Below are 215,085 nucleotides of genomic sequence, written 5' to 3'. Positions count from 1 at the left end.
TTTCTCAGTTGTCCTTCCCTGATCAACCCTTCCCTGAAGCCTAACCCAAGGTTTTAGCCTACCTGAGCTTGCAGACTAAGGCTATTGGACAAGGTAGGTACAAGCAAACCTCACCAGTCATCATCGAGAGAAATGAAGATATAAAGCTGAGATTTCAGACATTTGGGCTCTAGAAGTATTTCAGGACTTAAATAGAGAGAATGGATTCTAGAATGTCAGGTCAGAAGAGACCCCAAGGACACCAGCACTGAAATCAGTGAATATCCACAGGAAATCTTCATTTTTAGGGTAAGGCTCCTGGAATGCAAGGAGCTGGGCTGGAGTCTGAGAGGCGACGCCAGCAGGATTTCTCCTGCATAGTTCAATACAGTGGCAGGGACATTCTGACCACAAGAAGAAGGGGTTGATCATCACTGGGACAGTGGAGGCCACAAAGGAGAGCAGAGGGCTGGAAAACCTTTCCTGTGGTGACAGGCTGGGAGAGCTGGGTCTGCTCAGCCTGATGAAGGCTCCAGGGAGACCTCAGCACAGCCTTCAAGGACTTGAAGGGGCTCCAGAAGAGCTGGGGAGGAACTTTGGGCTGCGAGTGACAGGACAAAGGACAATGGCTCTGAGCTGGAAGAGGGGAGATTGAGAGTGGAGATGAGGAAGAAATGCTTGAGGGTGAGAGACTGGCACAGGTTATCCAGGGAGGTTGTGAATGTGCTTTCCTGGAGGTGTTCAAGGCCAGGCTGGATGAGGCCTTAGAAACCTGTGCTGGTGGGAGTTGTCCCTGCCACAACAAGGGGTTGGAACTAGATGGTCTTCAAGGCCTCTTCCAAGCCAACCCAGCCCATGAATCTATGGCTCGGAAGCCTTGAAAATGAAGACTCACAAGCAAAACCCTGGGAAATCTGACAGCAAATCCAAGCGTTTAGAGTCAGTGAGGAGAGAAGCAAAGAGCAAGCAGGCAGTGCTGTTGGACTCTCTTGTTTTTATAGACTTTTACAATAGATTTCTCTTTGTTTGCATATTTCACCCACATCTGTAGCTTTGCTTTTTACATGTGGAGCGGGCTGGGAATAAATGGAAAGATTTGACAGATTTTAACCAACTGACAGAAACTACAGAGCAGCAAACATGCTAAGGAAAGAAATTATAAACCTCTTGGTTTTCAGTGCTGAATGGAAGCAGATCAGGTGGAGCATCAGGAAGAGGAGGATTTGTTTTCAGCACATCAGAGGTGATTCAGGCAGGACAACTTGGTTTAGATTAGGCACATTTATTGTTTTGTTTTGTTTTGTTTTTCAGCATTCCTGTTTGCCAGGCAGTTTTATACTATCCAATCCACCTGGAGCTGCTGCAAGGTGTCTAATGCATGTTGGTCAGGACTATTCATTACTGGCATTCTCTTCCACTTACACTAACAGAAGAAACAAAACACAAAAGAACAAAAAAAAAAATCAGCGTTTCTCATCTCTTACTAAATCCATAATGAGTGCTTGAGTAAGGCAGCAGCAGATTCAGTGTCAGCTCAGGTCACAGTCCTGCAGTTCCATCTAGTGGGTAGAAATCACTGTTGAGTGGATACCGCTCCTAAACAGTCCCTCCAGGGCAAGAGGGCTGACTAGTGAGGCCAGTTACTGCTGGTAGAGTAAGTTAGCTGGTAGGCCCAGTAAGGAACATTCCTGTGTCACCCTTGCAGGCTCAAGATCCAGAAGGCAAAAAGAGAGACTGACAGAAACAGATGTGAGTGATGGAGCCAGGAGAGGTTCTGGGAACGGTTTATTTACAGTCTTCATCCCTGATGTGAAAAGAAAAAAAGCCTGGGACTAAACCAGGCAGATCTCAGCAGCATCCCACATGCCTCAGCAGACCAGCCCACTGCATGACCTTGACTGCGCAGCCATGGACCCGCTGGGAAGCGCTGAAGTCCCCCTGCTCAAGAAGAGCGGGCTCAGGATGCTCCTGTCCCATCAACACTTTCTAAAGGAGACTCAAGAATGTCCCCTTTTGGTGGAGCAATCCCCGCTTCCAGCTCCTGTTCATGCTATTAGGAAGTATGAGAGGGTTCCTTGGGGATCTCTCGGACATCCCTGCAAACTCAGAGAGGTTACTTGGATGCAAGAACAAACTGATCCATGGGTCAGAGCTGAGCCCAATTCCCTTCCCATTTTGCTCAGGAAGGAAGAAGGGCTCTGACCTCCATCTGCAGGGAGGGCTTTCAGAGCAGCATCTCTCCACCGCCTTTCAGTCTTAAACAGCACATTTTTTTTCCTGAATTCTGGCATTCACGTTTGCTGGCAGGGCCACTCAATTCCTGAGGGGAATGGCTTCAGCATGGTGCTTCTTGGTTTTCAGTTGGAAGTCCTACAGAACAATCACATCCTGATTCCAATTCAGCCCCTGAGGAAGCGTTCCCTTTGCACTCACTTGGTTGAGCAGAAGTCCCAACACACTGAGAGGCTGTCCAGCACCTGGGGGATCTATGACTGCACTTTTCCCTCTCGGAGGGAGATCTGACACCCCTTAAAACTTCAGGTGCAGCTGACAGGACCATCAGTTCAGAAAGCATCCCCTAGAATGGTGCTCCTGTGCATGCTGCACATTGTTAGTTAGGCACCACTCTGGACTAAGCAACGTCAGCAAGCTCCTGACAGAGCAACTGCACTCACACCACCACTCAGGCTCTTGGTGGCCTTTTTTGTATCTCAATTCCAGGGTGGGCAAGGGAAGGAAAAAAGTTCTCAGAATCCATACTGGACAGGCCCAGCTCTCCATCCTCTGTGTGTGTACAAAACACAGGCCCAGATCCTTCCATGTCCCTCTGAACTCATTGGAAAGGGAAGGTCCAGTGCAGCTGAGCAGGAAGAAAGCCAACTGACTTCAGCACAGGTCTGCAATTCATTCCCTGCTCAGAGTAATGCTGTTATTGCTCTCTGAAATCAGGTTGGATTCAGAATTAACTCTCACCCTGAATGCTGGGACTCCAGGTTCTAGCACTGCCAGGAAGAGCTGCCAGAAGTCACTGGTGTTGAAATCATTCAAAGCAGAAGAAAAGCTTCATGAATCATTTCTTGTCAAGATTTGTTCAAGAAGCATGGAAGCTCCTCAGCTCTTCTCATCAGGCCTGCTTTCTGAAGAGAGGCCTCTGCCCTAATGGACCCTCTAGGATAACACACTGGACAGAATTCAAGGTCAGAAGAGATGCTCCAGCTGATGGAGTCAGAAGATAGGAGGAACATCTTGCATGAGGATGCCCTGAAACTAATCCTTTAACTGCTCTGCCAATCACAATCACCTGGAATTTGTTTTACACCCTGTACTCTGGTAAGGACTCAGGTTCTTTCGCTTGGGTAGTAGCCCTCAAAAGCAAAAGTACCATGACAGGATTCAAGAGTGGCCCAGCAGGTCCTGTTTGGCCTCTTTCACACGTCAGAGATGCTGCTGATGGCATCAATCTGAGGCCTGCAGCCTTTTCCAGGCTGTCACATTCCATTAACCAAAGTTTCCTTGGGAGCAGATGACACCAGTGCTGAGGGCCTTCCATCCTCATACTCCAGCTACCTTCTGGAGGTTACTTCCTCTCAGTACAAAAGAAACTCTTGTACTATTTACTCTAACATGCTACAGGAGGTGCATATAGGACTGCAGGTGGCGTGTGAGCTGCTTCAGGATGTGCTTTTCTCATTGAAGTAAGCTTGGACTGGTACAAATTCTACATCGAGGTGGAAGAAAGGCAGGCTGCAGAGTGCTCATGGTGCTGAAGGAGCTTTTCCTGAAGGGAGTTAAGATGTTTGTTCTGAGGTTCCTATGGACAAACTACTCTATCCTATGCACTCCAGCCTGAGCCAGTATTAAACATTCCAGAGAGCTGTTGATTTGTTGGGGTAGTTAATGGCAAGGCTGATAGCAGCAATGTTTCTCAGGGCCTAGAAGAGAGAAGGAAAAACAAAAAGTCACATCCAGGATTCTCCCTGGTTCAAAGCTGTAAAGAAACCCTCCTGTAATCTTGGGTCTACCAGAGGCTGTGAGGAGGAGGAGGAGACAGGAACATCCCTGATGAAAAAAGGCTGAGAGAATTAATGCTGTTTAGTTTGAAAAAAAACAGCCTGAGGGGGACTGCTGATCAATACTTAAAGGGGAGGTGTCAGGAGGATGTGACCAGGCTTTGTTCACTGGTGCCCAGGGACAGGACAAGGGGGACTGGGCACAAACTGGAACCCAAGAGGTTCCACCTGATGAGGAGGAGAAATTGGAACGGGCTGCCCAGGGAGGTGGTGGAGGCACCGTCCCTTGAGGTCTTCAAGAAAAGACTGGATGAGGCATTCAGTGCCATGGTCTAGTTGACTGGATAGGGCTGGGTGCTAGGTTGGACTGGATGATCTTGGAGATCTCTTCCAACTTGGTTGATTCTATGATTCTGTATGAGGGTGCTGGAGGCCTGGAGCAGGCTGCCCAGGGAGGCTGTGGAGTGTCCTTGTGTGGAGAGCTTCCAACCCCCCTGGGCATTGTGCTGCTGGGCAAGCTGCTGTGGGTGCCCTGCTGGAGCAGGGGTTGGATCTCCAGAGGTCCCTTCCAACCTCTGCTAGTCTGTGACTGTCTCTGCTAGAAAAAACAATTACCCAAAGCCCACACCTATGGGGCTGTGCAACCTCCTTACCTGTGCTGTGCAGCGATGAAGATGATCTTCAGTATTTAAGGCAAGCAAATATTCCTGCAGAGTTCCAAGCTCCTGTAGCCAGAAAGCATTCAATGAGCATTCACATTTCTAGCACGGATGTCATCCCATAATTAAGACTCAAATGCTGATGATTATAACACTCTGCAAGAACCAAAGGTACCAGAGACCCACATGAGTCTCTCCTGGGCCTGACTGGTGAGCACAGGGACCAGTTCAGTAGAGACTGTTCCTCTGTAATGATCCAAATCAACTCAAGGAAAACCACATTCAAATACCTCTGAATTAAGGATGAAATCAGCATTGCTCCCAGATTAAAGAGTGGCTGCAGGGCCTAACACCTTCATTGCACAAGGAAAAGTCAGGACTACTGCTTAAGGTGCCATGCTGCAGAAGGCAAGAGCATGCCCCTCTAGACTCCACACGACTAAGGTGTTCATGATTGTGGAGCACTCCATGCTTCCTAAGCTCGGAGGAACTTTGCCAAGATGAAAGCAGACAGCATGATTTTAGCTCCCAGCCCTGGGCAGAGGAATGCAAAACCCCAGGAAGTGCTTACAGCAACTCTGTTTTCTGTCACAAAGAAGAGCTCTGCCAGTGCACGATGAAGAGGAAGGAGAATGCCAGGCTTGGCCATGTCGCGACACAAGTTGTTTTCCATGTGGGTGAAAAGCTGCCAAAGTGGCTTCAATAAGGTGAGGTCACAGTCCCTGAAAAAAAACCCACACCACAATTGGGATGAAATAGTGATGAGACAGTGAGCAATCTGCACCTGAGCCTGCTTCTGAGAAGGGGAGAACAAACATTAGTGAGGAGCAGACGACCAGAGAGTTCTGACAGATGTACAAGACTTGGCCAAGGGCTTGCTGTGACAGGATAAGAGGCAATGAGTTGAAGCCTGAGAAGGGCAGATTCAGAAATGGAGATGAAGAAATTCTTCAAGGTGAGGGTGGAGAGAGACTGGCACAGGCTGCTCAGGGAGGGCATTGTGAATGCCCTTTCCTGGAAGTGTTCAAGGTCAGGCTAGATGAGGCCTTGAGCGAGCTGTGCTGGTGGGAGGTGTCTCTGCCCATGGCAGGGGGTTGGAGCAGGATGAGCTTGGAGGTCTCTTCCATCCAAACCTGTTCTGTGAATCCATGAGCCTACTTGAACATCCACCTTTAACATGAGTCTAACATCCTGCCAAGTGTTTCAGCACATACAACTTCATTCTGGATCAGTGAAGAGCAAACCTCATATCCATGAGGATGTCTAAATGACTTCCCCCAAACTGAGCAGGCTCCTGAAATGAGGGCTTGAAAATACCTGGGGAGGTCACTGTGCTCTGGCACTAGGAACAGTACAACCTGAGCCACAGCAATGCCACAGAGCAGACAAAGACTGTCTTCACGAAGAACCCCAAGCCTGCCTCCTCTCTGCTCTGAGCTCACCTATTGGGCAGACAGGATGGCAAATGTCATTCAGACAGGGGGGAAAGGCAGGAAAACTCAATTTCAGAATCTGTCATCAGATTAGCATGAGAAAAATATGCAGAGTTGTCCTGAGAGTGGAGACTTCACCTTGCAGTCCCATCTGCTGTCCACGTGACAAAGCATATGTCTCCTGGGGAAGAAAACTAAGGGAGCCTAAAAGAAGAACAAATCCATGGTTCCAGCAGTGCCAAAATCTGCACATCTAAAAATTACACAGTCAAGCAAGCACAGAGTGGTTTCGATTGGAAGGGACTTTAAAGCTCACCCAGTCCCAACCCACTGCCATGGTCAGGGACACTTCCCACTAGCCCAGGTTGCTCAAGGCCTCATCCATCCTGGCCTTGAACACTTCAAGGGAGGGAGCGTACCACAGCGTCCATGACTGGTACCCTCCAGCCATGGTCCTCTTTGGCCAGGCTGCAATGCAGCTTCAGTTTGCAAACCAACCCCAGCCTGAGGACATGGACCAGGGTGCTCAAGGCCCTGTCCATGATTTAGTTTGATCTGACAGGGGACTGTTCAGTCTGGAAAAGAGTGGACCTTATCAACATCTGTAAATACCTGAGGGGTGGGTGTCAGGATGAAGGGGCTCTGTGATAGGACAAGGGGCAATGGACACAGACTGGAACTCAGGAGGTTCTACCTGAAGAGGTGGAGCAAGTTGTTTGTTGTGAGGGTGCTGGAGGCCTGGAGCAGGCTGCCCAGAGAGGTTGTGGAGCATCCTTGTATGGAGAGCTCCCAAAGCCACTTGGACATGTTTGTGTGATCTTTAGGTGACCCTGCTTTGGCAGGTGGGTTGGTGTCCATTTTCTGGAGGTCCCTTCTAACACTACCATTCTATGGTTCTGTGACAAGTGAGATAAGTGCCAGCTTCCCAGCATTCCAGTTTCTACCTCTGCTGTGGAGTTGCTGGGTCTGGACCCACTTGCACAGCACTAGAACAGCTCAGTGTCTGGGTCTGGATTTTGCTAACACCACCTGCAGCATCCCTGAGCATGGCCACACTAAGCTCTTCTAAAACTGCCCTGCAGGCCGAGTGGTGCTACAACAAACAACAAATGAACAGTTCTTCACCTTATGGAGAGCCAGAGCAGCATTCCACCACAGCATGACTCCATCCTCATCTTAATTGTCAAGTCTGTCTAACAGGCTATGCAAATAGGCTATAGTGTGACCCCTTGGTTCCAGTTTGTGCCCACTTCCCCCTGTCCTGTGCCTCACTGACAAGAGTCTGGGCCCAGCCTCTTCCCCCACAGCTCCTTTAGCTCTTGCTGAGCATTGCTCAGATGCCCTCGGGGGCTGCTCTTCTGTAGGCTCTCAGCCCCAGGGCTCTCAACATTTGCTCCTCACAGAGAAGAAATCTACTTTTCATTCTCTTCCACCGTGATTTTTTTTCTATACAGCATTTCAAGTCAGTGGATCCGTTTTAAAAGCCAAGAAAGAAGAGAAAATATCTTAAAGAAACTCCCTAACAACAATTTTCTGCTCCCCAAGCACTGTGAATTCTGTATACCCACTGTGGGTGACAATGACTACACAGGGGATTTAGACTAGATGATCTTCAGAGATTCCTTCCAAACCTCACCAAGCTGGGATTCTGTGTAAAACCTTCTTCACAGAATCAGAATCCTAGAATGCTAAGCTGGAAGTGACCCACAGATCATCTGGTGCAACCTTTCTAGGTGAATACAGCTGAAATAAGCTGCCTAGCAGCCTGGCTGGCTAAGCTTTCAAACCATCCCAGGTAGGAGAATCCACCACTTCTTGTAACCATGTCATGGCCTGTTGCCTTCTCACCTTTTTCTTCTCTTGCCCTTTTAGTTTTAGTGCAGAAGAGAGCAGGGTGGCCTTACCTCTGGGTGCTGCACTGCACTATCTTCAGGAGGAGGTGGATGGCCTTCAGGCGCTGGTGCCCAGTCTGGCGGCATGCGACCCCCACTTGCCACTCCCAGATCCTGGCCAGTGGGAGGTGAGGGATAACCCTTTCTTCAGACAGCATCTGCTTCAGAATCTCAAACCCTGCAAAGAAAGGAAACTCAAACAGCTGTGACTTTGTAGGAAGCCATTCTCATCCTAGGTTTAGTCTTCTCCTCTCCATACATTAAGTACTCATAGAATCAGAGAATCACCAAGGTTAGGAGAGACCTCCCAGACATCCAATCTTCTACCCAGCCCCTCCAAGACTACTCAGATCATATCCTGAAGTGCCACATTTGTTTGATTTTTGAACACCACCACGCATGAGACCCAGCCACCTCCCTGGGCAGCCTCACAAAAAATGATGTTCTGCAAGCAAGAAATAAGCAAAGCAAAGCACCAAAGAAAACTCTGAGACCATTCCAGATGACATCCTGACATCACAACTCTTTTCTGGGGCAAAAGCATTTTCACAGCAAGAGTGGTCCAACACCGGCCCAGGCTGCCCAGGGAGGTGGCTGAGTCCCCATCCCTGGAGGGGTTTCAAGGTCATTTAGGTGTGGTGCCTGGGGATGTGGCTTAGAGGTGAACTTTGTGGAGCAGGGTCAGTGGTTGGACTTGATGATCCCAGGAGTCTTTTCCAACCTGAATGATTCTCTGGAAACTTGAGATAAAAATCAGAAAGTACTGTTTTGCCCAAATATGGCAAACAAACCCCAGAGCCTCCCTGTTGTGAGAGGTGCAGCAGGCAGCAGAGCTTTGCTGATTCCCCAGCAGCCACCAGCCCCAAGCCTCAGCTTCGATGAAATTCTGAAACAAACTAACAAAACTTTCCCAGCCCTCTCCAGAACTTGGACCCAAACCAGCCAGTTGGAATTTTAAATATCATTACCAGGATTTCTCTTCTCAATTACAGCCCCCTGGAGTGCTGATTAAATCCTGAGCGTGGTGACTGGCACAGAATGAGGCTGAGAGAGCAAAAAGCATCACTGGAACTGGGGTTTCCAAGGCTCTCTGAAGGGATTTCTAGCACAAACTCACATCACTCAAATTTGATCTTGAGAAAATTAATCGAGTTGTGTCCAAAACAGTGGAGAAAGCAAATTCTGAGTTAAAATAAACCGCAAAGCCAGAAGGCAAAGGGAAAAGCACAAGGAAAGCAAGTCCCCAGAGTTCTCCTGGAAACCTTTTGAGCTTGCTTACCTGTCTGGAACCTCCCCAGGTGTCCTGCTGTCACTGTAAACTTGTAACCCCACTCAGTGTTACTCATGTCAGAGGTGAATCTGTAGTAGAGGGTGTCTCCTGTGTGCAGAGGAGGAAGGGAAAGTCAGGTTACCACCCTCTGAGTAAGTCTGGCTGTCACAAATACAACTGAAATGCCAAGGCTGGTAGAAGTCAATCCTAAATGTCAACGATCCAAAGGGAGGGACCTGGGATTTGCTGGTAATCCTGACATGCACAGAACTATGACCAAGAGGAGGTTGAGTGGTCTCCACTGCAGAAATATGTTTTCAATGTCTCAACTACCCAGAAGAATCACAGAATTACTGAATGGTAGGGGTTGGAAGGGACAGCCTGGAGATTGAGTCCACCACCTCTGTCAATGCAGGGTCACCTAAAGATCACACAGGAACATGCTGAGGTGGCTTTGGAAGCTCTCCATACAAGGATGCTCCACAACCTCTCTGGGCAGCCTGCTCCAGGCCTCCAGCACCCTCACAACAAACAACTTTCTCTTCCTCTTCATATGCAACCTCCTGGACACCAGTTTGGGCCCCTTTTCCCTTGTCCTGTCCCTGAGCACCACTGACAAAAGAGTCTGGCCCCAGCCTCTTGCCCCCCACAGCTCCTTTAGCGCTTGCTGAGCATTGCTCAAATGCCCTCTGGGGCTGCTCTTCTGCAGGCTTTCAGCCTTTGCTCCTCACATTGCTGCTCCAGGCCCCTTAGCAGCTCTGCAGCCTCTCCTTAACTCTCTCCAGCAGTTCCTTGGCTCTCTGCAACTGGGGAGCCAGAACAGGACTCAGCACTGCACAGATGTGGCCCAGTAGAGGAGAAAGAGAACCTCCCTTGCCATGCTGCCCACACTCTTCCTCATGCCCCCCAGGACACCATTTGCCTTCCTGCCCACCAGGGCACATTGCTGCCTCATGGGAACTTGTTGTCCCCCAGCACTCCCAGCTCCTTCTCCTTGCAGCTGCTTCCCAGCAGGTCCCCCCTCACCTATCCTGCTGCAGGAGGTTTTTCCTCCCCAGGGCCAGGACCCTGCACTTTCCCTTGGTGACCTTCATGAGGTTCCCTCTGCCCAGCTCTGCAGCCTGTCCTGGTCAAGAGCCTTAATGCAAATAGCCTTGGCTGGAAATGAAGTGTCAGAAGGTGAAACTGAAGTTTCACAGCCAAGGCTGCTCCAAACAATAAGCCTCAAAGTTGAGCTTCTTGACAAACCTCTGCAGCTATTTGGAAGGAAAAGGAGGACAGAGAGGAGGTCATAAAAATCCAAAACATTTCCTGAGAGGGCACATTTCTAATCTGCACTTTACAAGCCAAACTGTTCTGCTAATGAAGTTCCTAAATCTATTTACAGCTCCTGACAGGACTCAAAGTGGTACTCAGTGAGTTAAAACATCCTGGCAGATGGATGAGATTGTGAGGTCCTTCAGCTCACTGCCATTTCACAGATTGCTTTGGGTTGGAAGGGACCCTCAAAGCTCATCTTGTCCAACTCCCCTGCAGGTAGCGGGGACACCTCCAACTACAGCAGGCTGTCCAAGGACACATCAACCTGATATTGAAATGCAGCTCTAATGTCTCCCTGGAACCTTCTCTTCTCCAGGCTGAACAGCCCCAACTGTCTCAGCCTGTCCCCATAGCAGAGGTTCTCCAGTCCTCTGGTCATCTTTGTGGCCCCCTCTGGATGTGCTCCATCAGGTTCATGTCTCTCCTGCGGGGCCTGAGAGCTGGACACAGCACTGCGGGTGAGGTCTCAGCAACGCAGAGTGGATGTTTGAGTGTCATCAAAAGCCTGCAGACTGAAGCTGTCCGTCAAGTGCCTGATTTCTGTCCAGCTGCACTCTGCAGCACCAAGAGGCTGGCACGGGCCCTATTTGAGCACTGGTGGAGCACAGAGGTAGGAGATAAGCCTGGCTTGTTCTTTTGTTTTGAGAGAAAAAATGTGCTTCCTCTGGAAAGCAAGGCAAGGCAGAAACAATGTCAGTGAGTACTCTGCAGAGCAAGGACTGGCTTGGAACAGAATCAAGATCAAACTGCTTCCAGAAGCTAAGTGCCTGCTTGGAGTGAGGTCAGGTAGAGCAAGAGATAAGGCAGCTTTTAAAGAAACAGAATCCTACCCAGCACGGTGGGTGGGAGAACCTCCAGTCCAACCCCCCTACTCAAGCAAGGCAAGCTGCTGTGGGTGCCCAGTAGCACAATGCCGGGGGGGTTGGAAGCTCTCCACACAAGGAGGCTCCACAACCTCTCTGGGCAGCCTGCTCCAGGGCTCTGAATCATAGAACCGAGCAGCACCTCAGAGCAAACAGATGTGGAGGGGAGAATCCTTCTCTTGCCCCAGTATCTCAGGAACATCCACATCTCACTCATCTTTCAGGAACTCCTCTCAAGTCCCAGGTAGCAGCACTTGGGACACTGTAGATTCACCTGGCAGCTCAAAGTCGTTCCACTTCTGTGAAGAGCCACTGAAGCTGTGCCGGTCCTGCTGGAAGTCACTGCTGCTGGCCATGAGCAGCTCATCGCAGCCTTCCTCTGTGTTACACTGGAAGTCAAACTTGATTGAGAGGTAGATAGCACCTGGAATGTGAACTTTGTCCTGGGAAATAAATACATCACTTTTGGACACTGCAGCACTGTTGCACCAAGAAGCTGGAACGACTCCTTCCCAGCCAGAGCTCTGCGGCACCGGCCCAGGCTGCCCAGGCAGCTGCAGCAGTCCCCATCCCTGGAGATGGTTAAAAGCTGCATGGATGCAGTGCTGAGGTACATGGATCAGCAGTGGTGACACAGCAGCAGTGGTGGAACGGTGAGCTCTGGCGAGTGGTTGGACTAGATGACCTCACAGGTCACTGCCAACCTCAACAGCTCTCTGGTTCTATATTAAGGCATCCCCATGGGAAAAAGAAATCCCTCTTCAGTATCTGCATCCAGAACTAATGACTAATGAACCCAAGCAGTGCATGGCCTGTTGTTTGCATTAGCTGGTGAGCATGTGGCACTCATTGCTAGCAATGCTTTGGTGTTCTCAAAGCACAAACTGTGGCTGATGTGGATGTCACAGCCAGAACCCAAAGCTCTAGATGCAGTTTTAATCATCAAAATGGGAAGTCTTACAGCTGCAGGACAGCTAAAAATGCCAGAGCTGGTCAGAGGCAGTAGTTACCTTTAGAACTACATTAAAAAAAACTTTGAAATGCTACCAAGAAAAGCAGAATCAGAATGGTTTGTGGCAGGAGAAGGTGGTCTCAAAGAACAAATGCAAGAAAAAAAGATTCCACTCCTAGCTTGGGTCTAACAGCACCAGGCCAGCTGGAACAGACCAGTGGAGTAGAGGGTAGAAATATTTGCTCACTAAGCATTTCAGAAGCTGCCCTGCAGCTGACAGGTGCAGGATCCACCCCTGGGATATGCATCTTGCAGGATCCCAGCAGCAGCAGAACCGGGTGCCTCACTGAGCAAATTGCCTTACAGGGCAAGGCCTCAGGCACAGAATCAAATCCACAGGCTTTGGAAAAAGCCTTTAAACTCATCTAGTCCTACCCTTAACCCAGCACTGCCAGGACATCACCAAACCATGGCCCTCAGCATCACATCTGCACAGCCTTTGAAGCTGTCCAGGGACGGGGACTCCACCACTGCCCTGGGCAGCCTGGGCCAGGCCTTAACAAGCCTTTTGGGAAGAAACTGTTCCTCATGTGCAACCTAAACCTCCCCTACGGCAACTTCAGGCCATTTCTTCTCATCTTATCACTTGCTACAAGGGAGCAGAGCCCAACCCCCACCAGGCTGCAGCCTCCTTTCAGGGAGCTGTAGAGAGCAATGAGGTATCCCCTCAGCTTCCTCTTCTCCAGGCTCACCACCCCCAGGTCCCTCAGCTGCTCCTCCCCAGCCTTGTTCTCCAGACCCTTCTCCAGCCCTTAATATCCTTCTTGGAGGGTGGGCCCAAAATTGAGCCCAGGATTCAAGCTGTGGCCCCACCAGTGCCCAGTATAGGGGAACAATCCCTGTCCTGGTCCTGCTGGCCACACCATTGCTCATGCAGGCCAGGATGCTGGTGGCGTTCTTGGCCACCTGGGCACATTCTGGCTCATCACCAGCTGCTGTTGATCAGCACCCCCAAGCTCCTTTCCCCCTGAGCAGCTTCCAGCCACTCTGCCCTAAGCCTTTTCCAAACGCAGCCTGCAGAGACACTTCCCAGGTGCTCCAAGCACACGAGCTCCATGGGTATAGACATTGAACATGGTGAGACTTCTGCTCCACCCACCCTGATGGTCCCCAGCGAGGGAAGCCCTGCAGCGCCCAGCAGGCAGGACTGACCTCATAGTTGGTGTTGTTGTTGTAGGGATGCTTGGACTCGCGTGTCTGCACAGCCATGCCTGGCTCCTCCATGAACTGGCAGGCTGCCAGGGCCATGGTCCCCAGCATGCCCTCGCTGCACCCATGCAGGACTTTCTGTAGGATCTGGGGAGAAGCAGAACATGCCATGAATGCCCCAAAACGACACTGACACTTCATGGCCAGGCTGGATGAGGCCTTGAGCAACCTGTGCTGGTGGAAGGTGTCTGCCCATGGCAGGGGGTTGGAACTGGATGGTCTTTGAGGTCACTTCCAACCTCAACCATTCTGTGAATCCATGAATTCAGAAGGAACTGAGTCTCCCCTTTTTTTCTTATTTTCCACAGAAGCACAAAGCCTGTACCTGGAGTCCTGCCCCTCCAGGCCTTCTCCAGGCCATTAGAGCCACTTGCTACCTCTCTTCAGCTGCCATTTTCTAACTTCTCCTATAAAACTTCACACCACAGCAAGAAATACATCTTCAAATCAGCCAAAAGAGGAATTCTTGGGGAAAAGCAGTTCCAACCTCAAAGGCAGAATGTGTCAGAGCTCCTGCCTGTGTCCTCTGCCTCCACAGGCCTGCAAAGCAGACCAAGGCTACGCTTCAATAACCTTCTTCTACCAGCTCACCTTGCCATGTTCTCAGCCTGCACAAACACCCTGGGACAGAGCAGACTCACTGGTTCATAGATTCATAGAATGGGTTGGAAGGGACCTCAAAGCCTCAGCCAGTTTCAACTCCCTGCCATGGGCAGACACCTCCCACCGGCATGAGTTGCTCAAGGCCTCGTCCAGCCTGAACACCCAGAGTGAGGGGCAGCCACAGCCTTCCTGGGCAATCTGTGCCAGGGTCTCTCCACTCTCACTCTCAAGAATTACTTCCTGATCTCCAGTCTCAATATCCCCTCTCTCAGCTCAGAGCCATTGTTGCTGCTCCTGTCACTCCCAGCCTTTATTGAAAGTACCTCCCCCCAGCTCCCTTCAGGCTACTCTAAGGTCTCCCCAGAGCCTTCTCTTCTCCAGGCTGAACAGCTCCAACTCTCTCAGCCAGTCCTCACAGCAGGGGTTCTCCAGCCATCTGATCACCTTTGTGGCCTCCACTGGACCTGCTCCAGCAGCTCCATGTCCTTCTCGTGCTTGGGCACCAGAAGTGGATGCAGTGCTGCAGGTGGAGGTCTCACAGGAGCAGAGCAGAGAGGGAGATGGTTCCTCACACTGAAGTTATTCCATGGGTATAACAATCCCTGCACCCTTTTCCAGCCCCCCCCCCAGTTATACTCTGTACTCTGCTTGTTTATAAGGTGAGGTAGGCACAGGTCATACACTGGAGCACAGAGAAGAGCAGATTTGGTTTAGTGCATCAGACTGATGCCTTCTGGTTTGGTTTTGATTCCTTTTCTGAAGATTCTCAGCACCTGATTTGCTTCAACTCCTGTGAAGCACTGAGCTGACATTTTCCTCACAATATCCTATTGTCATCCAAGATCATTTCCCCCATGGCAGAGTTGGCTCATCAGTGCTCCAGCCCCTCAATGTCATTCTTGAAATGAGGGTCCCAAAACTGAACCCAGGATTCAAGGTATGGCCTCACCAGTGCCCAGTACAGGGGTCCAGTCTCTGCCCTGCTCCTGCTGCCCACACTACTGCTGATCCAGGCCAGGAATGCTGGTGGCCTTTTTGGCCACTTAAGTGACCAGTTGGAGCTGTCTCCATAGAGCCAGGTTTACCATTATCCACACCAGTCCATCAAGGCACTGACAGATTCCAGCTGCTTCTTTTCAGAACTAGTTTAAATTTTGGAGTTTCCATTTAGTTTCAAAGAGAAAGTGCTCAGCAGAGCCTTGTGGCAGCAGGCCCAGGGCCTGTCCACATGGAGCAGTGAGATCCACTTACTTTTTCCCATAGCTGCTTTTCCTCCAGCTGCATAAGCATGTCCAGGATGTATGTCATGTGGGCTGGGCCACTAAGATCCAGGATTTCCTCACTGATTGCCACATCTTCTGGCCACTCAGCCAACAAGGATGCCAGCACATGCCTGGCATAGAGCACAGCAGTGGCCTCGTTGACACGATACAGGTAGTCCCGGACAGCCTTTTTGCTCCTGGAGTCCAGCTCCTTGTGCAGCAGGATGGAGCTCTTGGTGCGGCGCTGCTTGGCGTAACTGAGCTGCAGGTCGCTCTCTGTGTTGGTTATCAGCTTCTGGGCCACTGGGTTGCTTTCTTCTGTGGCTTTGTCACAGAGCACAGGCTTTGACTGCAAAAAAAAATGGCAAGGTTGAAAAGGTTGAAAATAGGCTCTCAACTTAGCTCCTTCTGCCAGAGTGGCTGACCAGGCCCTCAGGCTGCGAGGCAAGCTGACAAATCGACTTGTCTTCCAAATCCGCAACGCCCAACGCAAAGAGCAGAGCATTCGGAGGGACAGAAACCCTCAGAAGTACTGCTTCAGGGAATTACCATCATATCAAGGCTTGAGTTGGAAGAGACCTAGAAGACTATCCAGTTCCAGCTCCCTGCCATGGGCAGGCACACCTCCCACCAGCACAGCTTGCCCAAGGCCTCATCCAGCCTGGTCTTAAACACATCCAGGGAAGGAATATCCACAACCTCCCTGGGCAACCTGTGCCAGTCTGTACCCACCCTCACTTCAAAGAACTTCCTCATCTCCACTCTCAGTCTCCCAGATCAGAGCCATTGTCCGTCCTCCTGTCACTCCCAGCTCTTGTCCAAAGTCCCTCCCCAGCTCTCCTGGAGCCTCTTCAGGCACTGGAAGGCTGCTCTGAGGTCCCTCTGGAGCCTTCTCTTCTCCAGGCTGATCAACTCCAACTCTCCCTGCCTGTCCCCATAGGGGAGGTTCTCCAGCCCTGCAATCACCTCCTCTGGACCCTCTCCAGCAGTTCCAGGTCCTTCTTGGGATGGGGAGTGCCAGACCTGGACAGAAAATTCCAGGTGTGTTTCAGCCAAGCAGAGCACAGGGGCAAAATCCCCTCCCATGCCCTGCTGCCCACATCTTTATGCATCCCAGGACACAGCTGCCCTCTGGGCTGTTTCTGCCAACAGACACATCTATGGATCCACACAGCAGTGGAAACTGCACTCAGAATTCCAACCGGAGTTGGAATTTAAGCTGACTTACAAGGATAAAGCAGCCAAGTGCCATCTATTTGTGACATGCAACGAGTCAGCTTAGGAGGAAACTGGAGATCCTCTGGTCCTTAAAGCTGAGTCAACTTCAAAATCAAAGCTAAGCCCAGTAAAGTCTGAGAACTTTGAGGGGTATGTCACTCTAAAATCTGTTTAAGGCCTGTTTTCCTTCTTGTAATTCTGTGAAACTACTTCAGGAAGCCCTTGATGGCTTTGCAGTGAAACTGAGCCAGCTCTGCTGCTGCTAGCTCATGGCCAGCAGCCACAATAGCGCTGGGGGCTGCGCTTCTGAATGCAAAACTTAAAGCCTGCAAGTACAAGGTCTGCTCCACAAGAGACAGCCTCTGCTTCCTTGGTGTTGCTGAAGTTCCTGAACAATAAAATGCTAAAGCAGTAGCACTGAGGGAATAAGCTTACAGAAATCAGATACAATCTCTCTTGTACATGGAGAGGAAATGACAGACTGCACTCACAGCTTGTTCTCCTGACCTGAGACTCAACTTCTCACTTCCTTAAGGGAGAAATTTCAAGATGCACTTGTTCTTGTTGGGCCTGCCTATTCATCATTTGGACACAACATCCCAGGATCCCGGCATGGTGGGGTTGGAAGGGGCCTCTGGAGATCATTCAGTCCAACCCCTGCTCAAGGAGGGCACTCACAGGATCTTTCCCAGCAGCACAATGCCCAGGGGGGTTTCGAAGATCTCCAGAGAGGAAGACTTCACAACCTCTTTGGGCAGCCTGCTCCAGGCCTCCAGCACTCTCATAACAAACAACTTTCTCCTCCTCTTCACATCCAACCTCCTGAGCATCAGTTTGTGGCCATTGCTGCCCCTTGTCCTGTCCCTGGGCACCACTGACAAAAGTCTGGCCCCAGCCTCCTGCTCCCCACATCTCCTTTAGCTCTTGCTAAAGGTCTGAAGTTCCTGAGCAGAACTGAAGTGACTTGATGACTGACTGAATAAGTCCACAACTGCTCCTCATTATGGAGCTGTACATACCAGACACGGCAAGATGATCATGTCTGTGTCTACTGCTTTTGAGCTTTGGTCCTCCAGCCTCAGGTGCTTGCTGGGCTGCCATTTCTGAGCCAGCGTCCGGATCCTTTCATCTGTGGTAATCACATCTCCATCAAACCTTCAGAGAGACAAGAAGAAACAAAAATGCAAACAAAATTTCCCCAACTTATAATTCAGAAGGATTCATTAAACTCTATTTTTAGAATCATAGAATTGTTTTAGTTGAAAGAGACATTTCAGGTCATTGAATCTAGCCACTATCCAGCTTCATCAAGTCTGTTGCTAATTCAGGCCCTCAGCACAATATCTCCATGGCTTTGAAACCCCTTCAGGCATGGGGACTCCACCACTGCCCTGGGCAGCCTGGGGAAGAAATTGTTCCTCATGTCCAACCTGAACCTCCCCTCTATGGCATCTTTGGGCCATTTCTTCTCATCTTGTCTCTTTTTCCTTGGGACAAGAGGCCAACACTTGCCTGGCTCTAGCTTCCTTTCAGGGAACTGTAGAGAGCAATGATTTCTGCCCTCAGCCTCTTCTTCTCCAGACTAAACCTCCCAAGCTCCTTCAGCTGCTCTGACCCAGACCTGTTCTCCAGACCCTTCCCCAGCTTTGTTGTGCTCTGGAACTGCTCCAGTCCCTCAATGTCCTTCTTGGAGTGAGGGGCCCAGAACTGAGCCTCACTAGTGTCCAGTCCAGGGGTACAATCACTTCCCCAATGATGCCGGCCACACCATTGCTGAACCAGGCCACCATGCTGGTAGCCCTCTCAGCCACCTAAGCATACTGCTGGCTCATCTTCAGCCTCTGTCAACCAGCACCCCCAGGTCCTTTCCCTCTGGGCAGCCTTCCAGCCACTGTGCCCCAGGCTGCACTGCTCTGCCCAATCCATGCTGATACTTCTCAGGTGATGGTAACTCCCTTCCCTGCCCTAGTCAGAAGTTTAAATGTTACAGAGCTGCTCATTCCTGTGAGCAGGTGGTGGCTCCAGGACATGCTGTGGCTGCTAGGAGCCCCACATAAGCTTTCCATTTTCAGCTGGACAATTTAGACAGAGTGGACCTTTGACTGTGGGAGTCATCCCCCTGACAAAGTGCACTACATCAGAGCAGTACCTGGGTTCCACAGATACACCTCAGTGCAGTTTAGTTCCTTGCTGCCAGAATACCCTTGGTACAGCTTCTGTCCAGCACCTCTTCCATTTCAGGTTACCATCCACATCCAACACTGGTTTTCTGCTGGACCCAGTATTTTGCCTACCTCTTTTGCACCTCCAGGAAAAAGGAATCTGTCCTCTTCATCTGCAGCTCATACATGGCTCGAAGGATGTGGAGAGGTGCATTGAGTGCATCGTGTGTCATCTGAGCAAGCGGACAAGGGAACCAGAGGACATCATTCAGAAAGAGGAACTGAAGGCTCACCTAGGTGCTATTTTCCCACTTATACAGGTATAGAATTAATGAACATCTGGACTAGAGAAAATACAAAGTGATGAAGCATAACAGCTTTGCAGTGATTATTACTGTGGGTCTAGTTTATTTTCTTAGATAATCACAGAATAGCTCAAGTTGGAAGGGACCTCAGAGATCATCCAGTTCCAACCTACCTGCCATGGGCAAGGGATACCTCTCAACTAGCCTTCTAACCTCATCTTGAATGCCTCCAAGGAGAAGGAATCCACAGCCCCCCTGGGTAGCCTATTGCAGACTCTCCACACCCTGGTATTGAAGAAAAACTTCTCAGCTCCAGCCTAACCCTGCTCTCCCTCAGCTTCGAACCATTCCCCCCTTGGTCCTGTCTCTAGATACCCTCATGCAAAGTCCTTCTGCAGCCTTCCTTTAGGTTCCCTTCAGGTACTGGAATAATGAGACACTGAAATCACAGCCCCAAATTCTGTATATTCAGAATAAAACTAGTTTCATAAACTACCAAATATTTTAAACAAGTAGCAAATTCACAAGAACAAAAAACAATTAAGTACCAAGAAACATATTTTGGTGGCTTCATCCAAACCCTCAAGAGGATCAGGTTTGGTCTGCTCTGTATCAACAGGACCAACAACAGGTTGCTCCACATCTTGATCTTGTTCCCTTTCTTCCAGCTTGGTGTCCTCACGTTCAGCCAGGGAACTGATCTCTTTCTTTGAGGAATACAACATAATTGACAAGATCTGCAGAGAGGAAAGGCAGCACATGGTGAGACAGCTGGGGACTATTCCTGGATCTGCAACCTGCATTTGCCAAGAACACTGTAAGACTTGCACAGGGCCATGCTGAAAGAAGCAGGAGCTACAAAAAAGACAAAACCAAACCCCAGACCCAAAACACAGCCTACGTTACAACAGTTACACAGCTTCACAGATTGCTTTGGGTTGGAAGGGACTCTCAAAGCTCATCTTTGCCCAAGCCCCCCTGCAGGCAGCAGGGACACCTCCAATTAGAGCAGGCTGCCCAGGGACACATCAAGGCTGATCTTGAATGTCTCTAGTCATGCGGCCTCAACTACATCCCTGAGCAACCTGGTCCAGTCTCTCCCCATCCTCACTGTACAGAACTTCCTCCTGGTGTCCAACCTAACTGCCTGGCTCCAGTTCCAAATCATTGCCCTTGTCCTGTCAGCACAGGCCCTTGGGAACAGTCCCTGTCCAGCTTGCCTCTATGTCCCCTTCAGATATTAAAATGCAGCTCTAAGGTCTCCCTGAAGTCTTATCATCTCCAGGCTGAACGGTCCCAACTCTCTCAGCCTGTATCCACAGCAGAGGTTCTCCAGCCTCTGATCATCTTTGTGGCCTCCTCTGGACTCACTTCAGCAGGTCCATGCCTCTCTTGTATTGGACACAACATTGCAGGTGAGGTCTCAGCAGAGGGGCAGAATCCCCTCTCTCAATCTGCAGGCCACCTTCCAGACAGCTTCCAAGAGAAGCCATGTAATTAAGTGTAAAACAATGGAGAAAATAACGATGGAACCAATTCTGTACTGCTGAACCTGGAGGACTCTTCAACAAGAACAGAGCCAAGGTGGCTGTCGCCAAGCAACTGGTGGTGTCTCTATATGCTTCTCCTTGGAGAACATCCTTTGGCTCCAGCACTGCCTGCAGCAGCACTGCCGAGCACAGGGAGTAAAGAATGTCACACACTGCCCGAGGCCTTCACTCTGTGCCACTTACGTGCTAAGTAACAAGGCAAGCAGAGCTATGGTGAGATACTCGAGTGCTCAGGGCAGAACATTCACCTGGTATGATGGTACCACAGAGGAGGAAGCTGGGACACCTCTCATCCAGAAAGAGCCCACATCCTGTGCCCAGCTCTGGGCCTCCCAGCGAAAGAAAACATTGAGGGGCTGGAGGGTGTCCAGAGAAGAGCAGTGAGGCTGGTGAGAGGTTTGGAGAGCATCACTGTGAGGGAGCTGGGGGTGTTCAGCCTGAAGAAGAAAAGCCTGAGGGGAGACCTCATTGCTATCTGCAGCTCCCTGAAGTGAGGCTGGAGTGAGGCTGGTGCTGGCCTCTTCTCCCAAGTAAGCAGAAAGACAAGAGGCAATGGCCCGAAATTGTGCCAAGGAAAGAGCAGGTTGGAGATGAGAAAAAATTTCTTTGCTGCAAGAGTGATCAGGGACTGGAACAGACTGCCCAGGGAGATGGTGGAGTCCCCATCCCTGGAGGTGTTGAAGAAGCTGTAGCTGTGGTGCTTCAGGACATGGTTTAGTGGTCATGGTGGCTGAGTTACAGCTGGACTCAACCATCCTAAAGGTCTTATCCACCCTTTATGATTCTGTGATCCTGCAGCGTTTTTAACCAAGCACTTGGTGCAACTTCTCTGAGCAATTTCAGGCCTTGGTCTTTCCCTCTCTCATTTCACAACGTCACAGACTGCACTGGGTTGGAAGGCACCCTCAGAGGTCATCTTGTCCAACCTCTCTGCAGTCAGCAGGGACACCTTCAACCACAGCAGGTTGCTCAGAGCCTCATCAAGTTCTACCATCCTAAGTATGAATTGCCACCAGTCTCAGCTGTGACGCAGCACAGCTAACAGCTGAGCCACACCTGTCACTTCAGAATCCCTTAGAAAGGCCATGCCTGTGTGCACACTGATCTCCCCACACTGCAGCTCAACATCACTTGTCCACGTGAGTGATGCAGGTGATATTTCCTTCACATCAGTCGCTAATTTTTAAACTCAACTATGGAATTTTCAAGAGCAGTCCAAATAAAATTCCTAAAGACCTCTGAGCAAGTGGTTAATGCCTCATCTTGCAAATCTCTTTCAAACGCAGTCAGGCTAACAAAGTCAACTCCTGTTTTAAAGAAGCTCTGCTAAGACCTTACCTGGAGTCTAGTGCCTGCACCACAAGAACAATATGGAACAGCTGGAGAGGGTCCAAAGGAGGCCATGAAGATGGGGATATGCTAGGAGAGTTGGGGATGTTCAGCCTGGAGAAGGCTTCAGGGAGACCTCAGAGCAGCATTCCAGCACCTGAAGGGACTCCAGGAGAGCTGGGCCGAAGGACTTCTGACAAGGGCTGTCATTGACAGGACAAAGGACAATAGCTTTGAGCTTGGAGAAGGGAGATTGAGACTGGAGATGAGGAATAAATTCTTTCCAGTGAGGGCAGGGAGACAATGGCACAGGTTGCCCAGGGAGGTTGTGGCTGCCCCCTCCCTGGAGCTGTTCAAAACCAGGCTGGATTAGGCCTTGAGCAACCTGTGCTAGTGGGAGGTGTCCATGGCACGAGGATTCACAGACTGGATGACCTTGAAGGCTCCTTCCAACCCAACCCATTCTGTGGTTCTGTGATGATGGCCAGAGGAAGGCAGGTGCAGGCATGCATTAGATGCAGGGATACATTAGAAGTACTCTTGAGACTTTCTGCACAGAAGGGCAATGCAGTGCCACCACCTTTCGTGCCACTGTATCAGGCCTGACAGAACTCTTCTTACCTCCAGGTCTCTCAGAAGCCAGGTCTTACTGAAGCCAGTTCCTTTGCTACATTTTTTGACTAGAAGCCTGAGTAAACCAGACTGAAGAAAGGCAGCTTGGACTTCCTTAAAGCCATGAATCTACAGAGATAGACACACAAGTGAATGAGTGAAAAGGGAACATTGCATCACATGGCCTCAGATTAATTTCCTGCTCAGATGAATTATCTTGGCAATCTTTTCACTCCCTAAACCCCTTCAGAATACAAATCCCCATTTCAAACACCTTAGGAATCCCATCTCTGACACACACCTATAAGTAACTGGATATTTGTTTTGTTCTGACAGTCAAAAAAAAAGCAAGTCCAGATCCCCTCTTCCAGTACTTCAGGAATAAAAGTGGGGCCAAGTGAGCTTTACTGCAGGAAGGATTATACGGAGAAATTTCCTCTTCAGCCTTGCTGAATGGTCAGCCCTCAGAAAGCAAAACCAATTCACCTTAGCCTCATAAATGCTCTTTAAATCCTAGAAATGTTTTCAGCCCCCTACAGAGAGGAACATGAAGGAACCAGTTACAAGAGGGATGACTTTGTGTCAGTGTCCCAGCTGGATCAGCTAACACCCAAGGGCCAGCAGTGCAAGCAGAACACAAACTTCAAATTTTGGACTCTATCATCTCTGGAGGTCACTTCCAACCCCCAGCACTCCATGATTTATTGTATATTTCACGTGTCAAAGATACCTTTAGTGTCCTGTAAAGCCCTTTTAGAGCCAGTGACAAGACCCAGGTGGCTTCCACTGCCTCGGCATAGCTGCTGTCCATGGTGGTCTGCAGGAGATGTGTGGATATAAGGACAAAGTGCTGGAGGTACTGTCTGAGCTGGGTCTGGGGGTCGCTGCCTTCCTGTCCACACTTCTGAATCAGCTGATAGTCCTTCACTGCAGGGGAGAAAACACAGCTGAGCAGGCCCAATTTCAAATGCTGGGAAATCTCTTGCTGAGAGGCAGAAGTAGGCTGAGACAGGAACACAACTCGTGAGGCATGTTCTAATAGGGTCTTGTGCTGTAGTGAATAGCCAAGAAACCATTTCATCTTTTTGCAGCTCAGGAAAGCCCTGGGTAACACCTGCACATCCAGAGTGCAGCAGAACAGAGCAGCACATGGTGCATTTCACATCGAAAATGAGGAAAATTTGGTCCTGCAATTGATGTGGTGAAATAAACTCTACTGAGTGTAATGCTTAAAATGTCAGCAACAAAAAGCAATGAAAAATCAAAAGCTTTTGTAGTCAAAGCTTTCCTCAATATCCAAATGCAGCTCAGCCTGCAGATCTTTCCAAGTGTCTCTTAACTTCAAGAGTGAAATCTTGGGACAATCTTTGCTTTAAAGACTTCACAATATGAGATGCCCCTTCTCTGGAAGTGTTTGAGGCCAGGTTAGACGAAGCCTTGAGCAACCTGTGCTGGTGGGAGGTGTCCCAGCCCATGGCAGGGGGTTGCATCTGGAGGGTCCTTAAGGCCATTTCCAACCCAACCCATTCTATGGATCCATAGAACACATCAAGAAGAGTCTCTCTGGCACAATGAACAGGACCCAGGAGGCAGCATCCTGCTCTAGGCTTTTATGACTTTTCTGCCATAAAATGGATTATTCTAAAATATCCAGACACATCTCCTGGAGGAGGAGAAGAAGAAGGAGAACTTTCCTTGCCTTGCTGGCCACACTCTTCCTCATGCCCCCCAGGACACCATCTGCCTCCTTGCCCATCAGGGCACATTGCTGCCCCATGGGCACTTGCTGTCCTCCAGCACTCCCAGATCCTTCTCCTCGGAGCTGCTTCCCAGCAGGTCCCCCCTCAGCTGTCCTGCTGCAGGAAGTTGTTCCTGCCCAGGGCCAGGACCTGCACTTGCCCTTGGTGACCTTCACGAGGTTCCTCTGCCCAGCTCTGCAGCCTGCCCAGGTCTCAGATGTTCTCACCCTGTATCCATAACAACATTTCAGGAAATGATCTGTGATTCTCTGGCAAAACACAGACTTCACAGTACCTGTTTTTCTCTTCCTAGTTTTGATGTCTACCACAACTGCCCTGTTCTTCTCAGTGAAGTGCTTCAGGATGATAACATTGTGAGGCTCGTTGGCGTTGTCCATGTACACTGAGCGAGTCCCCATACACAGCACCTGAAATTGCAGGAGAGGTTTACTATGATTCGGAGGAGTTCTTTGCAGACGCACAGACACCTCTGACATAGGCTATATCTGCTTCTGTTTGGGGGTCTAATTTCTTAGCTGAATAATCTGCTTACTGCCAGGGATTTGCTGATCTTCATGCAACAGCAGCTCATTTCTGCTAAAAACAATCCCAGCCGTGCCTTGGACTGCATCAGAAGTGAGAGCAGCAGGATGATGGAGGGAATTCTGCTCCTCTGCTCTGCTGAGACCCCACCCACATCACTGTGTCTAGTTCTGGTGTCCCCAAAAGAGAACGACATGAAATTGCTGGAAAGGGTCCAGAGGAAGCCACAAAGATGCTCAGAGGGCTGGAGAGCCTCTCCTACAGGGACAGGCTGGGGGAACTGGGGTTGTTCACTGTGGAGAAGAGAAAGCTCCAGAGGGAACTTGGAGCAGCCTTCCAGGACCTGAAGGAGCTCCAAGATACCTGGGCAGGGACTTCTGACAAGGGTTGGGAGTGACAGAAGGCTCTGAGCTGGGAGAGGGGAGATTGAGAGTGGAAATGGGGAAGAAATTCTTTCCAGTGAGGGTGGGGAGACACTGGCACAGGTTGCCTATGGAGGTTGTGGATGTCTCCTCCCTGAAGGCGTTCAAGGGCAGGTTGAATGAGGCCTTGAGCAATCTGTGCTGGTGGGAAGTGTCCCTGCCCATGGCAGAGGGCTGGAACTGGATGAGCTTCAAGGTCCCTTTCAACTCAACCCATTCTGAGATTCTTTGAATCTATGAACACCAGCTGCATGCTACATGGGCAATGTATTAGGGTTGGGACTATCAAGAGTGAGCTTGGATTGTTTTGCTGGTAGAAAAAGCCTCTTTTGATGCTCAGCTGTACTCAGCTGGCTTTCTCAGGGTAGTTCTAAACAGTCAGGTTTGGACAGCTTAGAGTGATGTCTCCAGCTGATGAAACCTGAAGTCTTTACAAACAGACACCTCAAACCTCTAACTAATTTCCTGGCCTTGTGTGCCCCTAGGCCACTCACCTCAGGAAAGCCCACCAGCACCAGCAGTGTGAAGATGTTGGTGTGCTTCAGCTGGCAGGGCAGCTGCCTGACGCAGTGGTCGGTGAAGGCGGCAATGACCTGGTGCCAGTGCGCGGAGGCGTGCAGCGAGCGCAGGATGTCTGCCATGGAGCTCGCCCAGTCCAGGCCCACACGGCTGCAGAGCAACAGCAGGCTCATGAGGAGGGCTGCCACACAAAGAGTTCACAGTCCCATACCAAAGCATGCCTGAAGATTGTCATCTTTTGCTCCCAAACCCAATTTAGGGCTCAGAGTTTGTCCTTTGCCTCACAGGAGGTGCTTCAGTGCTCACTCAGGTGCCTATCTGCTCTCCCTCATTAAGTCTGCAGATGGCACCAAGCTGGGTGGCTGTGTCCATCTGCTGGAGGGTTGGGAAGTTTTACAACGGGATCTGGAGATGTGAAACCATGGGCTAAGGCGACAAGGCTGACGGGATGGTGTTCAACAAGGCCAAGTGCCAGGTTCTGCACCTGAGTCACAACCACCCCATGGTGAGCTACAGATCTGGGGATGTGTGTTTGGAAAGCTACAACTTGGGAGAGGAACCTGAGAGTGTTGGTTGACAGTTGACTGAACATGAGCCAGCAGTGCCCAGGTGGCCAAGGCAGAAAATGGCATCCTGGCTTTGGTTACAAATAGGGTGGGCAGCAGGGACAAGGAGGGGATCATCCCCCTGCGCTCAGCACCGGGTGGGGCACACCTTGAGTGCTGCGTTCAGCTCTGGGACCCTCACTCCACAAAGGACACTCAGGGACTGAAGCCTGTCCAGAGCAGGGCAGTGAGGCTGGAAAAGGGCCTGGAGCAGCTGGGCTTTGAGAAGGGGCTGAGGGATCTGGGAGTGTTCAGGCTGGAGGAGACTTCATTGCTCTCTACAGCTCCCTGTAGGGAGAGGGTGCAGTGAGGAGGGGATGACCTCTTCTTGGTATCAAGTGACAGGACCAGAAGAAATGGTTTCAAGACGCACCAGGGCAGGCTCAGTCTGGATCTCAGGAAACACTTCTGCCCTGGAAGGGCTCTCAAACATTGGATCAGGTTGCCCAGGGCAGTGCTGGAGTCACCGTCCCTGGGGGTGTTCCAGCTGTGTGGACCTGGTGCTTAGGGACATGGTTTAGTGCTGAGCCTCCAGTGCTGGGCCAAAGGTTTGACTGGATGAGCTTGGAGAGCTCTTCCAATCCAATGTATTCTGTGATTCTGGGACTACACAAATAATAATCCAGAGAGATTGGCCTTCTTGCTCTAAAGTCTGAGAGCATCCTCTCCCTCACTGATCCTCCAGATATTCTGCTTTTAAATGTCTCAGGTTTTGTTCATGCACCTGTGAAGCACAGCTGCAGTGCAAGGTACCGTGGGCATATTTTACAGCCATGACATTCATCTTAGAATGCTTGGAAGCTTTCTCAAGATCAAACTGGAACATCTGCTCTCTCCCTCCTTGCTATTTCCAGGACAATTTTACCACACAAAACTCTCTCTGTTACTCATCCAGAAGAGATCTAGCTGCAGAACTCAGCACTGATTAGCAGGGGACACACTTTCCTTCTTTGCCCTTACACAAGAGATATGGAGCCCAATGGGAGAGAATTCCTGGCACATCAGAAACACAGGACTCTAGGCTGGCTTCCCTCCACTTTTCCAAACTTCCTCCACCATAACATGCTCTAGAGGTAAGCACAGAAGTGAAGCCACTCTTCAACAGGCAGCCTTCTTTTGGAAGGCTAAGAGATTCTGTGACAAGGGCTGCAGAGCATGATCAAGGTAAAGGTTGAACCACCTTTCTATCAAAGTGTGTCTGTGCATGGGGCAAACATGAAAGAGAGTGCTAGTCAGCAGAGAAGAGCTAGGGAGTTTGAACTGAAGCAGTACCTGTCCAAACACACAGCTCCCAGGCTGAACAAAAGGTGAGTTGTCTTCCAGCCCTCTGGCACTGTAGATCCATCTCCTGCAGCAAACAGATTATGTTTGGCAGAGAGGACTTTAGCCACTGCAGCATCCACTTCTGCAGGCCTCAGGCGCAGGATGAGCTGGCCCAGCAGTCCCAGGGTTAAGTGGTAAGTTTCGTTTAGGTGGCCAGCATTTGAGATGACCACCTGGAACATCAGTGGAAGTATCTGCTCCAGGTTGATCAGAGACATGGTAGAGCCCTATAGAAAAAGAACAATCTCTAAGGCAGGGCAAGACGACCAAGAATAGTCCAACCCCAAGCACACACCACAGTTCCTGTCCTAGTGGAACCAAAGGAAGGAGAGCCCAGGCTCCTGCTGCAGCTTTTGACCTATTAAGCTGACGTCACCCAAACCCTAGCTGATGATTTACACTTTGCAGGTATAGAACAGTTCAGAAAGACTGCTTCACAGAAAAATCCAACCTGTCTTCCCTCTCCCTCTGCCCAGGAACAAGCCCTCACATTCCCCAGCCATGTGAAATGTCTGAAGACATTCCAACTCTCTCTGTATAACCTGCAAGCAACAAGAACTCATCTCCCACATTTAACTGGCTATGGATCTCATTCATGTTATCTGTGACACCTGGAGAGTAACTCAGACTGAAGGTAAGATGAACTAACTGATTTGAAAGGTGGTAACATAGCTGCCAGCAGTCCCAGGATCCTCTTCTGAGAGCACTCAGCAAAAACTTGTTCTTGGCTAGGAAGCAAAAGCTTCTCAGCTTCCTTCTGGGTGGAACCCTCCGAGAGGCAGTCATCTGCTTTAGAAAATCAAACAGAAGAAGAAAATCTCCCATGTGCCATTGAAGAGAAAAGAAACAAGTGACAGCAAGTCTTTATAAAAGACTAACAGTGGATAAAGAGATTTAGAGCTCTCATGAAAACAGAAAGGAAAGAGCATGTGACAGATCCTTTTCACCATAGTAATTCCTACAGTACTAGATTAGTTTCTGGTTCCAAGCAGGTAAGAACAAAAGGTATTGTGTTAGACCAGCAGGAATCAATCTCCACCCATGGATATCCCTCAGAGGAACTCACAGAATGGTTTGAGTTGGAAGGGACCTTAAAGCGTACCCAGTTCCACCCCACCTGCCACAGACAAGGACACCTCTCACTAGCCCAGGTTGCTCAAGGCCTCATCCAACCTGGCCTTGAACACAGGGAGAGGGCAGCCACAACCTCCCTGGGCAGCCTGTGCCATTGCCTCCTCATCCTCACTTTAACGAATTTCTTCCTCATCTCCAGACTCAATTTCCCCTCTCCCAGCTCACAACCATTCCCCTCCTCCTGTCACTGCCAGCGCTTGTCCAAAGTCCCTCTCCAGCATTCCTGGAGCCCCCTCAGGCACTGGAAGGCTGCTCTAAGGTCTCCCTGGAGCCTTCCCTCCCCTACAATGAACAGCCCCAACTCTCCCAGCATGTCCCCACAGGGGATTCCACTCCCATTCGTAGAATATCTCAAATCAACTACAAGGCGGCAGCTGTTCAAAGCAGTACCTATGCAGGATGTTACAAAGCAGAGCAAGGAGCTCATTTGCAACACTTGCAGAAGGGCAAAAATGAGTTAGGAGAAAAACATCACAGCTGTTTGCTTTGCATGTCAGTGGCTATTTATGTGACAGGGAAAATGAGAAATGACTTGTACCTGTTGGAAGAGCAATATCCTTTGCAGCATTGACTGACTCTTGGCTCAGAGCAGCTTTCTTTGCAAGGACAGCTTTGCTTTCACTTCCTTGTTTTTCTACTTTATCTCCTGCAGGAGACTGGATTTCATTGTACGTGTCTCCTCTTCCCTAAAAATAGAACACAGGCAAAAAGGATTAAAACAAAACTGAATTTGTGCAGAAGTCATCATGGAAAGCAGCAGCCACTCATCTGCACTGGACAAACACACTGACACCAACAGCACAGAAGCACAGAATGACTTGGGTTGGAAGGGACCTCAAAGCTCATCCAGTTCCAGCCCCCTGCCACGGGCAGGGACAACTCCCACCAGCCTAGGTTACCTAAGACCTCATCCAACCCAATTATGAAAACTTCCAGACCTGGAATCTTCACAGCTTCCTATCAGAACCTTTTAATGGTTTAACTTCTTGCTCTGTGCACGTCTCAAACTTGTACACAGTGAAATGGATTTTTCTACTTTGCTGCTGTCTCTGTGGAACAGCTTTATACACTGCAGGAAACTCCTTTTCTACCTAAAAAGTGCCAACAACCAGGGCAAATCACAGGACTTTCAGATAAAAAAAAAGATCATTCTTGCTCCTTCCTTCAAAGTTTTTGTGCAACAGTTGCCTGTAAGCACATAAAGTCTTTGATCAGCTGGATATAAAACATGAACCAACCAACCAACACCTGCTCCCTTGCCTCCCAAGTTTTACTTACAAATTAACTCAGCACAGAATCATGAAGGTTAGAAAATAAATTTATACCATCGAGTCCAGCCAAAACCCAGCCACCATGACCACTAAACTGTCATGAAGCAGCACATTACAGCTTCTTGAACACCTCCAGGGATAGGGACTCCACAGCCTCTCTGGGCAGCCTGTTTCAATGCCTGACTACTCTTGCAGGAAAGAAAACTGTTCCTAACATCCAAGCTAAACCTCCTCCAGGCACAACTTAATCCTATTTCCCCTCATCCTGTTGCTGGTCACTTGGGAGAACAGAATCACTCTCTGCTCTCTCAGCTCCATGTTCAGAACAGGCTGTGAAGCCCTGTAGGTCACTCACAGTCAGCAGGGGTCCTGCAGATACCAGCACTTACACTGCAACAGAGCAAAGAGCCTGTGCTGGGTTTCTCCTCTCTTCCCTTCACTGCTTTATCACCAGCAGGACTTTTTGGAACAGCATCTGTGGGAGGACTGACTGAAACAGTGTCACTGTCAGAGAAAGATTCACTTTCTGGTAGCATGCAGAGGAGAGCTAAATTCTTCACACCTGGAAGTAAGAGAGTCATAAAAGCAGGTGAGCTGTGGTGTGGCAAGACAGGCAAAAAGCAGAACTAGAATGTTTGACAAGATAACTGAAAACTTCCCTCACACTCCTGAGTATCAACTCCAGCAAAAGATTTGCAGATTCATGGAATGAGTTGGGTTGGAAAGGACATCAAACACCATCCAGTTCCAACCCCCTGCCATGGGCAGGGACTCCTCCCACCAGCACGGGCCTCACCCAACCTGATCTTGAACACCTCCAGGGAGGGGGCAGCCACAATCTCCCTAGGCAACCAGGAAAGACCTGGTGGAAGTCTCTCCACCCTCACTTCAAAGAATTTCTTCCTCCTCTCCAGTCTCACTGTCCCCTTTCCCAGCTCAGAGCCATTGTCCCTCCTCCTGTCACAAGTCCCTCCCCAGCTCTCCTGGAGCCCCTTCAGGCACTGGAAGGCTGCTCTGAGGTCTCCCTGGAGCCTTCTCCACTCTGCAATGAACAGCCCAACTCTCCCAGCCTGTCCCTGCAGGGAAGGTGCTCCAGCTCCTCTCACCACATTCACGGTCTCCTGCGGACCCAACTCCAGCTGCTCCATGTGCTGGGGGCCGCCAAGTTGGAGGCAGTGCTGCAGGTGAGGTCTCAGCAGAGCAGAGGGGCAGAATCCCCTCTCTGTGCTGCTGCTCTCCCTGCTTTGGATACAGTCAGCATCCAGCTGGCTCTGGGCTGCCAGCGGCCAGTGCTGTCTCCTGGGAAGTTTGTCACCAACTGACACCCCCAAGGCCTTCTCCTCCAGGCTGCTCTTGAGCGACTCCTTGCCCAGCCTGGATTTGTGCTTGAGATTGTCCCCATCCAGCTGCAGGACCCTCTGGATGGATCCCTTCCCTCTAGCCTGTCAACCACACCACACAGCTTGGTGGCATCTGCAAACTTGCTGATGTCCCCCTTTCATGTTCACTTAATTCTGCAGTTCCATTACATACCACTAACATTTCCCACTCTGCAAAGCTACCACCAGAAGTCTGAACAAAGAGTTAGAGACACCTTCCAGAAGTGTAAATTATTAAAAGTAAATGAAATTTGTCTTAGCTTTTAACCTTCTGACCAGTTAAACATAAACCAAACTGATGAAGTAATGAGGATGCCAATGAATTTGGTGACAGTGTCATTTCAGGTCTCTTTGAGCTGCTCAAAAAAACTAGCAGTGAAAGGACTGGACGTTGAGTCTACAGTTTTTGATTCATTCAATACAGGTCTCTGTTATACCAGCCCTTCCTCTGTAGGGTTCACAGAAATCACTGAATGGGTTGGATGGAAAGTGACCTTCAAAGGCCATGCATCTCAACTCCCCTGCACTCAGCAGGGACATCCTCCACTACAGCAGCTTGCTCAGAGCCTTGTCCAGCCTGACCTTGATGATCTCCAGGGATGGGTTCTCAGCTACCTCCCTGGGCAAGCTGTTGCAGTGTTCCAGCACCTTCATGGCGCAGAACTTGTTCCTCACATCCAATCTCAATCTCCTCTGCTCTCATTTCAAACCACTGCCCTCACCCTGTCCCTGCAGGCCTTTGGGAACAGTCCCTTTGCAGCCTTCTTGTAGCCCCCATTAGGTACTAGAAGGCCTCTGTCAGGTCTCCCTAGAGCCTTCCAGACTGGACAACCACACCTCCCTTAGCCTGTCCTCCTTTCCAGACAGACAGACATCATCCCCAGAAATTTCACCTTTGCTGTGATAGAGAATAAAGAATTCCTGCCAGTAGGTGCAGAACAAAACACTCAACATTTCCTACCAACTTATTTGTGTCCTTCAGGTGTCAGCAACATGTTAGTAACAGGACACGAAGCTGTACTGACTGAACCCTTTACAACACCCAAGGTGGAAAAAGACCCAACCACCTATGAGCTGCCAAGCTGTCTTCCATATTTATGTAAGCAGAAGATTCATTGTCTCAGAACCCCTTTCTCATGTTCTAGCGACCCTGAGCACCACTTGTTCTGCATCAACTCTCTCCATAAACAGTGAAAACACAGCAGCTTCCTCTTTCCTTTGGAAATTTCACAGGGAGCAATCCTAGGCACTTCTGACCCTGGCTCAAACCAATGTTTTAGGGAGGGAGGAGCTGACTCACCTTTTCCATGCTGTGCTTTCATCAGGCAATCTCCAATGAGCTGTATGCACTGATGCTGCAGGACTCTGGCATGACTGAGGAGCTGTGCATCAAGCTTCTCTCCCTCTGCTTCCTCCCCGCTGGCCAGATCCGCAGTGTAGAGGGTGAGAGCTGCAAAGAGCAGCCAGGAGTAGTTGTGGAGATAGGGCTGGATGAGGCGCTGCCGGTCGCTGATGCGGATGGTCACCATGGGGTACACTGTGATGCTGTGGGTGGGCAGGTGGCTGGAAGACAGCGAGAGACGGCCCTGAACTACAGCCACTCTCTTGCTAACCAATGCACTGAGGAACAGAGAGACCCTCACAAGAAACAAGGTGAACCCAGCACAGCCCAGAGGTTCAAAATGGGGACCTTTGAGTGCTGCAAACTGACCTGAGCGGACTGGAGGAAATGGCCTCAAGTTGCCGCAGGGGAAGCTTAGGTTAAACATGACAAACAATTTTTTCTTCTACAGTTTTTTCAAGGCCTGGCCCAGGCTGCCCAGGGCAGTGATGGAGTCCTAGTCCATCCCTGGAGGGGTTTCAAAGCCATGGAGGGAGATGTGGTGCTGAGGTTTAGTGCTGCTTTAATGGCTGGACTCAATGCTAAGGATCTCTTCCAACCCAAACGATTCCATAACTCTGTGACTTCAGCAGTGCTCATCTAACACAACCTGAACTGTCAGGAGAGCTCCTGAATTAGAAATGTATTGTCTAAGAACTCCGGTGCCAAAGTCTTCCTTTTCCGAAGCCCACGCTGGCTACCCACACCACTGTCTGTTCCTTCTACCAGTCAGGGTTGGCAACTCTCCTCTATAGCCCTCCCAGCTGAACATGAGTGTGGCTGGTTTGATTCAGCTGCCATTCCTTTCTTGCCAAGGGTAACAGGGCACAAACTCTCCCTTTAGTACCTGTCAGAGTACTTCTTTGCAGAGTAGCATCCATAGCAAAGGTCGAAGTCATCACACACGTTGCAGTTCATTCTCCGACCTATGATAACTCCTTGGCAGTGGTCACAGGCATACTCCATGTTAACCATTTCATGGTCATCCTCGTGGCCTTCAGGTTTAACCCCACCTGTAAAGAAATGTGTTCAGACTTCCCTCTCAATCTGCTTTGACTGAGGACCTTTCTTATTTTCCGGTGCGTGTTCAGAATGGAAAATCAGCATTTCCAAAACACCCAGAAGCAAGTATTTCACTTTATGTAGATGTCTAATTTGAAAGATAATCTCTTCTGCCTTTAAACAGAAGGTTTGGAGAGTTTTTTTAAGTGATTCTTACCTAGGAAACAAGTTTTGCACAGGTCCATGTCGTTGCACTGCAGGCAGCGGTAGCGGTGCCAAGGCGCAATCTCGTCGCAGCCATCGCAGGAGATGTCCACATTCAGCAGGTCACAGTAACGAGCCACAAACATGTGCATCTGCAGCCACAGACATAGCCCACCTCACCCACTGCCTTCCCACACTGGAAAAGTTCTTTTTAGACACAAAGCAGAACATTTCCCCTGGACGAAAAGGAACTTTTCAGCATTTCAGGCTTCTGAAGGTCTGCAGGGAGCCAGGACAAACCAGTCAAAGCCAGATTGCTTTCTCTCTTTGTACACCTTCAGAAGCCTTATTTGCCCCTTTTGCAGATAAAAAAGCAAATCATGAATTCACCTTTCTCTGCTTTTCTGGGTCAGCTTGAGCTATCTTTTCATACCAGGTCTCAAACATCACATCCTGACATTCATCCATCCACTCACAGTTTTGCTTGTAGTCAGCAATTTCATCTTCTTCACTCCACTGACTAAAAGAAAAACAAGCTCAAAATGAAGTTTGAATGCACTCAGGCTTCTCTTCAATGCAATTTGGGATACTCTTCCTGTTGTTTTTTTTACAGAACAAAGTGCTGCAATATGTTTATAAAACCAGAAGTGTGGGACTCCAGTTGGCTTGGCTAACAAATGACCACAAGTACACCTGCTCATTGACTCTGTAACACATGGGGATCAGAATGCAAAAGCAGGGAAATCTCCACTTCCAAAGCTGCTTTATTAGCAGAGCAGATTGGACATTTTAAAAGATTTTTGATTGATGAGCATTTCAATACCTGAAGGGAGCCTATAGCGAGGCTAGAAACAGGACAAGGAGGGAATGGTTTGAAGCTAAGGGAGGAAGGGTTAGACTGGAGGTGAGGAAGAAGTTCTTCAATATGAGGGTGGTGAGACTCTGGAATGAGCTGACCAGAGTGGTTGTAGCTGCCTCCTCCCTGGAGGTGTTCAAGCCCAGGTTGGATGAGGTCGTGGGCAACAAAGTCTAGGTGAGAGGTGTCCTTGCCAATGGCAGGGAGGCTGCAGTAGATGATCCCTGAGGTCCCTCCCAACCTGAGCCATTTTGTGATGTGTAAGAAGTACAACCACTCCAAACCTGCACTGTGCAGGTGTTAGAGACGTTTGGTATTTATCCGGCCAAGGAACAGCATTATCTGCTTTCTGCTCCACTGCTGCACAAGTGAGGTGGCCCAGCAAATATCAAGTTAAAGACACAATTCCAATAACTTTTTGCACTGGTAATGCTGAAACAAAAAGCAAACACTTCAATGAAACCCTTGGATTTGGTCAGAATTAGGTCACCCTTGTTAGTAGTGCTTCTACTGCTTGTTTCAGCACAAAGCTCAGGAGCCCTTCTTGGTGAAAAGTGCTACTAAGAGCCAGCACCATGTGAAAGCTGCACTCTACTTACTCACCAGATGACACTGTCGTGAATACTTATGTTCTCTTGTGATGTGGCCATGAGAAGATGTGGTAGCTGAATCTCAACAAAGAAGGAAAGATCATTGGGTTCCCAACTCATATCCAAGAGGTGAAGGAGAGCTGTCTGCACACATGATAAGGCTGGAAGTAGAGATCTAAAGAAAAACACAAGACAATAAAATGTGACAGTTCTAAGGTAGGATAGAAATAACACATCTGGGGAAGAAGGGACAGACACTGTGCACTCATTCCCAGGCTCTGCTCTGCATTGCTTTAACTATGTGGCAGAAACTCAGGTTTATGGATGCCTAAACTTGCAACATTTGGGAAGATCATCCAAACCAATCTGAAAGGAAGCTTTATCCTCTGTAGATCCTCTGTTACCTTCTGCTTAAGCACAATCTTGATGAGAGCTTGTGCTACAGCCTGAGCACCAGCAAGAGGCTCTGCTGCAGCCTGAGTACCAGAAAGAGGCTGTCTCTTCTCTGCAGCACATTTTCTCATTCTCTTAGGAATCTCTGTCATGCTCTGTTGAAACTGGATAAAGGACTTTAAAAGTTATTATCAGGATTCAGGGAAACAGACATTAGAATCTCAAAATTCTTCTTTCTTTAGGACACAAGGCTATAAATCCCAGCACCTCAAACCACAGCAGTAGCAAAATGTGAGCACTGACATGAAGTCATGGCTGCAGGGTTCTGGTATTTATTGTGGCATTACTATTGCCAAAGCATTTCACAATAGGTTTGCAGTATCTGGAGAACTGGTCTGGTGAGGAGCAGCTGAGGAGACTGGGGTTTTAATTTTGGAGAAAAAGGAGGCTGAGAGAAGTTCTCACTGCTCTCTACAGCTCCCTGAAAGGATGCTGGAGCCAGGTGAGGGCTGGTCTCTCCCTACTAGCAAGTGGCTCCATGGAGACATTTGCAACCTATCACTTAGGTGGTCAAGGAAAGCAAACTGCCTCCAGCCCTGGATTTGCTATAGTCTGGCCAGCAGGACTGGGGGACGTGGTTTTCCCCCTGTGTTCAGCACTGGTGAGGCCACAACCAAGAAGGACACTGAGGGCGTGGAGCAGGTCCTGAGAAGGCAACAAAGCTGGGGAAGGGTTATGGAGAACAGGGCTGGGGAGGAGCAGCTGAGGGAGCTGGGGTGGTGAGGCTGGAGAAGAGTAAGCTGAGGGAGACCTCATTGTTCTCTATAGCTCCCTGAGAAGAGGCTGGTGGGGGTTGGGCTCTGCTCCCAAAGAACAAGGAATAGGATGAGAGGAAAGAGCCTCAAGCTGCTCCAGGGCAGGTTTAGGTTGGACCATTAGAAGAACCTTCTTCACTGAAAGGGTTCTCAAAGCCCGGGCACAGGCTGCCCAGGGTGGTGGCTGGATCCCCATCCCTGGAGGTATTTCAAAGAGGCAGAGATGTGGTGCTGAGGGCCATGGGTTAGCCCCAGCCTTGGCAGAATTAAGATAATGGTTAGACTGGATGAGTTTAAAGGGCTTTGTGAACCTAAAGGACTCTCTGCTCCTGCTCTGTGTTTATGTGATCTTGTGTTTTACTGCTAAGCTTCAGAAACAATGCAATGGCAGAACAGCAACAGCAAAATGCAGCCAGTCAAGGTTTTAACACTAATAAAAGCCTTTTGCTTTCCTGCATGGCAGTAACACATCAACTTGGCATTTTTTCATCCCAAGATCAAGATTGTTTACTTAGTCCTGTCAACAATGTAAAGCAGAGTCACAATGATTACACAGTAAGTAATGAACGACATGGGAAGAGGAGAAGAACAGGGAGGAAGAATCTCATGGATGTCAAGCAAGCAGTGCACTGTACCTGTCATTTATAGCACTGAATCCCTTCACAGAGTTCACTAGGAACAAAACCAGCTGGTAGTAGGACTCTCGAATCTCTTTGTGTAGCTCAGCCCCACAGCCTTCCAAGTTGCCAAAGTAGCTAGAAATGAAAGACTCAGGTTTAGTGGTCCATAATTCACTGCCACACTTGTCAGTAGCACGAATTGTGCATGTTGAACAGGCGAAAGAATCTCTGGAACACTCCCCACAGGTGGGCAGGATGTGTTTAAAATGCAGCCTGAAATTCTGACAGGAAAATAATCCTTGATCAGGGGTCAGAAATTAAACCAAAACAGGCAAAGAGAATATTCCCATGGCACTGATGCTAGAACATTCCTTCAAGTAATAAAAGTGCTTCACAAATTCTTAACAAAACCTTAAATGAAATCAAGTAAGATGACCATAAAAACCTCTTGGCAAGTGAGAAGGAAGCCCGCAGAGTTCAGACAGGACCTAATCAGACCTAAATTCACAAACCAGAGCAGCATGGAGTAGCTCCTGCTTTGAGATGCAGCTTTCTAGCCACACATCAAAATCCTTCCTTAGAACAACTGCAGATGCATGTGATTGGTACCTACCTCTTGGCATGGGCCTCTACATGGTTACACTGCCAACTGTACTGCAGAGCTGTGCCTGCACATCCATCGCTCCAGGCTTTGGTGCATGAGCGCAATGTAGCTCCCACAGCAGTGCTGTCTAGCGCAAGGAGCACAGCCAGAAGTGGGAAGAGTCATGAATGAGCGAACACTTGATCAACAAGGTGGGACATGCACCAGGTTTGGAGGTAGCTTTTCTGCCAGACAGGGATTAGATTTACTTAAACACACTGTGGGAAAGGTTTCAAAGAGGCAGAGATGTGTGCTGAGACCATGGTGCTAGCAGCAGCCTTGGGCAGAGAGTTAGAGAATGGTTGGACTGGATGAGCTGAAAGGACTTTGCCAGGCACAACCAGTGCCTGATCCTGTGGATCACAAAAGTTCCCAGGATGTAATGCTAAAGGAGGAGTGACAAGTCAAAGGGTTAGACCACCACAACTTTAGTGGACAAGAAATAAACCAATCTAGAATTAGACAGCAACTTAAATGAAAGCATTAACTGAAGGCTCTCTGAGTTGCCCGTTGAACTGTAAAGGTGTTTGTAGGTATCCACACTGTGATTCAACTGCATGACACCCCTGCCATGGACAGCAGTAAATCATTAATACTTATTGTTAAATGAATGCATAGCAGCCTAAAAAAAGAACCCTCAGGTTGTATTTTTGTAATCCATGGGGGGTCTGTAAGAAAGTTAGAGAAAGACTTTTGAGAAGGGCCTGTCGTGACAGGACAAGGGGTGATGGCTTGAACTCAAAGAGAGAGATTTTAGAGTAGGTAGAAGGGAGAAATGTTTGACACTGAGGGTGGGGACAGCCTGGCCCAGGTTGCCCTGAGAAGTGGGACATGGACTAGATGGCCTTTAAAAGGTCCCTTCTCACCCAATGCAGTCTGTGAGTCTATGACTGAAACCCAAACTTCCTGCTGTCTGCAGTACCCATGCCTAGAGGAACACAAGCCTAACACATGAAATCACACTGCTGAGATTTATCTAAATCATTACTCACTTTGTAAAATCTTTCTGACAGGCAAGAAGCTCCAGAAGGAAAAGCACACAGGGAGGGTGGAAACAGTGGGGCTGGCCCAGTGAGTCTAGGCACCGGCGGGTTGTCTTGAGCACTTCCAGAATGCTCTGCCCTTGGGATTTTCTCAAAGCAAGAACCTTTAAAACACTGAGAGGAAAAAAACCACAACAAAAAAACATCTTTGAGGACTTCACAGTGTTTAAAATAACCCAAACAAATCACAATTACAGAATTACTTGAGTGGTTCAACAAGAGTTTGTTATCTGTATTTCAGCTCTATTTCACAGTGGTTTATTACACCTGCAATGAGAAATGCACTCCAGCAGTATGCACCACTTCTCTCACAGCCCAGGCTGCAGAGCCTAGTACAGATTGGTGAGAACTCTGCATTTGGTACCACGGATTTCCAGTTTGCTAGACCATGCCGTGGTTGTTTGGAGAGAAGCAGCAAAATGCCTCTGCAAATAGATCTCAAGAAGCAAGACAAGAACCAGGCAAGGAAATGTTTTTCACATTCTGAAGCTTTGTGTGATAGAAGTGAATCAGTCTACAACCCACACAGATGTAACTGAAGGCTGATACATAAACCTGACAACTACAGATGTACAGAAATTACTTCATTGCCAATTTGCAGCTGAAAGTTGTTTTATTCCACCTTAAAATGGCTGAAGGCAGATATCTATATTTTAATTGTGTCCTAGGCTGCATCCAAAGCACGGTGACCAGCAGGAGTGAGGAAATGCTCCCTCTCTGCTCTTGTGAGATCTCACCTGCAGTAGAGTGTCCAGCTCTGGAGCTCCCAACACAAGGATATGGAGCTGTTGGAGACGGTCCAGAGGAGGCCCCAAAGAAGATTAAAGGGCTAGAGAACCTCTGCTGTGGGGACAGGCTGGGATACTTAGGGCTGTTTAGCCTAGAGAAGAGAAGGCTCCAAGGAGACCTCAGAGCAGCCTTCCAGCACCTGAAGGGGCTCCAGAAGAGATGGGGAGGAATTTTGGGGAAGGGCTAGGAGTGACAAGAGGAGGGACAATGGCTTTGAGCTGGGAGAAGGGAGATTGAGACAGGAGAGGAGGAAGAAATTATCTGAAGTGAGGGTGGAGGGACACTGGCACAGGTGCCCAGGGAGGCTGTGGATTTCTGCTCCCTGGAGGTTGAACACCAGGCCAGGCTGGATGAAGCCTTGAGCAACCTGTGCTGTTGGGAGATGTTGTAAGGTCCTTTCCCATCTAAATGATTTTCAATTTTCTCACCTTTCATGTGAGAGGGACTGATCCTTAATGAAGTCCAGGATGCTTTTCAAAATAGGATATTTCTCCTTCACAGTGGGCAGAGATCTGGGCTCCTCCATGGATCTGAAGGACAGCAGCCTCAGTCTTCCACGGCTGAGCTGAGATTTTCGTGTGGGGGTGGAAGGAGGTGATGCCACATCTTCTTGCTGTGAAGCTGCATGCTCTACAGGCTTGCTATGAACACATTCTGTTGGGAGGGGGTCTGAAGCCTGTTTTACCTTCATGTCAGAGCATGTCTTTTGGCTCCCCTCTTTTGAGGCAGGATGACTGCCTCCATTGCAAGACACTGAGTGTGCTGCCTGGAAGTCCGTATCCTCAAGGGACGCTTTTCTTTGGCACTTCTCACTGACATCCTTTGGGAAGTCATCCACACCTTGGGCTTCCAAACTGTCTGGGGCAGAGTCTTTCATCTTTGCTCTTACAGGCAAAAAATTCAGCAACAAAAGGCTCTTCTGCATGCAAACTTTTGCTGCAACACAAAAATTGGAAGAGTTTAAATGATGACAATGGAACACAAAACTTGCAAGGTTCTGCTTAGGAAGGAAGGGATTTCTCCTCTTTCTTCTGAGCTAAGTCATCTAAAATGCCCTGGTTTCCCTACTCCATAGATCATTGAAACCATCAGTTACTGAATTCTGGATTCCCAAATGCTAAATCTGAGCCACAGAAAGCACACAGCAGGCAGTGAGAACATATTTTATTCTAAGAGCAGTCAGCTGCTATTCCAACATTAGTTAAGTGCTGTAACAAAAACATCTACAAAAATAAAGCCAGTTCAGAAACAGGTGACCCAAGGAGAGGTGGTTCCCTGCAGCAGTTTCTTATGTACTACTTCTGCAAGGAGCAGACCACAGTCCCAGATAGTTCATGAACTGTACACTGCTCTAACTCTTAATCACACTCAATCCCAGCATGGTGAGGTGGGAAGGGACCTCTGGGGATCATCCAGTCCAACCCCCTGCTCAAGCAGGGCACACACAGCACCTTGCCCAGCAGCACAATGCCCAGGGGTCTTTGGAAGCTCTCCACACAACACTCCACAACCTCTCTGGGCAGCCTGCTCCAGGCCTCCAGCACCCTCACAACAAACAACTTTCTCCTCCTCTTCAAGTGGAACCTCCTGGGTTCCAGTTTGTGCCCACTGCCCCTTGTCCCATCCTTGGTTATCAGTGAAAAGAGACTAGCCCCAGCCTCTTGGCACCCACCCGTAATGTATTATAAACACTGTTCACAGAATAAATCAGTTTGGAAGAGACCTTCAAGCTCATCCAGTCCAACCTATCACCCAGCCCTATCCAGTCAACCAGACCATGGCACTAAGTGCCTCATCCAGTCTTTTCCTGAACACTTCCAGGGGTGGCTCCTCTCCAGGCTAACCAGCCCCAGATTGCTCATTCTTTCCTCACAAGAGAGATGCTCTATTTTCTTAATCATTCTTGAAGGCTCCACTGGACTCAATCCAGTAGTTCCCTGTCTCTCTTGAACTGGAGATCCCAGAAATGGATCCAATACTCCAGAAGAGCCCTCACCAGGGCAGAGGAGAGAGGCCAGAAAACCAACCTTGACCTGTGGGCACATTCATACTGCACCCCAGGATACCATTGGCCCTGTCAGACACAATGCACATCGCTCTCTCACAGGCAGCTTCATACTTAAATGCCACTTTGATGTTGAGCAGGACCTCAGCAGCTAAATTACCTTTACAGCAAATACTATGGGTAGCATTTACAAGCTCATGCTTTACTAAGATACATGGGATGCTTATCCATTGGGAAAGACACTTACCAAGAGTTTCTGGGTTCATCTCACTTGCTTCTGCATTCTGCTTCTCCTCAGTGTCATTGCCTCTGCCTATCAGCGACTTCTGCTTCATTTCCAGCTGCAGACAGGATGTTAAAATAGTTAAAATCTGCCTGACCTTTATATCTCTGAAGGCTGCAAGGCACTAAAGGAATTTAATCTCAGAAGAGATGACAGCATGCACCATACCCCAGTGCAGGACAAAACACCCAGGAGTCAAAAGTACAGGACCTGAACTATCATAGCAGATCCCACAGCCTCACACCAAGATGCTCAAGGTTTGCAGGCTGAGACCCCTCCTCCTGTGGCTGTATGTGCAACAGCCCTCCAAGAAAAAGAAGGCTTCCCCTGTACTCCCACTGTTCAGGAGAAGACAGAGAATCAGCCATGAGCTAAGCTTCTCCCAAAGCTCCATGTTCTGTAACCAGAAGAGACTGCAAGATGCAAACATCCTCCACACTGCAGCGGGCACAGGGCAGTCACTCATCCAACCATTCACCTGCAGTCCCTGCATCCCTGCAGCATCAAGCTGCCAGGAGTTCTTGCAGGCAGGAAAGAGGAGTGAGTAGGACACAAGATACTAGAACAGTTCATTTGACAAGCCCACATGTGAAGGGGGCACAGGAGTAGCGAAAGGTGTCACAGACACCATCCTAACAGATGGAATTAGCTGTTCCTAACGGCCTCCTGGTTGTGACATTCACAATCTCCTGCAGGCTGGGGAAATGTCAGAGAGCTTTGGGTCTCTATGGCTGCAGGGGACGGCACAGCAACTTCTCACCAGGCTGTGAGCTGCTGACACCAGCTCTTGGCACAAGGCTTGTTTCAAGGGAAATCTCATGCGGAATACTCGGAGCTGAAGCCAGTCCCTTGCTCGAAGCAGCAACTCCTTCCTGTTCTCCTTAGCACTGCCTTTCTGAGCGGGGGCTCCAAGACAGATTGATTCCTGTGCTACACCTCAGAAGAACTCCTACTATCAAAGAATCTTCCTAGTTAACCATACACTTTCTTGTTGAAAAATAACACAAAGTCAACTGATTTAGAGACAAATTCAGGCCCAAATACTCCTGATGACAAATGTGGGGCTGGGAAGTAGAGCAGTGGAAACGTGCATTGAAATGGTGATGCTCATAGCCTAGGGGTGAGTTTATCTTCTTCCTAAGCGAAAACGCTTGACTTGGAATCCTTGAGACACAAAAGCATGGCTCTGCTCTACTCCTGACCTTTACATTGGGAAATACTCAGGGAAATGCCAGGAATTAGCCACCCTCCGGAGTGATCTTACCATCCAGATTCTAATGGAATCAGCCAGGGAATACACTTGTGCAAAGTCATCACTCAAAGGCACCTTGCCTCCACTGTTGACTGGAAAGAAGAAAAAGAAGGGTCTTGCTTATTTAGAGCTCCATTTTCAACAGCTGGGCTATTTAACTACCGCTATGCTAGAGCATGCCCTTCAGCTTTTAGTCAGTACTAGGAATTATGGCTAGGAGGGAAACATGGAATACAAAACCTTGCCAAGTGTCATATGCTTTAAATACACAAACTGCAGCTTCACAGAGTTATTTACAAAGTCCAGCTATGAATATCTTTCTTGGCTCTTCCCAAAACATGAGGCCTCAATCATCACAGAATCACAGAATGTTACAGGTTGGAAGAGACCTCCAGAGATCATCCAGTCCAACCCCCTGCCAGAGCTGGGCACGCAGGAACATATCCAGCGGGGTTTTGAATGTGTCCAGAGGAGACTCCACAGCCTCTCTGGGCAGCCTGCTCCAGGGCTCCAGCACCCTCACAGCGACAGAGTTTTTTCTTCTGTTCCCATGGCACCTCCTCTGCTCCAGCTTTCCCCCAGTAACCTTTGTCCTGTCCTTGGCCATCCCTGTGCAAAGCCTGGCTGCATCCTCCCAACACTACCCTGCACATCTTTACCAGCAGCAATGGGGCAGCCCTCACACTCCTCTGCTCCAAGCCCCAGCTCCCTTGGCCTGGCCTCAAAGGAGATGTTCCACTGCCTGCAGCAGCTTTGTAGCTCTGTGCTGGACTCTGTCAAGTAGCTCCCTGAGGTCCTTCTTGAACAGAGGGGCCCAGAATCAGACACAATATTGCAGATGTGGCCTCACCAGGGCAGAACAGAGGGATAGGAGAACCTCTCTCAGCCTACTCACCACAGCCCTTCTAATCCTCCCCAAGATGGCATTGGCCTTCTTGGACACAATTGCACATTGCTGGCTCATGGGCATCTTTCTGGCCACCAGGACTCTCAGGTTGCTTTTGTCTATGCTACTCTCCAACCTATCCTGGTCCACAGAGATGTTCTTTCTCAGATGCCAGACTCTAACCTTGCCCTTGCTGGATTTCATTAACCATTAAGAACAAAACCCTCTCCCAGTGGATACAAGCATCACTAAAGCAAACTGCTCCCTGCATAATCAAGACATGTTTGGTAGAAACACAAAGCTCTACAGATCTCTTCAGTCATCAATATCTGTCCCCTTTGTTGCATGCATTGAAATTCTGAAATGGACTCTAAAGACTAACTCACAAATATTAAAGACTTGATAAAACAGTTTCATGGAATCACAGGATGGGCTGGGTTGTAAGGGGCCTTAAAGATTATCCAGTTACAACCCCCTGCCACAGGCAGGGACATCTCTCACCAGCTCAAGGCGCCATCCAGCCTGGTCTTGAACATCTCCAGGGAGGAGACAGCCACGATCTCCCTGAGCAACTTCTGCCAGTGTCTCTCCACCCTCACTTAAAAGAATTTCTTCCTCATCTCCAGTCTCATTCTCCCCTCTCCCAGTTCCCTCTCCTCCTGTCACTCCCAGCGCTTGCCCAAAGTCCCTCCTCAGCTCTCTTGGAGCCCCTTCAGGAACTGGAAAGTGGTTCTAAGGTCTCCTTGGCCTTCTCTTCTGCAGGCTGAACAGCCTCAACTCTCCCTGCCTGTCCCCATAGCAGAGGTTCTCCAGCTCTTTAATCATCTTTGTGGCTTTCTCTGGACCCTCTCCAACAGTTCCATGTCTTTCTTGTACTGGGGGCACATTAACTGGAGGCAGTGCTACAGATAGGAGCTCAACAAAGCAAAGGGGCAGAATCCCCTCCCCTGGGATACTTTGGATGCATCCCAGAACATGGCTGGCTTCAGGGCTGGCAGCAACCATTGCTGGCTTATGTTTTCATTCCAATTGGCCTGACAATGACACTTCTCTCCAGGGTCTTCCCATTCTCATATTTATTTCTTTTCCTTCTTCTTTTCAACATCACTTGTACACATCTCAAACTGCAGATATGCACTTGGGTCCTGAAATTAGCCTGCCCCAGCAAGCCCAAGAGATGAAACTGTTAACTTCATTATGCACTCAGTATTTCCCTGAGCTACCACAGCTTTCGATCTTACTCAGAAAACAGCCTCAAGTTGTATCAGGGGAGGTTTAGGTTGGGTACTAGAAATTTTCTTTGCTGCAAGAGTAGTCAGCGATTGACACAGGCTGCCCAGGGATGTGGCACCATCCCTGGAGGTGGTCAAGAACTGTGTGGCCATGGCACCTGGGGACGTGGTTTGGTGGCCTTGGTGGCACTGGGTTGCTGGTTGGACTGTATGACCTTAGAGGCCTTTTCCAGCTGAAACAGCTTTGTGAGCTTATAAAACAGCTACAAGCAACAATCACAGAGTCAGTCATGGCACAGTTCAAATTGGAAGATGTTTGGCTTCAAAAATGTTGACAGAAAGTGGAAGGCTGAACTGAAACATTTCAAACCCAAGAGACACTTTTGTTAGCCAACACCTCAAACACATCAATAAGCTTAATGGGAAGATGCTGCAAGTTCAACAGTTGTTCACTGTACCTAATGAAAAGCCTGCAAATTGTACTCCAAGGGACATCACACAGGTTAGAAGCTAAGGCCCCTTCCACTCTAAGCCACCCTGTGATTCTATGATTTAGAAAGAAACAAAAAATGACCTAAAGCAATTGATCTGTTTTGAGGATACCAAGGACTAGTTTCCACAGGATAATGTTTCTGGAAGTAATTCAAACCTCCTCCACTCCCAGCATTCCAAAACATGTCTAATTTGGTGCTGGCTTCTTAGAAGAGAGAGAAGAGTAGAAAATGATGTAAGAATCACTGTTCAGTGAAAGCCATTCTGAATTCCAACCCCAAGGATATTACCACTCTTTGGGTATAGTTTTAGAAGGCTTAGTCAACAGTTAATGATGGTTATGCATAGCTGTGATTATCAGAGGACTGGAGCATCTCTGCTATGGGGACAGGCTGGGAGAGTTGGGGCTGTTCACTGTGGAGAAGAGAAGGCTCCAGAGAGACCTTAAAGCAGCCTTCCTGGGCCTGAAGGGGCTCCAGGATAGCTGGGGAGGGAGTTTTGACAAGGGCTGGGAGTGACAGGACCAGGGACAATGGTTTGCAACTGGAGTAGGGCACGTTTAGGTTGGACACCAGGAGGAAGTTCTGCACAATGAGAGTGGAGGTTGCCCACAGAGGTGGTTGAGGCCCCACCCCTGAAGACATACAAGGTCAGACTCGAGGTGGTCCTGGGCCACCTGATCCAGTTGGAAGGGTCTCTGCTGACTCAGTGGGGGCTGAAACTGGATGACCTCTAAGGGTTCCTTCCAGCCCAATGCAATCTCTGAATCTGTGATTAGTATTTGGACAGAGCTCTGAAGATAAGAGTCTGCAGTAACAAACCCCAAACTCCCCAGAGCCAAGGCTCACCCAGCTACCTAAGGAATGACTGCTTTTTGCACAACATCTTTTAAACACTGCTGATGGTTCAAAGTTTCTAGACTGCACTCTAAGATAAGTCTTTACAAACTCTAAGTTGCCATTATTAAGATAGTCTAATATTAGAGTTACCATATTTGTGAAGCTTCTCATATAACTCTGGAGTGAGATACACCAAAGCAGCAAATGTGGAGTTCACAGCTTGATCAACAGTAGAACCAGCAACTATATCTGTCTTTGGGGTCTGTTTTTTACATGCCTGTATGAGTCCTTTGAAAAGTTCAGATTTTTGCCCACTGAGCTCCTGGGCAGGATTTGATTTTGCAAAGTCGATAAGAAACTGACGGCAGTCGTCTGGGAGAGGGCTCCCGGCCTGCAAAGAAGAGAAGAGAGCATTCAGGGTCATAGCAGCTGAATTTTGTTGCAGACAATTTCCACAATTGAGTCATCTTGCAGTGTATCTGCAGCAACCTGATCTAATGAAAGATGATCTAACGAAGCTGAATGGCTCCTCCAGTCATTCTACAGAACCAAAGAATGGTGAGGTGGGAAGAGACCTTTGGGGATCATCCAATCCAACCCCATGCTCCAGCAGGGCACCCACAGCAGCTTGCCCAGCACCACAATGCCCAGGGGTCTTTGGAAGCTCTCCACACCAGGACACTCCACAGCCTCTCTGGGCAGCCTGCTCCAGGCCTCCAGCACCCTCACAACAAACAACTTGCTCCTCCTCTTCTCCTCCTGGGTTCCACTTTATGCCCATTGCCCCTTGTCACTGGGCACCAGAGCACCATGTAATTAAGTATGTATCAACTAAGTCTGAATGAAAGTGTGAGGAGTTCAGAGCAGTGTCTCAAAAGCCATGGTGCCCATACCTCTGTTTTATCCTGGAGCAGTATACTGCTTTGCCTGGCCCCCAGCAGTGCCTCAGGACACATCTGATGCCTGAAGACAGGTTTCCACAGGGGAGAATTAAGAACTGCCGTTACTTTCAAAGGAGGCAAGGCTGCTTCACTCCCTAAATCTGAAAGAAATTCAGAACAGAGACACCTCAGTTCCTAAATGCTGCTAGTCATGGCCACAGAATGATGAATAAAAAATAATTAATGTTAAACACCCAAAGGGGAGAAAAAAACACAAATGGATTGAATGAGTAATTGAACAACATCCTCCAGCTTTTGTTCTTCTCATGTGGGGCAGAAAACTGCACTCCTTAGGGTAGGCTCAACATTTCACACTGACAATGCTACATTATGGATGAGTTGAGTTGGCACTTTTTCACTCTACTTATAACCACAGAAACCCCTCCAATTTACAAGAGATTTTAAAAGCTTTTCACCTACTAAAGACATAAGCATTGGCTCCATGGAAATGTGCTCATATTAAGACAGGAAGAAAATGTTCAATGAGGTTCAGAGGTTAGAACAATACCCAGAGGGCTGGAGAACCTCCCATAGGGAGACAGGCTGAGGGTGTTGGGGCTGTTCAGCCTGGAGAAGAGAAGGCTTCAGGGAGACCTTAGAGCAGCCTTCCAGCAGCTGAAGGGGCTGCAGGTCTTCTGGGAAGAGACTTCTTATAAGAGTTGGGAGTGACAGGAAGGACAATAGATTGAAGCAGATTTGAGACTGGAGATAAGGAAGAAGTTTTTTAGACTGAGGCTGGGGAGACAGTGGAGCAGGTTGCCCAGACAGGCTGTGGCTGCCCCCTCCCTGGAGGTGTTCAAGGCCAGGCTGGATGAGGCCTTGAGCAACAAGCGCTGGTGGGAGGAGTCCCTGCCCATGGCAGGAGGTTGGAACTGGATGGTCTCTGAGATCCCTTGCAACCCAAACCATTCTATCAATTTTTGAACAAGAACACCTCCACGAGCTCCCTAAATTCCCAGGTTGTGGACCTGCCTGATTTTCCACCTGATGGCAGCAAGAACTCTTCAACCTCCTTCAACCAACTTCAGTGGTTGAATGAATTCAGATGTAGGAAGCTTGCCAGAAGTGTTCTGGATTTGAAATTAGGAGTCTAAGTCTGTTCTCTCTTTCTAATGGCACAGTTTGTATTTTCCTTATTTCCAGTGGTTGAGATCCCAAAGGTATGAAATTTCTGGAACGAGCCAACTCCACTGGTGAATTCAAACTAAAACCAATACCAAATGTTCGTGTGAAACCTTTTACATCATTGGAGTTCTAAGCTCTGTCTTCCTGTCACCAGCAGTGGGTGGATATCAGCACTGCTTTTAAAAGGAAGAACAGAAGACTGGGCAAATTCTGCTGTGGCTTCATAAAGTAACTCAGCATGGCCTGATTGCTTCAAAGTGCCCAGAAATTCCTAGCACTGGCTTGTAAAATCTTGGAGAAGTCACAGATTGCAATGGATTAGAAGGGACCCTCAAAGGTCATCCTGTCCAACCCCCTGCAGGCAGTCTCAAACTAGACAGGCTGCCCAGGGCCACATCGAGTTTGACCTCAAATGTCTCCAGGGATGGGGCCTGCATCACCACCCTGGGCAAAATGTTCCAGTGTCTCACCATTCTCACTGTGCAGAACTTCCTCCTGGTGTCCAACCTAAATCTGCCCCACTCCAGTTTCAAACCATTCCCCATATGATCCCCACGATTGTCTCAGGGTGTCCTACAGAAGAGCAGCCAAGCTTGCCACAAGAAGAGAGCATAGCTCAATGATCAGTCTGCCAAGCAGCAATCCAGCAAGTCCTCCATAAACCCACAGAATGCTAAGGGTTGGAAGAGACCTCTGAAGACCATTAAGCCAAAGCAGGAACATATCCAGGTGAGTCTTGAAAGCTTCCAGAGAAGGAGACATCATGACCTCTCTGGGCAGCCTGCTCCAGTCCTCCAGCACCCTCACACCAAACAGCCTTCTCCTCCTCTTCAGGTGAAACCTGCCCTGTTCCAGCTTGTGTCCATTACCCCTGTCCTATCACAGGACACCACTGAACAGGGCCTGGCCCCTTCTTGACAACACCCTTCAGATATTTATAAATGTTCATAAGATGCCCTCTCAGGCTGCTCTTCATCAGCCTCAGGTCTCTCAGCCTCTCCTCAGCCCCTCAATTCCATCATCAGTCAATACACACAGACAAGCAGAGCTCCATTTTCCCAGGGTTTTTCCAGTTGCCTGGAGCCTCAGTAAGCCTAACTCCTGGAAATGAACCCAATGGCATTGGTGAATTCCAACTGAAATCAATTCCCAGAGCCCCGGTAGCCCCTGGTCACACAGCAGCAGCAGCCGTGGAGCCAGCAGCTGACTCACCTCGTGGGGGCCTGGGGGCCATGCTGCGGGAAGCCAGGCGCCCCAGCAGCCGCGACACCAGGAGCTGCAAGTCCAAGCCCCAGGACATGGCCACGTCGGGCAGGCCGTAGGCGGTGACGCAGAACTTGTAGCCCCACTCATTATTGCTGCTGTCAGAGTGAAAGAGAAACTGCAGCCGTGGGCCAGCCTTAAAGGTCACTTTCTACAGAGCAACAAAACAGTCATTTTGCCGAGTGTCCATCACAGGAAGACGTTTCAAGGTCATGAATTTCCTTCAGCAATGGGGGGGGGGGAGGGAGTGGTGTTCAGTGCTAGGTTCTGACCAAAACAGACCCGAGTTCCCCCACCATCTGCATCAGAAACCCACAGCACTAAGCAGAGACAATTTCTACTCGAGAGCTTAACAGGGAATTTCTTAGCTGACTGAGCTTTAAGAACTCAGAGCCATAAACCACCAGAGAAGCCTCCCCTGTGAGCAGGCAGCACGGATGGCAAAGCACAGCCACAGCAACACCACCCGTGGGGCAAGTCACCAGGGCAGCAAGTTTTACCCATGTGGTTACTGCTATGAATTCTCTCTATAGATTTAGATATTCTCTACATCAAAATGTTTAGAGATTCTACGAATGGTCTTATTCAAATGGTTTTCAATTCTGTGTATCTGGATGTTCAGAATGCCATATGGAAATTGTTACACAGTTAGAAATGGTTGTCACTTCTCATAGGAGCTGACTGCTCCCTGGAGAGCAGCACCACAAGGGGATTCTTCACTCATTCACTCCTTTTACTTGCATCACTGTAGACTTTCCCCCGCCACCTCCTGCCCCCCACCTCTGAGAGGAAGCACACACACAGAAGGAAGCACACAGCCCTTCAGACAACAGGTTCTCCACAAACAGAGGCAGAGTTTCCTAAGATTGGGGAAATCATTCAGTTCAGAATTTTCCAGGTGCTCACCTTAGGCCACTTCTCAGTGCCAACCTTTGTATCGTAACGAGTTTTTGCACCTCTGGCATCAGTGAACTCCAGATAGTCATACCTGTGAACATTGCAACTCATTACTGCATGCAATCAGAGAACAGGCTAGGTTGGAAGGGACCTCCAAAGGTCACCCAGCCCAACCCCCCTGCACTCAGCAGGGACATCCTCCACTACAACAAGCTTCCTCAGAGCCTTCTCCAGCCTGACCTTGAATAAGCTCCACGGATGGGGCCTCAAATACCTTCCTGGGCAACCTGTTGCAGTGTTTCAGCACCCTCATGGGTGCAGAACTTGTTCCTCACATCCACTCTCAATCTGCTCTGCTCTCATTTCAAACCATTGTCCCCTGTCCTGTCCCTGCAGGCCTTTGGGAACAGTCCCTCTGCAGCCTTTTTGTAGCCCCTACAAGTACTGGCAGGTCTCTGATGGATTTCCCTGAAGCCTTCTCTTTTCCAGGCTGAACACCCCCAGCTCCCTCAGCCTGTCTTATTAGCAGAGGTTCTCCAGCCCCCAGAGCATTTTCATGGCCTCCTCTGGACTTGCTCTATCAGGTCTATGTCGTTCCTGTGTTGAGGGCTCCAAAACAGGAAACGTCCCTCTGCAAATGGACACTGGGATCCAATGCAGCACAACATTCAATTACCTCCGTTCAGTTTCACACTTTTCATCAAACTCCACCTCAAAGTAAGTTGCCCCATGGCACAGGAAGACTGAGACCTCATGGCAGTTATTTTCATAGTTATGAGGTGATTCCACTGTCCACGTTCGCAACACTACAGGCTGCTCCTGCTGCCAGCTTTCCGTTTCCAGCTGTGGAACCAAAGTGCATGGGTGAGCATTAACAAATAATAATTAAACCCCAAAGCCACACTAGATATTTTAACACCCATCAATAGAATCATCTCAGTTTTCTCTGTCTTCCTTGCTATTTTGGTTTTCATAGAACCATAGAATTGTTTCAGTTGGAAAAGGCCCCCAAGATCACCGAGTCAAACCATCAACACAACAATACACAACCAGCACACTAAATCATGTCCCCAGGTGCCATGCCACACTGTTCTGGAATGCCTCCAGGCACGGGGACTCCAACACTTCCCTGGGCAGCCTGTGACCATTCTTGCAGCAAAGAAACTTTTCCTCATCTCCAAACTAACCCTCCCATGGCACAATTTCAGACTATTTCCTCCTGTTCTATCACATCATACTAGGGAGAAGACAGCAGCACCCATCCAGCACCAACCTCCTTTAAGGAGCTGCAGAGAGCCAGAAGGTCTTCCCTCAACCTCCTTTTCTTGAGGCTGAACAACTTCAGCTTCATCAGCTGTTCCTCATATGATGCCCTCCAAACCCTTCACCAGCCTCACTGCTCTTCTCTAGACACCCTCCAGCCCCTCAGTGTCAAAACTAAACCCAGGATTTGAGGTGTGGCCTCAGCAGTGCTGACTACTGGGGGGCCAATCCCTGCCCTGTCTTGCTGCACTTCACAGCTCCTGTACCATCAGATACCTTGTGAGGCTCACTACAAAGGTTTTTCAGTGGTTCTATCAAAGTGCTGAATCCCTGGAGCAGAGCACAGTATGGGATATCTAAAGTGCAGAAATCCAACATGAAGATGACCTAGGAGGAAACAGAGGTGTGATGAAAACAGAGGTGCCCAGGGCCATGCCACCCAGGGAAGGACAACCCCCCAGTGTCACTTACCAGCTGACGAGTGGCCATAGCAAAGACAGAGTTACTTATTTTTTCTACTATTGTTTTGCCACTATATTGAGATAAAAGTGACTGCAAAATCGTTCTGACATTTGACAGGAACTGGCCCACATCTAAAGAGAAAAAAAACCCTTAATAGCCACCTTAAGGATTTGCTACCACAACCTGCTTTAGCAAACACCTATAACGCGCATGGCGATGTGCACAGGGAGGAGGGCAGCAGGGAAAGCATCTGCTGCCCCAGGGCAATGACACTCAGGAGTGAAAACAGTTCAGAGAGGCTTTCTGTGCCATTTCTAGTAGAAATTGGTCCTGCTTATCAAGGCTATTCCAACAAAAGGAGTGATGAGTCATTAATCAACCCCTCCAAAACTGTGAGCAATCTGTGTGCAGCCAGCAGCCTCCCTACACACTGAGAAATGCAGTTTCAGTTACAAGTGAGGCTGCTCATGCTTAGCTCCATCTTTACATCGAAGATAGAAAGCAACAAACCCCCTAAGTCCCAGTTTAGCAGAACACCCCTCAGAGCTGCCCAGCTCTTTCAGAAAGCTCCTTCTTGCTGTCCCAAACATCTAGAAAAATACCACCACCCAGGGACTTCAGCAAAAGAAGGGACATTTAAAGCAGCTAAACTGCTCAAATCAAAGTCTGTTACTGTTTGGGGTGTTGCTTTCTTAAGTATTTGACCCCCAAAACTTCCTGAACTGCTTTCTGAAGGTTCTCCCAACATATCATATTACAGCTACAATTCTGAAGTGCTCAACAGGCCGACAAGTTGCTAGAGATTAGAAATGCCATGACAGTTACAAAGTATGTCTCAGGCAAGTACTGCTGAAAGCTTATTCTGTTGCAATTTGCACAATCACATTCTAAATGCCTGCATTACACCAGACTTAATTCAACCCCAGCACTTACAGTTTGTAAGTATTTCTACTGCAAGGTCCTTGGCTGAGTTATCACTGCCCTTAAATTGCAGGTAGCACCATGAAAGGAGGCTACCTTGAACAGACCAGAATAAGGAAGACAAGACTGTGCCACTCTCTTGCTGTGCAACATCCAGCATCATCATTTCACACTGAAAAACAAAAAAATGGAACACCAAGGAGATCCTCTTGTGCTGCAGAATGACATACAGCAGGCACTAAGTGAGCTGTGATGGGCTTTACTAGCCCACTCCCCCCAAAAAAGGCTGATTGCAGCTGACAAGCAGCAGAGAAAGCCATGAAGCAACACTGATGGGTTTGGTTTTGATAAATCCCTATGCTCAGCTACAGATGAGTCACTCTGTGCACTCAGCACACTTTTTCTGCCTATGTAAACGACCCTCCTCTGCTTACACCTCCCTTGGCAGCACAACCAGTCCTGACCTCTCCATATGGGATGGTGCCTAGTGTTGAGAGGGTGCCATGAAGATTTCTTAATAGCTCATCTTAGAGGTGACTTACTCTGCTACTATGAAATGTTAAGGCTTAAAGGAAAATACTACGATTAGTAAGAAAACCTAATCCTACAGGCTTAAACAGCCACAGTGACAGGAAAGGCAGTTCTCTAGCATACAGAGTAACACAGGACCTCAGCATGGTGGGGTTGAAAGGGACCTCTGGAGATCATCCAATTCAACCTCCCTGCTCAAGCAGGGCACCCACAGTAGCTTGTCCAGCAGCACAGTGCCATGGGGGTTTGGAAGCTCTCCACACAAGGGCACTCCACAGCCTCTCTGGGCAGCCTGCTCCAGGCCTCCAGCACCCTCACAACAACTTTCTCCTCTTCACATCCAACCTCCTAGGGTTCAGTTTGTGCCCACTGCCCCTTGTCCTGTCTCTGGGCACCATTGACAAGAGTCTGGCCCCAGCCTCTTGCCCCCCACAGCTCCTTTAGCTCTTGCTGAGCATTGCTCAGATGCCCTCTGGGGCTGCTCTTCTGCAGGCTCTCAGCCCCAGGGCTCTCAGCCATTGCTCCTCACAGAGCTGCTCCAGGCCCCTCAGTAGCTCTGCAGCATCCCCTGGGCTCTCTCCAGCAGTTCCCTGGCTCTCCTGAGCTGGGGAGTCCAGAACTGCACCCAGCACTCCAGATGTGGCCTGACCAGGGCAGAGTAGAGGAGAGGAGAACCTTCCTCAGCCTGCTGGCCACTCCCTTCTTCCTGCACCACTTAGAAGACCATTTGCCTTCTTGGCTATAAGGGCATATTGCTGTCTCATGGGGAACATCTCAGGCACACAGCTTGCATTGGAACTGCAAAGAAGCAGGAGTGCAGAGGCAGTTACCTCTCTGGCTGCCACCAGCAGAAGGGTGCCCATGACTGACAGGACTTCATTTATGTCAAAGTTCGCAGAAACTCCTTTTTCTGGTAACAGCAAGAGTCCACCTGGATCTTGGTCACTACAAAACAAAGACCTCCTTACTAACCAGCAACCAGCAGCACATTTCCAGAACACAAACTCGGGTCTCCCCTACTGCATGATTACTATCAAAGATCTGAAGTTTGGTTTCTGCCTGCTCCATCCTGGTTAAGTCCATCCCTACCATTACTATGGGCAAACAATCACCTGAAAAATTGGAAGACAGCCTAGGAGAAGGTCAAGAGCAATACACTGTGATTTCAGCATCAGCCTCAGACAACAACCTATGCAGCTGTGCAGTCAACGGCCACATTAAGTAGCAGCATTCTCCTTTCTGAAGCAAAGTCAGTTGATTATTTTAGAGATTTTTTTTCCAGGGCAATAAATATTTCTAACCAGGATTAGATATGAGCTCAGTAACAGCTGTGGGCTAACAGGCATTTTTTCCCCCCAATTCATGACCTCTTACCTGAAGTAGGAACACAAGGATCTGAAAGCAAGGTGTACAGACTGTTTATGTTCCTGTTGTGTGATGTTCTTCTAGAAAAGGAGAAAGATTTATCTATATGTTATGTTCTGTTTCCCTCCTCTGTGAGAAAAGATTCTCATTTCTGCCTTCTACTATTCATTATGTTAAGAAAATGTAGGGCTAGCTCCTCTGTCTTTGGATGAGCTGCAAAGAGAAGTGGAGTGGCAAAAAGAGCAAAGACAAGTAGGGTTTGACTTCTGTGAGACAGTGCCATTATTTGACAATGAGAAGCCAGATCTGGCCTGGTTTTCTGCATGAAGTAAGCAAGCACTGAACAATCACTTTCTCATTAAATGCTTTACCATCATAGTGAAGAGCTGTTGTCTCCTGGTCTGTCTGTCTGGGAAGAAGACTGCTGCTCCACTGAGTAAGGTGTTCTTAACTTCCTCCTTCAGCATTTTCATTGGCACGAAGTTACTGTCTGCCATATCCACCACTGCTCACAGAGAAAGGAAACAAACCCACCAGAATAAATTAAACCTCCATCTGCTAGAGGCACAGCTGAACTCAGTGTGTTATCTGACAGCTCCAAACCCTTTCAATCCCATTACTCACAGAGAACATAAGAAAAGAAATTTTGTGGCTTCTAGCAGGACAGACTTTTGTAACGACATATTTATTGAGTACATTAAGTCTTGACAACTCTCAAGGGTAAGGAAGCTTCCAAGATGTGACAGTGAATATGAACTGGTTAATATAGTTAGAGTCTAAATTTGCTTTTAGTGTTGTTACTGTTAAGTAAAGAAGACTAAAAATGACACCTGAATAAAGAGGATGTCAGCCTACTGCCATGAAATGTCATTTATAATTCCCTTTTTCTTCACTGGCTCCAAAGCCTTCCCTGTAAACCTCACAAGATCCTTATAACATCATCTATATGGAACAGTCGAGATAGATGAGAGCTCAGCAACAGTTAAAGGATCCCATTCCCTGCTGGTTCCAGAAGGTGACACATTTCAAAGTTTCCTATTGCAGCCGATCTCCTGACCACATATTGGCAGAGTCTACAAAAGCAGCATGCAATAACATGGCAAGAAGAAATCAACGAAACAAAGGGATGAGGAAAGCTCCACTGTGACAGAGCAATGAGCACACCCTGACCTGAAGAACTGTTGGACACCTTTGTAAGTGACACAGACAGTAGGATTGAGGCACTCTCAGCAAGTTTGCAGATGCCACCAAGCTGTGTGGTGTGGTTGACAGGTTGACAGAGGGACCTGGACAGACTGGAGTGCTGGGCCCAAGCCAACCTCACAAAGTTCTGCAAGGCCAAATGCAAGGTCCTGCAGCTGGATGGGGACAATCTCAAGCACAAATCCAGGCTGGGCAAGGAGTCGCTCAAGAGCAGCCTGGAGGAGAAGGCCTTGGGGGTGTCAGTTGGTGACAAACTTCCCAGGAGACAGCACTGGCCACTGGCAGCCCAGAGCCAGCTGGATGCTGACTGTATCCAAAGCAGGGAGAGCAGCAGCACAGAGAGGGGATTCTGCCTCTCTGCTCTGCTGAGACCTCACCTGCAGCACTGCCTCCAACTTGGCGGCCCCCAGCACATGGAGCAGCTGGAGTTGGGTCCGCAGGAGACTGTGAATGTGGTGAGAGGAGCTGGAGCACCTTCCCTGCAGGGACAGGCTGGGAGAGTTGGGCTGTTCATTGCAGAGTGGAGAAGGCTCCAGGGAGACCTCAGAGCAGCCTTCCAGTGCCTGAAGAGGCTCCAGGAGAGCTGGGGAGGGACTTGTGACAAGGGCTGGGAGTGACAGGAGGAGGGACAATGGCTCTGAGCTGGGAAAGGGGACAGTGAGACTGGAGAGAAGGAAGAAATTCTTTGAAGTGAGGGTGGGGAGACTCTGGCACAGGTTGCCCTACAGAGATTGTGGCTGTCCCCTCCCTGGGGGTGTTCAAGGCCAGGCTGGATGAGGCCTTAGCAACCTGTATTGGTGGGAGGAGTCCCTGCCCATGGCAGGGGGTTAGAACTAGATGAGGTTTGAGGTCCTTACCAACCCACACCATTCTATGAATATATGAACAGGAGCTGGCTTAGGCTCTAGCAGTGAAGACATTTTCCTAAATTTTAAGTACTTTAACACATTTATAAGCCAGAACAGTCACAGCAGCTAACCCACTCAGTATAAATTACCTTCACACAGATGTCTATAAAGCTCTTCTGCAGCTTCTGTGTGCCCAGATGTTTTGCTCTGAGATGTTTCCTTGTGTTTAGCAGTTTTATTGTCTCCGGTAAGTACAGAGAAGCAGCTCTGGAGAAGCTGCAGTAGCAGCGTTTGAGCAAGGACACATTCCTCCCTCGTGCTGTAAGAAAACATCAACCAAACAAAAGCAAAAACTAGACAAGAAGCTCCACTGCACCAAACAGCGAGTACTGTGGAGGTCACTAGCTCAGGTGGAGAAAAACACTTAGCAGAGAGCACACAGCCAAAAGCAGCACAGCTACCCAGCTAAATTAACCTACATCTCCAGCTTCTACAGAACACTGGAGCGTTCTGGAGTGCCCTCATGGCAGCAGCAAGAGAACAATGTTTATGCAAAGGGTGACGCTCAGGAAGAAGAAACTGCATCAATCCAAACCAGTCAGTGTTTACTTCTGCAGAGACAGAGCTGAGTCCTCAGCACACAGGAAACAGACTTACTTCTGGTGAAGTTTGCTGTAGAAATTCCAGAAGAGCTGCAAGTCCAGGCCTGTGAAATCTAAAAAAGACTTGTACTTGAGCCCTCTCTCCTTCTGCTGCACCTAGGAAAGGAAAAAAACACAGGGTGGGAAAATTAACTCTGAAGAGAGCACAAGTTAGAAAAGATAAATCCCTGACATCAGGTTTACAGCAGATATGTCCTAGAAATCCTAGAATGGCTCAGGTTGGAAGGGACCTCAGATATCATCTCCTCCAACCCGCCTGGTATGTTTCTTCCAGAAGTTGCCGTTTATCAAACAAGGATCACAAAACGGCTTAGGCTGAAAAGGATGTCAGAGGTCAACTACTCCAAGCCTCCTGCCATAAGCAGGGATACCTTCCACCAGCCCAGGCTGCTCAAGGCCTCATCCAACCTGGCCTTGAACATCTCCAGGGAGGATGTAGCCACAGCCTCCCTGGGCAGCCTGTTCAAGAGCCTCACTACCCTCACGCTGAAGAACTTCATCCTCAGCTCCAGTCTAACCCCGCTCTGCCTCAGCTCCAAACCATTCCCCTTTGGCCTGTCTCAGACACCCTCAGCAAAAGTCTCTCTGCAGCCTTCCTGCAGGATCCCTTCAGGCACTGGCAGGCAGCTCTAAGGTCCCCCCAGAGTCTTCTCTCCAGGCTGAACACCCCTAGCTCCCTCAGCCTGTGCTCACAGCAGAGCTGCTTCAGCCCTTGGATCATCTTTGTGGCCTCCTCTGGACTCATTCCAGCAGCTCTGTGTTCTCCTTCTGCTGGGGACAACAGAACTGGAGGCAGGATTGGAGGTGAGGTCTCAGCAGAACAGAGCCAAAGGGCAGAATCCCCTCTCTTGCCCTGCTGCCCGCACTGCTCTGGCTGCAGCCCAGCACACAGTTGCCTTCTGGGCTGCGTGAGGTCATTGCTGCCTCCTGGGGAGCTGCTCAGCAACTAACAGCCCCAGGTCTTGCTGGTGGGGCTGTGTGAGGAGCAGAGAAGGCCCTGGCTCAGTGCTGAGCAGTGGTTACGCAAACTGAAATATTCCTGAATTATCAACACTGTTTCCAGCACGAATCCATGACATGGCCCCTTAGCAGCTCCTACAAAGCCAATTACTTCCCCCTCAGCCCAGAGCCAAAGTGAGCTGGCCCATGGCTCAGGACAGAAGCTGAAAAGGCACAGCTGCAGGCACTGTGTGAACAAAACATCATCTTCATAACAACCCAGCTCTAAGCTAGGGGCAGAGAGGGTGGAAAGGAGCTAAGGGTGCTGGCTGACAGCAACTGGACACGTCGTCCCTGGGGCAGTTCAAGGCAAGGTTGGATGTGGCACTTGGTGCCATGGTCTAGCCTTGGGCACTGTGGTAAAGGGTTGGACTTGATGATCTGTGAGGTCTCTTCCAACCTTGGTGATACTGTGATACTGTGATACTGTGACATAAGCCAGCGTGTCTCCAGGTGGCCACAAGCATCCTGGCATGGATGGCAGCAATAGTGTGGCCAGCAGGAGCAGGGCAGGGATTGTGCCCCTGGACTCAGCACTGGTGAGGCCACATCTCAAATCCTGAGCTTCGGGACTTCACTCCAAGAAGAGCATTGAGGGGATGAAGCAGGTCCAGAGAAGGGCAACAAAGCTGGGGAAGGGTCTGGACAATAGAGCTGGGGAGGAGCAGCTGAGGGAGCTGGGGGTGTGCAGTGTGGAGAAAAAGAGGCTGAGGGCAGACCTCTTTGCTCTGTACAGCTCCCTGAGAGGAGGCTGGAGCCAGGTGGCGTCTGGGCTCTGCTCCCTAGTCTCAGGTGACATAAAGGCAGGAAATGGCCTGAAATTGTTCTGGGGAGGGTTACATTGGATATTGGGGAAAATTTCTTTGCTGCAGGAGTAGTCGGGGATTGGAACAGGCTGCCCAGGGAAGTGGTGGAGTCCTGATCCCTGGAAGTGTTCAAGAAACCTGTGGTCATGGTACTTGGGGACATGGTTTAGTGGCTGTGGTAGTGCTGGGTTGCTGGTTGGACTGGATGGAGGGTTCTTCCAAGCCAAACAGCTCTATGGCTCTAGGATCCTCAGCAGCAGGGTACATCATGCTGACACACATCAGACTCTTAGAATCAGACTGGTTTGGATTGGAAAGGACCTTTAAAGGTCAGCTAGTCCAACCCCCCCAAAGTGAGCAGGGATCTTAACTCTGTGTCTCACCCTAGATATTTACAGAAGTATTTCACATAAAAATAGAACAAGATTTTATCTACACAACTTTCCCAGACTGCCCCTCATGAATTTCTCCAGATGCAGATTTCACAAGTAGCTGCACTGTCCAACAGAGAATGGAGCATCCTCCCATTGCAGCTGCTTCACCCAGCACTGTAACCTGAGGCTGCAAAATGGTTCTTACTCCCTTCTGGACCCAAAGTGAGCATATTCTCAGCCAATCCATCACACACAGACAGGATGCCTGGTTTGCACAGCTGCCAAGAGCTGGTAGCAAGACTTTTCATTCACAATTTCTGTCAGCACAGCCTTGCTGCTTTTGGCATGGTCAATCCATGCTGAGAAAGAACTAAGTAGTTAAAATACCAGGTCCTGTGCCAGCTGCTGGATGAAATGAAGTGTTTTCAGAAGAAGAGTTGTGCCACAAACTGTATCCTCATCAGGTTTTGGACACTGCAGACAACTGACGCTCCCATTGGGCTGGTCTCGCAGGGGCCGCAGGTAGCCGAAGACACTCAGGCCCTGAACACCCAACCTCTCTGCTGCCTCTTGTCTGGTGCACAGGAACTTGATCATCAGGTACTGGAAGGGTATAAAACCAGCACAAGAGTAGGGTTTAAATGCTGATGCACACCTGGCATTCAAAAGGCATGAGGAGACTCCAGGTGGAGTTGGGAGAGGCAAAGCTTATTCTGGGTCAATTATGTCCAAAGATTAAAATAATGAGCCTAGGATTCAGGCTAAGCTTGAACTCTCCACACACCCAAAGCAGTCACAGTAATGGCTCTGTGACCTCTACAAGCATTTGCAAAATTAGTTTATCATCTCCATTCATTCTGCATCCTCTGCCCTTGGCTCTGTAGTCACAGCACTTTCGCAGGATACAAAGCTGTGAGCTGCATTTAAAAGCAAGCAGATGATCAAGCTGTAATACTGCAAACACAGTCTGCCCTTAGCAAGGTACAGAATGCAGACATTCTGCCATCCAAATGGACTTTGGAGCACTCCTAAGGCTCAGGGACTAAAGGTTAGACAACAGCAGAATCTCTTCAGAGACAGTGATAGGCTTACAAAAATTCCTAGTGGACTTCCAAGTGTGCCAGAGTATAAAAAAGGCCTGCAGAGTCACACTCCAGTGGCAAGAAAAATGCAGCGGCTGAAAGCAAAGTTTCCTCCTTTAGTACTACAAACCCAAAGCCATGTTCTGCCATCTGCAAACAGAAAAGTCCCACATTCCTCAAGGGAATCAGCCTGATGGAACTGCTTAGTAGTTGTCTTGTCCTTTCAAAAAGGGGCTGAGGGAGCTGGCTCCAAAAGCTCAATGCTGTAACTGGGCAGCAGTTAATCCTCCCAGCAATTGGAATCAAGCAAACCCTGGCAGCCTTTTCAGGCACATATGCTCAGGAGAAAGGCAGCGGCCTGTGCATGAGCACCAAAAGCTGATGCTGAAGCACCTTTTATCCACAGCTATAGATGTGTAGACAGAAAGCCAAAGAATACAGCTCAGAGGATAAAAGTTGATTCACTCATTTTACAAGAAATTCACTCACCCTTCCCTCTATCCATAGAAGTTCTCCTTGCACACAACAGAGCTGCATAGATTTACCCTGGTATTACACCACAGCAAAGGGAGAAGCCTCTACTCACTGACTGGGCTAATGGATCTCATGGGTTCTTACTTGGGAAACTCTGCACTGCTGCATTTTGACATCAACTTCATCCCACTCTTCTTCCACTTCAAACCAGCCAATAGGGTCATCATCTCCCAAATCATCACAGGAACATCTGCTTCTGTGTATGAAAGGATTTAACAAATTGTGTCAGAGAAGGCCTCAAGAATTGCCAAGCTGTTGATAAACTACTAAAATATTGTTTGCATGTTACTTGGTAGAGTCAGAGAATGGTTGGACTCCACGACCTTGAAGGCCTTTCCCAACCAAAACAGTTCTGTGATTCTGTTACAGCTATAAAGTAGAAACTTTCATGTAGCCAAACTCTAACACGGGCACAGTGAGAGAACTAAGGAAATCTTTTCAGTCGTGGTTCCTAACCTCCTGAGAAAGGAATGAAATAAAGGCTAATTGACACCTGATCTTCCTGCAGTGTTTTGTCATCAGAATGTCCTTTACAGAGTCTGTTATGTCCCTTAGGATGCAGGGCTGTGAATCAATAGGCTGAAGACAGCAGCCATGTGCAGACTGTGTGCCCCAGGGCTCAGGACTGCAGACAATCTTGTTCAGCATATTGACCCAGATGAAAAGACAGAGTGGATCTTCAGTGAGTTTGCTGATAGTCCCAGACTGGGAGCAGTGCTGACACCCCTCATGCTGTGCTGCCATTCGGCCACATCTGGGCAGGCTGCAAAGCTGGGCAGAGGGAACTTCATAAAGGTCATCAAGGGCAAGTTCAGGGTCCTGGTTCTGGGGAAGAAAAACCTCCTGTAGCAGGACAGGTGAGGGAGGACCTGCTACAAAGCAGCTCCAAGGAGAAAGACCTTGGGGTGCTGATGGACAAGTTTCCCACGAGGCAGCAATGTGCCCTTAAGCCAAGAAGGCCAATGGTGTCCTGGGAGGCATGAAGAAAAGTGTGGCAGGCAGGTTGAGGGAGTTTCTCCTCTCTTCCTATTCTACCCTAGTCAGGCCACATCTGGGTTCTGGCTCCAGTTCTGGGCTCCCCAGTTGTTACAGGTTGAGGATTAGTGTGCAATCATAGATAACAGTCCCCCAGAGTACCAGGAGTGCCAGAGGGCTAGTCTGGATATTACAAATATTTTTATCCCATCCAATCCTCCTGCAAATCTCTATATAATCAGACAGTACAGCCTGCTCATTCTCTTTTGCACTTTGCTCTTGCTCTCTGGCTCTTTTCCTTCTGCCTCGCTTAACTTTGTCTGGGTTTGCTGTGTGGGAGGTAAGATCCAACTGCAGCCGGGACAGAAAGGCACAACTTCAGCTGCACAGCGCAGCCTGCAGGCTTGGCCTAGCAAGGACTGGGCCACTGTCAGGTTGCACACAGATACAGAGAGAGGCATTTATTTATTAATTCTTGTATTTAGTCTACTTTGGAAAATATTATTTTCATTTAACATCCAAATTCTGTGCTGAGTGCTGTTATTTACTTCTTTGGGGTAAAACCCACATTCTGCCTGGTGCAAACCCAGCACACCAGCTCAGGAGAGACAGGGAACTGCTGGAGAGAGTGCAGGGAACTGCTGGAGAGAGTGCAGGGAACTGCTGGAGAGAGTGCAGGGGAGGCTGTGAAACTGCTGAGGGGCCTGGAGCAGCTCTGTGAGGAGCAAAGGTTGAGAGCCTGCAGAAGAGCAGCCCCAGAGGGTATCTGAGCAATGCTCAGCAAGAGCTAAAGGAGCTGTGGGGAGCAAGAGGCTGGGGCCAGACTCTTGTGAGTGGTGCCCAGGGACAGCACAAGGGGCAGTGGGCACAGACTGCAACCCAGGAGGTTGTATGTGAAGAGGAGGAGCAAGTTGTTTGCTGTGAGGGTGCTGGAGGCCTGGAGCAGGCTGCCCAGAGAGGCTGTGGAGTGTCCTTGTGTGGAGAGCTTCCAAACCCCCATGGCACTGTGCTGCTGGGCAAGCTGCTGTGGGTGCACTGCTTGAGCAGGGAGGTTGGATTGGATGATCTAGAATCTACGGTTCTATAATCCCCAGATGTCCCTTTCAGCCCCACCCTGCTGCGATTGAGTGAAAAAGGCCATCCATCCACACCTGGTCTTCAGGAACTGTTTGAACTCTTGTAGCTTCCATTGGTCATAGCTTTCAAATCTCCTGAAGTGCTCCTCTGCATGGAACTTCTCTGAGGCACTGCTGTAGGCAAATACCAGCCCACACTGAGCCCCAATGGCTCCCCTTCGAACCTTAAAGAACAAGCCCCAAGCAACAGATTAAAAATTGACATTCAGAAAAGTTGTGGCTTTCACACTCACACACAACAATAAACCTATGGATAGGAATCAGTGACAAAAGTGATGCCTGGAGCTGCTCTAAGGAAAACGGAACCACCTGTAGAGAACTGGTATGAAAACTTTTGTAACTCCCTGCTTGACCTTCAATAAATTCTGCTTTAGAAATCTCACCAAATTTTGTCCTAGCCATGAGGTTTAATCCCCAAATCTTGCATTTGAATCAGAGAAGAACACAGTGAGTGTTCAAATTAAGCTGACGTCTCTGAAATGATGATGACAGACACTGTATTTAATCATGGAATGGTTTGGATTGGAAGGGACCTCCAAAGCTCATCCAGCCCAACTGCCCTGCACTCAGCAAGGATATACTCCACTACAGCAACTTGCTCAGTCTTCTCCAGCCTGACCTTAAAGATCTCCAAGAATGGGTTCTCAAGTACATCCCTGGGCAACCTACTGCAGTGTTCCAGCACCCTCACCACACAGAACTTGTTCCTCACATCCAATCTCAATCTACTCTTTCCATTTCAGACCACTGCTCCTCATCCTGTCACTGCAGGCCTTTACAAACAGTCCCTCTGAAGCCTTCTTAGATGACCTTTGGAGATTCCTTCAAACCCAAACCATTCTGTGATTCTTGTAGCCCCCCTCAGGTACTGGAAGGCTGCTCTAAGGTCTCCTTGGAGCCTTCTCTTCTCAACAACGAACAGCCCCAGCTCCCTCAGCCTGTCATCACAGGAGAGGTGCTGCAGCCTCCTAATCATTTTCATAGCCCTCCTCTGGATCTGCTCCACTGGCTTCAGTGCATCACATGACACAGGTGAAGGCTAGAGAAAAATCAGTGTTTTCACTGCATGTGTGTGGCACACCAAAACAATTTAAGGTCTCAACCTCCTTAAGCTCCTTGGAAGTTTCATAAAAGCAAACTCCCAAACTACTAGTGCTAGTCCCAACTAACACTGTTGAATGAGAGATTCAACAGTTCAGTTCACAATAAAAAAGACAGTTGTAATTCAGCTCCAGCATTAAGAAGAGAATGAAGCCAGAGGAATTTCCTACCTTTATCCTTATCTGTGTCACTTGGAAGGAAGATTCGGTTCCAGTAGAAAGAATGATGCTGGCTCTGGTCTTCCCAGTCTCAGTAAGAAAACCTAAAGCAGGAGTGGGAATGGAATGAAGTTGGTAGGGTTGCTAGTGCAAACAGCTGCAAAGACATGTTGATTGTGGACTAAGGAGGGGGAACTAAACTAATCCAAACCCACTCTGCTTCTCTAGGGAAATGTTCACTGGGAAACGCTTCCAGACAAAAGAGGAAAGGACAAGGAAACAGACTGTATGCTGTTAGTGTGTGGGTCTAAAGGTGTCTCTCCAGGGAGTGCCGGCTCTATAGCCACTTTCAGGACGATTCCTCTCTGAAGTTTGTTAGCGGCTCCCAATGTTACTTTGGCTTATCATAAAATGATGAAGGTTGGAAAAGACCTATAAGACCACTGAGTGCAACCATAATCCAGCTACCATGACCACTAAACTGCAGCATGAAGCATCACACCTACAGCTTCTTGAACACCTCCTGGATTGGGGACTCCACCACCTCCCTGGGCAGCCTGTGTCAATCCCTGACCATACCTGCAAAGAAATTTTTCCTCATCTCCAACATAACCCTCCCCTGGCACAATTTCAGGCCATTGCGTCTCATCCTATTGCCATTTACCTGGCAGAAGAGACCAGCACCAGCCTCACTCCAACCTATCAGGTACCTGTAGTGAGCAGTAAGAGCCAGGCTGGATGAGGCCTTGAGTGACCTGTTCTAGTGGGAGGTGTCCCTGCCTATGGCGCGGGGGCTGGAACTAGATGATCTTTGAGGTCTCTTCCAACCTAAACCATTCTATGATAAGATCTTCCCTTAGCCTTCTCTTACAGCTCTGTTGACTGATCTAACTCCCTGCTCCTCAGGCTGCAATCCTTAAAACATCAGAAGACAGCCTGCCGAACACCTCTGGGAACCAAAGCAGTACACGGGAGCAAACAAAAGGGTAAAACAAGCATTCAGAAGGGCCCTGGTTCTATCCTAACAGTTTCCACTCCCCAGCAGCACTGCACAAGACAAAGCACATGAAGGTTTAAGATGTGGCATTTCGTTTCAGGATAGAACACACACATCTCTTTCTCTAGGTTGTATGCAATCCCTAAAAGTATGTCATGAGCCCAGACAGCTTCAAAGGAGAATGCCCAGTTCTGTGCAGCCAGGGACATCTCACTGACTTCCATCACTCTCTCCATATTTGGGATGCCAGCAGTGGCCAATTCATGACCTCAATGGGCTCTGCTATCATTTACTTAGTGACAGTTCATTGCTCACTTTCACAGAACAGCAGTAACTCTCCCCCAGATGCACTCTCTTGCCAGGCTGGCCTGATTTGACAATCAGCTGGCTCCTGAGGCATTCACCTTGTTGTAAAATGCAACTGCCAGTTGGCTTGGTTGTTGTTCAATTATTGCTCTTCCGTATCAAATTGTTGAGTAGTTACAGTACCATGGCCTCGCTAACAGCCTGTGTGGCTGCTTGGATATTCTGGATTGCACTATTCCTTTTAGATTTGTGAATGGACAACACCATGATCCTAACCTTAAACTGGTATCCATTGCCACAGAGAACATAACAGAGAAGTAGGCTCACTGACCACTGCTGGTCAGAACAATCCGCTGGAGGTAGCAGAGACTCTGTTTTTTTAAACTATTTTTTGTTGTTTGTGTTTTTCCCTCCCTCAATCAAATCCTGTGGTCTCCTTACAAGAAGGACTAGTAATAAACTGGTCAGTTTTAAGACTTGACTTGACAAGGTCCTGGGCCCTGTCACTTAAACTACCTGAGCACCTAGAAAAGTTGGGCCAGATGACCCCTGGGATCCCTTCCAACCTGGCATTCTGTGACTCTAAGTTCTTACCATCCCCAGTCCATGGCTCTACAAGGAGGTTTTCAGGCCCTGATTTATCTTCTTTTCCCTTCACATCACACGCTTGCAAAGTTAGCTGCAATGGTTTTCCTAGAGGAGAAAAATCAACAGGTTTATCAAACTCATAATAAAGAAATGTCAAGTTCTTGACACAGTAAAGCAAATGAGAAAGAAATCCCAACACTGTGAGGCTTTTACCATTGTCACACAAAAAGAGAAAGGAATAAACTGGAGCATAACAGATACAGTGACTTAAACCAGCCAAAGCTTTAGATACAGCAGGGCAGCAAAAGCCATGGCCACTCAAGTTCCTTCAGCTATGTGCACACTTTGGACTTCACAGCACATGAACCACCCTCAGCTTGCAGCAATTGCTCTAGGAAAAACAAAACCATTGTCAAAATTGAGACTAAATATTGCTGTTGTAACTATAAAATAATGATTAGAGTCTTTGGCAGAAGACAAGAAGACCTAACATAAAACATCCTAAAAGGTAAGGGGAAAAGCTCTTCATGAGAGCCTGATGGCAATCTCAGAAGCTGACACCTGAGAAAATACAGATTTGTTCAAGCAGTGCAGTTGATGCTGCAAATTCTTAGTGCCTTGTGTTGCCCCAGGCATGGCTCCACACCTCGGACAGGCTCGGATCACTTCAGAGAAGGGATAATTAAAGAAGTGCAAACAGCTGCTAGTGACAGTACATTTAAAAACACATCTTAAGTTGGTGCAGGTCTCCAAGAGAGACATTTTATGAGGCTAAATGTAGCCAAAAAGGGGTGTTTGTCAAAGAATAAAACACTTGCTGTCATTTGCCTTCTGTGCAGTACAGACACTGTCACCATCTTGGTAATGGGACCACTATGTAGTGAGGCCAGACTCATTTCAGTGGAGCCCAGGGGATATGACAAGGGGCAACAAGGGGCACAAAGTGGAATGCAGGAGGTTCCATCTGGAGATGAGGAGAAAGCTGTTTGGTGTGAGGATGCTGGAGGCCTGGAGTAGGCTGCCCAGAGAGGTTGTGGAGTGTCCTTGTGTGGAGAGTTTCCAAACCCCCTGGGCACTGTGCTGCTGGGCAAGCTGCTGTGGGTGTGCCCTGCTGGAGCAGGGGGTTGGACTGGATGATCTCCAGAGGTCCCTTCCCACCTCACCATGCTGGGGTTCTGTAATCTACAACGTTCATGTTTTCTCCCTGGAGATGATGCCACCCGGTTCCTAGAGTGGTTTGGGTTGGAAGAGATCTTAAAGATCATCCAGTTCCAGCCTCGACACCTTCTACTAGCCCAGGTTGCTCAAGGCCTCATCCAGCCTGGCCTTGAACATCTCCAGGGAGGACACATATTCACAGACAGGGTTCCGTTCATAGATCACAGAGAGCTGAGCTGATCACCTTCTACCAGGGCTGTTCACCTTCACATATTATCTTCTTGATAACAGTTGTGGATTTCTAAGTCTTGTGCAATTCCAAACCTCAGCAGAACAACTCCAAGGCAGCCTGCAGCTGATGCATGCACAGCGCAGGATCAGCAATACATTTACCGTATTTATAGAGCAGTTCTGTCTTTACTGCTGCCATGGAGGAGATAAGAGCTGACGCCTTGTATGGAGTGTCCAGGTGATCAGTGATTGTGCAAAGGGAACTCAGCACTTTGGCAACACTCCCTCTGGCTAAGGCAAAGGCCAACAGTGTGAGTTCAACTTCTGGAGTAGTACAGCAGCTAGGGAGGGAAAGAGACAAAAGGCTGAGAAGAAAACTCAAGATCAACAGTGTCTATATAGGAAAAACACCCCAACCCCTCCAAGGTGCCTATTAATGGTTTTGAGAGCTTTCAGGATACTAAAAAAGAGCAGGTGAGTTAAAATCCTGGGACAGGCTGCCCAGGGATGTGGTTGAGGCTCCATCCCTGGAGACATTCAAGATCAGACCGGCTGTGGCCCTGGGCAGCCTGATCTAGTTGGAGGTGCCCCCACTGACTGCAGGGGAGTTCAACAAGATGACTTTTGAGGGTGCCTTCCAAGCCAATGCAATCTGTGAAGCTGTAAAAGGAGAACTGTTTGTTATACAAATCCTTCAGAACCATTTTTCACTACATGAAAACACATCACCACAGCCTCACCTTGTTATTCTGATAAGGAAGCTATCAACTTCTTCCAAAACGTTTGGAGATAGGAAGCTTGAGAAGTCTGTAGAGCCGGCTGTGAGGGATAGAGGTGGCATGTGCTGCAGGGCTTTCCTGGTGAAAGAGACAAGAGAATATCAGAAAAGCAGACAGAATCAGAGGCAACATCCTTTGAAAATGAATCCAGGCATCTGCAGCTTCACACTTTTCATGAGCACATCTCTACAGATTCTGAAAGCAGAAAATCTCTTCACACAGAGGATGTGAACACCTAAGAGCAGGATTGCATTCTAGGTGGGGAAAGTTCAACAACTGCTCCCTAATCTTGAATCTCAACCTCATAACCTCAGATTTAGTAGCACAAATACATCAAGGAGTTTGAAATGAAGACTGTGACAGCATTAGAAACAGCTTAGTGTACAATTACTACTTCATTTTAAATAGAACCACTTGATGGCAAGGGTGGAACAGGCTCCCCAGGGAGGTTGTGGCTGTCCCCTCCCTGGAGGAGTTCAAGGCCAGGTTGGATGAGGCCTTGAGCAACTTGTGTTGGTGGGAGTTGTCCCTGCCCATGGCAAGTGGTTGGAACTAGATGAGCTTTAAGGTCCCTTCCAACCTAAACCATTCTCTGATTCTATGAACGCCAGGTTTGGCAAATCTTGGAACTATCAACGTTAGAGGCAGAATCATGGAATGGTTTGGGCTCGAAAGGACCTGTAAAAGTCATCTTGTCCTACCTTCCTGCAGTCAGCAGGAACATCCCCAACTAGAGCAGGTTGGCCAGAGCCCCACCAAGCCTGTCCTTGAATGTGCCCAGGGATGAGGCCTCCACCACCTCCCCCAGCAATCTGTTGCAGTAGTCTACCACCCTCAGAGTTAACAACTTCTTCCTAATGTCCAATCTCAATCTACTCTGCTCGAGATTCAAACCATTGCCTCTTGTCCTGGTGCCACATGCCTTTAAAAATAGTCCCTCCCCAGCTTTCTAGTAGGCCTCCTTCAGGTACTGCACCTCAGCTGTGTGTATGAAACTATCTAAACTTCAGAGGGTTCAGAGACAACTCAGATTAAAGGTAGGCTTGATGGACTTTAGCCTCCAGGACTCATTGACCTGATGACAGCAGCGCTCTTAGGCAGTGGCACTGTGCTAACTGAGCTCTATAAAAGCTGCTGTGGGAGTGGAATGATTTTATTAGAATTCCAATCCCTCAAGTCAGGGAGCATAAACGGTTGGCAGTCAAACAAGGAAATGCTGCACAGAACGCAGCCAACAAGCACAAGCAGCCACCTGCACAAGAGTACTGCACAGACCCAGCTGTGCCCCTGTGCAGGTCCAGCAACAATGCTGGAAAGGGTCTGGAGAACAGAGCTGGTGAGGGGCAGTTGATGGAGCTGGGGGTGTTCAGTCTGGAGAAGAGGAGGCTGAGGGGAGACCTCATTGCTGTCTATAGCTCCCTAAGATGAGGCTGGAGCCAGGTGGGGGTTGGGCTCTGCTCCCTTGTAGCAAGTGATAGGACGAAAAGAAATGGCCTGAAGTTGCCCCAGGGGAGGTTTAGGTTGGATGTGAGGAACAATTTCTTCCCAAAAGGGTTGTCAAGGCCTGGCCCAGGCTGCCCAGGGCAGTGGTGGAGTCCCCATCCCTGGAGACTTTTCAAAGTCATGGAGATGTGGTCCTGAGGGCCATGGTTTGTTGGTGACCTGGCAGTGCTGGGTTAAAGGTTGGACTGCATGAGCTTCAAGGTCACTTCCAACCAAAATAATTCTAGGATTCTCATATTCTAAAAATTACTTTTCAGTGTCCATCCAATCCTGACTTAGCAGCTAGATTAGACACAATAGCAAGGAAAGTTACACTTGTTCCAGTATGTGCAAGTGGATCAAAGAGGAATATCAGAATTCACATAGTGTGATAGTTGAAAAGTTGTTTGAGCACCTGAATGGAGGGTGTGGAAATGAGTTAGACAAGACAGATTAGTTCAGTAAGGATGGAAGTATTCAAAAGATGAATTAAAACACAAACCCCAGAGCTCAGTGCCCAGGGAAGTTTGATACTTACTGAGTGTTCTGTAAAATGGTGTGAACAAAGGCTGGGTTGGTTTCCATGGAAGCTGTTACCAGAGAGGTGAGCAGGGACCAGTACCAGATAGCTGAGGCATCACCCACAGAGACTCCCACCTTCTTAACTCTTTGATAGCCAACAGCCCTGAGCCCATGGATTCTGGTATCACACCCATCACTGAGGCAGCGCTTGATGTTTATCTGTACATCTGTCAAAACACAACATGGATTTGGGTTCCTTTCTAGTTTCTTCTGCTGACTTAACAGAATGCAGATATTCCAAACAGTGCTTGCTGCAGGACCTCTTTGACAACCAGCAGCAGCTCTATAATAGGAATCCCACAGATACATCAGTGTGCATGTGTTTGGGTTTCTTCACTCTGATTTGGAAAATGTAGCCTCTGAACGGCTTATGGGATCCACTGTCTGTAGAAAAAGACTCCCAATGTGGAAAACAGATGCTAGACTTCACCTGAACCTTTTTAACTACAGACATAGAAAGTGTGTTTGGACTAATAATGGCGAAGACAGGGACAAAGAGTGATGCCTAAAAGCAAAATTTTAGGTTATATATTAATTTCCACCCAAGCTCGTGGCCATTTTACACAAGCTAACTTTGTCCTGTTCCTTCTCAGGAGCACGAGCCATGCTGCAAAAGTTCTGCACAGAAATCCTGTAGCCTGCAGAAACCAGAGGAAAGAGCAGCTCCTCTTTGCTTGATTTCAATACAGCGCCCACAGACCTACCAGGCTTAAAAACCCTCTCAGTGAAAACCCTGCTTACAGGAATCATCTGACCGGTCTGAGAGTTTTGCTACCTGTTGCTCCAAAGCAATGTTTCTGATGGGTACTAGTCTCCAAAACAATCACAGAATGGTTTGGATTAGAAGGGAGCCTCAAGATCATCCAATCCCAACCCCTTGCCATGGGCAGGCACACCTCCCACCAGCACAGGTTGCTCAAAGCTTCATCCAGCCTGGCTTTGAACACCTCCAGGGAGGGGTATCCACAGTCTCCCTGGGCAACTCGTGCCTGTGTTTCCCCACCCTCACCATAAGAAAACCCTTTCATGCTGAAAACAGAGATCTTAAAATTGATCAGGGCCTTCAAACCAAGAAGTTAAAACTGTATCTTTAGTCACTGCAGCCCTGCAGCCCTCCAGCCCTTAGCCTAAGTCACAGGCAGACACCATGAGAAAGGCTCACAAGACTTAGGAAGAAATTCTTGGCAGTGAGGGTGGGAGACACTGCCACAGGTTGCTCAGGGAGGTTGTGGATGCCCCCGCACTGGAGGTGTTCAAGGCCAGGTTGGATGAGGTCTTAAGCAACCTGGACTAGTGGCAAGTGTCCCTACCATGGCAGGGGGTTGGAGTTGGATGAGCTTTGAGATCCTTTCCAACCCAACCCAGTCTGTGACTCTACGACTCTTTCTCTGTTTGAAACAAAATTGAAATGAAAACAAGTCTGTAACCCAGAGGGAAATTCAGAGCCTTCTGCTCCAACAACTGACAGTTAACACATCACTCTAGCATCTCCCCAGCCTTTTGCCTTCCAACACAAAGCAGCAGCAGAACAAGGCAGGGTATCTTTGACTCACACATCTGGCTGATGTTGGCGTTCTCCAGCAGCGTCACGTAGCCAGTGATGTTGCTGGGGATGTGAACGTCTCGCACCTCCTGCAGGCTGCTTGCATTTCCTGCCCACTGCCACTGTCACCTGCTGGGGCATGTAGCTCTGGTCATTAGCGGCCACTGCGATGGACAGATGTCTCAAAACAACATCTGGCTTCATCTTTAAACTGCAAAGCAAAAGATAAACAGTTGTTGGAAGGAGGAAGGTAAGTTGAGTGCTTCACCTTTAGCTAAGCTTCATTCAGTTTCCACTTCTACAGAATCAAAGAGCACTGAAGCTAGAGGAGAGCAGGTTTAGCCTGGAGATGAAGAAATTCTTGACGGTGAGGGTAGTGAGACACTGGAATGGGTTTGCCCACGTGGATATTCCCTCCCTGAAGGTGTTCAAGGCCAAGCTAGATGAGCCTTGAGCATTTGGTCAGTGGGAGGTGTCTCAGGGCTTGAATCTAGATGACCTTCGAGGTTCCTTCCAACCCATTCTGTGACTCTATGCAATTAAGTCCACTGAAAATGACCAAGTGCTCTACAACACTGCCAACCATGAGTCATGGTGGACAGGTCAGAAAACTTGCAATTGACTTAGAGAACTCCCCAGTCTCCCTCTCAAAGTTCTCCTGTTCCTCAGCTTTTCAATTGAGAATTCATTCCTCAGGAACAAAACCACAGTGTTAATAATGCTGAGATTTCTGTTTGTTTTAACTATATATGCATAGAACTACTGAAAATTCAACCAAACATTCCTGGTTTCTGGAACTTCCTAGAGGTAGCACAGGGCTCCTGTTCAAGTACTGCTCACTGCATCTCTAATAAAGTTTGGAGAACTCCCCTACAGATCATAGAATTGTTTGGGTGGAAAGAAACCTCCAAAGCTCATCCAGCCCAACCCCCCTGCACTCAGCAAGGACATCCCCCACTACAGCAGCTTGCTCAGAGCCTTCTCCAGCCTGACCTTGAATAAGCTCCACAGATGGGGATCCGTTCCTGGGCAACCTGTTGCAGAGTTCCAGCACCCTCATGGTGCAGAACTATTTCCTCACATCCACTCTCAATCTGCTTTGCTCTCATTTCAAACCACTGTCCCCTGTCCAGTCCCTGCAGGCCTTTGGGAATTGTCCTTCCTGCAGCCCTCTTTCTAGCCCCCTTCAGGCACTGGCAGGCCTGCTTTTAGGTTTCTCTTCTCATCTCCCAGGGTGAACACCCTCAGCTTCCCTCAGCTTGTCCTCATAGCAGAGATGCTCCAACACCTGATCATTTTCATTGCCCTCCTCTGGACCCTCTCAATTAGGTGCTGGAACAGATTCTCCTTCAATGTGTGATCAAGGCTAAGGTCAGACAGGCTGTTCCCCTGCAGCCCACTGAGGTCCACACCGGAGTAGATCCATCTGCAGCCCACAGAGGAGCCCACACTAGAGCAGGTGGATGTCTGAAGGAGGCTGCAACCTCACAGAAAGCCTGTGCTGGAGCAGGGTCCAGGCAGAACCTGTGGCATGGGAAGAGAAGCCCGTGCTGGAGGAGGTTTGCTGGCAGGAGTTGTGACCCTATGGGGGACCCACACTGGAGTAGTCTGTTCCTGAAGGACTGACTCTTGTCGAAGGGGCCCATGCAGGAGCAGTTCATGATGAACTGCAGCCCAGCCAAAGGACTCAGACTGGAGAAGTTCATAGAGGACTGATTCCCATGGGGCTCACCCCACACTGGAGCAGGGAAAGAGTGTGAGAAGTCCCCCCCTTGCAGAGGAAGGAACAGCAGAGACAAAGTCTGATGAACTGACCACAAACCTCATTCCTCATCCCTCTGCACTGCTGGGAGGAAGGAGGTATAGAAGCAAGAGTAAAGTTGAGCCCAGGAAGAAGGGAGAGGTGTGGAAGGCATTTCAAGTTTTCAGTTAATTTGTGCTCATTCACCTGCTCTGATTGATTGGCAACAATTAATTTCCCTAGGCTGGCTCTGTTTTGCCTAGGTCAGTAACTGCTGAGTGCTCTCCCTGCCATTACCCAACCTAGGAGCCTTCGATTCTGTTTTTTCTCCTCTGTCCAGCTGAGCAGGACAGTGATAGAGCAGCTTTGAAGGGCACCTGGTGTCCAGTTAGGGCCAACGCAAGCAGAAAAGCCCACTGGCTGCAGTGCTAAGGCCTAGGAAGCACAGAGTGCTGAGGTGCTGACCGATCCAGTGGGAGCGTGCGCTGCGTCCGACTGCCAGAAGGAGCTGGTCTCGCCGTTGGTCATCTTGTCAATGTCAGCAGAGTTGGATGAGGTCTCGATGTGGGGTGTAGCACTGGTAACAGACTTCAGTTTGTCTGACCCTGATTTCCATTCAGGTCACTGGGTATTCTGCAAAGAAGAGAGATACCCCCAAGTCCTCGTGGTAGCTGTCCCACAGAAATCCACTTGGGGGGCACAGAATGCAGCTCTGGAGAACTATTTTGCAGACCACTGGAAGACAGTCAAGTTTCACCTCAGACTGATGGCAACAACACAGTCAGTAAGGGAACACCTTCCTTCCCTGGAATTCATCTCATCCCCTGCTGGCCTCATCAGTGCTTTATTATTACAAGGTGTACTGTCGTAGGGCAAGAGAGCACTGTTTAAGCTTGAAGGGGCCAGACTGAGACTGTAGATGAGGAATAATTCTTGAGAAGTGAGGGTGGGCTAGAATAGTGAACAAGTTGTCCAGGGAGGTTGTGTCTGCCCCCTCACTAGAAGTGTTCAAGGCCAGGCTGCACAAGGCCTTGAGCCTACCTGTGCTGGTGGGAGGTATCCCTGCCCATGGCAGGGGGTTTGGAACTGGATGAGCTATGAGGTCCCTAACCAAACCAAAACTATTCCAGGAATTGTGAATTATGATGTCACAAATACACACATAATAGGAACAAGTGAAATATGGTGGAGAAGAACTCCACTCATATACTCTAGAGAAGGGACAAAGCAAACTGTTTCCCCACGCAGCTTGATCTACCTCAACAGAAAGCAAACACCTGATAGCAGTACAGCTGCAAAGGAGACATCCTTCTAGGGTGGCCACAGGACAGTACCACCTGAAATCCAGAGAAAGATTCACCACTTCCACCACAAACCAATCACTTATTTTAAAGTACTGAGCAGTCAGCTTCAGAAGACATTGACCTGAAGAGGGAAATTAAGTTTGCAACTAGTAGGAAAGACTTGTCTGAGTAGAAAATATAGCTAAGTTGTAAACTATCACTTGAGGCTTCAGGACACTCTCAGTGAGTTTGCAGATGAAATCAAGCTGGGAGGCAGTGCTGATGCGATGAAGGGTAGGGAGGGATCTGAACAGGTCAGATCAATGGGCTGAGGCCAGCTGTATGAGATTCACCCCAGCCAAATGTCAGGTCCTGCACTTGAGTCCACAACAACCCCATGAGTGCTCCAGGCTTGGGGCAGTGTCTAGAAAAGCTGCCCCAGCAGAGAAAGACCAGGGGTGCTGGTCAACAGCAGCTAAAAGTGAGCCAGGCTGTGCCCGGATGGCCAGAAGGCACCAGCATCCTGGCCTGGATCAACAGTGGTGTGGCCAGCAGGAGCAGGAATAAGTGATGATGCCCCTGGGCTTCAGCACTGGTCAGGCCACACCTCATCCTGGGTTCAGTATGGGGCTCTTTGCTCCAAGAAGGACACTGAGGGCTGCAGCAGGTCCAGAGAAGGCAACAAAGCTGGGGAAGGGTCTGGAGAACAGGGCTGAGCTCATTGCTCTCTACAGTGACCTGAAAGGAGGCTGGAACCAGGCAGGGGTTGGGCTCCCCAGTAACAAGTAACAGAACAAAAGGAAATCACAGAATCAGAGAATGTCAGAGATTGGAAGGGACCTCCAGAGATCCACTGAGTCCAATTCCCTGCCAAAAGCTCAAGGTGCCCCAGGGGAGGTTTAGGTTGGACATTGGAAGAAACTTCTTGACTGAAATGTTTTCCAAATACTGGCACAGGCTTCCCAGGGCAGTGGTTGAAACCCCATCCCTGGAGGTGTTTCAGAGAGGCAGAGATGTGGTGCTGAGGGCCATGCATTAGCCCCAGCCTGGTAGAGTTGGAGAAACAGTTTGACTGATGAGCTTAAAGGGCTTCGCCAGCAGAAGGGAAAACAAAGATAGTATCTACCTCTCTCTTTTAGGAGGAAGTCGATCCAAGGAGTCCCTCAGCAGCGAGGAGCGCAATGGTGCAGACGCTGTGGAAGTACTCGAGCGCCGGGTAGGGGATGGCAGTGCTGGAGATGCCGGTTCCGGTGCAAGAAGCGGAGGATCATGGCCGCGTGCAGCCCCAGGCGCTCCTTGGACTCCGAGAAGATATCGATGAAACCTGGAAAGAGACAGCACTGTGTCAGGCTGCAACACATGCTGCCCAAAGCACCATCTGAGTCCAGTTCTGGGGACCCCCAACACAAGAAGGACATGGAACCTACTGGGGTGGGTCCAGAGGAAGCCACAAAGATGATCAGAGGGCTGGAGAAGCTCCCCTGTGGGCACGGCTGGGAGACTTGGGGCTGTTCACCTGGAGAAAAGAAGCTCCAGGAGACCTCAGAGCAGCCTTCCAGCACCTGAAGTGGCTCCCAAGACAGCTGGGGAGGGACTTCTGACAAGGGCCTGGGCAGTGCCAGAAGGAGGGACAATGGCTCTGAGGTGGGAGAGGGGAGATTCAGACTGGAGATGAGGAAGAAATTCTTGAGTGAGGGTGGGGAGAGACTGGCACAGATTGCCCAGGGAAATTGTGGATGCCCCATCCATGGAGATATTCAAGGCCAGTTGGATGAGGCTTTGAGCAATCTGGGCTAGTGGGAAGTGTCCCTGCCCATGGCAGGGGGTTGGGATTTGGCCAGCTTTAGGTCACTTCTAACCCAAACCATTCTGTGAAACAGTGGAAAGCAGGAAGCATAAGAACTGAGCACAAGAACTGAGATTTTGGGTAACTGTTTTGAACCCCTCAGGCTTTTCATGTAACAGGGCAGGTAGAAATCTCTGCCTGCACTTTTCACAGTGCTGCTGTAAAAGCTGCAAACTGGAGCTGCTCCCTGTGGTGTAGTATGGCTCTAATATTGGTTTCTGAGCTGAATTTGGATTTATCTAGAATTAAGATGTAGGGGGGATTGAAACTATCATTACAGAACAGACCAGGTTGCTCAAGGTCCCATCCAGCTATGATGAGCAGCTTTCAGCTGCTGAGCAATCACAAGACCTTCCCAGGAGCACCCTCCTCCTACTTATCTGTTAGCCTACTTCAATGCTTCTTGTCTGAGCCTTCAAGACAAATCCTCTTTTAGCCACCAATCATCCAAAGCTTGGCAGGAAAGCACTAACTGATATTGATCCCAGAAATCTGAAATTGGCACTTGTCAAACTATCTGGTGTGAGATGTGGATCATGTTTTAGTGAGATTTCAAATGCTAAACAGCAATACAACACAAATAAAGCTTGTGAGTCACCACTTTAACCGGACTCAGGCTCCTCGGGCTGGAGGACTTATTCCTCCAGCTACCAAGCAGCAGAGCAGCTTTAGTTAGGGACTCACCAAAACATGGTAAGTAACTGTCTGTGAAGTAAGCCAAGGAAGGAGAAGATCCCCAGTCACAGAGAAGGAAACATTGGATAGTTATGGAAGGAATTAAGGAGAATTTCCATTTACAGCAACTTCTCTTGTTTGGATATTAGAGAAGGGAGGCCCAAGAAGGCCACCAGCATCCTGGCTTGGGTCAGCAACAGCATGGTCAGCAGAAGCAGGGCAGAGATTGTCCCACTAGTCTCAGCACTGGTGAGGCCACACCTCAAATCCTGGGTTCAGTTTTGGGCCTCTCACTCCAAGAATGATACTGAGGGGCTGGAGCAGGTCCAGGAAAGGGCAACAAAGCTGGGGAAGAGCCTGGAGAACAGGGCCAAGGAGGAGCAGCTGAAGGAGCTAGGGGTGGTGAGGCAGGAGAAGAGGCTGAGGGCAGAGCTCATTGATCTCTACGGCTCCCTGAGAGAAGCTGGGTCAGGGTTGGACTCTGCTCCCTAGTCTCAGGTGACAGAAGGAAATGAAATGCCCTGAAACTGTGCCAGGGGAGGGTTAGGTTGGAGATGAGGAAAATTTTCTTTGCTGCAGGAGTGGTCAGGGGTGAGAACACGCTGTGCACAGAGACGGTGGAGTCCCCCATCCCTGGAGGTGCTCCAGAACTGTGTGGCCATGGCACCTGGGGACATGGTTTAGTGGCCAAGATGGTGCTGGATTGAGGGCTGAACTGGCTCAGAGGCCTTTTCCAAATCAAACAGTTCTATGATTCTATCGAGCAATTTATTGCATCTTCACCCCTTAGATAGGGCAGGCATTCACAAAACATTTCTTTCATCACTTTCTTCTCATACCTGGCACTAGAGAACAAGCCTGCAGCTGCCTGATCACGTGGCTCAGCTCCCCTTGAAGATTAGCTCCACTAGAACTCTTGAGGGCCTCCAGCATGTTCTCCACATCCACGGTGCCATCTCCTTCAGCATCAAATTGGGCAAAGGCCTGAGGAATAAGAAGAGGAAGAAAGGGAAATTTCAGCATCTGTACTTCAAGCAGCAATGGAAAGTATTTCATAGAAAGCACAGCAGCAAGCATTGCACCCCTCCCAACACTCAGCAGAATCTGTTCCCTGGAGCACTGAGTTCATGACAAGAGGCAACAACTCAGCTGGAAGCTTGTGGTGTCCAGCAAGGCCCTGACACCATCCTCCTAACCAAATCACCTGTGTTTATGGTGACAGCACATCACCTGCCCAGGGAATGAGCCTTGTGCACCCACCAACAGCTGGGGCTACACGATCAGAGGATTATGAAGGTTGGAAAAGACGTCCAGGATCATCCAGTTCAACCTTTAACCCAGCACTGCCAGGTCACCACCAAACTGGGCCATCCCTCAGCACCACATCCGAGGAATAGAGACTGTACCACCTCCATGTGCAGCCTGTTCCAGGGCTTAACCACTCCTTCAGTGAAGAAATTATTCCTCATGTCCAACCTAAACCTGTCCAGGGACAACTCGAGGCCTTTCCTCTTGTTCTATCACAAGAGGAGGAGCAGAGCCCAACCCCCGCCTGGTTCCAACCTCCTTTCAGGTCGCTGCAGAGAGCAATGAGCTCTGCCCTCAGCCTCCTCATCTCCAGGCTGAACACCCCCATCTCCCTCAGCTGCTCCTCCCCAGCCCTGTTCTCCAGACCCTTCCCCAGCTTTGTTGCCTTCTCTGGACCTGCTGCAGCCCCTCAGTGTCCTTCTTGGAGCAAGAGGCCCCATACTGAACCCAGGATGAGGTGTGGCCTGACCAGTGCTGAGCCCAGGGGCATCATCACTTTTCCTGCTCCTGCTGGCCACACCACTGTTGATCCAGGCCAGGATGCTGGTGGTCTTCTTGGCCATCCGGGCACAGCCTGGCTCACTTTTAGCTGCTGTTGACCAGCACCCCCTGGTCTTTCTCTGCTGGGCAGCTTTCTAGACACTGCCCCAAGCCTGGAGCACTCATGGGGTTGTTGTGACTCAAGTGCAGGAGTTGGCCTTGTTGAACCCTATCCCAGTGGCCACAGACCATCAACCATATGAAAAAGGTGCCCACCAAAGAATACTCAAAAGCTGTTCCATTAAAGTGCAAGAGTCCTACCATCCATCACCCATGATTGTTGCTTCCACCTCATTCTGCAGCCCCTCCAACTGCTGCTTGTTTCTTTAAGTGTTCTCAGAAGCGGGGTGTCTGGTCCTGGGCATTTCCCCCTACCCCCTGGCCTCCAGCACACAGCACCAGCTAAACTCAGTCTGACAAAGCCTCTGTGAGAACACTGGAGCTGGGTCCCTGCCTTCCAGTACCAACAAGGAACCTGCAGGAGGGCTGGGAAAAGGACTGTTCTTAAGGGAGTCCAGAGGCAGGACAAAGGGGAATGGTTTGAAGCTGAGGGATAGCAAGGTTAGACTGGAGCTGAGGAAGAAGTTATTCAGTACGAGGCCAGGTTGGATGAGGCCTTGAGCAACCAAGTCTAGTTGAGAGGTGTCTCTGCCCATGGCAGGGGAGGGGTTGGAGGAGATGATCTTTGAGGTTCCTTCCAACCTGAGCCATTCTAGGACCCGAAAAGATCTTTTTGGTTGTGGAAAGGGCTGTTGGCAGATTTGTTAATGCTGCCCTTAAGGGACATTTTGCATACCAAGTGTTGTGTTGGACACAGATAAAAAACACTTTTCACAGCTCCACATTTCACAGCTTTGGGCTATCCAAAAGACAGGTCACTTGTTTTCAGCTCAGCCTCTAAAGAAGAACCAAGCTCAGAAGTGTCAGTGTTCTAAGCAGCCAACTCAGGGCTCAGAAGCCATGGCACACCAATGGCAAGAAGAGCAGCTAGATGTTCAGTCCCACTGAATTCTGCAATGAGCTTCTGTTCAAATGCTAAAAAAATATTGGAAGGGCTCCAAAAAGAAATGTGCTATCTTAGGAGCATCCACTTTTCCCATCTAAACTGGGAATGCACTTACAGACCATACCTCTTGACAAGGAAGATTTCAGTCTCCCAGCCCTGAACCTGGTCTTTAAAGCTCAGTACATAGCTGAGTAAATCTCACAAGTGCCTGCCAGAGGCTGGCTGCTCTAGCCCAGGTAAGATGGGTGATGTTCCTATTTAGGTTCTCAGTGCATTCTTGGCAGATAGGTGTTAAGTGAGACTTGTACAAACGTGGGGCCGACCTACTTGGGAAAGCCCTGAGTCTTGAGCACAATGGACAAGAATCATATTGACAAGAGAGAAATAAGGTTCACCTGGTCTGCCCTGGTGAGACCACAACTGGAATAAGTGTCCAGTTCTGGGGTCCCCAGTTCAAGAGGGCACAGGGATATACTGAAGAGTGTCCAAGGGAGGCTATGAGGATGGTGAAGGGACTGTCTTGTGAGGAAAGGCTGAGAGACCTGGAGAAGACTGAGGAGAGGTCTTTTTGGTATCTCTAAATATCTGAGGGGTGGTGTCAAGAAGAAGAGGCCAGGCTATCTCCAGTGCTGCCCTGTGACCCAGGAGGTTCCACCTCAACAAGAGGACAAAGTCGTTTAGTGTGAGGGTGCTGGAGATCTGGAGCAGGCTGCCCAGAGAGGTTGTGGAGTCTCCTTCTCTGGAGACTTTCAAGGCCCATCTGGATGTGTGACCTGCCCTGGCAGGAGGGTTGACCTCACTGATCTCTGGAGATCCCTTCCAACCCCTATCATTCTATGATTCTTCAGGTTGAAACTATGCTTGAATTGCTACCTGATTATCAACCTGATGTCCCATTAAATGCCCTATCCTAGAGAGAAATAATCCCAAATGATTAAGTATCCTGCCAAGTAACCAGGCCATAATTACAGCACTTAAAGGAGAGCAAAGTCCTCAGAAGATGACAGAATGGAAATGCCTTCTGCCACAGTGGCACTTCTGCAGCACAGAGCTGACTTCCACCTTGGAGGGTTTCTAAACTTCTCTTAAGCACACAGCTGAACCCACACTAACTATGATTGCCTTTAAAAAGCTGTTCTTGGAGGCCCAGTGCTGGCACCTAGAAGGAACCACAATCAGCAGAGGTACCCGATGCTGGGCACTGAGTAGACACTGAAGAAAAAACAACTAAGACTTTTGCTTGGGGACAATGATACAGAGGGAATTAGTTCATTTTAACATAACTTAGTTGCCAAACCAATTCAATGTAGAGCTTCACCCCACACCACTCTGGCCAGGATGACTTCTCCTCCTCTCATGTTTGGTCAAACTGAACAATTACTGAGACACAGGGCAAGCTTTGTGATGTCACTGTGAAAGCCAAACACACGACCTAACACAGCTGCATCTACTGACAGCTGCTCTGAGCCACTATCTATATGCTCCTGTAAGAAGTGATTACTACAAATACATTTTTCTCTATATCCTATTTTGTTATTTAAAACTCTTCCTGTGAGCTCAGGAGACTGCACAGGCCCCAGAGCTCTAAAATTACTTTCTGACTGTTCAGTATACTTCATCTCTATTTTTGACACAAAAGATAACCGATTTCCACTGCTCAGGCAAGCTGTGCCATGGGGTATAAGCAAAAAAAAAAAAAAGAAAATCAGATCAGTATGCAAACCTGTACCCAGAGGTTTTGAGTTCTGTTCATGTCTGGGACATGATACAAACACAGCAGCACTGTCACCACAACTCAGCTGCACTGTGCTCCTAAATAAAACATAGGTCAACCTGAAGAAACACAAAAGAAACCTTTCCTGGGAAATAAATGCTGTAAGTTAATCATAGGGAAAGGCAGCACATGGGAAAATCACCTCCTCATCTGACAGACAGCTCAAGAGCTGCTCCAGAGATCACCTTCACCCCTTCTGCCAGAGCAGAATCACCCAGAGCAGATCACAGAGGAACACATCCAGGTGGGTCTTGAAAGTCTCCAGAGGAGACTCCATAACCTCTCTGGGCAGCCTGCTCCAGGCCTCCAGCACCCTCACACCAAACAACTTTCTCCTGATCTTAAGATGGAACCACCTGGGTTCCAGCTTGTACCTGTCGTTCATTGTCCTGTCACTGAGCACCACCAAACAAAGCCTGGCACCTGCATTCTGATGCCCACCCGTCAGCTATTTACGGATAAGGTGCCCTCTCGGCCTTCTCCTCTCCACACTAAGCAGCCCCAGGCCCTTCAGCCTTTCTTCACAACAGACATGTTCCAGTCCCTTCATCATCCTCATAGCCTCCACTGGACTTTCTCCAGCAGATCCCTCTCTCTTGAACTGGGGAGCCAAGAACTGGACACAGAATTCCAGGGCAGAGTAGAGGGGTAAGTGAACCTCCCTAGACCAACATGAGCAGTGGCTTGGGAGAATGTTGTATTTCATCTTTGCTCTCAGTGGGACCACAGCACCCATGTCTCAGGTGAATGCTCTAGATGATGACTGCTGAAGCACAAGTGGCTTATATAGGAGTCAGAGGTTCAGCTTAGCTAGAAAGCAGATTTTTTGCATTTAAACAGAAGTTTGTTTTGCCCAGGAAGGATTCCAAGTATGTGTTCACAAGCTCCACATTGAGAACCGAAATGTTTAATAGGCAGATCAACACTTATGTTAGGCATTCTAACCTTTAAGAAGTGAAACCTACTGACCTACCCCCCCATGAACTAACCACTCTCCAGTGCAAAACACATCATAGAATCATAGAATCAACCAGGTTGGAGGAGACCTCCAAGCTCATCCAGTCCAACCTATCACCCTGCCCTATCCAATCAACCAGACCATGGCACTAAGTGCCTCGTCCAGTCTTTTCTTGAAGACCCCCAGGGACGGTGCCTCCACCACCTCCCTGGGCAGCCCATTCCAATGGGAAATCACTCTCTCTGGGAAGAACTTCTTCCTAATATCCAGCCTATACCTACCCTGGCACAACTTGAGACTGTGTCCCCTTGTTCTATTGCTGGTTGCCTGGGAGAAGAGGCCACCCCCCACCTGGCTACAATGCCCCTTCAGGTAGTTGTAGACAGTAATAAGATCACCTCTGAGCCTCCTCTTCTCCAGGAAATCTGAAATATCACAGCCTGTGGGCTAGTGGCAGTTATAGCATCGATGACATCAAGGTTTTCCACACAACTCCCAGTATCTCAGCAGCACAGGACAGCTCGATGTGACCATGTCTCTGTACTGTGCTAAATCCTTTGATGAGAGTACGGAAAAAACCCAAACTGTATTGCTCCTGTGGAAGCCGTGCAACACAACCCTCAAAATGTTTCTGCAGCCTGCAAAGCTGTGCTGTTTGTGCCAACAGAAGGAACCTCTCTGTAGCAAACGAAGAAGTGCTCTCGTGAAGGAACTGGAAATGGAGGCAGCGTTTCAATAGGTTCCTTACAACAATCGGGTAGAAACACGCCTATTTCCACCACAAAATGAACTTCTTCCCAGTGTCCAGTAGCCTTGTTAACATGCCAGCACTGATTTCAAAGAGGCAGCTTTCCATGTCATTCTACTACTCGGGAGCGACACAAAGACAGAAGGAAGTCCCTGGTGAGGCTCGGGAACTGCAGGCAGTAAGAAATTCGGGCACAACCACGTCCGCAGCCGAGTAGGAAATTCCTGGCAGCTTTCTGCTGCTTTTCAAACACTGTCTAAAAAGCAAAGCTAAAGCTTCAATATTCCAGATGATAAATTGTTCATATTCCTCCCCAAAGCAGAAGAAAGGAAACTTCTGCCATTAAAACCTTCAGACCTTCTGCCTATGGAGGGGACAACTCTGTCACACTACTTCCTCAGAAGCTTTCCACAACCCCACGGGATACGAGTCGATTCCACTGCTGATTTTGAAAACGCAACAATAAATTCAAGTAACGACAGACTCTGACTTTCTGATACCATGAAGAAGTATCTCGGAGGAACCACCTACGCAGAACGCCCCACCTGTGCTGCCACCAGCTGCCCCAGCGGCAGCACCAGCAGAGATACTGCTGGAAAGTGCCATTTCATGGCCAAATGGCTGCTAAGGGCGCTCCCCGAACACGGGCACGAAATGAAACAAAGACAGCTGTAAGCGGCCAGCCCGCCCATCAGCAGAGGCAGTCGCTTCGTAGCCTTGCTGCAGAAACCTCCGCTCTGGTACTGCCCCACCTGTCAGGAAGGGGCGGCTAAAACCTCCACGGCCGTGTCGATGGTCACGCTGCTCGGTTCCAGCAGACCGAGGGTTCGGGAAGACCACCCCGGTTCACGGACCCCTACCTCCGTCAGCATCCCAGGGGTTCCCGCCGCCTCCCTTCCCGCTGATCTTGCCTCCATCTCCCCACCACTCAAGACAGGCGAATCTTCGACGGAGGGAGCTTTTCTCTCCGGTCCTCCGCCCCCGCGCAGCCCCTCCCGGCCCGGGCAGAGGCCTGACCCCTCCGGAAGCCTCCTCACCTCCTCGCTCTCGCCGCGGGAGCCGGCTGCCAGGCGGGAGACGCTCTCCAGCACCTCGCAGAACTGCTCCAGGCTGACGGCCTCGTCGCCGCGGCTAAGACGCTCCTCCAGCCAGCGTACCAGCGTGCTGTGGTGCCGCGACACCAGCGACTCGGGCAGCGCCGCCTCCCGCAGCCGCGCCGTGGCTTCCCGCAGCCGGGCCTGCTCCAGCAGCATCTCGGCCGGGGGCAGCGGCAGCGCCGGACTGGCGGTGGAGCCGGGCGGGAAGTGAGCGCCGGGCTGAGGCGCAGCGGCCGCCGCCTCCATGCCTTCCTCGGCGCCCTCCTCCTCCTCCTCGCTGCTGTGGCTCGCCGCCGTCCCCATGAGCCCCTCGGACGCGCCGACGCTGTGACACGAGGCTCGGCAGAGCTGTATCGCCTTCTTCCTCCTTCGGCCGCCGCTGCCCCGGCTCCACCCGGCCCAGCTTAGTCAGCAACTTCCCGGCCCGCCGCACCTGTCAGCGCCCGGCCGGCAGCGGCCGCGCCACACTGCCGCCAAGCGTCACCCGGCGTCGCAAAGTCCCGCCCCTGGAAGGGCGGCACAGCGCGACACTCACCGTAAAGCGAGGACGCCGATCGTCCCCTCTGCACGCGCTCATGCACCGCGCTGGCCACGCTGCCGTCAGGCGCCGCCGCGCTGCCGTACGGCGAGGAAAAGGTCGTGAAAGGGTCGGGCCTGTTCGTGACCGCGTCGCGGCCTGATGGGGGCCGGTGTGGCGGCGGCGCTGCTGTGCCTGGGCGCAGCCTGGTTGCTGGGAGCGGGGGTCGGTCCCCGCGGCTGGATGGTGCGGCCCTCGGCCCGGAGCCGCCTACTGAGTGTCGCCGAGCTGGCCCGGTTCCGCGGGGCCGCAGGAGAGCCCGGCCTCTACCTCGCCGTGCTGGGTCGCGTCTTCGACGTGGAGCGCGGCCGCAGGCACTACGGTCCCGGCGGTGCCTACAGTGGCCTCGCAGGTACTGTTCGCGTGTCCTCTGGACCCGGGGCTTGGGCTTCCGTGGGGACTGGCAGGAGATGCGGTGGGGGCTGCCAAGGCCCTGTCAGGAGTTTGTTTGGCCTGGCAGGGGCTTTGTTGAGGCTGGTAGTGCCTTGTCTGTCATGGGGCTCGATGGGGGCTGGCAAGACTCTGTCAGGGGTTTACTGTGAGCTCGCAGGCGCCGGGCAGGGGTTTGGTGGGGCCGGCCGGGGCCCTCTCTGTCAGGGGGCATGGTCAGGGTGGTCAGGACCCGGTCACAGGGCTTTGGTGTGGGCTGGCAGAGCCCTGGCCCCTGGCAACAATTTGATGGGCATGGCAGGGCTTTGGTAGGGGCTCGCTGCCTTTCTGGGGCTCACTGCCTGACTTGGGGAAAGTCTCACCACCTGCCTGCCCCACAGGGAGAGATGCCACCAGAGCATTTGCCACAGGTGACTTCACCCAGGCTGGGCTGGTGGACGATGTCTCAGCACTGTCATCGGGTGAGATGCTTGCCATCCAGAGCTGGCTGACCTTCTACAGTGACAACTATGATCCCGTGGGTAGGTGGTTCTGGCTAAGGCAACCACACGCAAGGGACACAGGTTGGGAGGAGAGCAGGGAGGGGCAAGGTTAGGCCTGCAGCATGGCCTGGCCTGCAGACCACCGAGCTTCGTCTACAATGTATTCACCTCGCTGAGGATCTTCCACCTGTGCCACAGATGGCTGCCGGGGACTGAAAGTAGCAGGGCTCAGGAAACTTGGGGCAGCAGTGCAGGGAAATTATTTTGGGAAATGAAGTGCATGGGAATGAATTCTGGGGTCTGCAGCTGTGGATTTGTTAATGTAGGTAAGTGGCTATGTGATCCAAGAATGGAAGGGATAGAAGCTCAGTTCGGTTTTCAGACTGGGCTGTGGTGAGATCCTCCTTTTTGTCTTTTATGTCTTTAAATAACATTTTTTTTTATACAACAGAACTATTCGCTTTCCTTGCTTGGAAACACTGCAGTCTAATTGATCCTCCTCTCCCAGGGAAGCTGGTAGGCAGATTCTATGATGAAAATGGGGCACCAACAGAAGCCTTAAGGCAGGCTGAGGCTGCCATTGAGGAAGCTCTGAAGTTCCAAGCAGAAAGTGAACAGAGGAAGCAGCAGTTTCCACCCTGCAACTCCGAATGGAGCTCTGCAAAGGGCAGCCGGTTCTGGTGCTCCAGACAGAGGTAAACTCAGTTTTCCTGCCCTTGTGTCTGAAGCCTCTGAATCACACTTCTGCCCTGGCTTTGGGTGCCCTGAGCTTTGTTGCTGTCTAGCACAGAAAGATGTCCCAGCTCCTGCAGCCATCACACTCCATAGTCTGTAGGTGAAGTCTGCTGACTTCTAAGATGCTGAGTGCTGACGCAGCTGGGACACACCAGGCATGGTCCCCAGCCCTGTCTGCATCGCTTAGGCTGTGCTTTCTGAGGCAGGGCCAAGCTACAAGGAGCAGCAGTACTTCCATTCCTGTGCCAGAGTGCACAGCTGCTGCTGTGTGAATTGGAGCTGCTGGATTTTCTCTGCCAGTCCAGCAATTTCTGATACCTTCCCCCCCAGTCCAGGGTTGCACAGATGTGTGGGCTGGACTGGTGAGAATGTTCTGCAGCATGAGGCAGGGGAGTGGAGTTCTGCTCACTGAGCTGGGGAGTGGGTAAAAAGTCTCATCTTAATCATTGTTACTTTTAGGAATAGTGTTTCCAAGACAAAATCCTCTTCTGTCACGCCAGAATCAAAACCAGGATCCTCCTCAGAGACACAGGACTCACTTTCTCTGGCACCACCTGCTGCACTCAACTTTGCTTATCCACCAGGAGCACAGGCCACTTTGCAGACACTACCACAGCTGGGCACCACCGCTTAAAAACACATAGGTTGAGCTTTGAATGATCGTTTCCTTCTTGGCCTATTTAGTTGCATTCCTCTTTGTTTAGGGACTGTTTTGTTTGAAGATGAAATAATGACAGAGCATGCTACAAAATGCTTACTCTTTGTTTCAGTGCCCCAGTAGCACCTTATGCTTCTCTACATGAGAAAGCCTGGGTACAGCTTTGGGAGTGGGTGTTGTGTGGTAGCCTCTTCTGCAAGAGTTTACAGGTTTAAAAGATGCAGCATGTAGGGGATCAGGCAGTGTATGCTTTCTGAGTCTTCAGCATGAATTACCTGTCTCGCAAATTTCCTAATTAGTTCAAGCAGTTTTCTTTCTTTGTTCTGAAAATCACTGTGTTCAGCCATGGTGCAGAAGATAATGAGAGGAAACGGCTGGAAATTGTGTCAGGGAAGGGTTAGCTTGGAGATGAGAAAAAATGTCTGTTACAAGAGTGGTCAGGGATTAGGAACAGGCTGCCCAGGGAGGTGGAGTCCCCATCCCTGGAGGTGTTCCAGAAACATACGGCCATAGCACTTGGGATGTGGCTTGATGGCCACAACGGTGTTGGGTTGGTGCTTGGATTAAACGATCTCATCTTGAATATTGTGTTCAGTTTTGGGCTCCCCAGTTGAAGAGGGACAGGGATCTGATGGAAAGAGTCCAGTGGAGGACTATGAGGATGATTAGGGAACTGGAGGGAGGACATGGCTTATGAGGAGAGGCTGAGAGACTTGGGACTTCTCTTTTCCAGACGAAAAAGACTGATAGGGGATTTGATAAATGTTTATAAGTATCTGAAGGCTGCCAGGAGCAGGGGGTCAGGCTCTGCTCACTGCTCCCTGTGATAGGACAAGGAGCAATGGGTGTAAGTTGCAGCAAAAAGAGGTTCCACCTCAACACAAGGAGGAATTTCTTTACTGTAAGGGTGTCAGAGCACTGGAACAGGCTCCCCAGTGAGGTTGTGGGGTCTCCTTCTCTGCAGAATTTCAAGGCCTGTCTGGATGTGTTCCTCTGTGATCTGTTAGATAGTATTGTCCTTCTCTGGCAGAGGAGTTGGACTCGATAATCACCTTGGGTCCCTTCCAACTCCTAACATCCTATGATCCTGGAAGTCCTTTTCAACCAAAACAATTCTGGGATTCTATCAGCAATTAGCTACCTCCAAAACTCATTTTGCCATTAGAGATGCTGTGCCACATGAGGCTGCAGTGCCTTTTCCAGCACTAGAATGGTGGGAAGTGGAATTTGATTGCTCCCAGCAGGGTGAGAACAGGTAGCAGCACTGATGAAACCAGGTATAGGTAACAGGTTGTTGAAGCACAGCCAGTAAAAGGCATCAGAAAGCTGTACCCTGGTGGCTGCTGGGAGCAAAGTTAGGTTGGAAGGGACCCTCAGAGATCATCTTGCCCCTCCCCCCTGCAGTCAGCAGGCACACTTCTGTCTACAGCAGGTTGCCCAGGGCCATATCAAGGCTGATCTTGAATGTCTTCGGGAAAGGGTCCTCAAACACGTCCCTGTGCAACCTTTTCCAGTGTTTCATTACTCTCATACGAAGAATTTTAATGTCCAACCTAAGTCTCCCCAGCTTCAGTTTCATTGCATGTCATCCTGTCGCCACAGGCCCTTCTAAATAGCCTCTCCCCAGCCTTCCTGTAGGTCCCCTTCAGATACTGAAATGCTCTTGAGCCTTTCCCAGGCTAACCAGCCTGTGCACCTCCGCGAGCACAGTGTCAGCTCTAACTCGCCCAGCCCATTGGTATCCAAGAGTTGTCACCACTGGAGAGGTTCTCAGTTGTAACTGGTTTTCATTTCCATTCTCAGTGGGGGAGCGCCCAGGGCCTGGGCCGGTGTCCCGCGGAAGCTGTACAGCCCCGGTGCCAGCAGCAGCCGCTGCGTCTGCGTCAGGACCACCGGCCCCCCGTGGGGCCAGCCAGCCTCCGTCCAGCACAACAACAGGGGGGATTTGGATGACCCTCACCTGCAGGAATACGACGGCTGCCACCCACAGGCCCAGCAATGTGTCCTGACAGTGTGAGTTGCGAGCTGGAGGCCTGCAGCAAAACATTGCTCTGTGGGGGAGCAAGGACAATTCCCTGTTATTTGTGACTTTGTTGACAGGTGAAGATATGAGAAGACAATTCCTGAGTCAAGTTAATGGCTGAACACTCACTACCAGGCTGCTTTCTCTGGTAGTGCTTTGTTCCTGGGGTGTTTTTACATCTGGTAGCAAACTGCACCATGTACAGTCTGCATTCTGTTTGAAGCCTGATTTCTTGTGCAGTCAGGAAACAAGGTTGTGATTGCAAGAACTGCCGCAGCACCACCAGTCCCAGTTCCTCCACAGGCCTCCAGCTGCTTAACTGTACACCTGTAGTGTCTGTGCTCCTCACTAGATTTGCCCCAGAGTTTAAAGGCAGCAGAGAGAAACATTCCTTTCTCCTCAGCAAAGGCACAATCTACTGCAGCTTGGTTCCACAAAAGCTTTATCAGATCATTGGAGTACAGAAGGCAAAGGTCATCCCTGCCTTTGCTCATGCAGTGTTTGCGTTAGATACTGTACAATGCTGTGGGAGCTAGCTCTCAGGACTGTTGGTTTACCTCAACCTCAGGAGCCCGCTCCTCTGACTCACTGCCTTCAGAGCTTTTTTTTTACTGCCTACTTCAAATCAGCAATTCCTGATCTGTGATAGCAGGATCATCCTGCTGTGACCTCCTCCCATCTGGTATATGTCCATCAGACTATGACTGGAGGCTGAATATGTCCTTACAGAGCAAGTTAATAACATTTCTACATGGGGATGAAGAGGACAAGGGAGCACCCAGGTAGGGCTCAGGTGCTGTAAACCTTCTGCTTCAAGAGAGCAGTTGGTGGTTGTAGAAGCCAGTCAGAATTGGGACTTGGTGTAGCTGCACCCTTGAGAGACACACCCATCTGACAGAGCCCAGCAGTAGCACAGAGCTGAGGAGCTTGTTCAGTTTGGTCTTTAAGACAGGTACCACTTATCAGCTCAGTTCTGAGCTACTGCCAGCTTCAGGGCCAATCCCACAGGCCCAAGTATTAGTTAATAACCAGCAAGATCAGAGGACACCTGGCCTCGAAGCATGAGGAAGAGGAGCTGCTGGGGGGAGTGAGCTGCAGTAGTTTAAACATGGCTATGTTTGTTGTCAAGTGTTTGGACTTTCTTTTTAGCTGGTTCTGTTTTTCCTCTTCCACAACAATGTTGAAGAGAAATCCTCCAGAGCACTGTCAGGCAGATGTGCAAGCTCTTGCTGGCCCTTACTGGAAGTTGCACATGTTGCTGAGCAGCAGCAGCGCCACCCCCTTTGGAACTGAATCTGAGCCCTGGGCTTGTGCCATGTTGGGGGTTGGAGCAGGCTGCATTTCCCAGTCCCACAGGTAAAGGTGTGTGAGATCCACAGGGAAGAGCTGCAACTCCACAGCTTAGTGGGCATGACAAGTCCCAGAACTCCAGCATGGTGTGGGGGAGGGAAGTAACCTCTGGAGATCATACAGTCCAAGGCTCTGCTCAAGCAGAGCACACACAGCAGTTTGCCCAAGAGTACAATGCCCAGGGGGGGTTGGAAGCTCTCCACCCAAGGACACTCCACAGCCTCTCTGGGAAGCCTGTTCCAGGCCTCCAGCACCCTCACAACAAACAACTTTCTCCTTCTCTTCACATGGAACCTCCTGGGTTCCACTTTGCGCACCTTGTTGCCCCTTGCCAGTGGTGCCCAGGGACAATACAAAAGTCTGGCCCCAGCCTCTTGCTCAGATCCCTTCTGGGGCTGCTCTTCTCCAGGCTCTCAGCCTTTGCTCCTCAGAGCTGTCCAGGTTCCTCAGCCTATTTCTAGCCTCTCTTGAGCAGGCCAAGTGTCACCCTGTCACATGCTTTAACAAAAGCTTCCATTTAGAGATCAAAGCCCTGCCTAACACAACTGGCACCTACCTTTGCAAGTGCTTTAAGCTGTGTAAAAGCTGCACATTCCATCTTGCAGTAGGAATAGGTCATCTATTAAAGCAAACAAGGAGACTCCCTTTACTGACCTGAAATGCTCCAGGATGATCCTGTTTCTGCTCCAAGAGCTCAGCTTGATTTCCCTGTGGTGGAAGAGGCTGGAGAGAAAGCAGTGACAGGCAGGAGTCAGGGCAGCACAGAGCACTCCAGTGAGGCTCACCATGCAGCTGTGCTTCAGGAGTCAGTGAGAGGCTAACTACAATCTCACCAGGTCGGTTTTGCTATTGCACTAGAGCTTTCCCTTTACCTGAAGCCAGAGCAGTGCTGGGCTCTGCCAGGAGGCCAGGCTGCCCACCAGTGGTGTGCTACTGAACCAGCTCAGCTTGGTCTTTGAGCTAGCACTGAGACTCACAGTTTGCTCCCTGAGCCCAGCCTGCAGGAAGTCCAGCTTGTTTTGTAAGAATCATTGTAGAGGTGTCTTGTGTAAGGGAACTGGAGATGGTTTATGGGATGTAATGTGGAATAAACCAAAGCTTGTCAATGGCTGCAGCAGTTCCACCATATTGAAGTGGGTACCTGGAATCATCACAGAACAAGGAACAAAGCTGTCATGCCCCACTGAATGGCGCACCCCTGCTTTTCCCTGGGGCCTGTGAAGGAGGAGAGCGTGCAGGGGGCAGGTGGCTGCCAGCAGACACTTGAACAAGCTTCCAGCTCACTATAGTATTTAGTTATGCATTTTATTACAAGTAGAATTGTTACACAAAGTGTGCAGACTGGAAAAATACATTTGTACAAGAACTCCAGACAAACATTGCAGGTACAATGCCTTAGTTCTAAGACTTCCTTTTCTGTTTCACAGGGTAGTGGAAGGTTTGTATTTTTGTCACTCTCACAAGCTCTCCCTAAGAGCTGTGCATTTACTGCAGTATCCACTCTACTGCTTGTAGGAAGGACTTGCCTACTGCTAACACTGGAGGTACAAAACCTCCAGCCTCTCCCCTTACTACAGGTCCATGTCCAAACAGTATGTGAAGCTGCACAAGCCGTGGATCTCCAGCACAGCAAGTCATTAAGGCGTCTGTCAGCTTCCAGCCAACAGCTTGCTGTGCTGTTCCGCACCAACATCCTCACTCCCCAGTGGTGTGAAACAGCAACTGCACCATCTGCAGACACCCCGTGCTTAAGCCAGGCCCGTGCTTGCAGAAGAAATCTAATCAAGAAAAATCTCCAGTATGAGCCACCACAGGCTTCCCACAGAAGTGCCTGAAGCCTGTTTGTCAGCATCACTTCCCAGGGACAGAAGCTTGCTCTCCATTCACCCTTTTGTTCCAGGCTCCAGTAAATACTATTAGGGACAGCAAGGGAGTAAGGGGTGGGTTGGGTCACAACTGTAGGTTGCTATAAGAAGGAAGAGCAGTTGTTCCCAGTCAGAAATGTATGGACCATCACTACCTCACCAGGTACCTCCACTCACATTTGTGACCCCCAGCAAAAGTCCCCCAAAATCTCAGAGGGTTGGGAGTTCAGAGCAGTGGTAGGCAGGGTGCCTGAAGATTTGAGCCCCACCAGCTGGGTGGGGTCAGCCCCTTCAGTGGACCTAGAAGAGAACTAAGGTGGGGTTTGGTTCAAGTTGTGAGCTTTTCACTTCTCTTGAACTCTGTCAGAAAGATGTTTAGAGTCAGCTGGAATGAAGGAAACTAATCACAAAGGCACTTTAAAATGATTGAATTTGCTGAATTTAGTTGCTTTAAGTGCAACAAACGCTTCAGGCTGTACATGAGCTCATCAATATCCTCAGCTTCCCTTTCAGACTTCAGTAAGCAAGCTGGTACAGCACTGGCTGTGCAGAGCATGGCATTCCTCTTATCTTGCCTAGCGTCTCAGGCAGTTACAGTTATCATCCTGCTTTTAAAAAGAGCAACTAGCCAGCCATAAAAGAAATCATTCAGTGCAGCTGAATTTTCACAAGATCTACATTTTCCATAATTTAAAAGGTTGCTAACTCAGCACTGTTCCCTTGCCCCTTCCCAAGAAGTCACTGGAAGGTGTTTCAATGCTTCAGCACTGAAAAAATCAACTTTGTGGAGTTCTCCAGTTTAGCTGGAGTGCAGAGCCTGTGGCCTTGACAGAACACTCCTCTATCGCTACCTGCCAGTGCTGAGCACACACTGACCACTCCACAGCACTGCAGCTCCAAACCAAGGAACCAGCATCTTCTCAAGGGATACCCACAGCCAAGACTTTTCACCAAATGCATTACCAGAGGCTTGCACCCAGCACTAATGAGACAGCAAACAGCAAGGGACTGCAAGTGCAGTCTTTCCTGTTATCTGCTCCACTCAAGCTCCCAAGCTCAAGCTTGCAGTTAAGACCTTTGTTTTTCCACCCTGTTCAGCTAGAACATCATTCCAGAGACCCATCATTGTATTAGTATCTGTTCAGAGACCGACTGTGTTACCCAGGGCATTGCTGGGACACAACAGCAGCAGACTGCGCAGTGAGGCCAATCTGTATCAGCATCTGTTCTTCTCTAGTGGGACGAGGGTGAGATTACAGTCACAATACATCCACAGTGGAAGATCAAAGTGCAGGTCAAGCGAGACTTGACGTGAAACTCCTTGTGCAAATGTCAGCAGTTACAGCCTCTCCCATCCTTCACTTCTATGACTTGGAGAAACACCTTGAGCAAGTCTCCCTAAGAAGCAGCATCCTGGTTTATCACCCCATCTTACTCTGAGATTGACAAGCCACTATGCCAAGCAGGGCAACGTGTCACCAACCTGTCCATGTTGCACAGTGGACACAAGTCCTTGAATGCAGACCAGTTCAGAATGCCAAGTAGTTTTAAGTACACAGCTTTTTTGACTGAAGCCTGTGCCCACCAAATTACTGCCTTGTGTATCAGCAGAGTACCAACAGCAAGGTGCTGTTGGATCTGTCACAGATTGAGCACATTTAATAGTATGGCCAGCCTGCAGCTTAACCCAAATGTCTCAACTGACAGTGCAGTGCCAGAAGCCTTCCCTTCAAGGTCAGAGGCTCCATAAAGCCTCCAGGTACAAACCTACTCACCAGCAATCCTGCTGAAAATGGACCCAAGTTTAATGTCTAGAGGCACAGCACAACCTACAGTGGCAGGTTACTTACTCTCCTGCTCAACCAGTGTCCCAGTCAAAGGAAGTGCCTCAGGGGCCTGATGGCACACTTCAGCCTTTATTGCTACATTGTGAGTGAACCAACTTCACCAGCTGTAGTGTTTCTGCACTCAGGCCTTTCAGCACACCAGTGTTTGTTCATGCAAAGGAGGACCAGAAATGTGAACAGGAGAGAACAACATGGTAGACTTTGAGAGCTCTAGAAGAGCCACAGCCTAGCAAAAACATTTACTGGATACAAACGGTTTTGCACTTTTGAATGTGCTAAAGCTAATCAGACACTGAGGTGGTATCAAGACATGGATCTGCTATTCTGACTGCTTTGCATCAACTGGTGTAAAGCTTTCTGTTTTAAGGCCACGATTCTGGAGCTATGCTTAGAACTTCCCCTGGGTTGAAGAGTGTCTTGGCATGTACAGCAGTTGCTACAGCACAGTCTAGCTTCACAGGAGTCTTCTTTACAGCAAGGTAACATTTCTGAGACAAAGCAAAGACAGGTACCCGGTTACCCTGAAGCTTAACACCAGCTCTAAGCAGCCTGAAAACCACACAACTCAAGAGCTGCTCAGTGCAAAGCGCCACATTAAGGACAGACCTATCCAATGGTCGTTCCAACACCAGCCTGAACAGTTTTTTCCATACCCCACTGTGACTAGAAGAGGGTCTAAGTTTTTATCACTTGCTTTTGAGGAGCCACTGGAATTCCTGGTGAAGTCTATCACAACCCAATACATTTACAAAGTCATTTATGCCATAATATTATCAGAAAAGTGTCTTTAATGAGTTAAGTCTATTGCAGATGAGATGTATAGGCCTCCTCTTCCCTCTCCAGAGGGCTTGTAAGCAGAGCTGCTGTCAGGAGCACTGACTGGGAATCCTTTCACTTTCACAGATAACTAGGAGACACCTCCCAGAGTCAGGACATCAAAGCAGATGTTGCAAACTCGAACTGGCTTGTTCAGATCAAATTTTATGATAGGAATCTCCTTTGTTGAGCACTTATGGCAGAGCAGGCGTCCACAGTGTCGGCTGGGGACAGAAGAAGGGTGGGAGAGAAGCAAGTTCACCAAGTGGACAGCAGGGTTTGCTGTCTAAAAGCCCTGATCGTTGACAGCATCACAACCATGGCAGAGCAACATGAGAATGCTGCACTTTCCTTGCATCGTCTGACCTCTCACGTGATAACTGAACACTAATGTCAAGAACATATTGCTTCTGCACTGGTCGGTCACCTGCTCCCACCTCAGCTGATAGGTGTGCACTGTCTCTAGGACATTGGGCAGAGAGACATCTTGGCCAAACAACCCTCTAACCCAGCACATTGTATGAAAGTTCAGACTAGTCCAGGAAAGGCAACTCATGCCTGTGTAAGAGCAGCTCCTGTCAGCATCGCCACTCTTAGCTTGGCCGTAGCTACCCAAATCTGTCACCTCTTTAAAAACAAGTCAGTCTCACTACTTAAAGCAGTATCTAAATGCACTGCTTCACCACTGGAACTCTGATCTGACTCCTCATTTCCAACACATCAGGATAATAGGTGCACAAACTGCTCAATATACAGTGTCAGAGCATAAGTGGCTGCTTAGGGCCAGGGTAGAATGTGCACACAGATGTAGAAATCCACACCTAAGTTAACAGACAGGTTTCCTAAAGCACCCGACAGAGCAAGCCTAGCTACATCTGGAAGAGAATCCCTTGAAGGACAGCAAGATGTGTCAGTTACCAGTGATGCTTCCTTGTTGTGACTCCAAACTTGGCAGTGCATTCATAGCAGTTGGAGCCATCACACCAGGGAGGTTCTTTTGTCAGCATATCTGTCAGAGGCAAGAATGTAAAGGCAAAATGGCTCAGACACCCCGAATGCATCAACAGTGAGGAGTCTTTTTCCAGCAGAACTGATTTCAACCACTCCTGCAGTGGCTGCAGTCCTGTTTGGAGATGAGGTAGAGCTGCTTTCACAGCACAAATCAATCTCTTCTCACATGCAACATGTGACAGGACAAGAGGAAACAGCCCTCAGGTTTTAACAAGGGAGGTTCAGGTTGGGTACTAGGAAAAATTTCTTCCCAGCAAGGGTTCTCAGGCACTGGTCCAGGCAGGTGCAGCAGTCCCCATCCCTGGAGGGGTTTGAAAGCTGCATGGATGTGGTGCTGAGGGAGATGGTTTGGTGGCAGTGGCAGCAGTGTGAGCTCTGGTGAGGGGCTGGGCTTGGTGATCTCAAAAGTCTCTTCCAATCTCAACAGCTCTATGATTCCAAGTTAAAAACATTATCTATCTCTGAAGCTACATTAGATTGTGCCACCAGCCGGAAGTCCCCATGTAAAACAGAATATTCAGGAGTTAACACAGTCCAGTTGAAGTCTGCAATTACTGTTGTGCAAGTCAAATGTCATACAATCAGTTGTGTTGGAAAAGATCTCCAGTCCAACCATCAACCCAGCCCCACCACAGCCATTAAACAACATCCCAAAGTGCCACTGCTACACATTTCTTAGCTCGTAAGCTGTCCACAGTTCTTTCCTGCAGTAAAAGTGTCTCAGAAGCATGAGCTAAAAAATTCCCACCTGCAACTTCTAGCACTCACCCAGCAGCCTGAAGAGAAGCTGTTTTGTGGCAACTTGGTAGTTGAAGATGTTGACTCCTTGATTGTTGTTGACTCCAAGCCTTGCCCCAGCTCTCACTATTGCCCGACACAGGTTGGCATTTCCCTTCATGTAAGCCAGCAGCAGCACTGAGAAAGAAAAGCCAGAGACTGCTGCTAGCAGGGTGCTGGGGCTGGGTTACAGTGGGTGCAGACTGGTTTGGGTTGGAAGGGACTTTTAACCTTCTACGGTGAAGGACATCTGCAACTACAGCAGATTGCTCAGAGCCACAGAATGTTTTTGCCTCTTCCTGTGTTTAACACACACTACACTTAATTGCAGCTTTAAAAGTGACATCTCGTGAATATGGCTTGAGGAACTTCCCAGATTAATAGCTGTTAAATGTCACCTACCTGTGTTTCCTTCAGCATCAGGTTTGTCTAGAGGATATTCTGGCATACATTCCAGGAAGAGGTCACAGATGGCTGCTGCATTATCCTTCCCATATTGGCCCAAAATATGCATTGGTGACTGGCCTCTGGGAAGAGAGTTTGGAGTCTTGATCAAAGTCTGATTGCTGCTCCAGTTCCTCAGCCAGCCCTCCTTGTTTTTGTTTTGGTCTGGTTTGGTTTAGACAAAGCTACACCCAAGTAACTCAGTACCTCACACCCAACTGCATCCTTCCTGTATTCAGTAACTGTAGTAAAGGTGTCTAAACTGTAGAAACACTACAGCTCAAGGCAGATCTTTGGGGTTCATCTAGTCACGGAATGGGTTGGGGTGGAAGTGACCTCAAAGCTCAGCCAGTTCCATCCCCCTGCAATGGGCAGGGATACCTCTCACCAGCACAGGTTGCTCAAGGCCTCATCAAACCCGTCCTTGAACACCTCCAGTGAGAGGGCAGCCACAACCTCCCTGGGCAACCTGTGCCAGACTCTCCCCACCCTCGCTCTCAAGAATTTCTTCTTGATCTACACTCAGTCTCCCCTCTCCCAGCTCAAAGCCATTGATCCCTCTTCCTGTCACTCGCAGCCCTTGTCCAAAGTCCCTCCCCAGCTCTCCTGTAGCTCTCTTCAGGTCCTGGAAGGCTGCTCTAAGGTCTCCCTGAAGGCTTCTCTTCTCCAGGCTGAGCAGCCCCAGCTCTCCCGGCTTGTCATGTCAGCACGTATCTTGCCACAGCTTGAGGCTCCTTCAGCCTTTTAGGCCTATGGTCATTACCTAATGTTGAAGGCTTCTGCATCCACATTACACTCTGTGAGGAGGACCCGGACGTTGTTTAATCGACCGTGCATCACTGCCAGATGAAGAGCTGAAGAAGACAAGAGACGCTTCAAGAATCTCAAGTAAATGTCAATGATAATTACACCTTGATAAAATTAAGTACTCCCCTTCCTTTCCCCCCACATTCCCTTTCCAAAACCTCTTTGTCCAGTTTTGATTTTTTGGATTTTAATTCTCTCTCACCTCTAAAGAGAGTCTGTTCAGTTGGTTCTCTCTACCATGAGCAGACAGCATTAACAGACCTGCTGAAGTCTCTACCTCCACTTGCACAACTGCAGAAATTTACCGTTATTGCCATTTTCATCTACAGCTGCAAAGTCTACTCCGTTCTCCAGGAGGACTGAACAAATTGTGGGCAGATCTTGCTGGGCTGCTAAGTGCAGAGCAGTCTGACGGTGCTTAGTCAGCTCATTCACCTGGGCACCTGCAAGCAGCTGCCAAGATACAAGAAAGAATATGTTAAGAGACATCCATAGGGCTACTAAACAGTTTACTTATGTCTGTGAATGAAGCACACAAGACTGCACTGTACAGACATACTCTCTGGGACACAAGCAGAGATAAAATGTTCTTGTTACTGAGCTGCTGCAGTTTGGCACTTTCTGCTGATTTCACCATGAACAGAGTCCTGGAGCAGGCTGCCCAGAGGTTGTGGAGTCTCCTCTGGAGAGATTCCAGACCCACTCCTGACAGTGTGATCCCAGGCAGCTTGCTGTGGGTGACCCTGCTTTAGCAAGGGACTTGGAAATGGACTGAAGCTTGAGGAGGGCAGATTTAGAATAGATACTAGAAAGAAATTCTGTAGAGTGAGGGTGGTGAGACACTGGCACAGGTTGCCCAGGGAGGCTGCGGATGCTCTCTCCCTGGAGGTGTTCAAGGCCAGGTTGGATGAGGCCTTGAGTGACCTGTTCTAGTGGGAGGTGTCCCTGCCTACGGCAGAGGGTCCCTTCCAACCTAAACCGTTCTATGATTTTGAAGGTCTCTTCCAACACATTCTATGATCCTCTGATGACTAAATGATCCCCAGAGGTCCCTTTCAACCCCCACCCATGCTGGGATTGCATAATGATCTTCCTTTACAAGTGAGCCAGACTGCCCAGGGACTGCTACTGAAGATCCTCATAGGCAGGCTACTGACAGCTCAAACAGTGCAAACTAAGCAAATGACCCACAAGCCTGAGCTGTTTCAGAGAAGCTGTTCCACCTTGAGTTGACTCCTGCAGCCTGTGCATGAAGGCAGAATATGCCTCTGAACAGGGGAAAAGTAACTCTGCAGCCCATACCAGGTTGCGCACGATGATCTCTGAGCCAGCCTGCACAGCCAGGTGCAGAGGGGTGAGCTTGGAGGCATCCTGTGCCCGTGAGTTGACATTGGCTTGGACACTGATCAGGAACAGCACACTCTCAATGTCCGAGTTCTGCACGGCCACGTGCAGGAAGTTTCGGCCCTTGTTGTCAACCTGTGGCAGAAAGGAGGTGAGAGCTGCAGGCTGCTCTGCAGGAGGGTGCATATTCACTTGCTGTACTTTGGGCAAACTACAGTCCTGTTCCCTTTACTGCTTGAAATCAGAAACTTATTCAATGGCTGTGACCACCAGATAAATGCACTGAGAAATCAGTCAGCTGCAAGCACTCACTCCAGCCTGCTCCAGACTGCTTTATAACCTCACCATATCTTGACCACACACTGGAGAGTATTGACAGGTTAGCAGCTGTTTTAGGTACTGAGCAGCACTTAATGACCAACTCAGTTACAGGAAACAAACTGAAACCAATTAGGCAGATGACAGGGAAGAAGCAAAATGCAATCCTGCACACAGATGCAAAGTTTGGCTCAGTCCCCAGTGCGTGCTGCTGTTATCTCTGCCTTGCTGCTGACGATAAAGCACCTTCAGAGCTGGCTGCATTTGTAACTATGTTCTAGGTCTATTCCACGAGCTCATTAAGCACTCAAATATTTCAACAGTAATTAAATTTACATAGAGTAGGAAAACAACTCCTGAATACCTACAGGAAGGCTGCAGAAGGACTTTTCCTGAGGCTGTCTCGCAGTAGGACAAGGGGGAATGGTTTGGAGCTTAGGCAAAGCAGGGTTAGACTGGAGCTGAGGAAGAAGTTCTTCTGTATGAGGATGGTGAGACTCTGGAGCAGGCTGCCCAAGAAGGCTGTGGGTGCCCCCTCCGTGGAGGTGTTCCAAGGCCAGGCTGGATGAGGCTTTGAGCCTTCCTAGTTTCAGAATCATCCCTGCCCATAGCAGGAGTGTTGAAATAAATGATCTGAGATCCCTTCCAGGCTAAGTGGTTCTGTGGTTCCTGCCCAAGTGTCACAGAAGGAGCCTGAAGATACATGTGGAGGTTTTGGAGTTTAGCAGTGCAGCAGAGCATCTATTTGCTCAATTATTTGAGGTCAGGGTTTGATAGCTTTAGGAGAGCTAGCTCAGATACTTTGAGCTAGTCCAGCACAAGAAAGGAGCAGAGTTAGAACTTCCTCCTTCCATGCACGTGCCTGTTGCTAATTCAGTGCTGGCAAAATGAAGTAAGGTCAGATGTGACACAGACTGTTGCTGTTCCTTACTCCATGCATATCTGCACTTCCCAGGAACCTCAGCCACAGAGAATTGGCATCTGGCAGATGTCACCACACCATAAAGCTATGAGAGGATGGAGCAGAATTTGCTTGTGGAACATCTGTTACCAGACTGGTGCAGTAAGGGAACCAGCATGTTTCTGAGCACTCCCCAGCTTACCTGCTCAGCAGCTCCTGGTTCCCTCTTCAAAATTGCTTCAGCTGCTTTGTTGTTTTTGTAAGTCATGGCACAGGCAAAGGGAGTCATCCCCTGCCTGTCACGTACACTCAGCTTAATGTCTGGGTGGGAAATCATCAGCTGAATGATGACATTATGTTGGTTGCTAATGGCAACATGGATTGGAGTCCTTCCTTCTGAATCCTAGGAGGAAAGCAGAAAGTTTATTTGAATATTCAGTAGTACACAAAAATCCTTCCCCACGTCTGAAGGGTTAAGGACACTTCAGTTTAGGTAGCTGGGACAGCCAGCAGCTGCAGTGGGAACTCAAATCTAGAGCGTCAAGGAAACAAACTGGGACATGTTTCTCCCTATAGTTTGTTCTCAGTCCTGTGCAGTACAGTCCTGAGTAACATCTCCCATCTAGTCAGACATTTGTGGGTCAGAGATGAGGTCAAACAAGTAGTAAACTTAAACAGGGTGTTCAATCACTTGCTGTACCAGGCAGCAGTTTACAGCCCTGCCTGCTCTGTCATTCATTTGGATGCCACTTTCAACAGCATCAGCACCCAGAAATGCTATGCACCCATTTCTTTTGTTGCTGTTTGTCAAGCTTCTGATGGGGATTACTACGTTATCAAAACAGAAGCATAACTCCTGCTTGCATCACCTCAGCTTACTCACTAACTGAAGGCACTTCCCAAACACCCTTGCAAGTAAGTCTTCTGGATTTTCACAGTGGAGCTGATCTAATGATTAACTGCATCAGAACACAGCCCTTCTTCTGCCTTTCATTCATGCCCAGAGCATAAGAGTTTAATCCCAATCATTACATCAGAAAACCAATGCTGGAAGCAGGTTTCTGTGTCATTTTCCCCCAATATGGCTTCCTGATGGGTTCATCATGCAGGCAGAGAAGCACTAGATCTGGTTCCAAGGAACATGGAAGAAAGCAGAAGCACAGCTAGGCCCTGCATTGGCTCAGCCACAACAGGATATTCCTCTTCTCCATCAAGCAAAATATACAGCCCAGAGGAGGTTTTGTGTGCAAGTAGCAGAGGCAATGAACCAACTTCAAAAAGAAACCATGCAGAGTTTCTCTGCACACCTGAGCATTGACATTGGCACCAAACTCCAGAAGGAACTGGATCACCTCTTCGAGTCCCCAGCAGGCTGCCAAGTGCAGGGGTGTCTGTCCATCATGGGCTTCCTCTTCTCCTTCTCCATTTGGACCTGGCTTCCTGGGACTATTCACATCACAACCACTGAAACAAACATAACATTTATCCCAGCTAATCCTGATTTAAACTATTACAGACACAGACCAGAAAAAGGTTTACAAGAGCTGATCCAGAATTGCTGACACATTCTACAAAAGTAGAAGTTTCTGGTTTTAATCTGACTTCTGCCATTAAGATTATGTGAATACAGGTAACAGAATGGGCCTTTAGAATCAGACTTCCAGAAGTGCCCCCTCAACCAATCCCCAACAAAGCACAGACCAGTACCAGGCTGACCACAATCCAGTCCATGCACACATTGCTGGCACAAAGCAAGGTTGGTGCTCGAGGAGGGGCTGACCTGCGAATAAGAAAGCAGGCTATTTGCTCACTGTTTTCATCAATGGCTCTATGAAGAAGGGTTTGGAAGCAGCCACTTGGTCCTGGCCCCCAACAGGTTGAATCACAGCCATGCCTGACCTGAAAGGAGAAGCACAATGAAGCTGTGACTTTTTCCTGATGTCTCCAGCATGCTCCTACTGCTTTACATAGGCCTTGTCTAACACCTCTCAGATGCAGGATTTAGGATGCTTTATCTATTTGTGAAATTCAGTGACTGCCACATGATGGTACTTCAGTGTCTTCTGGACCAAATACTTCATTGATTTACTATTAGGAAGTGTTTAGTAACAGCTGAGATACTGCACCATTTACTCCAGACAGGTCTCAAGTCAGCTCAGCCAACAGCTACCACATTTCAATGACACGCACATAAAGCAGGTCAAGCAGCCTCAGCCAACGTCACCTCTGAAGGCCTGGCTGATTTACTTGCTTTCTATACATTGAGCTGAACAGAGAGATTGTTCAGGACTCTTCCTATTTTATAATCACAGAATGGGTTGGAAGAGACCTTAAGGTCCAACCCCCTGCCAGAGGCAGGGACATCTCCCACCAGCCCAGGTTGCTCAAGGCCTCATCCAACCTCACCTTGAACATCTCCAGGGAGGGGACAGCCACAACCTGTGACAGTGTCTTCCCACTCTCACTGGAAATAATTTCTTCCTCATCTCCAGTCTCAGGCTCCTCTCTCCCACTGTCCCCCCTCCAGTCCTTCCCATCCCTTGTCAAAGTCTCTTCCCAGCTCTCCTGAAGCCCCTTCAGGTATTGGAATTTGTATTCTATTACAGAACTTACTGAAGCAATGTAGCATTTCAAGGCTTTATTCCACTCCTCTTTACAAACTATTTTACAAGGTTTAGACAAGCACAGTTTCAGTGCAGGAGTGCTCTGTACTTTCCATACCTTGAGCCTGGGTTTGCTGCTGAGCCCTTGGCTGCCAGCAAGATGCATGAAAGTGAGACTAAATTGAGTCATGTAAGAGTCTTACCAGAGTTGATGCAATATCTTCTAGGTTGTTTTCTAAGGCAAGCCATAAAGGAGGATTTCCTTTCTCATCTGGTACCGACATATCTGCTCCCCTGGTGCAGATAGCATCAACAACAAGTGGGAGCTGGTTCTTTATGGCCAGCTGCAAGGCAGTTTCTCCATCCTGCGTTCTGCAACAGGTACAGTCAGAAGCATTACCACTGCATTAGCACTTTGGGCCTCTTTACAGCAGTTTACTGATGGAGCAAATAATTCTCTCTTCCTGGTGGTACTTTTGCTGTAGTAAGATCAGATCTGATTTTCTCACAGCTCTGAATTTCACCTTTCTTTTCCCCTCTCCCTTCAGCAGCAAGTGATTGACTCCTCTAGTTTGAGAGACATCAGCGCTCTTAGCTTAGACACAGCCATTAATGGAACAGTTCCTGCAGAGCCTGCCTGCTGCCACAGAAGCGAGCAGACTCATCTACACTGTACTAACACTTCAGCAAGTCATAAATACCAACTGTTACAAACCTGAAGTTAATCAGAAGCATTAGGCAGTTTATACCCATGTCACTCAATTTCCAAGGCAGCCTGTCAGTTGCACAGGCAGAGAAATGTTTTGTTGAGCCTCATATCAACTTGTTTAAGAGATACTCAGGAGACAAGTTCTCTTGGGATCTTGTTGCTAGAGCTACAGCTGATTAGTCTAGATGGTAAGAAGCAGGCAGCTCCAACAAGCTGGCATACAAACTGGACCATAGGAGTACCATGTCCTGTAAGACTTGAGACTGTTAGAGGATTCCATTCTACCTAGAATTCAGTGGCACTTCCTAAGGCCCCGAGAGATCCTACACACAAGTCCAGGTTCACACACACAATGCCTCAGCCATAACAATGCACCAAATGCTCAACTATGCATCAACAAAACCAATTTCAAGCTGTTAACACTAAGGCTGTCATCACTACCTGCTCCTAGATAGCCAGCTGAGTGTGGCACCAACTAAGACCTTACCTGACATTGATATCTGCCTGGTGTTCCAGTAGAAAGAGTGCACTCTTGCTGTCCTGGCGCTGTATGGCCATGTGCAGCAGAGTCTGTCCATCCGACATGGTGTCATTGATGGATGCGCCAGAGCCCAGCAGCTGAGCTGCTATCGTATGCATGCCTGAGGAGAGAGCGCTCATCAGGGCTATGCCTGCAGGTCAGTGAAACACAGGCACTGAAGAACAACACTACACTGAGCAGTCACGATGGTAAGGGGTACACTCAGTCAGCACCAGTAAAGATTTACTTACATCAGCTAAGCCACTTCCTGTCTTGGCCCAGCTCCAGTATTTACTCACAGGCCTGTTGATTATCAGTTGCTGAGTCCTTTTGGTCTTGCTTGAAGACATAAGTTATGGCCTAGTATATAGCAGAGCTTTCCCTGAAGTTCTGCCAATCTGAATGCACTGGAGTTCTCCTTAACCACAATCTACCTGCTCCTTCACATCACTTCAGCCTCCTATGCAACAAACATGGTAGCTTTGGGATTCCTTTCATAAGCTACTCCTGTGCTAGTTTGAAGCTAGCTAGAATGTTTTGGTGAGAAGAATTAGATCACAGGCTGTGAAAGGGAAACAATGGTTATGTCTACTTCACTCATAGGCTTGCCGAGATGTATGAGAACAAGAATGTAAATATAGGTAATGCAGTCGCTGCCTGGGCTTTGGGCTGTGTTTCTCTCTCTCTAACCTAACCTGCCATCTTTGTGACTAATCCACCTGCTTCCTAACCCCCCTGGCCGACCCTCCAATCTTCTTTGGGCACAAGGCAAAGTCTCGGGTAAGTTAGAGGAGTGCGAGGAAGGTGGAAGGGCAGCCCCTCCTGGGGACTCAGGTGTCTGGGAGGGGAGTTGTGTTTCTGTAGTACCTTTTACCTTGTGTATCTCTGTATAGAGCTGTATCTGCTGTGAATATCTGCTTGTATATTAAGCTAAGCTGTCAGTATAAAGCTTCATTCAGTTTCCAGAGCCATTGAGTCTAGTCTGGGTGATTTCCAAAGTGTAGGGGGGGCAGGTGTGGTGGAGGGTTGCAAAGCCCTCTTGTACAGCTCTCATTTGGACAGAACTGTGGCTCACAGGACCATCAATCGCAGGGCTGAAACCTTGCTCCCCCCCGCCCCGATCACCCATCTGCCTGGGAACTGACTAAACCGCCGTTCCTAGCTGTGGGAAGATTTCTCTCTCAGAGAGGCATAAGCTGTAAACATGAGCCGTTGTTTTGGGAAAAGGACCTTGGGTCGGAGACACTGTGAGCACCCTACGCACACCTGCTGGGGGCTGACCCACAGGTCAGCAGGTTGTTTTGGTAAAAAATGACCTATCTGTTCCGTACACATAGCTTTGAACCAATCTGTATTGTCCACTTGTGCTAGCATCAGTCTGGCTAGATACAGCTCTTCTGGACACTATAAAAGACGCTGCATTGCCTTAATAAAGCACCTTGCTTGCACCGCTCGCTCACACACACACGGCACTCGCATTGTACTGATCGCACGGCACGATTATAGAACCGACTCGTCAGCGCTCCGATCCTCAATCTGCGCCAGCCTCCGGAGACCCGACACCCAGTTTGGCTCGGACCCGCGGAAACTCAGACAGCGCGCCCTAATCCACGATATTTAGGACCTTTCAAATTGACTTTGGCCAGTGAGTAACTGAGAAACTCGAATAATCTCTCAAGCCTACCCGTGGCACTTTCAGGCCACAGACTCTCTTCCTGAATCATTTCAAAGACTTTGCTAAATTCCTGATTTATTAGACGTAGACATTCTGTAATAATAATCTCTCAACCGCAAACAAAGAACTTGTGTGGGGTAGTTATAATAAAGTTTGGGGAGGGGGAACTCCTAGTATATAATATTAAATCTTTTTAAACTCTTTCAAAATCGGCCTCATATTTCATTCCCCCAAAACCCAGACAAACTACTCCATGACAGCAGGTAACACCCAAACCATCACAACGCCCTTGGCTCTTGCTGCATTAGATGGCCAGTTGATTCCTTCTGTCTCAGAAGCAGATAAGGGCAATGGCGAAGGGAAAGCTACATTTTAGTTTCCTTTCATTAGGAATGAAAGTGAAAAGCCTGGACAGCTGATGTTTTTGTTACAAACATCACACCCAGCACTCCTGCACAGAACAGCATCACTAAGCACTGCTTCATCTCCTCAGTCCAGGGGATGAGCAGTTGTACCCCAGACAGTTGCTGTTTCTAGCTCAGCAGGACCACACTTAAACTGATTCAGTAGTAACTACACCTCCTCTTTTGACAATGTCCTGATAGTGCTGAAATGTCACTTGGCTGCAAATAAATGGGTTTCTTTTGAGGAAAGTCATTCACCTTCACATCCTAGGCAAGAAAATCTCTTCTGAATCACTGTTTCAAGTCACATTCTCTTGAAAAACTACCTGAAGTAGCTCACCTCTCCTCTGGAAGGTTTTGCTTCGTTAATCAACACCTAGAGATGTTAACCGTGGACAGCCAGAGTGATCTGACATGGAAATCCCACGGAGCTCACTGTGGAACAACTCCAGACCTATAAGTACACCATCAGGCAAGAGGTGCCAAGCCAGCTGTAAGTCAACAGACTTCTAGCTCTGACTTGCTAACAACAAGCTGCAGATGTCCACATTATTGTAGAAGCTGAATCATCCTCCAAAACTCCCCCAACAGCTTCTCAGTAGCAGCAGAAGTCACAACATGAGCACACCTTTGCTGCTTCTCTTTGAAAGTTTTATCCATATCTCTGTATATTCCCATCTTCTAAGAGGGCACATACCTGTCCAAAGTGCCAGTCCCAGCACAGTCTGGTCTCTTGAGTCCTTCAGACTGAAGTCAGGAATGATTTGCAAATTGTTGGTTGCATGAAGAGCGTTGGCTACACAAAAAAAAAATAAACAGAGGAAGTTAGAGCATTATTGTACTTCACCTGTAGCTGCACACCAAGAGCTGAGGAGTTCCAGGATCCCATTCTGCAGTAAGCAGGCCTCTTGGCAGTCAGATTGAAAGATCTGAGCTAAATACCTTGCTGAGGAGCCGGGACATTTAGCCTTCAGTTAAGTACTACCACTACTGCCTCATCTTAGCACCAGCACTAAAAACATGCCATGTTCTAGACAAGAGGCTTCACCTGCCCTCTTTACCTCCACATCCAATCAGTGGTATCTACAAATCCCTGAGAGTGAAGAGATGAAGGTGTTCTATGAGATAGTGGCATCAGCTCAGCTTCTGAGGATGCAGAACATTTTCAATTCACCTACTCCCTTCTAAATCCTTTCCCTTACTGAAGGGGACAAAACCAGCACTGCTTCAGCTGTCAAACTCCCTTTCTGCTGCAAGAAAGAAGTTAAACTCATAGCATTTAATAAACCATCACCTGCCAGTATCTCAGTACTTGGGTCTTGACTCTACAAAAAAAAAACTCCTACTGCAAGAGCTGAGGGAGGCAGAACAAAGTACCTTTATTCTTACTTGATTCCAGTATTTGCCTGAAGTGAATGCTTAGACTAGAAGAGAAAAAGATGTGTTGTGAAGCTAGAAAACAGCCTAGGGCTGAGTGTTTACATCTGTTACCTACAGTGGAAAATTTAAAAAGAATCATAGGCAAGTTAATTTTCTAGCCTTAACAAGCAGGTGATGAGTTCAAGACTGTGTTTATCTGGGATTCTTAATTGCTCTACTTAAGTACAGGAAAAGATGTCTCATTATTCCAGCGAGACAGAGTCTTCCAGTATCTGAAGGGGGCCACAAGAAAGCTGGAAAGGGACTTTTAATAAGGAAAGGGAATGGAAAAGTGGAAATTGAGACTGCGGATTAGGACGAAATTGTGGACAGTGAGGGTGGGGAGACACTGGCACAGGTTGCCCAGGAAGGCTGTGACAGTCCCCTCCCTGGAGGTGCTCAAGGCCAGGCTGGTTGGGGCCTTGAGCAACCTGTGCTGGTGGGAGGAGTCCTTGCCCATTGCAGGGGGCTGGAACTGGATGATCTTTAAAGGTCCCTTCCAACCCAAAAAATTCTGTGATTCTATTATCAGAACATCTAAACAGCTTAGATGCCATCTTGACATCAACCCACCAGAGCTTCCACATAGGCTGAATGAAGAGAAACCTACCTTTCTGCTCCAGGATGACTGAGACCACGTCTGGGTGATTGTATGCAATAGCCATGTGGAGGGGAGTTTGCAGGTACATGTTTTCTGCTGTTGGGGAAAACATGTCCTTCTGCCCAAGAGCTGATTCTGCTGTCTGGATGTTTGGATTGGCTCCTTGTTGCAGAAGTTCTGCTGTCAGGTTTGCCAGGCCATGCCTGCAGGCTGTGTGGAGTGGTGTTTCCCCCTTGAACAAAGAGGGCACCAAGTTAACAGCTTGAGACATGAAGATAAGTCACTTTTAGACTACCATGCCCACAAAAAAACGGCGAACTTAATTCCTAGTAGCTGAAGCCCCTCACGATTTTTAAAGTACATGGGTTAACCTACATTAATGATTTTATGACATCAGGCACTGAGGGAAGCATTAAAAAGCATGTTAACAACTGGTGGTGCTATGAGAACAATGCCAGGAGTATGCAGCAGTTTTCTGATCACTAGCAAACATCTGAAGAGACAGAAGATTCAGCAGGTGTTCCAACATGCTTTAACCTATGGCTAGCAACAAGAGACCTTTGCTATCTTCTTCCTGAAGAGACAAAAGGGAACTTCCAGGTTATAGTCTAGAAGTTTGTGCCCTTACCCATTTGTTTTGGTGGTTGACTTTTGCTCCATGAGTTGCTAGGAAGAGGGAAGCTGCCTCGTTTCCTGCACCAGCTGCCCTCTGAAGCAAGCAGTTTCCTGGAGAAGAACCATAAACATTGTTACAGTGCTGCCCCAGCCACACTCTGATGCCAACCAGTGCACTAGCACCTTCCCAACTACTTTGCAACTCTCACACTTGAAGATCAGAGGGAAAGCCTTCCCTACCGGTAGTTCCTTGCCCATCTGGGCTACCATTTAGCAATTTTACATCGAAACTGTGAAGAGAACACTGGGACCTGGTGAGGGCACACTCAGCTTTGGAGTGTCATTGTTCCAGCTCCAAGAAAAGCTACTACCACCTACCACTCCTTATGCAGAAAATGCTGCTGTAACCTCACTCAGCTCCTCAGAGCAGTGAGCATTAAGCAATTCACTTCCAACCCTTCCACTCACAGAAACAAACCCTTGCTTTACCTGTCAGTGTGTCTGGAGCATCTGTATTGCTGCCTCGTTGGATCAGCCTTGCTGCAAAGCTGTTCTCATCAAAGGAGGTTCCATTCACAACCGGAGCATCCTCAAAGGGGTTCACAGACTGGTCTGATGACACAGTGATAAACTGAACTGCCAGCCACAAAGCTGTGCTTCCTTCATGATCCTTCAGCTCCAAGTCTAGTCTAAAATAAGAGTTAATTATCCCCACTTTATACCTTAAAACATGGCTCAGTGCTGCAGCTCAGGTTTCAAGTATCTGAGCAGCTGTACAGGTTTCTCTGGTAGCTCACTAACAAGCTTTGCTTGCCAAGCAGCCTGCTGCAGCTCCAGTTACTTCAGAGAATTTGTGAGGGCTCCGAAACAAGCAAGGCACCTTTGAGTCACTGCTAAAGTTCATGGCTCCCGAGAGAGGCACTGCCCTGGAAGACTTGGGCTCCCACTAACTGTAACAAAGCAGCAATTCATCTTATGCCAGTTCTTGTACACAGTTCATTCAAATTCAGCTGCCTATATTAGTCTGCAACAGAACCCAAGCTGAAGTCAAGAGATATTCAAACATCTGAAATGTCTCCTCACTCCTTTTGGCTCCAGTAACTGAAGTTAGTGCTGTCTTTCCCTCAGCCCTCTCTGAAAAACAGCAACACAGGCTTTTGGTGACTTACTTGGCTCCTAGCATCGTTGTGGCATCTGAAGCTATGCAAAGCCTTTGCACTTTTGCATCGCAAGCCTACTGCTTTGCCTTTGCTATCTCTAGGCAAAGAGGCAGAGAAGAGTTGTTACAGCAGTTTCCCTGTCTCCACTGCAGAAGGGCGATGGGATACTTAGCATTGAAGGGAGACTTACTGTTTGCACTGCAGAAGCTGACTGAAGACAGGTTCATTCCTGACCACAACTGATACATGCAGTGGGGTCCTGTCATTGAAGTAAAGCAGTTATATCAGTAATTAAGATTTGTTCCATGGTCATCAACATACCCCTACAGATTTAAGGGGTCACCTTTTGACTTTCAGGGAAAGGGCACAAGCACATCTTGGAAGAGCAAGCAATCCCTTCAGTGAACATGATTCCAATCCTTTTAGTGTAAAGACTTGCTGCCCGCCAGCACCCCCACACAGCTGCCCTTCAAGGAAAAAGCACAAGAGCCTGGCCCAGCTGAAAGGGGATGGCTGACACACTTGTCTGCTACATCATGTGTGTGCTTCTTTGCCAGCCCCACCTAACCTGTAAAGCAGTTTTGGGGCCCCACACCTCAGTACCTTGCAGGAACACCACGTTCTTCTAATATCAGCCATGCTTTGCTGACAGGCCTGAGCAGGTTCTCAGCAGGCTGCATCTGACCACTGCAGTACGATCTGCAGTTCAGCTGGCAGCAGACCTGGCTTCACCCAATGTTTACCTTCCTTTGCTGTCCTGCATGTTTGGATTGGCTCCTGCCTGGAGAAGGGACTCTGCTATCTGTGCCATCTCTGCCATGACATCTGGCAAATGCTTCTTGGGGCTGTAGGATGCCACAAGGTGCAGAGGAGTCTCCTGGTCTCCCAAGGTAGCAGCATTCACACGGGCACCGTTTTTAATGAGAAAGCTGGCAGCAAACTTATCTCCTTTTACAAAACAAAAGGAGGTTATTTGTGCACCTGTGCCTCACATAGCCTATATGCACAAGACCAGAAAGTGGACACACACTAGGTTCCTCCAAGCCATACAATTGTTCTAATCTCAAGTGTCTATTCTTAGACTAACCACAGGTCACTTCAAGAACATTTCACTGCAAAGTCAAAATTAAAACAGTTCCTAACAGCCCCCTAGAGAAAGTGTTTTTCCCAGAGGTTACACAGAATTCAAGTTCACACACTAGTTTAAGGTGATGCTGAGTTTGCTAGTTCCTCCATCAGGAAAAAGCCATCACTGCCTTAGGGCACAACTCAACAAAGTGAGAGACTAAACTCAAGTAGGTTTTGAACAAGAGGGCATCAGTCAAAGGTTAGTCGTTATCTGTTCAGCTTTGCAAAAACCAAGCAACAACACAGCCTTTGCTCCAGGACCACAGGGTAAGGGCTTCAGCCCTTCACCCTCATGCACAGCATTCCTGACAACTTCTCACAAGTCCGAACTTAGACTTACTTCAGTACCTGAAGTGCCAAGATGCAGAGAATGACTTAAGGGTAACATGAGTTGCCCTTATGCCACAGACATCTTTGAACAGACACTGACAGGGGGCTTGTCCTGAACATGAGACTGAGAGCAAAGGAGGCTGTTTGCCTGGTGAAGCAATGTAAACTGCTGGGTTCTCTCTGCCAGCAAAAGTACATTTAGGTTGCCCACGGAGGTGGAGTCACCGTCCCTGGAGGTGTTCAAGAAACATGTGGCCATGGTACTTGGGGATGTGGTTTAATGGTCATGGTGGTGTTGAGTTGATGGCTGGACTGGATGATCTCAGAGAGCTTTTCCAACCACAACTAGTCCATGACCTTTCTGACTTCCACATCTGCTGTTCCCCCAGTCTCCAATGATCATAAGGAGCAAGAATCCTGAGGCAAGTTCAGGCACTGCTTTAGCTGCACTTGCAGAACATGTGACAGCTACAGTGAGGAGCTCACTGTAACTTTAGTTATTGAGAAGCAAGCATTCATCCAGAGTTCCAGCTCAGACTGAAAGCAGACATTAGAACTTGAGGCCAAGTGCCAGGATTAAGCAGGAAGAGCAGCCTGCTGCAATCCCTCTTAACAGGGCTGCAGCCATCACAACACTGACCTATGCCTGAAGGTCTCTACTTCTGCTGCTGAAGTTTCACTCACAGGATCAGACACCAGCATTACCCTAGTTAGATATGTAAGAGATTAAAGAAAGAACTGGGGGCTGCATTTTGAGCTGGCAAAACTTGAGAATTCTTAGAGTCCAAAACCTATGAAGCTCTGCATCTGTAGCACCACAGCAACCCTGAGTGGCATCCTGTGGTGCTTGGCTTTCTGGAACAGAGTTGTCAGAGATAGCACTGCAGGCAACCAGCAGCACAAGGTGCTCACTAAAGATTTCTACCTGACTTTGGTGACAGGCCAAGATACCACTGCTCCAAACCCTTCAGAGTATTGCGGCCATGACAGCCAGGTGCTGCTGTGTTCCAGTTTTAAGATGCATTTTCCACGCTAGGGGGGAAGAACAACTCAGGATAACCCCATGCTTGTAACTCAGGCTCCACACTGCACACCAGAGGTCTGAAGGTAATCTGATTGGCTTAGAGGCACCTCCACGTGCTCCTCATCTTCCAGTCAGTTTCTCCTTCCCTAAAGCTGCTTTCCAGTAACAAGGACCCTTGCTGTTAACCACAGGCATAAAGAAGCATGTGCTGTATTCAGACCAGGTCTAGAAAAAGCCTTCAGCTTTCTGACTAGGCTGCCATGCTTGACCACATGGCAGACAGACATCACCTTATCAAGTGTAAATATTCCCAGTGCCTCCCTACACTTCTTCCTGCAGCAGACACTATGGGACTGCATCTGGATGTTGTGCAGGGAAAGCTGTGCTCACTTATCCCCAAAAAGAATTAAAAGTGTTTTTTAAAAAAGGACAAACTCCATCCTTGACTGCAGTTTTCTACCTGAATTGTCAGCTGTGAAGGAGTAGTGTGGGATATGTTCCCCACTGTAAACCACTGCAAGCTAAGAAGGTTTCACATCCTATTTACTTACCCCTCTGGATGGCTTTATGTAACAGACTCCAGCCTCTCTTGTCTGCCCTGTCTACATCAGCCTTGTGGTTGACCAATGTGGTTGCAATACCCTCCAGCCTTTGGGCAAGGGCTAGATCCAAAGCAAGATCTCCACTGTGATCCAATTCATTCAGCTTCCCAGGAAGCTACAAGACAAATTCAGTCAATTGGTATTAGAGATCAATGCTAACCAGCCTATTTCAGACCTCCATCACTAGACCTTCAGCTCAAATACAAAATGCAATATGCTGCATCTTACCCAGGAAAGCAATCAGATGATCAGCACCACCATATGCAAGTCTACTCTGACATTTGCTCATTGGAGAGCCAGGAGTGTGGCTGCCAAGGCTTGTTTCACCTCCAGGAAGCAAGCCCTATATTCTCTATGTGGGCTTGTTCAACATAGCACTAGCAAGAATTATTCAATTCTTCTGTTAAGATACCTCAAATCCCAACTGAATTAGCACCTACGGATGATCACAGGTCTGCAGCACCACTCCACAAGGACAGACTGAGGGAGCTGGGGCTGTTCAGCCTGCTGAGACCAAACAGCAGCCTTCCAGTAGCCAAAGTGGGCTACAAAAACACTGCACAGGGACTATTTGCAAAGGCCTGCAGAGACAGGATCAGGGCAATGGTTTGAAATGAGAGCAGAGCAGATTGCAATTGGATGCGAGGAACAAGTTCTGCACCATGAGGCAACAGGTTGCCCAGGGAGGTAGCTGAGACCTCATCCCTGGAGATCATCCAGCTCAGGTTGGACAAGGCTCTAAACAAGCTGCTGCGATGGAGAACCACAGGATATTACAGGTTGGAAAGGATCCCCACATATTGAGTCCAATCCAGCCGTCAGAGCTGACTGCAGGTGCAGAGTAACATCAGGGGGTGGATTTTATTAGATATGAGGGAATGGCTTTGAGAGGGAAGAGGGAAGACCAAGAGTGGAGACAAGGAAGAAATTCTTGACAGTGAGAGTGAGGAGAAACTGACACAGGCTGCCCAGGGAGGCTGTGGATGTCCCCTCCCTCGAGGTGCTCAAGGCCAGGCTGGATGAGGCATTGAGCAAGCTGTGCTGGTGGGAGGTGTCCCTGCCCATGGCATAGGCTTGGAACTGGATGAGCTTTAAATGTCCCTTCCAACCCAAACCATTCTGTTATTCTATGATCGGTTGCATACAAAAGGTTTTAAAGGTGTTATGAATCATGAATTAAATCTCTCTAGAGGTCTCCATTACATACACAGACGTGATAAACAAGTGAGAGCCAGTGACAAAGAAATTAGTAACAAGGTTCAACCTGGGAGCCGAACCCATTATTTGAAACAACATTCCAGAGGCTAGGCTGAGTCAGTCTCACTCTACCTGTGAATCCATTTCAATGAGATACAAGAAGACCACATCTTCTCTCTCAACTTTAATAGCCTTGTGCAGAGGATATTCTGTCTTGGACTTGAACATCTTGTACAACAACTGAGCACTCATGCTGCTGAAATCTTCTTTACGCAAGTCATCCTGGAAGCAATCAGAAAAAGGTAAGCAACACTCCTGTCTTATCCATAAACACAGCACTGCACACTGGAATGCAGGTCCACAAATCAAGGTCAGAGGAAAGCTGCCTTTTCATGACATCACAGCAAGCAGGAACAGCCCAAGAGAGCTTTTTTAAAAAGCAGAAAGGAACACTCAGCAAGTTTCACATCTTACACTTCAGTGCCACCAGCAGTTAGAGAAAAGTTTCCTTTTGTCTCCAGACAAGAAATCAGCCCTTTGCCAGATACTGTGGAGACAGTCAAGAAATGTGGACATGGCACTTAAGGACATGGTTTGATGGCCATGGTGTTGGGTTGGTGGTTGGCCTGGATGATAGACGTCTTACCAAATAAATCAGCTCTAGGACTGCAGGAGAGCAACACCTGGTTGTTGGGTATAGTAGTGATTCCATAGAACTGCTTGACTGTGGTACACTACTGGAAATTGAAACACTGGAACACAAGCCATGGCACACAAGCTCAGAAGTACTGAGAGAAGATTGGAATAACCTTAGAGAATGGTGTAACAAATATAAACAAATGTAAGGCTGGGGCCTGTGGTTTTCTTCTATCTCTGCTTAGACACAATGTAGGTGTTGATGAGAGAATATGATGAATTTCTACACTAACTAGAATGTAATTTCTAACGCAAGTACAAGTAACCAACTGCAGTTCAATACAATGTGTAGCCTTCTGATGAAAGGTATGAAAACACATTTGGAATGCAATAAAGAGATTAGATTTGAATTGCTTGTATCAAGCTTGTTTTGCCCCATCTCTTCTTCTGATACCCATGGTATTGAAGCCCATGGCATCTGGTCTCTAAAATTCCTCTCTATCTAGACTCAAATCACAGGCTGGAGTCTTCTGACACCACCACCCTGACTGACAATTTCACAGAACTCTAAAAACTCTGAGTAACAGTAAAACAAAAGCTTGAAGTACAAAGCCCTTAAGTTTAGGTTAGCACTCATTTGACTAAAGCTCACTTTGAGGTAGAACAGTGTCAAAAGTAGAAACCAAAAATCAGTAAAGAGTTCAAATGGCTGACCTGAAGGTTCAGGTGCAGGACTTTGTGCACCCACAGGTCAAAGCGCTTTTGCTAACGGCACTGTCCGTGCCATTAGCAAAATAAACATCCACATCTAGAACATGAAAAAGGTTCTCCACCCCCTCTACTCTGCTCTGGTGAGACCACATCTGAAATACTGTGTCCAGTGCCCAGCTCCTCAGTTCAACAGACACAGGCATCTGCTGGGGAAAGTCTAACAGAGAGCTACAAAGATGACAAAGGGACTGGAACATCTCTGCTGTGAAGAAAGGCTGAGAGCCCTGGGGCTGTTTATTCTGGAGAGAAGGCTGAGAGGGAACTTGATCAATGTCTATAGATACCTGAGAGGTGGGTGTCAGGTTGAAGGTGCCAGGCTTTTATGGTGCTGCCAAGTGACAGGACTAACAGGTACAAGTTGAAATGCAGGAGGTTCCACCTCAAGGCGAGGAGAAATTTTATTGTGAGGGTGCTGGAAGCCTGCAGCAGGCTGCCCAGAGAGGCAGTGGAGTCCTCCTCTGGAGACTTTCAAAACCCACCTGGGTGTGTTCCTGTGTGACCTGCTCTGGGTGACCTTGCTCTGGCAGGGAAGTTGGACTCAACCCTTACTATGCTGTGATTCTATGATTCAGTTTAGAGTAACCTAAATCCTCATCCCACCAGTCTGCTGTGGACAAGGCTTATTTTAAAGGCTAATCCATCATTCAGTTAATCAAAACTTTCCTCAAAATAATAGATCAGAGCAAGTGAAACTTCCAAGTTGATGCAGGACTCCTTGCCACTCCCTCCAGGACAGAAGATAAACTCTTCCTTGACTTCCATGGATTATTTTTAGAGGTAAGAGCAGGCCTAGAATTTGTGATCTGTATAGAGAGATCAGCCACAGAGGAACTTCAACAGTTCAGACCTGATAACCAAGCCCCTTGCTCATCAGACACTGTCCCTTTGGCTCACATTCAGGAGCTTTTCACAGTAAAGTGTTTCCAGTGAACACAACTCCTCAAGCAACAGGGAAGACATTCATACCAAGACAGATCTAAACTCCCAAGACAACAGAAATGGCCCTGAGAAAGAGACAGTGAATGTGCTTTGTTTCCAACATATCATTAGGGATTATTGTGGAGAATACCAAACACCACAGAGTCCAAAACTGAGATAGATGGGAAGGGAAAAATCCTTTCTGCCTCAGAAGCAGCCCCTTCACTCACATCAGGGTACAGGGCAGGGAAATGACAGCTTTACCAACACTGGTGCCCCTTACAGACACACAAGGGGCAGCAAACTGAGTCACTTCAGTCCCAGGAAGTTAGGTATCGAGGTAATCCCATCCCAGCTGGAATGTTCAATGCAAGCACACCGAGATGCTTCTGAGGTTACCAGTAGGGCAAGTTAAGAAAAACTTGTACTCTGCAACATTTCTCCTCTTGCTGCCTTCTGGCAGTACTCACCCAGTGACTGGCAATGATCTCAGCACAGTAGTTGAGCAGTGTGCTGGCACTCAGCTCCTCAGCAGTCTGGTAGAAGCGAATGCAATTTCTGACACTGACTAGGGACATGACTCCTTTCTCACACCTGTCAAAACAGAAAAGCCTCTGCTCAGTAATCACGGAATCATTCTAACAGGCATCTAGACTCTCTTCTTCCCAGATGCCAACAGAAAATGGCTTGTCTTGGCCTTGCTTTGCCATGAGGCTAAGTGGCACAAACACCTCAAAGCCCTGTAAGACAGCCTCCAGAAGAGCAGACTCCTGTTAGTCCATCTCAGCTCAGGTCCCATGACAACACCACACTGCAGGAGTGTACTAGTTTGAGCCTAGCTGGGATATTTTAGTGAGAGGAATTAAATTATAGGCTGTGAAAAGGAAACAATGGTGATGTCTATTTCACTCATAGGCATGCTGAGATGTAAACGAACAAGAACACAATTACAGATAACAGACTTGCTCTCTGGGTCTGTCTGCACGCACTTCTCTCCCTAACCTGCTGTCTATGTGACTAATCCATCTGCTTCCTAATCCCCCTGGCCAATTCCCCAAACTCACCTTAAATACAAGGCAAAATCTGCAATAAGGTAGAGAAGTGAAAAGGAGGTGGAAGGGCAGTTGGGAGACCCTCCTGGGGTCTCTGGTTTCTGGGAGGACTGTTGTGTTCCATATTACTTTTTAACTTGTATATTTCTGTATATAGCTGTATATATTAAAAGTATCCCTTTGTATATTGTGCCAAGCTGTAAATATGGTTTCATTCTAATTTTCGACTAGCCTGAGTCTAGTCTGGGTGATTTTCTTAAATGTAGGGGGCACAGGTAACACCCAAACCATCACAAGGAGCCTGCAAGTGGAGACAGACATCCTGGTTCTCCCAAAGGAACCAACTGCAGTTCACTCACTGTTAGGAAGCAGAGAAGATGTCTGTCTTCACAAGGACTGTAGTGATCACAAGCAGCTTTTGTGGCAGAGCTAGAGAAAGGCAAACCAGAAGGGACAAGCAGCTCCATCTGATCTCTATAGTTGTGGAGCTACGAGTTTATGAGAATGAAATACAAGTAGCTTAAAATGAAGTTAAACATGCCAGTGATCTCCAAGCAGATATTCAGGTCAAATAAATGGAAATACTCTTCTCCAGGTGCAGATAGTCACCAAGACACCTAATAATTAATTACAGCACACTGAATATGGACTTGGCACTGAACTACCATGACCAGCTGAGGAATGTTCAGAAGGTCCGACAACGTTTTAAGCTAGTACAAAGCTTGAGGCCAGTTTTAGCATTGACCTTACAGAGGTCAGCTTCTTTGGTCAGAAGAACTGACAGTCATTCAGTCTGGTACAATCAAACCACACTTCAGTCACAGGTTGTCATCTCCTGCTACAGCCTCAGGCACCCCTTGGGCAAGACTGTATCAAAGAGCACTTTGACTAAATTCCATGCTTTGAAGTTTGCAAAGCTTCAACATGCACAGTGTCCTCTCTAAGTGGTCACTCAGAGCACTCTATAGTCAAGGTAACAACCCGGTGTCATCAATCTCTCCAGAATGGCAAAGCACTTTTCTGAAGGGAAGTTGCCACCAAGATGCACAGAACAGCTCTAAGTTAAAAATGTTTCACCTGTGGTATTCTACTACTGCAAGCTCTTTACATTGACTCTTCCTGATACTGCATTTAATTTCTTGCAGCTCTTCAGAGCTTGTCACTAATACACACTGACCTCTTCTTCAGCGTTACTTCTTTGGGAGAGGAACTGCAAAGTAAACAAACCTTAACAGTTTTTCCTTATAGCTTTCAAATGCAGTGCAAGGCTATATTTCCTGTGATAAACTGAACATTATTAAAGACTCTGAAAAAGCCAAATTTTACCCAATTGCCAGCAGCTTACATCTCATTTCTAGTCAAACACAGCTGAAGAGCTCTGGAGGAAACAGTGACTCCCAAGACTCACCTTTCCCTAAGTAGCTGGAGCTGAAATTTATTAGCTAGTTTCATAAGCTGTGTCAAGAAGATATCATCTTCCCTTAGCTCCAGCTCATCTGTGTAGATCCATCGCAGCATTGCCATGGTTACCTCTGGGTCAGCATCTGCTGCAGAGAGCAAGAGGGATTCATAAAACATCCAGAGAATCACCTGTTCAAAGTGTTGCTGTTAATCTGACTGTTAGACTCACAGCTGCCATGAAACAAGGTGCCCCACTGGAACTCTGCTTAGTGTAAACCAAATGTCAGAACAGAGGTAAAAACGGTCAGAAGTTGAAGCTAACCAAGCTGGCTGGAAGCGGGAAGCATTTCTGACACTGAACGCTGCACAGGATGTAGGAAGCTCTGCATTCTACCCACTACACATAGACTGCATGGTTAGAGGATGATCCTAACAACGCAATGACCCTTTAGAGTCTAGGGTCCTTCTCACAGGATTAGAAACCACAACTGCATTTGAGAAGCACAAATCCCCTTTCAGACTTCCAAATGTTGTCCCTTTTCAGGAAGTCACAGAATGGGTTGGAAGAGATCCCAAAGCTCATCCAGTTCCAACTCCCTGCCATGGGCAGGGACACCTCCCACCAGCCCAGGCAGCTCAGGGCCTGGTCCAACTTGGCCTTGGATACCTCCAGGGAGAGAGCAGCCACAACCTTCCTGGGCAACCTGTGCCAGGGTCTCCCCCACCCTCACTGGAAAGAATTTCTTCCTCATATCCAGTCTAAATCTGCCCTTCTCAAGTTTCAACCCACTGTCCCTCCTCTTGTCACTCCCAGCCCTTGTCCAAAGTTCCTCCCCAGCTCTCGTGAAGCCCCTTCAGGTACTGGAAGGCTGCTCTACGTAGTCTTTCCAGAGCCTTCTTTTCTCCAGGCTGAACATCCCCAACTCTCCCAGCCTGGGCCCATAGGGAAGGTTCTCCATCTTGATGGCCTCCACTGGACCTGCTCCAGAAGCCATATGCTAAGAGCATCTGTGGTGCAGTAATGGTAACCACTTCAGAGTACTTAAGTTCATGACACTCATCACAAGCCTGATGTTTTTAAACAGCAAGAAAATTAGAAGCCTACCTACAAGAGTGGAGATAGGCCCAGGGGCCAGAGACCTTTGTCACCTAGTCAGAAGTACATAACCCTCCTTCCAAGAATGTAGATGCAAATTACTCCACAAGACCAGAGCACTTAAACACTCCACCATTTACTTAGGACATTAATAGCTCCAAGTGCAGGGTGCTGCACTTTGGCCACAGCAACCCCATGCAGAGATACAGGCCGGGGTCAGAGTGGCTGGAAAGCAGCCAAACAGAAAGGGATCTGGGGGTGCTGATCGATACCCACCTGAACATAAGCCAGCAGTGTGCCCAGGTGGCCAAGAGAGCCAATGGCATCCTGGCCTGCATCAGGAATGGTGTGGTCAGCAGGAGCAGGGAGGTCATTCTACCCCTGTACTCTGCACTGGTTAGACCACACTTTGAGTACTGTGTTCAGTTCTGGGCCCCCCAGTTTAGGAGGGACATTGAGATGCTTGAGCATGTCCAGAGAAGGGCAATGAGGCTGGTGAGAGGCCTTGAGCACAAGCCCTATGAGGAGAGGCTGAGGGAGCTGGGATTGTTTAGGGGTGATCTTATTGCTGTCTACAACTACCTGAAGGGTGGTTGTGGCCAGGAGGAGGTTGCTCTCTTCTCTCAGGTGGCCAGCACCAGAACAAGAGGACACAGCCTCAGGCCGTGCCAGGGGAAATTTAGGCTTGAGGTGAGGAGAAAGTTCTTCACTGAGAGAGTCATTGGATACTGGAATGGGCTGCCCGGGGAGGTGGTGGAGTCGCCGTCCCTGGAGCTGTTCGAGGCAGGATTGGACGTGGCACTTGGTGCCATGGTCTAGCCTTGAGTTTTGTGGTAAAGGGTTCGACTTGATGATCTGTGAGGTCTCTTCCAACCCTGATGATACTGATGATGATACTGTGATGTGCTAGTCTTTTAAGCTTTATCTAGTTTTAAAATGAAAACACGTTTAAGACACTACACCAGCCATCCCAAAAGGTCTTATTTACATGAAGAGCTGTCCCAGACTATTTCCAGAGTGCTCAGCACAGTCTGGCCCAGCAGAGACTAAGAGACAGGAGGTTACAGTAAGGTAAAAACCTTTAGATATCAGCAGTGGTGTGGCCAGCAGGAGCAGGGCAGGGACCATCCCCTTGTACTCACCTCAAATACTGGCTTCAGTTTTAGGGCCCTCATTATGTGGACACAGAAGCTGGAATGCATACAGAGGACAAAGCCCGTGCAGAGTTTGGAGAACAGGTCTGGTTGAGGAGCAGTTGAGGGGGGTTATTTGGTCTGGAGAAGAGAAGGCTGAGGGGAGATCTCACTGTTCTCTCCAGCTTCCCGGAAGGAGGCTGCAGCCAAGTTTGGGTTGGGCTCTTTTCCCCAGTAAGAAGTAATAGGACAAGAGGAAAAAGTCTCAAGTTGCCCCACAGGAGGTTTAGGTTGGGCATTAGAAAAAAACTTCTTCACTGAAAGGTTTTCCATACACTGGAACAAGCTGTCCAAAGCAGTGTTTGAATCCCCATCCTTGGAGGTGTTTCAAGGAGACAGAGATGTAGTGCTGAGGGACACAGCTAACACCAGCCTTGGTTGAGTTGGAGAATGGTTGGACTTGACCTTAAAGGCCTTTTCCAGCCAAACCAGTTGTATGAACCTCCACTTCCTGAAGAGAAAGATGGGGGCTGCTGATTGAACCAGCACTAACACCAAGCTCACAAGCACACTGCCACAGTTTAGAGAGCTCCACAATGAATGGATTAAGCACTGCTTCTGTGGACAGCAGTAGCCTGAAAGGTACAGAAATAACCTTTTCCCAACAGGCCCTTTCAGAGATCCTATAAACAAGTGAAGCACCACGCTGCTGTGCACTGACTGACCTGACAGATCCAGCTCCTCTGTTGAGGCAAGGTTGGTCAGACTCCAAGCATCACTGCGTGCCGCCAAGACAAACTTGTGAGCACTGATGTGGCTGTCCCCAACCTTTATCTTCAGGTCACTGGTGAGACGGGGGGGAAAACAGAAACATTCACCTGTGTGCCAGGGACTTCCCTGTGCTCACAAACCTAAGGATATGGCATCTCTAGAGTGGCTGTGTTCTGGAAGACACAGGTTCAAGTTGTTCGAGACAGCTAAGCACAGTGAACTGGTTAAGCCTATTGTCAAGTGACGCAGTTCTGGTTTGCTAGGGAGAAATGCAGTAAGTTACCAATACTGAAGCACTTTGGGGGTTACTGAACTATCTTCAAACAAACTGCAAGGGAAGTATTGCAGGAGAAGGGAGAATCCAACAATTTTAAACTTAAATGCTTGTATTGCAGTGTCCATACCTATTCTGTTAGCTAAGCACCAATGGTTCCAAGCAAGCCCAGCAAGAGCACAAAGGATGTCTGACAGCAGTCTGAGCACAAGGCAGACCCCAAGAGCCCCCTATCCCTAGGAGACAGCTGTCAGGAACAGATTTCAGCCTGGCCTCTATCACACCAGGTTATTCTAATCAGAAAGGACCTGCCCTGTCTCTGAAAGCCTCACAGTTTGCCAGTGTTCTGACTCTGAGGGGCAGTTTCCAGACCATTTTCTAGATCACTAAACTACAGTACATCTCGCACTGCAACTTGCTGCCTTGCTCATTTTATGACTTGCAGGTCCTTTTAGACCACGTTCCTATGTTTCAGCTTTTGAGTTTTAAAAACAAAGTGATTCAACTCTTCTGGCTTGTGCTACCTAACAGATCTTTTACATAGCATATTACAAGTTCTTGCCAGGCACAGAACCTTTTCTTAGGGAGGCTCAGGAAGACGTTTTAGGGGAAAGAAATTTTCATCAAAACTACGCATTCTCCCCTGACCTGACTGAACTCCTTTAGTATCCTGGCATTTCATTCAGGAACAGCAAAGAAATGAATGCCACTGTAGCCTCTGAACAACAGTTAAAGCACCTGATCCTTAACATGCCTATGGAAAAGCAACAATGAAGCCTCCTTCTGTGTTGAGGTTCAAAGATCCATCATTTATGGAATCGTTAAATGGTTTGGAAGGGATTTCCAAAGGTCACCTAGCCTAACCTCCCTGCAGTGAGCAGGGACATCCTCCACTAGATTCACAGCACGAAGTGCCACAAGTCACCAGCACCTGTTCGGTGTAACAATTTTGGGCTATTTAGTCTGGCTTCTTCACACCCAACAGAACTGGTTTCAAGGACACATCCTTTCAGGAACAGAGTTGGTAGAAGATGCACTGTGTAACTAACTCATCAGCTAAGCACTCAGCAGTTTAAATGCTCTCTTTTGAAAGCTCTCTTGCTGGCAGTGAAAAAGGTCATCTTTCTTTAAACCTGTCTTAGATGTCAGTCTCAGCAGTGAACTTCTACTGAGACCTCTTGAACCCATGATTGCATTCAGCATGTCAGCTGACCTTAGCATGCTCTTCCAACTGCAGCAGAGGATGCCCAGCACACCAGAGAAAGGATTTTCCTTTGTCTAAGACCATCACCTACTGCAGTCATTGAAGTCTAAGGTTCCTGTATACCCCATTTGCAGAGGGGGATCCCTTACCTGTACTGCTCCTGCTGATAGAGCTCAGCTACAATGGCCAGAAGCCGACTGATGAAGGTGTCACTGGCATTGTCTTGGTTGGCCTCAGCAGCCAGAAGATTGCATCTCCTCTCCGTATCAACCAGTTTCTTCTGCAGCTTCACATACTCCTGGCGGAGAAGCATCAGGTGCTTTTCCAGCTTGGCCACCTCCTCTGCAGAGGCACAGGCTGTTACTACAAGGTTGAAGTGCGCACAAGGTTGCTTCGCACCTTAACCCTACCAGCATGCCACACATCTATTGTAACCATGGGACAATGCTCCGCGAAGAGTCTTCCACACAACTTGAGCAACTCACCTCCAACATGAAACCTTCTATTTTACAATCACTGATGGTCATACACTTGAAAATCATGCAAACAGTGACAGAAGTCACACTTAAAGCTCCTGAATCCTGTCCAGTCAGGAATGCCTTAAAGGTCCTGAGCCCACATGAGTCCACAGCTGTGGAATTCTGGTAAGGTAGAGGACTAGCTCTGGCTTCCACCATTTTTTAGTTAAGATACTGTTTGACTTTCCAGCTGAGGCACAAACCACAAGAGAACATTAGAGCAGTGCCTGATACACAAAATATCTACCTCAGCTGACTGAACTGACCTGTCTAGAACTCCATATGCTGTCATCTGAGCAGCTCCTTAAGTGACCAGAGTGGAAACATTCCCCCCAGGATCTGGGTTTTAAAGGCCACTTGAAAAATCTACAAAACTATTACTTATTGGCACACAGCATCACTCACAGGAGGTACCACACTGACAAGGCATCGCTACATGGAGTTAAGTCCATGGTGACACAAAAACAGCACTTGGGAATATTCTCTCTGACCAAGTATTTCCAACCCAATCATAGAATCAACCAGGTTGGAAGAGACCTCCAAGATCATCCAGTCCAACCTAACCCCCAGCCCTATCCAGTCAACCAGACCATGGCACCAAATGCCTCATCCAGTCTTCTCTTGAACACCTCCAGGGACGGTGCCTCCACCACCTCCCTGGGCAGCCCATTCCAATGCCAATCACTCTCTCTGTGAAGAACTTCCTCCTAACATCCAGCCTAGACCTACCCCGGCACAACTTGAGACTGTGTCCCCTTGTTCTGTTGCTGGTTGGCTGGGAGAAGACACCACCCCTCACCTGGCTACAATGTCCCTTCAGGTAGTTGTACACAGCAATGAGGTCACCCCTGAGCCTCCTCTTCTCCAGGCCAAACAACCCCAGCTCCCTCAGCCTCTCCTCACAGGATTTGTGTTCCAGGCCCCTCACCACCCTTGTTGCCCTTCTCTGGACACCTTCCAGCACCTCAACATCTCTTTTGAATTGAGGGGCCCAGAACTGGACACAGTACTCAAGGTGTGGCCCAAGCAGTGCTGAGCACAGGGGCAGAATAACCTCCCTTGTCCTACTGGCCACACTGTTCCTGATGCAGGCCAGGATGCCATTGGCTCTCTTGGCCACCTGAGCACACTGCTGGCTCATCTTCAGCCTACTATCTATCAGTACACCCCCAGGTCCCTTTCCTCCTGGCTGCTCTCCAGCCACGCAGTCCCCAGCCTATAGCGCTGCTTGGGGTTGTTGTGGCCAAAGTGCAGAACCCTGCACTTGGCCTTGTTAAATGTCATCCCGTTGGCCTCTGCCCACCTATCCAGCCTGTCCAGGTCCCTCTGCAGGGCTCTCCTACCTTCCAAAAAATCAACACTCACTGCAGAAGCTGTGAAATGATCACTCAACTCGACTCAGCCCCTCTGTATGAAACCCAAGTACAAGGAAAGAGAAGCTGCTGACAATCTCACAGCATACAATGACAGAACGAGCAAGTGTATAGCGTTAACACTCCAGGGGGAGTAACCCTGAACCTGACCCTAGGGGTCTTGACCCCTCCCCAGGGGTGGGTCCCACCACCAGGTGATGGTTAGCCCGTTAGCCCACTCCCCCCCACTTCCTGTCCTATGAAGGAGAGGGGCTTCCTGTTCCTTTCTCTCTTTTGCCACACACCACACATCTCTGCCTGCACACCACGTGGCAGACATGAGGCAGACAAAGCCAGCACCACACAACTTGGGTTGTATTTATGCCTTATGTGTTTTGCTATTTTCCCTTCCCTATCCTTTGTAAACTTCCCTACCTTCAATACCTTTCTAAGTTATTGTTAAACTTTTCCTTTTAACTTCCAAATAGAGTGAGATTGATTTATTCGTGTGTGTTTACCTCTCTCTCTCCCTATCTAATCCCTATCTTTGGGAAAGGAGGGGGAAGAGGGGAGGGCACTCTACAAATTGTTATTGGGTCTATCAAATTTATTAGAGTCTCTGAGAATTTGAATTAGAACCCAAGACAGCAAGGGTAAAAGACCTGCAAAACCCAGTCCAGCATCGCCAGGGCACCACTGAGCCACCTCCCTCAGCACCACAGCAAAATGTTTTGAACACTTCCAGGGATGGAGACCCCAGCACTGTCCTGCACAGCCTGGGCCTGAGCTTAACCATTCTTTCATCGAAGAAATTGTTCCTCACATCTAACTTAAACCTCCCCTAGCACAACATGAGGCCATTTCTTCTCTTTCTGACACTTGTTCCTTGAGCAGAAAGACCAACTTGAGGTCTTCCCTCTTGGTCCATCACTTGTTACTGGGAACAGAACCCAACCCCCACCTGGCTCCAGCCTCCTTTCAGGTACCTGCAGAGAACAACGAACTCTCCCCTCAGCCTCTTCTTCTCCCCAATGAACACCCTCAGCTGCTCCTCCACATCCCTGTTCTCCAGATCTTTCCCCAGTTTTGTTGTCCTTCTCTGGATCTACTCTAGGCCCTCAGTGTCCTTGTGTTGAGAGTCCCAAAACTGATCCCAGTACTCAAGGTGTGGCCTTACCAATACTGAGTACAGTGGGACAATCCCTGCCCTGATCCTGATGGCCACATTATTCTTGATACAGGCCATGTATCACCTCAAGGAAACACTGCATCTTCCAATCAAGCAATGAGAAGGTGAAGGTGAGAAAGACTGTTTAGGGAGGTGCTCCTCAGTCACACTCAGCAGATCTGCTAGGCTAGCACAATTATAACAGAAACGGGAGTTAGACTCCCAGTACTAGGAGGGGAAATGGCCTCCAGTTGCACAAGGGGAGGTTTAGGTTGGACACTGGAAGAAACTTCTTCACTGAAAGGGTTCTCAAACACCTGAGCAGACTGCCCAGGGTTGAATGCCCATCCCTGAAAAATTTCAGAGGCAGAGATGCAGTGATGAGGGATATGGTTAGTGCCAGCCTGACAGAGGATGGTTGGACTAAATAACCTGAAAAGATTTTTCCAACCCAAATGGTTCTATAATTGCAAGACACTGAAACCGTGAGGCTCTAGCTGGAACATCAGTCCAAAGAGGACTCATCCAGGCTCAGCAGAAGCATGCACAACAAGACTCCTTTCCTGAGCCCATGCTCCAGGTACAGAGTTAACACATAATTAGAGAAGAAGATAAAAGCAGTGTCTGTTAACAGTTTTCCAGCATGTGCATGTTTCATAGCAAAGACTTTAAAGAAGACTTCATAAAAGAGTACTGACACTTCTCTTACAGAAGGCACAACAGTACTCAAGAGCAGACACAGAGCTGAAGCAAGAGAGGTAGGCAAGCAGGGAGGCAACAAGCAGTGAGGTAACAGATAGAATAGACCCAAAAATAGGGGCAGGGGCCAGTGGAACAAATAGCACTACCTACCCCAGCTATCAGATCCAGCCACAAAAATTACATGGATCAGTTTGTTTATTATGAACTGGACCTGGGCAAAATATTTCAGGCAAATATGTTGTTTTCTTATTCCCTCATCTTAGGCCCTTCTTATAGGGCTCCACACTGACTCTCTCTCCCCAAGACTTTCTTGTTCCTCTTCACTTTTGCAGGTATATCTTTACTCAGATATACCACAGCATAATTCCTGCTGCTTTAGATTCAAGCATTAATCCAACACTTTGCACCCTTTCCTGCATGTAGCCCGGCACCCTCTGGTACTAAACTCTTGCAGAAATTAAAGCTCATCTCTTGTCTTTATAAACTGTTCCACCAACTTTTAGCTGTGAAGTGCAAGAAATCTGGTTCAGGACATCTGTATGCAGGCAACACTTTCATAAGAAAAGGCATCCAGCTCCTAAGCACTCAGATTTTGTCAAGCTCCCTTCCTTAAACCTTCCCTTCTCCGCTGACTCTCCAGCACCATTAGCTCTCAACTAGAGGAATCCTGCTGCAGATAGATGCTTTAAAGGACAAAGTGTCCCCTTAAGCCCAGCACTAACTACAGGTTTTTACTCTCATGCATGCAGGATCACTCACTACTCATCTGCTTCCTTTAGCCAAAAGGTAAGAAGGATCCTAGAATGAACATTTGAGAGCACAGAAACAGGACTTGCTCCGGGTGCAGGTTCATTCTGCACAGCAGGACAATGAACCAGATCCTCAGATACTCAAGGGTCACCACTTGATGACATCTTTGACATCTAAAGCCCACCAGAACTGGGTCACCAATATTTAGAAGTACACCTAAGAGGCTGCCCAGTTAAACACCAAACAGTAGCATTTCAGCACACCAAAGTTAAGAGCAGCTCGAAAGATTTAACCAACCAGTTTGACTGCAGCATGCCAGAAGATCAGCATCTGCCACATCCTAGTTAATTTTCCACAAGTGTATTGAAAATTGCACCACTCCAGGACCTGAAGCCGTGCTTGAACACTGGAATTTAGAGCTCACTCTTCATCAGTAACTTGGGGCATTTTACCTCAGTCTGCCAACTCAGTTTCCTCCAGGAATAAAAAGAGGAAGCCTCTGCCTTGCACAAAGCATGCGACTGCAAAACTCCAAATGCTTTTCCAAACCCCAGTATCTCAATTAAACGGCTTTAGAAACGATGCAGCTGACAGCCTGCGAGCAAACCCAGAACAGCCTCTGCACACCCCTTCAGGACTAACACCTGACAGAAGGGCACCCAGCTGCGAGTGACCGACCAGGCGGCCACAGCGCTGTCTCCCCGCCCCACTCCGTGCCAAGCCGCCGCCCGTAGCCGCTCGCCCCCACCGCAGGAGACCCGGGGTCGACGGCATCAGCCACCGCTGCAGCCAGCCAAGCCCAAAGCGCCGAGCACAGCAGCACGCAGCCACAGCTACTCCAACCCGCACCTCCAGAGGGGCAAAGCCGCCCGCGCCAGACCCGCCCCACCCCGGAGGCACTCGACAGCGTCCCCGGGCAAGCAGAGCCCCCTCCCGCCATTTCGAGTCCAGCTCGGGGCGGCCCGCTCCACCCACCGCGGGCAAAGGCCGGGCCGGGCCGCGCCACGCTGAGAAGCCGAAGAAGCCCCCCCGCCAGCGCTGTCCCCGCTCCCCTGAGAGCGGACAAACCGCTCCAGGCGGCCCCGCCCGGCCCCTCGACCGCGCTCCCCGCCCTCACCTTCCGCCATGTTGGGGCCGGGACGCGCTCTCGCGAGAGCCGCGCACGCGCTGCGCGGGCCCGCCCCGCCCCTCTTTGTGCCGCGGGCTCCGCCCCCCGCCGCCGGCCGGCTCCGCCCCCTGCCCGCCGCTGCTGCCCGGCGGCCTGGGCCTCGCGTCCAGCGCGCTTCTCCTGCGGGACACAGGGCGCAGCTGGCGGCTGGTTCGAGCGGCTCTGGAGTTTCCCTTCTCTCCCTTAGACCAGGGCCTCGGAGCGGGACATGCTGGTGCCTCGGGATAACCTTTGAACGGCCCAGGCTGGGAAAGGCTGGAGAAACCCTCCCGGCACCCCGGCAGGTAGCACCTCGGGCCAAGGCAGACTTCAGTGGCCTAGACCCGCGTGGAAAGCCACCTCCAAAAGCGATCTGAGCCTCCTCGTGCTCAGCCGCTTCCAGCACAGCCATCACTTCTGCCATGGCTACTGCAGCTCCTGCTCCTATTGCTTTGGTTCAGAGTCAGCCTGGGACTGTGCCTGCTAGGTAGAGCGCCTGTATGGGAGCGGAGACAGGCAATGACCAGTAACAGTGACAAGATCCTTTTCTCGTGCCACATGTCCAGCGTATCTCTCCCTCTCAGTTGTTCCTGATCTTGACGTTTCTTGCCTAGATGCAGCAGAAATGCCAAAATACTCTCCACGCATATATCAAGTTTATTTGCTTTGAAGAGCAAATTTCAAATCAATGTTGGCACACATCACGGATGGGATTGTAGTACAGATAATCATTTTGGCCTTACCATTAAGTGATCTTTGAAGAACAGTTCTGCTTTATATAATAGTAGAGCATTAGAAAATTTGTTTGGAAAAGGCCTCTAGGATTACTGAGTCCAGCCATCAACCCAGCACCACCATGGCCACTAAACCATGTCCCCAGGTGCCATGGTCACATGGTTCTGGAAAAACCCCAGGGATGGGGACTCCACCACCTCCCTGGGCAGCCTGTGCCAATCCCTGACCACTCTTGGGGCAAAGAAATTTATTTCTAATCTCCAACCTAACCCTCCACTGGCATAACTTGAGAGCACTTCCATTCTGTCACTGGATCCTAAGAAGAGACAAATCCCCACCTGGCTCCAGCCTCCTTTCAAGGAGCTGCAGAAAGCAGTGAGGTCTCCCCTATGCCTTCTCTGTTCCAGAACAACCTCAGTTCCCTCAGGCACTCTCCATATGAGCTGTTCTCTAGACCAGGTCTTTAGTTAGCTCAGTGACTTCTTGAACCATGAGGGAATTCCTTAAGTTGTAGTTTATAGCCCAGTAATAAACTGTTCACCTGCCAGATCCCAGTAGTTTTTTCTGTGCCTGTTGGTTAAAGCAGTGAAACTCCACCTAGGAGAGCCTGGGGCCTAGTTTCCAGTTACCATGGCCCAGGTTCTTCACAACTCAGTGACAAATGTACAGGACTTAGCTATGTAGCTAATCAACACCACTGTTTTATGGGTGCTATTGATCAGCTGCTGTTATAGATATGGTGCTGAGGAGTGGTTTGGCAGTGACCTGGCAGTACTGGGTTAATGGTTGGACTCAGTGACTATAGAGGTTTCTTCCAATCAAAACAATTCTATGGTTCTGCCTTGAGGAAAGAGTCATCAGTGCCTGGTCTGAGTAACAACAGAGTCTGGATTCCTTTCTGCTCCTGTTTTGCATCTGGAAATCAGCAATCTCACTTTATAACCCAAACATCTCAGGGTTTTGTCTGGAGTCCCTCAACTTAGGAAGATATACAGGAATTTTAAGATCCCGTTGATGCTCCTCTGCAGTGCGATGACACCATACCAGGAGTGGTGCATCAGGTGGTGGAGGTGCAGTAAGATGTCTGGCCCCCATCAGTCTACCAATAAAACCCCAGAAGACATTCCTGATCACTTCAGAATTTATTGACCTTCTAGTCTCAAGAAGCACTTTCTAGGCATCACAGCAGAAGGGGATTTTAGCATGGTGGCTCAACAGCCCTTCCGATTGTTCTCCGATGCATACGGGGCAGCATTGAGAAATATAAAAAGAATTAGGGTGGCCACACTAATAAATTCCATGCTTTATTCTTCCTTTTTTCCTGGTGATGTAGTTATCTGCAAGTTGGACACCAGGTGTTGGGGGAAAGAACAGCACAACTCAGCCCTCAGGACAAGCCTCCAGAGACCTAGATAGAGTGCGACCTATCAACCAGCATGCTGGCAGCCTACACAAACCAAACCATACACAAGAGTACAAGTTCAAGTGGAACTGAGTCAGATGTTGTTTGCTTGATAGCTCAAGAGGTGTTACAGTACTACTTGCAGGTGCTGCATCTCTTCAGTGGCGTTCCTGGGTTGAGGCCAAGCAGAAATCTCAGCTCACATCAGTAACCATCACAGTCAGGTCTCTCTCACGTGTGAGGCAGAAAAAAAAGCCAGCTGCGATCACAGGAATGCGAAACATGCCAGGGCCATGCCTGTCCAGAGGCTTTCCACAACCTGGACATCTGGCACAAGGCCCATAGCTGCTTCTTTCATTAAGTCCCTGGGTTTAGCCAGACCCAATGCTTGGACATTTGAACAGCATCCACAGTAACAGTCCTTCCTTCGGAACAGCTGAACCAAGGTACTAAGGGACTCGAGTATCTCTCCTGTGAGCAAAGACTGAGAGACCTGGATCTGCTAAGTCTGGAGAAGGATGAGAAATCATGAAAGTCTATAAATACCTGATGTCAAGATGAAGCGGCCAGGCTCTTTGTGTGCAACAGGGCAAGGAACAACAGGTACAAGCCAGAACACAGGAATAAAATTCGTTGGTGTGAGGGTGCTGAAGCTCTGGAGCACACTGCCCAGAGAGGCTGTGGAGTCTCCTTGTCTGGAGACTTTCCAAACACACCTGGGTATGTCCCTGTGTAACCTGCCTTGGCTGATCCTGCTCTGGCAGGGGAGATTTGACTCAATTTCTGAAGGTGCCTTCTAATTCCTACCATATGGGACTCTGATCAGGTGGGATGACAAACTTCTGTGTAAACCCAGCAGCAGCTTCTTTGTGTTTCAGTACTCGGGAAGTGAGGCTGCTGTGGAATTAGGAGTTCTTCTATCCCACTTATGCAAACTGGCATCTGCAGGTTGCTCAGTGACCAGACAGGCAGCTCTTCTGGAGAGCAAATGAAGGAAAATAAAGCTTTAACCTATTCTGTGAACTTCACAGATAAGGCAGTAGCAATCTGCTCATCTTACTGAGGAAGACAAACAGGGACCTTGGTTGAACTGGTTGGAAGCAGCCAAGTACAAACTACCTTGAACTGCTGCCAGCTCTTTAGATAGGTGCTGGAAAGGGACAAGAGCAGCCTGTGGGAGGAGTCATCACTGATGGGTTTAGGAAGGGCAGCTTCTTCTGAAGGTTCATGGCAGGAATGACAGCATGCCACTAAATATGCACAAGTCCCAGCTCCTGGGTAAGAGCAGCCAGCTGAGAAGAGCAAGAAACCTCACAAGTGATTTCCTCAAAGGGGACCAAACATCAGCCTCAGACTGGAAATTCATAGCTCTGGGGTACTGCACACAGCTGCTGCCCCATTAGAGCAAAGTTAACCAATGAGGTCTCTCAGCAACTGGTTCCCATCTATGCAAACATGGGTAGTGGACGTATCCATGTAGATCTACAGCACCTGTAGGACGCACGCCTTTACTTGTAAGGCTGTTGGTACTTACCACAAGGCTCTTTTGTCCTATGTGTCTGGCTAATAACTGTCCACTCCCCACACCCCAGCCCTCAGGGAAGCTGCAATGGATGTCTTTGACTGTAGAGACAGTGCACAGCAAGCTGCAGTCCAGCCAGTTAGCAACTCATCACTGAAAGCTTCTTAAAATAGGATCCTATAACACTGGGACTGATTTATTACTGGGTTACTCTGTGCTGGTAAAAGCCATGGTAAACTTAGGACACCACAAGGAACAGCCAAGAGGTTAAACTTCGTAGAGGAACCTTGCAGCCCAGAAATGAGCCGTGGCCTGGGCTACACCAAAAGCAGTGTGACCAGTAGGTCAAGGAAGGTGATGCTCCCCCTCTGTATCCAGTTCTAGTGCCCCCAGCACAAGGAGGACGTGGAACTGTTAGAGAAGGTTCAGAGGCAGCCACAAAGATGAGAGGACTGGAGAACCTCCCCTGTGGGGCAGACTAAGAGTTGGGGCTGTTCAACTTAGCAAAGAGCAGGCTCTAGGGAGACCTTAAAGCAGCCTTTCAGTACCTGAAGGGGCTCCAGGAGAGTTGGGGAGGGGCAACAGCTTTGAGGTGGAAGGGGGGAGATAAGGAAGAAATTATTTCCAGTGAGGTAGCACTGAAACATGCTACCCAGGCAGGTTGTGACTGCCTATGCCCTGGAGCTGTTCAAGGCCAGGCTAGATGAGGCCAGGGAGGTGTTCCTGCCCATGGCAGAGGATTGGGACCAGATGAGCTTTAAGGTCCCTTCCAACCACAACCATTCTGTGACCCTAAGAACTTGACTTCAGGAGAAAGTTTATCTAACATAGCCTTGGAAAACTTCCTATCAGCTACTCCCAGAAGGAGGATTTGCTCACTAGATGACCAAAGATGGTTGGAGTAGGAAGAGAGGATTGTGCTTTGTTTGCTTTTTAATGATTCCAAGGTGAAATACAGCATGTCAAAGCCAAGAAATGATTGCTGAGGTGCTGTTATTGAAGATGTTTGCAGAAGCTGTGCTCCAACTGCAGTCTCCCTTCCTGTTTAGATACTCAAGACAGCCAGTTTGACACATTGTTATTGGAAAAAATTATATTTTGGAAGATCTCACTACAGAAGGTGACAGAATTAAAAAAAAAATCAAATTACATGAAAATATACATCACCATTTTTTTTGTACATTAGGAGAAGAATATTTTGAAGTAGAAGGCAAAGATGAAGGGCCACAGAAAAAAGGGAAGGGAAAAAGGAGAGAAACTATTTTTGATACCAAACCCAGAAGTTGCTGAAAGCTTACAACTGTGCATGCTTGAAGTCAACCTTGAGAAATAAAGCCAAGCCTCCCCCAACACACACCCCATCCCACAAACAGGTAAAGAAAAAGGCAAACCCAATTAAAATCCACCCATAAAAAGCAGCTCATTTCTATCTTGGACTAACTTAGTCAACTCAACTTCCAAATGAAAGCACTCAAAGCCCTTGGAAGTTAAAAATCCAGCTGGCTGCTCAAGAGTGCTCCATGACCAGGTTTATTGCTATATCCAATTCAAGACATCTGTGCAACTGGGTTTTAAAAAGGGTGGGGAAGTGAAAAAGCACCTTTGAGACTATGGAGGTGATCAGAAAAGAAGAGACAAGTAATTCATAGCAAATCCTGTCAGGGTTTAACTGGGGAGCATTTCAGGTCTGCTGAGGGAAGCAAAACAGAGCACATTCCCAACCCTCTCAAAAAAAGATACAGAACTTCCATAAGCAAGAGATTTTAATGAAGCCTCCATGGGTCAACGGAAAATTAAAAGGGGTAGGAAAGAAGAAAAAAGGCAAAACAACCCCCCAAAGCTTTCTAATTGGTTTTAGTTTAACATGCTTCACAAGTAGGTGTGTCAGGCGGTTGCCTTTTTTTTTTTAAACTCCTAGGAAACAGTGAAGAGGGGAGAGAAAAACCTGCTAAAAATCTTTCCAATGTACATTATTCTATTCCTACCTACAGACAGCATCAGTTTGATGTGTGGATGTACATGGACAGTAAATATATTATCCAGATCATGTTGTGCTATGTACACATCTTTACAATTCTTCCTGAAGGTTAAAGCAGTTTATTAGATTTCAAAATGTGTAATCATCTTGTGTTGGCACTTGTTAGGCTCTTGTCAGCATTGATAACTGGCATGTTTTATTGCAGCCCAGTTCCAGCCAGTGTTTGCCAACTTGTAACAACAGGAGTCCAGCAATAGGTGGGTAGAGTGCAGGAAAAAAACAAACAGTGCCATATTTCTCAATTGGAGACCTAGAAAGAAACCACAGGCATTAAAAGTAACTTCACCATCCTCAGTTATGGTGCAGATGTTAAAAGACTGTTTCGAGCTCAAGGAAGGTAATTAGCACTTGTGCAAGGACTTCACATACCTCTGGAGAGAAGATGCACAAATCCCACATCACCTGAGATTAGGTCAGCAGTCTGGGTCTGCAACTCAACTGTCAGGCTCCTGCTAGTCAAGTTACTTGCCAAGCACAGCGTGGAAACCTTGGACTGTTCCCACACAGGGCTACAAGCCCTGCAACTTGGTCACTGCAGCTCCCATGCAGTGTTTACTGTGAAGGATAGACACTGCTTCCCCAGGCAGATGTGGAGTAAAACAGCACAGCAGAGACACCACATCTACACAGGCAGGCTGTGCTTGTGTGAAACCAGCTACTGGCTCCTCCTCACCTGATTCACTGTCCATCACTTAGGAGTCACCAGGACTTAGAAAACCTCTTGCCTTCCAAAAAAGCACCACAGCCAGTTACTGGAATGCTTGTCATGAGCCTTGCTTCACCATAGCCAAGTCTGACATGGCAGCAGAGCTAAGGTTAGCTAAGGATATGCTGCAGCATTACTCACAGCTACTCCCTTTCTCACAGAGAAAACACTGTCAGCTGCACTAATAATTTGTACACTCCAGTTATAGGCAGTTGTACAAAACATTCAGTTCCTTTGCTCAGGCTTCTGATCAGTATTAAGCCTTTTTCTCATGTTTTCCCTGGACTGGAGAAAGACCTGCTCATTCTTGCAGAGAGGAGACCCTGCAGTTGTTGGTGTCACAGATGGAGCTTTCCCCTGCCTCCACCCCCACAGCTCTTACAACAGGATGAGAAAGGGAGTATCTCTTCTACCACCCCAATGAAGAAAAATCCACTAGCAGAAGCATTTAGCAAAGCCGCTGCAGTTGTTCAGACAGTAGAAGCCCTGGAAATAACCACCAGTGACACAGTGCCCCCCTCCCCAGCTTCTGTACAGTGAAGCTAACCAGCACACATGGCTTTGGGCTTCTCGGAGCACTTCACCTGCCAAAGCAATCACTGAGCAAAGGCAGCTTTGACATGAAGCTCTGCTTTGCTTTCGAGAGCAAGACATTATTAGCTAGTTGAAGTTTTTCCTTGGTATACTAAGATTAAAGTGACCAAAGGCCAGGCATTTAAGGGGTATGTTTTAATTTTTACAGGACCTTTATTATTACTACAATAAAGCCATTAAAACAAGGATGGGATTGTTCAAATTAGAGCAGGTGTCTGAGTCATACCATAATATCACTGCTTTGCTGAAGCTATTCCTAAACCTTCCTTGGCACAAAAGGTTTCTTGGCTGAAAAAAAACCTCCCGTATTTCCCGACATTATTGATGGGCAATAGCTCAGCTTGATCCTTTCTGATATGCTAGTAGACATTCTAGCAAAATTTCGATCCTTATCTGCAACCCTTCCTAACAGCCTCACCAGTCTTATCTAAAACGTGCACAATGCCAGCTACATGGCTCCTGCAAAGTATCTCCACAGAACTACAAAAACTTGAGACAGCAAAACTGCTTCTAAGAGTCAAACCAGTGTTCTTCACAATAATCCCAGAATCCTACCACGGTAGAAGGGACCTCTGGAGATCATCCAGTCCCTGCAGCACACCCACAGCAGCTTGCCCAGGAGCACAATACTGGGGGGGTTTGGAAGCTCTCCAAACAAGGAGACTCCACAACCTCTGGGCAGCCTGCTCCAGGTGTCTAGCACCCTCACATCAAAGATGACTTTCTTGATGTTCAGGTGGAAATAGAAGAACGATTCCTCCCCTTTGATTACAGCCCTGAGCATGATTAATAAAGTAGGACCACTACTGAAATTTCAACTTCTGAAGAGTCTAAATGCAAGAGAAGCTCCACAGCCTTGGCAGAAGTTGCTGCTTCTGCACTTGCAAATGGTTTTAGTCTTTGGTATCACATACAGGCAATAACTCCACTGGGACCAGGCAGCTGAGAAAAAAGGTTTGAGGGTTGGTTTGGCACGTTTGGGTTGTTTTTATTTCAGGGGGGGAAGATATCAAATCAGTTCAGCATCACTTCAACAGGAAATCCTCACCTCAGGTAAGTGACCTGTCTTGAGAAGGATACTTACCCTGAAAAAAGTGAAGCTACTAGCTGCTGAATAAGTGTCACTCAAAAGCGGTTTCTTGGCTTTTTCTTACACAGCGGGCAACTTTTCTTTTAAATTCTCCATTTCTGTCTTCTCTCCATTCTTTCTGTAATTGAACAGACAGCTTTTAGATGTCAGTCCCACAAGGCACAAGTTCCAGGATGGCTTTTGGTGGTTACGTCTGCAGACATCTGCCATCTAGAAACACCTACATCTGCATATAGTCCTTGGGATAGTCACTGAAAACCTGTGGCAGTCAGGACTTCTGAATGCTTTTTGCAGGTTTCTCTGTAGGCTGCTTCTCAGCCAGTGACTATGCAGCCTTTACCCTTGGATTTCAGGAATTCTCCAAGACTAACCTGCTGGCTGTATCACAATGCCTAGGCTGAAAATCTGTTTACTTCAGCCTACAAAGTAGCAGCAAACTCAAACTGTAGACCACAAGCTCTTGTTAAGAGTTAAAAAACATCTCCTTAACTGTAGTGCTGAGAAGTGACCCAGCTACTGTGGAGCCAGTAATTATTCTGAGATTTTTAGGACAGTTTAATCTAGACAGGACACTCCAGGATAGCAACACAGAAGCCACAGCATTCAGAGGTGGCACAGCAGTGTTCTGAGAAAGACACCACCTCCTAGTTAGGTATGGCTGCAAGACATTGGCTCCATGAGAAAGACCTTGACAGACCACTCACCTATGGGGATGGTCTTGGTGAAAAGGAGCTGATTTCAGAACTGCATAGATGAAAAACAAAGATAAAAGACAGGAAGACAGGCAAGAGACACACAGATGTGCACACCACAGAATCCCAAAACCCCACAGGAAAAAGTGCAGTCAATTTTGAGCTTTTTATGGCAGCCTCTTGATGAAAGCACAGGAGCATCATATGATCTGACTGAGGCTGACATGCTGGGCACTGCCTTAGTTAGGCAACAAGTGGTGGGAAAGTATAAAGAACCCCTTAGAGCTCATGAAATAACTTAAACAGGTCTTAGTTTTTTATATACTCAACAAATTCTGAACTGCAAGGGTGAGGGAAAGGGCTAAAAACCTCACCACCAAACCACAACAGTTTTCCCTGAAGCTATCTAGCACACACCACCTTTTCACTTCCTACTTGGCATGAGGGTTGGAGAACATTTCAGGAGAGCCGGCATATCCTAGCAGCTACTATCTCCAAGCTCACCCAGCCAGTCAGCACACCAGCAAAGCAAGCAGGTCTTGCCTTATCTTTCTAGTGATAGCACAAAAACCTTACTAATTAATGTGGGTGTTTTTTGGCACTTAATACAGCCAGCATTCAGTTACTTGGACTGGGACAAAGGACAGCTTACAGAAGATAGCTTAAGGCCAATGAAAGCATTGAATTTGTGCTCTCTGAGCTTCAGGCTCTTAGGTTTTGTTTCTATCTTTCATATCTTTAGCTCTATGAAGCCAGCATTCAGAGCTAGATAGCAAGGAGAGCCACTTGACAACAACTTCTCAATATGCCACTTTAGATCAGAAACTGCTCCATTTGCTTCTCCCAGTATCTCTTCAGGCTCCCATCCTTCACTGTCCTTCCACAAGAGCCAGGAGATAATTCTTTTCTCCAAGGAGTAGCAATGTCCCCTGTTCCTGTAATGCTGTGACCTGCCTGTAGTCCCTTATGCTCTAAACTCACTTAGAATTAGAAATTACCCAAAGCAAGGTTATCTTGCCACATACTGCTGCTGCACTAAACTTCTACTTACTCAACTAAGTAGAAGGCATCTTGACAGCTGCTCAAAATAAAAGCACATGAGCTGCGGATTCTTCGTTACTCTGATGAATTTGTTCTGGTGCAGCTGACAATCCAGCAGGAGCAGCACAAAGTTTAGAAAAGTTACTTGAAGCATCTCTTATGCTCAGAGAAACTGTTCTTAACAACTCAAGGGCACCTCAGTCTTCAGTCAGATCTGGATTTCAGTTCTTGTTCTTTCAAGCTGGACTAGAAAACACCAAGTTTCCTCAAGACATTTTCACCTTTTACCACAAGGTTTAGGTAAGCAAATTCCTATATTTTTACCTAACGCCTGAGGCAAAAAAAAACCCCAACCACTCTAAGTAGCAAGCAGAGAGTGAGGCACAGTACAGAAACACTAAAAGGCCTTTGATGGGATGGTGACAAGATAAATGTAAAAGTTTTCTCCAGTGTTAGGGCAACTGTACTCAATATACAGGAGCTTGTCAACAGAGGAACTATATTCTGAGTAGTTAATTAATAACCTACTCCTTCAAGTGCTCTTCAGTTTGCCGTCCATATGTCTGAGGATTTGTTTCTACCAGTAAGGTGAGACAAGGTCCAGCACTCAAAAGAATGCTAAAACTGGGAACTCTTCCCTGCAGCTTCCTATTTGCTTTTATTCCCATTAAGTTTGTTCCACATGTGACTATTGCCATTATGAACTTCCAGCACAGCAAAATCACATCTGGAAATACCAACAGCACAGCAGACCAAAGGTTTCAGGAAACTCCACACCCACTCACTCCACAGCAGGCAGACCTTTGGGAAGGTATCACCAGCTTCACAGAGCAGGTCAGCATGCCTGTACAAATCTTTGCATCTTAAGATTACTGTCGCTTCTCCTTGCTCCCCCACTTAGAAGCCCTAGAACTTCTCCTCTGAGGACAGCATAGATGAGTCACTGCTGAACTGCAAATGAAGAGCAATTCAAAGTGTTCTGGCACACCTCAGCTGAATAGGGCCTCAAGTCTGTTCTCCCACTCCCCTTCAGAACTGACTTTTTTTCCCTCCCCACCACAAATGGTTATCAGTCCAATTGCTGTTCTGCTATGAATGCAGATCTTCTAGAGCCAATATCTGTGTTTATGCACCTGCACAGGACATGCCATGCTCAGGAACACTGCTGCATGAAAACACTTCTACTTTCTTACGACAAAGCCTTCACTGTAGAATGACTGTTCTTTGACCACAAACCAGGCTGTTCTTCATCACTCTTTAGCCAATCACTGCAGTCTGGCACAACATTTCCTCTGGAATTTAAAGCCAGATGTCCAATGAAGCTCTTGAGCACATCCTCAAAGCACACACATTAGGAAGAAATTCTTTCCAGTGAGGGTGGAGACACACTGGAACAAGCTGCCCAGGGAGGTGTGGATGCCCCCTCCCTGGAGGTATTCAAGGCTAAGCTGGATGAGGCCGTGAGCAACCTGGGCTGGTGGGAAGTGTCCCTGGGAGATGGAACTGGATGAGCTTTAAGGGCTCCAACCCACTCCATGAATATATGAGTCTACAGAGTCCAACCTGCTGCTTTCACCTGTAATCCTGGCAACTGCTCTAGAGAGGTGGATGCAAAAAAGTCACATCATGACACTGAAGGACCCCAACACATTTTCTCCTCATGTTCAATGGCTTTTTAACAGATATATCTAACTTCCAAAACAACACTGTTGGTGAGCTGTGCATAATTGAAACCGAAAAAGATTCCAGAAGATGTTAACAACTACAGCTAAATTTAATGGCTGAGGTACCCACTCCATGTACACAACCATACAGCTTTTGCAGCAAGATTTTGCAGCCATCTTGCCTGAATTTAAGCCTTAGGAAGCTTGAAGTTCATCCATTAAGTATCTCTGCATCATTTCTTTACTATAAATACATGTCCCATTGCATATAAGAAATTAAAGCACTGCCTATGAAAACTGACAGCATCTTTCCTTTGCAATCTGTTAGCAATTTCCCAGGGTAAGGATTAACTCTGTTTCACAACATGACTCCTTTTCCCAACAAAAAGCAGCCTCCAATATAAAAGTTTCTTCCAGAAGTTGCTGTTTATCAAACAAGGATCACAAAACGGTTTAGGCTGGAAAGGACCTCAGAGGTCATCTACTCCAAGCCTCCTGCCATGGGCAGGGACACCTTCCACAGGTTGCTCAAGGCCTCATCCAGCCTGGCCTTGAACATCTCCAGGAAGGAGACAACCACAACCTCCCTGAGCAGCCCACCCTCACACTGAAGAACTTCTTCCCTGGATCTAGTCTTACCCTACTTTGCCTCAGCTTCAAACCATTCCCCCCTGGCCTGTCTCTAGGCACCCTCAGCAAAAGTCTCTCTGCAGCCTTCCTGCAGGATCCCTTCAGGCACTGGCAGGCAGCTCTAAGGTCCCCCCAGAGTCTTCTCTCCAGGCTGAACACCCCTAGCTCCCTCAGCCTGTGCTCACAGCAGAGCTGCTTCAGCCCTTGGATCATCTTTGTGGCCTCCTCTGGACTCATTCCAGCAGCTCTGTATCCTCTTCTGCTGGGGACAACAGAACTGGAGGCAGGATTGGAGGTGAGGTCTCAGCAGAACAGAGCCAAAGGGCAGAATTCCCTCTCTTGCCCTGCTGCCTGCACTGCTCTGGCTGCAGCCCAGCACACTGCTGCTTCCTGGGGAGCTGCTCAGCAACTAACACCCCCAAGGCTTTTTCTTCAGAGCTGCTCTCAACCCAGTCCGCACCTGTTTCCACACAGATTCGGACTGCACTGGGTTGGAAAGGACTAAGGTGATCTTGTCCGACCCCCCCGAGTCGGCAGGAGCAACTCCAACTAAATTAGCATACCTAGGGGATGCGTCCAGGGATAGAGCCTCCAGCACATCCCTGGGCAGCCTGTTCCAGGTTCTCATTGCAAAGACAAGAATCAGCAGACCAAGAAAAAGAAGGAAAATCTTACTGCTGCATCCACATTAGCAGGAGAGTCACCATTGGGATCTGCCAGCATGGAGATGACACTAATCATGATAGTTTCAACTGTGTGAATGGGCAGCCAGCGTTCCTCAGGTTTCTCATAGCCATATTTGTCTTCTCCAGGCTCATGAAGAATTGAAATGCAGACATCACCATTCTTGTCAACTGCAAAATAGAACAAGGCATTGTTCAGTCATGAACAACAGGCCGGCAGGGCTTCCACATACTTATGGAGGTGCTCATCTTCACTTCAGTTAGGCTGGAAGCTTGGTAGTGAAGACACTTTATAGAAAAGAAAAGTCGTTAACTATTGCAGAACTCCATCTGTACCAAAAGGGCTCCAAGGAAGCCCAGGATGACTGGACCTCAGAGTGAGCACACAGGGAGCAAGAACTACTAACATCATGCTGGAACTTTCAAGACTATTCAGGCTTCTACTAAAGCTCTTTCTGTTAAGTTCAGAAAACCAGAGAGTGTTTTTTTCCCACAGCATCAACATCAGATCAATGTTACTGCAGTGTACTGGAGTATGACTGGGCTGCTGAAATTAGAAACTGCCTGACTGATTATTTCCAAAGCTGCAACTAACACAGTGACAAAACATTCTCCCTGTCCCTTATGGGAGGGCCATTGGGTAGGTCTCCTCCCAGCTTTCAACTTCAATAATGACTTTAGAAACTAAAGAGCATTCCTCCTTCCCAGTAAAAAACATCTTCTATTCTATTTCACCTTCCCATCTATGGTCAGCAGTCCGTAAGTAAATGAAACATTAGGAGGGGTCTTCTCTGGAGGGCCTAAAAGATGCTGTTACTTCTTTTCATGTTTCAGAGGACAACTTTGTCCTTCCTAGACTGAACTGCCAAGTAAGTAATACCAAAATGCAACATTTGAGTGTGAAGCAGCAGGCAGCTAGAAGTCGAGTTTCATCTCAGATCAGAATTTCACACACAAAAAGAAATACCCCTGAATAGCTACCAAGAATTCAAGAAGCTCCTTTCAGGAGAAGTCCCTCAGAGCAGCTCTGTTAAAAACTCCACCATGGTTATGGTTACTGCTTCATTCTGAAGTGCAGATGTCAAAGTAAACATTGACTTTCACAACATATCCATTTGTCTTCACCACATTTTAATTCTTAATGGCAGAAAGAAATTGAAACTTTGACATTTCTTACCGTTTGGGTGCCAGATTTCTGTGATGAATTTCATTTTTGGAGGCCTCAGTGGGTAGTCTTTTGGAAAAGTAAGATGAGCCTTGAACACTCCACCTTCACTGGGGAATCAAAAATATCTCAGTCGAGTTTCTTGTAAGCTCAAGCTGAAGACTGGAACTTGCAGATACATCAAAAGCCCTAAGTTTACCCCTCAAACAGCTTAACATCATGTTAATAATTGATAGCACCATCACTTTCACGTGCAGTGCAAATGGATTGAGAAGATCCTTTCACAAGACACTGCCAGTTCCCCAGCTCTGTAGCTTTTAAAAAAAGAATAGGATGATGCTCCAGAGGGGAAAAACCACACACAGGAAAATACAAACCACAACTCTTCAAAGCACTGCCAAGGAATTTACCATCTGGAATGACGACTTCTCCTCCTAGTGTATTTATTAACAGGAAGAAAAAAAAAATATCAATTGCTAATAACCCCCCTTCAAGAACAACCTGCTCACCTTCCTCCTTTAGACACCTCAGTCCTAATTTCTTGATATCAGTCTGCAGCAGTGAACCTCAGTGGGAAAGTTTAAAGCTTTACAGCCATGTCTACAGCTTTAATTTATGAAGAGACTCCCAAAAGTACCTTTTCAAAACTAAGCTAAAGGGACTCAGACACAGCAGTGATGTGTTTAGCATTACAGTTACCCACTGAACTGGGAAACAGTAAGAGGTAAGACATGCAGGTTTCAGCTGGAGTTACAGCACATTAAGGCAAGCCTATTGTGATTTTTTAAAATAGCTAGGCTTCAATATTTGGGGACAGTCCCTTGTCAAATGTTGGAAGGTGTTTCTTAAAGTAGGAAGTCTTAGAAATGGAATACCTCCCTCATATGCTGTAACTACATCTACACACACGCTGTAACATATGCCTAGTGACTGTCGCTTGTCACTGACATTTGTAACGATAAAAAAAGGAAACCGCAAAGGCAGGGATTTCAAAAACTGGAAGATGACCTGCCAAGAAGGTGGCAAAGACGTGCAGCATGACAAGCCACTCCTCAGTAGCCAGAGAGACAGAAGAATTGGTGTAAAAATAAAGCTCCTGTGTGCAATGTTTATCCCCCTGCATTTCCAAAGGAGTAGCAGCCAGCATCTAAAGCCCATAGGCTACGGAGAAAGTACCAAGTTTCACAAGCGCTAAGCAAAGCTGTGCAATTCTAGCTAGTGTCTGAAAAAAAAAACCTAAACAGAACCCAAAATGCACAAGGTATGACTTGGCTCTTAAGATGAAGCAGCTGAGGAGATCTGAACCCACAGCATTCATTTTCCCCAAGTTTTAGAAAAGGCAGACAGTTTCTAAAGAATCCTGGGAAGGGTAGGAATTCCAGACACACTGGCTACTTTAACATCCCTACCAGTCAAGACTCAGGAGAGCTGGTAGCCCCAAACCAGTTCAGTCCTCTCTTTCAAAGTGAAGCAGTTCTTCTTCCCCTTTTTAAAGCAGCAGATGCTAAAGCTACCTGGCTCCAGCCTCCTTTCAGGGAGTTGTAGAGTGCAATGAGGTCTCCCCTCCTTTTTTCCAGGCTGAACAACTCCAGTTCCCTCAGCTGGTCCTCACAGGATTTCATTAACAACATATAAATACAGCTCTTGAATTGGACACATTAAAAACTGTTTAATGAAGTACAGCTGCCAATTTGGGGAGCTCAGTGCCATTTTCAGCAATGTTGCTGATCGAGGGGCCAGCGGAGTCATGCATTGAGTCTAAAAATTTTAGGTAAACTGTGAATAAAGTAGAAGCAGGAATGAGACCAAAGTGTGAAACTTTTGAACCACCTGCTTAAGTTCAACTCTTGTGTTCTGCTGGCATGATAAACAGAGCAGGGAGGAAGAATTCAGTATAATGCTACCTCAAAAAGCAGCAACCAGGGACTAGAAGAGAGTTTCTTACCTAAAACCCCTCAAAACAAACTCAGCAACTTACTGAAATGGGGAAAGGAAAAGGCACTGCAATTTTTAACATTTAAGAAGGGGTTCAGTTAGAAGCAGGGTTTTTTTACTGACAGTATTTCTAAAAAGGCCATGAGAATATAACGGAGCTGTTCAAAGAGATCAGAGTTGGAGAACTCATCTTGTGTTAAGACTTGAGAATCACAATGTAGTGAGCTTGAGGAAAAGCAAAGCAATTTGATTACTGTGCTTGACCACTTACTCAGAAGTATGTAACAAGTTCAAGTTGGAAGTAAAATTGACATCAAATAAATGTCACTGGGCTTTTTGTACCAGTAATTTACCACTGCAAGAGCTTAATGAAGGGGAATAGAGTTCATCCTCAAGAGGTGCTCTTAAGCCTGACCTCTTCTGGGCAGAGCCTTTTCCCAGAAGCTAGAGCAGGTGATCATATGTAACATTTATGACAAAGAAGCCATTCTCTCAGTTTCCTACGATACAGCAGTACAAAAGAACCCCACAGTGAACTTAAGGCCCAGGAGTTAAAAAAACAACTTACAGCATGAACTGCATGGGTTTGTGTTCACATGCCAAAATCCCAGACCTTAGTGTAAAGTTAAAAGCTTTTTAAAGCCCACTGTGTGAGATTTGCCAACAATTCAAATTTGATCGATACTGAAGGTCTCTGGGTCACTAGGAATTTCTCCCATCTCATGGTGACAAGGCTTGAGGCTAATTCTATGGTTTGCTGCAGTTTTCCCAGATACATCCTATTTCAATGTTTTCCTACAATCATCAGTATGAAGTTGTAATGGTTTAAAATGGTACTGGCAGCTAAACTAGAGCCTCACAGCAACAACAGCAAATAGTGGTTTACACCTGTTTTAAATGGGTAAGAAAACAGAAGTTGCCTCTAAAGAAAGCCTATTTTCTGACTTCGACCCAAGTACAAAGGATCGGGGTTTTATTTTCCCAGGGGAGCAAAGCACCTGACAACTTCTTTATAGCAAAGTCAGCTGTTTAGAGGTGTTTACTAGCAACAAAACAGCATCATCTAACTCAGTATGAAGATTCAGGTTAACTTCTACTCAGACCAAACTGGAACTAACAAATACAGAACCTGCAGTGAACTTGGATAAGTGTCAGTACTTACTAGAGTGTATCTGGAGGACCAATAATAAGGACTTCCCATCGATAAAGATCATTGTCATCTATTAAGCCCGCTGAAAAGCCTTCCACTGGATTTTTGTTGAGCTCTGTGTAGGAAAAAGAATTTAAGAGTGACTTTAGGTGTCCCATATGCATATTTCTGCTCGTGCCTCTATACTTGACCAAAACACTCCATGACTTCGCACCTACTGACAAACTCATGGCCTGGGTGAAGACCCTCAGCTCCCTAGCACACCCAACAGCACACTGAGTCCCACTCTAAACTATCCAAGTCCATCAAGAGAAGGGCAGAAATACCTCAGAAGTGCAGGACTAGACACCAACAGATGTGTGTGCAAGTCAGAAAACAGATTTTCTACTAATTGAAAAGCTATGCTGCTTTACAAGAACCCTGTAGAGACAGATGAAACTGCAGTCTATCTTTAACTCTAGAATCTGAGAGTCACACTGTTTTTATTTAAAACACCCTGCTTTCCCTAAATGACTTCAGATTCTGAAGAGAAAAACACACAATTATTTAAGACTTGTGTCTAGTGCGTCCTTGACAACAATTTATTACATGCTGAACTACTAAAAAAGAGCACAGCAGATAAGCTGTTATGGTTTTGGAGGTTGTGCTTTGTTTTGCTTCACACTTTTATCCACTAATGATAAGCAATACAGGACTCTAGGTCCCAAGGCTACTCCATACAGCCCTTGTGAGGTAGCAGAATTATCTGGAAATAGCCATGCAGAAAGTCAGACCTAGACATACACTCCATTGAGTTTGTTTTTAGCTGGCTCCAGGAAAAAGGACAAGGTTTGGAAATAAATACCTCATACGAGTTCTGCCTAAAATTCATCTGGGAGATAGCAGAGGGAAGAAAATGCCTTTTAACTGATAGCTGTGGGTTAAAAACTCATTTAAATGCTATATTGATGCCAAGTTGAAATCATTGATTCAGCATTTACAGAGTGATTTGGGTTGCAAGGGAACTTAAATATCATTTAGTTCCAACTTCCTGCCCAATCCAACCTGGCTTTGAACGTTGCCAGGGCTGCAGCCTCCACAATTTCTCTGGGCAACCTATTTCAGTGCCTCACCAGGAAGAATTTCTTCCTAATGTCTCATATCTAAATCCAGCTTCTTCCAGTGTGAAGCCATCACCCCTCCGCACCCTGTCCCTCCATGCCTTCATACAAAGTCCCTCCCCAGCTCTCCTGTAGCTTCCTTCAGGTACTGGAAGGCTGTGCTAAGGTCTCCCTGGAGCCTTCTCTTCTCCAGGTTGGGCAGCCCAAACTTTCTCAACCTATCTTCATAAGAGAGGTACTTCAGCCCTCTGACCGGATCCTCATGGAAATAAAGTCCAAAGTACCAAAATTTGGGGTATTTAGGATAGGTGAAAGTGAGAAAAAGTTACTTCAACAGGTCAGTAATTTCCAAATTAAATTAAGAGATTTTTTGTTTGGTTTACAATTAACTATTTTACATGCTGTCAGGCAACACACAGCCCTCATTATAGTATTCCACAGCAGAGCTGGTCTACATAACCCCTATTGGTAAACCCAAGAGGTTTAACCTGTGTTGATTTTTAGAAGTGACAGACTTGAGTTCAGAGGCCTTTTTTAATACCCTCGGGTACATGCAGAAGGACTTCTTGTAATAATCTCATACCTTTATGGAGTAAAGGCTACCATGAAGTCCAAACCCATTTGCCTAAGATTGCAGTCACTCTTTGCCAGTTAAGTTCTTAACTATTTAAAGCAGAGTTCAGGGAAAAAAATGCAGTAATCTATTCAAGCCCTATAACAGAGTAGACTACATGCACAGAAATTAAAAAGTGCTCAGCTCACAGGCAGGACCAAGAAGCAGACATCAGGAATATCAGCTTTGTTTGGCCACTGGTAATTCAGAGTCAAATCTGTTCACACAGATGATTCAATGCTAAAATCCCCAGAAATGTATTGGAAAGGCTTTTCTTAGAGGCTGCTCAGCAAGGGTTTAGACAACAGATGAGATCAACCACCTATTCTCCCACATTTCAGGACAAAGACTTGGGTATTAAACCAAATCATGTGCTCTCAAGATAGTGCCTGAAAGAAAAGGTGCTCTCACAGGTGGTTTAACCAAGAGCCAAGTCTCAAAGCCAAAAACCACAGCAAAGCCACGTGGTCAGCTTTTACTCTCTGGCATCTCAGAAACTTGGAGGAAACAGTAGCATGAGATGGAGTAACAGTTCTACTTTTTAGGTGAAAGGGACAGAACTATTAGGCAAGCCTCTCTAATTACTTCAAGTTCCTTACTACCTCCTTATTACAGATACTCCTCCAGAAAGTTCTACCACACCAGTAGTTGAACATAACCTTTTTCATGCAGTCATTAGAAAGTTTAAATACTAGATTTGAGTACCTCACCTTACAATTTTCAGACTTAAATTTAAGCCTCCAAAACACAAGCTCCCCATTTCTGCATTTCCACAGGGAGAATAGGGTTTACACAAAGCTCTGTGTAAGCTGCTCTAACTCAAGCTGCTCACATTTAGCTTCTTTATTGTTTGCCAGTTATTCCTCCTCAGTGATAAGACTGCAAACAAGCCTGCCAGGAGTTAGGACTCTGGCAAATTCAGTGTGCTTCTTTCTAAATACACCATACAGTTCTTGAGTCCAACATGCACATTTTCCTCTCCGTTTCCTGATTTGTGTTATTTCAAACTTTTTACATCTGTCTCAGCCTCCAAATAACACTCTTATTCCTCAAGTCCTCTGAAATGTCGTTGCTGGGTTTTTTTTGTTTGGTTGGGTTTTTAGGTACTTGTCTGAGTAAAAGCCAGCTCTTGCACTCTGGCTCACAGCTAAGACATCACAGCACTATATCACAATAGGTCTTCTGAGGAGGAGTAAGATCGCTGGATGTCAATGCTTGGGATACAGAAAATCTGCAGACTGTATGAAAAACACAGCCAGTGACAAAAACCTGCACTTATGGAAATCTCCTTAGTGGATGCTGCCTGTAAAGCAAATTATAATATTGCTTCTTTCACAGGAGATGGCATCTTCTCTGCTTGCAAAAGGTTGTAACTTTCCTTCCACAGCAGTAATACTGAAGCATAGTCAAAGAGCTACTGCTTGCACAGATACTTTAATCTGCAGTAAGACACTGGCTCTATAGGTATAAACTCAGATCCCTTTGCCACAAGATGTATGCAGAATTAGCATAGGCAAGTTAAAAATAATTTTTCCATTCAGATTATTTATGGCTAACTGCTGGTTGGCAGATGAAAAAGGAAGTCTCAGGCAGTTTTGCACTGGAATGTGAAAAACATCATCCTTGGCTGCTTTAGCATAGCTAGCTAGGAAATGCTACCCATTGAAACTGGCAAACACTGAAGCATGGGGTTCGTTTGGGTTTGGTATTCCCCCTCCCCCCGGCTATAACCAATGCTGCACAGGAGAAAAGTTAATTAGTTAATTACCTCTCTCTTATCCACCTCTTCACAAACCGACTCTCAGCAGTGAAATTCATCCACCAAAATCCCAAACACACAGCAATGCCACCACAGCGAGAGCATCACAAAATCAGAGGGCTGCTGCCATGCAAATGGACTGCTGCCCACCATCTAGAGCCTCTGGTGACAGTAACAGGGCACTCACGAAAATGAGACACCTATTCTCTGCATCTGTCATTTCCTACCAACTACAGCAGTTAGCCACTTGCAGCCTGAACAGCAGCATACAGATGTAGAATATGCTTCAAGCAGAGGATTCGCAATTCCTTCCTGCAGGCAAGGAGAGGGGAAGCAGGTCCTCTCCAAAGCCTTGCTGAAGACCTCTGCATTTCTAGGGCTTGTAAGCAGGAGGTGAGACACTTAAGAAATCTCAAGACTAGGAAAAAATGTGGAAGGATCTATTTCTTTGTTTAGCTACAGCTATAGCATATTTTTTAAACCATAAGTGAGCACACTAACATTTCCACTGTATCCATGACTAAATGAGTGCAATTTACCTGCTCCTGCTGTGTATTACACTCTGTGGTTTAGTCTTCTTGCCAATATTTTCTGCATTTTTAGTAGATTAACAGAATTTTTTTCTTCCCAAAGGAAAAACAATTCTTGCATTCAGTCTAGAAACAGTTTCAGGTAGAGTCCTTTGCAGCTCAAGCAGCAGCCGACAGCCAAAGCACCACAAACCTGGAAAGCTGCCAAGCAGCACCATACTGGGAACAGAATCCTTTAACTGCTTATAAATTAGACATTCAGTTCCTTTAATCTCAGTTCTGAACCAATACCTGATGTGGGAGGTGAGGAAGACTACAGCTCTGTAAATCCAACAGAATAGTTTAAGTCCAGAGCAGACTCTAAAGGCCAACGCCTACCCTCCCAATCTAACTACACAACACAGTGCTCCTGTGTAACTCTTACTAAGCCAGAAATAAGTCACTGTGGCCCTAAACTTGAGCCAACATAGCACCATAAACTGTGCTTCCAGGTTCAGTGTTTAGTTTACACCAAGCTACTGACTTTCCCACACTCACTAAAACTGCCTTTGTATAAGCCAGGGACTTATGCCAATCCAATAGCAAACCAGCATCAACAAAAGTGACTAAGCAGAAAGAGCCCTGTGGCTACATGGAACAGCTATGTATGGCATCTAAACTTTTCAGCTTGAGGTTTCACTCTGCCAGCCACTGCACAGGACCAACACTTCAGAGTATTTCAAGATACATTACAGTAAAAAAGTCCAAAGATACAAACTTCTACATTATTTTTAACAGCAACCTCTTCAGTAAGCTAACAGAGTGGTTGAGTTTTGTGCAGCCAGTGGATTGAGCCCATAGCAATACCTGAAACGTGACACCCCAAATCCTAGCTAAGGCTTCTGGAGAAATCATCTGACTGCCAGTTCCCATTAGCAGGCCATACAGAACTTCACATTTGCTAGACATTAGGCTTGGCTTTTGCTGGTTGCTTCTTGTGTCTCTCAGCATTAGTCCAGAAGCTTCTAACAACTGTACAGACTAAAGCACCTTGTTCTTGTGACCTTCTCCATAGCCCAGGCTGTGACTTCTATGTAGTTACATGATTCAGTTGAAGTCAGTTATGCTTTTCAAGACTCTCCCTTCCGCCTGTACACCTAGCTGGAAACCTCCGATTCTAGAAGACTAGGGCTAAGATAATGGTAAAAGTAACATGATCTCCTTGCACAGATGTACTCCCAGAGCTCTTCATACTATCTGCTTTCATCATGTTCTGTCTTGCTCCACAAGCTCCTCCAACAAGTTTAGGCAAAAGGTAGCATGAGATAGGCAGGTACTGCTGGTAGCCACTTCAGCAGTGACAATTAAGACAGAACAGTTTCATCTCAGGACACTAATTATCTTGGAGTGAAACTGAAGCGGTAAAGACAAACCTGTCTTGAGAAGAGACTGTGTCAACCAGTTCAGTAGCAGCTTTAGATTTGACTCAACTTCAGCCTGGCAACTAATCCGCAATGCTACAAGCATCATGCCCTCTTGGTAAGGACAGCCTTACAGACTTCTACAAACCCAATTCTCCCCTCAGTTTAGAGAATTTGCAGGGAAGGCTGCACAGTTATCATTAACAAAGCAAGCTACTCACAGAAGCAGTGCAGTGCTACACAGCTTCCCACACTGCACTTTGCTTGCCATCTTCTCAGCTCTAACTGCAGAGCATTCCAAGGATCTGCATAGTGCAATGGGTTTTAGAACGAGGTAGGCCAAGGACGATTTTTCTTAGTTGATATTTGCTTTTACTCCCTATCAGCCTTCTAGCTAGAGCCACAGCTCACGTCTGCAAACAAGAGGACAGCAGCAGTAGCCCAAAGGGAAGAGGCAGAACTCCCCTAACTGAATTAAGGTTCCAGTACCAGAGAACCTTGACTAGATAGATTGTATTTCTGTTATTAGTGAGGTGTCCCATTATTCTAGACATAAGCCAAGAACAGTTTTTTGACTGGGTCTGCTGTGCAGTTCAACGAGTTATGGTATATCTGAAGGTAAATAACTGCAAGGTTAGGTTAGCTACTGAGTTGAAACCCAGCCTTAACACAGTAACCAGAAGCTTGTAGATCTTTGGTACCATCTTGGTTCTTAAGGAGTCACCCGTAAGTAAAGGGAGGTGGATACCAATTGTCAGTGGTCCTTTAGACAACAGTCTCAGAAGACCTCAAAGCCAGCTCACTCTCACAGCCTCAATCAAACCTCAGATACCCAGCTGTACCCAGTTTACCTAGCTCATAATCTGTTCCCATGCACCATTTTTTACCTGGGAGTCACAAAGGTAGGCAAGAACAGGGATGACCTATTTTGAGACATTTTATTTCTGCAGCACTCTTCATCTATAGAAGCCTTTTCTGTGCACACACTCAAAATCAGTCCTTTTCCAACATTACCACACAGAGGAAGGTTTCTCTCCCCCTCTACATGTGTTTGCCATTAAACAAATGTCTGAACTCAGTAACAAGTAACAGTGGAGCAGTTCCTAGTAAGTTAGTCCTTACTAAGCCCCCCCCAAAAAATTCTCTTAAGGTGAAGGTGGTATTCCAGTTACTTTCCTGTCGAAAACAGCTTCCACAGAACACTGGAAATACAAAACATACCAATGAAACTCTTTGAATTTTATAGTATTGTTTAAGGTTATGAAATAGTTCTGCTTCCAGAATTAAGATTCTCAGCAGTCAATTTCTAACATATGTTCAAATCAATAGAAACAACATTATTTGGGTAGAACTTCAGAGTAACTGTTTCTTGAAGAGCACTCTCTGGTTTAACTGCTTGAAGCATGCTGTGTATGCCATCACACCAGAATGTAGCAGTTATATCCCCCAGGTTAAAATGCAGGTTGAACAAGTCTGTTGAAAAAAAAAATAACCAAACAAAGAAAAAACACCAAACATAAAACCAAAACCAAGCGAACAAAAAAGATCCCACCACACCAAGAAAAACACCTGTTCTCAGGAAGGTCTGAATTTGGAGGGGGAAGTGCTGAGTAAGGGAAGATGGAGGATAATTAAAAAAAAATGACTCTGGATTCTGAAGCCTGCATCTGGAAAGAAGCCACTACGTCACCACAGAACACTCAGTGGTTTGCCCCAGAATAATCTGCAGCACATTCCTCTGTCACCCTCAGCACAACAGGAACACCACTTCATTTTCTTCAGTGTCCGATGCATGTTTCCAGACAAGTATTAGGTGAGTACCTGCAACTGCCTCTATTTGAGACAGTCACTCTCAGCAGCATTCAGCAGAGACATATTACCAGGACAAGTAGTTCCTCAAACGGTGATTATCTCACTCCAAAGCAGATGTCAAGAAGAGGTCAGATCAGTTACATTCTACATGTGCTTATTTCTCTCACCTACAAAGCTTCAGCTGCCTACTGCATACAGCTGCTAGGATTTGGCAAGACAAGTGTCACCCTAGTTGCTAGTCTTATCAGTTGAGTTTAGCATGGACAGAAGCAGTGAACCAACTTATCAACAGCTGTCTGCAAATAACCAGACCAAATCCATGAAGAAGTCCATCTACCTATTTTCTGAGCAGTCATACACACATCAGTCATGAAGCAGCACTGCTAACAGAGCAAAGAGCTCTGGGATGAGGGGGTTCTCCATCAGGAAACAGATATTAAGAAATCCACTACAAAGCCTAGATCACAAGTCTACGCCACAGGGAGATGCTAACATCTGAAGAGTTCAGCAGAAGCCTTCCTTAAGATTTTGTGCAACTCAAGGACATTTCTCCAGCTTGTTTTCTCTCTCACAATACGAACAGTAAACTTGCATATCCTAATTTGAGCTACACTGATATTCAGAAGAGTTTTAAGACATTTCTCTAAGTGAGTCTTGACAGCAGCATCTTTTAGATCAGCACCAGGTACAGAACAGCTAAAACCAAACTTTCCAGCTTGACCCCCTAAGTATTAGGATGGGTACATGCACATAGTCTTCCCTTGACTAACAATTCCCCTACAAAAAAAATGTATAGGAAAGTCTTTACCAAGTGCTTCTATAATTCTAAATTCATACAAGCACTGCTAACATTCCCATCTAAAAGAGCAGTTAATTTTGTGGAATCCTATTTCAATCAAACTGCTATACTCAGTGTTCTTGCAAGGGCTGGATATCTGATCTCCCTTCCAGCTTGATAAGCCTTGGACCAGAGTCGGAAGTAGACACAGAGATGAACACTTACATTTACACAGTGGCCTAAAGCTCAGACCTACCACATTTCTGTAAGTGAAAGACCTTGCCAAGACCAGTCTACTGCCAGCTATCCACACACAGCAGGTGCAACGTGGTAGTTGCATGCAGGCCTGCATGCAAAGTGGCACCCAGATTCTGTTCCCATGTCAGGACAAAAAGTAGACACTGAGTTTCAAGAGTCACGTACCTCCTTCCTCACCCAAGCCACCTGCTCTTCTTTCTCCAGGCACCTAACTTTGCACACTTATCATTTGGTTAGTTCAGACTTTCAGAACAGCAGCCACCTTTCAGTGCATTTCCAGTTCATAGAACCCAATCACTGTGCTACAAACAAAATGTTGCATTTTAGATCAAAAGAGAAATTGTTTTAAACACAGAAGAAGCAAATTTAGCACAGTGCCTCTTTGATGCCAACAGTTCTACCTACAAAGTCCACTTGCTTTCAGACTGCTTAAAATAGGATAGAGTGAACTAAAACCCAACTTGTACCAGCCATAAAAGGGACCAAGTAATCCTATCTCAGTTGGATGTACATGCTCTGTTCCAAGCCTTTCTTTCATTAAAGAAGTAATGAAGAGATACAGAATAGTTAAAGCTGAGCCTATTGTAGTTATAATACGTGCTTTTATTTTAAGACTATTCCTTGAGCACTCCCCTTGATTTTTCAGATCAATGTCACTTAAACACAAAAGAAATTGATAACAAATCAGTAAATCCTTACAGTTTACAATTCTTCAGCAGTTAATTCCAGTACCACTGATTGAATCACTATTAGTCAAACAAAGCAAGAGATTTTACAGAGATTTGTGCAATTTAACATCATTCTCCCATTCACTATTCTCTAAAGCAATAGACAGAAATCATTCCACTGTTGGACGCAGATATGTCCATACTTCGGTGTAACTTACAATGCTTTGCTTTGGGGGAAGCAGAGAAGAACTCAAGTTCTGGTAAGCTAGGCTCTTTCCCTGGAAGTACAGAAGTTGAGGCTACCGATGCTGCCCAGATCATAGTCACTGTAGGAGGGCACAAGTTTCAGCAATGACACCATCTATAGAGACAGCACAAGTAAGGTAGCTTTGATGATCCTGTAAACCTAACCTCACAAGGAACGGGATCATCTCACCTACCATCATACACTGCAGGAGTGTTCATGTGAGTGGCACATGCATGGTATGCCAAAGCGCTCCCCAGATCACCACAGCAGTGAAGTTGATGGTCACCTATAAACCTAGATAGTTATCTAAAAAAAAAAAAAAAAAAAGAAATATACAAGAGTGAAAGGGGGGTTACAACATTTTAGGTGATACTGAAGTTGACACACGCGGGACCCTGGAATCTTAACTGTTCAGGATAATACAGAGTATCACTGACCATACAGACACCTCTCCAAGGAAGAGAGCAGGCAGACTAGCAGTAACTTAATACTTCAGATCAGTGCTGTTCAAATTATTATCTCTTGACAAACCTAATGTAAGCAGCCAGCGCTCAACTGTAAACTAAGGCTTCTTATACCACCATCCACTCAGAAGATCTACTGTCCCAGCTTCTGTCTATGAAGCAATCTTAATTCCCTGAGAATTCACTACTCAAACATTTTAAAAGCAAATTCCATGTAACTGCCAGAAATTCAATTAGCTCAACATTACACTACAAGTTTTCCACACGAGGAAGTAATAACTGTTGAAATGCCAAGTATTTAACAGAGTTTTCTAACTTAAGACATTTTTGCTTTGAAATAAGAGCTGAATACACTTTGAACTGATATAACACAATATTTCTCACATTAGGATAGAGCATTACTGTGGGTTCTTCTGTATCCTATGCACAAGATAGTACAACTGCAGCCAGGGAGGGCTCAGTTATTCCCCTTTTCTCAGTGATCCATATTTATTAAGCTAAGGAGGACTCGCACTTCTGGTTTCACTGCATTACCCATTTAATGTGTCCCCCCCTACATGATTTTCCTAGTCAAACTAGACAAGTCTGCCTACTGTTAACAAGTCTGTGTCAGCAAGATCAAATAAAATCATTCAGAGAAATGGCTCAGTTTGCAAAGCCTTAGGCTTGACAGCTTTGGAGACTGGAAGGGACACTTTACACTCAGTTGTCTGCTGTCTCTTTTTAAAGAGAAGTAAGTTTGAGACTGTAGAGAGAACTCATCTTATCCTCCCCCCTCATCTCTTTGGGGGTGAACCCTGCTGGTCCAGAGCTATACCAATCTACATGTTTGCTGTGGATGTTTTTTTGAAGTTCAGAGACATTTAGTGCTTTGATTTTCTTCTGCACTTTACCCACAAGAAGCAGTAGCCAGGTCATGGCTTCTATTTCACATTATTACCACACAGTGCCTTTCTCCTTTAAATAAAAAAAAAACCAACACCAAGTTGGAAGAACAAAGACATTCATTGAATTTGAAGATATCTCCAGAAAGTTCTAGAGCTTACGATTACACTGATTTGAGAGAAGGAATAACCATTTAACTTCACATATCCATATAGAAGAACCTTCCTTCAACTCTAATTGGCTTTGTTAGACAGAGATTGCCACTCAACTTTAGACACTTGAAGAAAACAAATAAAAACTACCCAAAGTCCTAAGTGTTGAGATTTGAACTGCTCTTGTGTCTAAATGGGAGCAAGACCAAGTCAATATAAAACCAGCTACTATACTAATTCCCTGGTGATATACCTGAAGGCTTCATGCTTCATTAGAAAAAGTACTGCAAAACTACTTATTATTTGACAAAAACAAAACCAAACAGAACACCAACCCACATCCAAATTGTGTGTTCTATTTTGTGGCTGCCATTGCATATTCCTTCTCTGATAGCAACAGCAGCACCCAGAACATGCCACTTAGGCTGACAAGCATGTCACATATATGGTGCTGTGTTACTAGTTACCTGATCCAGTTACAGTGTGAGCCAGCTCGCTCCAGAAAAAAAGTCTCCATACACAGAGCAACATCAGGTTATGTTGGCAAATTCTGTTCTGTGTTTTCATAAGGGCCTTGGGTTTCAGTCTCACTGACAACCAAGAAGTACCACCAGCTGACCTTCACTTTAACAAATTCTTCAAGATTTAAAGTGACTCCTACATTTTACAGACAACTTTTCTCCCCATGGTGCCTTTATTAAGAATCGGTGTACTTTAACTTTCTCTGTTTTGTCTCCTATGTAATTCCCAAAGTTTCCTTTCTCCTTCTGACATTTCTTTTCCCCCTCTTGGGTCTCATTCAGTAAGGAGTTTATTTTCCTCAACTGCTCCACCATTACTTGGGCTTCAAATTTCTCCTTCAGTCTCCCTCCATTTGTGGATGCCTTGCTCCCAGCCTAACAGCTTCACTTCAGATCACATGTTGAGCAATCTAGAGCAATTTAAACTAGTTTAGATCATATAACTCATATCCACTGCCTGTTTGCTGTCCTCCAAACCCCAACCACTAGGTACAACCCAGTGACTCTTCACATTTGATATACTGCAAAAGCTGCACATTAGAAGGAGGACTGAAGTATCAGCCCCACCAGAGGAAAGACTATCACAATGCTGAGTTTTATTCTGAGGTAGAACAAATTGTAGGAGTAAACAAAGGGACACACTGCAGCAGTTAAAACTTGAAGACAGCAGTAGGGAAGAAAGATCAGACATCATGAAGCTCAGTCTCAGCATTGCTACCTTAAGTAGCCTGCCATCAGAAAAAAACAGGTCAGTTCAGATGTTGCTTAGGAAAAAACGATTTTCTTTCTCAGGTCAATTACTCCAGATAGGACTCTTGAAGAGTTCAAGACTCTTTTTCAGTACTCACAACACACTCAAGTATGCACACTCACAACTATTTTTCAATCTGGTTTTGGTATTTTGCTAAATACATCTGAAAGGACACCAAAGGCACTAACGTTACTTAAAATCCTAAAGCCCCACAGACATGCGGCACATGTGATAGACATCACATGCAAATATTTACAGCAGCTGAGTAATTACAGCCGAATCACTGTCAGTAATAGGGATTACTGGAAAAGTTTCCCAGGTTTTACCATTACATATGAAACCTTCAGAAAGATAAACAGAAATTAGCCTCCACATCTAACCGTCTGCAAGTCTACTTACACATCTAACCAGCCTGTGCTAATAGGAGGTCTTAAGACTTCACAAGACAAGGAGAAAATCAACTTTACAAAACAGAAGCTGACAGCTAATACTTGCTACCAAGATGCTTCAGCTAAATGTCAAAACTTACTTTCTTGGAACACAATTAGTCAGCTCAAAAAGAAATTCCAGGCAGCCAAAGAACTCTTGTTGCCAATTCTTCACCTTTCAGTGAGTCAGAGAGCAACCATTCTACACTACTGCTTCCCTAGAAGCATCATTCACAGGGAAGAGAAGCTTCGTATCAAATCCAGTTTGGAGCTCCTGCAGTAAGCTAGTGTCGATATCGTATGCAGAATCCTCACAATGTCACTAACAACTTCAGCAGTTACTAGGGCATTCTGCTTGTGCTTGAAAGTGCAGCCACAGTACACATGAACTTTTGTTTTCATGAATGTCCCCTAACGGAGTAAAAAAAATCCTGTGCTACTAGTTAACCATGTTGATGTCTCTCAAACTTAACAATTAAAACTAGAAGATTGTGCTGGAGGTACAACACACACATCAGCTAGCTTTCTTGACCCTGTTACGCAACTTCACCTCTTTCCTGCGAGCAGTGTCGGATTCCGCCGTCACGCTTTCCAAGACACAATTGAGATCTCGGGTCAAAATCCTTCTTCGGGAATGCCCGTAACACACTGTGACCCCGGCCCTTTTTATGGCCACTCAACAACTTTCAGCCAGCACTCTTTGTCCGAGTTTAGGTATACCTAGCACACATTTCCTTATGTGGGTATGAAGCAATTTTTACGTAAAGGCCGAAAAAGGCAATCAGATTCGCCCGAGATGCCGGGCAGATCTGTGCGTTTTCTCGAGGTGGATTACATTCTGCCAGCCGCAGAGATCCAGACAGCAGAGTCTGCGGGGGGACCATGTTTGAGTGGGAACGGGAGCGGCGGCAGACTCATCAGCGCAGCCGGCTGCCGGCTCGTTTCTCTTTAAATCTAGCTGGCAGCGACACATGGAGCTGCATTGTGCGCCCCGCCGCCCGGGCGGATCCGCGCATGCGCCCGCCCGGGCCCGACCGAGTCAGGTCCCCTCGGCAGTAGCGGCCCAGGCAGGGCCAGTGCGCCCGGCCGTCTGCTCGGGGACAAAAGGAGGGAGGGGGAAAGCGACAACGACTGGCGACGCGGAGCCAAGCTGCTACCCCGATTCCCTCCCCCATGGGCTCGGCACTCTGTCTCTGCCTGTCCCCGATCCCAGGCTCCCAACTCCTTCCCCGCACCCGTCCCGCCCTCTCGCCCCCAGCAAACACCCTCACCCCTCGCTGCAAGCACCCCCCACCCCCTCGCAGGCAGCCCCAATCCCTCTCCGCAGGCCCGGATCCCGGTGTTGTCCGGTCCTCTTCCACTCCCAGTCAGTGCCAGCCGACCCTAGCTCTTCTCCTGACAACAAAGGAGGAAGCAACCTCCCCCTCCCGATCCACCTTTCCCGGCGCAGGGCACGGGAGGTGAGGGTGGGAGCCGGCGAGGGGAGGCGGGATGGGAGCACTTCAGGTCCCCACAGGAGGTGTGCGTAGAAGGACGCTTCACGCCAGGCCTAAAGTGCCGTTTCCAAGAAGGAAGCGGTCCCTCCTCCGCCTCTTCACGGCGCCTGGCAATACCTCCTCACACCACAGAGACTTCCCCACACATATCCCGACGCTGCGCAGAGGAAAGCTCCAGCTCCCTGCTTCCAACCGCTCCGGGAAGGCAGGGCCGTGAGAGATCGGGGAGGCTGCCAGGTGGATATGGGGGGAAAGGGAAAGTAGGACGGGACAGGCGAGCAGGCCGTTACCAAGCCCCAGTTCCCTGCTGGGACGGAGGCAGCGAAGGAAATGCTCCTCTCGAGCCGTGACGGCCCTCTGCACCCCTCCCCCCCGGCTCGCCTGGCAGCGATGGCCAGGCAAGCTCCCCCTCCCCCTCTCGGCCTAGTTCCTTCAGCTCCCGGCTGGGCAGGAGAGCGGCGGGGGGGGGGGGGGGGGCGTAATCTACCCTTCCCCCTCTCTCACACACACACAGCCCCCGCCGGCTGTACACTCGCCCTCTCGTCCGAGCCGGCGCCCCTTCCCCCACCGCAGGCCTCAGCCCCTCAGAAGCCGACCGGCCTCCACTTCTCTCCCCGCTGCTTCGCCACCGCCACCCCCACGCCCCGGCCAACGGATCGCCTCCTTCCCTCCCCGCGGGCCCCCCGCCCGATACCTGCTAGCTGTCTCCGCAATAGCAAGGCTGACTGGAGCTCCGTCATTCTCCCCGTCTCTGCCAGGGGAGGGAGTCCCGGCAGCGGCGCGGATGGCGCGGCTCCTGCTGTTGCGAGAGACCGAGGCGGCAGCGAGTGGCCCGCACCGCGGCGCACGGGGGTCTGGCTCGGCGCCGGCCGCCGCCACAGCACGCGGGGTCCCTGGCAGGGGCGCACGGCCGTGGCTCCGTGCCGCCCTCCTCCCGGCCGCCCTCTCCTCCCCCCGCCCGCCAGGAATTTCACTGCACTCCGGGCCGCGGCGCGCAGGCGCACTCCGGACCGCCAGCCGGCCCTTCCGTGACGCCATCTTGAGAAGGGGATGCAGGGGGCGGAGGCGGAGCGAGCCGCCTTTCGGCTGCCATCTTGAGAAGGTCTCGGCAGGGTTTTCTCCTCTCCGTTAAAGCCCTAGGTAGCGACGGCGGAGCTGTTGCTGAGGAGGAGGCGTAGTGCGCTGTCACCCCTGCAAGACAGGTGTATTGCTGGCTGTCGTCCTCGCTGCCTCTGCTTGACACCTCTGAAGGCAGGGGGGCTTCTTCTGAAGCTGCTCCCTGTGAGTGTGATTTCTTCTCTCACAGAATCATAGGTCCGTTTCATCTGGAAATTACCTCCAAAATCATCCAGTCCAACCATCCACCTAAGACCGCGATGGCTACTAAGCCATGTCCCAAAGTGCCTTGTCCTTGAACACCTCCAGGTATAGTGACTGCATCACCTCTCTGGGCAGCCTGTTCCAGTCCCTGAGTACTCTTGCAGCACAGGAATTCTTCCTAATATCCAATCAACCTCCACAAGACTACTAGATATAGATCAGCAAGTAACAAAAGCTTTGTGTGTTTTTTGTCTCCCCTCAAAGCCCTTCTTACCCTAAGACTGCTGCCATCTCCCCAGCCCAGTAAAATACAGGAGTCTAAGAAGATGCTAAAAAGATCGGCTAAAAAGAACAGGCTAAAAAGACTTAGTAACTGCTGCATGAAAGTTGTTTATGCAGGATTGCTGCAAGACGTAGGTTTGTGTCTGTGGGTGTGATGGGGATGCATGTGTGAGGGGGAGTGCTCTGCTGTGCTGAAAATGTGCCCAGGAAAGATATAAAAACCCTAATTCAAAGCCTTTCTTGTGCTTGTGAGGTAAAGGGATTATCCTGTGTTAGATTATCCCTGAAGGGCATAGACTTGATTTTAGCAAAAGCCTTCAGAAGAGGAGCTTTTGGAAATGACTACAAATCCGAGGACAGCCACTGCTGTGAGGAAGAACTGAAAATTAAGATTATCCCAATGAACTAAATAAATGGTCAGGGAAGGACTGACAGAAATACAGATTGCCTGTATATTCATGCGCTGACTGTGAAAAATATCCTGTGATAAATAGGTGTGTCCTGATGAAGGGAAAAGTAGAAAATCAAAGGATATTGGTGAAGGGCCCCTCAAGTTTCACAAACACAGGGCCCCACAAACGAGATGCACATTCTTGATTAAGGAATAAAAAGGTATTTGTAGCAATTAGTTGAACAGTTATAATATGTAGCCATAAATGTTAAACTTTGCAAAGGTATTTGTAGCATTAGTTGGACACTTGCAATGTGTAACCTTAAAGGTCAATGTCTGTGTTATTTTTTGACTAAAGAAGGCAGGAATATTTATTCTATAGATAAAGAGGACCCAGAACATCTTGACTACAAACTAAGGAAGCAATTAAAGGAACCAGCTGCAAAATTGGACTGAAGGTGAAAAGTACACTGTGAGGAAGACCGCTAGCCTTCATCCCAGATGACCACCAGAAGACGACAAAGAGGGTAGAACCAGAGTGGAGAATGGGAGGACACCAATGAGCTCCAAGAACTAATTTTAATAATCACAGCTATTCTAAGAAATAATTGTAATAACCCTACCTCTTATCATTAATACATATGCTTTTATAACATAAATAACAGCTTGTGTCAGCATAGGGCATGCAGGTTTGGTGGAGCAACACCCCCACACGCCCCATACCCAGTGCTATAATAAACAGACCTGCTTCATGACTTGCTATGAGTTGTGAGTTTCTTTTCCACAGATCACTGTCACTTGGCTGCTCTGCCATAGGCTTTGAGCATCCTACTGGATTCTCTGATTTTACATTTTACCTCTGAAGGAAATGCAGTTCCTGACTAATTGGATGCACTATTACCAGTGATTGAAACTAGGAAGCTCCTCGCTCTAGAAAAGAAAAGAAAGAAATCATCCAAAGGGATTCGATCAATTCATCAAAATGTTCAAATCCTTTACAAATCCAGCTCTCTTTATCTTTTCTACTGCAAGAGATTTATTTTGTTTGTGAGCATCAAACTTGCCTTGCAGTGAAGGAAAGAGAATGAGTTTATAAGAGAGATGCTTTTAGCTGGCAATGCTCAGATCATTTCTTGTGCTGCAGATCGGAAGGCCTAGTACAGTTTGAGAATTACGTTACTGTGCTAGACCAATTCATCAGAGTACTATTCCCAGATATTCTTGCAGTTCTAATTAAATCTGTGTCCTCTTCAGGTATTAAAGTAGGGTGACACAAGACATCCCACAGTGTGTGATACTATAACCAGATTTAATCTCATAAATGGTGTTCTTCGCCAAAGTCTCTGTGACAGTCTTCCTCCTCTGTAGGCTAAGTCTCATTCCTAAATGTATTTTCTATTAGTATTTTGTATCATTTCAGTCAGGTTCATCCAATCTTAAAAAACAATCTATTTGTTTAAACATGAAAGGCTATCATGTACAAGTGCATTTTGTGCATTACTACAAGTGCATTATTATACAAGTGCATTATACAAGTGCATTGTTATGCTAAGAGACAGTCACCTAGATTGGCATTCAGGCATGTGGATGGGGAGTGATGCTATTACGGATGGTGTTTCTCTTTCAGGAATAAAAGGTGGGCTTTGTTCATAATGTCAGATAAGCCAGCACTGAACTCACTCGCTCAGCTTTTTGTACCTGATGTGAATTCAGGCATGAATACATATCTCTTGCAATTCTAGTAATAGAAGACCTAACTGCAGCACTAAAGACTGCAAGGTTATATGAAACAACTCTATTACTATTACATTCTATAAACCAAAATCATCCTGAGTTCACTATTAGGTCACTTGCTGGCAGTCATCTTATTTAAGAAGGGAAGTTTTCTATAGTCTTCTATGGCTTCTGTATGATTTTCCTTGAAAGAAACATAGGAGGCTATGGAATGGGAAGTAAAGGATGTGGTTTAAAATGGCACAGGTGATCTTGATTTATTCTGGCAACAGATTCAACCCTAGTTTGTAAAAGCAATGTGTGTTTCATTATATGGAGCATTGGCAACTTAAAATACTTTTCCTTTGCTCTGTCTAATCACCTCGTGAGCAGCTGCAAAATATAGAACATGGCTACTGCTGGTGAGGGCAAGTATGTGACCAAGCCATAAGCAGTTTAGTGTTTTCTTACAGTGATGGAGACTCTGTGGAATCCCATCATGATAGTGAAGCCATCGTGCCACAGCAGAGTGGGAACTCGCTTGGCTCACAGTTCGTGTTGCCTGTCTTTAAACACAACAGGACGTCTGAAAGGAGATAAAAGCTTTTCCCCTGATTGGCTGAAGCAATCTTCTGCTCTGTCACTATTTTCTGTACTCCATATGCACAAACACCATATCCTACTGTCCACTGAGGCAGTGTGCAGGGCATTTTATGGAAAGTTAGAGGAGGTCCAGAGGAGACCACAAAATGGATCGATCACAGGGCTGGAGCACCTAGCCTGTGAAGACAGGGTGAGAAAGTTTGGGCTATTCAGCCTGGAGATGAGAAGGCTCCACAGAGACCTCAGAGCAGCCTTCCAGTATTTGAAGGGAGAGAAGGAGATCTGAGGAGGGACATTTTACGAAGGCCATGGAGTGAGAGAATGAGGTGTGATGCCTTCAGATGGAAGAAGCTGGATTTAGATAAGACATTAGGAAGAAATTCCTACATGAGGGTGAAGAGGCACTAGAACAGGCTGCCTAGGGAAGCTGTGGAGGCTGCAACCCTGGGACTGTTCAAATCCAGGCTGAATGGGGCCTTGAGCAACCTGATCTAGTAGGAGGTGTCCCTGCCTGTGGACATAGTTGGACTATTTTGCGATTCTATGAAAAGATCTCAAGATGGGAGAGAATTTCCATACATTTGTTTTAATGTCTCTGGCATGCAGCCCCTGTGCAACCATCTCTGCATTGGACGGAAGGGCAACGAGGATTCAGATTTTGCTTTCCTGAGACTGTTTATTGTACAATGGCATTTTAGATCTTAAAGCCATTTGCTGTGGTCCTTACTGCATTAATCTTATCCCTTGGCAAGGGGATATTATAATACTTGCTCATCTTGCAGTTAGAATAGGAAATCTTGGAAATTCTTCTGCATCCTTAAAAAGAGTCAAGGTTCAGCATCTCACTTTGCTTGAATATGATGTCTTCTGTTTGGCTTTCTCCCTCAGCTCCTCATTTCTTACACAAATCACTAGGACATAGTTTCTGTGCAGCAGAAAGTTAGAAAGTCATCTAGCTGCATTTACAGTGCTGGCAACATCACCCACACTCCAAGGACACTGAGGGGCTGGAGCAGGTCCAGAGAAGGTAACAAAGCTGGGGAAGGGTCTGGAGAACAGGGCTGGGGAGGAGCAGCTGAGGGAGCTGGGGGTGTTCAGCCTGGAGAACAGGAAGCTGAGGGGAGGCCTCGTTGTTCTCTACAGCTTCCTGGAAGGAGGCTGGAGAGAGGTGGGGTTTGGCCTCTGCTCCCTAGTAACAAGTGATAGGGACAAGAAGAAATGGCCTTAATTTGCACCAGGAGAGGTTTAAGTTGGACATTAGAAGAAATTTCTTCACTGAAAAGGTTCTCAAATACTGGACAGGCTGCCTAGGAAGGTGTGGAGGTGTGTGTTTGCTGCCCAAGTCTCCGTGTGGAGGTGTGGGTTTGCTCATGGCTTGGATGAGCACAGCTATGCTAGATAAAGCACTGCTGGACAAACAGGTCCAAAGGGTGGTGGTCAATGGAGTTAAATCCAGCTGGTGCCCAGTAACAAGTGGTGTCCCCTCGAGCTCAGTGTTGGGACTACTTCTGTTGAAAGTCTTTATTGATGACCTCGATGAAGACACAAAGTGTGCCAGGATTCAACTTGCGGATGATGCCAAGTTGAGTGGCAGAGTTGATCTGAAAGAGGGTAGAGAGGCTCTACAGAGGGACCTGGATAGATTGGATCCATGGTCAACGTTAATGGCATGAGCTTCAATAAGGCCAAATGCCAGGTCCTGCACTTAGGCCGTAACAACCCCAAGCAACACTACAGACTCAGGGCAATGTGGGTGGAAAGCTGCTGGCATAAAGGGACCTGGGGGTTGTAACTGAAAAACAACTCAATATGAGCAAACAGTGTGCCCGGGTTGCAAGGAAATCCAATGGCATCCTGGCTTGTATTAGAAATGCTGTGTCCAGCACGAGTAGGGAGGTGATTGTCCCCTTGGACTCAGCTCTGGTGAGGCTGCACCTTGAGTATTGTGTTGAGTTTTGGGCATCTCAATAGAAGAAGGATGTGGAGGTGCGGAGCAAGTGCAGAGGAGGGCAAGGAATCTGTGAAGGGCCTGGAAAAGAAATCTTATGAAGAGTGACTGAAACAGCTGGGGATGGTTAGTTTGAGGAAGAGGAGGCTGAGTGGAGACCTCATGGCTGTCTACAGCTACCTAAAAGGAAGTTGTGAGGAGACTGCTGCTGGTCTCATCTCACAGGTAAATAGGGATAGAACAAGAGGGAATGCCTCAAGCCATGAGTGGGTATGTTTAGACTGGACATTAGGAAACATTTTTTTCACAGCAGGAGTGGTCAGGTATTGGAATGAGCTGCCCAGGGAGGTGGTGGAGTCACCAACCCTGGCTGTATTTAAAAGTCACTTGGATGTGGTGCTTGATGATGTGGTATAAGGGTGAACTTTGTAGAGTAGCGATAATGGTTGGACTTGGTGGTCCTCGGGGTCTTTTCCAACCAGAATGTTTCTGTAGTTCTGTGATTCTGATTCTTTGACTGAATCCCCGTCCCTGGAGAGGCAGGGATGTGGTGCTGAGGACCATGGGTTAGCAGCAGTCTTGGTAGTGTTAGGAGATGGTTGGCCTCAATGTTGGCTTTTCCAGCCAACATGCTTCCATGATTTGATGGCAAAACCAAAAAGCTGATGGTGAGATAGAAACAGCTCCCTGTAACTTCCACAGTGGTCATCTGCTTTTATATGCTGGGCTTGGTGAGGAGGCATTTTATATCACAGCAACATGAGGTATCAGTTGTTAGGCTTAAAGTTCCTATGAAACAAGGGACAATTTGTATGCCCATTTCAATATTTGCAGGCTTGAGTTTCTTGTAGTTTCTGTCTAACAGTTTGTTCCTCTGCAGTGAAGGTTAAGCATTTTTAAGAGCTTCTATTCTGTATCCAAACTGTCACAAGGACAAGGAATGGATTACTGAGCTGTGGTGTATTGCTCTGCCACCTTACCATTGCTTTTGCTGTGCATTCACCAGTGTGAGAGTAGTTTACTCTAAGGAGTCACTCTCTGAATAAGTCTTGACTGAGTTTATGTATGAGTAGTAAAAGCCGAATTATTCCTTCATATATTGTATGCCAAGGTAACAACTTGCCAGGGATGCACATTGTGAAGGCAAATGCCCTGAAAAGTCCTTGTTAAGAGAGAATTTGGGGAAAAGGAGACATCAGTCAGAACTGCTCCTCCTCCCCTCTGCTCTAGACAGGCCAGATCTGCAGTGCTGTATCCAGTTCTGGGATCCCCAGTTACAGAAAGACAATGAACTGCTGGAGAGAGTCCAGGGGGAGCTAAAAAGCCTGGAGCAGCTCTGTGAGGAGCAAAGGCTGAGAGCCCTGGGGCTGAGAGCCTGCAGAAGAGCAGCCTCAGAGAGCATCTGAGAGATGCTCAGCAAAAGTTAAAGGAGTTGTGGGGCACAAGAAACTGGGGTAGAACTCTTCTCAGTGGTGCCCAAGGACAGCACAAGGAGCAAGGAGGTTGTATGTGATGAGGAGGAGCAAGTTGTTTGTTGTGAGGGTGCTAGAGGCCTGGAGCATGCTGCTCAGCGAGGTTGTGGAGAGCTTCCAACCCCCCCCCCGGGCACTGTGCTGCTGGACAAGCAGCTGTGAGTGCCCTGCTAGAGCGGCAGTTGGACTTCCAGCCTCACTGTGCTGGGGTTCTGTGATTTGTAAGATTTGTCACCACTGTGGTCTCTATTTAAACCAAGGCTGCACAATAAATCAACTTCAGTTTTGAACTCAGGCTTCAGCGATCAAATGTGAGGACAATCTTGGATATAGATTCACAGATGAATGGATTACATTGCATTGGAAGGGACCCTAAAAGGTCATCTTATCCGTCTGCAGTCATTAGGGACTCCCCCAACTAGTTCAGGCTGCCCAGGGCCACATCAAGTCTGATCCTGAATGTTCCCAGAGATGGGGCCTCCACCATCTCTGTGGGAAACCTGTTCCAGTATTTTACCACTCTCATAGCAAAAAACTTCCTCCTAAGGAAGTTCCTCCAACCTAAATCTACTATGCTCCAGTTTAAAACCATCTCCCCTTGTTCTGTCACCACAATCCCTTGGAAACAGATCTTTTCCAGCTCTGCTGTGGGTCCTTTTCAGATATGGTAAATATAAGGTCTCCATAGAGCCTTCTCTTCTCCAGATTGAACAGCCCTGACCCTTGCAGTCTATCCCCACAGCAGGGGTTCTCCTGTCCTTTGAGCATCTTTGTGGCCTCCTTTGGACCTGCTCCAGCAGGTCCATGTCCTTCTTGTCTTGGGGGTCCTGGTCCTACAGCTGGACATAGTAATTCAAGTGAGGTCTCACCAAAGGGGCAGAATCCCCTTTCCCCATCTCTGGCCACAATGTCTTTAATGCAGCCCAGGCTACCATTGGCATTCTGGGCAGCCAGTGCCCATTGCTGGATCATGCCCAGCTTCTCACCCACCAGCAGCCCCAAGTCTTTTTCTGCTCTCAATTTCATCATCCCCTAGCATGGATTGGTATTGAGGATTGGCATGACCCAGGTGCAGCACCTTGCATTTTGCCATACTGAACCTCATAAGAGACTACATCTGGGCTGCTGCCTAGAGGGTGACCTGACAGAAGAGCAGGCTGCCACAGTACATAATCATGTGTGGACTCAGCAGGATGTTTGGTTTCAGATCTGCTAGAGAATCTTAAGCCTGTCTTCTACTCCTGACAGGCCATACTGCAGGTCTGCAGGGATGACTGATCTCCTGCCAGGTGCACTGTGCTTGCATTTCAGTCCTCTGGACAGGGGCACATTTTCCAAGTTGCTGTTACTTTAGAATTCCGAACCTGGACCAGCCAAAAGGAAGGGAACTTAAATGCTTTTCTCCCAAGGGAAGGTTGAGAAACTGCACCTGAGGTTTGTTTGTTCTGCTCTATCTCGCTGCAGCGCTTGTGGCCACGGTTAGTCATAGATTCATAGGATAGTTTGGGTTGGAAGAGACCTTCAAGATTGTCCAATTCCAAACTCTTGACATGGGCAGGGACACCTTCCACAGGTTGCTCAAGGCCTCATCCAGCTTGGCCTTGAACACCTCCAGGGAAGGGGCAGCCACAACCTCCCTGGGCAGCCTGTGCCAGTGTCTCCTCATCCTCACTTCAAAGAATTTCTTCCTCATCTCTACTCTCAGTCTTCTCTCTCCCAGCTCAAAGCCATTGTCCCTCATCCTGTCACTCCCAGCCCTTGTCAAAAGTCCCTCCCCAGCTCTCTTGGAGCCCCTTCAGGTGTTGCAAGGCTGCTCTGAGGTCTCCCTGCAGCCTTCTCTTTTCCAGTCTGAACAGCCTCATCTCTCCCAGCCTGTTCCCATAGGGGAGGTTCTCCAGCCCTCTGATCATCTTTGTGCCCTCCTCTGGACCTGTTCCAACAGTTCCATGTTCCTCTTATGCTGGGAGCACCATAACTGGACATAGTCCAGTTGTGATTAACATTTTGTTAGCAACCCCTAATGACTTAAAGTACTGTTCTGAAACATTCAGTAGCAGCTGAAAAATCTAGACTAAATTGCTGACAGTTTTTAATTCAGATCTTCCCCGACAGAGATAGCACTGTGAGCCAATACTCAATTTGTGTGTCTCTTGCCATTTCATGCATCTTGTAGAACAAATAGGTAGTGAGGGACTGAAACATTCAGGCTAACAATCTTCATGAGTCCATCACACTTCACATGCAGTCTTATACCAAAAGCTTCAAGAAAACCAGCTGGACCACCTCTTCCACTGCACATGTATTTAGAAAATATCTACTTGAAAAACTGACAGCTGGCTGGGCATGACCCAGCATGTGCCACTGGCATCCTGACCTGGATCAGCAATTATGTGGCCATCAGAATGAGGGAAGTGATTGTCCCTCTGTACTCAGCACTGGTGAAACTGCACCTTGAGTACTAGGTTCAGTTCTGGGCTACTCTCTCCAGGAAGGACCAGGTCCTGAGAAGGGCAATGTATCTGTCTGGACAACAGGGCTGAGGAGGAGCAGCTGAAGGAGCTGGGGATGTTTAGAATGGAGAAGAGGAGATTGAGAGGAGACATCATTGGTCTCTACAGCTGCCTGAAAGGAGACTGGAGTGAGGTGAGGGTTGGTCTCTGCTCCCTAGTAACAAGTGATAGAAAAAAGTAAATGGCTTCAGGTTGCTCTGTGGGAGGCTCAGGTTGGACATTAGAAGAAACTTCTTCACTGAAAGGGTTCTCAATCACTGGCACAAGCTGTCTAGGGCAGTGGTTGAATCCCCATCCCTGGAGGTGTTTCAAAGAAGCAGAGCTGTGGTGCTGAGGGCCATGGGTTAGCCCCAGCCTTGGCAGAGTTAGAGAACAGTTGGACTGGATGAACTTAAAGGTCTCTTCCAATAAAAATGACTCTAGGATTCTATGATTCTCATTCTATGAATTTCAATAAATGCTACAGTTTCAGTTTTACTTCCTCAGCTTGATTTCCCTTTTAAAATTCTTGCTATCCCATTGCCTGGGTGAGGAGCACACCACAGCTAAGCACACTTTAGTCTTGAGACAACAGACAACTGTAAACTACAAAATCCACTTTAAAAAAAATATTGCTGAGAAATAATATAGATAAATACAAACTACAGCTAACTTCAGCCTTCCTGAACTGCAGATGATGCTTTTGTTTGGGTAGGGAGCCTAGTTCAGACTCTTTTCCTACATGATTTTAATCAGGAATCAAACTGCAACTTCATGAATAATTTCTTGGGGTACCTAAAAAGCTCCTTTCATGAGTGACATTCTCCTTGCTTATATCCAGATGTCCTTACTTTGGCTATGTCAGTAATTGTGCCTCAAATGCATATGAGAAGAGATGAAGAGTTTAAACAAATAACCACAGAGCCTGAAAAGATGAACACACTCTAGTTCTATTAACTGTGCCTTTCTTGTTCTCTGGGGAAAAAAAAATCTTATTTGGAAGTGAGAACAAAGGAGGAAGCTGCACTTCGCTGGAACAGAGCTTCCCCTTCTAACTGAGGTTTATTTAAGCACAGAACAGATCAAGGAGGTCAGGAGAAAGGAGACATTGAAGTTCCTATTGCACCAAAGATACCATTTTGCCAGCTAGTTTAAATGCTTCTGCCTTTTTAAGTTCAAGCTTACTTTTATTGATGTATATAATAAGTGCATTTTTTACATTGCAGAATTCTGGACACTTCTACCGCAACTGTAGCAGAAAGCACCTGTGAAACAGATTCACAGAATGGTTTGGGTTGGAAGAGATCTTCAAGATTGTCCAGTTCCAAACTCTTGACATGGGCAGGGACACCTCCCACCAGCACAGGGTGCTCAAGGCTTCATCCAACCTGGCCTTGAACACCTCCAGGGAAGGGGTAGCCACAACCTCCCTGGGCAGCCTGTGCCAGTGTCTCCTCATCCTCACTTCAAAGAATTTCTTCCTCATCTCTACTCTCAGTCTTCTCTCTCCCAGCTCAAAGCCATTGTCCCTCATCCTGTCACTCCCAGCCCTTGTCAAAAGTCCCTCCCCAGCTCTCTTGGAGCCCCTTCAGGTGTTGCAAGGCTGCTCTGAGGTCTCCCTGCAGCCTTCTCTTTTCCAATCTGAACAACCCTAAATCTCCCAGCCTGTCCTCATAGCGGAGATGCTCCAGCCCTCTGATCATCTGTGGCTTTGTCTGGATCTGCTCCAACTATTCTATGTCCTCTTACACTGGCAGCACCACAGCTGGACTCACTGACACAGGTGGGGTCTCAGGAGGATTTAATCACTACAGAGTATGTTACCACTAGTGTTAAATAAATGTGTATCTATGTTGATACAACATAGATACACATTAAGAATGGTCTCATGTAGTATTGAGAATGTCTTTGCTTCCCAGAAGAGTGCCCTGCACAAAGAAATTGACTGTCACCCTCAGTGCTTCCAGTAAGACAAACCACAAGATGTATTCCCTCTTTTGGGAAGTACACAGACTGTTGCAACTGTGAAACAAAGTCTGCCAGCAACAAAACAAAATTTTGTTGTTTTGAAGCTTTTAGTCTTGGTGTCCCCATCATAAGAAGGACCTAGAACTGCTGGAGTAAGTAAAGATAACTGAAGGGCTGGAGCAGATCTGCTATGAGCACAGGCTGAGGGAGCTGGGAGTGTTCAGCCTGGAGAGAAGACTCTGGAGGGACCTTAGAGCTGTCTGCCAGTACCTGAAGAGATCCTGCAGGAAGGCTGCAGAGAGACTTTTTCTGAGGGTATCCAAATGCAGGTCAAGGGGGATTGGTTTGAAGCTGAGGCAGAGCAGGGTTAGACTGAAGCTGAAGAAGAAGTTCTTCGGTATGAGGGTGGTGAGACTCTGGAACAGGCTGCCCAGGGGGACTATGGATGTCTCCTCCATGGAGATGTTCAAGACCTGGTTGGATGAGGCCTTGAGCAGATGAATCTAGTTGAGAAGCGTCTCTGCCCTTGGCAGAGGGATTGCAGTTAGAGGTTGGAAGGGACCTTCACAGATTGTTGAGTCCAACCCATAAAGATCCTGAGATCAACTCAACCCAAGACATTCTGTGATTTCATTATGTGCTTTTTATGACAGTTGCTGTGCAGGTATTTGGAAGTTCTTAAATAGAATCATAGAATCATAGAATCAGGCAGGTTGGAAGAGACCTCCAAGCTCATCCAGTCCAACCTATCCCCCAGCCCTATCCAATCAACCAGACCATGGCACCAAGTGCCTCATCCAGTCTTCTCTTGAACGCCTCCAGGGACGGTGCCTCCACCACCTCCCTGGGCAGCCCATTCCAATGCCAATCACTCTCTCTGTGAAGAACTTCCTCCTAACATCCAGCCTAGACCTGCCCTGCCACAACTTGAGACTGTGTCCCCTTGTTCTGTTGCTGGTTGCCTGGGAGATGAGGCCACCCCTCACCTGGCTACAATGTCCCTTCAGGTAGTTGTACACAGCAATGAGCTCTGCCCTGAGCCTCCTCTTCTCCAGGCCAAACAACCCCCTAGCTCCCTCAGCCTCTCCTCATAGGATTTGTGTTCCAGGCCCCTCACCACCCTTGTCGCCCTTCTCTGGACACCTTCCAGCACCTCAACATCTCTTTTGAATTGAGGGGCCCAGAACTGGACACAGTACTCAAGGTGTGGCCTGAGCAGTGCTGAGCACAGGGCAAGAATAACCTCCCTTGTCCTACTGGCCACACTGTTCCTGATGCAGGCCAGGATGCCATTGGCTCTCTTGGCCACCTGGGCACACTGCTGGCTCATCTTAAGTCTACTGTCTATCAGTACCCTGTCATGGAAGGGATCAGAGCCCTTTTGCCTTATTGCAGAATTTTCATTTGTACACAAAATTGTGGCTCAGAGGCCTTCCATCGAAAAAGCCAAACCAATATTTCCTATCTGCTTGCACTGACGTAGCTGCTGTACCAGCAGACGCACAGGCCTTGAGAGAATCTCTCTCTCAGAGAAGCAAAGACATAAACATGGCTATGTTTTGGAAAAAGGGTTCGAATTCTCAGACACGGTGACCACTAGACAAACATCTGCTGGGGGCTGACCCCTGGGTGGTTCCATAAGTTGTTTTTGGTGAGAATTAGCCAATTGTATAGGTTGATTACAACTTTGTACCAATCTGTAAAGTTAACGTGAGTCTGACTGAGCTGGTTGAACACACCTCTTCTGAAACACTATAAAAAATGTACCCACTTGCACCTCTTGCTCCTTATCTTAACTTAACTGGCCCCTTGCTCTCTACCCTGCACCTCTTTTGCTCGATACCCTGATCGCTGATCACACACGCACACACACGCGGCATTCGCATCGCAAACAACCAGCTCAAGACTGCACCGTTCCAGGCAGGGGCCCGATCCTTACGAGCCCCGGGAGTCAGCATTCAGCTCGACCGGACCCGCGGAGTCTCGGACAACGGTGCCTTAAAATCCATAAAGACTTTGAAACTTCTCTGAACTGCATTCGGGACAGTGAGTAATCGATAAACTTCTATTTGAAACTGAATAACTTCTCAAGACTTCAATGAACTCTCTCATATCATAGACTCTCTTCATTTTAGTCATTCTGTATATTAAATCTCAACTACGAACCAAGAATCTACGCGGGATAATTACAAATAAGTTTGGGGAAGGGGATTTCTAGTGCTTATAATATTAAATCATTTATACCTTTTTATAAACATCGGCCTCGCATATCATTACTTCAAACCTTCCCCCCCCCCCCAAACAAACTTTCCCATCCGTGACAACCCCCAGGTCCCTTTCCTCCTGGTTGCTCTCAGCCACTCTGGCCCCAGCCTGTAGCACTGCTTGGGGTTGTTGTGGCTAAAGTGCAGAGCCCTGCACTTGGCCTTGTTAAATGTCATCCCCTTGGCCTCTGCCCACCCATCCAGCCTGTCCAGGTCCCTCTGCAGGGCTCTCCTACCTTCCAACAGATCAACACCTGCTCCTAGCTTGGTGTCATCTGCAAACTTACTGATGCTGGACTCAATCCCCTCGTCCAGATCATCAATAAAGATATTGAACAGGACTGGGCCCAGCACTGATCCTTGGGGAACACCACTAGTGACAGCTGCCAACTGCATGTGGCACCATTCACCACCACTCTCTGAGCTCTGCCATCCAGCCAGTTCTTGATCCAGCACACAGTGAATCTGTCCAAACCATGAGCTGCCAGCTTGGCCAGGAGATTCTTGTGGCAGACAGTGTCAAAGGCTTTGCTGAAGTCCAGGTAGACTCCGTCCACAGCCTTCCCCGCATTCACCAGGTGGGTAACCTGATCATAAAAGGAGATCAGGTTGGTGAGACAGGACCTGCCCTTCCTAAACCCATGCTGGCTGGGCCTGATCCCTTGGCTATCCTGTAGGTGCTTTGTGATGGCACCCAAGATGACCTGTTCCATGACCTTGCCTGGCACTGAGGTCAGGCTCACAGATCTGTAGTTTTCTGGCTCCTCCTTATGACCCTTCTTGTGAATGGGATCACATTGGCAGCTTCCAGTCTTCAGGGACCTCTGCAGTGAGCCAGGACTGCTGATAAATGATGGAGAGTGGCTTGGCCAGCTCAGCTGCCAGCTCTCTCAGCAGCCCATGGACTTGTGAGGATCCCATGGACTTGTGAGGATCCACATGTCTCAGCAGGTCCCTTACTGCTTCCTCATGGATTAGAGGGGGACTATACTGGTCCCTGCCTCCATCCACCACTTCAGGAGTCCAGCTGTCCTGGAGACAACCTGTCCCACTACTGAAGACTGAGGCAAAGAAGGTGTTAAGTACCTCTGCCTTTTCCTCATCCTTTGTCACTCTATTCCCCTTTCTATCTAACAAGGACTGGAGGTTGTCCTTGGCCCTTCTCTGCCATTCAGATATTCAAAGAAACATTTTTTATTCCCCTTACCAGCAGTGGCAGCCTAAGCTCTAAATGGGCTTTTGCCTCTCTCATTTTTTTTCTACAAGACCTAGCAACTTCCTTGAACTTTTCCTGGGACACCTCCCCTCTTTTCCAAAGGTGATACACTCTCTTTTTAACCTTTAAACCCTTCAGCAGTTCCCTGCCCATCCAGTCTGGCTGCCTCCCTTGTTGGCTCATCTTCCGGCTCAATGGCACAGCTGCTCCTGTGCCTTCAGGAGGTCTCTCTTGAAGCAGCTCCAACCTTCTTGGACACTTTTTTTTTTAAGGGCTCTTTCCCAAGGAACTTTCTGAGTTAGTTCCTTAAATAGGCTGCAGTCTGCCCTTGGGCAGTCCAGTGTGGAGGTTCTGTTGATCTCCTCCTGGTTCCTCCATGTATTGAAAACTCTATAATTTCATGGTCACTGGACCCCAGGCAGCCTCCAACCACCACATCCCCTACCAGCCCCTCTCTATTTGTGAGCAGCAGGTCAAGCAGGGCTGCCCCCCTGGTAGGCTCACGTAACAGCTGGGATAAGAAGTTGTCCTCCACACATTGCAGAAACCTTCTAGACTGCTTCTTCTCTGCAGTGTTTAAGTCCCAGCAGATGTCTGGTAGGTTAAAGTCGCCCACCAGAACAAGGGCAGGTGATCTTGAGGCAGCCTCCAGTTGTTTAAAGAGTAATAAATCAACCTCTTCTTCCTGGCTGGGTGGTCTATAACAGACTCCAACCAGGATATCAGCCTTGTTGGCCTTCCCCTTAATTCTCACCCATAAAGACTCAACTTGATCATCCTTGATTTCTACCTCCATGACATCCAGAGCATTCCTAATATACAGAGCCACTCCCCTGCCCTTTCTCCCTTGCCTGTCTCTCCTGAAGAGTCTGTAGCCATTGATCACAGCACTCCAATCATGTGAGCCATCCCACCACGTTTCAGTGATGGCAACAACATCATAGTTTTCCTCCAGCACCAGAGCTTCCAGTTCCTCTTGTTTGTGACCCATGCTGCGTGCAGTAGTGTACATGCACTTCAGCTGGGCTGCTGCTTTTACCCCTAGCTCTGGCCTACCCTCCTCAGTTTCCTTTGATTTATCTCTGGTGCTGTCGTGTTTAACCCCCTCCCCCTTCCACTCTAGTTTAAGGCCCTCTCAGCAAGCCCAGCCAGCTCATGTGCCAGGGTCTTTCTCCCCCTCTGTGCCAGTTGTACCCCATCTGTTGCTTGCAGACCTGCAGCAAGATGAAGTTCCCCAAGATCAAAGAATCCGAAGTTTTGTCGGAGGCAGAAGCCTCTGAGCCACTTGTTCATCAAATACGCTTTCCTATTCCTCTCTGCATTCCAACCTGTGACTAAGGGCATAGATGAAAAGACTACCTGTGCCCCTGCTTTTCCCAGTGCCTTAACGCCCCTTTTGATAGCTTTTAGCCCTCTGCTATCAACCTCATAATTCCCTGCCTGTATAACTAATAAGGGGTAGTAATCAGAGGGCTGCACTACAGTAGGCAGCCGCCTAGTAATATCCCTGGCCCCAGGGAGGCAGCAGAGCTCCCTGTGGAAGGGGTCTGGTGGCATATGGAGCCCTCTGTTCCCTTCAGAAGGGAATCACCAGTAACAATCACTCTCCTCTTTTTCTTCTGGGTACTTGTTCTGATGCGACGGGGCAGCTGATTTGTTTCAGTTGCCCTCCCAGCTGGTGATGATTCTGCCTGTTCCAAGATCACCTAATCTTCAACCTCTAATGCCTTAAATCTGTTGTGTTAGGGCAGCTGAGGATGTGAGGATGGCTGGAAGGGTTTACCCTTGCCCCTTCTGGCAGGTACCTGCATCCATTCTCCTTGGTTACTTAGTTCATTTCCCTCTGGCAAGGGGGACTGCAGAGCATGGTGCTCTCTTTTACATTCCCCTTCAGCCTTCAGGCGTTCCACCTCTCCCTTGAGTTCAGCCACCAGGTTAAGCAGACAATCAATCTGCTCACACCTAATGCAGCCAATGCCTGTGCCTCCATCGACTTCGAGTGCCAGGCTCCAACACTCCTCACATCCAGTTGCCTGAACACCTGCATTCCTACAGGTGGGGTCTGTTTGAGTGCCCACAGTTTTACAAGTATTGTACAGCTTGGACCTGGTTTGCACCATGTCTGCTTTCCTGAGGGTCCGATGGGAGTTAAGTAAGGAGTTAGTTTGGGGATTTTTCTTTTTTCCTTCCCGGAGCGCTGTGCTGGGCTCAGCAGAGACGGCTGCTCCCTGGCCTAACTAGGCTGGGCTCAGCAGAGACGGCTGCTCTCTGGCCTAACCATGCTGGGCTCAGCAGAGAGGGCTGCTCTCTAGCCGAATCAGGCTGGGCTCAGCAGCAGGCTGCTCTCTGGCCAAACCAGGCTGGGCTCAGCAGAGACGGCTGCTCTCTGGCCGAACCAGGCTGAGCTCAGCAGAGATGGCTGCTCCCCGGCCAAACCGGGCTGAGCTCAGCAGCAGGCTGCTCTCCAGCCAAACCAGGCTGGGCTCAGCAGAGACGGCTGCTCTCCCACCGAACTAGGCTGTGCTCAGCAGCAGGCTGCTCTCCGGCTAAACCAGGCTGGGCTCAGCAGAGATGGCTGCTCTCCCGTTGAACTAGGATGGGCTCAGCAGCAGGCTACTATCCAGCCGAACCAGGCTGGGCTCAGCAGCAGGCTGCTCTCCGGCCGAACCAGGCTGGGCTCAGCAGCAGGCTGCTCTCCGGACGAACCAGGCTGGGCTCAGCAGAGACGGCTGCTCTCCGGCCGAACCAGGCTGGGCTCAGCAGCAGGCTGCTCTCCGGACGAACCAGGCTGGGCTCAGCAGAGACGGCTGCTCTCCGGCCGAACCAGGCTGGGCTCAGCAGCAGGCTGCTCTCCGGCCGAACCAGGCTGGGCTCAGCAGCAGGCTGCTCTCCGGCCGAACCAGGCTGGGCTCAGCAGCAGGCTGCTCTCCGGCCGAACCAGGCTGGGCTCAGCAGAGACGGCTGCTCTCTGGCCTAACCAGGCTGGGCTCAGCAGAAGGCTGCTCTCTGGCTAAACCAGGCTGGGCTCAGCAGAGATGGCTGCTCTCCGGCTAAACCAGGCTGGGCTCAGCAGAGATGGCTGCTCTCCAGCTAAACCAGGCTGGGCTCAGCAGAGATGGCTGCTCTCCGGCTAAACCAGGCTGGGCTCAGCAGAGACGGTTGCTCTCCAGCTAAACCAGGCTGGGCTCAGCAGAGATGGCTGCTCTCCCACCGAACTAGGCTGGGCTCAGCAGCAGGCTGCTCTCCCGCTGAACCAGGCTGGGCTCAGCAGCAGGCTGCTCTCCGGCCAAACCAGGCTGGGCTCAGCAGAAGGCTGCTCTCTGGCCGAACCAGGCTGGGCTCAGCAGTGACGGCTGCTCTCCGGCTAAACCAGGCTCGGCTCAGCAGCAGGCTGCTCTCCAGCTAAACCAGGCTGGGCACAGGAGAGACGGCTGCTCTCTGGCCAAACCAGGCTGGGCTCAGGAGAGACGGTTGCTCTCCGGCTAAACCAGGCTGGGCTCAGCAGAGATGGCTGCTCTCCCGCTGAGCTAGGATGGGCTCAGCAGCAGGCTGCTCTCTGCCTAAACTGGGCTGGGCTCAGCAGAGACGGTTGCTCTCTGGCCGAACCAGGCTGAGCTCAGCAGAGATGGCTGCTCCCCGGCCAAACCGGGCTGAGCTCAGCAGCAGGCTGCTCTCCAGCCAAACCAGGCTGGGCTCAGCAGAGACGGCTGCTCTCCCACCGAACTAGGCTGTGCTCAGCAGCAGGCTGCTCTCCGGCTAAACCAGGCTGGGCTCAGCAGAGATGGCTGCTCTCCCGTTGAACTAGGATGGGCTCAGCAGCAGGCTACTATCCAGCCGAACCAGGCTGGGCTCAGCAGCAGGCTGCTCTCCGGCCGAACCAGGCTGGGCTCAGCAGCAGGCTGCTCTCCGGACGAACCAGGCTGGGCTCAGCAGAGACGGCTGCTCTCCGGCCGAACCAGGCTGGGCTCAGCAGCAGGCTGCTCTCCGGACGAACCAGGCTGGGCTCAGCAGAGACGGCTGCTCTCCGGCCGAACCAGGCTGGGCTCAGCAGCAGGCTGCTCTCCGGCCGAACCAGGCTGGGCTCAGCAGCAGGCTGCTCTCCGGCCGAACCAGGCTGGGCTCAGCAGCAGGCTGCTCTCCGGCCGAACCAGGCTGGGCTCAGCAGAGACGGCTGCTCTCTGGCCTAACCAGGCTGGGCTCAGCAGAAGGCTGCTCTCTGGCTAAACCAGGCTGGGCTCAGCAGAGATGGCTGCTCTCCGGCTAAACCAGGCTGGGCTCAGCAGAGATGGCTGCTCTCCAGCTAAACCAGGCTGGGCTCAGCAGAGATGGCTGCTCTCCGGCTAAACCAGGCTGGGCTCAGCAGAGACGGTTGCTCTCCAGCTAAACCAGGCTGGGCTCAGCAGAGATGGCTGCTCTCCCACCGAACTAGGCTGGGCTCAGCAGCAGGCTGCTCTCCCGCTGAACCAGGCTGGGCTCAGCAGCAGGCTGCTCTCCGGCCAAACCAGGCTGGGCTCAGCAGAAGGCTGCTCTCTGGCCGAACCAGGCTGGGCTCAGCAGTGACGGCTGCTCTCCGGCTAAACCAGGCTCGGCTCAGCAGCAGGCTGCTCTCCAGCTAAACCAGGCTGGGCACAGGAGAGACGGCTGCTCTCTGGCCAAACCAGGCTGGGCTCAGGAGAGACGGTTGCTCTCCGGCTAAACCAGGCTGGGCTCAGCAGAGATGGCTGCTCTCCCGCTGAGCTAGGATGGGCTCAGCAGCAGGCTGCTCTCTGCCTAAACTGGGCTGGGCTCAGCAGAGACGGTTGCTCTCTGGCCGAACCAGGCTAGGGTCAGCAGAGTTGGCTACTCTCCCGCTGAACCAGGCTGGGCTCAGCAGAGACGGCTGATCTCCGGCCGAACCAGGCTGGGCTCAGCAGCAGGCTGCTCTCTGGTCGAACCAGGCTGGGCTCAGCAGCAGGCTGCTCTCCGGTCAAACCAGGCTGGGCTCAGCAGAGATGGCTGCTCTCCAGCTAAACCAGGCTGGGCTCAGCAGAAGGCTGCTCTCTGGCCGAACCAGGCTAGGGTCAGCAGAGTTGGCTGCTCTCCCGCTGAACCAGGCTGGGCTGAGCAGAGACGGCTGATCTCCGGCCGAACCAGGCTGGGCTCAGCAGCAGGCTGCTCTCCGGCCGAACCAGGCTGGGCTCACCAGAGATGGCTGCTCCCCGGCCAAACCAGGCTGGGCTCAGCAGAAGGCTGCTCTCCGGCTAAACCAGAATGAGCTCAGCAGCAGGCTGCTCTCCGGCTAAACCAGGCTGGGCTCAGCAGAGATGGCCTCTCTCCCACCGAACTAGGCTGTGCTCAGCAGCAGGCTGCTCTCTGGCTAAACTAGGCTGGGCTCAGCAGAGATGGTTGCTCTCCGGCCGAACCAGGCTGGGCTCAGCAGAGACAGTATCACAGTATCACAGTATCATCAGGGTTGGAAGAGACCTCACAGATCAGCAAGTCCAACCCTTTACCACAGAGCTCAAGGCCAGACCATGGCACCAAGTGCCACGTCCAGTCCTGCATGAACTGCCCCAGGGACAGCGACTCCACCACCTCCCCGGGCAGCCCATTCCAGTGTCCAATGACTCTCTCAGTGAAGAACTTTCTCCTCAACTCAAGCCTAAATCTCCCCTGGCGCAGCCTGAGGCTGTGTCCTCTTGTTCTGGTGCTGGCCACCTGAGAGAAGAGAGCAACCTCCTCCTGGCCACAACCTCCCCTCAGGTAGTTGTAGACAGCAATAAGGTCACTCCTGAGCCTCCTCTTCTCCAGGCTAACCAATCCCAGCTCCCTCAGCCTCTCCTCATAGGGCTTGTGCTCAAGGCCTCTCACCAGCCTCGTCGCCCTTCTCTGGACACGCTCAAGCATCTCAATGTCCCTCCTAAACTGGGGGGCCCAGAATTGAACACAGTACTCAAGGTGTGGTCTAACCAGTGCAGAGTACAGGGGCAGAATGACCTCCCTGCTCCTGCTGACCACACCATTCCTGATGCAGGCCAGGATGCCATTGGCTCTCTTGGCCACCTGGGCACACTGCTGGCTCATGTTCAGGTGGGTATCAATCAGCACCCCCAGATCCCTCTCTGTCTGGCTGCTCTCCAGCCACTCCAACCCTAACCTGTATCTCTGCATGGGGTTGTTGCGGCCAAAGTGCAGCACCCTGCACTTGGAGCTATTGAACCCCATCCCCTTGGACTCTGCCCATCTGTCCAGGCGGTCAAGGTCCTGCTGCAGAGCCCTTCTGCCCTCCAACCCAGCCACATCTGCCCCCAGCTTGGTGTTATCTGCAAACTTGCTGATGACTGACTCCATGCCCTCATCCAGATCATCTATGAAGATGTTAAAGAGGATGGGGCCCAGCACAGATCCCTGAGGGACACCACTAGTGACTGGCCGCCAGCTGGATGTGGCACCATTCACCACCACTCTCTGGGTCCGGCCCTCCAGCCAGTTCCTAACCCAGCACAGAGTGTTACCATCCAAGCCGCGGGCTGACAGCTTAGCCAGCAGTTTGCTGTGGGGGACAGTGTCAAAGGCCTTGCTGAAGTCCAGATAGACCACATCCACAGGCCTCCCCACATCTAACAAGCGGGTCACCTGATCATAGAAGGAGATCAGGTTGGAGAGGCAGGATCTGCCCTTCCTAAACCCATGCTGGCTGGACCTGAGCCCTTTGCCATCCCTCAGGTGCGCTCTTATCACCCCCAAGCTAACCTGCTCCATCAGTTTCCCTGGCACTGAGGTCAGGCTGACAGGTCTGTAGTTCCCAGGTTCCTCCATCCCACCCTTCTTGTGGATGGGGACCACATTGGCAGTTTCCAGTCTCCTGGGACGTCTGCGGTGAGCCAGGACTGCTGGAAAATGATGGGGAGCGGCTTGGGCAGCTCAGCTGCCAGCTCTCTCAGCACCCTGGGATGGATCCCATCTGGTCCCATGGACTTGTGGGTGTCCAGATGGCTCAGCAGGTCCTGAACTAATTCTTCATGAATTTCCAGGGGAACACACTGCTCCCTGACCCCATCCCCCAGTTCAAGAGGCCACTTGCCCTGAACTCCTCCCTCCTTACTGTTGAAAACTGAGGCGAAGAAGGCATTCAGGACCTCAGCCTTTTCTACATCATCAGTTATAGTGTTCCCCTCCTGTTCCAGTAAGCAGTGGAGGCTCTTCTTGCCCCTTTTTTTTAGCGTTGATAAATTTATAAAAGTGCTTTTTGTTATCCTTCACGGAAGTGGCAGCCTAAGTTCTAGCTGGGCCTTAGCCTCTCTAATTTTTCTCCTGCATAATCTGGCTATCTCCTTAAACACGTCAGGAGAAGCCTTACCCTCCTTCCAGAGGTGATACACCCTCTTTTTCTCCCCCAATTCCTTCAGGAGCTGTTTGCTCATCCAGGCTGGTCGCCTTCCCCGCCGGCTCATCTTTCGGCACATGGGAACTGCCAGCTCCTGTGCCTTCAAGAGCTCCTGTTTAAAGTAGGTCCAACCATCCTGGACCCCCTTGTTCCCAAGGACTGCTGCCCAGGGGACTTTGGAAATAAGTTTCTTAAGCAAACTGAAGTTTGCCCTCCGAAAGTCCAAGGTGTAGGTTTTGTTGTAGTGCCTCCCTACCTCCCTGCATATTGAAAACTCCACTATCTCGTGATCACTACACCCCAGGCAGCCTCCCACTGCCACATCTCCTACCAGCCCTTCTCTGTTGGACAGCAGCAGGTCAAGCTGAGCTTGACCCCTAGTAGGCTCACTTAACAGCTGGGACATGAAGCTGTCCTCCATGCACTCTAGAAATCTCCTGGACTGCCTCCTCTCTGCTGAATTAAGTTCCCAGCAGATATCTGGCAGGTTAAAGTCACCCACAAGGACAAGATCTGATCTTGAGACAGCCTCCAGCTGTTTGTAAAATATCTCATCTGTTTCCTCATCCTGGTTGGGTGGTCTGTAACAAACTCCAACCAGGATGTCAGATTTGTTTGTCCTCCCTCTGATTTTGACACACAAGCTCTCAACCCCTTCGTCCCTCACCTCAAGCTCAGTGGCATGGAGTGACTCCCTAATATACAGAGCCACACCTCCTCCTCTTCTCCCTTGCCTATCTCTCCTGAAGAGGCTGTATCCCCCCAGTACAGCACTCCAACCATGCCTGTCATCCCACCAAGTGTCTGAAATGGCAACTATATCATAGTCACCCTGGTGGACCAGGACTTGCAGTTCCTCCTGATTGTTACCCAAGCTGTGTGCATTGGTGTAGATGCACTTTAGCTGGGCTCTCGATTCCCCAATTGTCCCTAGTTTCCTTCCCACTCTCTCCTTCTCAGAGAGAGTAATTGCCTCACCCACTCCCTTCAGACCTAGTTTAAAGCCTGCCTACTGAGCCCTGCCAACTCCATTGCCAGGATTCTCCTGCCCCTCCTAGACAGTTGCACCCCATCACGATCAAGTAGGTCCGGTGCAGTAAAAGTTCCCCCGTGGTCAAAGAACCTAAAACGCCGCCGCTCGCACCATCCCTTCAGCCATTTGTTGATATCGTAGGTTCTGCTGTTCCTCTCTGTGAACTCCCTTGCCACAGAGGGAACTGAGCAGAACACCACCTGTGCTCCTGCCCCGTCTATCAATTTCCCCAGGGCCTTAAATTCCTTTTTAATTGCCCTGGTCCCCCTCTTTTCAATCTCATCCCTGCCAGCCTGTATTACCAGCAAGGGGTAATAATCAGAGGGGTGTATTAGGTTAGGGATTCTCCTGGTGATGTCCCTAACCAGGGCACCAAGAAGGGAGCAGACCTCCCTGTGAGACGGGTCAGGACAACAAATGGGTCCCTCTGTCCCCCTCAAGATGGAGTCCCCAACAACTATAACCCTTCTCTTTTTCTTGTTTTTTGTGGAGCTAGTCACCACAGTTGGTGGTGACTGCTCCACCCTAGGCAATGTCACAGTTGGATGCTCCTCAGCGCTCTCGCTCTCTGTGCCCTCTGCATGCAGGGCCTCATACTTGTTGTGCAAGGGCAGAGGAGGAGGAGGAGAGGGCCGGGGTGGATTTCCCTTACTACTCCTGATAGGGATCTGTACCCATCCCTCACTGTTTCCAGGGGCAGCTTCCTTAGCGGGGGGGATCTGCAGAGCCTGCACCCACAGATCCAGCTCCCTTTCATTCTCCCTTATGGACCTGAGCCTGGACACTTCGTCCTTCAGCTCGGCCACTTCATCTTTCAATTCCGCCACTAAGGTGAGAAGGAAGTTCACCTGCTCACACCTGGTGCAATTGTTCTCCCCTTCCCCTTCTGTAGCAAGTGAGAGGCTGCAGCACTCCCTGCATCCAGCAGCTCTCCAGCCGAACCAGGCTGGGCTCAGCAGCAGGCTGCTCTCTGGCTGAACCAGGCTGGGCTCAGCAGAGATGGCTGCTCTCCAGCTAAACCAGGCTGGGCTCAGCAGAGACGGCTGCTCTCCGGCTAAACCAGGCTGGGCTCAGCAGAGATGGCTGCTCTCCGGCTAAACCAGGCTGGGCTCAGCAGCAGGCTGCTCTCTGGCCGAACCAGGCTGGGCTCAGCAGAGACGGCTGCTCTCCGGCTAAACCAGGCTGGGCTCAGCAGAGATGGCTTCTCCGGCTAAACCAGGCTGGGCTCAGCAGAGATGGCTGCTCTCTGGCCGAACCAGGCTGGGCTCAGCAGAGGGCTGCTCCCTCGCCGAAGCAGGCGGGACTCAGCAGGAGGCTGCTCTCCCGCCTAACCAGGCTGTGGCCACGCCGCTGCCGCTCCTCGTTTCAATCACCGCTCGCCAGGCACCGCCCCTCTGCCTCACCCTCTAGCGAGCACTTGGCACCACGCAGTTTGCCGCTCCTGCCGCTTCCTTGGCCCCCTTCTGGGCTTCTCCGATCGAGAGAGCCGCAAAATGGTGAAGAAAAAGCTTCTATAAAGTGCGTTCCAGCTGAGCTAGCCTCGGTACTGCTCTCCCGCCGAAGCAGGCTGATCTCAGTTAAGGAAATTCGGATGCAAATAGAGCTATAATAGTACCAGCAGGCGCCGGCCGGCATTGCACCGTCAGAGTAATGATTGTGAACGCCAACGTGGTTAGATCATCCTTCTCCCTTTATTTCTTTGTTACAGCGAGTTACATGCTAATTTGGGAGAGGCGTGCACAGCTAGCTTAGTTAAGATTGGTACATGTGGAAGGTACAGATTGGCTTAAGGTTATGTGTTAGTTATAGATAGGTTAGCTTACATAAACAACCTATTTGGTCAGCCTCCTGCGGCCAGCAGATCCTGCCTCCTGCAGCTGTATGTGGGGGGCTGTTATCACCGCCTTAGTTCCTCCCTCTGGGATTGATTCAGGGACACTCTGCAGCACGGGGTTGCTCATTGTTTATCAATTCATGTCCTCTGTTAGCAAGAAATCTGTGCACAGGTGCCCACCTTAAGGCACCTTAGGCAGAGGGTGGCTTCCACTTGAACAGCAGGAGAACAAAGGCAGACAGTGGCCAGAGTCTTTCTTTTCTTGGGCATCTTCTGTTTGATCTATATAAGCTCATGACAAAGTAGTGTGTAAAAACATTTTCCAGTCAAACATCTCCTTCAATGAAACAGAACCAAAAAAAAAAAATCATTAAGATGGATCACAGGGCAGTGATTGTGCCCCTGTGCTGTGCACTGGTGAGGCCACACCTTGAATTCGGTTTTGGTCTCCTCACTACAAGAAGGGCACTGAGATGCTGGAGAAGGTGCAGAGAATTGCAACCAAAATGCTTGGATTGACATGAGAATTCCACAATGCAGCAATGCAGCTGAATTCTGGCAGATGAACAGTTTATTACTGGGCTATTAACTACAACTTAAGGATTTCCCTCATGGCTCAAGAAGTCACTGAGCTAACTAAAGACTTGGTCTAGAGAACTGTGCATATGGAGACTGCCTGAGGGATCTGAGGCTGTTCAGTCTGGAGTGGAGAAGGCATAGGGGAGACCTCACTGCTTTCTGCAACTCCTTGAGAGAAGGCTGGAGCCAGGTGTGGATTTGGCTCTTCTCCCTAGGATCCAGTGACAGAATGAGAGGAAGTGCTCTCAAATTGTGCCAGCTGAGGGTTAGGCTGGAGATTAGAAATAAATTTATTTGCCCCAAGAGTGGTCAGCGATTGGCACAGGCTGCCCAGGGAGGTGGTAGAGTCCCCATCCCTGGTTTTTTTCCAGAATCACGTGGACATTGCACCTGGGGACATGGTTTAGTGGCCATGGTGATGCTGGGTTGATGGCTGGACTGAATGCTCTTAGAAGGCTTTTCCAATCAAAACACTTCTATGATTCTGTGATTCTTTGGAACACCCAGTGACAGAACATGAGGACACAGTCTCAAACTGCACCAGGACACGTTTAAGCTGGACATTAGGAAGAAATTCTTCATGCAAAGAGTGATTGCCCACTGGAATGGGCTGCCCAGGGAGGTGGTGAAGTCACTGTCCCTGGAGGTGTTTAAAAGGAGGTTGGATGAAGCACTTAGTGTCATGGTTTACTTAATTAGAAGGGTTAGCTGATAGGTTGGACTCGATGATCCTAGAGGTCTTTTCCAACCTGGTTCTGTGATTAAAAAAAAAGTTAATGTGGAAAAGACAGTCTGTAGTTGTATTGGTCATGTGAGAGTTGGGAAGGTTTCCTTGCCCTGCTACCAATGTGCTTTACTAAATCAAAAGGAACACTAGAGCAAAGGATAGCATCAATCCTTGGAGGTGAGGAAGAAAGCAGTCAGCATTAAAACTTGGAAAAACTTAGTGCTACTGGCCATCTGATTTGTGTTATTTATTGCACAAAATGTGTCCAGGCTTCAGCACTTGGCTCTTTGGGTTCTGTTTTGCACAACATATTCTTTACAAAATTTGCATCCACAGTAATAAACCCATGGTGTGAATCATCTGTCTATAATGATTACTTATCAATGCTAAACTGAAAAGTGGACATACTCTTGTCTTAGACTCCTGGAAGATCTCTTTGTGAGGACAGGCTGAGGGGGTTGAGGCTGTTTATCTTGGAGCAGAGAAGTCTGAGGACCACTGTCATTCCTGGTGATAAAGATGTGAAGGCATGGAGCCAGACCACCTGAAGCTGGTCTCACTTTAAAAGGTGTATAAACAAAGTCTGACCTTTCCTTCTTGGCTGGAATCATTTGCACACTTTACACACCTTTAATCCAGCACAGTAGCACAGAGTCTCAGGCATTGTTATCATAAGAAAAAATACATAAAATACAGAAAATAAGGGTCCAGTTCTTATCAACAGGAGCATTATTTTCAACTTAAAGGGATGGAAGTTCATGTTGTCTTTGGAGGGGTATCTGTGTCTCACAGCTGTAAGGAGTCTGGCCCAAAGTGCGTGTGTGCCATCCAGCCTCCCCAGCTCTTTATCCACACCCTCATCCCTCGACAAGGACCCCAATTGCTTAGCTTCCCTCTGATCTAAACCCACAATTTCTGCTCCTCCAACCCAGCAGCTCAAGAGCCAGGCTAAAAGGGATTGCCCATTGGCTCTGGCATACTCCTGTCACGTTTGCCTGATCTCCTTTCTGGGCAGAGATGTGATCACTATCACCTCACTATCAGTTCCATTCCCATCTGGTGCATATTGCTGGGGGGTGCTGGTTCCCGCAGAGCTTCCTTCTGCTGGATCCGTGTCTGGGTAAGGGCTCGTCTTTGGTAACTTAGTTCTGCAGGTAGTCCACGGGGGCAAGAGAGAAGGTGACAGGGATCATTGTCTGGGGGGGTTGAGCCCGAGGTGGAGCTCAAGGGAAGGACCTGGGGTGGAGTTCGGGGCGGAGCTCAGGGCGGGACCTGGGGCAGGAACCACCCTATCGCAGCCCGCCAGAGCACTCACGATCGGCAAGCCAGGGCCGGTCTGAGAGCCTCCGCAGAGACATCCCCCACAGCTCGAGTACCGGGCGGGCCCCCCCTGCTGATCTCTTTCCCGGGCGCTGCGGCCAAACGCGGCTTGCGCATGATCCAGGCTGAAAACGCAATAAAACCTCTCTGAATCAAACTTAAACACAATGAAAATGTTGCTTTCCCCCAAAATATCGGGACATTCTATGTCCCAGCACATATTCTCAGAGTTGTTCCATGTTTCAGAAGCATTCCCCAAAATGCTTAGATTTCCAACAGAATTCAGAAAATATGCATAGACCTGCATAGGCAAGTTCTTAGAATACTCCCAAACCATATCAATCATCATCCAGAAAGCACTACATGTTATGAGTTTACAAGTCCAGAACCAGAACAGCCATCCAAATGCTCGAATTATTAAAACTCTCAAAACATCCATTTGTAATTTCTAAATCTTGTCTAAAATAGTTATTTTCTACCTAGCCCCACTTTGAGATGCCAAATTAATTGTCTCGATTCTAAGTTCCCAGAGACTCAAATATATTTGATAGAACCAATAACAATTTTTACAGTGCTCTTCCCTCTTCCCCCTTCTTTGCCAAAAGAAAGGAATTAGATGTTGAGAGAGAGGAAGGTAAGCACACCCAAATAAATAATCTCACTCTGATTTGAAGTTAAAAAGAAGAAAAGTTTAACAATAAATTAAAAAGGTATCTGAGGTAGGGAAGTTACAAAGGTATAGGGAAGGGAAAACAGATACAAAATGTGTAAATACAACCAGATTTTGATGGCAATGGCTTTGTCCACCTCGTGGGTGATGGCCACGTGGTAAAACAAAGAGAACCAGAAACAGGATGGTGATGCTGGTAAGCAGGGAGGCAGGGAGCACACACACACACACACACAGAGAGAGACAGAGAGAGAGAGAGAGAGGAGAGAGAGAGGAGAGAGAGGAGAAGGAGAGAGAGAGAGAGAGAGAGAGAGAGAGAGAGAGAGAGAGAGAGAGAGAGAGAGAGAGAGAGAGAGAGAGAATAGGAAGTCCCCCTGATTTTATAGACCTTTAGGCAGGAAGGGGTAGTGGGTTAGCCATGAATCACCTGGTGGTATTCAGACCCACTCCTGGGAGGGGTCAAGACCACCTAGGGTCAGGTTCAAGGTCACTCCCCCCGGAGGGTTAGCCCTGTACACCTCCTGAGTTCCAGTTTGTGCCCACTGCCTCTTTTCCTGTTGCTGGATACCATACCAAGAAAAAAAGGTCCTGGCCCCATCCTCTTGCCCTCCACAGTCCCTTAGCTATTGCTGACCATTGATCAGATCCCTACTGGGGCTGCTCTTCTCCAAGCTCAACAGCCCCAAGGCTTTCAGCCTTTGCTCCTCACAGAGCTGCTCCAGGCCCTTCAGCAGCTTTGCAAACTCTCCTGAACTCTCTCCAGTAGTTCCCTGTCTGTCTTGGACTAGGCAGCCCAGAACCAGACTCAGGACTCCATCTGTGACCTCACTAGGGCGGAGTAGAGGGGAAGGAGAACCTTAACACCTTAACCTTCTGTGGAGCTGCCTCCAGGCAGGTCCCTCCTCACCCGTCTTGCTGCAGGAGGTTGTTCCTCCCCAGGGACAGGACCCTACACTTGCACTTGTTGAGCTTCATGAGGTTCCCTCCACCCAGCTCTGCAGCCTGCTCAGATCTGGCTGGATGGTAGCACAGCCTGAGGGGTGTCGGCCTCTGCTCCCATAGACTTTGTTGCTGTTTGCTGGTTGGTTTTTTGGTTTTTTTTTGTCAGTAACCTTTTCATTACAAGCATAGAAATGGCTTGGGGTTAACCAGGATAATGAAATAGCTTGCTATTTGTATCTGCCTGTCATCTTCATTCACTATTAATGCCCTTCTGACGTAGCTGTCTGGAAAAGTTCTGGCAAAACCTCCCAGGGCTGTTTGTGGTTGAAGCAGCATCCATTAAAGGCTATCTGGATAAATAAACACATCCAAAGGCATTTTGGAGTAAATACTTGGAAATTCTTTCAGAAGGCTTTCACATCAGTTGTCTCTAGACAGTCCTGTCTGAGTCACAGGCATGGCCCGTTTGCTGGCTGTGTCTCACCTGTCTTCAGTGAAGCTGACTGGAGCACACCAGCGGCTGTTCCACACACTGCAGGTCGTGGTCAGTTGAGGCAGCCCTGCCTATGATCACATGAGGCATCTCCCCAGGAACCGCCTCCTGTCCACACCACTGCCTTTGTTCTTGCTAATAAAGTGGCTGCACAGGGCAGGGTTATGACCAAGAAAGGGTAAATCCTTGATCCCTCAGAGTGCATAGCATAGAATGACAGTTCTGCTGCTCAGATGTCTGGATGAACAGGACATTCTGGATGAGTAACAGGCAAGAAGAGTTTGCCAGCTGAAACAGGCCAGCTTCATCAGCAAATAAAACTGCCATGACTTGGCATGCTGAGTATCATCCAGCCATCTCAAGTGTGCTTATCTGTGAGTCTCAGCTGCATTCATCAGGTTCAGTCACCAGGTTCAGCCACTCTCGGCACCACAGCCAGACTCACACTGGTGTAGGAAAACATGTTGTGTGTATGCTGCCACAGGGGGATTTAACTGCATGACACAGCTCTGAGATCTCAGGATTAAATTAACCATCAGGAGAACAGAGCTGGTGATGGGAGCATGGCAGGGATAATCACAGAACTGTGGAATGCTTTGGATTGGAAGCGACCTTAAAAATCATTCAGTTCCAACCCCCTGCCATGGGCAGGGACACCTCCCATTAGCCCAGGTTGCTCGAGGCCTCATCCATCTAGGCCTTGAACACCTCCAAGTAAACTTCCCTGGGCAACCTGTTCCAGTGTCTCCCACTCTCACTGTTGATAATTTCTTCCTCATCTCCAATCTCCCTTCTTCTATCTCAAATCCATTGTCCCTTATCCTGCCACTACAAGGCCTTGTCAAAAATCCCTCCCCAGCTCTCCTGTAGCCCCTCAGGTACTGGAAGGCTTCTTTAAGATCTCCCCACAGCCTTCTCTTCTCCAGGCTGAACATCTCCTTTCTGTATTGCACTGGCACCTCTGGTGTAAGCCATGGAGGCACACACTGCCTCCATATCCTGACTCCATATCCTGACTGACATAAACTAATAAATAAGGGGACCCCCCATTATTTGGCCATAAGAAATGAACTGTAAACTTACCTGGCAGAAGTTGACAGTGGCTTTCTGCAGCTCACATGACAAAAGGGGATTGTCACAAAGTTTGGTGGCATTTTTTGGCATGATATCTGCATGAACATGAAGATCTGAAACAGAAAATGACAAACAGGGAGGTAAGGGCAGGATAGCTTGAAAGGCATGATGTCTACAAGAGCTGACAGAGTGAGACTAAGTCACACAGGGCCTTTTATAAGTGACTGCAGACTTGTACTCAGCAGTTAAAGCTGGAGTGGATGAAAGGATGTGGCTTGTGACACTGAGCTGAGGGAGCAGGGGGATGATGCAAAGGAATGGGTGATATCTGGTACCAGTAACAGCAGTAGAGCTGTGGTGTATTCAGTGTTGAGGTTCCACAGGACAATCTGGCTCACAGGTTTGGTGCTGCAGACAGAGAAATGGCTTGTAAGAACAGCAACAAAAAGCATGAAGTAGAAATTATGTCTGGAAGCTTTAATGAAAGGGACTCAAGGGGTTAAGGAGTCTAGAGCTGGTGGTTTGGTGTTTGTGAGGACTATTGGCTGTTTAAACTGACTCTCCTTGGAAAACTGTGGGCTTTGTAAATTCCATTTCAGGAAAGCGGAATGGAATTCCTGCTATAGCAGCATTAGTTACAAATCTGCTTTTGCCTGTCAATAAACATCAAGTTTAGCATCAGGTGTCAAGGGTTGAGAATGATACAGGCAGCATTCAGGCCTGGATCTGCAGTGGACTGGTCGGCAGGACCAGGACAGGGATTGTCTATCTGTGTTTAGCACTGGTAAGGTCACACCTTGTGTGCTGGGTTTAGTTTTGGGCCCTTCACTCCAAAAAGGGCATTGAGCTGCTGGAGCTTTTCTGGAGAAGGACAATGAAGCTGGTGAAGGGTCTGGAGAATAGGGCTGGAGAGGAGCAACTGAGGGAACTGGGACTGTTCAGCCTGGACAAGAGGAAGCTGAGGAGAGACCTCATTGCTCTCTACAGCTCTCTGAAAGGAAGTTGGAGTGAGCTGGTGGTTGGGCTCTTCTCCCACATAACAAATGGTAGAACAAGAGGAAAGGCCTCAAGTTGCACCAGAGAAGGCTTAGGTTGGAGATTAGGAAAAATTCCTTTGCTGCACGAGTGGTCAGGGATTGGAACAGGCTGCCCAGGGAGGTTGTGGAGTCATCATCCCTGAAGGTGAACACAGGTAGATGTGGCACATTCAGACATGATTTAATGGCCATGGTGGTGTTAGGTTAATGGTTGAACTTGAAGATCTTAGAGGGTTTTCCCGACTCAAACAGTTGTATGACTCTGTTGATACAGGATGTGTTTCAGAAACTCAAAGACCATTTAGATCAGGAGATGTTTAAGCAATCCAGAGTTAAATCCTGATTAGCTGTCCTGTGGGGCCATCCTTACCGGGTTTGAGGTGTACCTGGTTATCACACATGCAAAAAAACCCAAAACCTGCTGAAGGATGAAGAGCACAGATTTACCACTGTCTTGTTTCAGGAGAGAACTAAGGTGAAAACAAACCAACACAACTTGGACTGCTTTGCTTCCTGTTGCTAGTGATGGAAGCAGCAAAAATGTATCACTTTGAGTCTCTGCTGAGGAATTATTAATTATGATAAGGCAATAGTAATAAAACTAGGGTTGGCAACTCCCCTCCCCGCCCCCCCCCCCAGTTAACCAAAACAGCTCAGATAGATTGGAAGTAAGATAAAGCTCTGTTTCCAGCAAAGCTGAATTTACAAGCATGCATACACAATATATTTACAAGTATTTACAATTATATAGGATTAGAAATAACACAGAAATTCAAACATTCCCCTTGGACAAAGAAAGTCTAGAAGGGACCCAAGACGCTCTCTCTCTCCCCAGACAGAAAACAACCAGCAAAACTTAAGTGTTATCTAGTCAGCCAAGGGTAGTGGGAGAGATTAGAGAGAGAAGTGAAGAGAGCCAGGGCCCCAGAGCTAAGAAGAAGTAGTTGTTTACACATGACTTTTTCATATCTTTTAGCAAACCAATGAATGATCTAGAGTTTATTATTATTTTCATTTTACAATCAATTATCTAATTTCTCTTATTAGACTATGTCATTCATTGTTTTGCATAAAATTATCTCTCTAAAACAGTATTTACAATGATCAATAGTAAAGTCCATATTTTCAGTTAAATCTTCATTCTGGCTATCTCAGAGGTAGGTCATTCAAAAGCTCAGAAAACAGGAAAAGACTTTGTCTTTTCAAGGATGAGACAAAATCAGGGACTCTCAGGTCACACTGGCTTTGTGCTTGCGTACTGTAGATTCCTCATGGATTCTTCCTTTGGACACCACACTGTACAGAAACAGAAACTCCTAATAGCTTGTATTATATATTCTGAATTAAAACTCTCACAGTTGAAGTTATTAGGGGCAGACCTATGCATTGGACAACATGAGAAACAGCTGCCTTTGTTAGTAAAGTTTTGGGGTGCTGTGTTTTTCATTCCTTTTGCAAGGGCCCTGCAAATTGGATGAGAAACACTACCTTCATTCATAAAACAAAAGGGGGGGATTGTGAGAATGCAAAGCGCAGAAGAGCTGTGGGAACAGAGTGATGAAGAATAACAACAGATGGATCCTGACCTTGGTTCCCACCAGCTGCTGGCAACCTTATCTCAGAAGGGATAGATAACAGACACCTCGTTAATGAGGAAAACAAAGCGTGGTTTATGCTAATGGAGTGGGTTGTCCTTGACTAATTATGCTAATGTGTAGGTGTGTGCCTTGGGGCCTGAGGGCATATATTGCGAGCGAAATGTTCAATAAACGTGTCTAGCATAATTCATATTGAATCGTCTGGAGTCCTGTGTGGCAAGGCCTCGATCACATTGGTCTGTGAGGCCTTGACTGTGGTTCCTGCAGTGAGCAAGCAAAACAAGCAGCTAATTCTGCAACATCCACTCAATACTGTGCTCTTTGGCTCAGTTTTTCACAAGATTGTTCTGACTCAATTTTGTCTGGAGTTCCATGTCTCCACATGATTTGTCTTTCTGGACCAAGAATGGTGTTACATGCAGTAGCACGTAGAACTGGATAGGTCTCTAACCATCTGGTGCTTGCTTTTACCATCGTTAGCACATTCTAGAGTGCACGGAGGACAGCTTCATGTCCCAGCTGTTAAGTGAGCCTACTAGGGGTCAAGCTCAGCTTGACCTGCTGCTGTCCAACAGAGAAGGGCTGGTAGGAGATGTGGCAGTGGGAGGCTACCTGGGGTGTAGTGATCAAAAGTTAGTGGAGTTTTCAACATGCAGGGAGGTAGGGAGGCACTACAACAAAACCTACACCTTGGACTTTCGGAGGGCAAACTTCAGTTTGATTAAGAAACTTATTTCCAAAGTCCCCTGGGCAGCAGTCCTTGGGAACAAGGGGGTCCAGGATGGTTGGACCTACTTTAAACAGGAGATCTTGAAGGCACAGGAGCTGGCAGTTCCCATGTGCCGAAAGATGAGCCGGCAGGGAAGGCGACCAGCCTGGATGAGTAAACAGCTCCTGAAGGAAATGGGGGAAAAAAAGAGGGTGTATCACCTCTGGAAGAAGGGTAAGGCTTCTCCTGACGTGTTTAAGGAGATAGCCAGATTATGGTCTATAAGCAGAATGAGTGCTTTTTCTAAACCGCATTTGTACGGTTCTTCAATGGGGCTAGGATCCAAACGTGTTTCTGCTTCAAAGGAAAGCAGCTAGGAGAAAGTTACTTTTGCCAGTGTGTGACGCAGCTGGAAAGCTGCAGAATGGTGCAGGGAATTCCAGGCTAGACCATTCCTGGCTGAGTCTATAAGCAGAATGATTGCTTTTTCCAAACCGCATTTCTATGGTTCTTCAATGGGGCTAGGATGCAAACTTGTTTCTGATTCAAAGGAATGGAGCTAGGAGAAAGTTTCTTTTGCCAGTGTGTGACGCAGCTGGAAAGCTGCAGAATGGTGCAGGGGATTGCAGGCTAGGCCATTCCTGGCTGGGTCTATAAGCAGAAGGAGTGCTTTTTCTAAATGGCATTTCTATGGTTCTTCAATGGGGCTGGAATCCAAATGTATTTCTGATTCAAAGAAAAGGAGCTAGGAGAAAGTTTCTTTTGCCAGTGTGTGAGGGAGCTGGAAAGCTGCAGAATGGTGCAGGGGATTCCAGGCTAGACCAAACCTGGCTGGGTCTATAAGCAGAAGGAGTGCTTTTTCTAAACTGCATTTCTATGGTTCTTCAATGGGGCTGGAATCCAAATGTATTTCTGATTCAAAGAAAAGGAATTAGTAGAAAGTTCCTTTTGCCAGTGTGTGAGGGAGCTGGAAAGCTGCAGAATGGTGCAGGGGATTCCAGGCTAGGCCATTCCGGGCTGGGTCTATAAGCAGAAAGAGTGCTTTTTCCATACCACATTTTTATAGTTCTTCAATGGGGCTAGGATCCAAACGTGTTTCTGCTTCAAAGGAAAGCAGCTAGGAGAAAGTTTCTATTGCCAGTGTGTGAGGGAGCTGGAAAGCTGCAGAATGCTGCAGGGGATTCCAGGCTAGGCCATTCCTGGCTGGGTCTGTAAGCAGAATGAGTGCTTTTTCTAAACCGCATTTGTATAGTTCTTCAGAGGGGCTAGAATCCAAACGTGTTTCTGCTTCAAAGCAAAGCAGCTAGGAGAAAGTTTCTTTTGCCAGTGTGTGACGCAGCTGGAAAGCTGCAGAATGGTGCAGGGGATTCCAGGCTAGGCCATTCCTGGCTGGGTCTCTAAGCAGAATGAGTGCTTTTTCTAAACGGCATTTCTATGATTCTTCAATGGGGCTAGGATCCAAACATGTTTCTTCTTCAAAGCAAAGGATCTAGGAGAAAGTTTCTTTTGCCATTGTTTTACGCAGCTGGAAAGCTGCAGAATGGTGCAGGGGATTCCAGGCTAGGCCATTCCTGACTGGGTCTATATGCAGAGTGAGTGCTTTTACTAAACCGCATTTCTATAGTTCTTCAAGGGGCTAGGATCCAAACGTGTTTCTGCTTCAAAGGAAAGCAGCTAGGAGAAAGTTTCTTTTCCCGGTGTGTGAGGGAGCTGGAAAGCTGCAGAATGGTGCAGGGGATTCCAGGCTAGGCCATTCCTGGCTGGGTCTATAAGCAGAAGGAATGCTTTTTCTAACCGGCATTTCTATGTTTCTTCAATGGGGCTAGGATGTAAACGTGTTTCTGCTTCAAAGGAAAGCAGCTAGGAGAAAGTTTCTTTTGCCAGTGTGTGACGCAGCTGGAAAGCTGCAGAATGGTGCAGGGGATTCCAGCCTAGGCCATTCCTGGCTGGGTCTATAAGCAGAAGGAGTGCTTTTTCTAACGGGCATTTCTATGGTTCTTCAATGGGGCTAGGATGTAAACGTGTTTCTGCTTCAAAGGAAAGCAGCTAGGAGAAGGTTTCTTTTGCCAGTGTGTGACGCAGCTGGAAAGCTGCAGAATGGCGCAGGGGATTCCAGGCTAGGCCATTCCTGGCTGGGTCTATAAGCAGAAGGAATGCTTTTTCTAAACGGCATTTCTATGGTTCTTCAATGGGGCTAGGATGTAAACGTGTTTCTGCTTCAAAGGAAAGCAGCTAGGAGAAAGTTTCTTTTGCCAGTGTGTGAGGGAGCTGGAAAGCTGCAGAATGGTGCAGGGGATTCCAGGCTAGGCCATTCCTGGCTGGGTCTATAAGCAGAAGGAATGCTTTTTCTAAACGGCATTTCTATGGTTCTTCAATGGGGCTAGGATGTAAACGTGTTTCTGCTTCAAAGGAAAGCAGCTAGGAGAAAGTTTCTTTTGCCAGTGTGTGAGGGAGCTGGAAAGCTGCAGAATGGTGCAGAGGATTCCAGGCTAGGCCATTCCTGGCTGGGTCTATAAGCAGAAGGAATGCTTTTTCTAACCGTCATTTCTATGTTTCTTCAATGGGGCTAGGATGTAAACGTGTTTCTGCTTCAAAGGAAAGCAGCTAGGAGAAAGTTTCTTTTGCCAGTGTGTGAGGGAGCTGGAAAGCTACAGAATGGAGCAGGGGATTCCAGGCTAGGCCATTCCTGGCTGGGTCTATAAGCAGAAGGAGTGCGTTTTCTAAACGGCATTTCTATGGTTCTTCAATGGGGCTAGGATGTAAACGTGTTTCTGCTTCAAAGGAAAGCAGCTAGGAGAAAGTTTCTTTTGCCAGTGTGTGACGCAGCTGGAAAGCTGCAGAATGGTGCAGGGGATTCCAGGCTAGGCCATTCCTGGCTGGGTCTATAAGCAGAAGGAATGCTTTTTGTAAACCGAATTTCTATGTTTCTTCAATGGTGCTAGGATGTAAACGTGTTTCTGCTTCAAAGGAAAGCAGCTAGGAGAAAGTTTCTCTTGGCAGTGTGTGAGGGAGCAGGAAAGCTGCAGAATGGTGCAGGGGATTCCAGGCTAGGCCATTCCTGGATGGGTCTATAAGCAGAAGGAGTGCTTTTTCTAAACGGCATTTCTATGTTTCTTCAATGGGGCTAGGATGTAAACGTGTTTCTGCTTCAAAGCAAAGCAGCTAGGAGAAGGTTTCTTTTGCCAGTGTGTGACGCAGCTGGAAAGCTGCAGAATGGTGCAGGGGATTCCAGGCTAGGCCATTCCTGGCTGGGTCTATAAGCAGAAGGAGTGCTTTTTCTAACCGGCATTTCTATGTTTCTTCAATGGGGCTAGGATGTAAACGTGTTTCTGCTTCAAAGGAAAGCAGCTAGGAGAAAGTTTCTTTTGCCAGTGTGTGACGCAGCTGGAAAGCTGCAGAATGGTGCAGGGGATTCCAGGCTAGGCCATTCCTGGCTGGGTCTATAATCAGAAGGAATGCTTTTTCTAACCGGCATTTCTATGGTTCTTCAATGGGGCTAGGATGTAAACGTGTTTCTGATTCAAAGGAAAGCAGCTAGGAGAAAGTTTCTTTTGCCTGTGTGTGACGCAACTGGAAAGCTGCAGAATGGTGCAGAGGATTCCAGGCTAGGCCATTCCTGACTGGGTCTATAAGCAGAAGGAATGCTTTTTCTAACCGGCATTTCTATGTTTCTTCAATGGGGCTAGGATGTAAACGTGTTTCTTCTTCAAAGGAAAGCAGCTAGGAGAAAGTTTCTTTTGCCAGTGTGTGAGGGAGCTGGAAAGCTGCAGAATGGTGCAGGGGATTCCAGGCTAGGCCATTCCTGGCTGGGTCTATAAGCAGAAGGAGTGCTTTTTGTAAACCGAATTTCTATGTTTCTTCAATGGGGCTACGATGTAAACGTGTTTCTGCTTCAAAGGAAAGCAGCTAGGAGAAAGTTTCTTTTGCCAGTGTGTGACGCAGCTAGAAAGCTGCAGAATGGTGTAGGGGATTCCAGGTTAGGCCATTCCTGACTGGGTCTATAAGCAGAAGGAATGCTTTTTCTAACCGGCATTTCTATGTTTCTTCAATGGGGCTAGGATGTAAACGTGTTTCTGCTTCAAAGAAAAGCAGCTAGGAGAAAGTTTCTTTTGCCAGTGTGTGACGCAGCTGGAAAGCTGCAGAATGGTGCAGGGGATTCCAGGCTAGGCCATTCCTGGCTGGGTCTATAAGCAGAAGGAGTGCTTTTTGTAAACCGAATTTCTATGTTTCCTCAATGGGGCTAGGATGTAAACGTGTTTCTGCTTCAAAGGAAAGCAGCTAGGAGAAAGTTTCTTTTGCCAGTGTGTGAGGGAGCTGGAAAGCTGCAGAATGGTGCAGGGGATTCCAGGCTAGGCCATTCCTGGCTGGGTCTATAAGCAGAAGGAATGCTTTTTCTAACCGGTATTTCTATGTTTCTTCAATGGGGCTAGGATGTAAATGTGTTTCTTCTTCAAGGGAAAGCAGCTAGGAGAAAGTTTCTTTTGCCAGTGTGTGAGGGAGCTGGAAAGCTGCAGAATGGTGCAGGGGATTCCAGGCTAGGCCATTCCTGGCTGGGTCTATAAGCAGAAGGAGTGCTTTTTCTAAACGGCATTTCTATGGTTCTTCAATGGGGCTAGGATGTAAACGTGTTACTGCTTCAAAAGAAAGCAGCTAGGAGAAAGTTTCTTTTGCCAGTGTGTGACGCAGCTGGAAAGCTGCAGAATGGTGCAGGGGATTCCAGGCTAGGCCATTCCTGGCTGGGTCTATAAGCAGAAGGAATGCTGTTTCTAACCGGCATTTCTATGTTTCTTCAATGGTGCTAGGATGTAAACGTGTTTCTGCTTCAAAGGAAAGCAGCTAGGAGAAAGTTTCTTTTGCCAGTGTGTGAGGGAGCTGGAAAGCTGCAGAATGGTGCAGGGGATTCCAGGCTAGGCCATTCCTGGCTGGGTCTATAAGCAGAAGGAATGCTTTTTCTAACCGGTATTTCTATGTTTCTTCAATGGGGCTAGGATGTAAATGTGTTTCTTCTTCAAGGGAAAGCAGCTAGGAGAAAGTTTCTTTTGCCAGTGTGTGAGGGAGCTGGAAAGCTGCAGAATGGTGCAGGGGATTCCAGGCTAGGCCATTCCTGGCTGGGTCTATAAGCAGAAGGAGTGCTTTTTCTAAACGGCATTTCTATGGTTCTTCAATGGGGCTAGGATGTAAACGTGTTACTGCTTCAAAAGAAAGCAGCTAGGAGAAAGTTTCTTTTGCCAGTGTGTGACGCAGCTGGAAAGCTGCAGAATGGTGCAGGGGATTCCAGGCTAGGCCATTCCTGACTGGGTCTATAAGCAGAAGGAATGCTTTTTCTAACCGGCATTTCTATGTTTCTTCAATGGGGCTAGGATGTAAACGTGTTTCTGCTTCAAAGGAAAGCAGCTAGGAGAAAGTTTCTTTTGCCAGTGTGTGAGGGAGCTGGAAAGCTGCAGAATGGTGCAGGGGATTCCAGGCTAGGCCATTCCTGGCTGGGTCTATAAGCAGAAGCAGTGCTTTTTGTAAACCGAATTTCTATGTTTCTTCAATGGGGCTAGGATGTAAACATGTTTCTGCTTCAAAGGAAAGCAGCTAGGAGAAAGTTTCTTTTGCCAGTGTGTGACGCAGCTGGAAAGCTGCAGAATGGTGCAGGGGATTCCAGGCTAGGCCATTCCTGGCTGGGTCTCTAAGCAGAATGAGTGCTTTTTCTAAACGGCATTTCTATGATTCTTCAATGGGGCTAGGATCCAAACATGTTTCTTCTTCAAAGCAAAGGATCTAGGAGAAAGTTTCTTTTGCCATTGTTTTACGCAGCTGGAAAGCTGCAGAATGGTGCAGGGGATTCCAGGCTAGGCCATTCCTGACTGGGTCTATATGCAGAGTGAGTGCTTTTACTAAACCGCATTTCTATAGTTCTTCAAGGGGCTAGGATCCAAACGTGTTTCTGCTTCAAAGGAAAGCAGCTAGGAGAAAGTTTCTTTTCCCGGTGTGTGAGGGAGCTGGAAAGCTGCAGAATGGTGCAGGGGATTCCAGGCTAGGCCATTCCTGGCTGGGTCTATAAGCAGAAGGAATGCTTTTTCTAACCGGCATTTCTATGTTTCTTCAATGGGGCTAGGATGTAAACGTGTTTCTGCTTCAAAGGAAAGCAGCTAGGAGAAACTTTCTTTTGCCAGTGTGTGACGCAGCTGGAAAGCTGCAGAATGGTGCAGGGGATTCCAGCCTAGGCCATTCCTGGCTGGGTCTATAAGCAGAAGGAGTGCTTTTTCTAACGGGCATTTCTATGGTTCTTCAATGGGGCTAGGATGTAAACGTGTTTCTGCTTCAAAGGAAAGCAGCTAGGAGAAGGTTTCTTTTGCCAGTGTGTGACGCAGCTGGAAAGCTGCAGAATGGCGCAGGGGATTCCAGGCTAGGCCATTCCTGGCTGGGTCTATAAGCAGAAGGAATGCTTTTTCTAAACGGCATTTCTATGGTTCTTCAATGGGGCTAGGATGTAAACGTGTTTCTGCTTCAAAGGAAAGCAGCTAGGAGAAAGTTTCTTTTGCCAGTGTGTGAGGGAGCTGGAAAGCTGCAGAATGGTGCAGGGGATTCCAGGCTAGGCCATTCCTGGCTGGGTCTATAAGCAGAAGGAATGCTTTTTCTAAACGGCATTTCTATGGTTCTTCAATGGGGCTAGGATGTAAACGTGTTTCTGCTTCAAAGGAAAGCAGCTAGGAGAAAGTTTCTTTTGCCAGTGTGTGAGGGAGCTGGAAAGCTGCAGAATGGTGCAGAGGATTCCAGGCTAGGCCATTCCTGGCTGGGTCTATAAGCAGAAGGAATGCTTTTTCTAACCGTCATTTCTATGTTTCTTCAATGGGGCTAGGATGTAAACGTGTTTCTGCTTCAAAGGAAAGCAGCTAGGAGAAAGTTTCTTTTGCCAGTGTGTGAGGGAGCTGGAAAGCTACAGAATGGAGCAGGGGATTCCAGGCTAGGCCATTCCTGGCTGGGTCTATAAGCAGAAGGAGTGCGTTTTCTAAACGGCATTTCTATGGTTCTTCAATGGGGCTAGGATGTAAACGTGTTTCTGCTTCAAAGGAAAGCAGCTAGGAGAAAGTTTCTTTTGCCAGTGTGTGACGCAGCTGGAAAGCTGCAGAATGGTGCAGGGGATTCCAGGCTAGGCCATTCCTGGCTGGGTCTATAAGCAGAAGGAATGCTTTTTGTAAACCGAATTTCTATGTTTCTTCAATGGTGCTAGGATGTAAACGTGTTTCTGCTTCAAAGGAAAGCAGCTAGGAGAAAGTTTCTCTTGGCAGTGTGTGAGGGAGCAGGAAAGCTGCAGAATGGTGCAGGGGATTCCAGGCTAGGCCATTCCTGGATGGGTCTATAAGCAGAAGGAGTGCTTTTTCTAAACGGCATTTCTATGTTTCTTCAATGGGGCTAGGATGTAAACGTGTTTCTGCTTCAAAGCAAAGCAGCTAGGAGAAGGTTTCTTTTGCCAGTGTGTGACGCAGCTGGAAAGCTGCAGAATGGTGCAGGGGATTCCAGGCTAGGCCATTCCTGGCTGGGTCTATAAGCAGAAGGAGTGCTTTTTCTAACCGGCATTTCTATGTTTCTTCAATGGGGCTAGGATGTAAACGTGTTTCTGCTTCAAAGGAAAGCAGCTAGGAGAAAGTTTCTTTTGCCAGTGTGTGACGCAGCTGGAAAGCTGCAGAATGGTGCAGGGGATTCCAGGCTAGGCCATTCCTGGCTGGGTCTATAATCAGAAGGAATGCTTTTTCTAACCGGCATTTCTATGGTTCTTCAATGGGGCTAGGATGTAAACGTGTTTCTGATTCAAAGGAAAGCAGCTAGGAGAAAGTTTCTTTTGCCTGTGTGTGACGCAACTGGAAAGCTGCAGAATGGTGCAGAGGATTCCAGGCTAGGCCATTCCTGACTGGGTCTATAAGCAGAAGGAATGCTTTTTCTAACCGGCATTTCTATGTTTCTTCAATGGGGCTAGGATGTAAACGTGTTTCTTCTTCAAAGGAAAGCAGCTAGGAGAAAGTTTCTTTTGCCAGTGTGTGAGGGAGCTGGAAAGCTGCAGAATGGTGCAGGGGATTCCAGGCTAGGCCATTCCTGGCTGGGTCTATAAGCAGAAGGAGTGCTTTTTGTAAACCGAATTTCTATGTTTCTTCAATGGGGCTACGATGTAAACGTGTTTCTGCTTCAAAGGAAAGCAGCTAGGAGAAAGTTTCTTTTGCCAGTGTGTGACGCAGCTAGAAAGCTGCAGAATGGTGTAGGGGATTCCAGGTTAGGCCATACCTGACTGGGTCTATAAGCAGAAGGAATGCTTTTTCTAACCGGCATTTCTATGTTTCTTCAATGGGGCTAGGATGTAAACGTGTTTCTGCTTCAAAGAAAAGCAGCTAGGAGAAAGTTTCTTTTGCCAGTGTGTGACGCAGCTGGAAAGCTGCAGAATGGTGCAGGGGATTCCAGGCTAGGCCATTCCTGGCTGGGTCTATAAGCAGAAGGAGTGCTTTTTGGAAACCGAATTTCTATGTTTCCTCAATGGGGCTAGGATGTAAACGTGTTTCTGCTTCAAAGGAAAGCAGCTAGGAGAAAGTTTCTTTTGCCAGTGTGTGAGGGAGCTGGAAAGCTGCAGAATGGTGCAGGGGATTCCAGGCTAGGCCATTCCTGGCTGGGTCTATAAGCAGAAGGAATGCTTTTTCTAACCGGTATTTCTATGTTTCTTCAATGGGGCTAGGATGTAAATGTGTTTCTTCTTCAAGGGAAAGCAGCTAGGAGAAAGTTTCTTTTGCCAGTGTGTGAGGGAGCTGGAAAGCTGCAGAATGGTGCAGGGGATTCCAGGCTAGGCCATTCCTGGCTGGGTCTATAAGCAGAAGGAGTGCTTTTTCTAAACGGCATTTCTATGGTTCTTCAATGGGGCTAGGATGTAAACGTGTTACTGCTTCAAAAGAAAGCAGCTAGGAGAAAGTTTCTTTTGCCAGTGTGTGACGCAGCTGGAAAGCTGCAGAATGGTGCAGGGGATTCCAGGCTAGGCCATTCCTGGCTGGGTCTATAAGCAGAAGGAATGCTGTTTCTAACCGGCATTTCTATGTTTCTTCAATGGTGCTAGGATGTAAACGTGTTTCTGCTTCAAAGGAAAGCAGCTAGGAGAAAGTTTCTTTTGCCAGTGTGTGAGGGAGCTGGAAAGCTGCAGAATGGTGCAGGGGATTCCAGGCTAGGCCATTCCTGGCTGGGTCTATAAGCAGAAGGAATGCTTTTTCTAACCGGTATTTCTATGTTTCTTCAATGGGACTAGGATGTAAATGTGTTTCTTCTTCAAGGGAAAGCAGCTAGGAGAAAGTTTCTTTTGCCAGTGTGTGAGGGAGCTGGAAAGCTGCAGAATGGTGCAGGGGATTCCAGGCTAGGCCATTCCTGGCTGGGTCTATAAGCAGAAGGAGTGCTTTTTCTAAACGGCATTTCTATGGTTCTTCAATGGGGCTAGGATGTAAACGTGTTACTGCTTCAAAAGAAAGCAGCTAGGAGAAAGTTTCTTTTGCCAGTGTGTGACGCAGCTGGAAAGCTGCAGAATGGTGCAGGGGATTCCAGGCTAGGCCATTCCTGACTGGGTCTATAAGCAGAAGGAATGCTTTTTCTAACCGGCATTTCTATGTTTCTTCAATGGGGCTAGGATGTAAACGTGTTTCTGCTTCAAAGGAAAGCAGCTAGGAGAAAGTTTCTTTTGCCAGTGTGTGAGGGAGCTGGAAAGCTGCAGAATGGTGCAGGGGATTCCAGGCTAGGCCATTCCTGGCTGGGTCTATAAGCAGAAGCAGTGCTTTTTGTAAACCGAATTTCTATGTTTCTTCAATGGGGCTAGGATGTAAACATGTTTCTGCTTCAAAGGAAAGCAGCTAGGAGAAAGTTTCTTTTGCCAGTGTGTGACGCAGCTGGAAAGCTGCAGAATGGTGCAGGGGATTCCAGGCTAGGCCATTCCTGGCTGGGTCTATAAGCAGAAGGAATGCTTTTTCTAACCGGCATTTCTATGGTTCTTCAATGGGGCTAGGATGTAAACGTGTTTCTGCTTCAAAGGAAAGCAGCTAGGAGAAAGTTTCTTTTGCCAGTGTGTGACGCAGCTGGAAAGCTGCAGAATGGTGCAGGGGATTCCAGGCTAGGCCATTCCTGACTGAGTCTATAAGCAGAAGGAATGCTTTTTCTAACCGGCATTTCTATGGTTCTTCAATGGGGCTAGGATGTAAACGTGTTTCTGCTTCAAAGGAAAGCAGCTAGGAGAAAGTTTCTTTTGCCTGTGTGTGACGCAGCTGGAAAGCTGCAGAATGGTGCAGAGGATTCCAGGCTAGGCCATTCCTGACTGGGTCTATAAGCAGAAGGAATGCTTTTTGTAACCGGATTTCTATGTTTCTTCAATGGGGCTAGGATGTAAACGTGTTTCTGCTTCAAAGGAAAGCAGCTAGGAGAAAGTTTCTTTTGCCAGTGTGTGACGCAGCTAGAAAGCTGCAGAATGGTGTAGGGGATTCCAGGTTAGGCCATACCTGACTGGGTCTATAAGCAGAAGGAATGCTTTTTCTAACCGGCATTTCTATGTTTCTTCAATGGGGCTAGGATGTAAACGTGTTTCTGCTTCAATGGAAAGCAGCTAGGAGAAAGTTTCTTTTGCCAGTGTGTGACGCAGCTGGAAAGCTGCAGAATGGTGCAGGGGATTCCAGGCTAGGCCATTCCTGGCTGGGTCTATAAGCAGAAGGAGTGCTTTTTGGAAACCGAATTTCTATGTTTCCTCAATGGGGCTAGGATGTAAACGTGTTTCTGCTTCAAAGGAAAGCAGCTAGGAGAAAGTTTCTTTTGCCAGTGTGTGAGGGAGCTGGAAAGCTGCAGAATGGTGCAGGGGATTCCAGGCTAGGCCATTCCTGGCTGGGTCTATAAGCAGAAGGAATGCTTTTTCTAACCGGTATTTCTATGTTTCTTCAATGGGACTAGGATGTAAATGTGTTTCTTCTTCAAGGGAAAGCAGCTAGGAGAAAGTTTCTTTTGCCAGTGTGTGAGGGAGCTGGAAAGCTGCAGAATGGTGCAGGGGATTCCAGGCTAGGCCATTCCTGGCTGGGTCTATAAGCAGAAGGAGTGCTTTTTCTAAACGGCATTTCTATGGTTCTTCAATGGGGCTAGGATGTAAACGTGTTACTGCTTCAAAAGAAAGCAGCTAGGAGAAAGTTTCTTTTGCCAGTGTGTGACGCAGCTGGAAAGCTGCAGAATGGTGCAGGGGATTCCAGGCTAGGCCATTCCTGGCTGGGACTATAAGCAGAAGGAATGCTTTTTCTAACCGGCATTTCTATGTTTCTTCAATGGTGCTAGGATGTAAACGTGTTTCTGCTTCAAAGGAAAGCAGCTAGGAGAAAGTTTCTTTTGCCAGTGTGTGAGGGAGCTGGAAAGCTGCAGAATGGTGCAGGGGATTCCAGGCTAGGCCATTCCTGGCTGGGTCTATAATCAGAAGGAGTGCTTTTTGTAAACCGAATTTCTATGTTTCTTCAATGGGGCTAGGATGTAAACGTGTTTCTGCTTCAAAGGAAAGCAGCTAGGAGAAAGTTTCTTTTGCCAGTGTGTGACGCAGCTGGAAAGCTGCAGAATGGTGCAGGGGATTCCAGGCTAGGCCATTCCTGACTGGGTCTATAAGCAGAAGGAATGCTTTTTCTAACCGGCATTTCTATGTTTCTTCAATGGGGCTAGGATGTAAACGTGTTTCTGCTTCAAAGGAAAGCAGCTAGGAGAAAGTTTCTTTTGCCAGTGTGTGAGGGAGCTGGAAAGCTGCAGAATGGTGCAGGGGATTCCAGGCTAGCCCATTCCTGACTGGGTCTATAAGCAGAAGGAATGTTTTTTTCTAACCGGCATTTCTATGTTTCTTCAATGGGGCTAGGATGTAAACGTGTTTCTGCTTCAAAGGAAAGCAGCTAGGAGAAAGTTTCTTTTGCCAGTGTGTGACGCGGCTGGAAAGCTGCAGAATGGTGCAGGGGATTCCAGGCTAGGCCATTCCTGGCTGGGTCTATAAGCAGAAGGAGTGCTTTTTGTAACCGGCATTTCTATGGTTCTTCAATGGGGCTAGGATGTAAACATGTTTCTGCTTCAAAGGAAAGCAGCTAGGAGAAAGTTTCTTTTGCCAGTGTGTGACGCAGCTGGAAAGCTGCAGAATGGTGCAGGGGATTCCAGGCTAGGCCATTCCTGGCTGGGTCTATAAGCAGAAGGAATGCTTTTTCTAACCGGCATTTCTATGGTTCTTCAATGGGGCTAGGATGTAAACGTGTTTCTGCTTCAAAGGAAAGCAGCTAGGAGAAAGTTTCTTTTGCCAGTGTGTGACGCAGCTGGAAAGCTGCAGAATGGTGCAGAGGATTCCAGGCTAGGCCATTCCTGACTGAGTCTATAAGCAGAAGGAATGCTTTTTCTAACCGGCATTTCTATGTTTCTTCAATGGGGCTAGGATGTAAACGTGTTTCTGCTTCAAAGGAAAGCAGCTAGGAGAAAGTTTCTTTTGCCTGTGTGTGACGCAGCTGGAAAGCTGCAGAATGGTGCAGAGGATTCCAGGCTAGGCCATTCCTGACTGGGTCTATAAGCAGAAGGAATGCTTTTTCTAACCGGATTTCTATGTTTCTTCAATGGGGCTAGGATGTAAACGTGTTTCTGCTTCAAAGGAAAGCAGCTAGGAGAAAGTTTCTTTTGCCAGTGTGTGACGCAGCTGGAAAGCTGCAGAATGGTGCAGGGGATTCCAGGCTAGGCCATTCCTGACTGGGTCTATAATCAGAAGGAATGCTTTTTCTAACCGGCATTTCTATGTTTCTTCAATGGGGCTAGGATGTAAACGTGTTTCTGCTTCAAAGGAAAGCAGCTAGGAGAAACTTTCTTTTGCCAGTGTGTGACGCAGCTGGAAAGCTGCAGAATGGTGCAGGGGATTCCAGGCTAGGCCATTCCTGGCTGGGTCTATAAGCAGAAGGAATGCTTTTTCTAACCGGCATTTCTGTTTCTTCAATGGGGCTAGGATGTAAACGTGTTTCTGCTTCAAAGGAAAGCAGCTAGGAGAAAGTTTCTTTTGCCAGTGTGTGAGGGAGCTGGAAAGCTGCAGAATGGTGCATGGGATTCCAGGCTAGGCCATTCCTGACTGGGTCTATAAGCAGAAGGAATGCTTTTTCTAACCGGCATTTCTATGGTTCTTCAATGGGGCTAGGATGTAAACGTGTTTCTGCTTCAAAGGAAAGCAGCTAGGAGAAAGTTTCTTTTGCCAGTGTGTAACGCAGCTGGAAAGCTGCAGAATGGTGCAGAGGATTCCAGGCTAGGCCATTCCTGACTGGGTCTATAAGCAGAAGGAATGCTTTTTCTAACCGGCATTTCTATGTTTCTTCAATGGGGCTAGGATGTAAACGTGTTTCTGCTTCAAAGGAAAGCAGCTAGGAGAAAGTTTCTTTTGCCAGTGTGTGACGCAGCTGGAAAGCTGCAGAATGGTGCAGGGGATTCCAGGCTAGGCCATTCCTGACTGGATTTATAAGCAGAAGGAATGCTTTTTCTAACCGGCATTTCTATGTTTCTTCAATGGGGCTAGGATGTAAACGTGTTTCTGCTTCAAAGGAAAGCAGCTAGGAGAAAGTTTCTTTTGCCAGTGTGTGAGGGAGCTTGAAAGCTGCAGAATGGTGCAGGGGATTCCAGGCTAGGCCATTCCTGGCTGGGTCTATAATCGGAAGGAGTGCTTTTTGTAAACCGAATTTCTATGTTTCTTCAATGGGGCTAGGATGTAAACGTGTTTCTGCTTCAAAGGAAAGCAGCTAGGAGAAAGTTTCTTTTGCCAGTGTGTGACGCAGCTGGAAAGCTGCAGAATGGTGCAGGGGATTCCAGGCTAGGCCATTCCTGACTGGGTCTATAAGCAGAAGGAATGCTTTTTCTAACCGGCATTTCTATGTTTCTTCAATGGGGCTAGGATGTAAACGTGTTTCTGCTTCAAAGGAAAGCAGCTAGGAGAAAGTTTCTTTTGCCAGTGTGTGAGGGAGCTGGAAAGCTGCAGAATGGTGCAGGGGATTCCAGGCTAGCCCATTCCTGACTGGGTCTATAAGCAGAAGGAATGTTTTTTTCTAACCGGCATTTCTATGTTTCTTCAATGGGGCTAGGATGTAAACGTGTTTCTGCTTCAAAGGAAAGCAGCTAGGAGAAAGTTTCTTTTGCCAGTGTGTGACGCGGCTGGAAAGCTGCAGAATGGTGCAGGGGATTCCAGGCTAGGCCATTCCTGACTGGGTCTATAAGCAGAAGGAATGCTTTTTCTAACCGGCATTTCTATGTTTCTTCAATGGGGCTAGGATGTAAACGTGTTTCTGCTTCAAAGGAAAGCAGCTAGGAGAAAGTTTCTTTTGCCAGTGTGTGAGGGAGCTGGAAAGCTGCAGAATGGTGCAGGGGATTCCAGGCTAGGCCATTCCTGACTGGGTCTATAAGCAGAAGGAGTGCTTTTTGTAACCGGCATTTCTATGGTTCTTCAATGGGGCTAGGATGTAAACATGTTTCTGCTTCAAAGGAAAGCAGCTAGGAGAAAGTTTATTTTGCCAGTGTGTGACGCAGCTGGAAAGCTGCAGAATGGTGCAGGGGATTCCAGGCTAGGCCATTCCTGGCTGGGTCTATAAGCAGAAGGAATGCTTTTTCTAACCGGCATTTCTATGGTTCTTCAATGGGGCTAGGATGTAAACGTGTTTCTGCTTCAAAGGAAAGCAGCTAGGAGAAAGTTTCTTTTGCCAGTGTGTGACGCAGCTGGAAAGCTGCAGAATGGTGCAGGGGATTCCAGGCTAGGCCATTCCTGACTGGGTCTATAAGCAGAAGGAATGCTTTTTCTAACCGGCATTTCTATGTTTCTTCAATGGGGCTAGGATGTAAACGTGTTTCTGCTTCAAAGGAAAGCAGCTAGGAGAAAGTTTCTTTTGCCAGTGTGTGACGCAGCTGGAAAGCTGCAGAATGGTGCAGGGGATTCCAGGCTAGGCCATTCCTGGCTGGGTCTATAAGCAGAAGGAATGCTTTTTCTAACCGGCATTTCTATGTTTCTTCAATGGGGCTAGGATGTAAACGTGTTTCTGCTTCAAAGGAAAGCAGCTAGGAGAAAGTTTCTTTTGCCAGTGTGTGAGGGAGCTGGAAAGCTGCAGAATGGTGCAGGGGATTCCAGGCTAGGCCATTCCTGCATGGGTCTATAAGCAGAAGGAATGCTTTTTCTAACCGGCATTTCTATGTTTCTTCAATGGGGCTAGGATGTAAACGTGTTTCTGCTTCAAAGGAAAGCAGCTAGGAGAAAGTTTCTTTTGCCAGTGTGTGAGGGAGCTGGAAAGCTGCAGAATGGTGCAGGGGATTCCAGGCTAGGCCATTCCTGGCTGGGTCTATAAGCAGAAGGAATGCTTTTTCTAACCGGCATTTCTATGTTTCTTCAATGGGGCTAGGATGTAAACGTGTTTCTGCTTCAAAGGAAAGCAGCTAGGAGAAAGTTTCTTTTGCCAGTGTGTGACGCAGCTGGAAAGCTGCAGAATGGTGCAGGGGATTCCAGGCTAGGCCATTCCTGACTGGGTCTATAAGCAGAAGGAATGCTTTTTCTAACCGGCATTTCTATGTTTCTTCAATGGGGCTAGGATGTAAACGTGTTTCTGCTTCAAAGGAAAGCAGCTAGGAGAAAGTTTCTTTTGCCAGTGTGTGAGGGAGCTGGAAAGCTGCAGAATGGTGCAGGGGATTCCAGGCTAGGCCATTCCTGGCTGGGTCTATAAGCAGAAGGAGTGCTTTTTCTAACCGGAATTTCTATGTTTCTTCAATGGGGCTAGGATGTAAACGTGTTTCTGCTTCAAAGGAAAGCAGCTAGGAGAAAGTTTCTTTTGCCAGTGTGTGAGGGAGCTGGAAAGCTGCAGAATGGTGCAGGGGATTCCAGGCTAGGCCATTCCTGACTGGGTCTATAAGCAGAAGGAATGCTTTTTCTAACCGGCATTTCTATGTTTCTTCAATGGGGCTAGGATGTAAACGTGTTTCTGCTTCAAAGGAAAGCAGCTAGGAGAAAGTTTCTTTTGCCAGTGTGTGAGGGAGCTGGAAAGCTGCAGAATGGTGCAGGGGATTCCAGGCTAGGCCATTCCTGGACTGGGTCTATAAGCAGAAGGAATGCTTTTTCTAACCGGCATTTCTATGTTTCTTCAATGGGGCTAGGATGTAAACGTGTTTCTGCTTCAAAGGAAAGCAGCTAGGAGAAAGTTTCTTTTGCCAGTGTGTGAGGGAGCTGGAAAGCTGCAGAATGGTGCAGGGGATTCCAGGCTAGGCCATTCCTGACTGGGTCTATAAGCAGAAGGAATGCTTTTTCTAACCGGCATTTCTATGTTTCTTCAATGGGGCTAGGATGTAAACGTGTTTCTGCTTCAAAGGAAAGCAGCTAGGAGAAAGTTTCTTTTGCCAGTGTGTGACGCAGCTGGAAAGCTGCAGAATGGTGCAGGGGATTCCAGGCTAGGCCATTCCTGACTGGGTCTATAAGCAGAAGGAATGCTTTTTCTAACCGGCATTTCTATGTTTCTTCAATGGGGCTAGGATGTAAACGTGTTTCTGCTTCAAAGGAAAGCAGCTAGGAGAAAGTTTCTTTTGCCAGTGTGTGACGGGCAGCTGGAAAGCTGCAGAATGGTGCAGGGGATTCCAGGCTAGGCCATTCCTGACTGGGTCTATAAGCAGAAGGAATGCTTTTTCTAACCGGCATTTCTATGTTTCTTCAATGGGGCTAGGATGTAAACGTGTTTCTGCTTCAAAGGAAAGCAGCTAGGAGAAAGTTTCTTTTGCCAGTGTGTGACGGAGCTGGAAAGCTGCAGAATGGTGCAGGGGATTCCAGGCTAGGCCATTCCTGACTGGGTCTATAAGCAGAAGGAATGCTTTTTCTAACCGGCATTTCTATGTTTCTTCAATGGGGCTAGGATGTAAACGTGTTTCTGCTTCAAAGGAAAGCAGCTAGGAGAAAGTTTCTTTTGCCAGTGTGTGACGGAGCTGGAAAGCTGCAGAATGGTGCAGGGGATTCCAGGCTAGGCCATTCCTGACTGGGTCTATAAGCAGAAGGAATGCTTTTTCTAACCGGCATTTCTATGTTTCTTCAATGGGGCTAGGATGTAAACGTGTTTCTGCTTCAAAGGAAAGCAGCTAGGAGAAAGTTTCTTTTGCCAGTGTGTGAGGGAGCTGGAAAGCTGCAGAATGGTGCAGGGGATTCCAGGCTAGGCCATTCCTGGCTGGGTCTATAAGCAGAAGGAGTGCTTTTTCTAACCGGCATTTCTATGTTTCTTCAATGGGGCTAGGATGTAAACGTGTTTCTGCTTCAAAGGAAAGCAGCTAGGAGAAAGTTTCTTTTGCCAGTGTGTGACGGGCAGCTGGAAAGCTGCAGAATGGTGCAGGGGATTCCAGGCTAGGCCATTCCTGACTGGGTCTATAAGCAGAAGGAATGCTTTTTCTAACCGGCATTTCTATGTTTCTTCAATGGGGCTAGGATGTAAACGTGTTTCTGCTTCAAAGGAAAGCAGCTAGGAGAAAGTTTCTTTTGCCAGTGTGTGACGCAGCTGGAAAGCTGCAGAATGGTGCAGGGGATTCCAGGCTAGGCCATTCCTGACTGGGTCTATAAGCAGAAGGAATGCTTTTTCTAACCGGCATTTCTATGTTTCTTCAATGGGGCTAGGATGTAAACGTGTTTCTGCTTCAAAGGAA

At 48.3% G+C, this 215,085-nt stretch overlaps 4 protein-coding genes and 1 long non-coding RNA gene across 10 annotated transcripts; 2 read left to right on the top strand and 3 right to left on the bottom strand.

Moving 5' to 3' along the window:
- Window positions 1-956: 956 nt before the first annotated feature.
- On the bottom strand, window positions 957-86,683 carry ZZEF1 (zinc finger ZZ-type and EF-hand domain containing 1). Its single transcript, XM_064166785.1, is given in 60 exon segments — window positions 957-3,911; window positions 4,643-4,714; window positions 5,220-5,370; window positions 7,986-8,151; window positions 9,253-9,351; window positions 11,701-11,869; window positions 13,591-13,734; window positions 15,502-15,861; window positions 17,750-17,885; window positions 19,025-19,125; window positions 19,746-19,934; window positions 22,698-22,817; window positions 23,419-23,615; window positions 24,723-24,855; window positions 25,887-26,061; window positions 27,789-28,066; window positions 28,489-28,628; window positions 29,512-29,659; window positions 30,634-30,806; window positions 32,924-33,186; window positions 33,852-34,017; window positions 34,224-34,362; window positions 34,601-34,730; window positions 35,670-35,831; window positions 37,500-37,619; window positions 39,120-39,284; window positions 40,388-40,895; window positions 42,212-42,305; window positions 43,512-43,591; window positions 47,099-47,339; window positions 47,842-47,990; window positions 50,227-50,428; window positions 51,184-51,265; window positions 51,851-52,017; window positions 52,714-52,824; window positions 52,909-53,030; window positions 53,833-53,992; window positions 55,182-55,296; window positions 55,726-55,796; window positions 56,088-56,221; window positions 57,917-58,086; window positions 58,425-58,525; window positions 60,996-61,211; window positions 62,309-62,420; window positions 64,351-64,499; window positions 65,607-65,698; window positions 67,492-67,590; window positions 69,037-69,215; window positions 69,615-69,731; window positions 71,674-71,884; window positions 73,271-73,367; window positions 73,369-73,471; window positions 75,463-75,490; window positions 75,493-75,606; window positions 75,609-75,634; window positions 77,411-77,466; window positions 77,468-77,524; window positions 77,526-77,608; window positions 79,645-79,789; window positions 86,177-86,683. Coding segments are annotated over 60 exon segments (8,925 nt in total). The 5' UTR covers window positions 86,540-86,683; the 3' UTR covers window positions 957-3,836.
- A 168-nt stretch (window positions 86,684-86,851) lies between these two features.
- Window positions 86,852-93,561, top strand: LOC135187526 (neuferricin). Of its 3 annotated transcripts, XM_064166308.1 has the most exons (5): window positions 86,852-87,165; window positions 87,584-87,724; window positions 88,137-88,380; window positions 90,882-91,091; window positions 91,179-93,561. In XM_064166308.1, exons 1-5 carry the CDS (start codon window positions 86,916-86,918, stop codon window positions 91,180-91,182), a joined length of 849 nt encoding a protein of 282 aa, XP_064022378.1. In that variant the 5' UTR covers window positions 86,852-86,915; the 3' UTR covers window positions 91,183-93,561. The 3 variants fall into 3 exon arrangements, with proteins under 3 accessions (XP_064022378.1, XP_064022380.1, XP_064022379.1); XM_064166310.1 differs by having other exon boundaries at window positions 88,194-88,380; window positions 90,882-93,561; XM_064166309.1 differs by lacking the exons at window positions 90,882-91,091; window positions 91,179-93,561 and adding an exon at window positions 88,880-89,661.
- A 176-nt stretch (window positions 93,562-93,737) lies between these two features.
- On the bottom strand, window positions 93,738-131,492 carry ANKFY1 (ankyrin repeat and FYVE domain containing 1). Of its 2 annotated transcripts, none has more exons than XM_064166306.1 (25): window positions 131,432-131,492; window positions 125,974-126,166; window positions 124,301-124,419; window positions 121,354-121,492; window positions 119,364-119,487; window positions 116,701-116,850; window positions 115,321-115,486; window positions 113,031-113,235; window positions 112,478-112,546; window positions 111,617-111,816; window positions 111,141-111,238; window positions 110,522-110,744; window positions 109,190-109,288; window positions 106,381-106,534; window positions 105,388-105,556; window positions 104,362-104,480; window positions 103,889-104,045; window positions 102,784-102,984; window positions 101,321-101,497; window positions 100,324-100,471; window positions 99,975-100,065; window positions 99,170-99,294; window positions 98,759-98,905; window positions 97,898-97,988; window positions 93,738-97,203 (listed from the first exon to the last, which is right to left on the bottom strand). In XM_064166306.1, the coding sequence occupies exons 1-25, from the start codon at window positions 131,439-131,441 to the stop codon at window positions 97,071-97,073; spliced, it is 3,507 nt and encodes a 1,168-aa protein (XP_064022376.1). In that variant the 5' UTR covers window positions 131,442-131,492; the 3' UTR covers window positions 93,738-97,070. The 2 variants fall into 2 exon arrangements, with proteins under 2 accessions (XP_064022376.1, XP_064022377.1); XM_064166307.1 differs by having other exon boundaries at window positions 121,354-121,489.
- Window positions 131,493-136,195: 4,703 nt separating this feature from the next.
- On the bottom strand, window positions 136,196-163,210 carry UBE2G1 (ubiquitin conjugating enzyme E2 G1). 3 transcript variants are annotated; one of them, XM_064166688.1, is made up of 6 exons: window positions 163,065-163,210; window positions 148,521-148,623; window positions 145,436-145,533; window positions 144,251-144,429; window positions 139,543-139,666; window positions 136,196-137,408 (listed from the first exon to the last, which is right to left on the bottom strand). In XM_064166688.1, exons 1-5 carry the CDS (start codon window positions 163,108-163,110, stop codon window positions 139,580-139,582), a joined length of 513 nt encoding a protein of 170 aa, XP_064022758.1. In that variant the 5' UTR covers window positions 163,111-163,210; the 3' UTR covers window positions 136,196-137,408; window positions 139,543-139,579. The 3 variants fall into 3 exon arrangements, with proteins under 3 accessions (XP_064022758.1, XP_064022759.1, XP_064022760.1); XM_064166689.1 differs by lacking the exon at window positions 163,065-163,210 and adding an exon at window positions 157,867-157,959; XM_064166690.1 differs by lacking the exon at window positions 163,065-163,210 and having other exon boundaries at window positions 145,436-145,528; window positions 148,521-148,614.
- LOC135187713 (uncharacterized) lies at window positions 161,995-165,104 on the top strand. The gene is made up of 3 exons (XR_010307424.1): window positions 161,995-162,607; window positions 163,677-163,795; window positions 164,746-165,104. It is a non-coding gene; the product is annotated as an uncharacterized LOC135187713 (long non-coding RNA).
- The last annotated feature ends 49,981 nt before the right edge of the window (window positions 165,105-215,085 follow it).

Source organism: Pogoniulus pusillus, chromosome 27, assembly GCF_015220805.1.
Source record: "Pogoniulus pusillus isolate bPogPus1 chromosome 27, bPogPus1.pri, whole genome shotgun sequence".
In the NCBI taxonomy this organism is placed as follows: Eukaryota; Metazoa; Chordata; class Aves; order Piciformes; family Lybiidae; genus Pogoniulus; species Pogoniulus pusillus.
The sequence above is the reverse complement of the archived record's forward strand: the minus strand, read 5'-3'. Positions and strand labels throughout refer to the sequence as shown.

Excerpts from the sequence above, each read along its gene's own strand:
- LOC135187526 (XM_064166308.1), top strand. The coding sequence starts at position 86,916 with ATGGGGGCCGGTGTGGCGGCGGCGCTGCTGTGCCTGGGCGCAGCCTGG. Across the intron at positions 87,166-87,583 it reads TGCCTACAGTGGCCTCGCAG|GGAGAGATGCCACCAGAGCA; the intron begins GTACTGTTCGCG and ends CCTGCCCCACAG. Across the intron at positions 87,725-88,136 it reads TGACAACTATGATCCCGTGG|AACTATTCGCTTTCCTTGCT; the intron begins GTAGGTGGTTCT and ends TTTATACAACAG.
- ANKFY1 (XM_064166306.1), bottom strand. Across the intron at positions 105,557-106,380 it reads CAGGCAGATATCAATGTCAG|AACGCAGGATGGAGAAACTG; the intron begins GTAAGGTCTTAG and ends TACCTGTTGCAG. Across the intron at positions 101,498-102,783 it reads AACCAGGAGCTGCTGAGCAG|GTTGACAACAAGGGCCGAAA; the intron begins GTAAGCTGGGGA and ends TTTCTGCCACAG.
- UBE2G1 (XM_064166688.1), bottom strand. The coding sequence starts at position 163,110 with ATGACGGAGCTCCAGTCAGCCTTGCTATTGCGGAGACAGCTAGCAG. Across the intron at positions 148,624-163,064 it reads ATTGCGGAGACAGCTAGCAG|AGCTCAACAAAAATCCAGTG; the intron begins GTATCGGGCGGG and ends TTTCCTACACAG. Across the intron at positions 139,667-144,250 it reads CTGCTAATGTGGATGCAGCA|AAAGAATGGAGAGAAGACAG; the intron begins GTAAGATTTTCC and ends GTTCAATTACAG.